General features: G+C 46.5%; 3 protein-coding genes and 1 non-coding gene across 18 annotated transcripts; 2 read left to right on the top strand and 2 right to left on the bottom strand.

Annotated features, from left to right (window-relative positions):
• The first annotated feature begins 27,577 nt into the window (after positions 1–27,577).
• Positions 27,578–47,726, top strand: HRK (harakiri, BCL2 interacting protein). The gene is made up of 2 exons (XM_055239530.2): positions 27,578–28,013; positions 47,486–47,726. Exon 1 carries the CDS (start codon positions 27,682–27,684, stop codon positions 27,955–27,957), a length of 276 nt encoding a protein of 91 aa, XP_055095505.1. The 5' UTR covers positions 27,578–27,681; the 3' UTR covers positions 27,958–28,013; positions 47,486–47,726.
• On the bottom strand, positions 30,937–168,416 carry RNFT2 (ring finger protein, transmembrane 2). Of its 11 annotated transcripts, XR_010114957.1 has the most exons (13): positions 168,297–168,371; positions 168,041–168,193; positions 166,133–166,309; positions 165,560–165,618; positions 156,828–157,294; positions 153,175–153,251; positions 139,752–139,852; positions 127,165–127,318; positions 74,742–74,891; positions 72,670–72,735; positions 72,411–72,512; positions 58,910–59,478; positions 55,175–57,055 (listed from the first exon to the last, which is right to left on the bottom strand). XR_010114957.1 is itself a non-coding variant. In XM_063614566.1 (12 exons), exons 3-12 carry the CDS (start codon positions 166,154–166,156, stop codon positions 59,344–59,346), a joined length of 1,335 nt encoding a protein of 444 aa, XP_063470636.1. In that variant the 5' UTR covers positions 166,157–166,309; positions 168,041–168,193; positions 168,297–168,367; the 3' UTR covers positions 55,175–59,343. The 11 variants fall into 11 exon arrangements, 9 of the variants coding, with proteins under 9 accessions (XP_063470639.1, XP_063470641.1, XP_063470636.1 ...); XR_010114956.1 differs by lacking the exon at positions 168,041–168,193 and having other exon boundaries at positions 168,297–168,372; XM_063614566.1 differs by having other exon boundaries at positions 55,175–59,478; positions 168,297–168,367.
• LOC129461417 (U6 spliceosomal RNA) lies at positions 124,319–124,422 on the bottom strand. The gene has a single exon (XR_008650550.1). It is a non-coding gene; the product is annotated as a U6 spliceosomal RNA (small nuclear RNA).
• A 166-nt stretch (positions 168,417–168,582) lies between the features above and the next one.
• On the top strand, positions 168,583–193,443 carry SPRING1 (SREBF pathway regulator in golgi 1). 5 transcript variants are annotated; one of them, XM_063614576.1, is made up of 5 exons: positions 168,590–168,813; positions 183,532–183,688; positions 186,302–186,453; positions 186,873–186,986; positions 188,860–193,443. In XM_063614576.1, exons 1-5 carry the CDS (start codon positions 168,700–168,702, stop codon positions 188,941–188,943), a joined length of 621 nt encoding a protein of 206 aa, XP_063470646.1. In that variant the 5' UTR covers positions 168,590–168,699; the 3' UTR covers positions 188,944–193,443. The 5 variants fall into 5 exon arrangements, with proteins under 5 accessions (XP_055095503.1, XP_055095501.1, XP_063470646.1 ...); XM_055239525.2 differs by having other exon boundaries at positions 168,595–168,877; XM_055239526.2 differs by lacking the exon at positions 183,532–183,688 and having other exon boundaries at positions 168,587–168,877.
• The last annotated feature ends 52,046 nt before the right edge of the window (positions 193,444–245,489 follow it).

Raw genomic sequence — 245,489 nt, 5'->3', positions numbered from 1 at the left:
AGACCTTGAACAATTCCAAGGTGCATCACTTATATGGAACAAAGCCACACACCTCTCATATCATGTCCCACACAAACTTTCTGTGCTCCGTGGGGTGCCTGCGGTGGCAGCAGCGGCCGTGCTTGCTCACATTCTTGGCCCTCACCTCGTGGCCCTCATTGAGACCCACAGACATGGGAGACCACAGAACCGTGGCTGCTGCTCATCAGTGGCTGCTGCCAATAAATATTATTTGTAATAAAAATAAAAACGAGCTAATTTTTCCCCATTCCGCTAGCATCCCATTCATCCCATTTGCCTTCCATGTGAAATCCAAAGGTCATACTTGCTTTGATTATCTACTTGCAGGCCAAAAGCCAAATATCGCTTTTCTTCTATCTCTAGATTTTATGGACCATCTAACACTTAAAACAGAAAGCAAACTGGAATTTAAAAAAAAAATGGAGTCTCTGTCACTCAGGCTGGAGTGCAGTGGCATGATCGTAGCTCACTGCAGCCTCGAACTCCTGAGCTCAAGTGATCCTCCTGCCTCAGTCTCCCAGGTAGCTGGAACTGCAGGAGCATGCCACTATCTCAGACTAATTTTTAAGTTTTTAGTAGAGATGAAGTTGGTCATATGGTTGGTCTTGAACTCCTGGCCTCAAGCGATCCTCCCACCTCGGGGGATTACAGGCATAAGCCCCCAAGCCTAACCTCAAACTGGAAAATTTTAAACACCCAATTATGCTGGTCAAGATCAATGTTTCCTGTTGCCCCTTTAAAAGAATTTTTACAGGGACAGTGCAGGCAGGCTAATGGGACCATTAGTCACCCAGAGAAAATGAAAGAGAGAGAGAGAGAGAAGCATGCTAAGAGGAAGGAAAATACTGTCTTTTTTTTTAGTATTGCCTACCATTCACTGACTATATTTATGTTGATTTTATATCTTTCCAGTAGTAAATTCCTGGACCTCCATTTCCTCAAATGAAAAGTAAAGCTAGAAATATCTTTCTTTCAGAATAACTGTAAGGCTGATAAAATGCCTATAAAACTCTTAGCATCCATAAAACATAATGTAGGCTTTTAATAAATGATGTCTATGATCCATATTAATACAGTCTTGGCAGATAGAGATTGCATCTAACCTGTGCTCTGTAAGTCTTGTATTCCACAGGACCCCATCTTTTATCACATTGAGGGTATACTTTGCAAGCTCAATCTGTTAAAGTTCTTCGTTTGCAAGCAACAAACACCAAGTCTTCCTACCTTAAGAAAAAGGGAATTAAACTCAGAGGATGGCTCACCAAGTTAAACAAAAAGAGGAATAACCAGACTCTTGGAATGCCAAGAACCAGGTCAGATTCAGGGATTTCACCATGAACCATCTCTGTAGGATGGGATCACTGCCTGTCTTCCATTTCCTAGGATTCAAATTCCCAGAGCAGAGGTTCTCAGAATGTGGCCCCTGAACCAGCAATACCTGGGAGCTTGTTTGGAATGCAAATTCTCAGCCCAGACCACTAAATTGGAAACGCTAGGGGTCCGACCCCAGCAATTTTATTTTTAACAATCCCTCCCTGTAATTCTGATGCATAATACAGTTTGAGAACCACTCTCCTGGAGGACCATCTGATTGGCCTAAGGGAGTCATATTTCCAGCTCTTGGGAGAGCGGGGAGGGGTTTACAATGTCCTGGATTTCCAGGATTTCCATGCCACCAGGCCTTGCTAATTTTTAAATTTTTTTTGTAGAGACAGGGTCTTGCTATGTTGTCCAGGCTGGTCTCGGACTCCTGGCCTCAAGCAATCTTCTCGCCTCAGCCTGCTGAGCTGCTGGGATTTCAGGCATGAGCCACCATGCCCAGCCTGCCTCCCTCTTAGAAGGATACTTGTGATTACTAAGGGTCCGCCTGGCAATCCAGGATAACCTCCCCATCTCAAGATCCTTAATTTAGTGACGTTGGCAAAAAAATTTATTTTTATTTATTTTTATTTTTTATTGAGACAGAGTCTCGCTCTGGAGTGCAGTGGCACGATCCCAGCTCACTGCAATCTCCACCACCTGGGTTCAAGCAATTCTCATGCCTCAGCCTCCCGAGTAGATGGGATTACAGGTGTCTACCACCATGCCCAGCTAATTTTTTGTATTTTTAGTAGAGACGGGGTTTCACCATGTTGGCCAGGCTAGTCTTGAACTCTTGGCCTCAAGTGACCCGCCTGCCTTGGTCTATCAAAGTGCTGGGATTACAGGCGCAAGCCAGCATACCTAGCCAACATTTGCAAAAATCTTTTGCCATTTAAGGTAACATTCACAGGTTCCACGGATTAGGACTTGGATATTTTTGAGGGGCCATTATTCAGCCTACAGCAGATGGACTTCAGTAACCACAGACTCAAATGCATACAGATGACCCCAGGAAACAAAAGTGGGACAAATGGGCCAGGCGTGGACTGTAACAAACTGTAGAATGGATGTCCATGTACAGCGCAAAGCCAATTTTTTTTTTTTTTTTTTTTTTTGAGACAGAGTTTTGCTCCTGTTGCCCAGGCTGGAGTGCAATGGCATGATCTCAGCTCACTGCAACCTCCACCTCCCGGGTCCAAGAGATTCTCCTGCTTCAGCCTCCTGAGTAGCTGGAATTATAGGCATTCGCCACGATGCCTGGCTAAATTTTTGCATTTTTAGTAGAGATGGTGTTTCACCATGTTGGCCAGGCTAGTCTCGAACTCCTGACCTCAGGTGATCCACCCATCTTGGCCTCCCAAAGTGCTGGGATTACAGGTGTGAGGCACCACGCCCAGCCACACAAAGCCAATATTACTCTCCTGTACTCAATTGTTGCATCTTAGCCCACATCTTCCAAAATTCAATGCCTTGATATTTAATTATGAAAAATTATCATTGTTAGCAACTAATTTCATTTTTAAACAAAGGTGTTTATTTAAAAGCGCACATTGCATTCAGTAACCCTCAAAGCAACCAGTAGCTGGGTGCAGTGGCTCATACCTGTAATCCCAATGCCTTGGGAGACTGAGGTGGGAGAATGGCTTGAGGCCAGGATTTCAAGACCAGCCTGGGCAACATAGTGAGGCCCCATCTTTACAAAATATAAAAAATTACAATTAACCAGGCATGGCGATACATGCCTATAGTCCTAGCTACTCAGGAGACTGAGGCAAGAGGATCCCTAGAGCCCAGGAGTCTGAGGTTGCAGTGAGCTGGATCATGCCACCGCACTCCAACAGAGAAAGATCCTCTCTCTTTAAAAAAAAAAAAAATAGCGGCCAGGCACGGTGCTCACGCGTGTAATCCCAGCACTTTGGGAGGCCAAGGTGGGTGGATCACCTGAGGTCAGGAGTTTGAGACCAGCCTGACCAACATGGAGAAACCCCGTCTCTACTAAAAATACAAAATTAGCCAGGCGTGATGGCGCATGCCTGTGCCCAGCTACTCTGGGAGACTAAGGCAGGACAATCGCTTGAATCTGGGAGGCGAAGGTTGCAGTGAGCCGAGATCGCGCCACTGCACTCTAGCCTGGGTGACAGAGCGAGACTCCATTTCAAAAAAGAAAAAGAAAAGCAAACAAGCAAACAGTAGTTTATTCTTGAATAAGCCATGAGTTAAGTCAAAACTCCCTTCAACTGACATTGCTACTTCCTCCCCTCTTGTAAGTAGAGACTGAAGAATCACACCTCATTTGGGATCACTAATGTGCGAGCATCAGGAAATTAATATGAAAATGAAAATAAGAAATGGTGATGATTTCTAAGTACATTGTTTAGAAACATGAACAAAACATCGCAATGATGTGAGCGGCCATTCTGAATGTCAGCCTTACCTGGGTGCATCCCTTGCTGTAGATGTGTTTTATGCTTTCATATCAGCAAAATATAAAATTCTGCAAAAAAAAATTTTTAAACTGGGCTTGAAATAAAAGAAAAACGATCTGTAGCAAAAAAAAAAAAAAAAATTTCCTTGTACTTGAGAACTTTCCCATCAATAATTCCATTTTTTAAAAATGCTGCACAGACGGGATTCAGCGTCAGCTGCCACTTACAGACTTAGTCATTCAAAAGAAGCTTGTCCCATATGGACCCAACTCTCTTCCCACCTCTCTTTCTCCTCAACCCCCTCTTGCTTTTATTAAAGCCCCTTCCCTTTTCATTTCTCCAGTCTGGTTCCAAAATCTTTCCCTCTGAAAGTGTTACCCTCCCCTGGAGAAAAAAGCGGGTTCCATCCTTGGGTCTCTCGCTCTCTCTCACCTCTCGCATCCTTTTATTTGTCTTGAGAATTCACTTCCAGCGTGATGCTCATGAGAGACACTTTGCTCAGTTACTGCTGGTGCCGAAGGAGGAGGCAATGGCTTGCGTCCCCAGGATAAGTGCCCAGACTCCAGCTCAGACCCTGGGACAGCAAGAGCCAATTTCCTTGCCTGTTTACTTAAGAGGCAAGGCACCAGGGCAAGCTTGTGAAGCCATCCTAGTCCGGGCTCACGTGAAGCAAAGATACTCTTGTCATTAACATGACTTTAACTCTCACTCCTATGAAACAAAGAACACCAAAATTATTTTATTTATTTATTTATTTATTTATTTATTTATTTATTTATTTATTTATTTTGAGATGGAGTCTCACTCTGTCACTCAGGCTGGAGTGCAGTGGCGTGATCTCGGCTTACTGCAACCTCCGCCTCCCAGGTTCAAGCAATTCTCCTGTCTCAGCCTCCTGAGTAGCTGGGACTACAGTTGCCCGCCACCACGCCTGGCTAATTTTTGTATTTTTAGTAGAGACGGGGTTTCACCATATTAGTCAGGCTGGTCTCCAACTCCTGACCTTAGGTGACCCACTCACCTTGGCCTCCCAAAGTGCTGGGATTACAGGTGTGAGCCACCACGCCCGGCCTCAAAATTATTTTTTTTATTCCAAGTCATCCCTCCTAATTTATTAAATTCCAAATTATTCCTCTCATCTTATTTCTTTGCACCCCAACTAAGTTTTTCCCATCTCAGCACATGATGACACTACATTGATGCTTCAGCCAAGAACTTGAGTTCTCGCTCTCCCTCACCTCTCACATCAAGGGCTGATACTTTTTTTTTTTTTTTTTTCTTTTGAGATGGAGTCTTGCTCTGTCACCCAGGCTGGAGTGCAGTGGCGGAATCTCTGCTTACTGCAACCTCCGCCTCCCAGGTTCACGCCACTCTCTTACCTCAGCCTCCTGAGTAGCTGGGATTACAGGCGCCCATCACCAGGCTTGGCTAATTTTTGTATTTTTAGTAGAGTCTGGGTTTCACCATGTTGGCCAGGCTGGTCTCGAATTCCTGGTCTCAGGTGATCTGCCCGCCTCGGCCTCCCAAAGTGCTGGGATTACAGGCGCCCATCACCAGGCTTGGCTAATTTTTGTATTTTTAGTAGAGTCTGGGTTTCACCATGTTGGCCAGGCTGGTCTCGAATTCCTGGTCTCAGGTGATCTGCCCGCCTCGGCCTCCCAAAGTGCTGGGATTACAGGCATGAGCCACCATGCCCGGCTCAAGTCCTGATAATTCTACTTTCAAAATATATCTTGAGGCCAGGCAAGGTGGCTCACATTTATAATCCCAGCAATTTGGGAGGCTGAGGTGGGAAGATCACACGGGCCTTAGGAGTTTGAGACCAGCCTGGGCAACATAGGACAACCTCATCTCTAAAAATAATAATTAAAAACAATTAACCAGGCATTGTGGTGCATGCCTGTAGCCCCAGCTACTAGGGAGGCTGAAGTCAGAGGATTGATTGAGCCCAGGAGGTCAAGGCTGCGGTGAGCTGAGATTGCACCACTGCACTCCAGCCTGGGAGACAGAGCAAGACCCTGTCAAAAAACAAAACAAAACAAAACAAAGAAAAACTATATCTTCAATCTGTTCACTTCTCTTCTCTCTATCTCCCTCACCACCATCCTAGTGCAAGGAGGGTCACCAGGTAAAATGCAAGACACATAGTTAGAATGGAATTTCAGATAGACAATGAATTATTTTAGTGTAAGTATACCCATGCAAAATTTAAATTTTAGATAAGCAAAGAATAATTTTGTCCTATGCAATATTTGGGATATATTATACTAAAAATATGATTTGCTTATCTGAAATTCAAATTTAACTGGGCATCCTGTATTTCTCTTTGCTAAATCTGACAACCCTAAATCCAAAGCACCATCATGGAGCCTAGCCCACTGCAGAACCTCCCCACTGGACTCCCCGTCTCAATTGTTGCTCCTGCCAATGAATCACAGAGCTGCCAGAAAGCTTTTGGAAAAGTGAATCAGATCAGGACATTTCCCTATTTAAAACACCTAAAGGTACCTCCACTGTTCTTGAAATAATAAACGAGATCGTATTTTACAACAGATTTATTGAAATATAATACACGTACTGCACCATTCACCCATTTAAAGCACACAATTCAATGTATTTTAGAGTATACATAGATATATGTCACCATTGCCACAATTTTAGAATATTTTCATCACCCCCCAAAAGAAACTCCACTCACTTTAGCCATCACCTCCAGTCCTCCCTGGGTAATCATCATTGTGCTTGCTGTCTCTGTAGATTTCTCTATTCTGGACATTTCATATAGATGAAATCATACAATATGTGACATTTTGTGTCCAGCTTCTTTCATTCAGTTAATCTTTTCCAGACTCATCCTGTTCCAGCAGGTATCAGTACTTCATTCCTTTTCATGGCTGAATAATATTTCATTGTATGGATAGACTAAAATTTGTTTCTCAATTCATCTGTTAAAAAATGATCCCTATTTTACAGACATTGATGGGCACTTGAGTTGCTTCCATCTTTTGGCTTCTGAGAATAATGCTTCTGACCAGGTGCTGTGGCTCACGTCTGTAATCCTAGCACTTTGGGTGGATGGATTGCTTGAGCTCAGGAGTTCAAGACCAGTCTGGGCAACGTGTCAAAACCTCATCTTTACAAAAAATACAAAAATTAGCCAGGTGTGGTGGTGCACACCTGTAGTCCCAGCTACTTGGGGGACTAAAGTGGGAGGATCACTTGAGCCTGGGAGGTCGAGGCTGCAGTGAGCCACGTTTGCACCACTGCATTCCAGCCTGGTCAACAAAGCGAGACCCTGTCTTTAAAAAAAATTATTAAACGAAAAAGAATAATGCATCTATGAAGATTCCTGTACAGGTTTTTGTGTAGGCATAGTTTCTTATTTCTCCTTGGTATATTATTAGGAGCAGAATTGCTGGGTTAAATAATTTTAAATCATGTTTAATCACTTAAGGACCTGCCATCCACCACTTTACATCCCCACCAGCACTGTGTGAGGGTTCCAGTGTTTTATTTTATATCTTCCCATTCAAACGTATCTGTAGTCTGAAAAAGGCTAACTTCTCTTCCACCTTGGGGGCTTTTGAACCCACTTCCCTCTTCCTAAAACACTCTTCCTGTATCACTCCTCAGTGAGGTTGCCTCTTCATCCTTCAGCTCTCAGTTCGAACGTGACCCCCCTGATCATTCCATCTAAGTAATGCATCCACACACAATTATCCCTATCACTGAAACAGAGCTGTACCTCAATAGATAAGTGGTTTTATTTATTATCTGTTTGTTTTGTGTGTCTCCCCCATTAGGATGTGGGCTCCCTGAGGCTGGGGGCCATGCCTATCTTGTTCATCAGGGCATCCTCATCTCCTTTCATACAGCCTGGTTCCTAGAGTGTACTCAGTAAATCTTGCTTGGCGGAATGAATGAATGAATCAATGAAGGAATGATGGAGCTCAGAGAGAGCAGAAGGTGTTTCTGAGATTTGTGTCCACACACAGTGAATGCTCAATAAATATTTGTGTTGCTAAGCCTGGCACAGTGGCTCACATCTGTAATCTCAGCACAAGGAGGATCACTTGAGCCCAGGAGTTCAAGACCAGCCTGGGCAACATAGCAAGACCTCATCTCAAAAAAAAAAAAAAATTAGCAAGCCATGATAGTGCATGCCTGTACTTCCAGCCACTTGGAAGGCTGAGGTGGGAAGATTGCTTGAGCCCAGGTTAAAGGTTGCAGTGAGCCATGATCATGTAACTGCATTCCAGCCTGGGTGACAGAGTGAGACCCTATCTCAAAAAAACAAAAAAAAAAAAACAAAAATATTTGTGCTGCTGATGAACCTGCAAGTAACAAAGGTAGACACAACCATACACACATTCACACACACACTGAGTAGGAGAGAGAAAGATAAATTCAGTCCTTTAAGAAAAAAGTGAGGTGTGTCGTTATAAGGCTCATCAATCCCAACACAATTGCCCATGCAGGTGATGGAAACAGTTGCCTGCTCCACTTTGCAATCTGCAGAAACGATGAGTCCTCTCTCCTTTCTGTTTTAATAGAAAAATCACCCCGAGCGCTTTGGCACACTGAGCACTTTGGAACCCTAATTACAGGTGACACGCAAGTGGAAAGAAAAATAGGAAATCAAACATTTGAGCCAATAAGTTGGGATTTATATGGGCACTTAATAGCAGCAAATTACCCTAAGCCAATCAGAATGTTCTCAAAGCACTTTGCAGAAGGACATCACTGGGGCCATCGTGAGGATGAATTCAGCAATGTCTGGAATGCCCGTGAGTTCTTTGAGGACCTGTCCCTCTGCTTTGTAAATCTTAATGTCCACTTTCATGAGACTTCTCCAAGGCGGATGCCATGTAAAACCTTCTGAGGTCTCTACCCCACATCTATCTGTAGCCTGACCTCTCAACACTCTCCTCCGTCTCCAATCTAATCTAATCATCGCAACCTCTTTTAGCTTTCACTTTGTCATGCTCTCTTGTCCCTGGAATTCACCTCCCTTTCCCACAGGCACCTAAGTCTTACCAGGTTTCATGTTAGAGGTTACCTCCTTCAAGAAGCCCTCCCTGCCTTCCTTCTCCAGACCAGGTTAGGTTCTGTATTACCTAAGATCCATAGGTTGAAAAAAAAGAAACCCAATTGAAAATGACTTTAGCTAAAAAGAGAATTAATTTTGCTCTGGGAAGTCCAAGGGTAAAAAGGGAAACTCGGGCCGGAAGCGGTGATTCGTGCCTGTAATCCAGCACTTCGGGAGGCCAAGGCAGGTCAATCACTTGAGGCCAGGAATTCAAGACCACCATGGCCAACATGACGAAACCCCATCTCTCCTAAAAATACAAAAATTAGCCGGGCGTGGTGGAGCGTGCCAGTAGTCCCAGCTACTCTGGATGCTGAGGCAGAAGAATAGCTTGAACCCAGGAGACAGAGGTTGCAGTGAGCTGATATAGCACCACTGCACTCCAGCCTGGGTGACAGAGCAAGACTCTGTCTCAAAAAATTAAAAAACTAAAATTAAAAAAAGGGAAACTCAGGCTCTGAAACAAGCCTTCAGGCTTCTCTTTCTGATTTGTCTCTCCCCTTCTCTCTCTGTTTTTCTCTGTTGGTCTCACTTTCTTTTATTGCACTTAGGAAAAAAGCATTGCTGTACACAGCTCCAAGCTTATATTATTCCAGTTTAGTAGCACCAGACAAAAGAAGATATTTCTCACTCCCAGCATCCATAGATAAATGTCTCAGGGAAGGACTCTGATTAGCATGTGACACTGTGGAACACATGCCCACAGTGAGAGTCAGGGAAGGTGATACTATGATTGGCTGGGACTGATCACATATGTGCCCTGTATACCCATAGTGCATGTATGTCCTATGATTGCTAGTCCTTTCAGAACCATATGCAATCAGAGATGGTCATTTCTCTAGAGGAATGGGGATGATGTTACCAACAGATATCACGTCTGTACTCCCAGCACTCTGTGAGGGTGAGGCGGGCGGATCACCTGAGGTCAGGAGCTCAAGACCAGGCTGGCCAACATAGTGAAACCCCCAACATGGGGAAACCGCCATCTCTACAAAAAATACAAAAATTAGCTGAGTGTGGTGGTGGGCGCCTGTAATCCCAGCTACTAGGGAGGCTGAGGCAGGAGAATGGCTTGAACCCAGGAGGCGGAGGTTGCAGTGAGCCGAGACCATGCCATTGCACTCTCGTCTGGGCAATAACAGCCAAACTCCATCTCAGGAGGAAAAAAAAAAAAAAAAAAAGCAGTTCAGAGCTGGAGGAATGGGCCAGACACCCAGAGGGTGGAATCTGGAATCTTGATCTAAGTAGTTAGTGACTAGAAACATATTAAGTAGAGAGAAAGCTAGCCTCTTCTGGAACTCATCTATTCCTAAACAAATGGATGAAGAATGAATGGATCAAGTTCGAATTGAAAACCACCAGGATCCAAGACAGATCTAAGGACAGGAATATCAGCTGGTGCCACTGTGTTTGCTTCCCTCTCTCTTCGCTGCCAACTGGCAAATCCTCTCTAATACGTGGAGTCCCACCGGAGAGCGAGCAAGTCTGATCGGTTTACTGCCTGAGCTGTCCTCGATCAGATGCTCCCCTCTGGTCCATTCAGTGGCCTCGCCTGTGTTGCCCTTTGACTTCCGTGTCAGGTGGACAGAGGTGGAAGATCTAACATGGTTATTGTCACAGGTTGGGTTTCCCAGCAAGTGGAATCTGAGGTGGAGATTAGCATGCAGACAGTTTTTTTGGGGATACCTTTGGGATCACTACCTACGAAAAGGAAGAAAAGGAAGGAGGATTTGGCACAGGGAGTCACAAGAATGTAGCTAGGTGATGTGGTTCCTGTGACAAGAAGCACTGTATGTTACAGTTGTCTCCCATTGTAGCAAAAGAACCTGGCCTTTGTAACCCACCATTGGTTGCTCAACAGATGTGGACTTGCCTCTGGAAGGAAATATGATCTTGGATGAGGCAGTTTCTCCAACTGAGGCAATTCCCACAGGGGACTGAGAGCTGAGGGCAGTCTTCCTGCAACACTCATAGCACCTGGAGGAATACACCCTTCCTTCCTGAAGGACAGTGCATGTCAAACTTGGCGGCACATTGGAATCACCTGGGATCTGTAACAACACTGCTGTCTGGCTCCCTCTCCAGACATTCTGATTTTATTGGTTTGAGTATCAGGATATCCTGGATGTCAGGATTTTTTTAAAAGCTCCCAGGTGATCCTAACCTGCAGCAAAAATTGAGAATCACTGCTGAAGTGAGTTCGAGTAGCACATCACAGTGTATGCCAGAGTTACCCAATTGCATTTGATCATTTATTCTTTTCTGGGCATTTCTTCACCCCATAGAGTCACTTATTGTTTTACTTCTTGAGAGGGGCTCTGAGAACATACCCCCTGTAAGGCCCCAGATTCTTTTTTTTTTTTTTTTTTTTTTTTTGAGACTGAGTCTCGTTCTGTTGCCCAGGCTGGAGTGCAGTGGTACCATCTCAGCTCACTGCAATCTCCTCCTGGGTTGAAGTGATTCTTGTGCCTCAGCCTCCATAGTAGCTGGGATTACAGGAGTGAACCACCACACCCGGTTAATTTTTGTATTTTTAGTAAGACAGGATTTCGCCATGTTGGCCAGGCTGGTCTTGAACTCCTGACCTCAAGTGATCCTCCCACCTCGGCTTTCCAAAGTGCTAGGATTACAGGTGGGAGCCACCACACCCCGCCTATTTTGCTTATCTATTGAATATCAGTCAGAGTTCAGCTGTACAGGAGAGAATTCCTCATAAGCAGAAAGGGTATTCCCACAGTGGGTTAACTTGCTCACAAGCTTGTTGAGAGGTCTGAAGAAACAGAACCTGGGCTGAGCTATCAGGATTAATCCCAAAGGCCACACCTCTGAAGGGTGCTTGCTTCTGCAGCGAGCGGGAAGCTAGCCACGTGTCCATCTCCAAGCAAGTACTGAGGCCAGGAAGATGTAAGGGCCCAGTGTGGCTCAGCTACCCACCTCTGTGGCCAAGGAAGTGCAGAAGCTCTGAAGGCTGGCAGCCTCTATCAGAATTACAGGGTTGAAATGGGATACAGCTAAAGGGTACTCCCTAAAGGCAGGGAGTGAGTGCTGAGCAGGCATCAACGATGTGTCTGCTACCTGCTCAGGACACTCTAATAACTAGGGAAACCGGTGAATTCTGTGATCTCCTTATTTGTGTACTTTTAGTAAAGTGGGAAACAGTAAAACGATGACACATAAAGGTATGGGGCTGAACTTCACTATTGAAAATCTTGTCATCAAATTCCTGAAATTGAGGGCTGGGTGCAGTGGCTTATGCCTGTAATCCCAGCGCTTTGGGAGGCCAAGGTGGGTGGATCACTGAGGTCAGGAGTTCGAGATCAGCCTGACCAACACGGTGAAACCCCGTCTCTACTAAAAATACAAAAATTAGCCGGACGTGGTGGTGGGCACCTGTAATCCTAGCTACTTAGGAGGCTGAGACAGGAGAATCGCTAGAACCCAGGAGGCGGAGGTTGCAGTAAAACGAGATCGTGCCATTGCACTCCAGCCTGGGGAACAGAGCGAGGTTCTGTCTCAAAAAAAAAAAAAAAAAAAATCCTGAAATTGAAATATGTGGAAAATGCACTTAAACTTCTTTAATTATTAGGGTTTTTTTGTTTTGTTTTCAGACGGGGTCTTGTTACAGTGCTCAAGTGGGTCCTGAACTCCTGGGCTCAAGCGATCTTCCTGCCTCAGCCTCATAAATAGCTGGGATTATAGGCATGTGTCACTGCACCTGGCTTAAACTCTTATACATACCAGTGCATGTATATCTTTCCAAAGTCCCCTTTATCAATTACCCCTTGCTATTTCTACCCTTCCACTCCCAAGGGCAAAAGCAAAACCACCATCATAAATTTCATGTGTATCCTTCCAGCCTATTTTAAAGAAATGTGTGTGTGTTCATGAATAATTGATAGTATTGTTTTCTGTGTATTTCAAATTTACATAAACAGTATCAAACTGTACAAATAATTGCCTCATTTTACAAATGCCTTATTTTGCTCAACATTATGTTTTTGAAATACACGTATCTATAAATCTAGTTCATTTCTTGTGATTTGTTACACTGTTCCATAGTATGAATATATCACATTTGTTTACCCAGTCTTCTCTTGGTGGATATTTTTGTTGCTTCCAAATGTTGGTTGTTTCAAACAATGCTGCAGTGAACATCTTTGGGCACCACTGGATGTCTAATACAGCAGAAAACGTCATTTCTTCTCTTCTCTCTCGCCAATAAAACCCTGATTGTGTTTGGGCAGCCTTGTGCCCAGCCGCCTCAAGGAATAAATCATGATTTGTCTGAGGCAGTGATTGGCAACATTCTTCTATAAAGGGCAAGAACGGTAAATATTTTAGGCTTGCAGGCCATATATTCTCTGTCCTACCTCTGCTGTTGTAGTGTAAATGCAGACAGCAATGATATATAAATGAACAGGTGTGTATTCCAATAAAACTTTATTTACAAAAATAGATGGAGTCACCCAAGAGGATATATGGATAGCAAATATGCACTTGAAAAGATAGTCAACATCATTAGCTACTTATTAGGGAAAAGCAAATCAAAACCACAATGAGGCCAGGCTTGGTGGTTCACACCTGTAATATCAGCATTTTGGGGGACCAAGGCAGGTGGATCACCTGAGGTCAGGAGTTTGAGACCAGCCTGGCCAACGTGGTGAAACCCCATCTCTACTAAAAGTACAAAAAATTAGCTGGGCATGGTGGTGGGCGCCTGTAATCCGAACTACTTGGGAGGCTGAGGCAGGAGAATCATTTGAACCTGGAAGGCAGAGGTTGCAGTGAGCTGAGATTATGCCATTGCACACCAGCCTGGACAACAGAGCGAGACTCTGTCTCAAAAAAGAAAATAAACAAACAAACAAAATTCACAATGAGGTATCACTATATACCTATCAGAATGGCTAAAATTAAAAATAGTAACAACATCAAATGCTGGAGAGGATGTGGAGAAACAGGATCATACACATACATTGCTGGTGGGAATGCACAATGGTGCAGCTACTGTGGAAAACAGTTTGGCAGTTTCTTAGAAAACTAAACATGCAACTATCATATGACCCAACAATTGCATTCCTGGGCATTTATCCCAGAAAAAGGAAAACTTATGTTCACACAAAAACCTGTATGCAAATGTTCACAGCAGTTTTATTTCTCATAGCCAAAAACTGTAAATGATTCAGACATTCTTCAATGGGTGAATGGTTGAACAAACTATGATACAGTCATACCATGGAATCAGTGTCTTTACTGTGGGAGTGGATACATGAATCTACATAGGCAATAAAATGGTATGGAACTTAACATACACACACACACCCAAGAGTATAAGTGAACCTGAGGAAATCTGCGTAAGATCAGTGGATCAATATCCTGGTTATGATATTATACTACAGTTTTGTAAAATATTACCATTGGGAAAACTGGGCAACGTGTAGAAGGAGTCTCTCCATATTACTTCTAAAATTGCACATAAATCTATAATTACAGTAGTCCCTCTTTACCCACGGTTTCACTTTCCAAGATTTCAGTTACCCACCATCAACTGACTTCTGGAAATATTAAATGGAAAATTCCAGAAATAAAAAAATTAATGGCCAGGCACAGTGGCTCATACCTGTAATCCCAGCACTTTGGGAGGCCAAAGCAGGTGAATCACTTGAGATCAGGAGTTTGAGGCCAGCCTGGCCAACATGGTGAAACCCCGTCTCTACTAAAAATACAAAAAAAATTAGCCAGGCGTGGTGGCGGGTGCCTGTAGTCCCAGCTACTCGGGAGGCTGAGGGAGGATAATGGCGTGAACCCGGGAGGCAGAGCTTGCAGTGAGCCGAGATAGCGCCATTGCACTCCAGCCTGGGCGACAGAGCAAGACTCCATCTCAAAAAAAAAAACAAAAACAAAAAACAAACAAACAAACAAAAAAATTAGCCAGGCATGGTGGCCAGCACCTGAAATCCCAGCTACTTGGTAGGCTGAGGCAGGAGACTCACTTGAACTTGGGAGGCGGAGGTTGCAGTGAGCCGAGAACACGCCACTGCACTCCAGTCTAGAGGACAAGAACGAAACTTTGAATCAAAAAATATATATATATATAAGTTTTAAATTGTGCAGTATTCTGAATAGCGATGAAATCTCTCATCACCCTGCTCCATTGCTCCATTCTACCTAGGATGTGTGTCATCCCTCTTTCCAGCACATCCATGTCATAGATGCTACCAGTCCATTAGCCACTTAGCTGCCATCTTGGTTATCAGGTTGACTATTGAAGTATTGCAGTGCTTGTGTTCAAGTAACCCTTATTTTCCTTAATAATGGCCCCAAAGCACAAGAGCGGTGATGCTGGCATATTGCTATAATTGTTCTATTTTATTATTGCAATTAATCTTTTACTGTGACTAATTTATAAATTAAACTTTATCATGGCATAAACCAAAAATCTGAGACATGTCTCAATCCATTTAGAAGTGTATTTTGCCAAGGTTAAGGACATGCCAGGAAGCAATAAACACAGAATCACAGAAACAGTCTGTGGTCTTTGCCTTTCTCCAAAGATGACTTTGAGGGCTTCGATATTGAAAGAGGAGAAGTGGGCTGGTAGGGAAAGAGGGAGGATAAGGTAATCCATAGGTTGTAAGACAAAAGGAGCAGGTAGGGGAATAGTCAATTACATGATGTCTTGTGCTTAGTAAATCAGCACTTTACATAGATAAGGTGAACATAGAGTACCGACCGGGGGGATATTTAACCTTTTATTTGTAGCTCTCTGCTTAGGAACTAGCAGAAAGGCAGCTTCTTGCATGACTCAGCTTCCAGCTTATATTTTTTTCTTTTGGCATAGTGAATTGGGGTCCCAAGTTTTTTCCTTTCATAATAGACATGTATGTATAGGAAAAAACATAGTATAGATATACATAGGGCTTGGTACTATCCACAGTTTCTGTACCCACTGGGGTCTTGGCACATGTGTCCCTTGGATTGGGGGGGACTACTGTATCTCAATAAAAATTCCAATTAAAAACAAACAAACAGATGGAAGTATGAATTTGGCCACAGTCCACAGTTTGTCAATCTCTGATTTAAGGCCATAATGGTGAAGCAGAGACCTTCTGTTCTTCCCTTCGCTTTTAATAACAGACCTCCCGTATATATTAGGTAGGCACATTGATGTCTTGCCAAAAGACTACATTTCCCAGCAGTCTATGCAGCTAGGTATGGCCACATGACTAAGTTCTGACATATGAAGTCTACAAGAAAGTGTTAAGTGGTAATTCTGGGAATGTAAAAGTGTGGCAGGCATTCAAGCAGCCATCTCAGATCACAAGACAGCGTGGAATGCTGGTGGAAGAACAAGATCCAAGGACCCTGTTACCATGATGTCTATGTAGCTACACCACCTTCCTCACTCTTTGTATATATGAGAGGGAAATACATCCTATCTCATTTAAGCCACTGAGGTTTCAGGGTAGGAGGCAAGACTAAAGTCCAGAGGCAGGGCTCGGACACCGGACCAAACTGAGGACTAGCCAACACAGGGATGGGGTAGAAGCCGCCTTCCGTAAGAAACACCACCAGGGTGCCATGTCAGTTACCATTGCCATGGCAACACCCGGGAGTTACTGCCCCTTTCCATGGCAATGACCCAAAGACTCAAAAGCTGCCACCCTTTTCTTAGAAATTACTGGATAAACTGCCCCTTAGTCCATATGTAATTAAAAGTAGGTATAAATCTGATTGCAGAGCTGCCCTGATCTGCTGCTGTCAGCACACTGCCTATGGGGTGGCCCTGCTCTGCAGGAGCAGTCATGGAGCTGTAACCCTGCCAGGGCGGTAACACTGCTGCTTCAATAAAGCTGTTTTCTTCTACCCTACAACTAGCTCGCCCTTGAATTCCTTCCTAGGTGAAGCCACGAACCCTGGCAGGCTAAGCCCCACTTTGGGACCTGCCTGCCCTGCATCAGTTTGAGTGTTTTGGGCTATTCGTAGCCTAACTAATTCTTTTTTTTTTTTTTTTTTGAGGCACAGTTTCACTCAGTTGCCCAGGCTGGAATGCAGTGGTGCGATCTGGCTCAGTGTAACCTATGCCTCCTGAGTTCAAGTGATTCGTGTGCCTCAGCCTCCCGAGTAGCTGGGATTACAGGCACACACCACCACACCTGGCTAATTTTTGTATAGTAGAGACAGGGTTTCACCATGTTGGCAAGGCTGGTCTTGAACTCCTGAGCTCAAGTGATCTGCCTGCCTCAGCCTCCCAAAGTGCTGGGTTACAGGCATGAGCCACTGTGCCCAGCTGGCCTAACTAATTCTAACTAACTAGATTTTTTTTTTCCCTGCAGATTTCACATCCTCAATGCAAAAGTAGAGAGAAGGAAAAGGAAAAGATTTTCTGGTGTAGGTCTTTTGTCCAGGGGAAAAACCTTTCTTAGAAGCCCCCCAGCAGATTTTTCTTAATCTCATTGACCAGCAATAGGTCACATGCTCACCTCCAGACCAATGGCTAATTTTTGCCATTACTTTTAATGGTAAAAACCGCGATTACTTTTGCACCAACCTAATACATCTGGTATATTCATGTTCTAGGCTGCTGTAACAAATTACCAACAACTGAGTGGCTTAAAACAATAGAAACAATATCTTCTCTCATGGTTCTTGAGACTAGAAGCCTGAAGTCAAGATGTCAGCAGGGCCATGCACCTTCCAAAGGCCCTAGGGAATAGTTCTTCTTTGCCTTTTTTAGCTCCTGGTGGTAGCTGGCAATCCTTGCTGTTCCTTGGCTTGAGCAGTGTAACTCCAATCTGCCCCATCTTCACATAGCTGTCCTCCCTCTGTGTATATCTGTGTCCAAATTCCCCTCTTCTTATAAGGACACTAGTCACTGCTTAAGATCCATCCTAATCCAGTGTGACCTCATGTTAACTTGATTACACCTGCAAAGACCCGATTTCCAAATAAGGTCACACCCACATGTTGCAGGTGGAGAAGAACTTTTGGAGGAGACACTATTTGATCTAGTACACCTGACAATTACATTACCTTTTGCCAGCCATTGGTCTGGAAGTGAGCATGAGATTTACTGCTGGTCAATGAGATTAAGAAAAATCTGCTGGGGGGCTTCTAAGAAAGGTTTTCTCCCCTGAACAAGAGACCTGCACAAGGAGATCTTCTCCTTTTCCTTCTCTCTCCTTTTGCATCGAGGATGTGATAGCTGGAGCTGTGGCAGCCATCTTGCTGCCACGAGGCAATAAGCCTGAAGACTAAAACCAACATACTAAGGGTGACGGAGTGGAAGCACAGGCACAGTCTGATCTTTGATGAGATATTTGCACCACAAACCCAACCTTGATAGGCCATGCCTTCCCCTGGAGCAGGGATCAGCACACTTTTTCTGTAAAGGGCCAGATAATAAATAGTTTAGGCTTTGCAGGCCATATAATCTCTATTGAAACTATTCAACTCCACTGTTGTAGCAGAAAAGCATCCAAAAATAATATGTAAATGAATAAGCATGACTGTGTTTCAACACAACCATTACAACTGAGTGCAGTGGCTCATGTCTGCAATCCCAACACTTTGGGAGGTTGAGGTGGGAGGATCGCTTGAGCCCAGAAGTTTGAGACCAGCTTGGGCAACATAGAAAGACCCCATGTCTACAAAAAATAAAAATCAATTAGTCAGGTGTTGTGGTGCACGCCTGTGGTCCCAGCTATGCAGAAGGTCAAGGTGGGAGGATTGTTTGAACCCAGGAAGTTGAGGCTGCAGTGAACCATGATTGTGCCACTACACTCCAGCCTGAGTGACACAGTGAGACCCCATCAATCAATCAACAATCAATCTATCTATTACAAAAGCAAACAGCAGACCAGATTGGGCCATAGGCTATAGTTTCCCAACCCCTGTTCTGGACTTATCAAGTAAACAATAAAAATTCTTATAATTTAAGGCTCTACCAGTTGAATTTTCTGTTACTTTCGCCAAATGCATACTAGCTAATATATCTGGGGCACAGTTTCTCACACTCAGCACTATTTATTTATTAATTTTTTTTTTAGATGGAGTTTCACTTTCGTTGCCCAGGCTGGAGTGCAACGGCACGATCTCAACTCACAGCGACCTCTGCCTCCCGGGTTCAAGCGATTCTCCTGCCTCAGCCTCCCGAGTAGCTGAGATTACAGGCATGCACCACCATGCCTGGCTAATTTTGTATTTTTAGTAGAAACAGGGTTTCTCCATGTTGGTCAGCCTGGTCTTGAACTCCTGACCTCAGATGATCCACCCACCTCGGCCTCCCAAAGCGTTGGGATTACAGGTGTGAGCCACCGCACCGGACCTCACAGTCAGCACTATTGACATTGTCAACGTAAATAACAAACAGAGAGAGGCTCTCTCTAGAAGAAAAGATGTTTTTTGGGAGCAATGCATTGTAATGAAAATATGCATGGCATAGTAAACTATGTGCGCATGCAGAGAGGTAAAAGAAGACAAGAGTTCTTCAAGGAAGAAAACATGAGGAGGATTACATAATTGCTTAGAAATAATTATCCTTGGCTACAAAGATTAATAACAAGAGTGACGCCAGTCCAAAGTTGTACAGGCAGTTGCTGGGCAGATGTCCCTGCAGGAGTATTTTTTTGTGTAAGGTTGTGATGTTCTTACACAAAAGGCCTTGTGCAAGGCTGTGGTTTTTGCAGGCTTCTATGATCATTTTTGTTATCAGGCATACAAGCACGAGAACCTTCTCTGCATGGCCTTTCCTGGCTCTATCTGTCAAGGTTTACTTTTCTTAACTTTTATTTTAGGTTCAGGGGTACATGTGCAGTTTTGTTATATAGGTAAACTCGTGTCACGGGGGTTTGTTGTACAGACTATTTCATCACCCAGGTACTAAGCCTAGTACCTAATAGTTTTTTTTTCGGATCCTCTCCCTCCTCCCAACCTCTACCCTCAAGTAGTCCTGTAAGGGTTTTCTTTTCTTTTCTTCTTTCTTTTTTTTTTTTTTTTTGAGACAAAATCTCACTTTGTCACCCAGGCTGGAGTGCCATGGCACGACCTTGGCTCACTGCAACCTCTGCCTCCTGGGTTCAAGCAATTCTCCTGTCTCAGCCTCCCCAGTAGCTGGGATTACAGGTGTGCACCACCGTGTCCTGCTAATTTTTGTATTTTTAGTAGAGATGGGTTTCACCATGTTGGCAAGGCTGGTCTTGAACTCCTGACCTCAAGTGATCCACCCACCTTGGCCTCTCAAAGTGCTGGGATTACAGGCGTGAGCCATCACACCTGGCCGTGTCAGGGTTTTCTTAACATTAGCAACTCCATTTTGATTCTGACAACTGTCACTACATTTTGGGCCAGGTAATTTTTGGTTGTCTGTGCCCTGTAAGATTTTAGCAGCATCCCTGGCTTCTACCCACTAGATGTCAATAACATTCCTCAGTTTTAACAACCAAAAATGTCTCTAGACATTGCCAAATGTCTCTTGAGGAGCAAAGTTGTCCTCCATTGAGAACCGCTGATCTAGAGCAAATAGCTGGAAGTGAAATCACCAGGTCATAGGGCATGTGCGTTTTCATTTTTTCTAGCTCTGCCAAAATGCTCTCCAGCATTTATCCTCATTTACACTCTCATCAGTATAATTTCAAGTCTAGTGATTCGCGTGTTTAAACTGAGCTCAGTTGCCTTGAATAAAGTGATTATTGCCTGAGCAAAGGACAATATGACTAGATTTTCACAGCAGAGGTGCAGGTTTAATCAGCCCTATCTCTTGTGACTCCAGTAATCACGGAATTAGGTTTTATTTAAGTGAGGCTTACCCTTTACACTTAAAGTATTGATGAGACTATAATTACGGGCTGGTTAATTTTTTCTCCCCTGCTGTGGACATTCATCTGCTCCTCTCCATTCGCTTACAACAAGATCCTTAGGGGAGAGGTATCAAATGAATTACAAGGAGGTCCCTGGAGAAGGGGTTGCCCCATTTTTTTTTCAGGTATGCGAGGGTTAAATAGAGTAAATGTGAGAAATTAGCGCTGTCCTGATCTGGGTCTATTGGATGGAGGGAAACTTTCCTGGGAATAGCTATGATGTAATTGAATAAGGTACTCACTGAAATCTGAATCCTCGTGTTTTCCCAGTGGGCTTGGGTCAGGGTCCCTGTTCTGTTTCTCAAGTGGCTGCTTAATAATCCTGAGATATCAACAAAGACCATAACTAATATTTATTGAGTGCCAACTACTTTGCTAAACACTTGACAGACATTCTCTCTTTTTAATCCTCCTCACAACACAATGAGGACGGTACTAGGATTATTAGTCCCATTTTGCAGATGGGAAAGTGGAGGCTCGGAGAGGTGGAAAATATGCCCCAGGTACCCAACTATTGCATAGTGGGACTAGGGCTCAAACCCAGGTCTCTCTGGCTCCAAGTGTCAAACTCTGCTATATCTCTGATTTCAATTCAAGAACTCTGTTGTTCACCAAGCAGGCTCCTGGCATTGAATCTGGCCCTGGCTTGAATACATGGCTTCAGGAAACACAGCTGTTTGGAGGAGTCAACAGCTGTTCATTCATTTACCACTCCACCAAGCCACACAAATTAAAACACCATAAGGTAAGGCTCACTCGGTCTCAAACACCAGGATAGATAATTATTGTTTTAATTAAAGAAAGGAAATACCCAATCCCTTCCTGTTCAATACACTTGAGTACTGATTTCTGTAGGAGTTAAGAGAATAATTTAGGGAAAGAATCCACACACATGCACACACGCACACACACACACTTGATCATAACGATTGTACATATATCACTGCATATGTTTGAAAGAGAGAAAGACAGGTAAGGAGTGGTGGCTCACGCCTGTAATCCCAGCACTTTGGGAGACCGAGGCAGGTGGATCACTTGAGTTTGAGACCAGCCTGGGCAACATGGTGAAACCCCGTCTCTACTAAAATAGCTGGGCATGGCGGAGCACACCTGTAATTCCAGCTACTTGGGTGGCTGAGGCAGGAGGATCACTTGAGCCTGGGAGGCAGAGGTTGCAGGGAGCTGAGATCACGCCACTGCACTTGAGCCTGGGCAACAGAGTGAGACTCCATGTCAAAAAAAAAAAAAAAGGAAAAGAGAAAGGCAAATCAGGATGCTTACTATTTGTTCATTCATTCATTGAGTCTTTACTTCTTTTTTTTAATTTTTTTTTTTTTTGAGACAGAGTCTTACTCTATTCCCCAGGCTGGAATGAAGTGGTGCAATCTCAGCTCCCTGCAACCTCAGCCTCCCAGGTTCAAGCAATCCTCGTGCCTCAGCCTCCTGAGTAGCTGGGAGTACAGGCGCATACCACCACACTCGGCTAATTTTTTTTTTTTTTTTTTTTTTTTTTTTTTTTTGAGACGGAGTCTTGCTCTGTCACCCAGGCTGGAGTGCAGTGGCGCAATCTCGGCTCACTGCAAGCTCCGCCTCCCGGGTTCACGCCATTCTCCTGCCTCAGCCTCTCCGAGTAGCTGGGACTACAGGCGCCCGCCACCATGCCCGGCTAATTTTTTTGTGTTTTCAGTAGAGACAGGGTTTCACCGTGGTCTCGATCTCCTGACCTCGTGATCCGCCCGCCTCGGCCTCCCAAAGTGCTGGGATTACAAGCGTGAGCCACCGCGCCCGGCCACACTCGGCTAATTTTTTGTATTTTTAGTAGAGTTAGGGTTTTGCCATGTTGCCCAGGCTGGTCTCGAACTCCTGAGCTCAGGCAATCTGCCCACCTCAGCCTCCCAAAGTGCTAAGATTACAAGTGTAAGCCACTGAGTCCAGCCTGAGTCTTTATTGCAAAAAAAGTTTGAGTGCCTGCTGTGTGCCTGGTTTTAAGCTGGGAGACCACAGGAAACATTCATGGACTAGAAAGCCTTTCCCATTTCTTTACTTCATGAGAAAGAGGTTGCATTTTTTGCAACTGGTAGAAAAGTTTTCCCTGTATGATCAATTGGAGTTCCACAAACTGTTTTCCAAAATAATCTCCTAAAACTCTTCCTCCCTTAAAGATCTCCAACAGAACATCAATGAGGAAGAAGAGGAACAGGCAGGGGCTGGGCGCTGTGGCTCACGCCTGTAATCCCAGCACTTTGGAAGGCCGAGGCAGGTGGATCACAAGGTCAGGAGTTTGAGACCAGCCTGGCCAAGATGGTGAAACCCCGTGTCTACTAAAAATACAAAAATTAGCCAGGCACGGTTGAGGGCACCTGTAATCCCAGATACTTGGGAGGCTGAGGAAGGAGAATCGCTTGAACGTGGGAGGCTGAGGTTGCAGTGAGCTGAGATCGCATCACTGCTCTCCAGCCTGGGAGACAGAGCAAGACTCCATCTCAAAAAAAAAAAAAAAAAAAAAGAGGAACAGGCAAACAGTCCTAGAACCCATCCTTCCCAAGAACACAGAAAAATGTCCTCACATGTGCCCCCACAGTAAAAGCGGCCAGAGTCTGGTGAAATATCTGCTTCTAGCTTCCCGTTTAGGACATTGATCCTCTCTCTGTTTGTTTGCTAGGGGTGCCATAGCAGCATGCCACAGTCTCGGGGGCTTAAACAACAAAAATTTATTTTCTCACAGTTCTAAAGGCTGGAAGTTCAAGTTCAATGAGTCGACAGGGTTGGTTCCTTTTTTTTTTCTTTTCTTTTTTTTTTTCTTTTTGAGACAGGGCCTCACTCCTCACTCTCTCACCCCGGATGGAACACAGTGGCATGATCTCGGCTCACTGCAGCCTTGACTTCCTGGGCTCAAGCAATCCTTCCACCTCAGCCGCCTGAGTAGCTGGGAACCACAGGTGCACACCACCATGCCAGCTATTTTTTTTTTTTTTGTAGAGACAGGGTTTCACCATGTTGCCCAGGCTAGTCTTGAACTCCTGTGCTCAAGCAATCTACCCGCCTGGGTCTCCCAAAGTGCCGGGATTACAGGTGTGAGCCACCAGGCCCGGGCAGGGTTAGTTCCTTCTGAGGGCTGTGAAGGAAAGACCTGTTCTAGGTTCTCTCCTTGGCTGGTAGATGCCTTCTTCCTTTGTCTTCACATGGTCTTCTTTCTGTGTGTCTGTGTCTCTGTCTGTGTCCTAATTTCCTCTTCTTATGAGGACACCAGTCATAATGGATTCAGGTCCATGCTAATGACCTCATTTTAACTTAATTACTTAAAGATGCTATCTCCAAATATAGTAACATTTTGAAGTTCCAGGGATTATCAATTTGGGGTGGAGCGGCGGCGGGGGGGACAGAATTCATCCCACAACAGCCTCCCTCCCTCTTCCCAAGTCCCCAGTCACCATTTGTCACCCTAATTCTAAAGGGCTGAAACTCTGGGGTGTGGCAGGTGTGTGACTTTGGATGAGTTACTTAACCCCTCTGCCTTGGTTTGTGCATACATAACACTGGGCTAACAATAGTAGCTGTCTCATAGGGTTATTAGGGGAATTAAAGGAGTTATGTGACTAGAGAACTTAGAACAGCACCTGGCACAGAGCAAGCACTATGTAAGTGTTTATTAAGTTAAACGTTGAAATCGACAACTTATTTTTACTGAACTGTTAGGAGAAGCTTGGCATGGTGGTGCACGCCTCTAGTTCTAGCCACTCGTGAGGCTGTGGTGGGAGGATTACTTGAGCCCAGGAGTTCAAGACCAGCCTAGGCAACATAGCAGGACCCAAAAAAATTCTCTTAAAAAATTTTTTTTTAATTAGCCAGGTGTGGTGGTGTGTGTCTGTGGTCCCAGCTACTCCAGAGGCTGAGGCAGGATTGCTTGCACCCAGGAGTTGGAGACTGCAGTGAGTTATGATCTCATCACTGCACTCCAACCTGGGCCACAGAGAGAGACACCATCTTTAAAAAAATTTTTTTTTAATAAAAATTAAGACAATTTAAAAAGTGCTAGGAGACATGGTACCCTCCCAAAGAATTTGCTTTCTCTGGGCAATGCTTAATATCAGCAATGGAATCACCAATTCACAATAGGGGAATCATATATTTGAGGGTGTGGATCCCCAACATTCTTCAAAGTACACTATCTGACAACTACATGGTCCACTCTAAAATATTAACAGTAGTCAACATTTATTAAATGCTAATGATGGGGCCGGGTATGGTGGCTCACGCCTGTAATCCCAGCACTTTGGGAAGCCAAGGCAGGAGGATCACTGAAGGTTTGAGACCAGCCTGGAGTTTGAGACCAGCCTGGCCAACATGGCAAAACCCCATTTCTACTAAAAATACAAAAATAAGCTGGGTGTGGTGTCGGGTGTCTGTACTCCCAGCTACTCAGGAGGCCAAGGCGGGAGAATCGCTTGAACCTGGAGGCGGAGGTTGCTGTGAGCCAAGATCGTGCCACTGCACTCCAGCCTGGTGACAGAGCAAGACTCTGTCTAAAAAACAAACAAACAAGAAACAAAACAAACAAACAAAAAACAAAAAACCTAATGATGGGCCAGGAGGCACTGTGCTAAGTAAGGGCTTTCCTGGCATTTAGGCTGTGAGGTGGGTACTCTTATTATTCCCACTTTACAGTTGAGAGAATGGAGGCTCCAAAAAGCCACGTCTCAAGGCCACGCTCCTCAGTTAGTAAGTGGTCCAATAGCGCAGGATAACTCATGTGTGCAAATTAAGGACTGCCAGACTTAAGAGTGTCAGGGAGAGAGAGGTCTTTCCTTCTCTCCCACTTTTTCATCACCCCCTTCTCTTCCCCCTCTGCTGAACGTTGCATCCCCATGGCCAAGATTGCACCCCCTCTTCTACAGACAACATCCAAGCTGCTGGGACCCGACCCAGCGCCACCTTGCGAGCCCAGCATTTCGAGGGGCAGGCTTCCAAACAGGGTAATAATCGTCCCATTAAAATTAATGTCCATGAAGTGAGCCGTTAAAAGCGTGCAGATTAAAAAGTGGGGGAGGGAATTGTTCAATTTAAATCCAAAGGGCTTTTTAAATAGACACTGTGTCTTCATTCTTGGAACGCTACACCCGGGCAATGGATCAGGTCCCCTCTGCAAAGACTAGGGGGGATTAAGGAGGTGAGTCCCAGGAGAATGGGAAGTGGTTCTGGCCAGAAGCAAAGGGAACCAAGGTCTATCCAGGGCCCACTGCGTGCCAGGTGCTTGGCACACATTTCTCTCATTTAATCTCTGCCCCAATCCTGGGATGGAGGTATTATTATTCCCAGATTACAGGGGGCAGTATAAAACCGTGGTTCAGAGCTTAGAGCCTGCGGCATACTGCCCTAGTTCAGATGCCGGTTTCATTCTTAGCTACTCTGTGAGCTAGGGCAAGAGGCCTTACCTACCTGTGCCTCAGCTTCCTCATCTTTGAAACATTATAGTAATTGCATGTAGAATTGTTGGGAGATTTACCTTTAGGGAGCAGAGGCAAGGGCGCCCAAAGCCTACAGGTGCCAGACATAGAAGGTGCGCAGTAAGTCTTGGCCATTATGAAGCCTAGAATAATTGGAGCTGGGTGAGGGATAAGGCCACCAGAATCACACAGTGTTGTGGGCTCTGAGCCCTGACTTTGTTGTCATTTCACCACGCTGTGGGCCAAAAGAGACATTTCTCCTCCTGATCAATTCAGAGCAAAACTAAGTTCACAGACTTGAAGAATCTTGGTTATACTCTGCGGTGGGAAGGGAAGAATGGAAGCTTCCTCAGCAGGTTCCAGTCTCCCAACTTGGAGCCATCTCTGGACTCATCCCCATCGTCTGAATCCCAAAGTTGTCTGAATCCCAGTCGATTTAAGATCGCAGGTTTCATTCTCCCCCACAGAATCCTGAGAGCCGCCCAGGCCATCTGAACCTTCACTGGCTGTGACAACTCCAGACGCTCCAGTCTGGAGGTGCACAGGAGTGGCTGTCGGATTGGAAAAACGGGAATTAAAGTCCCCTGCGCCCCTCCTCTCGCCGACCCCTTAGGGTCTCCACTGCGCATTAAATCGGGATCGTCGCAGAAAACTGTAAGCCCATCAGGAAAATAATGTTCACAAAGAAAGCAGACAAGAAGTTTCCCTTTAGAAAGCCCCTTGTGAGGGTCTTTGGGTGCGGGTGCTGGGCAGCAAGAATGCCTCCGTCCATCCAGCCTCCCACCACGCCTACGTCAGGGTTTCTAGCCAGGCGCTGGGGGCATGTTAGGGTCAGGCTGAAAGCCTACAGGTGCCAAGTCAGACCTGAAACGAGGCAAGTTGGGTGTACTCTGGCCCTTCCATAAGATTTTGAATCCACCCACCTCCCCCAAACAAAACAACAGCCTCGGAATATTTTTGAATAATGCAGCCGAATTCAGCATCAGCTTCATCCAAAACGGCAAACAAGCCTTCTTCCCTCGCCAAATCGGAACTCGAGCTGAATTCAGGAAAAGGGGAAGGAGAACAACCTTCCCTCGCGCTCCTCGCCTCCGCGGGGGTCCCCCGAGACCCCCAAAGCCCGGGACCTCCGCTGCGGGGCGCCTTCTCGCGTCGCCCCGCGCCGCGCTCCCAGTCTCCCAAACCTCGCGCCCCCTCGCTGCCGGCGCCGCTAGGGTTAAAAGTTACCTCTCGGTTTCTTCTGCCTGCAGCCCCCCCCCCCCGGGGGCCGGATGATGTAACCCCCCTCCCCGCCCCCCTCCACCATGTGACACTTTAATTAATAATAGCGCCGTCAGCACAACAAACGCACAACACAAGGAGAAACTTGGTGTCCAGGGGAGGCCCCCGGCGGCTGGAGCGCGGCGGCAGCGGGCGCAGAGGCCGGAGGGAGAGGAGGCGAGGGGCGGCCCGAGCGCGGGGCGGGAGCGAGGCCAACGGTCATGTGCCCGTGCCCCCTGCACCGCGGCCGCGGCCCCCCGGCCGTGTGCGCCTGCAGCGCGGGTCGCCTGGGGCTGCGCTCGTCCGCCGCGCAGCTCACCGCCGCCCGGCTCAAGGCGCTAGGCGACGAGCTGCACCAGCGCACCATGTGGCGGCGCCGCGCGCGGAGCCGGAGGGCGCCGGCGCCCGGCGCGCTCCCCACCTACTGGCCCTGGCTGTGCGCGGCCGCGCAGGTGGCGGCGCTGGCGGCCTGGCTGCTCGGCAGGCGTAACTTGTAGGAACGCCGGGCTTCTTGGTGGGGCCGGAGCCGAGACCCAGCCGGAGCGAGCAACAGGTACGCTTGCGAGCGAGCGAGAGCCAGGGCGCGGCAGCTGGGCACTGGAGACGCTGGGCTGGCCCGGGAGCGGGAGAGTGGCAAGTTTGGCTTTCTTCTTTTCCCTTCTCCTTCTTCCTCCGTTCTCTTCTCTTGCAAGCATCTCTGCCCCTCCTCTTCTACCCAGTCCCCAGTGTTTCCTTCCAAGTGTCAGGTCCACCGTTTCTGCCCCCATCTCTCCGAGTCCTTAAGCGCATCTTGCTACTCACTTATAGCTCAGTGGCTTGCGGAGGACTTCAGCCTCCATAATCCCCACCAGCCCCACCAATAAACACACAATGCAAGTAAAAAGTGTGCTTGCTATGAGAATGTGGTTGTAAGCCACGCCAAATACTTAAAATCTATCGCAGTTCCAAGAAAGGTCCCCGGTCCCCTTACAAGCAAGCCTCTTGCCGTTCCTGAGTCGCCACCGTCTCCATCACCCTTGCTCCCAACCTCTTCTCCCTAAGTGTCACTTCTCCAATCTCTGATCGCCATTCTCTGGCACCCCAAGTGCATCTCGAGACTTCCTCCCCGTCCAGGTTTCTGGCTGGCCCAATCTTTCTTCCCAAGCTCCGCGCATTTGCAATTTTCCTCTGCCCTGCCAACTTCGCTCCTTCTCAAGTGAGGTGTCCTGTTTAAGGAGTTTGGCTTCCTTCTCCCCAGACGGTTGTAGCTGCGATGGGAATGAGACGCCCTTGGGGTGGGCTGGAATAGGGGGCTTTCAGGGAAAACTCCAATGGGAAGCCTTAAGGAAGGAACATTTATTGAGCTCCTTCGGGGTGCTAGGCACTGTTTAGGGAGGTCATGTGTTGAGAACTTAGGACGGGAAGTGGGTATTGAGCGCCTAGTGTGGTTGGTATCAGTGGCAGTAAGGTACTAGGCTCTTGGGGTGGGGGAATCATTGTGCCCTAGCCGTGCGCCTGGCACTGCTAGGCGCTTTGAGGAAGCACACAGTGTAAGCATCGTCTTACTACTCTGGATCCTGGAGTAGCGAGGAGCGCTGCAGAGAGAGAATCAGGCTGAGCCCACCATAGATGGGTCTAGGGCCGGAAGGTGAAGATCGAAGGTGACATAGCCAGCTGTCCTTGGGTCCCCGCCGCCGAGCCCCACCGCGCGCCGCAGACACCCTGGGAAGTTGGAGCGGCGCCTGAAGGCGAGGCCCGAGCGTCTGCGCCCGCCGGGAAAGGCGGCAGCCGGAGCGTGGGGGGTGGCAGCGCCCAGGGAGCTGCGGGGGTGCGCGGGGTGTGAGCCGGGACCGCAGGCGACAGATGTCGCGTGGGCCCGCGCAGCCCGGGCGCTGGCGAAGAGAAGTGCGCGCTTCGGGGCGCTCTCCGCCCGGCTCCCGGGCGCCGGGGGTCCCATCCACTTCTCCCCGCCTTCTCCCTCTCCTGTTGGAGAGGCCAGGGGCTCCCGCGACTGAAAGGGGCCAGGCTGAGGCTGCCCAATCCCAGGGACACGAAGAACATTTTGGATGGTTCGCGGGGAGCAGAAAAAGGAAGTTGAGCGACAGACGCGAAGCCCAAAGCGTGGAATTTGGGAAGAGGCAGAAAAAAAGTGGGTGAAGAGGGAGAGAAAAAACAAGCGACGAGATGGGGAGGGACAAGAAGTTTGGGGAGGATAGAGAAAAAGAGAGACTGCGTGGAGAACAAGTTGCAAGACAATTGAAAAGTGAATGAGAAGGAAAGAGAGGAAGGGAGTAAAATCAAATAGAACTGTGGAGAGAGGGCTGGGACACGGCTTTCTCTGGTTCTGTCGTCCAGGAGATTGGAAAAGCTCTCCCCTCCAGGGACCAGGCATGTGGGATGTCGGGTGCCCCTCCCGAGAGGCCGAGGACTCCGGGCCGGAGCCTGACTGTGTGTTCCTGTTTGCCGGTGTGAGTGTCGGGGTGGGAACGCTCCCGGGGCCTGGAAGGGGAGGCTGCGGGCGGGGCAGGCAGAGTGCGCTGCTCTGCGCCAGAGCGCAGGGGAGGAGTTGGGTAACGGGACTGAGCTGCAGGGGAGGGCGGCGGCCAGGAGTTTCGCTGTTTTGAGTCGGTGTTGAGGGGCAGCAGCAGGTTATTGTCTCTGTGGAGCTTATTTCTCCCGCCCCCCCTCGGCTTCTACCCCAGAGTTACTTCCATGCTGCGCCCTGACTCTGAGACACCCTCTTCCCACACCTCTGGGTTCTTCTCCTACCTGCCTTGTTCCGCCCGGGCGTCCCCTGCAGCCACACCCTCCAGGGTTCTGCAGCCCCTGACGCCCTGACCTCAGGATGCCCCGCACCGCTTCCCTCCAGGGTTCTGCAGCCCCTGACGCTCTGACTTCAGGATGCCCCGCACCGCTTCCCTCCAGCGCCGCCCCTCATACCCTCGGGACACCCGTAGAATTGCTCACCACCCGCCTTTCTGCACTCCCAGGCCGGGTTCCCCGAGCTCGGGCTCCCCGAGTTCTCTCCCTGCAGCCTACATCTGACCTCAGAATACCAGCCGCTCCGGCCTTTCTTGTGCTTTTGGTTTAATTTGGGGAAACCTATTTTTTCCCAGCTCTGGTAAGTTAAGTAAAAGGGAAGGAAAATTCACTGGAGGAAGACAGTTTGTTGCGTTCTATGCTGGATATGGGGTGCTCTCCACTTTCCCTATCCTAATAGGGGAATGTTCACAGCTGTACCTTAGGTGTTTGAGGGAGGCCTGTGCCAGCCATATAGAGTGGGAACTACCACTTTCAATTCCCGTAGGTTTTAAGGGTGTCTCAGCTATATGCAGAATCAATATTTTCAACATACAGGCCAGGCAGGGTGGCTCACACCTGTAATTCCAGCACTTTGGGAGGCCAAGGCAGGTGGATCACCTGAGGTCAGGAGTTTGAGACCAGCATGGCCAACATGGTGAAACCCCATCTCTACTAAAAATACAAAAATTAGCTGGGCATGGTGGTGCACACCTGTAATCCCAGCTACTCGGGAGGCTGAGGCAGGAGAGTCGCTTGAATCCGGGAGGTGGAGGTTGCAGTCAGCCAAGAAGTCAGCCAAGAAGAGCCGAGATCACACCACTGCACTCCAGCCTGGGCGACAGAGCGAGACTCCATCTCAATAATAATTTAAAACATATGTGTATATACACATATATATATATATATCCAGCATACTTGTTTTGAGTCTCTACTGCAAGCCAGCAATACTTTTCTCAGAAGTCATCCTTTAAAAAAAAAATAAGAAACAGAAACAAAAACCCAAGACTCAGTTTTCCCATATGTAAAATGGGGACAATAATAGTACTTAATGCATAGGCACATTATTAAGTGGGTTAAATGAATTCATACACGGAAAGCTCTAGAACAGTGGATATACATGTGAGCCATCATGATTATTATTGTGCATTTACTATCACTTTCCCAAGGTAGTCAACATTTTACCATTATTATCGCTGGCCATTCCACACCACTCCTACCTGCCCTCCTGGGAAGTCGGTGCCAGAAGGGTCAGGAGAGAATAATGGTTAAGAGACTCTTAAGTGCCCAGCCATTTGCTGACAGCATGACCTTGAGAAAGAACCATTACCTCTGCACCTTTATCTGTAAACTGGAGCTGTATCCTTCCAGGGTTATTGGGAGAATGATAAGAGAACATTCATTTAAAATGTCCAGTGCAGGCTGGGCCAGTGGTTCAGTCCTGTAATCCCAGCACTTTGGGAGGCCAAGGTGGGTGGATCACTTGAGTCCAGGAGTTCAAGACCAGCCTGGGCAACATAGTGAAACCTTGTCTGTACCAAAAAAAAAAAAAAAAAAAAAAATTAGCTGGGCATGGTTGTGTGCACCTGTAGTCTCAGCTACTGGGGAGGCTGAGGTGGGAGGATCACTTGAGTCCCAGAGGCAGAGGTTGCAGTAAGCTGAGATCACACCATTGCACTCCAGCCTAGGCGACAGAGTGAGACTCTGTCTCAAAAAAGTCCAGTGCAGTGTCTGTCTCTTAACTTCACTCAACAGAGGATGTCATGAAATGGTCAGTGTCATTCCTTTTATTTCAAAGGGGAAGCCGAGGCAGAGAGCATCCATCTAAGTGATCCCCAGTGGAATTGGAGCTTCTGTCTTTGAGGGCACACAGCGCCCCCCTACCCCATCACTTGTAGGGGAAGAGGAGATAGGGGCAGTAAACAGACCGGGTTGGTGCACAGTGAATTCCTGCACAAGTGAAATTCCCTTTCTTCCAGAGCCCCAGGGGAGGCTCCTCTGAGGCTGGGGAGGCCTGGAGGAGGATGGGTATGATTTAACCAGTCAATACTCAATACAGGAGAGAGGGAACAAAAGACGCTTTATGGTGAGCGCTGGCTGGCGGAGGCGTGGGAGCGAGGGAGGGAGAAGCGTGCCTGGGGAGGGGGCAGGGAGGGAGAGAGAATGGAGCAGAGGAATCTGCCTGGGAGTCGGGGCCAGGGCTGGTTAGAATCCTGCCTTGGGAACAGGGGAAGGGGAGAGAGGGGGACTCCGCAGGCCCATAAGGCGACATGGTCAGTGGCAAGGAAGATAATGGGCCAGCGGGAGCCTGCTTTAATGAATTAATGACGGCCTGGCCCGCCAGCCAGACATGCTAACTGGTTCTTGGCAGGTACTTTGGGGATTAAGTGGTTAAACCTGGAGGCGCATCCCGCAGGCCTCCCTCCCAGCTCGCAGCACCCCTGCCAGAATTACTTTTAGAGCTTGAAAGCTTGGCCTTCTGCTTGGCGAGGGAGCCCGAGGAGGACAGCTGTTGGGGAGGAACCCCCCGGGAAGGGGCCAGATGTGCAGAACCAGGCAGCCTTCCTGCCACATGGTCCCTGTCTGGAGTCATCCGCTCGCCTAGTGAGAGGCCAGAGCACAAGTGACTGAGCTGTGGAGGGGAAAGAGCCACACCCGGGGATAATGAAATATACCCCCAGATGTGGGCTGGCTGGATTTGGCAATCATAACTCTAGAGTTTTTGAAAAGTCAGCCTTTTAGACAGGCAGGAAACGAGAGGTGGGGAGGGGGCTTCCGTTTCTTTGGTGGTCCTCACTAGTGTCCCTGTGATAGGATTTCACAGGAATAGAAAGCTAACCCACAGTGTGCCTAGTCCCTGGCAACTTGCTTGACACATAGTAGGTGTACAATAACTATGTGCTGTGTTATATAAATCAGAAACTATGCAACATCAGCCAGGTATGCTGGCTCACACCTGTAATCCCAGCACTTTGAGAGGCTGATGCGGGTGGATCATTTGAGGTCAGGAGTTCGAGACCTGCCTGGCCAATGTGGTGAAACCCTGTCTCCACTAAAAATACAAAAATTAGCCAGGCATGATGGTGTGTGCCTGTAGTCCCAGCTACTCAGGAGGCTGAGGCAGGAGAATTGCACGAACCCAGGAGGCGGAGGTTGCAGTGAGCCGAGATCGCACCACTGTACTCCAGCCTGGGCAACAGAATGAGTGAGACTCTGTCACACACACACACAAAAAAATTAAAAAAAGAAACTATGGAACATATTGTTTCCCAAATTCAGGTTCTTCCACTTATACAACTGCTAATTATTGAGTACCTTCTGTGTACAGGGCACTGTGGATACAGGAAGGACCAAGACATAAGAGTTCCCTGCTTTCATGGAGCCCACATTTTAGTGGGAAGAGACAGACAATAAGTAAATATTGTTCTTGTTACTACTTCTGTGTAACAAATTACTCCAAAACTACTAAGTTTTGCTTCAAACAACTAGAGCCATCCCTCTGTCTCTGGGCGGGAGTGGTCCCAGGATCCCACCTTGGATCCCAAAATCCAAGGATGCCAAGTCCTTGATATAAAATGGTGTAGTGTTTGCATATAACCCACACACTGTGTGCTTTAAATCATCTTTAGATTACTTATAATACCCAATCCAATGTAAGTGCTATGTAACTAATTATACTGTATTGTTTTTATGTGTGTTTTTTATACTTGGTGTGTTATTTTTTAAATTTTTTCCAATAGTTTTGATCTGAGGTTGGTTGAATCCATGGATGTGGAACTCACCTATATGGAAGGCTAACATATTTGACCATGCTCACACATTCTGTGGGTTAGGAATTTGGTCAGGGCATATTGGGGGGGGGTGACTTGTCTCTGCTCCAGGATGGCTGGGGACTGGAGTCATGGGTGGGGAGGCAACCTTATTTACATATCTGGCTGTTAATCCTGGGAGTCAGCTGGGGCTGTCAATTGGAGCAGCTATACTCAGCCTCTTCGTGTGACTTGGGCTTCCTCACAGCATGGCAGCTGGATTCTGACACAGTGACTGAGAGCTCCAAAAGCAAGTATCCCGGGGAACTAGGTGGAAGCTGCTTTGCTTTTTCTGTCCCAGCTTCCAAAGTCACTTTGGTCAGAAGCAAGTCACAAGCTGATGCAGATTCAAGGTGGGGCGGAATCAGACTCCACCTCATGGGGGAGTGGTGAGGTTCTGGAATAGTGTGTGGAATGGGAGATATTATAGTGGCCACCTTTGGATTATGCAATCTAACACAGAGATCATTTCACAAACTGCTCAGGGCTCTGAAGGTAATACCCAAAGGTAACACAATAGAGAGTGCCCCAGGGACTCCTCACCTGTGGTGATGAGGGAAGGCAGGCCACTTTGAAGAGGAACCAGGGGAACAGCAGATGTGAATGACAGAAAGGAGCCAGCTATATGAAGATATGCGAGAAAGGGTTTTGGGAAGAGAGAGAGCCAAGTCCAGTGGCCTGGAGGTAAGACTGCATGGTACATTTCAGGAAAGAAAAACAAGCAGTGTAGCTTGGTGCCAGGGCTGGGTGCCCAGGTGCAGGGATGCAGAGATGAATGAGTCCCAACCGCAGCCCTCAGGTGACCCCAGACTCTTTCAGAGACAGGAGACCCAGGCTTTGCCCCTGCCCTCACCTCTTAGTAGAAGTAAACCAGTTCACCTCCTGCCAAGGTCTGAGAGGTCCTGATCCCTGAACCAATTCACTCATGCCCACTCCCCTCAGTGCCAGGGGAACATTGTGGACATCGAGTGGGTTTCCATCACCCTTAGAACTCTCACCATTCAGCTCAGCACTGGCTCCCCTCTCCTTTCCTGCCCTAAACTGGTGTCCCTGCTGCTGGGTGAGGGATTTCTGATTTAGCCCACATCAGTAAGATGCATCCTTTTATGACTGCTGGTTGGCCAGGCAAGAAGAAAGCTCCTTGCTCTTCCTGTGGGGAGGCAACTGGCTTATCCAAGATGGCTGCTTTCCACAGAGCTTTCCCACACTGAACCTTTGCTCCATGGGCCAGAGACGTGGGCGGGGTGGAATTTAATTGCTCTGGGAAACTTGATATAATATTACTTGTTTAAAAAAATAGCTGGATGTGGTGGCTCGTGCCTGTAATCCCAGCACTTGGGGAGGCTGAGGTGGGAAGACTGCTTGAGCCCAGGAACTTGAGACTAACCTGGGCAATATAGTGAGACCCCATCTCTACAAAAAATAAGAAATTAGTGAGGTATGGTGGTCCGCACCTGTGTTACCAACTACTCGGGAGGCTGAGGTAGGAGGATTGCTTGAGCCCAGGAGATTGAGGCTACAGTGAGCTGTAATCGTACCACTGTACTACAGGCTGGGCAAGAGAATGAGACCCTGTCTCAGAAAAATAAATAACTTTTTCTCGATGACAAAAAATATTACAAGTTCACTGGCAACTATTTGGAAAATGTTGAATAAAAGAAAATTGTAGTCAGGTGTGGTGGCATGTGCCTGTAGTCCCAGCTACTGGTGAGGCTGAGGCAGGATGATTGCTTGAGCCAGGACTTTGTGGCTGCAGTGAGCTATGATTGTGCCACTGCACTCTGTCCTGGGTGACATAATGAGACCCTGTCTCAAAAAAAAAAAAAAAAAAAGAAAATTATAGTCTTGCCTCTGGAGAAAGGAGGTTCAGCTTTGAGCAGAAGGTCTGAGTAGCAGAAGATTGCAGTCCTTTCCCTTGTAAAGACCAGACAGATTCTAAGCCTTTCTACCTTTCCATTGCATTAGATTTGACCCTTTAGTGATGTGATTTTCTTTCTTTCTTTCTGCCATTTCTCTTTCCTTCTTTCTTTCTTCCTTTCTTTCTCTTTTTCTCTTTCTTTCCCTCCCTCCCTCCCTCCCTCCCTTCCTTCCTTCCTTCCTTCCTTCCTTCCTTCCTTCCTTCCTTCCTTCCTTCCTTCCTTCTTCCTGTCTCTCTCTGTCTCTGTCTCTGTCTCTCTCTCTCTTTGTTTTTTTGAGACAGGGTCTTACTCTGTCACCCAGGCTGGAGTGCAGTAGCAGGATCATAGCTCACTGCAGCCTCAACCTCCTGGGCTCAAGTGACTCTCCCACCTCAGCCTTCTGAGTAGCTGAGACTACAGGTGCACGCTACCACACCTGGCTAATTTTTGTATTTTTTGTAGAGACAGGGTTTTGCTATGTTGCCCAGGCTGGTCTTGAACTCCTGAGCTCAAGACCTCCTGCCTCGGTTTTCCAAAGTGTTGGGATTATAGGTGTGCACCACCATGCCTGGCTGGATAGGTACTTTAAGACTTGGAATCACTATAAATATATTATCTGTAACCTGACCTTTTCCATATATCACAGGCATTTGTTCAACCTTTTAATATTTTTCTATGAGATTTCTTTTTTGTTTGTTTGTTTGTTTTGAGACGGAGTCTCACACTGTCACCTGGGCTGGAGTGCAATGGCGCAATCTCACTGCAACCTCCACCTCCCGGGTTCAAGAGATTCTCCTGCCTCAGCCTCCCGAGTAGCTGGGATTACAGGTGCCCGCCACCACGCCTGGCTTAATTTTTGTATTTTAGTAGAGATGGAGTTTCACTACATTGGCCATCCTGGTCTCGAACTCCTGACCTTGTGATCCACCTGCCTTGGCCTCCCAAAGTGCTGAGATTACAGGCATGAGCCACCACACTTAGAAGTTGGTTAGTATTGCTTTATTTGCTTAGTCCATCATTTACATTCCCCATCCATCATTGTGAAGTTACATGAGCCCAGGAGTTCGAAGCTGCAGTGAGCTACAATTACACCACTGTACTCCAACCTGGGCAGACAACAGAGTGAGACCCCCATCTCAAAGAAAAAAAAAAAAGAACTAATCAAAACAAATTTTTTTAATGCTCACAGGTGGGGGGATGGCTTGAAGCCAGGAGTTCGATACTAGCCTGGGCAACAAAGTGAGACTCAATCTTTACTAAAAAAAGAAAAAAGAAAAATTAGCCAAGCATGGTGGCTTGCATCTGTAGTCCTGCTACTCGGGAGGCTGAGACGGGAGGATCGCTTGAGCCCAGGGAGGTTGAGGCTGCAGTGAGCTGTGATCATGCCACCGTACTCCAACCTAGGTGACAGAGCAAGACCCTGTCTCAAAATAATAATAATAATAACGATAATAAATTTTTTTTTTTTTTGGCTGGGCACGGTGGCTCATGCCTATAATCCCAGCACTTTGGGAGGCGGAGGTGGGTGGATCATTTGAGGTCAGGAGTTCAAGACCAGCCTGACTAACATGGTGAAACCCATCTCTACTAAAAATAGAAACAAATTAGCCTGGTGTGGTGGCACATGCCTATAGTCCCAGTTACTCGGGAGGCTGAGGCAAGAGAATTGCTTGAATCTGGGAGGTGGAGGTTGCAGTGAGCCGAGATTGTGCCACTGAACTTCAGCCTGGGTGACAGAGAGAAACTCCGTCTAAAAAAAATATATTTTTAATGCTCTCAAATGGAACTTTGATATCAAAACATATTTAGTATTCTTTTGACTGGGTGTGGTGGCTCACACCTGTAATCTCAGCACTTTAGGGGGCCAAGGTGGGTAGAGCTCCTGAGATCAGGAGTTTAAGACCAGCCTGGCCAACATGGTGAAACCTCGCTTCTACTAAAACAAAACAAAGCAAAACAAAAACAAAAATTAGCTGGGCGTGGTGGCACATGCCTGTAATCCCAGCTACTTGGGAGGCTGAGGCGTGAGAATCGCTTGAACCCAGGAGGCAGAGGTTGCAGTGAGCCGAGATCATGCTATTGCACTCCAGCTTGAGCGACAGAGCGAGACTGTCTCAAATACAAACAAACAAAAAACATAGTTAGCATTCTTGTATTATAAAGGCGGTCTAGAGCATAAAATCATGTCAAGATCTGGAAACACTGCTGTTGGCTCCCGTGTCTCATTCATGTCATTGCCTTTATTTATTTATTTGAGACAGGGTCTCTCTCTTGCCCAGGCTGGGGTGCAGTGGCACAATCAGGGCTCACTGAAGCCTCGACCTGTACTCAAGTGATCCTCCCACCTTTGCCTCTCCAGTAGCTGAGGCTTCTGGGGTGTGCCACTAATTTTTTACTTTTTTTTAGAGATGGGGTCTCGCTATGTTGCCCAGTCTGGCCTGGAACTCCTGGGCTCAAGCAGTCTTTCTGCCTTGGCCTTCCAAAGTGCTGAGATTCCAAGTGTGAGCCACTGCGCCCAGCCCATGTCACTGGCCTTTATATGTCAGGTGTCTGTTGGCTTTTGAGCTGGCTGTGACTGGTCTCAGCTGAATCCCTGTTGTCTTGCCGTGGACTGTTCTTCATGAGCCACACCTCTAGCCAGTGTGGGAGTGTGGATGATGCCTAGCGTGCCTGTCTCCACTTCAGGGAAAGGTTCCAAGTCTCAGTAATGTCACTAATCTGGAAAGCTTCTCTGTCTGCCTGGCTGTACCTATCATCCTGGGGGCAGGAATCATGTTCATCTAATATTCTTGGAACTAGCACATGGTACTTAATAAATCCTATAAAATGCTAACACACTGATGCTGGAGAAACTAAGACAAAGTGGCTTGCATGGGTGGAGAGGGAGGTCTTCCAGGAGTGGGGATGTGTCTGAGTTACTGGAATGGATTCAAGAAGAGGTACCATTTTCTGGGTTTTTGTGTGTGTGTGTTTTTTAGATGGAGTCTTGCTCTGTTGCCCAGGCTGGAGCGCAGTGGCACAATCTTGGCTCACTGCAACCCCTGCCTCCCGGGTTCAAGCCATTCTTCTGCCTCAGCCTCCCTAGTAGCTGGGATTACAAGGTGCCTGCCACCATGCCCAGCTAATTTTTGTATTTTTAGTAGAGAAGGGGTTTCACCATGTTGGCCAGTTTGGTGCTCTAACTCCTGACCTCAAGTGATCCAGATATGCCTGCCTTGGCCTCCCAGAGTGCTGGGATTACAGGTGTGAGCCACTACGCCCAGCCAAGGTACCATTTTTCAAAGATAGCTCAGACTTAGAATATTTGAGACTGTTGGCAAACCAAAAAGCCTAAAGCTTGATTCAGAAAATTTAACTCTGGTAACTGTTTATCTTCCTCACCAATACTTTATGCTGAGGGAGGGAAGCTTCATGGAAAGGGACATGAATTTTGGAGTCATGCCGACTTTCACATCACTTTCTCCATCTCCCATTTGCCAGTTGTGTGACCTTAGGCTGATCCCATTACCTTCTGAGCCCTGGTTTCCTCATCTGTAAACTGGGAAGAATAATAGCATCTGCACTGGAGGAGCACTATGTATAAAGCAGCTGGCACAGATTCAGACCCCTCTACATGTGAGTGGCTGGGAGAACCAATTCTCTTTTATCTCCGTAATGAGCTCCTAGCATGAAGGAGGCATGCTATAATCTATTCCAGTGCAGTACAAGGCGTGTCACTGGTGTTCAGAAAATGGTGAATGACAGCCTATGATATGTGTTGTTCTTATTTGGTGTAAAATTGAGTCCACAGGCTGGGTGCGGTGGCTCACACCTGTAATCCCAGCACTTTGGGGGACCGAGGTGGGTAGAGCACTTGAGGTCAGGAGTTCAAGACCAGCCTGGCCAACATGGTGAAACCCCATCTCTACTGAAAATACAAAAATTAGCCAGGCATTGTGGCACACACCTGTAGTCCCGTTTATTCGGGAGGCTGAGGTGGGAGGATCGCTTGAGCCCAGGAGGTCAAGTCTGCAGTGAGCTATGATTGTGCCACTGTACTCCAGCCTGGACAACAGGCTGTTTTTAAAAACCCTGTCTTTAAAAAAAAAAGAAAGAAAAAGAAGTTTAGTCCATGGGCCCATCTTTGTGGTATGGGTGGGAGGTCTCAGAACTTTCTGAGCCTTTTGCTTAAGGCAGTTGCTATCTGCTTTAATCCTGCCTTCCCCAGTCTGGGACTCACCAAGGGCCTACTTAGGCCACTCTGACAGGGCTGGGAGAACCACTAGATCAGGGCTTCCCAGCCCGGGCAACACTGGCCTTCAGGTCCCAGAAAGTTGCAAACCGCCATGCCTATTTTGCCCATTACTGTATCCCAGCACCCGGGCATGGTGACATTCACTAACTGGTAAATGAATGAATGTACGAATGAATGAATATAGGGGAGGCCTCAGGAAATTTGTGAACACCCAGTAATCAAGCTAATAACTGGCTGATTTCATCCTCCTCTTCTACTTTCCCCTACTTGGGACAGAAAACATAGTTTGGATGCAATTCTCAAAAGATCTGTGAGCCAAAAGGGTCTGTGTTCTGGAAACATAGCCAGAGCCAGCCAGGACATTAGAGACATCTAACCCATCTCCGTCATTGTACAGATGGAGAACCTGGGGCCCAGAGATAGCTGCTGGGGGTTAAGATGAGGCGAGCTTACATGCCAGGGGATAGTGGGAGTGTCTGGGTATCTCAGGCAGGGTGAAAATGGGTGGTCTCCTAGCTGAATTTGGCTTGCAGTTGAGTTCTGTTTGACCTGTGTGGTTTTCCCCCAACACTTAAAAGTCAGGCATTTTAGCCAGGCTTGGTGGCATGTACCTGTAGTGCCCACTACTCAGGAAGCTGGGGCAAGAGGATCACTTGAGCCCAGCAGTTTGAGACCAGCCTGGGCAACAAAGTGAGACCCCATCAAAAAAAAAAAAAATCAGTCATTTTCAGGTAGAAGCCTGTATTTCCAATTTTTCTTGAAAAATGAAAAGATCTAACAATGTATTCTAACACGTGTATTTCCATGTGGCAGAAACAGGCTGGAGATGAATGTCGGAAACCCCTTTAGAAAGCACAAAAACACTCCAATGTCCCCAGCCCCTCCTGGGTACCTTCACTGGCTCCAGTGCATTTCAGTTCGTGACCCCTGATTTCAGGGAGCCCCCTATGCTCTTCCCTTGATGCATAGACACCCACACGCGCATCCTATTTTAAATACATGAGCTCATACTGTTCATGCTGTTTTGTAACCTGCTTTTTCCTCACTAAAAATAGGTGGTTGAGATCTTCCCATGTCAACACGCAAAGGTTTTCCTCATCCTTTTTAATGGCTGCATGATGTTCTGTTGCTTGGATGAACCAGGATTTCCTTATATGGTCACTTCCTTGGGAACATTTGCATTGTTTCCTGTTTTCTGGTAGGGTAAACAAGGTTGTTAGGAACTTTTTTTGTTGTTTTAGAAACAGGGTCTTTCTATGTCACCCAGGCTGACATGCAGTGGCATGATCATAGCCCACTGTAACTTCAAACTCCTGAGCTTATGTGATCTTCCTACCTCAGCCTCCTGAGTAGCTGGGACTACAGACGTGCACACTTCGCTAATTAAATTTTTTTGTGGCTGGGTGCAGTGGCTCATGCCTGTAATCCTAGCACTTTGGGAGGCCAAGGCGGGTGGATTACCTGAGGTCAGGAGTTCGAGACCAGCCTGGCCAACATGGTGAAACCCCATCTCTACTAAAAATACAAAAAGTTAGTGGGGGCGTGGTGATGCATGCCTGTAATTGACTGAGGCAGGAGAATAGCTTGAACCAGGGAGGCGGAGGTTGCAGTGAGCCAAGATTGCACCATTGCACTCCAGCCTGGGCAATAATTGCGAAACTCCATCTCAAAAAAAAAAATTTGTGTGTGTGCAGATGGAGTCTCATTTTGTGGCCCAGGCTGGTCTGGAACTCCTGGGCTCAAGTGATCCTCCCAGTTTGGCCTCCCAAAGTGCTGGGATTACAGGTGTGAGCCACCACACGCGGCAGGGGACATTCATATTTGGACACCTTTGCAAACAAAAAGTGAAGTTCCTGAAAGTGAAATTGTTAGGTCAAAGAATGTGCATAGTATAACATGTGGGACATGGGACATGGGCAACATTGTCTTATTGGCCACAGTTTGCTTTAAGAATGCTCTGTATTTTTTGTTTGTTTGTTTTGGTGTTGATTCTGTGCTGAGCTGAGCTACTTCCCAACTCTCACTGCTTCCCCTTCTGAAAGTCAAGTGAGTTGGGCTTCCAAGGCCCACCTGCCATAAGTTCCTAGTGGGTAGGAGCTCAGGTCTCTCTTCATAGACTTTAGGTAATCACTATCTAGTAGCTGATGGCATTGATAACTGTTCACAGACAGAAGAGGGCTGGGCCAAGGAGAGCAAATACTTCTTCCAGAGGCTGCCAAATGGCCTCTTCCTTCCTCACACATCACAACCTAGCTGTCTTTTCAGCTTCCTTTCCACAGTCTCCTGTTCACCCAGCTTCCTACCTGGCCGACATGAACTATACAGATGGAGATTTAAGGGATAACATGGACCAGAGCAATCTTCTTTTCAAGAGGATTCTGCATGGAGAGCTTCTCCTCCAAGTCTTCTTTTTTTTTGAGACAGGGTCTTGCTATATTGCCCAGGCTGGTCTTGAACTCCTGGGCTCAGGCAATCCTCCTGCCTCAGCCATGTGAGTAGCAGGGATTAGGGACACATGCCACCTGCCCAGCCCTTCCTTCAAGTCTTAGGGACTAGGATGATTGGTACCATTAAAACTCCTTGGTCAAAATCAACCTGCTGAAACCAAAGGCGGAAGATCCGAGAAACTGCTTTTTTTATTTTTATTTTTTTTGGGGTTGGAGTCTTGATCTCTCTCCCAGGCTGGAGTGCAGTTTTGCCACCTCAGTTCACTGCAACCTCTGCCTCCCGGGTTTAAGTGATTCTCCTGTCTCAGCCTCCTGACTAGCTGGGATTATAGGTGTGCACCACCGCACCTGGCTAATTTTTGTATTTTTAGTAGAGATGGGGTTTCACCATGTTGGCCAGGCTGGTCTCAAACTCCTGACCTCAAGTGATCCACCTGCCTCAGCCACCCAAATTGCTAGGATTACAGGCTTGAGCCACCACACCCAGCCTGTCATCTTTATTCATTTGTCACTTATTTACTCTCACTCAATAGATAATGAATTGAGCACCTAGTATACGCTGGGCATTGTGCTGGGCTCTGGGAACATAATGGTAGGAAAAGAACAAAAAAGAGACATGGCATCTACAAATGCCCAGAAAATACTCTGGGAGGCTACACAACCAGCTGGTAATACCGGCTGCCTCTGAGAAAGGGAGTGGGGCTTAAGGGTTGGGTTGAAGGGGCTTTCCTTTTATTTTTATATTCTTCTCCACTGTTTGAATTTGTAACTTATCACTTGTGCAAATAGCAAGGGCAAAAAAGGTATTTTTAAAATTTTATTTATTTACTTATTGAGACAGGATCTAGCTCTGTTGCCCAGGATGGAGTGCAGAGGCATGATCTCAGCTCACTGCAACCTCCACTTCCTGGTTTCTAGAGATTCTTATGCCTCAGCCTCCTTAGTAGCTGGGATTACAGGTGTGCACCACCACACCTGGCTAATTTTTGTATGTTTAGTAGAGATGAGGTTTTGCCATGTTGCCCAGGCTAGTCTCGAACTTCTGGCCTCCTTGGCCTCCCAAAGTGCTGGAATTACAGGCAAGAGCCACCACACCCGGTCAAGGTATTTTTTTAAATTAAAAATTGGGGCCTCTTAGGAGGGAATCCAAGAGTCCTAATTCTTTGCTGACATCAGAAAAAGGGCATAAGCCTCTTGCCCCATCTAATGCTGCAGTGGGGTTCACGGTTTTCAGCTTTCACCTTCCGTACCCAAAGCAGCACATCACTGCAGCCCAGGGAGGCAGGACCTTGCAGGTTCAAGTTCTCCCTCTCTGCCCGCCTCCCCCCTCACATGGTGGATGAAAAATGGAAACAGAGACATTTTTTCAAAGGTATTTCATGAATCACTTCAGCCATGAATTTTGGCTGTGAGTTAGCATCTGAGAAAATTCTTTATGAGCCAAGTTTAAGGGAACACATCCCAAGGGTGGGGCAGTGGCTCACAGGGGTTGATGGACTTGATGTTTTAAAAATAGTTTTAAATTGCACCATTACTACTTGCTGCTCGGAAAAAAAAAAAAGAAAAGAAACCCTATATATATAAAATATAACCCACGGCAGCCTCACACCCCTGGGCTTATGCAATCCTCTCTCCTCAGCCTCCTGAAGTGCTGGGATTACAGGCGTGAGCCATAGCACCTGGCCTCAATTCCTACAACTTTCTGATACAGTTCCCTGCTCATCATGCTTCCCTGTTTGCGCCATGCTTATCACTGTCCTTGGTCTTGTTTAGCCCCTTCCCCCACCTAAGCCACGCTTCCTTTTTCCAAATATGGAAAAGATACGTGTGTGTCCCTGATCAAATCCCAGGTCCGCTCCGAAGCTTCCCTGGTGATTGTAACCCCATTCTGAGTTCTAGGCTATTGGTTCACCTCCAGATATTGGTCATTTACAGTACTGGCCTCTGGCATGGCATATCCTTCCAGTAAGCCTGGAGGCAAATTTAAAGCAGGCACCTGGCCTTGTCTGGTGCAGATACCATGCTTAGCACGACGTTCACGCACTCAATAGCATAGTAGTTACTTAATGAGCGTTCCTGTCTCTCCTTCCATCCCACCTGTGCTTAAGGCAGCATAATTATTTTAGGCTAATGCTGCAGGGTCACACTGACTTTCATTCTGTAGGTTTATGGCTAGACACCAACAGAGATGTTTAGGGGTTACAAAAGCTGGTTTCATAAACTAAATTTAGAATGTATTTATCAATTGAGTTGATCGATGACTAATTCCATATTCCATGAAAATATATGGTGGCTACATAACAATGCAGAGTTCCTACTGTGTTTGTGCCCTCGTGAGATAGAAGGGGAATTGGCCTGGCGTGGTGGCTCACACCTGTAATCCTAGCACTTTGGGAGGCCAATGCAGGAGGATTGATTGAGGCCAGGAGTTTGAGACCAGCCTAGGCAACATAGAAAGACCCTGTCTCTAAAAGAAAAAATAAAAATAATAAATTAGCCAGATGTGGTGGTGCATGTCTATAGTCCCAGCTAGAGGCTGAGGTGGGAGGATCGCTTGAGCTCAGAAGGTCGAGGGTGCAGTGAGCTATGATGGCACCACTGCACTCCTGCCTGGGTGGCAGAGTGAGACCCAGTTTCTTTAAAAAAAAAAAAAAAAAAAAAAAAGCAAAAGGTTTGAAGTCACTGATTTGGATCCTTGTGACTGTCAGCTGACATAGACTATGGGGTCCATGTGTTTATGACTCATATCTTTCATGCAGTCAGATGTATCCATTAGGGCCCGAGTAAGAGGCAGAAAGTGTTTCCAAACTCAGTAATCAGAGGAGAATTTAGGAAAGCTTCAACAGCAAAGGCGTGGGCAGGGTTTGGGGAATCAGCGAGAGTGAATGCAGTACCCCAGGCTTGGCCATAGAGGAGAACTATTCCCACCCTGGCCTGAAGGTGCCAGGGTAAGGAATGGGACCTGGAGTCCCCAGGAGGGTGTCACTGTACCAGAGTCCAGACAGTGGCTGTGGCCAACCTCTGATCAGTGGGAGGGGAGCTGGGGAACAAACACCTGATCTTACTTTCCCATTAGTGCCTCCTGTTGGCCAAACCCAGAAGGAAGCCAGAAGTCAAGGGTACCAGCTGGTACAGTTCATACAAGTCAACATCTCAGACTTTTTCAAACCCAGAAGCCATAAAGTGATCTCCCTTCCACTTTCTCTCCTATATCACTTGGTGTGTATTACCCACATGTTCGTTCTTATGCCACCTGCTTCAGAATAACGGGTGATATGTTCTTAACTCCCCCGCTAACTTATAGCCACGAAATCTGTCCTTTTAAGTCTGGGCACGGTGGCTCATGCCTGTAATCACAGTACTTTGGGAGGCTGAGGTGGGTGGATCACTTGAAGTCAGGAGTTCAAGATCAGTCTGGCCAACGTGGCAAAACTCAATCTCTACTAAAAATACAAAAATTAGCGGGGCGTGATGGCATGCACCTGTAGTCTCAGCTACTTGGGAGGCTGAGGCAGGAGAGTCACTTGAACCCAGGAGGCAGAGGTTGCAGTGAGCTGAGATCGTACCACTGCACTCCAGCCTGGGCAACATAACGAGACCTTGTCTCAAAAACAAACAAACAAACAAAAAACCCTACCTTTTTAAGGTGTACAAGTCAATGATGAGGAGTATATATAGAATTTTGCAGCCATCTTCACAGTCAACTTTGGAATATTTTCATTTCCCTGAAAGAAACCCCATGCCCATGAGCGTCACTCCCCAATTCCTCCTATCTGCCCCAGCCCTAGGCAACCACCATTCTCCTTTCTGTCTCAGAAGATCTGCCTATTGTGGACATTTCATATAAATGGAATGTGTCCTTTTGTGTCTGGCTTCTTTGACTTAGCATGATGCCTTCAAGGTTCATCCATCCTCACGTATCAATACTTCATTCCTTTTCGATGGCTGACTAATAGTCCATTGTATAGAGAGACCACATTTTGTTTATTCATCAGTTGATGGACATTTGGGTTGTTTCCATATTTTGCTATTATGGATAATTCTGCCATGAGCATTTGTGCACACATTTTGTGCATTCTGTGGTGGATGCTCCTGGGTATGGGCTGTTTTTTCTGCCCTGCCTAGGATGCCTCATTTTCTTATCCTGGTTAGTTTCCTGGCACTCTTCAACAGTCAGCAGGGGCCTGCCACTCTCTCTGAGGAGTCTGCTTTGTCTCCCTTACGAGCTGCCTCCCCTGGGCTCCCATAGATCACGTTTCCCCAGATTGCATATGCTCTTTACATGGGACTGTCATTATCCATTTCTTCCCATCTCCCCGTTGGTTCTGAGCCCCTCAAGGGCAAGAATTATGTCATTGAACCTGTAGCCCCTAGTATGGCACTTGGCATACTTGGGAATAAGTCAATGGATGAGTGAATGAACAAACAAACAAAAGAGAACAGAGACTGCCCTACAACTCTGTCTTGAATCTGGGTCTATGAAATGAATCGAGGAAGGTCCTGTCCTGAATTTGGAGAAGCAAAAAGTTCATGTGTCTCTAGATTCTTCTTTTTAAAAAAATCTCTGAAGATGCCTATGTAAATACCTAGGTCTAAAAGCAGAGAGGGGAGTGTGTGTGCACGCACAAATGTCTATTTGGGGAAGGCTGCTACATAGACAGAGATTCTGGTAAGGGGAAGAGTGCCAAGACTAGCTTTTGAGGCATCTTTCCTCCAAAACCAGAGCTTTGCATCCAGTAGCTCTCCCCTCCCCCCTCCCCTTCCCGACATCCGGGGCTGAGCGTGCAGAGGCCCACTGCACTGACGTCACCCCCAGCAGCTGTCTGCACTGACCAAAATACTAATCTTTATTTCTGCAGGTTGGTGAAAACCCTGTGTCCTTGGAGAAAGCTGGTTCCCGTTTTCCAGAGGGGGAGCCCAGAGCTTGAAAGGCCACGGTTGGCACTTCGAGAAGGAAGTGGAGAGTAAAGACAGCGCCTGGAGCGATCGTAGAAACACAGAATGGGACTGCGGAAGCCCTTTGGAAATCCAGCTGCAGAAACAGACACCCCAATGCTATTTACATACAGCTCTATATATATAAAAAAAAGAAAATATGAATATTACGTATCAGTGCATGCCTTGTTGAGGACGTGGTTGCCTTCCTTTTCTGCACCTTGCGATGTGAACTTTGATATTCTGTAATGTCTGGGGCGCCAGAAGAGAGATGCCTGCTGTGTACTTAGAAACTATTTGCAAAGACTGGTGGGAATTAGCCCCAGCATCGGCCAACTGCCTGGGGATAGATGCTGGTGGAATAAGAGGTAACAGTGCAAAAGGCATGATAGAAAAAAAAAAAGTGAAGACTTGGGGCCAATTGTGTAGGGGCAGTCTGGGATGCCTCCATTTCTTGACTCGTCCTAGCCTCTCCCTCTATACTTACCTAGGTCGATCGCTAGATCCCACTGTCATGTCAGGAGAAATGGGGTTTTTGTGTCTCTGGTGCTTCACTTAAAATTTTGCTGGTGCTAAGTGCGTTCCTGCTGGTGCTGCTGTGGTATTCTGTTGACAGACTTGAAAGGCCAGGGGACAAGAGAGATTTCTATTTTGCTGTTTCAGATTCTTTTTTTTTTTTTAAGGGACAAGTTGCAAAAGTGCCACTTGAGAGTCTCTTCTCTTTTTCTACGTGGGGACGAATATCCAGAGGTGGTTTGGAGCAAACCTTGGGGTCAAGGAGGGAGGATGGCATTGAGAGGCTTGCCGGTTATGAGGCAGAAAGCTGACCTCATGCATGACTTGGTTGCTATCTTCCCCCACCCCCACAAAAGTGTCCTCGGAGTTCAGCCCACAGCCTCCTCCACTCCCCAAGGGGATTGCAGGGTTTAGGTTTTATGGATTAAAGAGCCAAGAAATGGCTACATTCTGGTCAAAGATGATTTATAACCAGGGGATGTTGGGGGAGGGAGCAGGCCATTTAAATGAAATGCACCAGCATCTCACTGATTGACAGAGGTCTGATGTTTTTCTCCCCAAGGATAAGCTACTATTTTTAGAAGTTTCTAGAAGGGCTAAAAAAAGATGTGTGCTGGACGGAGACTTGGCTGCAAAGACTCTTCAGGGAGCAGTGATTATTTTTTGCTTTCATTTCGAAAAATCCAGCATAAGCAGGTATTCTTCCTCTGTGCAGGATACCACACACTGCCATTTTCAAAGCCGAAATGGTGAGGTGTCAGGCTGCAGATTCGGATGGTCATTCTCCAAGGCTGGATTTGCACGTCACCACCCGGTACCTATAGACAGAGGGTCCAGCAGGCTGGTTAGCAGACACCGCTCCAGTTCTAAGATGCCAGCAGTGGGATCCACGTTTGTTAAGGTGGATGCGGCTGAAATGGGAATTATCCCCCCATAGGCTTTGCTGTAAATGACCAGGTCCTTTAGAATGTACAACCTCTCAGTGCTGCTGCAAGCTGGGAGCTGGATTTCTTTCTGTCTTCTTTTTAAAATCCGTTCCTTGTGTTTTCCTAAATAGCCCTTTAAAGAGAGATGCAACCCCAGGGCTGCTGAATGCAAGGGAAGACTCCCCCACCCCGCAGCTTTGAACTCAGCAAAGCAAAAAAAAAAAAAAAAAAAAAAAAAAAAAGAATGCTTATTTTGGAAGAACGTGTTTCTCCTCATTACTCGTGCCCTCCCCCTAGCTGATGTTTGCAGGGGACCCTTGCTTAGCTGGGGACTGCAGAGAGCAGCGAGTAATATTCCCACAAAGCCACGAACTTAGAGAAGGCAAATTCATTAGAATAATATGAAATACAGTCTCTGCTTCTATTTAATCACTTTCTTAGCCACAGACTAGGGTCTTTCCAGCTCACCCCATTTTCTGGGGAGGGGCGTCCATTACTACACAGTTGTATCCAATCACAGTTCTCTGCTTCTTTAAGGCTGTACCTTCAAGATCATAGTGGGGGCATGCTGACCAGCTATAGACACAGGAGAAGATGAAAGGTGAGAGGATCCCTTTTTCAACCCCGACTTGCCTACTGGCTTTTGATGTTTCCCCTGGAGAATCCAAACTCCAAACGCTGGGGTTGGCATTTTGGGTGATTTTGATTTCAATGAAGCCACTTTGCTGAGAGAACTGGGGCACCCATGACCTCCTGATAGAGCTTCCCAGCCAAGTCCCTTGTAGATATTCTCCTGTTTTATTAGAGACCACGTATTTATTGAATCCTGGCCTTTTCTTGCACATCATTCATTGGAGTGCACTTCTCGACTGCCCCGATTTTTGACAAGGGGTTGTTTTTAATGCTTGTTTTTATATGAGATTTGACTTCTTGATGGACATTTGTATTAGGAAATGGAAGCATGATATATATGTATATATTGTCTCCACCATCTCTCCTGTTGTATTACTTGGATTGCATGAGATAGTGGGGTGGTTCTTGTTTTTTAAAAAATATTTCCACAGTGTGCAAAGTGCTGGCAACATCCCTCCCTCTCCTCCAGCCGCCCCCCCCAACTTTTCTCTGGCTGCCAAGGAGTCATTGATTTTGATTAGCTTCACTGCAGAGCGTCTGTGAAGAGAGAGAGAGAGAAAGGGAGGGAGGCTTTGAAATAAATTTTAAAAAAGACCTCATATTGGGTTTCAGCAGACAGCAGTGTGTGTGTGTGTGTGTGTGTGTGTGACCGTACAAGCAGAGGGAGGCCTCTGAGATCATCGTTTAGGTAGCTTGCTGCATAATGAGATGAAGAGACTTTTGCCTCTTCAGTTCTGATGGTGCTGCTTGCTCTCAGAGAGTGGGGAGCCAGGAACCCCTGGGACTGGAGCCCCCAGGACTTCAACACTCGAATGAGATCCAGTCCTTTCTGGAAGCTTCTCACCCCCACCTGATCCCTCACAAATAGAATCTCTTCAAATTTGGGGGTCTGTTTCCTATTCTCTTTGTTATTGGTGTAGCTTGAGTAGGAAGTTTCTCTGGGGAGCCCATTAGCCCCACTGGCTGCTGTCCATGGTCCTAGGCCGTGCGCATCTCTTAGACCCCAGTTCCTGTTTTGTTTTTTTGGTTTTTTTTTTTTTTTGGCCCTGCACATCTCTTAGAGCCCAGTTCCTGTTTTTTGTTCGTTTGTTTTTATTTATTTATTTTTTAGCCACCTTCATTTGGATACTGGGGACTTCTTTTCCACTTCTTCTTCTTCTTTTTTTTATTTTGAGACAGAGTCTCACTCTGCCACCCAGGCTGGAGTGCAGTGGTGCAAGCTCAGCTCACTGCAACCTCCACCTCCCAGGTTCAAGCGATTCTCCTGCCTCAGCCTCCTGAGTAGCTGGGATTACAGGCACCCACCACCACACTCGGCTAATTTTTGTATTTTTAGTAGAGACGGGGTTTTACCATGTTGGCCAGAGTGGTTTTGAACTCCTGGCCTCAAGTGATCCACCTGCCTTGGCCTCCCAAAGTGCTGGGATTACAGGCGTGAGCCACCGAGCTCAGCCTCCACTTCTTATTTTGATTCTTTTCTGTTTTGATGGTAAGAGGAAAGGGTGATTTAACCAATACTGTCACAGAAAAATGAAACTGTGACTGGTTTTCACAATGTATGTAGCTGATCTCATGTTCTCCTATTATTGTTTCTGACAGTGATAAAATATCACTCTCCCTCCCTGGGGCATTAGAGGAGTCCTCACCCACCCACCTCCTACACAAGTATCTTTTAGGGACACTGGCTCTCCATTGTGGACTTTTTGAGTGTCCACCTGATATTACAAGTTGCATTGACCAGAACACAGATTTTGCTCTTCTGTGTCAATACCCATTTATTTTCTGAAGGTCAGAAGTTGGTTAAGGGTTTGGGGGAGGGGCTAGACACTCTTCTTAGTCCCATGGAGCTGACTGGAAGTTCCATGAGGGGAGGAGATTGATGTCAAAGTGTCATTTTAAAGCTTAAGCTGAAAGTTTATTTTTTAAATTTTCATTCATTCATTTAGCATATATTTATTGAGCATCTACAATGTGCCAGTTGTAGAATTCCATCTCAGAAGAGACTTGACTTGTGGATGGTGGAGGGGCAGTCCTGCTTGGAAGCAGATGATGTGAAATGTTCCTTTCCAGTCTGGTTCACGATGTTTAACAGATTTGTCAGGTCACCACTGTGACCCCAAGCTTTGCTGGCAGATTGTTATATAGTATCTATTGAGAGCCCTGCTATCTGGTAAAGGCAGTTAAAAAGCCTGCAATCACGACTCATTTCCAGCATGAACAGACTGGTCCTTGCTGCTTTACACAATAATCAAAGCTACCTTTTATGGCATGCTCGCCACTCCCAAGCACTGGGCGAAGTGCTTTACCTGTCCTCCCCTCCGCGATGCCTCATGCCCACTTTAGCAGATAGTACTGTTAGCATTCCCATTTTACAGTGGAGGAAGCTGAGGCTCAGAGAGGTTAAGCAGCTTAGCTGAAGGCCACACCACCAGCGAAGTGCCTGAGCCAAGATTTGGACTCGAGTCCATGGGACCCCCATGCTCATGAGCTGACGGCTTTGCTCCACTGGGTCCCTTCATGAGGTCGTCCCACAGCACTCCTAGTTCCAGGGCCAGTGCCAGCACATGGCTTCGCTGGGAGCTGGGGGCCTGACAGGTCTACTGGAAAAAGTGTCACCTTTGGGGACACTCAAGGACAGGCTGGTTGGTTTCGTTGTGGATTTTATATACTCATGCCCTAACCCTGTGTTCCTGGTTTCTATAAGGCCCCAGGGAAGGTGCATGGAATTTGCAAATAGGGCCTGTATGACTTATTTCCTAGGACATGGGAAGCTTTTCTTACCTCCTTCCTACCCTCTTCTCTAACCTGAACTCCCGAGTTCCTTCTCCCGAAGGTCTTTTGCACTATAAGCGCCAAGGAGCCTGTGCGCGTGGCAGGGACGGCTGGGAGGGTATCTGGAGAACCTTAGTGAGGCCTCTGGCCTAGCCAGAGAGGCAATAAGCTTGGGGACGTTCCGTTCTGGGTTCTGACGTTGTTGGTTCTGACGTCGTTGTGCTCTTTTGTAAGAGGAATTTCATACCTTGGAGACGCTTTGTACATATTTGTAATGACTTTATTAAAAAATTGTTTGTGCACTTCTAGCCAAAGACATTTGTGTTTTCATTTCCTTTTGGAAGGCTGGCCCTCATAGACTCTGGGAGTACCTGGCCGCATAACAGGGACAGGATCCCTGCCCTTGGCTCCTGCCTGCCCCACTGTTCCCTCGGGCAGAAGGCCAGACACTTCCTTCCCTCCTCTAATTCCTAAGATCTACCGCCCCCACTGCCCCGACCCCTGAAGGGAAGGACTGGCCTAAAGAATGCCCTTGGTTTGGGCCACAGGTTTGGGAAACTTGCCCAACAGTTCAAGGTTGGTGCACACAACCATAATTTACGCATGGTATCCTGTGGACAAGCCAATGAGCCCGCAGATTAATGTCTCCAACTGCGGACAACTCAGGTTCTAGTCTCATCCTAAGAATGGGAGGTTGAGTACACATACTTTTTTTTTTGGAGACGGAGTTTCTCTCTTGTTGCCCAGGTTGGAGTGCAGTGGCACGATATTGGTTCACTGCAACCTCTGCTTCCTGGGTTCAAGCTGTCTTCCTGCCTCAGCCTCCCGAGTAGCTGTGATTACAGGCATGTGTCACCATGCCCGGCTAATTTTTGTATTTTTAGTAGAGACAGGGTTTCACCATGTTGGCCAGGCTGGTCTCGAACTCCTGACCTCAGGTGATCCACCTGCCTCGGCCTCCCAAAGTGCTGGGATTACAGGCGTGAGCCACCGCACCTGGCCCAGGTTGTTTTTTTAGATACCACACCTTCTCTTTTCCTTTGAACACCCACCCCTGCTCCACTTTCAGTCTACGTGACTTAGAGGGGCTGACTCCATCCTCTCACTACCTCAAGAGCTCAACAGCTGACCCAGGCCTGGCCAGTGCTCCACATGTCACCGGCTAAAGTAATTGGTTTGGGACAAACAAATGAGAGTCAGTCTTAGGACTTTTGGTGGAGCTTCCGGGATGCAGGGGTTGTTAAGCTGCTAGAACGTAAGCGCAGAACTGCTGCAGGCCGTCTTACCACCACATGGGTCCAGCTGCCTGAAAATCAAACTGTCTCAGAGGAAAACAGAATTGAAGGCTGGCCGAGACACAATTCTTTTTTTTTTTTTTTTTTTTTTCCAGAGATAGGGTCTCACTCTGTCACCCAGGCTAGAATGCAGCGCTATCTCGGCTCACTGCAACCTCCGCCTCCCAGGTTTAAGCGATTCCTGTGCTTCAGCCTCCCGAGTAGCTGGGATTACAGGTGTGGGCCACCACGCCTGCCTAGTTTTTTTTTTTTTTTTTGTATTTTTAGTAGAGAGGGGGTCAGGCTCGTCTCCAACTCCTGACCTCAAGTGATCTGCCTGCCTCAGCCTCCCAGGCGTGAGCCACTGCACCTGACCGAGAGACACAATTCTATATCAACACTGGGAGTCTCTGAATCCAGCTGTACCTGAAGCCCACACAGTTATGTAAACCAAATAAAGTCTTTCTTTCACTTAAGCCATATTTGAATTGGTTTTCTTGTCTTGTCTTTTTTTTTTTTTCCTTTTTGAGACAGGATCTAGCTCTGTCGCCCAGGCTGGAGTGCAGTGGTGTGATCACGGCTCACTGCAGCCTCCACCTCCTGGGCTCAAGCGATCCTCCCACCTTGGAGTAGCTGGGACCACAGGCGCATATCACCATGCCCGGCTAATTTTTTAACTTTTTGTAGAGATGGGGGTCTCGCTATATTGCCCAGGCTGGCCTCAAATTCCTGGGCTCAAGCGATCCTCCCACTTTGGCCTTCCAAAATGCTGCAATTGCAGGAGTGAGCCACCACGCCCAGCCTTGATGGCAATCCAAAAGTTTGGCCTGACGATGTTTTCATGGCTGGTGTCATAATGTTGCCCTGAGAGGCATGTACTGTCACCTTGTGCTATTAATCTACATTTAAATATCTATCATAATCTGGCGCCCTGGAAAACCCTTCTTGAATCAGCCTATACATTTTTGGTCTGCACAACCTCCAGTTAGCCCCTGTAGTGGGCACTGTAAGTGCCCCACAGAGGCCCTTTCTGATCCCTTATGCCAGATTCCTATCCTGCAGTTTCGTGTGCTTTGCTGGTATCTGGGGACTTCAGAGGCTTCCCCTTGGAGCCTCTTAGGGGAGAGTCTGAAGTGCAGGAAGTCCCCCCATCAGCCCAGTGCCAAGAATCAGTTGGTGTGTATTTTGTGGGATGGGACAAACTCTAAGATGAAACTTACGCTCCTGAGCTCCCTGGGGGATCCGGCTAAGACTGAGAGTTCGCCAGAGCTTGGCTTCTTTCCCTTCCCTGTTCTATTTCACTCATGATTCCCTTACTGGTTTCTCGTGGGAGCACTTCTGTAATAAATCACATGCACCTGAACAGGATCTGCTTTAGGGGAAACCAACATAAGACAACCACCCACTCCGCGAAGGGCTTCTTCTCCTTTGATCTAAAACAGTTGCATTTGGCTTCAAGAGGTGAAAGGAAAATCAAGACCACAAACACAAGTTGCACCAACAGATGGTATTTATTGGCTGAAGGGTACTTTGGAGACATTAAAAACACCAAAGGCAGCTGTTTGTCCCACAGCAGAAGTCCTAAAAGATTCCAGGACCCACTTTATTGACCTCTCTTTCTTCTAATCCTGAGTCTCAGCAGCCCGGATGTCTTCCTACCACTCTGCACATCATTCTTTTCTTCCGAAGCTGATGCACCTATCATATCTGGGTCCAAAGCTTGCCTTTCTTATTCCCTCACATTTATTATTCTCAAGATATCTTACATGAAGAGGACCATTTCTAAGGACTTCGTGGAACTTCAGTCAGTGAATCATAAAATATTAAAGGCAGGATACTGTGAACCCGACACTCGATTAACCCTACTTACAACAAATGAGTTGCAGAATGAAGATACATAAAAGAGAGTGGCATTGTTCTTTTCCAACGGGGACTCCTGGCTGCTTTCGCACTGGTATTGGGGAATTCATGCAGCCTGTGTTGGAAACACTCCTCATCAGACACTGTTTTCCCTAGGACAGAAGTTAAATCCCCCCACCCAGAAGAAAACCTCAGATGGGACGTTCCCCCAGAGGGTAGGGCATGCACTAATAAAATCCTAAACTAAACCATCCCACCTGCCCCTGTGTGTCCCTCACATGTTACATTCTTTACAGTGTTAACAGGCATGGCTCACTCTTTGCAGTGTTAGAGAATTTTATTTTATTGTTTTGGTGGCATGGGCATAATTGGAGAAACCATTGGGGTATTCACTAGTAACCTACATTGTTAGTTTCCTTGGTTCCAGCAGGTAATACACTGGGTTCTGTCACCCTGGAGATGGCTACAGGGAGGCCGAGTGACTTCGCAAAGTAATAAAGAGTTTGGAATCAGAATTCCAGGTCTGACTCCCAGCAGACTGTTCTATTTCCTTACACACCTGCACTTTCATCAGTCTTCTCCAGCTCCAATTTCTTGTGCCCCTTCGACAGCATCTGCAGGCAGGATGATCTTTCCGATAAAAACAAGTTGCAGAAGTTCCTGTTGCTGCCCTTTGGTTCTTCCTCAGGGTAGGGAGAACAGAGCAGCTGCATTCACATGGCTCCATTTCCCTCTGCTTCCCCTTCCCACTTGATTATTCAGGCAAGTGGGATTGTAACATCATGGCCATCGCCATAGTAACAGAGCTTGAAAGATGCTACACTGCCCTGGAACAGACATCTTGCTGGGTACCAGGAGAGAGCCAGGGATGCCAAGCCAAGGGGAAACTCCTGGCTTGGTGGCACACAGGGGCGAATGTCCTGAATCTACAGCGGGGGCAGGTAGGGGGGAAGGGGACATGTTAATACTGGCTGACAGCGAGGTGGCTGCAAAGCTCCTCCATTTCTCCTGGGACTTGCATGGTAATCTGCCCACTAGCCACACAGATTGCTTTCTCTGTAATGCCATTGGCGCCAGCCCGTTGTGCTGAGGTTGACAATAAGAGAACAGACTTGGGAGAGGAATAGGGCAGGCAAGATTCCGGTGGCTTCTGCGTGGTCACCTGTGCCATCTCATGCCAGATTTCAGAGCAGGGAACATTTCAGAGGTGAAGAAGTGGCTCTGTCATAGAGATCACAGAAGCACAGATGGTTACGGTGCTCCAGGCCACTATCTTGGTTGGTGGAAACATCCATAACATGGGTTGTCTTGTTTGCTCTGAAGGCTACCAGAGGGGATGGCAATGTCCACAGGAGCCGCTGACAGGCCTGAGACTTAAGTGAGGGAGATGACAGAATAGAAAGAGGAGAAAGACATAAAGACAGGAGACCAAGGGGTAACCACATCTGGGCCAAGGCTGACCTTTCTTTCTTCTTCTTTTTTTTTTTTTTTTTGAGACAGAGTCTCGCTTACTCTGTCACCCAGGTTGGAGTGCTGTGGTGCAATCTCGGCTCACTGCAACTTTCGCCTCCTGGGTTCAAGCAGTTCTCCCTGCCTCAGCCTCCTGAGTAGCTGGGATTACAGGCACCCGCCACCACGCCCAGCTCATTTTTGTATTTTTTAGTAAAGAGGGGGTTTTGTCATGTTGGCCAGGCTAGTCTTGAACTGTTGACCTCAGATGACCTGCCTGCTTCAGCCTCCCAAAGTGTTGGCACTACAGGCACGGGCCACCGCACCCGGCCTCTCGTGTGCTTTTAGAAGACCATGTCTGCTGGGCCCCATGCCTGGAACGTCTGAGGGGCAGATCAGTGCGGAGGTTAAGAGTGCGGGCTCTGCTGGGGATAGCGGAGTGTGCCTGTAGTTGCAGCTACTTGGGAGGCTGAGGAGGGAGGATCTCTTGAGCCCAGGAGTTTGAATCTAGCCTGGACAACCTGGATTTTTATTAGAGACCTCATCTCTAATTTTTTGTTTTAGATGTGGGTTCTGAAACTGCACCAGGCCTCTGTTGGAAACTCAGCCCACCCATGCTGGCTGAGTGACCCTGGGAAAGTTACTACACCAAGCTCTGTGCCCAAGTTTCCTCATCTATAAAACAGGGGACCCAACAGTACCTCCCCCATCACAGGGCTGTTGTGAGGATGACAGCACGTAATCCAAGCAGGATGCTGGATGCTGTGCCTGCCATGCACGAAGTATTTGGGACCTTAAGTCATTACAGGTATATGGTGGGGCCCAACAACTGTATTTTGAAAATACTTTGGGCTGGGTGTGGTAGCTCATGCCTGTCATCCCAGCACTCTGGGAGGCTGAGGCAAGGTGGATCACTTGAGGTCAGGAGTTTGAGGCCAGCCTGGCCAACGTGGTGAAACCCCGTCTCTACTAAAAATACAAAAAAATTAGCTGGGCATGGTGGCACGCACCTGTTGTCCCAGCTACTCGGGAGGCTGAGGCAGGAGAATCACTTGAACCCAGGAGGCGGAGGTTGCAGTGAGCCAAGATCGTGCCATTGCACTCCAGCATGGGCAACAGAGCAAGACTCTGTCTCACAACAACAACAACAACAACAAAGAAAAGAAAAAAAAAGAAAAAAGAAAAGAAAATACTTCACAGGGCTCACAGGGATTCTAGTCTGCAGGCCTGGGCTATCTGGAAGGCAGTGATCTCTAGGCTCCTCCCCAGCCTGTGCCATCAAGTACTAGGTACTAGGTACTAAGTTAAAATAACCAGCAGGTGGGCTGGGCACAGTGGCTCATACCTGTAATTCCAGCACTCAGCACTTTACGAGGCCAGGACAGGAGGATTGCTTGAGCCCAGGAGTTTAAGAACACCCTGGACAACATAATGAGTCCTCGCCTCTACTAAAAATCAAAAAAAAAAAAAAAATTAGCCAGGCCTGGTGGCACACACCTGTAGTCCCAGCTACTTGGAAGGCTGGGGCGGGAGGACGGCTTGGGCCCAGGAGTTCAAGGTTGCAGTGAGCTGTGATTGTGCCAGCTGCACTCCAGCCTGAGTGAAGACCCAGACCCTGTCTCAAAAAAAAAAAAAAAAGATGAGGCTGGGCATGGTGGCTCATGCCTGTAATCCCAGCACTTCGTGAGGCTGAGGCGAGCAGATCATTTGAGGTCAGGAGTTGGAGACCAGCCTGGCCAACATGGCAAAACCCTGTCTCTACTAAAAAATACAAAAATTAGCCAAGTGTGTTGGTGGGTGCCTGTAATCCCAGCTACTTGGGAGGCTGAGGCAGGAGAATCGCTTGAACTTAGGAGGTGGAGGTTGCAGCAAGCCGAGATTGTGCCACTGCACTCCAGCCTGGGTGATAGAGCGAGACCCTGTCAAAAAAAAAAAAAAAAAAGGAAGGAAGGAGGGAAGGAGGGAAAGAGAGAGAGAAAGAAAAGAAAAGAGAAGAGAAGAAAAGAAAAGAAAGAGAAAAGAAAAGAGAAAATAACCAACAAGTGGGAACTTCATGTATTGCCAGGTCCTTGACTTGGAGTAAAGAAGGAAGACGCATCTAGAAGGGCATCAAGTCTGAGTTAGGAAGACGTCCCCTTTTGCAGGGGAAGGAGGCACGCACTACGCCACAGAACGAGAGAGGAAGATGAAGGTCAGAAGGACAAGACAGGGATGGGACTTTGGGGTCAGAGGTGGTGGATGGCAAGAGGCAGGATGTAAGTGCTTGAGGCCTGTTTCTCAGGAAGCCCCCGCAGGGCTGGGTCCGGGCATGCTGACCCTTGGCGTCCTTCTGGGTGTCCTCAGTGTTCGGTCCTAGTACACCTGGAAGTGTGCGGACGTGGCGCCATCCTTCCAGCAGCGCAGGGTGTCCACGGCGACGGAGCGGCAGAGTGGGCAGGTGCGCTCGCGGTCCAGCCACAGGCAGAGGCACTCCTCACAGAACACGTGCTGCGGGGACAGCAATCAGCAGGCACCAGGACTCTTTACTGCGCATCCGCCTCGTTCTCAGGAGGAGGAGAAGCGGCGGCGGACCAGACAGACAACCCCTGCCTTCGGGGCGCCTGCACTCGCGTTGGGGAGACGACGCGACTCTAAAATACTGAGTTATCAGTAGGAAGCACCAAGACGAAACAGCAGGGGAGGGGATGGGTGTGGTGGCTCACGACTGTAATCCCAGCACTTTGGGAGTCCGAGGCGGGCGGATCACCTGATCCGCACCTGAGGCAGGAGTTCGAGACCATCCTGGCCAACATGGTGAAAACCCGTCTCTACTAAAAAATACAAAAATTAGCCGGGCACGGTGGTGGGCGCCTGTAGTCCCAGCTACTCGGGAGGCTGAGGCAAGAGAATCATTTGAACCCGGAGGCAGAGGTTGCAGTGAGCTGAGTTTGTGCCACTGCACTCCAGCCTAGGTGACAGAGCAAGACTCCGTCTAAAAACAAAAAACAAAAAATAAAAAAAAAAAAGCAGGAGGGAGAAGGAATAGGAAGGGCTTGGGCGGGTTGGGACGTTAAGGACAACTTTAAGGAGATACTGACATTTGGGTAAAACTTGCAGGACAGTGAGGAGTGAGCCCTGATGAGATCTTGGGGAAAAGTGCTTCTAGCAGCAACAGCATGTGCAAAGGCCCTGAGGCTGGACTGTGTTTGATGTGCAGGAGGAACAGGAAGGAGAGGATAGCTGGGCTGGGGTTTTGGGGGTGGATGGGAGAGGGAGATGAGGTCACAGAAGTGATGGAGGGTGAGGGGTGCAGATGGTGTAGGTCTTTGTGGGCCATTGTGAGGTCTTTGGCTCTTATTCTGAGAGAAGTAAGGGGCCATGGCAGGGCTTGGAGCAGAGGAGTGACCTGATATGATTTGCAGTTTAAAGCGATCCCTCCGCCTTCTAGGTTGAGAATAGAACACAAGGGTCAAGAGGAAAGGCAGGTAATAGTGCTGCAATAAACAGATACATGCATGCATATGTTCACTGCAGCACTATTCACAATAGCAAAGACATGGTATCAACCCAAATGCTCATCAATGATAGACTGGATAGAGAAAATGTGGTACATATACACCATGGAATACTATGCAGCCCTAAAAAGGAATGAGATCATGTCCTTTGCAGGGACATGGATGGAGCTGGAAGCCATTATCCTCAGCAAACTAACACAGGAACAGAAAACCAAACACCACATGTTCTCACTCATAAGTCAGAGCTGAACAGTGAGAACACATGGATACAGGGAGGGGAACAACACATACTGGGGCCTGTTGCGGGAGGGAGAGCATCAGGATAAATAGCTAAGGCATGTGGGGCTTAATACCTAGGTGATGGGTTGATAGGTGCAGCAAACCACCATGGCACATGTTTAGCTATGTAACAAACCTGTACATACTGCACATGCATCCTGGAACTTAAATTAAATTTTTTAAAAAAAGAGAGAGGGCCAGGCGCCGTGGCTCACACCTGTAATCCCAGCAGTTTGGGAGGCTGAGGCGGGCAGATCACCTGAGGTCAGGAGTTTGAGACCAGCCTGATCAACATGGAGAAACCCCGTCTCTACTAAAAATACAAAATTAGCCGGGCGTGGTGGTACATGCCTGTAATCCCAGCTACTCGGGAAGCTGAGGCAGCAGAATCACTTGAACCCAGGAGGCAGAGGTTGCGGTGAGCTGAGATCGTGCCATTGTGTTCCAGCCTGGGCAATGAGGGCAAAACTCTGCCTCAAAAAAAAAAAAAAAAAAAAAAAGAGAGAGAGAGAGAGAAAGGCAGGGAGATTGCAAAGACCAATGCGTTCCACCATTCTCTGGTTGTATAACTTGGACAAGTAATGCAACCTCTCTGTGCCTCAGTTCCCCCATCTGTAAAATGGGGATAGAACCCCCTCATTGGAAGATTAATTAACATGTTAAAAGTACTTAGCTATGACAACCAAATGCAGCACATGAGTCTTGACTGGTCCCAGGTGGGGCAAAAAAATGTCAGCTATAAAGGGCACTTTGAAGGCAACTGGAGACATCTGAATATGTACCATATATTAAATAGTATTTTGTGTTAATTAAAAATTTCCTGGGTGGCCACGCACAGTGGCTTACACCTGTAATCCTAGCACTTTGGGAGGCTGAGGCGGGGGGATCACTGAGGTCAGGAGTTTCAGACCAGCCTGGCCAACATGGTGAAATCCCGTCTCTACTAAAAATACAAAAATTAGCCAGGCATGGTGGCACACGCCTGTAGTCCCAGCTACTTGGAAGGCTAAGGCAGGAGAATCGCTTGAACCCAGGGGGCAGAGGCTGCAGTGAGCCGAGATCGCACCACTGCACTCCAGCCTGGGCAACAGAGTAAGCTAGACTCCGTCTCAAAAAAAAAAAAAAAATCCTGGGCATGCTAGTGGAATTGTGATTATCTGAGAGTATGTCCTTGTTCCTGGGAGATGCACACTGAAGTATTTAGGGATGAAGAATCTAAATGTCTACCAGTTACTCTTAACTGGTTTAGGGAAAAAAAAATTGATGTCAAAAAAAGGGCAAATGTAAAATGTTAATGATCAGTAAATCTGGGTGAAGAATAGAAGAGTTTCATGCAACTTTTCTGCAGGTTTGAAATTTTTCAAAATGAAATGTTTGAGGAAAATAATAATATAAAAATCTAAACAAAATGTTTTTTTAAAAGCAAAACCACAAAAAAGAAGCTGGACACAGTGGCTCATGCCTATAACCTCAGCACTTTGGGAGGCCAAGGCAGGAGGATGGCTAGAGGCCAGGAGTTTGAGACCAGCCTGGGCAACATGGCGAGACTTCCTTCACCCCCATGCCCCGTGTCTCTACAAAAAAAAAAAAAAAAAAAAAAATTAGCTGGGCATGGTGGCATGTGCCATCCCAGCTACTTGGGAGGCTGAAGTGGTGGGAGGATTGCTTGAGCCCAGGAGGTTGAGGCTGTAGTGAGCTATGATCATGCCACTTCACTCCAGCCTGGGAGACAGAGACCTTGTGTAAAAAAATAAAAATAATATAAAAAAGAAGGCACTTGGAATAATGACTGGCAAATAGTAAGTGCTCTATAACTGCTGGCTATTATTATAGTAATAATGATTATTATCTTGTGTGTTTACTGTTTATTATCTGTCTCTCCATGCCAGGCTGTAAGCTTCTTGTAAACCCCTTCATTCCTAGCATGGTGTACAGTGGGTGCCTAATTGTAGACAGCGCTCTGAAGGAGATTTCCATGGTATCATGGAGGTGTGTGACAGAGGGACCAGTTTGATCCAGGGGGTAGTCAAGGAAGGCTTCCTGGAGGTGGGGACACTAGAGTAGAAGCCTGAAGAACATTTAGCAGTTAACTGGGCAAAAGAGAGGGGATGGAGATAGAACATTCCAGGCTGAAGGATGTCTCCTGTGCAAAGCTCCTGAGATAGGAAGATGTTTGAGGCACTTGAAGACAGCTGATGTGGCTGTAGTTGGGGGTGCAGGGGAGAGAGGGAGTGGGGAAAGGAGGGAAGTCCACACAGAGCTGCAAAGACCATACTGGATTCTCATCATGGTCTGGAGGGCAGGACCCAGGGGTCAGCAAGCCCTGCAGCTTCTACAGATTCCCACTATGGCACCCATTACCCTCTACGATGGCCCTTCTCCTGTCCAGCCCCAACCTCGCACCCTGGAGTAACTGATGTCATTGACATGCCACATGACCTTCAACCCATGGCTTATTCACAGCTTTCCAACCAACTTTAGTATCACCCTGGGATACCCTTTCTCCATCTTGACCAGCTGGGTGCATGCCCAGTTCTTTTGGAAGACTCAGCCAAGCAATCACGTCTCCCCTGTTTTATGATGTTGCCCTGATTCCATCCTGTTACTATCTCCTGCAAATGTAAGTACTGATCGCATCTTCTCTCTTATGCCATTCTTCCTGGTGAAAACCCCTCTCAAAGCATTGCATGACACTTCTGGAATTATTTGCAAATCCTCTGATTGTTCACTAGATTAAGAGCTCTCTCTCTCTCTCTGTCTCTGTCTCTCTCACTCTCTCTCTCTCTCTCTCTCTCTATATATATATATGTTTTTTTTTTTGTTGAAACCAGGTCTTGCTCTGTCATCCAGGCTTGAGTGCAGTGGTGCGATCACAGCTCACAGCAGCCTTGATCTCCTGGACTTGAGCGACCAACCCTCCTGCTTCAACCTCCCAAGTAGCTACAACTATAGGCACGTGCCACCATGCCTGGCTAATTTTTAAATTTTTTTGTGGAAATGGAGTCTCACTTCGTTGCCCAGGCTGGTCTCAAACTCCTTGCTTCATGTGATCCTCCCACCTTGGCCTCTCAAAGTGCTGGGATTATAGGTGTGAGCCACCATGCCCAGCCACTGGATTGAGAGCTTTCTGAGGGCAGAACCTGGTTTTATGCTGAGTACGGTTTTTGCTCAGATGCTCAGTAAATATCTGTTGACCAACCGAATGGGACTTAACTATGCTACCCTGGACAAAAGAGGTACTTACATAGGAGAATGCAACACAACCCCTGTTCACATAAACTTGGTTAAGTGAATGGGAAATAGCCATGAAATTTAGCAGTTTTTTCACTCATTCATTCAACACATTCACTGAGGCTCTCACACTTCTAATTTAATAGTTCTCAGATGTTCTGGTGCTAAGACCCCTTTATATTTTTTAAAAACACTGAAGACCTCAAAGAGCTTTTGTCTGTGTGGTTTAAATTTGTCTATATTTATAAATTTAGAAATATTTAGAAATAGAAACGGAGACATATTTAAAACATAATGGCCAGGCACAGTGGCTCACGCCTGTAATCCCAACACTTTGGGAGGCCAAGGTGGGCAGATCATAAGGTCAGGAGTTCAAGACCACCCTGGCCAACATGGCGAAAGCCTGTCTTCACCAAAAACGCACAAATTAGCTGGGCATGGTGGCGTCTGCCTGGAATCCCAGCTACTCAGGAGGCTGAGGCAGGAGAATTGCTTGAACTGTGACCCGGGAGGTGGAGGTTGCAGTGAGCTGAGATCGTGCCACTGCATTCCAGCCTGGGCTGTAGAGGGAGACTCTGTCTCAAAAAAAGAAAAAAATCCATAATACACAAGCACATATTCATGAGCCACCAGAGTGATGACCTCCTCACAGGTGATGCAGCCTCTGGAAAACTCCACTGTACACTCATGAAAGAACTAGAGCAAAAAGGCCAATAATGTCTTAGTATTATTATATAAATGGTTTTGACCTCACAGACCCCCTGACGGGAACCCCCAGGGGTACCCTGGCCACACTTTGGGAACCACTGTTCTAACTGCTTAGTCAACATCTGCCCCACCCTCTAGGTGGTAAATGCCATGAGGGCAGCCATGTTGTTGTCATACTCCTACTGTCCAGCCCTGAGCTAGCACAGAGTAAGGGCTCTGTCAACGGAGAGGACAAGTGAATGAGAATGCAGATGACTAATGACCAAACAGGAAAGCCTGGCGATACCAGGGTGATGAAGGCCTGGTCCCTGCCCTCCGGGAGCTCACAATCCCTCCCTCAGAGAAATGGGAGGACAGAATCTGGTGTCAAATGAAAAGGTTCAAAAAACCCGGTCTACCCAGGGCCCAGCTGAGGAGTTCATGGCCGTGGACTGCCTCCAGCATGTGGAGAAAGGGATGAATGTCTACAGAGGAAGGGGGAGGAAGAAGGAACCCTTTCTCAGCGGGAAGGATGGGATTGGGTGGATTGATGGGCAGTGGGGAAGGCAGGTGGCCCTGGATTGTTTTTTTGTTTGTTTGTTTCTTGGGTTTTTTTTTTTTTTTTTGAGACAGGGTCACACTCTATCACCTGGGCTGGAGTGCAGTGGTGTGATTACGGCTCACTGCAGCCTTGACCTTTCGGGGCTCGAGTGATCCTCCCACCTCAGCCTCCTGGGTAGCTCGACTACAGGCACGCACCACGGCACCCAGCTAATTTTTGTATTTTTTGTAGAGTTGGGGTCTTGCTATGTTGCCCAGGCTGGTCTCAAACTCCTGGGCTCATGTGATCCACTCGCCTCAGCCTCCCAAAATGCTGGGATTACAGGTGCAAGCCACTGTGCCCGGCTGGCCTTGGATTATTAACTGCCCCCTGGTTGTGCCTCCTGAAGCACAGAGTTGGGGTTAAACCAGTCACCTCACCCTCACCCCAAATTCTATCCAGGTCTTGCCCAAAGATCCAGAGCAGGCAGGTGGGGCTTGGGACAAGAGCCTACAATCACAAGAGCCAGCCCCAGGGTGAGAGAAGAGGCTCTGAGTGGGAGAGGGGCATTTCTGGACCTAGCACTTGGTGTTCAGCGTGAGCTGAGAAAGCAGGAAGCAGCCAGGCCTGGGTCCAGGGGGATGAATGCAGGTGGGGAGGAGGACAGGCAGTCATGAGCCACTACCCCTTATAGAGTATAAACACGCCGGGCACGGTGGCTCACGCCTGTAATTCCAAAACTTTGGGAAGCCAAGGTGGGTGGATCACTTGAGGCCAGGAGTTTGTGACCAGCCTGGCTAACATGGCGAAACCCTGTCTCTACTAAAAATACAAAAATTAGCTGGGCATGGTGGTGGGTGCCTGTAATCCCAGCTATTCGGGAGGCTGAGGCAGGAGAATCACTTGAACTTGGGAGGCAGAGGTTGCAGTGAGCCAAGACCATGCCACTGCACTCTAGCCTGGGTGACAGAGGGAGACTCTGTCTCAAATAAACAAACAAATAAATAAAGTAAGAACATGATACCAGGCCCTGCCAATGTTCTTTATGTGCATAATTGCACCCCAGTCTCATAACAGCAAACAGACAGGTCAGTGAGACTCAGAGAGGGGGAGCTGTGTGCCCAGATTTCCATTATGGCCCCCAGTATCCCCTTCTCCTGGTGTTCATAGCCTCGTGCATCCCCTTCCCTTAAGTAACGGTGGCACCTAGTGACCTGCTTCCAACCAGGAGGATACAGTGAAGGTGACGGAATGTCCCTTCTGGGATTAGGTTACAAAAGACTGTGACTTCCAGAACTCAGGGTATCTACTGGCCACAAGAGCCAGTGAGGAACTGAGGCCTCCAATTTCACAGCCCATGAGGAACAGAATCCTACCAGCAACCACACGGCGGAGCTTGGATGCAGCTCCTCCCCAAGTTGAGCCAGGAGATGACCACAGCCCTGGTAATACCTTGACTGCAGCCTGTAAGAGGCCCTGTGGCAGAGGACACAGCTAAGTTGTACCTGGATGCTCTCTCTCTCTCTCTCTCTCTCTATATATATATATATATTTATTTATTTATATATTTTTTGAGACAGAGTCTTGCTCTGTCGCCCAGGCTAGAGTGCAGTGGCATGACCTTGGCTCACTGCAACCTCTGCCTCCCGGGTTCAAGTGACTGTCCTGCCCTAGACTCCTGAGTAGCTGGGACTACAGGTGTGCGCCACCAGGCCAGGCTAATTTTTGTATTTTTAGTAGAGACGGGGCTTCACCATGTTGGCCAGGCTGGTCTCGAACTCCTGACCTCAGGTGATCCACCTGCCTCACCCTCCCAAAGTGCTGGGATTACAGGTGTGAGCCACCATGCCCAGCCTTTTTACTTTTTTGAGACAGGGTCTCCCTCTGTCACCCAGGCTATGGTGTAGTGGTGCAATCTCAGCTCACTGCAGCCTCCGCCTCTTGGGCCCAGGCAATCCTCTCACCTCAGCATCCTGAGTAGCTAGGACCACAGGCGTGCACCACCACACTTGGCTAATTTTTGTATTTTTTGTAGAGATGAGGTCTGGCTATGTTGCTTAGGCTGGTCTTGAACTTCTGGCCTCAAGCAATCTGCCCACCTTGGCCTCCCAAAGTGCTGGGATTATAGGCATGAGCTACCATGCCTGGCCTGTGCCTGGATTCTTGACCCGTAAAAACTGTGAGATAATAAACATTTGTTGCTTTAAGCCACTGAGTTTTGGGGTAACTTGTTACACAGCAATTGATAACTGATACAAAAAGCATCTGACTTTGTAGTGAAAACCCTTACTCATTATAGATAATCTGGGAAAGGATGTTTGAAGCATTTAATTACGAAAAATGACATTACTGAAAATGTGGATACTACCAGACAGGTCACACACACACACACACACACACATACCCCTAACCTCAGATCCTCTTTAATCACACAAACCAGGCCAGCCATGTCCCGACTTAGAATTTAAACACTAATACTGAATATCGGTATAATACACTATGATTTTCAAAACCCATATACAGCCCTATACATCATCTCATATGACTCTTAAAAAAGTCCTACAAGCTGCCCAGCAGCTTGTCAATCTTGGGTGACAGATGACATGGAGGGTCAGGGTCACAATGAAATGCATTGCTCAGGGTTACAGTTAGTGCCTAGGATATTGCTGGTGCTCAATAAGCCCTCAAAGCATAGGTGACTGGATGGAGGAGTCAGAGGTAGGTGTCAAGAACTCTGATCCCAGCTCAGCCATTCACTCATTCTGAGGAGGCAATGTGCACAGGCCTGGCTGGACACAGCAGAGACAATTCCCAGGAATTTCTGGAAAAAGTGCTCTGATCTTTTAATGCAGCCCTGGGGGCATCTCAAAGCCTGAGACCAAGCCTTGTGGAATGGACATAGCCAATGGCATCAGAGGCTCTGGATTTGAATCCTGGTTCTGTGACTGAGGAACAACAGGACCTCAGGCAAGTCCATCTCTTTGTTTTTCTGAGCCTGAGTCTTTGTCTCTATTAAATAGGGTTACTATTTCCCTCCCAAAGTGTCTGTGAGGATGGGGACAGATAAGGTCAAGTATGAAGAACTTGTAAGCACAAAATCAACAGGAGTCACCATTCTCTTGCCCTCTTGCCTTCACATCATAAAACATGCAAAAAACCAAACTCATAGTGACCAAGAATTGGAGGACAGTTCATTTTCTAAATGCACTCTTACTCTTCTCTTTGGCAAAGGATTTCTTTAAATGAACCAAGCTTCTCACTTTGTGTTCAAAATGCCCTTTCCCTGGCTCCCTGTAGCCTATCAGACGGAACACCATAAATACTTGCAGAGTACCTAACTGGGCAAGTGCACTCCTGGGCAGAGCGTTCTAACCTCAGGACATGCTCAGTGTCTGCCCAACTAGCTTCAATTAACAATCTGCTTCCTGAGCCCTAGCTCAGGGGGTAGTGGGTGGAGTGGGAGACATATTGAACTTAAAGGGGAGACAAGGCATGGCTTTAGCCTAGTGGGCCCCTCTGCTCCTCCCTCCCTCCCTTCCTTCCTCCCTCCCTCCCTTCTTTCCTTCCTTCCTTCCTTCCTTCCTTCCTTCCTTCCTTCCTTCCTCCCTCCCTCCCTCCCTCCACCTATCCATTCACCCACCCACCCATCTATATACCCACCCATCTGTCCATTCATTTGCTCACCCACACTGTCACTCACCCACTTATACCTCTATCTACCCACCTTTACACTCACCCATTCACTCCTTGACTTGGACACCATTCCATCCATCTATCCATCCTATTTACCCACTCATCTGTCCATCCATTTGCCCATCCATACAGTCACTCACCCACTTATACCTCTGTCCACCTACCTTTCACTCACCCACCAACTTCTTCACCTGGCCATCATTCACTTCCATCCATCCACCCACCCACCCATCCCATCCATCCATCCATCCATCCATTCACCCACCCATCCATCCTATTAATCTAAACATTCCATCCAACCATCCCATCCATCCTTCCTTCTGTCCATCCATCCATCCATCCATCCATCCATCCATCCATCCACCCACCCATCCATCCATCCACCCACCTATGCATTCCATCTGTGCATCCATGCATCCCTCCATCTGTCCATCCATCCATCCATCCATCCATCCATCCATCCATCCATCCACCCATCCATCCAATATTTACTGCGACAGTACTGTGGCTCTGCTGCTAAACAAGACAGACATGGTATCTGTTCTCATGTTGCTTGTGGTTTGGCAAAAGGGAGACAGACCTTGCCCATTTAATTACCCAATGAACTACCTAGTTAACAATTGGAATAAGTGCTAAGTAGGAAAAACACAGGCATCTATGAGACCATATAGCTAGGGACGTGACTAGTCTGGGGAAGCAGAGTCAGGAAAGGCTTTATGGAGGAAGCAACATCGAAGCCGAGTCATTCATTCATTTTTTCATTCATTCAATGCTTTTAGGAATCAGCATGACCCATTTACCTGTGTGAATCATCTCTGCCTTTCCAGGCCTAGCTCACAGCAACAGAGCAAGACTAAAATGTGTGCCTGGCCTGGTCATATGTACAGTCTTCAACCAGCACTGGGTGTAGCTGTTACTCCTAGATCTGGGACAATGGGTGTCTTGTCTGACTCTTCCCAAGAGTTTCTAATCCAGCTGCAGGAAGACATAGTGGTATCAGGAGAAGAATGGAGGAGAGACAAACAGACTGAGGCTTAGAGAGCTTGTCAGACTTTCACCTTGACATCATGTTCAAATCGTCCCTGCTACCAAGAAGGAACTACAGATGGCTCTGAAGCATATGAAAAGATGCTCAACCACGCTCATAATTAGGGAAATGCAAATTAAAACTGCACTGCGATACCGTTTGTCACCTGTTAGATTGGCAAAGCTCAAAAGAGGCTTGGTAACGCTATGTGTTGGTGAGGGAAGAAGCAAGAGGCTGTGTCATACTGCATACTAGGAGCATGAGCGGATACACTCTTTACAGAGGGCAGTTTAGCAATAACTGTCGAAATTGTGTACCTTCTAACCCAGTAATTCTGCCGCTAGGAATTTATCCTACCAAGAGCTCATGTGTGTGTGAAATGGGAATGCATGCCCATAAGATCTAATATTTATTGAACCCTGACCAAGTGCCAGGAGCAGTTCTAAATGCTTCCCTTGAATTAACCTTTAATCAACACGATGGGCCCAGGTTGGTGCAATTGATCTCCCCATTCTGGATCATTCATGACAGCCTTATTTGTAATAACAAAAGATTATCAGCTACTAAATGCCTATCAATAGAAGAATGGTTAAACAAACTGGTCTATTCATAAAATGGCACATTATGTAGCTATAAAATAGGATAACGAGCAATCTCTAAGATAGAGTTTTAAGTTAAAAAGGAAGGTGCAGAAAACAGCATAGGTAGAATGTACTATAACTTATGTTTTTTTTTTAAAGATATGTTTGTATGTGTATAAATATATACACACATATACATACATACGGTGACAGGCCTCCTTTTTATATCTTTCAAAGATTTTTTTAAAGTAAACTTTTTATTTTGGGATAATTTAAGGCTTACAGAAAAGTTGCAAAGATAGAACAGAAAATCCCAGTATACCCCTCACTGGGTTTCAGTTTCCCCTAATTGTATTACCGTGGTACATTTGTCAAAGCTAAGAAACCCACGTTGATACGTTACTATTAACTCAACTCCAGACTCTATTTGGAGTTCATCAAACCCATTTTCTACTAATGTCCCTTTTCTGTTCTGGGATCCAACCCAGGTCCCAGACTGTGTTTAGTCATCATGTCTCTTTAGTCTTCTTTTTGAATGTTGATTCATGCAAATATATTATCCATTTAAAAAGAAATACAATTGAACATGAAAAACAACCTCCCCCTTCCAAATCTCCAAACAGCAATAACAACAGCAACAAAAATGCTTGTCGACGTTAAAAAGGAACCCACCTTCTATCCCCCTACCCGTAAGCCTTTCCATGCCTTTTAGTCTCCAGGCTATGCCTCCTCCAAAAACCCTTCCCAACCTGGAACTCATCGTTCTCTGCCTCAGTCCCCCGAGACACTGCATGAATCTCTCTTACACGGCACTTATCACTGCCTGCCTTGCTTCACAGTTATTTATGTAAGTGTCTGTCTCCCGGCGGAGACTGTGAGCTTCCAGAGGAGGGGATGGGATCTGCGGGCCCTCTGCCTCTCCTTCCTGGTATCAGATAGGATGCTTTGACCCCAATACACATTTGCTGAATTGACACCTAGTCCCTGATGGCAGGAGGAGGAGGAGGGACACATTTAGGGAGTTAAAAGGAAGCGGCCAGCACTTATGACTGTGGGCTGGTGACCCACGACTAATAAAAACAAATGGTAATAATAATTATACAGATGACAATGATAATTCTAGCAACTTCTATGGTTGAGTAATTGAAATTTAGCTTTTCCATGGATGATCTACTTTAATCATAATAATAGCTCTATGAAGTAGCTGTTATTATTATGTCCTTTTTTTTTTTTTTCTTTGAGCTGTAGTCTTGCTCTGTTGCTCAGGCTGGAGTGCAGTGGCATGACCTCGGCTCACTGCAACCTCCACCTCCCGGGTTCAAGCAATTCTCCTGCCTCAGCTTCCGGAGTAGCTGGGACTAGAGGTGTGTGCCACCATGCCTGGCTAATTTTTGTATTTTTTTTTAGTAGAGACAGGGTTTCACCATGTTGGCCTGGCTGGTCTTGAACTCCTGACCTCAGGTGATCTGCCTGCCTCGGCCTTCCAAAATGCTGAGATTACAGGCGTGAGCCACCGCGCCTGGCCACTATTATGTCCATTTTAGACATGAGAAAAACCAAGGCTCAGAGAGAGAGTGAATGACCCATCGGGGGTCAAGAATGCTGCTGAAATTCACATGCAGGATATTCTCATGTTACACCATACTGAATTTGGCATGTCTACATTTTACTAAGAAAACCAAAGCTCAGAGAGGTGAAATAATGTACCCAAGTCCACCCAGCTACTAAGAGGCAGAGGTGAGATTGGAACCCAGGTCTGGCTGACTCCGGTCTTAGCCGGATTGCCCCCCAGAGACCCATGCCAGAGACCCGAGGACTGCCCATGGGGAAGGGTCCTGCTCTCCCCCAGCCTTGGTCTCCAATGGTCCCACCTGAGCCCTGCTCACCTGGCACAGGAGAATCAGAGGCTCTCGGAACTCGGCCTGACAGATGGCACAGATGTCACCGGCTTCTGTGCACTGCTGCCCGGTGGCTCGGACTCCATAGTTCTATTTGAGGGAGGGGAGAGGCAAATACAGCTATGGACGCTCTTGGGAACTATGCCCTCAGGAGCACTGTGAGATCTGTGGGCTGAGGAAGGGGTCGCTGCTGTTTCCAGTTCCTGATTCTCAGGACCTCGGTGGGGACCACCTGAAGCCAACTCACCTGAGAGGTGCAGAGAAGCTTCAGGGCTTTCCTAACTCCGCCCACACGTCCACAGATGTCGAAGGACTGAAAGGAGAACAGGGTGGTGGCTGAAAAGTACCCAAGGATCTCTCGTGACCCCTGCACAATCACCCCACCCCATCCTCTGATCCTCCACCCATTTTTGACTCAGAACATTTTTAGGGCTCCTCTTTTCATTTGCACTTCTTCCTTCCCAACAGTGTTGCATGGCTTTTGTCTTGTTGCCTAATCAAGAGTTTTCCCTGCTACCTAGGCCAGAATAGCAAATATATGGCATGCATAGCGCCTATTTCCCCTCCCAAGCCCACAGCAGGCATTGCTAATTGATCACAGCACTCTTCCTCTGAGCCCAGCCCACCCTGGTAACACTTCTCCATCTAGCACTCCAGTCAGCCACTGTGTCGATCAGAACCAGCAAGTAATCAGTACGCCCCAGTGGCTGATACTACATGGATTGCCTGGCCAGTCCTGCTGGAAGGAAGGAAAGAGAAGAACTCATGCATCCTCCCAGGATTCTCTAAAGCCAGAAATGGGGAACCAAAGAGAAAGAGAAGGATGTATGGATTTTTAGGGGGTAAAAAAACCTCTGATTTGTACTAATGATGAAAAGAAAAGCACTGTGTACTAACTTGAGGAGTTGAGGGTGTGCAATTTAACACGGATACTATTTTTGAGGTAAGAGAGATAGAAAACATTCAGTAGAAGTATGGTTGGGAGCTTATGGCTTTAGAGGCAGCCTGCCTGGGTTCAATGCTTGTTCTGTTGTCTTTACCTGAGTGACCTTGGGCAAGTAACCTTAGTTTCTAACCTCCCTGAACCTCAGTTTCTTAACCTGTAAAATGGGAATAATGGGGGCCGGGTGGGGTGGTGCATGCCTATAATCCCAGCACTTTGGGAGGATGAGGCGGGTGGATCACTTGAGGTCAGGAGTTTGAGACCAGCCTGGCCAACATGGTGAAACACCATCTCTACTAAAAATACAAAGATTAGCCAGGTATCGTGGTGAATGCCTGTAATCCCAGCTATTGGAGAGGCTGAGGCATGAGAATCACTTGAACCCGGGAGGCGGAGGTTGCCATGAGCCGAGATTGCGCCACTGCACTCCAGCCTGGGCAACAGAGCGAGACTCAGTCTAAAAAAAAAAGGGTGAGTAATAATAGCATGTACCTTGAAGGGTTTGTGGAGATAACTATTGGAAAGAATATCATATGGTGAGCTTCATAGGTGAGAAATTAGGGTAGATTAAGCCGGAAAAAATACTTATACATGTTACAATGTGGATGAACCTCAAAAATACAATGTTAAATGAAACTACCAGACACAAAAGGGCACCTATTACGTGATTCCATTTATAAGAAACATTCATAATAAGTATATTCATAGAGACAGAAAAAGCAGATTTGTGGTTGCCAGGGGCTGGGGGAAGGGGATGTTGGAAGAATGGGGAGTGACTGCTTAATAGGTATTTCTTTTCAGGGTGATGGAAATGTCTTGGAACTAGACAGAGGTGGTGGTGGTTGCGTGACACTGTGAATCCACTCAATGCCATTTAATTGTACATTTTAAAATAGTCACTGGAGGCTGGGCGTGGTGGCTCATGCCTGTAATCCCAGCTGTTTGTGAGGCAGAGGTGGGCAGATCACTTGAGGTCAGGAGTTCAAAACCAGCCTGGCCAACATGGTGAAACCCCGTCTCTACTAAATATACAAAAAATTAGCTGGGCGTAGTGGTGTACACCTGTAGTCCCAGCTATTCGGGAGGCTGAGGCAAGAGAATCACTTGAACCCAGGAGCGGAGGTTGCAGTGAGCCGAGATTGCGCCACTGAACTCCAGCCTGGGCGACAGAGTGAGACTCTATCTCAAAAATAATAAAATAAAATAAAAATAAAACAGTTAGTGGTTAATTCCATGTCGTGTGAATTTTCCCTCAATTAAAATAAATAAATAAATAAATCAGCATGGGTGTTCTAGGTTGCCCAGGGGCCCCCTGAGGCCTGACTAGTGAATGGGGCCCTCCTTAGGCCGGCCCTCCAGCCTTGGGGCCACCTCACCTTGCAGAGGCTGTAGAGAACGATCAGGACCCCTCCCAGGAAGTAGCTGTTGGAGGAGTCGTCACCCATGATGTATTTGTACCACAGCTGGATGGGGACAAGGGATCGGAACAGCTGGCTCAGCTCCTCGATGACCAGATAGAACTTTCCCTGCAACCACACAGAGAACATAAATTATTATTAGCAGTAAAGACCCAAAGGACCCAGCTGGGGGGCCCCCTGCCCCGGGCAGTGATGACATTCCAGGTCACAGGCAGGCCATTAATCAGCTCTGGAAAGCACTCAGGCCAGCTCCTAATGGGGCTGCGATATGGCCAGGGAGACGCGGCCCCTGCCTGCTGCCCTCATCTGCCACCCAGCAGCCCAGAAGATCAAAGTGCCCAGGATTGAGGATCGAGTTTCAGGGTAGGAGAAACCCTACACCTTCGGGCAGAGGGCTGGAGAGTGGGTCACCCTCTGGGTCTCGCTGTGGCTTGGAGGGCTCAAAGCCCAAGGTGGGGGCACAGTCCCTGCCCTCCGCATCCAGGCCACCCTTATCTTTAGAGGGCTGACTCGAGCATCACAGGCGACTGCTCTCAGGGGCCCGGGCAGGATGGGCACAGAATGCAGGTAAGGCCAGGCCATAAGGCCCAAAGTGGGGAGATACATGTCCTTCCTAGCTCCACCACCTGCTCTCTTCCAAGGAGGCAGGACGAATACCTAGCTGTGTTGAGAAAGAACAGGGGCCGGGTGTGGTGGCTCATGCCTGTAATCCCAGCACTCTGGGAGGCCGAGGCAGGTGGATCACTTAAGGTCAGGAGTTCGAGACCAGCCTGGCCAACATGGCGAACCCCCAACTCTACTAAAAATACAAAAATTAGCTGGGCGTGGTGGCGCACTTGTAATCCCAGCTACTCGGAGGCTACTCAAGCGAGGCAGGAGAATCGCTTGAACTTGGGAGGCGGAGGTTGCAGTGAGCCAAGATATCACATCACTGTATTTCAGCCTGGGCAACAGAGCAAGACTCCATCTCAAAAAAAAAAAAAAAAAAGAAAAGAAAAAGAAAAAGAACACAACTTGGGTACTCACACTGGGCTGGGATTGAACCTGACCTTGCTGGATGTTCATGACCCTTAGTTTCCCCATCTACAGAATGGGAATCAGAATTCCCACCTTACGGGGTTGCTTTGAGGATTAAAGGAGATGAACAGGATAGGCACCTAGCATTATTCCTGGAGAAAAATTCTATTTCTCTTTCTCCCCTTGACCTTGGACAAGTCCCTCAAGCTTTCTGTGGCCTGTGTTGTAAAATGGAGATGAAAATAAGCCCACTCTGTAGTGTCTAATAAAGTTGAATACATACCTACTTTATGACCCAGCAATTCCAGTCTGAGCTATTTACCCGAGAGAAATGAAAACATATGTCCACATGTATGCCAATGTCCTTAGTGGCTTTATTCATAAAATCCCCAAACTGGAAGCAGCCTAGACGCCCATCAATGGAAGAATGGATAAACAAACGATGGCGTATTTATATAACAGCATACTGTCCAGCAATAAGAATACACGAATGCCTGATGTTCGCGATGACATGGGTGAATGTCACAAACATTATGTCAAATCAAAGAAGACAGTCATGGAAGAATATTTGTTGTATAATTCTGGTTTATACTAAGTCCTAGAATAGGTAACACTAATCTGAGATAATAGAAATCAGATCCCTGGTTGTCTGGGATGAGAGGTGGGGAGAACTGACTGCAAGGAGGTGTCAAGAAATTTTGGAAAGGGATAGAAATATATGTATATATATTTTTGAGACAAGGTCTTGCTATGTTGCCCAGGCTGGAGTGCAGTTGTGCGACTATGACTCACTGCAGCCGCGACTTCCCAGGTTCAAGCGATCCTTCCACCTCAGCCTCCCAAGTAAATGGGATCACGGGTACACACCACCACGCCTGGCTAATTTTTTTGTATTTTTAGTAGAGACAGGATTTCACCATGTTGCCCAGGCTGGTCTCAAACTCCTGGGCTCAAGCAATCTGCCCCTTGTCAGCCTCCCAAAGTGTTAGAATTACTGGTGTGAGCTGCTGCACCTGGCCTAGAAATATGAAATATTTTATATCTTGATTGGGATGGGGGATACATGGGTGTGCACATTTGCCAAAACCCATTGAAATATACACTCCTAATGTGTGCAATTTATTGTATTTAAATCCTGCTTCTATAAAGCTGATTAAATCAAACAAACGACCCTGCCCCAAGCATCCATATCTGTAAAAATATGAATAATCTTTACTCTAACAATTCTATGTTTGGCAATTTACCCTAACAAAACAATCAGAGATATGTGCAAAGATGTGACTATAGGAATGGTCACTACAGCATTCTTTGTAATACTTAAAAAAAAAAAGTAAAAAACACAATGTACAAAAAAAGAGAGTCTGATTATGTTAGAGATCTATAATGGAAAGCCATACAGCCATTAAAAATGTATCCTGAAGAAACAGCAACTTTATGGTGAAGAAAGGAAACATACATCATATTAATCAGGTGATCAAGGTTAACATCTCCAGTGAGAAGCCATTTTGACATCCTGAACCCTCTGACATGATGTCCTGAGAAGAAACAGTATCACTTCTGTGGTATTCTCGCCAAAACTCATCAATAAATTCTAATCTAATCATGAGAAAACAAGAGACAAATCCAAGCTGAAGGATATTCTCTCTCTCTCTTTTTTTTTTTTGTAGAGAGACGAGATCATGCTGTGTTGTCCAGGCTGGTCTCAAACTCCTGGGCTCAAGGGATCCTCCTGCCTCAGACTCCCAAATTGCTGGGATTACAGGCATGAGCCATTGCACCTGGCCCCAAGTTGAAGGGGCCCAACACTCCTCAAAAATGTCAAGATCATGAAAGACAAAGGGAAGACCAAGGAATGTGAGGTTGGAGAGAATTAAGGAGACATGACAAGTAATGTAGCATGGGATCTTGGATTCAATCCTATACTCTTTCTCTCTCTCTCTTTTTTTTTTTTTTTTTTTGAGACGGAGTCTTGCTCTTTCACCCAGGCAGGCTGGAGTGCAGTGGCACAATCTCAGCTCACTGCAACCTCCGCCTCTTGGGTTCAAGCAATTCTCCTGCCTCAGGCTCTCAAGCAACTGGGATTACAGGCACACACCACCATGCCCGGCTAATTTTTGTATTTTTAGTAGAGATGGGGTTTCACCATGTTGGCCAGGCTGGTCTCGTATTCCTGACCACAGGTGATCCACCTACTTCGGCCTCCCAAAGTGCTAAAATTACAGGTGTGAGCGACCGTGCCCAGCCCTGATTCAATCCTATACCAGCAAAAAAATGTCAACAGGCCAGGTGCAATGGCTGACACCTGTAATCCCAGCACTTTGGGAGGCTAAGGTGGGAGTTCAAGACCACCCTGGGCAATATAGCAAGACCTTGTGTCTACAAAAAATCAAAAGATTATCTGGGAGTAGTTATGAGTTCCTGTGGTCCCAGCTACTTGAGAGGCTGAGGTGGGAGAATTGCTTGAGCCCAGAAGTTCGAGGCTGCAGTGAGCTATGACTGTGCCACTGCACTCCAGCCTGGGTGACAGAGTAAGACCCTGTCTCGAAAACAAAAGAAAACAACAATAAAAATTGAAAAACAAAATAATGTCAATGGGGCAACTGGCAAAATGTGAATGAGGTCTTTAGTTTAGTTAGTGGTAACAGTATTGATGTTCATTTCCTGCCCTTGCTAACTGGACTCTGGTATATCAGATATCAACATTAGGGGAAGAGGAATGAAGGGCATATGGGAACTCTTAGCATTACTTTTGCAACTTTTCTTTAAGTCTAAAATTATCTCAAAATTAAAAGTTAAAAAAGAAATCATCCTGATGAAAGATATCATTTGACCTAAGCAAATGCTCTTATTATTGTTCCAAATGGAAATAATAGAGAATGCAAAAAAAAAAATACCCATTCTCTTTGTGTTTTTATGCTCTCTCCAGATTTTTTATACTGAGCATGTGATATGTTTAAATTAGAGGAGAAATTAGTCTGGGCACAGTGGCTCACACCTGTAATCCCAGCACTTTGGGAGGCCAAGGTGGACAGATCTCTTGAGGCCAGGAGTTCAAGACCAGCCTGGCCAACATGGTGAAACCCTGTCTCTACCAAAAATACAAAAAATAGTCGGGTATGGTGGCACGTGCCTACAATCCCAGCTACGTGCGTGGCTGAGGCATGAGAATCACTTGAATCCAGGAGGAAGAGGTTGAAGTGAGCCAAGATTACACTGTATGCGTGGCACGTGGACAGAGACTTTATAGCCACCTTTTATATTCCATCTTGATGGGCTGGGCACAGGTCACTCAGAAGAGGATTCCTTGAAGCACATATACCCACATCTACCAAGGACCAAGAAAGGGTGTCCAATCATCACTCACTCCATGCCCGATTTTTGTGACTAGTTGGCCACCTCCAGTTGTGAGGTCATTGTTTCCCAAAGGGCTCTCCTTTCCCCTCCTGACTCCCACCATTCCCTGAGCCCCAGAAACATCCGCTGGAGAGAAATGCTGGTTTCCCTCTGGAACCTTTGGGAAGATGGGGGTGATTGGAGAACAGAGATGTAGGGGGTGGCTGCCATGTTTGTTTTACATGGACAAAGGCATGATGGATGCTGGACCAATGGACAGCAACTCAATGTATGGCCAGGGCTAACCAAGCCTGTCCATATCCTGCTGCAGACCCCAGGATCTGCAGAATACCCATGATTTGAACTTTCATTCCCTGAACCACCCACCCTCAGCTGCCCCATGCCTCCCTCATGTCTCCCAAATTGCTCTCACCCAGGGTCTCTCAACTCTTGCATGTTCCATCTTACCCTGGACCAAATTGTCCAACCTCTCTCAACTGCCAGTCTTGACCTGCTTTTTTTTTTTTTTTTTTTCACTTAAAACATTGTGTTTTTTAGAGATGGGGTCTATCTTATGTTGCCCAGGCTGGTCTTCATCTCTTGGGCTCAAGTGATCCTCGTGCCAGCTTGGCTTCCTGAGTCCCCTGTAGGGACTACAGATGTGAGCCACCATGCCTGGCCTTAACCTGCTTTTGTCACTCTTCCCTACATTCAGTGCACCCCTAGATAACTCTTGTTTCCTTCCTTCCTTACCTTTCTTTCTTCCACCCATCTGTCTTTCCTTTCTTCCTTCCCTCCCTTCCTGCCTCTTATCCATTGATGCTGTCTTCCTTCCCTTTCCTCTGCCCCTCCCTCCCTCTCTTCCTCGCTCGCTCCCTTTCTTCTTCCCTCCCTTCCTTGCTTCCATTTCTGGACACCTACTATGCACCAGACACAATGCCAGGCTCTGGTGATACTAAGATAACTAAGACCTCATCCCTTCATCAGGAAGCTTGCTACCCAGTGAGGAAGACCATCACTAAGCAAACTACTATAATACAGTGTGGTAGAACTCTGCTAGAGGTAAATGTGAGGGGGCCCAAGAATTGAGGCATGGAATGTGGGGTGGGAAACTGATCAAGAAAGTCTAAGAGAAGTTATCTTTCCAGCCACCCAAAGTGTGAGCCATGAACCAGCACCATCAGCATCGCCTGGGAGCTGGTTAGAAATGCAGGCTCTTAGGCCTCACCCCAGAACTCCTGAAATAGAATCTACAATTTAATAAGGTCCCCAGGTGACCCAGGTGCACATCCAAGTTTGAGAAGCACTACTTTAATGGATGACTAACAGCCAAGCTGGTGAAGAAATGTGGGCAGGCAAGGGAGGAAGGGTGTTCCAGAGCCAAGAGGTGAAGGAAAAGATGGTCAATGGTCTGAGCGCCATCTTGGTGGGCAGCTTCCTGCTTGGTCTGCCTGGTCTCATGACAGGTAAGGACATGGCTACCCCATGAAAGGTCCCCGTGTCTCTGGGAGCCCCTGCCTGCTGGCGTCTGGCTGACTCTGGTTGCCTCTCTGTTCTTCCTTGTAGGCCAGTCTCAACAACCAGTCTGGCTTGGTGGTAAAGAGCACAGCCCCAGGAAACAAAAAGGCTGAGATCAGACCTAGGATTGTCACTTGCCACCTTATGTTAGTTTTGGTCACTGTCTTTGGGTCTTCCAATTCTCAGGCCCCTTAGATGCAGGCTGGTTTCTGGGCCAAATCTCAAACTTCCCACTTGCTATTGGGCAGCTCTAGAACAAGTGTCGGCAAACTTTTTCTACAAATAACCAGGTAGTGAGTACTGAGCCTTTGCAGGCCATACGGTCTCTGGCACTACTACTCACCTCTGTCACTGCAGTAGGAAAACAGCCTTGGATAATAGGTAAGTGAATGGGTGTGGCTGTGTTCCAATAAAACTTTATTTATAAAAACAAGTGGCAGGACATATGTGGCCTGTAGCCTATAGTTTTCTGACCCGTGGTCTGTTCTATCAGAATCTAGATAAGTCACGATGGGGATTCTAACACATCCCCAGGATTTCCCAGAAGGCTCTGATACCAGCTTCTTTCCCTGTCTTTTAGTTGCTTAATGACACCAAGCTCTTCCTTTGCAGATGGAATAGTGGTCCCTCTACTCTTTGCTGAGCTAACATCTATTCATCTTTTGGGTCTCAGCTAACTGTCACCGCCTATGAAAAGCCTTCCCTGACTTTTTAATTCAATTAGGCCCTCTTGTTATGTACACCTTTGAAGACTCCCCTAAATCACTCCTTTCTTTCTTTTTTTTTTTTTTTTTTTTTTTTTTTTGAGATGGAGTCTCACCCTGTTGCCCTAGGCTGGAGTGCAGTGGCATGATCTTGGCTCACTGCAGCCTCTGCCTCCTGGGTTCAAACGATTCTCCTGCCTCAGCCTCCTGAGTAGCTGGGATTACAGGCACCCGCTGCCAGACCCAGCTAATTTTTTGTATTTTCGTAGAGATGACGTTTTACCATGTTGCCCAGGCTGGTCTGGAACTCCTGAGTCAGGTGATCCACCCGCCTGGGCCTCCCAAAGTGCTGGTTACAGGTGTGAGTCACCACTCCCAGCCCCTAAATCACTCCTTCAAAGCATTTTTTCACAATATTAAAAAATTATTTTACTATCCATCCCTCCCACTGGACTATGAGCCCCTTATGGGAGAAGATAATTTGGCTCTGGGTGTATTCCCAGCATCTAGCATGTAGTAGGTGCTCATGTAACAAAGGAGGACCTCTGGAAGCTGAAGATTCCATCATTATTACTCAAGTCAACTTCCTACAGTTTGCTGATGGAGGAGAGTTGAAATGCTGAAGAGAGAATATCTCTTTATAAGCAAGCACTGATGTCACAGCAAATAAATTTAAGAGAGTGAGAGCCTATGTGGCACCCCGTTAAATGTAGCAATTATCTGCCAGGGGGTGGGCCACTTTGAAAAAGAGATCAAACCACCAAGGAAAACTGGGCATATCCCAGCAAAACCATCTCTCCCTAATTAAGCAGTTTTATAATTCCAGGTTTCTTAAGCATGTTATTTCTGACGACCACCAAATGGGATGTGTGGTTTCTCTGGGGCATCAGAGAACAAGGAATACGATCAGATTATGAGCTGTCTCGCCTCCCTGCCACCGTGAAGGGGAAACGGTAGCAATTGTTGCAGGACGTGCTTGGGCACGGATGGTTCTCTGCTTGGATTCAGATAAAGGGGGTGGGAGTGTCGAGTTGGGAAGGTGGATTCTATTCCGACTTCCTCACTGCCAAGATGAGGGGTGGGACAAGAAGAGAAATGGGAAACATCGAAACAACAGAGGGCTGGCTCCAGAAGCGGGTGGGAAATGAAGGAGAGTAGGATGCTGAGAAGCAGAAGAAATGAACAGAGAGGAGAATTTTTTAGAAGAATGCACCTACATGGGAAAGATGATTTGAAGACTTATGGGGGTGGGGAGGAAGGGAGGAGAGACATAATCAAGTATCTGTCAGCAGCTTCAATGTATGAAAAATGCACAGACAGAGATGAAACCTTTTTTTCTCTATCAAGATGAATGATATTTATACAGCTTTGCCTGTTTACGAATCTCTTTCATACACATTTTTTCATCTGTGGAGGCAGGATAGCCTAGTGGTTTAAAGGCATGGGATTTGGGATTCTAAGGTCAGATCTATCACCTACTAAATTGGTTGATTTGGCACAGTAATTCAACCTCTATGACCCTCAGTTTCTTCATCTGTAAATGGGGTTGAATACACACATACATTCATACATATATACACACATACATATAGATATGCATGCAGTGGTGTGCTGGCAAACTAGGTCTCTGGGGGAAAGAAAAGGCCCTGATTTGTGTGTTTACCAATTTCTGTGGTATAAATGTTCCCACAAGGCCAACTTCAAGCTACCAATGATTTAACAACTGTTTGCAAATTTCCTGAAAATGTAACCATTGGCTCTCACATGTCAGTAAAACCTGTATTCAACACACCAAGGTGATCTTATGGATTAAATAAGCCCATAAATCTAAAACACAGGTACATAAGAAGGGCCCAGTACATGATACAGCTAGTACTGGCCCTCATGATAATCCAGAAATGTGGCCATTATGTTACTGCTGCCTTATTTTAGAGATGAGAAAATACAGGTTCAAACGAACTAAGGTGAACTAGAATTAAGGCAGAAGTGATATCTGGGACTTCCAAGCCTAGGACTTAAGAGATCAGGCAGCTTTCACTTCCTTCCTTTTGCTTGTTCTCCCTCCTCCAGCTGCCATGTTTGTGGGAAGCCCAAGCTATAAGGAGAGACCCAGTGAAGAGGACATGTGGAAAGGGAGCAGCTCTAACTGGAGGAGAAACATGGAAACCAGCCAACGGTGAGAACTGAGGCCCCAGATACAGGACCTTAAGAGGGCCATTCCTGCCATTGCAGCTGACGCATCAGACCTGGGAGTGAAGATGCCATCTTGGACAGTCCAGCCCCAGGAGATATCATGGGGAGGAGATAAGCTGTACCCAATGTGTCCTGACTGAACTCCTGACCCTCAAAATTGTGAGAATTAAATGGTTGTTTCAAGTCAACAACAACAACAACAAAAACTAAGGTACCCATCTAAGGCTACTCAGCTGGTGCTATAGACTGAACTGTGCCCACCTCAAGTTCCTTTGTTGAAGTCCTAATCTCTAATCATGGTATTTAAAGATAAGGCCTCTGAAAGGTAATTAGATCATGAGAGTAGAGCTCTCATGATGGGATTAGTTCTCTTATAAGAAGAGACATGAGAGATCTCTCTGCCACTTGAGGACACAGTGAGAAGACAGCCTTCTGCAAGCCAGGAAGAGGGTCTTCACCATGAACACAATTATAAGTGTCATGTAGAAACTTCAGAGAAGCTTTCACCTTATTCTTCCCTACTTTCTCTATCCTACTGTCTGGAACTTGGATGTGATGGCTGGTGCTCTTGCTACCATCTTGGACTATGAGGGGGAATCCCACACCCTAGAGCTGGTGAAGCAGTGGGCTGGAAGGTGTCATACTCCAAGGCTTGGGCTGCTTATCTTTGGCCTTTACATGAGAAAGAGATACATTTTTTAAATTTAAGTCTTATTATTTTGGATTCTTTGCTGTTACTATTTGATTCTAATCCTAACTAATAGAAAGTGTTTGGGACTCAGTAGGTGACCAAGAAATATTTGCTGAATGAGTAATGGACAAATGAGGGGGCAAACTAAATGGCTTTGTGCTTCGAAACAGCTGGGTTTCCCACAGGCATGGCTCATAGAGAGCTCTAATGCTGAAGATACTAGGAATAGGAATGGGAGTCTATATATAACAAATGTTCTAGAAAATGGTGAGGCTAAGAGTGAGATGGGGAGAGTTGGCCAGTAACTGCCATGTTGGGCACAGAAATATCATGGGAAAGACCTGGGAAAGAAATGTGGCACTGGGTGCAGATCCTAGCTCTGCCTCTTCAGATATGAGGCCCTGGATTCTGAGCAAGCACAATGGCAAAGAACATGGACTTGGGAGTCAGATGACCTGAATTTGAATTCTGATTCTGTCTCTTCCTGAGTTACCTGGGACAAGTCACTTCATCCTTTTGTGCCTCAGTTTCCTTGCTAGTAAAATGGGGCTAATGGTAGCCTCTAGCTCCTAGGGTTGTTGGGAGGATGAATGAGCAAATGTGTGTAAAGCATTGACTTCAGTGCCTGGCACATAGTAAGTGCTCAATAAATGTTAGCTGCAGCACTGCTAGCAGCCTGGAAATATGAAAAAATAAATTAAGTCTGGTCAAAGAGGATGGTGGTGGACCAGGAAAGCAGGAGAATTTTTTTTTTTTTTTTTTTTTTTTTTAAGACAGAGTCTTGCTGTTTACCCAGGCGGGAGTGCAGTGGTCAAATTTCGGCTCACTGCAACCACCGCCTTCCGGGTTCAAGTGATTCTCCTGCCTCAGCCACCAGAGTAGCTGGGATTATAGTTATGCACCATGGCGCCCAGCTAATTTTCATATTTTTAGTAGAGACAGGGTTTTGCCACATTGGCCAGGCTGGTCTCAAACTCCTGACCTCAAGCGATCCACACACTTCGGCCTCCTAAAGTGCTGGGATTACAGGTGTGAGCCACCATGCTTGGCCTGATTTTTATATGTCACCATTTATAACATGAAAACAGAGTTAAAAGTGTGGCATTTGAAGTCAGGTAGCTAGGTGCGCATCCTCTGCATCTGTGTGACTTTGGGCAAGTTACTCTCCCTCTCTGGGCCTCAGTGTTTTGTATGATGGGGGTGTTGTTCCAGCTCTGCCATTCTGGGCCTCTATGCACTGTTACAACAACTACTGGTGTCACTTTAGGCTATAAGTGACAGCTAACTTGAAGAAGCTTCCACAAAGAAGGAAATGTATTAGGTCACAAAATTGGGAAGGCAGGGGCGGCTCTGGCTTCAATGATGCCTGGATCCAGGAGGTCAAACAATATAGTCAAAGAGCCTTCTCTAGTTCTCTAGCTGTATCTTTCGTCTTTTTGTTTTTTGCTTTTTGAGACAGAGTCTCGCACTATCGCCCAACCTGGAGTGCAGTGGCTCAATCTTGGCTCACTGCAACCTACGCCTCCCGGGCTCAAGTGATTCTCATGCCTCCGCCTCCCAAGTGGCTGGGATTATAGGTGTGCACCACCACGGACAGCTAATTTTTGTGCTTTTAGTAGAGATGGGGTTTCACCACGTTGGCCAGGCTGGTCTCGAACTCCTCAGGTGATCTGCCCGCCTCAGCCTCCCAAAGTGCTGGGATTACAGGTGTGAGCCACTGCACCCAGCCAGTTCTCTTTCTATCTCTCCTCTTCTTCCCCATCTCTCAGCTCAGATGTCTCTGTTTCTTGTGTGTAAGTTTCATTCTCTCCTGCCAAGGTTGGACTCACTGCAGGTGGTAGTAGTGGTGGTGATGACGTTGATAGTGACTTACCTGTTAACTATGTGCTAGGCACCACTCTGTGCACACCACTGTGAGGTAGGTGCTATTAATACTCCCACTTTACAGATAAGGAAATGGAGGCACAGAAAGGTTAGATAACCTGCCCCAGGTGACACAGCTGGAAAATGCTGGATCTGCCAGTATCTAGTAGGAAAGATGGCCACTGGCAGCCCCAAGCCAACACTCTTACAGCTGGAATTGCCACAGAGAGAGAGGGACACAGAGAGAGAGACAGATCCTGTTTCTCCTGGGGCCATTTGCCAAAGTGAATGTCAGGTCTTGGATGGCCCTGCTCCCCTCTGGGAACCAAGCTCTGAGGCCAAGAGGCCATGGGGTTCTATGATTGCTCAGTCCTGGTCACAACCATGGGGGCAGCACTGTGACTGACAGTCTCATCAGAACTAAGGGGACAGAGAGGAGGGGTGGTTCCTCTGGTCGAAGGAGGTTGGCCAGGCAGGGTGGCTCACACCTGTAACCCCAGCACTTTGGGAGGCCGAGGTGCACAGATCACCTGAGGTCAGGAGTTCAAGATCAGCCTGGTCAACACGGTGAAACCCCGTCTCTACCTAAAATACAAAAAATTAGCTGGTTTAGAGGTGCACACCTGTAATCTCAGCTACTCTGGAAGCTGAGGCAGGAGAATCGCTTGAACCCGGGAGGCAGAGGCTGCAGTGGGCTGAGATTGCGCCACTGCACTCCAGCCTGGGCGACAGAGTAGGACTCTGTCTGAATAAAAACAAACAAACAAACAAACAAAAAAACAGAAACGAGTTGTCAGAAAAAGGAGGATAGAAAGCTTCACGGACTAAAGCTAGCAAGCTAGCACAGGGCCAGGAATCTGCATTTCAAAGCCCTCCTTCCACATGTGGAAAAATAAGCAGGAGGGACTGCTTCCAGCCTCCTGGGCCAGAGGGGTCCCTCAGCCTCCTGGGTGACTTTTCCTTGCTTGCATTTCTTCCCTGGATGGACTGCCTGTTGGCTCCTGAAAGCCACAGGGGATGGGGGCCACAAGTCCTGCTCCCAAGTGGGCAGGCCGGGCTGGGACAAGGAGCTGAAAACAAAGACATGTTGTCCTGGGAAGGTGGCCTGTGGGCCTGTTAGGATGGTGGGGTTGTGGGGACCACAGCTGGCAGAGCCCTGCAGACCCAGCACCGACCTGGGGACTTGGAGGGCTGGGCTAATGAGCTGAGGCCTGTGCCGGGTCTCCTCGGGTGCTGGGGGTAGGATCGCGGCTGGACCACTAACTTCACAGCAGCGCCCGGCCAGGAGGGGTGGGAGAAACAAGTGTGATGGGGCAGGACTGGGGACAGAAGCAAGGCTAGAGAAGAACACAGGAAGGAAGGAGGGAAGCGGATAGAAACAGGAGGGGGAAATGGGGCTGGGGGCAGAAGAAAGGAAGAGAGACATGGCAGAGTTAGAGGCCAGAAGAGAAAGAACACCCAGGAGGCAGAGTCCAGGAAAGAAGGCGGGGAAGGCGACAGGGGAAGAGTAACCCCCGTATTAAGCACCTACCAGGGGCCAGGAACGGCACACCAATTGCTCCTCTTGTAGGTAGTTATGACGCGTTCCCATTTCTTAGATGAGAAAGCTCAAACACAGAGGCAGGGGAGGGAAGAACAGAGTGGGAGACCCAGCAAGTGAGAGGATTACAAGAGGAAAGAGAGAAGGACTAGGGCTGGCTTCTAGTTTAGTGATGAGTTTCTCAGTTGAACACTTAGTACCTGCAGGCTGTCCCCAGACTCTGACAATCCTAGGAGATGGACACTGAAATTATTTGCTCCCATTAACTGGTGAGGAGAGAGAGGCTCAAAGAGGCAGGGTATGTTGTCCGAAGTTGCTAGACAGTGGTGGAGCCGGGATTTAAATCCAGCCTGATTTTCCAGAGTGGCTTTGAGCCACTCTGAGAAACAGGGAAAGGGAGACCTTAGGAGACCCTAGGAGATAAAGTAAGATGTGGGAGAAAGAGAAAGAAAAGACACAAGGTATGGGGGCAGAGAGGGAAGGATAACTGAAGGATGATAAAATTCAGAATAATGGGTACCCCTGGTGGGGGAAGTGAGGACAGAGGAACTTTCCAGATGCTGGAAATGTTCCGTATCCACCACAGCCAATCCAGTAACCACTGGTCACATGTCGCTACAGAGCACTTGAAATGTGGCTATTCTGAATTGAGATGTACTGAAAGTCTAAAATACACAGGGATGGCTGGGCATGGTGGCTCACACCTATAAACCCAGCACTATGGGAGGCCGAGGCAGGAGGATCCCTTGAGCCCAGGAATTCGAGACCAGACTGAGAAACATAATGAAATCCTGTCTCTACAAAAACTAGCCAGGCATGATGGTGCACGCCTGTAGACCCAGCTACTCGGGAGGCTGAGGCAGGAGGATGACCTGAGCCCAGGGAAGTCAAGGCTGCAGTGAGCATGATCGTGCTTCTACACTCCAGCCTGGGTGACACAGTAAGACTGTCTTTAAAAACAAACAAACAAACAAACAAACAAACATCTCCCTTAAAACAAAAGAAACAAGGAATTTCAAAGTCTTAGAAAAACAACAAAACGTAAAATATCTCATTAAAAATTTTATGTTGATTACATGGTGAAATAATATTTTGGACACATTAGGCTAAATAAAATATAGTATTAAAATTAAAGTCACCTGTTTCTTTCTAGTTGTTTAACGTGACTACTAGAACATTTAAAATCGTCTGTGTGACTCCCCTTACATTTCTGTTGGACAGCTTTGTTTATACTTTGATCTGAGTGATTACATATGTTTGTAAAAATCCACTGAGCTTTATAATTAGGGCACTCCACAGTATGTAAGTTATGCCTCAATACAAAAGAAAAAGGAAAAAAGGCAAGAGAAGGGCGAGCCAGGATAGAAAAAAGCCCAGCAGGTAGAGGGCGGGGCCAGCGGCCGCGCGTTGCCTGGCAACGGGTGCTGCCGGTGACGTCACCACCCGACGGCGGCCATTAATCCCCCTACTGGCGGCGCGGGCTGGCCCGGCCGCCTGCCTCCTCCTCCCTCGGGCCCGGATGAGATCACCGCGTCGGGCGGCCGGCTGTCCCCGCGCTCCCAACAAATCGACTCCTCGGCGAGCGCCGGCATCTCATGATCTCATGGCCCCGCGGGACGGCGCCGGCCGATGAGGTCACAGCCCCGCGCCCCGGGCCGCCCTGCTATGCGCTGGCCTCCCGGCGCCCCGCGCCGGTACCAGGCCCCCCAGCCTGAGGCTCTCAGCCCTTCGCGGACAAAGGAGGTCGCAGTTTGCGAAAGGCAAAGCTGCCTTTTCCATCCTTTTGACGCATCTTTGCGCGTCCACTCCCCGCTCTCTTATTTGAACATTTCACCCCGAAGACCCCATGTCCAGCAGGGAGTGACCTCATTAGCTCCCCTAAACTTGAAGTCAGGGGCCATGCGACGCGGCTTGCCTGCAGGATTTCACAGCCGCTGAGTGAAGAAAGTTCTGGAGCTGTGTCTTACAGACGAAGAAACGGGATCAGAGGGATAAAGGAATCTGCCCCAGGGTACCCACCTAGGGAAGGGTGGCGCAGGAAACCGGACCTCCATGATGTGAATGAGCCCTTTGACAGCCTTTTTCTTCTCCTTACCTGTACCCCAAACCTCTGCACCTTTACCCCAGTTCCTCCTTGCTCTGGTGGAAACAGTGGTAACGGCCCCACTTGCGGCGTGCCCCGCAATGCTGGGTCCTGTTCCACATGACAGACCACTGTAGAGGAACTGTACGGACCATTTTACAGATGAGAACACAAGGCTCGGAGAGGTCAAGTTACTTGCTGCAGAACTGGGACTTGTACCCAGGTGACTTGACTCTACAGCAGAGCCTTTCAATTACTCGACACCACCCTCCCCAGAAAAAGAGGAAGGCTTCCGAATGTTGACAGTGGACGACACACCCTCCCTTCTCTCTTCTCTCTCCGACAGGGTCGCCATCAAACCCAGTTGAAGAGGGTCCAGTGAGAGCCTATTAGAGGCTTCACAACTCACTTGCCAGCAGCAGATTTCTCCCATCACTTAGAGACTGCTCACTCACACCACTCCTCAGTAGATCTCCAGCAACATACACAGCCAGGAATGACAGGAAGGAAGGGACATGACATTTACTGAACGGCAGTGCTGAACCAGGCACTGAGCCAGGGCCTGTTACTAAGGGCAAAGCTGGGAGAGATATTACCAGCCCAGGTTTGCAGACGAAAAAGCGGATTTTTTTTCTTTCCTTTTTTTTTTTTTTTGAGATAGGGCCTCACTCTGTCACCCAGGCTGGAGTGCAGTGGTGCGATCTCAGCTCACTGCAGCCTTGACTTCCTGGGCTCAAGCGATCCTCCCCTCTCAGCCCCACGAGTAGCTGGGACGACAGGTGTGTGCCACCATGCCCCAGATAATTTTTTAAAGACTTTTTTTGTAGAGGTGGTGTCTCCCTGTGTTGCCCAGGCTGGTAAATTTTTTTTTAAAACCAAAGTCAGATGTCAAGGAAGTACAAGTTTCAGCTCAAATGTCCATCCCACAGAGAAAGCCCTTTCCCATTTCCCTAAACGAATTCTCCACGAACTGTTTTTATATGTTTCTAGTGCTTGTTTAAACTTGAAGTGCTATATTTGCGTGTTGATATAGTTTAATGGTGATTTCCCCAATGAAATGAGAGCAGGGACTCTGTTTTGGTCTGTTTCTTTCATTGATCATCTTATCCCCAACACCTTCGCCTGTCATAATATGACACTGAAATATTTTTGGAGTAAATGCAAAGAATTGGTGGCTTAGGATGGTGAGCAGTGCTGATGTTCAAAACTCAGGTTTATTTGAGTGTAAAATGTGGTCTTACTCCATACTTTCTAGGAAGTTCAAAAGCCCCTTGCTACGTATACTTTACTTACAGTGAAGTCCCTGTGGTGCTTTTCAGAGCCTATTAATTCTTAAGTGTACTACAGTAGTGACAGGTTTGGCATTCTGGTTTCCCAATCAGTAGTGTCCTCTGTTGGTAGCTGAGAGGAGAGGGAAATCAGAGGAACTTAGTAGGAAATTAGGCGTGGAAGGGACAAGGTTATACATGCTTATGCTGTGACCTTTAATAATAGCAAGGAAGAAGACATAAAAACTACAAAAATCAGGCTGGTGCAGGGGCTCATGCCTGTAATCTCAGCACTTTGGGAGGTTGAGGCGTGAGGATTGCTAGAGGCCAGGAGTTTGAGACTATCCTGGGAGACATCATGAGATCTCCTGTCTCTATTTAAAAAATAAAAACAGGCCAGGTGTGGTGGCTCACACCTGTAATCCAAGTACTTTGGGAGGCTGAGGCGGGCAAATCACTTGAGGTCAGGAGTTTGAGACCAGCCAGGCCAACATGGTGAAACCCTGTCTCTACTAAAAATACAAAAATTAGCCGGCCATGGTGGTGCGTGCCTGTAGTCGCAACTGTTTGGGAAGCTGATGCATGAGAATCACTTGAACTCAGAAGGTAGAGGTTGCAGTGTGCTGCGATCGCACCACTGTATTCTAGCCTGGGCGACAGAGCGAGACTGTGTCTCAAAAAACAAAACAAAACAAAAACAAAAAAACTACAAAGACCAGACACAAGGAAAACACGTAAATGGTAGTCACGAAACTGTTTTCTTTATGGGCAAAGGGAGGGAGGAAGATGGATGGAACCCAGGAGGTATATACAAGGGGTTTCTAAGAAACTAGTAGTTCTCTACTTTTTAAGCTGCATACATGAGTATTTGTTATTTTTTGTTTTTATACCTCATACATGTTATTTTTTTAAGGCCACAAGCTGAAATTTTGCTTACCCACTTTAAAAATAGACTATAACAACCCCATGAGAGGGGAAATTGTTACCTCCACTTTGCAGATGAGAGAAACTGAGGCTCAGTTTCAGAGTTCACCATTTTGCCTAAGCTTATAGAGCTCAGAGGTAGCAGAGGTGGGATTTGAATCCAGGTCTCTGATGTCTGTACGGATGCTCTTACCCACAACATCTGCCACTAGATAACTGGACACTCACTATTAAAACCAGAGCTGATGAAAATATGTCATTTTCTCCCTCTCACCCCCAATTTCCTATAAAGATCCTCTCTCTGCTCTTCTGGCAAGGAGGGGGAGGAGGAGGCCGTGATCGCCTCTGGTGCTATGGCCCCAGGGGCTAGCTGGCAGAGTCCTTGGGGCCAGGCTGAGGCCCCAAAGGAGTTGCTGGGCTGTGAGTAAAAATCTTCCTGTCAACAGTAGCAGTGAGGCACCCAATTTCATTGGCCATGGTTCCCTTGATCTAAGAGCATCGGCCCCATGAACAGGAAGGGCCCAGCACACGTGCCCCAGCAACTGCATCAGCAGCTTCCCTATACACAGGGCCCTGCTCCCCAGTACCCAGGAGAGGCCTAATTATAAGATGTTGATGATTAAGCCCATAGTGGCCTGGGACCCTGTTAGCTACGAAAAGGCAGTCTCTTCCCTCTGTCCTGGTCCCAGGTGGATGGATGAGGTTATCTGTCCCCATGTCAGCTACGGCCTTAAGCACAAATGCTCTGGGCTAAACTGCCCAAGCCTGGCTGTTTCCCAAAACACTAGGGAGTGGAGGGAGAGGTGCAAGGGAAGGAGGGAGACAGAGATGGGCAGAGGGCGTCTCCTTTCCTGGTGGTCTGGAGCCCATGACTTCAAATTTGACAAACAGGGTCCTCAAGTGTGGATCTGTCCTGCTGGGAGGGTGACTTTGCCCAAGTCATATCACTTCTCTGGGCCTCAGTTTCCTCGTTAGCAAAGTAGGGGATGTGGGAGGCTGAATAATGCCCCCCCGCAAAGATGTCCATATCCCAATCCCCAGAACCTATGAATTTGGTACCTTACAGGGCGAAAGGAATTTTGTGCATGTGCAGATGTGATGAAATTAAGGCTCCTGAGATGGGGAGATGATCCTAGGTGACCTGGACGGGCCCAATATCATCACAAGGATCCTTATTAGAGGAAGGCAAGAGGGTCAGGTTAAAGGAAGACAATGAGACAACACACAGAGAGGTTGGAGAAATGCACTTTGAAGATAGAGAAGGGGACCAGAGGCAAGGAGGGCAGGGAGCTTCTAGAAGCTAGAAAATACAAGAAAATGGATTGTCCCCCAGAGCCTCCCAAAGGAACCACACTGCTGACACCTTGGCTTTAGCCCAGTGACACAGATTTTGGACATCTGACCTCCAGAACTGTAAGATAAGACAGTTGTGTTGTTTTAAGCCACAAGGTTTCTGGTTATTTGTTACAGTACTCGCAGGAAACTAACACAGAGAAGAAATAGACTGTCATGAGGGTAGCGTCAGGATGGCATGGCTGGAGCATCTCTGGTGGGCTGGCTTCCATGGCAAGATGGGAGGAGGCCAGAGCACACCCAGGCCTGGGAGTGGCCTCTGAGCTGTGGTTACTACCACCTCTTTGACTACATCTACCACTACCAGGACCGGCTACATCATTTATGATACCCAGTGTAAAATTAAAATGCAGGGCCCCTTGTTAACATACTAAGAATCTCGGCTGGGTGCAGTGGCTCATGTCTGTAATCCCAGCACTTTGGGAGGTCAACACAGGCGGATCAACTGAGGTCAGGAGTTTGTGACTGGCCTGGCTAACATAGTGAAAACCCGTTTCTACTAAAAATACAAAAATTTAGCTGGGCATGGTTGTGCGCAGGTGAAACCCCGTCTCTACTAAAAATAGAAAACTTAGCTGGGCGTGGTGGTGCATGCCTGTAATCCCAGCTACTCGGGAGACTGAAGCATGAGAATCACTTGAGCTCGGGAGGCGGAGGTTGCAGCGAGCCGAGATTGCACCACTGCACATTCCAGCAGCCTGGGCAACAAAGTGAAACTCTGTCATTTCAGTCTCAAAAAAAAAAAAAAAAAAATCTTATACAGCAACAGTGGAGCATTAAACCAAGTGTTCAGGCCTTCTGCACAGGGTGCTTGCCCATGAAGTTGCCCTGCCCCTTCTTCTGCTCCAGCCACACAGGCTCATTGCTCCTTAACCTTGCCAAGCATGTTTCCACCTCGGCCTTTACATATGCTGTTTTCCCAGCCTGGAATCCTCTCCCCCACATATCCGCATGGCACACTCCCTTGCTTCCTTCAAGGCTTTGCATGAATGTTACCTTCTGCCCACCCCCCACCACTGTCTAAAAGAGCATCGCCCTCCCTTCCCCACCCTGCAAACATGACACTCCCTGTTTGATCTCCATCTGACATATTGCCTATTGATTTCAGCATCTTTTTATCTAAGTCCCTTGAAAGTGCATGCTCTGCTTCTTCACTGCTGTATTTCCGGGATCTAGTCCCAGGCCTGGTACAGAATAGGTGGTCAAAAAATACTGGTTCAATGGATGAAGAAATGGATGAATGGAAAGTGCCTAGGACAGTGGCTGGCAGGTAGTATGTGCATGGTGACTGGCTTCTACAATGTTGCCATGACAATGACTGTCATCATCTACTCCTGGAGAATGACACGGGGAGGGCTGGGGTCATGTTTTCCGAGGCCCCCTTTCCTCTGCTTACCTTGTTTTTTCACTAATAAATTCAGCCTAGCACTTACTAAGCTGCAGTGATCAAAAGGCTTCATTCATATTAAAGGTATGGTCCTGTTTAATCTTTTTTTTTTTTTTTTTTTTTGAGACGGAGTCTCGCTCTGTAGCCCAGGCTGGAGTGCAGTGGCGCAGTCTCGTCTCACTGCAAGCTCCGCCTCCCAGGTTCACGCCATTCTCCTGCCTCAGCCTCTCCGAGTAGCTGGGACTACAGGCGCCCGCCACCATGCCCGGCTAATTTTTTGTATTTTTAGTAGAGACGGGGTTTCACTGTGGTCTTGATCTCCTGACCTCGTGATCCGCCCGCCTCGGCCTCCCAAAGTGCTGGGATTACAAGCGTGAGCCACCACGCCCGGCAGTCCTGTTTAATCTTCACATCATGAATACTATCCCCATTATATAGGGAAGAACACTGAGGCTTAGAGAAGGCTACTGACTCATCCAAGGTCCATGACTTATAAGTGAAAGAGCTGGGAATGGAACCTGCTTGACTCCAAGTCTAGTAGACCCTTGCAACTGAATTCACACTGCCTGCTTCAGGGAAAATACAGTGAAGGGAGAAATATTTGCAACATTCTTATGAATTAATTACCTTCAGCGTATGCGTTTTGAGTACCTGCTATGTACCATGCACTGTGCTGGGAGTAAAATGAAATATACAAAAGACTTGATCTCTGTTCTCGCCAAGTTTTAAGTCCTAATGGGGGAGACAAACCAGCAATCACAACATCACATGATGCATTAAAAACAGAAGTGGCCTCGGGGCTGTGGGAGCACACAGGTGAGTCACCCAACCACAAGTTCAGACTTCCAAGTGGAAGTGATATCTAAACACCTGAGGGTGATGGGGTGATGAGGAGTCAGCCAGATGGGGCTGGGGAGACAGTGTTCCTAGCACAGGGAACAGCCACTGCAAAGACCTGGAGGAGGTGAGAGAACAAGAGCATGATTCAGCCCTAAGAGTAATTCAAAACACTTGGCAAGCGATGGCGGAGGTGTCGGGCTGGGAAGAGAGGCGAAGGCCAGGCAGGCATTCAACAGGACTCCCTTGGCTGGGAGGCTCACACCTGTAATCCCAGCACTTTGGGAGGCCAAGGTGGGTGGATCGCTTGAGCCCAGGAGTTCAAGGCCGACCTGGGTAACATAGCAAAACCCTGTCTCTACAAAAATTACAAAAAAATTAGCCAGGCATGGTGGCACATGCCTGTAGTCCCAGTTATCGGGGAGGCTGAGGCAGGAAGATGGCTTGAGCCTGGGAGGTGATGGCTTGAGCCTGGGAGGTCATGGCTGCAATGAATCGTGATTGTGCCACTGCACTCCAGCCTGGGTGACAGTGAGACCCTGTTTCAAAAGAAGAAAACAAAAAAGACAAAACAAAACAAAAAACAAAAGGACTCCCTTGCCTCTGAATGGCCTGGGATTATGGACAAGGTACTGAAACTTTTGGAACGATGGTTTCCTCCTCCTAAGATAGGAACAGCCCTAGCCGGGCGCAGTGGCTCACACCTGTAATCCCAGCACTTTGGGAGGCCAAGGCAGGTGGATCACTTGAGGTCATGATTTAGAGACCAGCCTGGCCAACATGGTGAAACCCTGTCTCTACTAAAAATACAAAAATTAGCCAGGTGTGGTGGCGCATGCTGTAATCCCAGCTACTCAGAAGGCTGAGGCAGGAGAATCGCTTAAACCCAGGCGGTGGAGGTTGCAGCGAGCCAAGATTGCGCCACTGAACTCCAGCCTGGGTGACAGAGTGAGACTCTGTCTCAAGGAAAAAAAAAAAAGATAGGAACAGGCCTAGACACAGAAGGCTGGCTGCAGAGATCTCCCCACCACCTCCTGGCCTCACCTAGTGTAGTGACAAGTCTGTTTTCAGTAATGCCACGCCCCAGGGGCCTGCGGTAATCTGGTCAGGCCCATGAGGGAACAGAGTTGCCCCTCCTCTCCTCCCTCTGCCATCCCCGTCCTCTGCCTGCATCTCTGCATTGTCACTCAGTGTGTATTTATGTCGGGCTGCTATGTGCCAGGCAACCTGGATAAGGCTGCAGCAGGGAATAAGTCTGAGTTCCAGGTGCCATCTCCCTCTGTCTTCTTCTTTTGTGTGTCTTTGCCTCACCTTTCCATCAGCCCCTTGAAGTTAGGGTCAGGTCTTATCCCAACAGCTAAGATTGAGCAGGCACTGAAAACTCTGTTCTAAACCTCATGACCTCATTTGCTCCTCACTGGGCTCCTCCTGGAGCCAGGTAATATCATCAGTCATGTACACAGAAGAGGCATCAGAGTTTGACCTGGTGAACTCATTCACCCGAGGGTATATAGCTAGTGGCAAAGGCAGGATTCAAACCAGGCAGCCCCAGGACACAGTCCAGGGCTGGTGCCTATTGGTAACTAGTAAGGATAACATTTCCTTCCTTCTTTTCCTTCCTTCCGTTCAGGGTTCTGATCTTAGCACTTCTGGGCCCCAAGGAGAAGAGCCAGAGGTGAGCAAAGCCTCGGTAGGCTGCCAAGCCCCCCGCAACAGAGCCTGGATTTCCACGAGGGTCATGAAGGAGGATGCGCGCGCACACACACACACACACACACACCACACACACATGCACGCGCACCCGGGTGCGGTGGCTCACGCCTGTAATCCCAGCACTTTGAGAGGCCAAGGTGGGCAGATTATTTGAGGTCAGGAGTTTAAGACCAGCCTGGCCAACATGGCGAAAACTCGTCTCTACTAAAAATACAAAAATTAGCCAGGCGTGGTGGTGGGTGCCTGTAATCCCAGCTGCTCAGGAGACTGAGGCACAAGAATTGCTTGAACCTGGGAAAAAGAGGTTGCAGTGAGTCAAGATGGCCCCACTGCACTCCAGCCTGAGCGACAGAGTGAGACTCTGTCTCAAAAAAAGGAAAAAAAAATACACCCATTGAGCATTTATGTGTGCCAGGGATTGCTAAAAGCACCTCCACCTGCATTGCTTCAATTTATTTTTTAGATCACCTACAGTCTCCACCCCACCTCCAGAGGTAAACACGAGTATTTCCTTTTTTTTTTTTTTTTTTTGAAATGGGGGTCTTTCTATGTTGCCCAGCCTGGACTTGAACTCTTGGGCTCAAGCCATCCTCCCACCTCAGCCTTCCTAGTAGCTGGAAAGACAACCTTCTGAGTAGTGTGAGCCATCATGCCTGGTGGATAACTTCCTTTTTTACAGATGAGGAAACTGAGGCACAGAGAAGGGAGGTGACTGGCTGGAAGTGATACTGATGGAAATGGCAGAACCAAAATTCCAGCTCAGATCCACCCAACTCCAGAGCCCAGGCTCTTTCCAATCCACTCTGGAACCTTTCTGGACAAGCTAAAAGTTGAGACGTTGTCAGTGGGCTCCCTCAGGCCAAATCTCAGTTCTGCTACCTTTTCTTCTCTCCAGGGAAGGAGAAACATCTGGGGGAAATATGGAAGCAGGGTAGTCCCCCCTATCCCAATGGAAGCAAAAAGCAGGAAACCAACACAGCAGTCCCTGTCTTCCCCCTCAGGAGCAGGGAGCCAAAGTGGACACCTCCAAGGCCCCCTCAGGGAGCCTGGCTGCCTTGCTTAATCATTTAGCTGAAGAAGAGCAAAATGATCAGCACTTGGCTTGATAATTAATTCCCCCAGCACCCCAGAGCAGGGGTTGTCGCCACATACCCTTGATGTAGTTTGGAAAGGTGGGTCAGGGTGGGTCTGGGAACCAAGAAGGTGAGACTCCCTGCTTTGCCCTGTGAGCAAATTCATACCAACCACTGCTGTTCGCTCAACACTTTATTTGAGAGTCACTCACTCACCTACCCTGAGCCACTGGGCAGATTCTTATTCTGCCCCCATGGAGCTTAGAGTCTGGTGTGAACGGGATGTTCAGGAGTTACCTGGAAAAATGCACACCCTGAACTGTTTTCCACTTCTGCACCGTGGCTGCGGCTGTCCCTTCTTCCTGCCGTGCCCTTGTGGCTTTGCAATGCCCGGGTAACTCCCAGCCCTGCTTTAAAACTCAGCTCTGATGTCACCTTCTTTAGGAAGACTCTGCTGGGGACTGGTTTAGGTGTCCCTTCTCTGTTTTCCCAGAGGGCCTTGGAGTGACTGCTTCCTTGCCTGCAACACCCCCACTGGACTGTGAGCTTTGAGCGTGAAACTCCTGGTCTGCAGAACCCCGTGCCTAGCATAGGGCTCGGCACTCTGGGGTATCCAATAAATATCTGCAGAATGAATGCATGAGAAGATAAATCATGTGACCCAGAAGTGGTCACTTTGGGGACTTGGTTTCCTCAAATCAGCAGAATAAGAAGGTCTTTCTGGGCTGGGCACAGTGGCTCATGCCTGCAAGCCTAGCAGTTTGGGAGGCCGAGGTGGGTGGATCACCTGAGGTTGGGAGTTTGTGACCAGCCTGGCCAACATGGTGAAACCTCGTCTTTACTAAAAAATACAAAAAATTAGCTGAGCGTGGTGGTAGGTGCCTGTAATCCCAGCTACTCAGGAGGCTGAGGCAGGAGAATCGCTTGAACCTGGGAGGTGGAGGTTGCAGTGAGCTGAGATTGTGCCATTGCGCTCCAACCTGGGCAACAAGAGCAAGACTTCGTCTCAAAAAAAAAAAAAAAAAAGTCTTTCTGGGTCTACCGGTCTGCGAAAAAGAGGGCAGGGGTGAAGCCCAGCCTTTGAGGAAACAGAGAGGCCTCCGGGATGTCCAAATTAAGGACTGACCATCTTGGCACGGCTCCCAGCGAAGCCATGGGCAGGCCAAAGCCTCTCCCAAAGGGGCTGGTTGCATATCAAAGTGCTCTTTACCTGCGAGAACTGGAGCTGACGCTGGCCCATACCAGCAAAAAAGAGGGGGCTTTGGAAAGATCTTCTCGGACTTCAAAGAAGCGCTGAACCCCCCAGGCCACATGAAGGAGTTGCTGAAACCTCAGAACGAAGTGGAAAGACCTCTCCTCCCATCAGCAGCATTTCTCAACTCCCGTCAGCACCTGAACCACCAGGAATCTGTTCAAACGCAACCTCTGATGGAGGAGGACTGGGATGCAGCCATGACTCTGCTCCCAGGTGATGAATGAATGAATGAACAAACTCAGCTCTAACTGTGACCAGCCTCTGTGTTCCTCAGTTGCTGGGGGAGGGCACTGGATGGCTCCGGCAAGGGCTAGGTGCCTGCTCAGGATTACCAGCAATAGGCAGGGGAGAGGGGCACCAAAAAAGCCATGGCTCCGGCCCTGTGCATCCAGTTATAACCGGAGAAGGGTGGGCCTTGGGATGGGGCGGCCATCCTAAAAGGGGCGGATGGCAGCTGGGGCGGAGCCAGGCCAGCTTGCCAGACAGTGACCATCTGAGTTGGTGACAAGTATCATCTTTCAACCTGGAGATCGATTTGCAACGGCCCAGTACTGGGGGTGAGAGTGGGGAAGGCAGGGGGAGCACAGGAGGAGGAGCAAGAATTTCAATAGCAGCTGTGTTCCTAATTTCCCCAGAAGGAGGCCTGACCGCCCCTCCTCCCTGCTGAGTGTTTGCCATTAAAAACAAACAGTATCATTTGGTTCAATAGAAAATGAATTAAAGGAAATTAAACTGCGGGGGCCATGTGGCAAGCCTTGTCTTCCATTGTCTGAGGTTGTTTTTCATCTTCTCTAGTGGGGGAACAACAGCTTGAGGGGTGTGGAGCCAGGCGGGACTAGATAAATAAATAAATAACAAAACCTCCCCACCATCTTCATCCAGTAGAGGTAGGGTGTGGGAAATCCCAGGTGCCCGCTGGGGCCCTGTCCCTGCTGCGTCCCTTGGTGGCAGAATGTAGCCTTTGGGAGTCTCCCAGGGAGCAGAGTGAAGGGAAAAACAAAACAAAACACAAGGACAGCAACAAAACATGAAGGCTGGATGCAGCGGCTCACACCTATAATTCCAGCACATTGGGAGGCCAAGGCAGGAGGATCGCTTGAGGCCAGGAGTTCAACACCAGCCTGGGCAATGCAGCGAGACACCATTGCTGTAAAAAACTTAAAAATTAGGCCAGGTGTGGTGGCTCACAAGCACTTTAGGAGGCCGAGGCAGGTGGATCACCTGAGGTCAGGAGTTCGAGACCAGCCTGGCCAACATGGTGAAACCCCATCTCTACAACAAATACAAAAATTAGCTGGGCATGGTGGCGGGTGCCTGTAATCCCAGTTATTTGGGAGGCTGAGGCAAGAGAACCACTTGAACCTGGGAGGCGGAGGTTGTAGTGAGATCGTGCCATTGCACTCCAGCCTGGGCAACAAGAATGAAACTGTCTTAAAAAGAAAAAAATGAAAAATTAGCTGAGTGTGGTGTGCACCTGTAGTCCCAGCTACTCAGGGGGCTGAGGTGGGAGGATCGCTTGAGCCCAGGAGTTTGAGGCTGTAGTAAGCCACAATTGCATCAAAGCACACCGGTTTGGGTGACATAGCAAGACCCTATCTCAAAACAAAAACACAGACTCAAGAAAAAGTGAGGTGCAGACAGAAAAGGAGGGTACCAGGGTAGTTGAGGGAGGAGGATGTAAGGAGGCTGGGGACGAGGGTGTATGGTGCCTGGGTTGGTGGGAGCAGTTCTGATGGTTCTGCAGGTGCACAGGGAGCAGCTGCTGCTGCTGTTTGAGTTGTAGTCACTGGGTCAGGGGAGTGCGGGTGGGGAATGGTGTGGGGAGCGGCAGAATCATGCAGTGATTAAGAGTCTTAGAGTCTAAGCCCTGTCATTTACATACCCCAGGCAAGTCACTTACCTTCTTTGTGCCTCAGTTTCCTCATCTGCAAATTGGGGGCATTAAGAGTGTCTACCTCATAGGATTGTTGTGAGAATGAAATGAGTTCATGTTAATGAAGCATTTAGACCAGTACTAAGGACACTGGATATTTTTTATTACTCCGTCGTATTATCATCTAATATTTCTTATTTTATTACTATCATGGGTCCCTAATGACATCTCCCTTGGCATCTGGAAGGCCTGGCCTCTGAAGTCACAGCCTGGCCACAGACTTGCTGTGTGACCCTGGATAAGTGAATACACCTGGCTAAGCCTCCAGTCTCTCATTTACAGACAAGGGATAATCACCCCGGTACAGAGATTGCTAGTGCCTCCCGATATCCCTTCTCCCTTTCCTCTTTAAAATAAGCATCTCAATCTTTGCTTAGGGCCATTGGCACCCAGCCACAAGTTGACACTCCCCAGCCTGCCATGCGGTAAGTGTGACTGAGTGGTGGCCAATGAGATCTAAGTGAAAGTGACAGGAGCCATTTCTGGGAAGCCATGTAAAAAGGGAGAGGAACACTTAAGAACTTTTACAAATGAGGAGCAAAAATCCCAGCAGAACAGTGGCACACGGAATCCAGAAGTACATTCAAAGAATAGTAGGTTATGATCAAGAGGGGTTCACTGAATGCAAGGATTAATAGAAAATCTAATAATGCAGCTCTTCATAGCAACAGATGGAAGCAGAAAAATCAAATGCTTTTTGATCAAATTCAACAGCTTTTTCTTTTTTTTTTTTTTGGAGACAGGGTCTCTTTTGTCACTCAGGGTGGAGTATAGTGGCATGACCATGGCTCACTGCAGCCTCGAACTCCCAGGCTCAAGGGATCCTCCTGCCTCAGTCTCCTGAGTAGCTGGGACTACAGGTGTGCACCGCCATGCTCAGCTAATTTTTTAATTAATTTATTTTGTAGAGAAGGGGTCTCACTATGTTGCCCAGGCTTGGTCTCGAACTCCTGGCCTCAGCCTCCTAAACTGCTAGGATTATAGACGTGAAGCACTGTGCCTGGCCATAACAACTATCTTTAATTTTAAACATTTTACTAGATTAAACTAGATGAATATATATATATATATATATATATATATATATTTTATTTATTTTTTTGAGACAGAGTCTCACTCTGTTACCCAGGCTGGAATGCAGTGGTGCCATCTGGGCTCACTGCAACCTCTGCCTCCCAGGTTCAAGCTATTCTCATGCCTCAGCCTTCCAAGTAGCTGGGATTATAGGCATGCACCACCATGCCTGGCTAATTTTTGTATTTTGGGTAGAGATGGGGTTTCCAGGCTGGTCTCGAACTCCTGGCCTCAAGTGATCTGCCCGCCTCGGCCTCCCAAAGTGCTGAAATTACAGGCATGAGCCTCAGCACCCAGCCAAGATGAATAGTTTGTTAACATGATAAAACATCAGCGCCAGCTCCAAAGCTGGCCTCTTGTTTAATGGAGGACTATATGTTTAGTTTAACGTCTCGATTCAGCTAGCTAGGCTGTAGTATTTAGTTATGCAATCAAACACTGATCTGGGTGTTGCTGTGAGGACATTTTGTAGATGTGGTTAACGTCTACAATCAGTTGACTTAAGCAATGAAGATTTTCCTTGATATCCTGGGTGAACCTCATCCAATCAGCTGAAGGGCCATAAGAACAAGACTGAGGTTTCCCTGAGGAAGAATAAATTCTGCCTCAAGACTGCAGCATCAGGGCTGGACACTGTGGCACACACCTGTAATCCCAGCACTTTGGGAAGCCGAGACAGGCAGATCACTTGAGGCCAGGAGTTCGAGACCAGCCTGGCCAACATGGCAAAACCCCGTCTCAACTAAAAATACAAAAATTAGCCGGTATGGTGGCTCACGCCTATGGTCCCAGCTACTCAGGAGGCTGAGACACGAGACTTGCTGGAACCCGGGAGGCGAAGGTCGTAGTGAGCCGAGATTGCGCTATTGCACTCCAGCCTGGGCAACAGAGAGAGACCCTGTGTTTAAAAAAAAAAAAAAAAAAAAAAAAAGACTGCAGCATCAGCTCCTTCCAAGAGCTTTCAGCCTGCTGGCCTGTTCTGCAGATTTCAGACTTTCCAGCCCCTGCAGTCCTACAAGGCAATTCCTTAAAATAAATCTCTCTATGTACATATATTCTACTGGTTCTGTTTCTCTGGTGAACCTTGTCTGTTACAGGGATCCTAGAGGCACTCCCATCAAGATCAGGAAGAAGAGAGAACTGCCCACTATTTACCTCTGTTAGGCAAGGAAAAATAAAATATCAAGAAGTAAACCCACCAAGCAGTGGGCGATAGAAGAAGTGATGGAGCCAGGTTCTGTATCCATGTTTAAATCTAAAACTTCTAAAAAAAAAAAAAAAAAAAGACAATTTCTTAACCCTTTCTTGATAACGTGTCTCTAGTACACCTTGAAGATAAGGGATTTCAAAGTAATGCTAAAAGCTTAAAGGAAAACAAGAAAAAACAACTTGTATCCAGCATTGGAAGAAGTGTAAATTGCTATAGGTTTTTTTTTGTTTTTTGACAGGGTTTCACTTCATCACCCAGGATGGAGTGCAGTGGTGTAATCGTGGCTCACTGCAGCCTCAACTTCCCAGGCTCAAGCGATCCTCCCACTTCAGCTTCCTGAATAGCTGGAACTACAGGCGTGTGCCACCATGCCTGGCTAATTTTTGTATGTTTTGTAGAGACAAGGTTTTGTCATGTTGCCTAGGCTGGTCTCAAACTCCTGGGGGTCATCTGCCCACTGTGGCCTCCCAAAATGCTGGGATTACAGGCGTGAGCCACCGCACCCAGCCTGCCTCGAGAAAGAACCGTCTTGGGATTCTGGATAAAGCTAAAGCTACTCAATCCTAAAATTCAACAATTTCATTTCTAGATGGCTGTGTCAGAGAAACTTTTGTGCATATGTAGTGAGATGATCATTATTGTACACATAATGGTAAAAAAAATAAAGAAACAACCTAATTGCTCGTGAGTTAGGGGAATGGATGAATAAACCAAAGAGTATTATATATTGCTGAAAAATGAATAAACTGAGAACTAGAGCTACACATATTAATAAAGAGCTGTGGTTATCAAACTTCAGTGTGCATTCAAATTATCTGGAGGATTTGGAAAGGCACAGACTGCTGGTCCCACCTCACAGTTTCTGAATCAGTGGGTCTGGGGTGGGGTCTGAGGCTTTACATTTCTAACAAGTTGCCAGGTGCTCATGCTGCTGGTCCAGATAGAATACACACAAACCTCAGAAACACAACATTGTGTAACAGCACAAGTTGCAAAAGGATGTATGTAGAATATAAGCTATGTTAATTTGATATGCACCAAAACCAACACCATATTTTGTTTATGGACACAAACGTGTAGTAAAAGTGAGGAACTAGTGGTAACCTCTAGGAAAGGAGAGAGAAGGAATACACATTTCAAAGGATGTGGCAGAGTTACTGCCATGGTTCCCCAAGTCCCACTTAACCTTCCCCCAGGCTCTCAGCAAGACAACAGTTTCCCAGATTCTCCGCTGTTAGGTAAGGCCTTCTGATTGGGTCCTAGCCAAGGGAAGAATGTGTGTGGAAGTGATCTGCACCACTGCCTTGGGCCAAAAACCTTTCATGTAATTCTCCAGTTTCCCTTCCCTCATTGGCCCCCTGATGTTGAGGTTCCAGTGCAGACTGAGGTCTCATCCCCCTGCTACTCAAGGCTCTCCAGATGACTTTTATTGTACATCTCAAGTTGAGAAACTGTCCTAGGAGAACATCCTGGGGGATGGTGATTTCACTCCATGGAAGAAGCCACGATCCCTAAATGACTGCCTGGAGTAGAGCACCTTGGCCAACCTCCACTGGACTCTGATGAGCTGAAAAGAATGTTGGGCAACACCTTTGAGACTTTGGTGTTGTTGACAGCAGCACCTGGGATACCCTAATTAATACAGACAGGAAACAATACAGCGGATGTAAGTGGGGGCAGCGGAGTGGCTTTTATTTCTCTAAAAGGAAAGAGGAAGATCTGAAGCAAGCATGGAAAAGGTTCACATCTTTTCAATCTCAATGGTAGGTGCGGAGATCTGTATTATACATTATTTTCTGTATAGTTTCAATATTTTATAATTTTAAAATATTCAAAAATAACCTAAAAATGAAAAATCTCAGATGTTTACAGGCAACTAATGACAACTGGAACAAGAGGAGGGAGAGTGTAAAACATCACCCCCATGACAGGTGGTGTCGGCTGCACCCGGAGGACTTTATAACCTCCACTGCTGGCATAACCAGACCAGGTGTTTCCTCTGCTGTTGTGAATATCGCTCATGAGATGGACCAACTTCCTTCTCTGACAAATACAAGTGGCATAAACACCTGTGTATTTGTTTTTGAGTTTTTTTTTTTTGAGACAGGGTCTTGCTCTGTTGCCCAGGCTAGGGTGCAGTGGCATGATCTCAGCTCACTGCATCCTCTGCCTCCCAGGCTCAAGAGATTCTCCCACCTCAGCCTCTTGAGTAGCTGGGTCTATATGCATGTGCTACCATGCTAGGCTAATTTTTTTTTTTCTTTTGGTAGAGACAGAGTTTCACCATGCCACCCAGGCTGGGTTCGAACTCCTGGATTCAAGTGATCCTCCTGGCTCGGCCTCCCAAAGTGCTAGGATTACAGGCATGAGCCACTGCGCCCGGCCCACCTGTTCATTAGTTTCTTGTGGCTCCTGTAGGAAATTGCCACATGCTGAGTGGCTTGAAACAACAGAAACTTATTCTCTCCCAGATCTGGAGGCCAGAAGTCCAAAATTAGTTTCCTTGGGCCCAAATCAAAGTGTTGGCTGGGCCACACTCCCTCTGGAGACTCTAGAGAAGAAAGTCATTCTTTGCCTCTCCCAGTTCCTGGTGGCTGGTGGCACTGTTTGTCTTGTGGCCACATCATTCCCAATGTCTGCCCCCATCTTTACACTAACTTCAGTTTTAGCAGACTTTTTTTTAAAGGACCGGACAGTAAATATTTTAAGATTTGTGGGCCACAGAGTCTCTGTCATCACTCCTCAACTCTGTCACGGTACAGTGAAAGTCACAGACAATGCATACATAAATGGGCATGGCTGGTTTCCAACAGAACTTTATTTACAAAAACAAGCAGTGGGCCCACCTGTAGTTTGCCGACTCCTGAACTAGAGTCTGCAAGATGCTGTGCTCCTCAATAAAAGGGTCCCGTGCTTAATAAGTTGGAAATGTGTCAGAGAAAACAAAGCGAAATGAATTTCTTCACTGAGGGACTTCTCAGAGCCTTTACTATGTGAGTGTGTGAGTGGGGGATAATGTACAGAGCATTTCCCAAAGTTATTTAACCATAGGACACCTTTTTATAAAATGCCTATCAGGCTGGGTGCTGTGGCTCATGCCTTTAAGCCACCACTTTGGGAGGCCAAGGCAGGTGGATCACTTGAGGTCAGGAGTTCAAAACCAGCCTGGCCAACATGGCAAAACTCCATCTCTGCTACAAATACAAAAATTAGCCGGGCGTGGTGGCAAGCACCTGTAGTCCCAGCTGCTCAGGAGGCTGAGGCAGGAGAATTGCTTGAGCCTGGGAGGTGGAGGTTGCAGTGAGCCAAGATCACACCACTGCACTCCAGCCTGGGCAATAGAGTGAGACTCTGTCTCAAAAAAAAAAAAAAAAAAAAAAAAAAAAAACCCACAGAAAACAAACAAACCAATAAAATGCCTATTAACATCTCCCTAAGGGGCCAGAAACATAGCTTGAAAAATGGTATTTTGTTAGATCCCGACTTTGGTTAGATTCTAACTTTCTTACTCACTTTAACTTATAAACAGATGGCTGCTAATGCTCTCTTATCTTCCTCAGAATGACAATAATTAACTAACCAGCCAGCACTTGACTTGTATTATTTCATTTAATTCTCACAACAGTGTTATGAGTTAAGTCCTGCTATTCCCATTTTAAAGACAGAGACATTGGGGCTCAATGAGGTTAATCAAGGTCTCAGGGACAGAAGGAGATAAAATTTGAATCTAGGTTTAATTTTAGGGTATAGTATGTGCTCTTTTGACGATTCCACAGGGCTGCAGAGAAAGAAAATTACTTGCTTCTCTTGCTACATGATCTAGAATCTTCCTGGCAACAGAAAGGGAGGTACATTTTGTAAAAGCATAAAGCCGACTAAATATCAGGTAATATTAACAGTGGTAATGATTAATATCTCGCTGGCTTTCTCTTCTCTTCCAGTAAAACCTAACGATGACAAAAGGGACATCTTCAATAACAGCTGCAGGCAGACAGGACACCCCCTGGGCTCAGCACCCCCTGGCTTTGCTGCTCACTGCTGGGTGGCATTCCCTTGCTGGCCCTCAGTTTCCTCATCTGTGGAATGGGAACAATAACAGCACCTACCTTCTTAGAGTGTTGCTGAGAAGACCAAATGAAATCATGCAAATAAAGCACTTCGCACAGTGGATAAATACACAAACAAGAAGAGAACCCTAGACGTATCACCTGTTATTGTCACCCAGTCAAGCTGATTGAGTCCTACTTTGTCACCTTCCAGTACAGTGACCCTTCACAAACTGGTTAGCTTCCCTGAGCCTCTGTTTTATCTGTCAAATGGTATTTTATTTTATTTTATTTTGAGATGGAGTCTTGCCCTGTTGCCCAGGCTGGAGTGCAACGGCACAATCTCAGCTCACCACAACCTCCACCTCCCGGGCTCAAGCAATTCTCTTGCCTCAGCCCCCTGAGTAACTAGGATTACAGGCATGCACCACAGTGCCAGCTAATTTTTTGCATTTTTAAACCTTTTTTTTTTTTTTTTTTTTTTTTTGAGACAGAGTCTTGCTCTATCACCCAAGCTGGAGGGCAGTGGCATTATCTCGGCTCACTGCAACCTCCCGCCTCCTGGGTTCAAGCGATTCTCCTGCCTCAGCCACCCGAGTAGCTGGGATTACAGGCAACCACCACCATGCCCGGCTGATTTTTTGTATTTATAGTAGAGACAAGGTTTCACCATGTTGGCCAGGATGGACTTGAACCCGTGACCTCAGGTGATCTGCCCGCCTCAGCCTTCCAAAATGCTGGGATTACAGGTGTGAGCCACTGTGCCCGGCCGATTTTTTGTATTTTTAGTAGAGACAGAGCTTCACCATGTTGGTCAGGCTGGTCTTGAACTCCTGACCTCAAATGATCTGCCTGCCCTGGCCTCCCAATATACAGGGATTACAGGCGTGAGCCACCATGCCCGGCCAAGACTAGGTGATTTGTAAAGAAAAGAGGTTTATTTTGGCCATGGTTCTGCAGACTGTAGGGGAAGCATGGCACCTGCATCTGCTCGGCCTCTGGCGAAGTTTCAGGAAGCTTTTACTCATAGGAGAAGGTGAAGGGGGAGCAGGTGTGTCACATGTTGAGAGAGCAAGCAAAAGAGATGCCAGGCTCTTTTAAACAGTCAGATCGTGCATGAACTAACAGAACAATAACTCACTCATTACCTTGGAGAGGGTACCATGCCATTCACATGAGATTCACCCCTGTGACCCAAACAACTCCTACTAGGCGCCACCTCCAGCACTGGGGAATCACACTTTACCATGAGATTTGGAGGGGACAAACATCCAAACTGTATCACCACACTACCCCTAATTATCCAGGCCATCATTTTCATCACGGGACTGTAAGTTCCAAGGGACAGGTACATATTTTTAGTAGAGACGAGGTGACCTCAGGTGATCTGCCCACATCAGCCTCTCATGGTGAAACCCCATCTCTACCAAAAAAAAGGGATTACAGGCATGAGCCATCATGCCCAGCTGAGGAATCCCTTTAAAAAAATCCTTGATAAATCCAAACAACTTCCATAATACACACAACCGCTGTTAAAAAAAACACAGCTAACTTACATATGTTGCATACTAGGAGATGTGCAATTGCATTTTCACAACAACCCTCTGCGGTAGTGCGGTGGGCACCCAGCAAAATTTCCCATCTTAATGCCCAGGACTATGAAGGTAATGAAATATCACATCTAGATCATATTATAGGCTACACAATAAAAGGGATTTTGGAGATATAATTGAGGTTACTAATCAGTTACCCTTTAGTTGGTTAGCAGGCTGTCCCAGTGAGTCTAATTTAATCACCTAAGCCCTTTAAAAGCAGAGTTTTCTTGGGCTGGGGGAAAAGGAAGTCAGAGAAACGTCAGACACAAGAACGGCACTCTGCTTTTAGCTTGAAGATCGTGGCAACTGTGTACAAGGCCTGGAGCGTGGCTTCTAGGAGCTGACAGTGAGCTGGCTGGTAGCCAGCAAGGATGGGGGACTTGAAGTCCTACAACCACACAGAACTGATTCTGCCAACAACCTTAATAAGCCTGGAAGTAGACTTGTCTCCAGAACCTCCAGATAAGAGCCTAGCCTGGCCAACACCTTGATTTTGGCCTTGTGAGACCCTTTGTAGAAAACTCAATCAAGCCGACCTGGACTGCTGAACTACAGAACTGTGAACTACTAAATGAGTGTTTTCTAAGCCGCTAAGTCAGTGATCATTTGTTAGGCAGTAAATGAAAACTAATACATGTAGGTACTATTATGATTGGACCGGGCACAGTGGCTCATGTCTGTAATCAGCACTCAGAGGCTGAGGCAGGTAGATTGCTTGAGCTTAGCAGTTCAAGCCCAGCCTGGGCAACATGGTGAAACCCCATCTCTACCAAAAAAAGAAATATATGAAAAATTAGCTGGGCATGGTGACACACATCTGTGGTCCCAGATTCAGGAGGCTGAGGCAGGATAATCACTTTAGCCTGGGAGGCTGAGGTTGCAGTGAGCTGAGATCATGCCACTGCACTCCAACCTGGGTGATAGAGACTCTGTCTCAAAAAAATTAAAAATAAAAATAAAAATAACCTAATGCAGATAGGTACTACTATGATCCCATTTTACAGATGAGAAAATGAATGCAAGAGATGCAAACCACCTTGCTAAGGTCCCAAAGCTGGTAAATGGCAAAGGGTTTCTCAAACAGGATTTGAACACAGGCAATCTGGCTCCAGGGTCCATGCATTTAACCACTGTGCAGTGTTTTCTCTATGTATTTATCTGAACAATCTCTAAGATAGATGGATAATAAATGCAAGGTGGGAGCTGTATATAGAGTGTTACCATACTATTTGAATATATAAAGATGAGTAAGAAGAACACACACATGTATTTGCTGCTGCTGCTTTTTTTTTTTTTTTGAGACAGAGTCTCATTCTGTTTCCCAGGCCTCTCTCTCCTTGGCTTGTAGATGGCCATTTTCTCTGTGTCCTCACATGATATTTCCTCTGTGCCTGTCGGTGTTCCAATCTCCTCTTCTTACAAGGACACCAGTCCTATTGGACCAGGGCCCATCCTAGTGAGGTAGGAGGCGGGACTTGACTCCAGACATGGGGCTCAGATGTGGGGCCAAGTTGAGAGCTAGCTAGAACAGGGACAGGGTGGAAGCAGCTTTCCATAAGCCATGCCATGCCCACAAGTATGCCATGTTAGTTCATCATTGCTATGGCAACACCCAGGAGTTACCACCGCTTTCCATGACCATTGCCCAATGACCCAAAAGTGACTACCCCTTCCCTGGAAATTTCTGCATAAACTGCCCTTTAATCTACATGTAATTAAAAGTAGGTATAAATATGGCCGCAAAATTGCCTTGAGGTGCTACTCTCCGCCTATGGGGCAGCCCTGCTCTGCAGGAGCAGTCAAGGTGCTGTAACGCTGCCTGAGCTGTAACGCCTCTTCAATAAAGCTACCTTCTTCTACCCTACCACTGGCTCACCCTTGAATTCTTTCTTGGGCAAAGCCAAGAACCCTCACAGTCTAAGCCCCTCTTTGGGGCTTGCCTGCCCTGCGTCACTAGTGACCTCACTCTAACTTAATAACCTCTTTTTTTTTTTTTTTTTTCCAAGACCAAGTCTTACTCTGCCGCCCAGGCTGGAGTGCAGTAGCACCATCTTGGCTCACTGCAACCTCCACCTCCTGAGTTCAAGTGATTCTCCTGCTTCAGCCTCCCAAGTACTGGGATTACAGGCACATGCCACCAAGCCTGGCTAATTTTTGTATTTTTAGTAAAGACAGGGTTTCACCATGTTGGCTAGGCTGGTCTCGAACTTCTGACCTCAAGTGATCCACCTGCCTCAGCCTCCCAAAGTGCTGGGATTACAGGAGTGACCCACAGATCCTGGCCGTCTTTATAGACCCTGTTTCCAAATATAGCCAAATTCTGAGGTCCTGGGGTTTGGACTCCAACACACACATTTCAGGGGGCACAGTTCAGTCCATAACATTTGGGGAACACAGTTCAGTCCATAACATTTGGGGAGCTGACCCAATGCCATAAGGCACACATTTAACCCAGAGTTCCTCAACTTCAGCACTACTGACATTTAGGGCTGGATAATTCTGGGTTGCAGTAGGGGGCTGTCCTGTGCATTGTAGAATATTCAGCAGCACCCCTGGTCTCTGTCCACTAAATACCAATAGCACACCCCCTCCAATGGTGGCAACTAAAAATGATCCAGAAATTACCATAGCCCCCTAGTTGCGAATCACTACTTAAACTTCTTCCAGCCCCCGTGTGTGGGTAGTAGGAACCAGTGTGGCTGGCTCTTCTCGAAGTTCTTATTCCAGGATGGGGCACTGTCTTTACACACAGAATGTTATGCAGCCAAAACCATAGCTGAAGCCTAGAATACTCAGACCTGCCCCAGCATAGACAGATGTCTGATTGGGAGAAAGGAAGGCGGGGAGAGGGGAAGGTGTGACCTCCAGGAGCGAAGATGCCTCCATCAATGGGAAACCACTTTGAGAGCAAAAGTGCTGGGTTCAGGGCCTGGAAAATGTAGGGATTTTAATGGCACCGAAAGCCCCATGAATCCTCTTGGTTCTCATGTCAGAGAAAACCACCTTTCTTATTTTTGTCCACCTTCCCTCGCCGTCCCGTGCTTAGAGAAAAACCAATAGGACTGAGAGCCTATGGAATCTCACTCTACTGGAACCTCTTGTCCAGGGATTTGGCTGAGCCTACTGAGCTAGAACTTAGTTAAGATGATTTAGGATATGGAAGGGCTTCCTCCTCCCTATCCTCATGGAAAAGATGGCAAGTTGGTCAAATACTGTGTTATTCAGAGAAATCAGTTCAGCTAAGCCTTTCTTTGTTTCTGATACAACCAGTCCTAGTAACCACCCAGCAATGAGATACCTGACTTTGCATCTTATGATAACCTTAAAGAGACAGAAATGACCGCTGGAGAGGCTGGGCATGGTGGCTCACACCTGTAATCCCAGCCCTTTGGGAGGCTGAGGCAGGTGGATCACTTGAGGTCAGGAGTTCAAGACTACCCTGGCCAACATGTTGGAAACTCTTCTCTACTAAAAATAAAAAAGCTAGCTGGGCGTGTTCGTGGGCGCCTGTAATATCAGCTACGTGGGAGGCTGAGGCAGGAGAATCACTTGAACCCAGGAGGCAGAGGTTTCAGTGAGCCGGGATTGCACCACTGCACTCCAGCCTGGGTGACAGAGTGAGATTCTGTCTCAAAAAGAAAAAGAAAAAGAGAAAGAAATGACCACTGGAGAGATGAAGAAGCTGGGAGCTTCAAACGAGTGGCCAAGGTTACCTGGGAAATAAGTCAGGAAGCCAGGATTTGAACCCAGTTTCATTGACTCCAGCTGTGTTCTTTCTACTCTGCAGTGCTGTCTCCCTGCACAGGGGACTTGTAGAGAGTTCTTAGGGAAGGGCCTGCTTTTATGTTTCTCCATCTGCTACCTGTACTTTTGGGAAGCTGAATTAAACTCTGTCCTAAGAACATTCTAGAACAGCGTTTTCTGCATGGATGGAAATATTCTACCTCTGCATTGTCTACCCTAGTAGCCGTGAACCATTTCTGCGTTTGAGCCCTTGAAACATGGTTGGTGCAACTGAGGAACTCAATTCTAAATGTAATTAATTTAAATTTAGAGAGCCACATGTGGCCTGTGGCTACTATATTAGACAGCATAGTTCCGTTATCTTGGGTTAAGGGGAATTCACTTTCTTTTTTCTTTCTTTTTTTTTTCTGGAGATGGAGTCTTACTCTGTCGCCCAGGCTGGAGTGCAGTGGCGTGACATCGGCTCACTGCAACCTCTGCCTCCTGGGTTCAAGTGATTCTTCTGACTCAGCCTCTGGAGTAGCTGGGATTACAGGCACATGCCACCACACCTGGCTAATTTTTGTATTTTTCTGGTAGAGATGGGGTTTTGCCATGTTGGCCAGGTTGGTGTCGAACTCCTGACCTCAGGTGATCACCTGCCTTGGCCTCCCAAAGTGCTGGGATTACAGGCATGAGCCACCACGCCCAGCTTTCATTTTCATAAAGAGGCAATGTGGACATGTCAAATGTTTAATAATTAATATTAGTATTATAGAAGTAGGAGTATATGATATGTTTCTATGTATGTTTCTGGGACAGAGGATTTGCCTTCTTACCAAGGTTTGGGCTAGGTTAATATAAAACCAAGTTTCATTCACAGAGAATCAAGTAAGTGGACAAAGGTTACGAAGATGTCTTACTCATTTTTATATTCTCAGGATCTAGCATTGCCCCTGTAAGCAAATAGGTCCTGAATAACATCAGTGAAATTGGTGAGACAGGGGCAGTGGCTGAGGCAAACTCTATGCAGTGGGAAATAAGCAGGACTGGTTTTGTTTTTTTAGTTACTATATTAGACAGCATAGCTCTGGGATCTTGGGCTAAGGGGAATTTATTTATTTCTTTCCTTCCTTTCCCTTCCTTCCTTCCTTCCTTCCTTCCTTCCTTCCTTCCTTCCTTCCTTCCTTCCTTCCTTCCCTCCCTTTCTCCCTTCCTTCCTTCCTTTCTTTCCTTTTGTTTTTTGAGACAAAGTCTCACTCTGTTGCCCAGGCTGGAGTGCAGTGGCACAATCTCGGCTCACTGCAGCTTCTGCCTCCCGGGTTCAAGCAGTCCTCCCACCTCAGCCTCCTGCGTAGCTGGGATTGCAGGTGTGCACCACCACACCTGACTAATTTTTGTATTTTTAGCAGAGACAGTATTTTGCCACGTTGGCTAGGCTAGTCTTGAACTCCTGACCTCAAGGGATCCGCCTGCCTCGGCCTCCCAAAGTGCTGGGATTACAAACATGAAGCACTATGCCCAGGCCTGGCCTGGTTTTAAACCTTCTAATAGATCATTAATATCAGGCTTTTTTTTTTTTGAGACAGGATCTCATTCTGTTGCTCAGGCTGGAGTACAGTGGCACAGTCATGGCTCACTGCAGCCTCAACCTGCTTAGCTCAAGCAATCTTCCCACCTCAGCCTCCTAAATAGCTGGGACTACAGGTGCAGGACACTATGCTTGGATACGTTTTTAGTAGAGACAGGGTCTCACTATGTTGCCAGGCTGGTCTCGAACTCCTAGGCTCAAGTGATTCTCCCACCTCACACTCCCAAAGTGCTGGGATTACAGGTGTGAGCCACAGCACCCAGAGAAGCTCTGAATTCAGCCCACAGTGGTACATTCCCTGTGAGTCAAGAGCAACCTAGGGGTCTTTGCTCACATGCGTTCACATTCTAGTGGGGAAGGACAAAAAATAAATAAAGACAAACAATTTGATTATTTCAGATACTGGTACACGCTAGGAAAGATATAAAATATTGGTAGAATACCGCAGGTTGTAGAAAAGCACTCTCAGCAGGGCGGTCAGGAAGGACTTTCCAGAGGTGGTGACGTTGGAGTCGAGATCCAAGTGATGGGAAGGAGACAGCCAAGGGAACATCCAGGAAAAAACTGCTCCCAGCAGAGGGAACAGCAAGAGCAAAAGCCTGAGAAGGAAGGCGCTGGGTGCTTTGGAGGCACCAAGAAGTCACCAGCATGGCTGGTCCTGAGTGAGCAAGAGACAGAGTCATGGGTGGTGACGTCGGAGAGGTGGAGTAGGAGGCAGGCCTGGCAAGTGCAACACATATGAGCTACATAGAACTTTTCTGGACCAGGCACAGTGGCTCATGCCTGTAATCCCAGCACTCTGGGAGGGTGAGGTGGGAGGAGCACTTGAGCCCAGGAGTTCCAGACCAGCCTGGGGCAAGATAGTGAGACCCTGTCTCTACAAAAATTTTAAAAATTAGCTGGGCATGGTGGCATGTGGGACACTGAGGTGGGAGGGTCACTGGAGTCCAGGAGCTCAAGGCTGCAGTAAGCTGAGATCACGCCATTGCACTCCAGCCTGGACAACAGCAATGAGACCCTGCCTCAAAAAAAAAAAAAAAAGCTATCTGGATATGTAATGACAAGACACCTGGCCAGTGTGATGGTTTTGGGGCTGAGGTTAAGATCAGTCGATGCCATCTTTAACCCATCTGGGCCGGCCAGGAAGCCCAGTTCTCCTAGAAGGCCCAGGTATGAGGATTCCTGACAGACCCTCCAGCGTTGCAAGACACGTGGGAATTGGCATTGGCAGCGGGATGATTAAGAAAAGGCAGAAAATGCAGAGATTCCCAAAGTCCCCAGACAAGGTGGCTCACCCAGCCTCACATGTCAGGGCCATCAACCGACCCAAATACCAAAAGCACTTTCAACATAATAATTATAATATTAAAACCAACCCACCCTCTCAGTGGATGGTGCGGAGGCCGGGGAAAGAGCATCTGTGCCGTGAGCCATTAGGGGTCTCTGACAAATGTGTCTTTCCCCCGCTGCAGATGAAAACCCATCCTTTTCTTCTCCGCAGACAAGGATTGATGAGAATTCGGGAGAGCACTCAGACAGGCAAGGGAAGGCTGTGAACCTTTTCCAAGCCTGCAATTTATCTTGGGGAAGACTATTCACATCACTTTCTACAGGCTAGATTACGCACTGACCTGGCACATTAATCTCGCCGAATAAAATAATTATCATCAAAAAAAGGGAGCTGGACAGTTGCCAGGGAAGCATTAATAACTGTCGCCCACAACTCAGAGGTGCAAGAAAGGGGTGCTGGGTCCATCCCCACCTCCTCGGCCCCAGCAGTGTCCGTTTCAAGGAGAAGGAAGTGAGGTAGCTCTGGCCTGGACTTGGGGGACTTTTATACAAATGGTTTAGGAGGACTTTTCTCCAAAATTAATTTTCAGAAATTTTCTAGACTGGGTGCAGTGGCTCATGCCTGTAATCCCAGCACTTTGGGAGGCTGAGGCAGGCAGATCACCTGAGGTCAGGAGTTCAAGACCAGCCTGGCCAACATGGTGAAACCCCGTCTCTACTAAAAGTACAAAAATTAGCTGGGCGTGGTGGTGCACAGCTGTAATCCCAGCTACTCAAGAGGCTGAGTCAGGAGAATTGCTTGAACCCGGGAGGTGGAGGTTGCTGTGAGCCGAAATTGTGCCACTGAACTCCAGCTTGAGCGACACTCTGTTCAAAAAACAAAAAAGAAAATTTTCCAAAGGAATTCAGGGAACATACACGGGAAGGACTGCGGTCTAATAACTCAGGGTAGCAGTTCTGGAGCAGGAGGACTGCCTGAGTTCAAATCTCCACGTAGCCAGTTGTGAGCTATGTGGCTTTGGGCTACTTTCTTAGCCTCTGGCTGTTTTCATTTTCTTCCGCTGGGCATGTGAAATGGTGCAGGCACCGTGGGAAAGTTTGACAGTTCTTCAAAAGGTTCAACATAGGATTACAGCATGATCCACAATTCCATGCCTAGGTATTTACCGCAAAAATTATGTTCAAACAGATACTCATCTACGAAAGCTCATAGCAGCACTATTCACAATAGCCAAAAAGCGAAAACAGCCTAGATGTCCATTGACAGAGGAATGGCTAAACAAATTGTAGTCTATCCACACAATGGAATATTATTTAGCCATAATAAGGAATGAAAGCCAGGTGTGGTGGCTCATGCCTGTAATCCCAGCACTTTGGGAGGCCAAGGTGGGCAAGATCACCTGAGGTCAGGAGTTTGAGACCACGCTGGCCTACATGACAAAACCCCATCCCTCTAAAATACAAACATTAGCCAGTGGTGCACTCCTGTAATCCCAGCTACTCTGGTGGGCTGAGGCAGGAGAATTGCTTGAACCCGGGAGGCAGAGGTTGCAGTGAGCCAAGATCATGATGTTCCACTAAAGCCTGGACAACACAGCAAGACTTTGTCTCAAAAAAGAAAAAGAAGAAATGAAGTGCTGATACATGCTACAACATGGATGAACCTTGAAAACATAGCACGGCATGAGAAGCCAGACACAAAAGGCCACATATGTATTATTCTACTTATACAAAATGTCCAGCATAGGCAAATCCATACAGATGAAAAGCAGATTGGCGGTTGCCAGGAGCTTGCAGGAAGCAGGAATGGAATGTGACTGCTTAGCGGGGACAAGGTTTCCTTCTGGTGTGATGAGAATGTCTTGGAACTAGACAGAGGTGGTGGTTGTACAAAACTGTGAATGTACTAAACGCTACTGAATGGCATACTCTAAAATGATTAATGGTTTATTTTTATTATTTTATTTTATTTTTTTGAGACAGGGTCTCCCTCTGTCGCCTAGGCTGGAGTGCAGTGCTGCGATCAGGGCTCACTGCAGCAGCCTTAACCTTATAGGCTTAAGTGATCCTCCCACTTCAGCCTCCCAAGTAGCTGGGACTACAGGTGAGTGCCACCATGCTCGGCTAAATCTTTGTATTTTGGTAGAGACAGGGTTTCGCCATGTTGCCCAAGCTGGTATTGAACTCCTGGGCTCAAGACATCCTCCCAACTTGGCCTCCCAAAGTGCTGGGACTACAGGAATGAGCCACTGCGCCCAGCCTAATGGTTAATTTTATGTTACGTGAATTGTATCTCAATAAGAAAACAAAAAATCAAGACAACAGCCTTTCCCTCATGAGGCTGACATCAGATGGAAATGAATTAGAGCCCTGCCTGCCCACGTGAAAGGCTGGCCCCACACTGGCTGCTCCCGCTGCTATAAGTTTGTTACTGCAAGGTTTGCGCTCTTTTGCAAGTTATTTAACCAGTTTCCTCTCTGTGAAAAGAGATATTAACAGCATCTACCCTCCTGGGACTGTTAAGATTAAATGAGACAATGTCTTTAAGAGGATATAAACTCCAGGAATACAGGGGTTTCTATTTACTGGTTCACGATGTATCCTCAGAGTTTAGAACAAAGTGGGGCATGTAGCTGGCATTCAGTAAATACTTCTTGAACAAATGGCATTGCTTAACACACTGCCTCATAATAAATGCTCAGCAATATTTAGCCATGTTTATTATTATAAAGTGTGGCTGCCAGATTTCTTTCAAAGGCCCTATATGGTCTTTTCTAGCACAGAGAAGTGAGTGCTACTTTGCTTATAGGTTTTTGTGTCTTCATGAAAGAAGTGTTTTGACACCTACCAAATATAAGAGGTTTGAGCTAAGCTGAAAATGAAATCCAAGCTCTTGCTGTTGCTGTAACAGGAGGTAGTGAGTTATTACAACTGATTAAACTATCTATCCATCCACCCTACTCTCATTTATCCATCTATCCATCCATCCACCCATCCACCATCCATCCATCCACTTTCCTCCCATCCATCCATCTACTATCCATCCACTCATCACTCTCCTACCATTTACCCATCCACCCATCTATCCATCTACTCACTCTCCTCCCATTTACCCATCCACCCATCCACTCTCCTTCCATTTACCCATCCATCCATCCACTCTCCTCCCATTTAACCATCCACCCATCCATCCATCCATCTCCTCTTCTCCCATTTACCCATCCATCTACTCTCCTCCCATTTATCCATCCATCCATCTATCCATCCATCCATCCAACCATCCATCCATCCACTCTCCTCCCATCCATCCATCACTCTCCTCCCATTTACCCATCCACCCATCCACTCTCCTTCCATTTACCCATCCATCCATCCACTCTCCTCCCATTTACCCATCCACCCAACCATCCATCCATCTACTCTCCTCCCATTTACCCATCCACCCACCCATCCATCCATCTACTCTCCTCTCATTCATCCATCCATCCATCCATCCATCCATCCATCCATCTATCCATCCATCCACCAAACTTCCCAGATGGTCATCTAATTCCTCTATCTACCTACCTATATATCCATTCACCCGTCCATCTACCCACTCAAACACACATGTATACATACGTACATACATACAATGAACGCTTCTGAATACACAGCAGATATTGGTGATCCATCAACAAACAACTGGATGCATTCGTTTCCTGCTGTCACAGAGGTTACAATCAAGCAGAGAAGGCAGACATTTAAACAAACAATTACAGTCAGAGTGGTGGGTGCTAGAATAGGGGAAGTATAGGGTGCTGTGGGAGTCCTCGTGGGAGCACCATACCTAGCCTGAAGAGGCAGGGAAGGTTTCTAAGAGGCAGTGATCTGCAGAAAGAACAGGAGTTATCAAGACATGAGAAGGAGGGAAGGCTCTTCGAGGCAGATGAATCAGTAGGTGCAGGTGGGAGACAGGGCAGCAAGCAGCCCACTCTAGAAGATTGTAGGTTAGTTTCTCAATGTCTCAGTGCCTCAATTTTCTCATCTGGAAAATGGGATAAGAACAGCATCTATCACATAGGGATGCTGCAGAATGGGGCGAGTTAATGAGTATAAGCAAAAGACGCCGGGCGCAGTGGCTCACTCCTGTAATCCCAGCACTTTGGGAGGCCAAGGCAGGTGGATCACCTGAGGTCAGGAGTTCGAGACCAGCCTGGCCAATATGGTCAAACTAAAAATACAAAAATTACCCAGGCATGGTGGCACGTGTCTGTAATCCCAGCTACTTGGGAGGCTGAGGCAAGAGAATCCCTTGAACCTGGGAGGTGGAGGTTGCAGTGAGCAGAGGGCGCACCATTGCACTCTCCAGCCTGGGGGACAAGAGTGAAACTCTGTCTCAAAAAAAAAAAAAAAAAAAAAAAAAAACTACCTGATCTCTTAACCTCTATCTCCTCATCCATTGATAAGAGTAACCAGCACCTATGTCAGAAGAATACTGAGAGGCTGGCTTTATTGCCGAGGCTGGAGTGCAGTGGCGCAATCTCACCTCACTGCAACCTCTGCCTCCTGGGCTCAAGCGATCTTCCCACCTCAGCCTCCTGAGTAGCTGGGACTACACTCATGTACACCACACACGGCCAGTTTTTTTTTTTTTTTGTATTTTTTGTAGAGACAGGGTTTCACCGTGCTGCCCAGGCTTGTCTTGAACTTGTGAGCTCAAACAATCCACCCATCTTGGCCTCCCAAAGTGCAGGGATTACAGGCGTGAGCCACAATGCCTGGCTTTCCTGTTTTATTTTTGTCTGCTGAAAATAAACTAGAAGGCACAGGGCAGGATTGAGCTAACTTCAGTTTCTCTGCCATTTCACTTACTCACCGTTTACAGAGCTCTGCCCAGTGCCCAATGCTGGGCTGGGTCTTACAGATACACTGGTGGGCCAAACAGACTTTTCAAATAGTGAGGAGGCAGGAATGAATGTAATAATCACACAAGTACTTTGGGAAGCTGAAACAGGAAAATCACTTGAGCCCAGGAGTTCAAGACTAGCCTGGGCAACAAAGTGAGACTCCATCCCCAAGAAGAATAAAAAAATTAGCCAGGCGTGGTGGTGCACTGAGCAGTCCCAGCTACTCAGGAGGCTGAGCTGGGAGGATCGCTTGAGCCCGGGAGGTTGAGGCTGCAGTGAACTGTGTGCGCCTCTGCACTCCAGCCTGGGAAATAGAGCAAGACCTTGTCTCAAACAAAACAAAACAAAACAAACAAACCAACCCCCCCCCGCCCCGACACACAAGTAGGTAATCAGAAATGCTATGAAAGAACTGGACTTAGGGGGATCTAGAAGAGACTTCTAAACTGAAGCCTCAAGGATCCATTGGAGAAGGAGCATCTCTGGGGGTCTGAAGGGCATGTGTAAGAGGACGAGACAGGAGGGAGGAGGGCAGAGGGAAGAAACAGAGGGGGAGCCAAGGAGTGTCAGGGCGTGGTGCTGGTGGCGGGGGCAGAGGCAGGCTGGGTAGGCTTTGTAGCCTCACCTGTGGAGCTTGGTCTTTGTCTTGAGCACAAGGGCAGCCCCTCGAGGGTTTAAGTTGGGTGGAGGTGAGGGGAAGTGATAGGAGAGGACAATCAGATTAATTTTCTTTTAGAATCCTGCTCCGCTGGCAGGGAAAAGAATGAAGTGGAAGGGGTTGGAGTGGACACACAGAGGGAGACTACTTTGGTCTCATGGTGGTGAGCACTAGGGTGGTGACGGTGGAGATGTAGAAGGAGGATGGGCTCCCACGTCATTGGGGAGGCAAAATAAACAGAACTTGATTGCTGACTGGAAGAAGCAAGGAAGAAAGAGGAAGAGTCAGAGATCCTTTCCGGGTTATTGATGTGAACAATGGGGTGGAGGGAGGTGCTACACTCTGAGATCTAGAACAATGAGAAGAAGCCCAGGCTTTGGGGAAGATCCTGAGTTCCTTCTTGAAAATGGGTCTACCATGCCTCATTGCTTTGCCTGGCTCAACCCATGCCCCAGCTGAAAGAGCGTCCTTAGGCAGCCATGTTTTTTCATACCAGCTGACATTGCCTCCCCCTTGACAACAGCTGATTGGATAAGGAGTAGGCACATGACCATGTGCAGTCCATTCATTGGCCAGCTGCTGACCTCTGAAATAGCTGGTACCCAAAATGACCTGGGCCAATCGGACCTTCTTCCAGGAGCTGAACTGGGGAAGTAAGAGGACACGACACGTGTGGTGGATGCTGCCGACCACAGACCCTGAGCTGCAGTGAGAGCCAGGGAGACCGCTAGGAAGCCTTGGTCTAGCTTTGCACTCTCAGCTCTGAGTCTACTTACAGAAGTGAATCTGTACAATGCCCCATGCAGTAACTGGACAGCACCTCTGTTCTGACTATAGCAGAGAGATTAAGAGCTCAGACTCAGGGGCCTGACTGCCTGGTGATCTGACTTTGCTTTTCAACTTCTAGCTGTGTGGCCTTGGGCAAGTCACTGAACCTCTCTGTGCTGTAGTTGCTACATCTGTGAAAATGGGATAGTAGTAATAACAGGACCCTGTTCACAGGGATGTGGTCATGACTCAATGAGTTTGTACATGTAAAGTACTTGGGACAGTGGCCAGTACACGGTTAAGAGGCCTCTAAGAGTTTGCTATTACAGTTGTTATTCCTGGTCCTAACTAGAACAGGCAGAAAAATGATCCGTTGTTGACAATCTGTTCTCAAGTGTCACTTAGCACTCTGTGGGCACTGCCTGTCCTGATCCTCTGTCTGACCTGCCTGGCTGTAGAGAGCCAACAAGATCCCAGCAGCCGACAGGTGCTAAGGAAAGGTGGAAGACATTGCCATTTCTCAACACTGGCTTCAGTCCAGGCTCCTTCCCATCCTGGGTTCCTGGGGTCAGAGCTTGGCTGTAGCTGGGCACAGGGAGGGGTGTTATTGCTCAAGTGAGGATGATGTGCCTTGTGCCTGCAGGTGGCTGCAACCTGTGCCCCCTTCCAGGAGCTGGTCCACCTTGATGAGGCAGCTGATGGCTGCAGCCTATTCCTGGTCAACATATGTGGTCTCCAGGAAGCCGACAGTGTAGCTCTCAGACCTTCACTGGCCAGACCTGTCATTATCTAACAAGGGAGTGAGGCCTGAGCAGATGTTTCAAGGAGGAGGCCAACCAGAAGCATCCCCCTAGGGTTCCCAGCCCAAGAACACAAAGCCAGTGCACACAAAGCCTATGGCAACAATCACCTGGCTAGGATTCGCAGAGGTCAGACAGCTGGGAGAAACTCTTGGGTTTGGCATAAGGCAGACCTGAGTTCAAATCCTGGTTCTGACAAGTGTCTATCGGGGGATCTCTGAGCCTCAATGTCTTTGTCTGTAAAATGGGGATAAGTGTGTGTATCTTGAAGGGTAGGGTGGTATTAGCAGTAGGAGGAGGAAAGATGGGCATAGCAGTGATTTAAAAGCATCACCCTGGTAACCAACATGTATTGAGCACTTACGATGAGCCAGGCCAGCCCTGAATATTCATAAACTCTGTTCTCGCCATGAGGGAAGTCTCATGGTAGAGTGAGTAGGGTCCTGGCATACTAAAATCAGGTAACTGAAGAGTTTAATACCTGTGCTATTTACAAAGGTGTGGGGAGGGTTTGGGGAAACCAACAAGGGGTGGTCTAGTCTAGAAGGGTACGGGGAGGGCACAGTTACCAGACCTGGATAGAAAGCTGTCTGAAGCAGCTGCCTGTGATAGGAACTGTGTGTTCAGACTTATTTTCAGCATGTGAAAAAGGGGGTGGTAGGAATAACAGTGCCCGCTTCCCAGGGATGTTGTAGAGATTCAATGGGTTACTGAGTGTGAAGTATGAGGAATAGCATTGACCCATGGTAACCTGGGAGGGAGGAAACCAGGTGTGGCAGGGAATGGAATGCTGCGCCCATCCAAAAATGGAATGCTGTGCCCACCCACGTCTTTTAGAAAATTATTTTATTTTTATTTACATTTTTTATTTTATTTTTTATTCTTTTTTTAAGAGACAGAGTCTCACTCTGTTGCCCAGGCTGGAGTACAGTGGCATGATCATGGCTCACTGCAGCCTGGAACTCCTGGCCTCAAGCAATCCTCCCACCTTGGGCTCCCAAATAGCTGGGACTGCAGGCATGTGTCACCACACTCAGCTAATTTTTTAAATTTTTAGTAGAGACAGTGTCTCGCCAGCAGGCTTATCTTGCCCAAGCTGGTCTCAAACTCCTGGCCTCGAGCAATCTTCCTGCCTCAGCCTCCCAAAGTGGTGGGATTACAGGTTTGAACCATTGAGCCACCACACACGGCCCTGTTTTTAATTAAAAAAATATAGAATGCTTCATGAATTTGTGTGTCATCCTTGCACAGGGGCCATGCTAATCTCTGTATCGTTCCAATTTTAGTATATGTGCTGCTGAAGTGGGCATGATATCCACATTTTTTTTTTTTTTTTTTGGAGATGGAGTCTTGCTCTGTCGCCCAGGCTGGAGTGCAGTGGCGCGATCTTGGCTCACTGCAATCTCCACCTCCCAGGTTTAAGCAATTCTCCTGCCTCAGCCTCCCGACTAAGTAGGACTACAGGTGCATGCTGCCACACCCAGCTAATTTTTTTGTATTTTTAGTAGAGACGGGTTTCACCGTGTTGCCCAGGCTGGTTTTGAACTCCTGAGCTCAGGCAGTCCACCGCCTCTTCCTCCCAAAGTGCTAGGATTACAGGCATGAGCCACCGCGCCCAGCCGATGTCCACACCTTAATCCCTGGAACCTGTGAATGTTACTTTCTGTGGCAAGACTTTGCTGATGTGATTAAGGATGGGAGATGAGCCTAGATTATTTGGGTGGGGCCAATGTCATCACAGGGTCCTTATAAGAGGAAGGCAGGGGGGCAAGAATCAGGAGATGCGACAATGAAGGCAGAGGTGTAGGCGGAGGGAGAGGGAGAGAGGAGAGAACACTCAACCTGCCATCACTGACTTGGAAGATGGAGGAAGAACACCGCCCTGCCAAAACCTTTGTTTTCGCCGCAGTAAAACCCATTTTGGACTCCTAACCTCCAGAACGATAAGATAATAAATTAATGTTGCTTTAAACCACTAAGTTTGTAGCAATTTGTCACAGCAGCCACAGGAGACTAACATGCTGGGGGGATAAATATCTCTGCCTCTCTCTCCTCTTGGGCTTCCCATCAGCTGAACCGAACTGGAAGCTGATGGGCACAGAAGCCCATTGATACAGTTCGTGCAAGTCAGCCCCCTGGGCAGAGAGCAGGGTGAGAAAGATGGAGAGTGTAGCTGAAAGGGCCAGAGGAAGTCATTTAGCTGGAAAACTATTACCCCATTTTACAGATGAGGGCACTGAGGCTAAGTAATTCATCCAAGATTGCACAGCTAATCAGTGCAGAGCTGGCAGTCATGAAGATTAGACAACACAGGTATTGTGAATCACTCATTGAGCAATTACTATGTGCAGAGCATGGAGCAAAGCACTCTATATTTCCCACAACCAATAGTTCTTACAAAGTGAGTACTTTGGAGGAAGGCACTATTGTTATTCTCAGTTGACAGATGAGGAAACTAGGTTTTTGTCACCCGCCCAAAGTCACACAGCTGGAGAGGCACATGGCTGGGATCTGAACATAGATGTGTCTGATGCCAAAGTCCATGGGCATAGCCATCAGGCCATGCTGCGTTACAGTGTCAAGTGCGTGGTGCCGACCTGGAACCCCACATGAGCTCAATGGGCAAAACGTCCTGGTCATCATGGTCTTGGGGAGGGTCAATGGGAGGTATCTTACAACTTTCCTAGGCCTCTTGTTTCCCCTCTGGCCTTTCTTCTCCACATCTCTTTTGTCTTTATGCCATTTTGCGTTTCTTGGCACTGCCTTTGGGTACCAGAGCTGCGGCCTCATCTAAGAAAACCTCAACAGCCTAGGATTTTGGCTCAACTAGATAAACCAGGGGTCCCGGGGCTGAAGACTGGTACTAGACTGTGGCCTGTTAGGAAGCAGGTTGCACAGCAGGAGGTGAGCAGTGGGTGAGCAAGCATTACCGCCTGAGCTCTGCCTTCCGTCAGATCAGCTGTGGCAGTAGATTCTCCTAGGAGTGGGAACCCTGTTGTGAACTGCACATGCGAGGGATGATCTAGGTTGTACGCTCCTTATGAGAATCCAATGCCTGATGATCTGAAGTGGAACAGTTTCATTCCGAAACCATCCCCACCCTGATCCGTGGAAAAACTGTCTTCCATGAAACCAGTTCCTGGTGCCGAAAAGGTTGGGGACCACCATGTTAAACCATACAGTGGAGGAAGGGAGTGGACATGAAAGGTGAGAGGACCTAAACAGGCCCAAAGATTGGGGTCATGGGTTGGGTTAGTTGCCACTCAAGATTGATGGTGACTTCCAAGCTGCTCTGCTGCCAAGCAATGCCTGGGACATGTCTCAGCTTTCTGAACTTGAAAGATGGCTGTTTTTACAGAATGGAAAGCAGGAGACTTCAAACATTCTTTAGTCCATCTGCTTCGGTCCAGATTCCCTTTGGGTCACCTTACAGAGCCACTGGCAATCACTATGTCCTACAGGTGATACCTTGTCTGAGCCCTGCTGAGTCCTCTGAACTCCAATGTCTATTCCCCAAGGCCTCTTCATTCCAACACCTGCCTGGAGGCCTTTCTCTATGATACACTGCAAAGCATCATTGCCCTCACTCCCCACTCCAGGGTCTGTGGCAGACATCACTAATCAGTCATGGAGCTCTTTCCTTCTGAGCCTCAGTCCCCTCTATAAAATGAGCTCCTGGAAGCCACAAAGAGTCAAAACCTATTAGGGCTCTCCTTCCCTGGGAGAAGCAGGTCCCAGAGCATGCTAACATGCTTTTTTTCCCTCTCTCAGGTGAAATGTGGATGAAAATTGCATCAAGGGTAGCTATGAACAACCTAACTTAGGAAATGCACTTGGATAGTAGAGGTGTGACAAGGTGGTGATGACAAAGAGCCATGCTCAGCTTCGTGGAATTAGAAGAGGTGGGTGACAGGAGCTACGAGCTCAGGCTGTTTATTTTATATGCTGACATCAGTCCACCCTCATCCATTCTTTCCTCCTCAGAAGGCACCCTGAATCCTCTGCATGATCCACGTGACTGGGGCTACCTGGTGGCCGCAGCCAGTGCCTACCTTGGACTTGACGGCCAGGATGATCTTGGGCAGGGCCACGATGACGCACTTGAGGGCAATGGTGATGTACTTCAGAACAAAGTCTGCGATCCCCACGATCCAAAGCAGGTCAAAGAAGTCCAGCGTCTCCAGGTTGGGCTTCAAGAATATGAGGCTGGGAGGAGGATTCAGAGAGTCAGAAGGTTCCCTTAGGGCCAGGCCTCAGCAGCTCCTTCTACTCACTTGGGAGCCTTCTGAGTATCACCTGTAGAAAGAGCACTGAACTGGGAGTCGGAGGTCTATGTCCTTTTCCTGAATCTGCTACTCACCTGCTGTGTGACCTCACGTGGATCTCTTAACCTCTCTGAGTCTTACAGTCTGAGAGTTAAATGGCTATATTGGCCTGGAGTTTCATTAAGGTCCCTGTTTTAGTTCTTTCTTTGTGTTGCTATAACAGAATACCTTAGGCTGGGTAATTTATAGAGGAAAGAGGTGGTTTTGTTTGTTTGTTTGTTTTTGAGATGGAGTCTTGCTCTGTCTCCCAGGCTGGAGTGCAGTGGTGTGATCTCAGCTCACTGCCTCCACCTCCCAGGTTCAAGTGATTCTCCTTCCTCAGCCTCCCAAGTAGCTGGGATTACAGGCACCTGCCAACTCAGCTGGCTAATTTTTTGTATTTTTAGTAGAGATGGGGTTTCGCCATCTTGGCCAGGCTGGTCGCAAACTCCTGACCTCAAGTGATCCACCCACCTCAGCCTTCCAAAATGCTGGGATACAGGCGTAAGCCACTGCTCTCAGCCAGAGGAAAGAGTTTTATTTAGTCCAGGGTTCTATAGGCTGGGAAGTTCAAGGGCACGGCACTAGCTTCTGGTGAGGCCTATTTTTCTTGTCCACCATAACATGAAGGAGAAGGCCAACGGGGAAGCAGACAAAACCCCAGGGGCGTCCTGGCTTTATAAAAACCCACCTTCACAGGAACTAATCCATTCCCATGAGACTAATCCAGCTTCACCAGAGCAAAAACTCACTTACTCTCATGAGAATGGCACCAAACCACTCATGGAGGATCCATACCCATGACCCAAACACCTTCCGCTAGGCCCCACTTCCCAACATCATTGGGGATCAAATTTCAACGTGAGTTTTGGTGGGGACAAACCCAACCATAATAGTCCTTATGTATCTGGCTTATTTCAATTCACAAAATGTCCTCAAGTTTCATCCATGTTGCAGCATGTATCAGAATTTCCCTCTAGTTTTGTGGGTCCGCAATAGGCTTTACGAGAGGAGGCAAAAGGAAGGAAGGAAGAAAGGAGGGAAGAAAAGGAAGGAGGAGGAAGAGAGGGAGGGAAGGCAGAGAGGAAGGAAGTTAGGAAGGCAGGCCAATACTATGAAGGGGGGGGGGGAAACTGATGTGCCGGGAACTGTGGTAAGCTCTTTGCTCACTGTGTCTCACTGATCTTCAATGCCTGTCCTGTGCAGTGAGTGTTGCTTATCTCCAGTTTATAAATAAGGCACTGAGGCTTGGAGAGGTGGTCAGCTGCCCAAAGTCACATTACATAAGCATAAAGGTGTTGGTATCAGACAGACTTGAACTTGAATCCAGGCTTCTCCATTTATTGGACCCTGGGCAAATAAAGTTATCTCTGGAGGCCTCAGGGTTCTCATGAATAAAATGGGAATTGTTCCCTCCCTCATGGTGTTATTGGCAGGATTTGATGAGATAATGGACAGATTACAGACCCTGCGGTGCAGCAGTGATGATGACAGTAACATTATGAGGCAGGTACTTTTATCCACCCCATTTTGCAGATGAGGAAACTGAGGCACAGAAAGGTAAATATGTGGAAGGTCCTAAAAATACTAAGGGACAGAGGTGGCCTGGAACCCAGACATCCTGGCTGCAGTTAAAGTTCTCCATCCATACTCTACAGCTGAGTAGTGTAAACCTGTCCATGAGCAGATAAGTGAAACCTCACGTTCAGTTTCTGTACTTAACTCGTTGGAGACAGACAACAAGCAGCTCTCAAACTGGCACTGGTGAAGAGAACACACTTTGAGTGGCACTGCTCTCCAACACCCCCCAAGAGGGGGATGTTCTTTGTAATAGTGGCTAAAATATCCTGGGTTTAGATGTCATGCAGGCCCTGATCTGTATAGTTTACATGTCTTAACTCATGTTGTCTTCCCAAAGACTCTATGAAGTAGGTACTGTGAATATCCCATTTTGAGGCTGGGTTCACAACGGTAATTCCAGCACTTTGGGAGGCAGAGGCAGGAGTTCGAGACCGGCCTGGCCAACATGGTGAAACCCTGTCTCTACTAAAAATACAAAAATCAGCTGGGCATGGTGTTGCATGCCTGTAGTCTCAGCGACTCAGAAGGCTGAGTCAGGAGAATCACTTGAACCTAGGAGGCAGAGGTTGCAGTGAGCCGAGATCATGCCACTGTACTCCAGCGTGGGTGACAGAGTGAGACTCCTTCTCAAAAAAAAAAAAATCCCATTTTGAGCTGAGGACACTGGGACACTAAGAGGTGGTGTCACCTTCCTGCAGCAACTCGGGTTGAATGTGGAGCTTAGATTGGGACCAGTACTCAACCCACGCTGGTCCCTCTCCTTTCTTCCCGCTGGATTACAGGCTCTGGGCAAGGGCCAGACTGAATCCCATCTGTCTCCTCCAAAGCACGGAGAAGTACACTCAGCACAGAATGGATGCTTTCTATATGCTTTGGAAATACTCAGCTGGGCTGGCGGAAAAGGGTGCAAAATGAGGCCTCTATTCTAGCATCCTAAGAACGGATTGGTCTGGGTTATTTTGAGTAGGGCAAAATTACTGACAAGTCACTCACAACACCTTCAGTGACCCTCCCACATCCCCGCCCTGTCTCCATGGAATTCCTCGCCTGCAAGTTGGAGTGGTCATCCTGGTCATAACACAGGGAGAGGTTTGCGGCCCTGAGTTCCCCTCTTTAGCTCTGCTCTTGCCCTTCCTGGGATATCCCAGGCTGGTTGGTGGATTTCCACACTCTGCCAAATCTCCAATGCTTCTATGATCATGATCAAATGAAGATGTGCCTTATCCTTTCCATTTTATCTTGAAGATTTGCCTTATCCTTTCCGTTTTATCTTGGACACAAGTTGGTGTTCAATCCATCTATCTGGGTTTTATTCCATCATCTTACTGAGTTTGTTTTTGCTTTTGGTTTGGGGGGTGGGTGCAAAAGTGTTTTTCTATGGATTCATCATCAAGTCTAATCATTTCTAAAGTACTCTACAAACTTTAATGGACTGATATATTTTATTGTCAGTTTTGCTCCTCTTTAGGCACCTCCACTAATTCTGGTGATTTTTTTTTTTTTTTTGAGACGGAGTCTTGCTCTTTTGCCCAGGCTGGAGTGCTGTCGCAACCTTGGCTCACTGCAACCTCCGTCTCCTGGCTTCAAGTGATTCTTCTGCCTCAGCATTCCAAGTAGCTGGGATTACAGATGCCTACCACCACGCCAGGCTAATTTTTATATTTTTAATAGAGACAGGGTTTCGCCATGTTGGCCAGGCTGGTCTCAGACTCCTGGCCTCAAGTGATCCACCCTCCTTGGCCTCCCAAATTGTTGGGAATACAGGCGTGAGCCACTGTGCCCAGCCTAATTATGATAATTAATCATAAAAGAATCATATTAATTATGATATATGTCCAATGTTTTATTGTTTACCCAGTACTTTCATGAGTCTTATGACATGTGGCCTTCCTAACTAGCCTGCAGGCAGATAAGGGAAGAATGTGAACTTGGTTCCAATTTTGCAAATCAGGAAACTAGGGAAGGCTCAGAGAGGTGACATGACTTGCCCAAGGGCACAAAGCTGGGAAGTGGTAGAATTAAGACTCTGATGTTGGTCATCAGACATCAAATCCTGAGAAGATTCAAGCTCAGTGGTAAGGGCCGCCTCCAAGGCTAAGACTCCTTAGCAAGGGCTTCATGAAGTCTCAGTGTCCTCACCTGTGAAATGGGTCCCCAGGAGGCCAAAATAAGACAATGGTTGTTGGTGTCACATACAAGCATCCTCTAGACTGGTGACTTTAGTAAGGACAAGGACTCAGCTATGTTGCTCTTCTCTTTTTTTTTTTTTTTTTTTTTTTTTGAGACAGAGTTTCACTCTTGTTGCCCAGGCTGGAGTGCAACAGCACGATCTCGGCTCACTGCAACCTCCACCTCCCCGGTTCAAGCGATTTTCCTGCCTCAGCCTTCCAAGTAGCTGGGATTATAGGCATGTGCCACCACACCTGGGTAATTTTGTATTTTTAGTAGAGATGGGGTTTCATCATGTTGCCTAGGCTGGTTCAAACTCCTGACCTCAGGGGATCTGCCCACCTCAGCCTCCCAAAGTGCTTGGATTACAGGCGTGAGCGACCGCACATGGCTTGTTGCTCCTCTCTTAAGCTTCTCCCTCTCTCTCTTTCTGTGCACCAGTTTGACTCAGCCTGCTTTGATGGGGGCACAGAGGTCTGAGACTGGGAATATCATCATACCCAGAAAATGGCATGAGCTGGAAATTCATCCAAGGTTCTGGGAAACTCCACCTCCTCCACCCTCCACCCGGACCTTGACATCCTAGACCATGCACTGAATGCAGCGTATGAGATTTGTGTTGATGCCTTGGAACTGACTCCTCAAATTGCTTTTATGGGTAGCCTCAGAAGGTGGCAAAACCACTCAGTCCTCAAAGTTCATTTTCAAAACAGATGGATGTGATCTGAAAGCCTGACTTGAGTTTCACCCCTGTCCTAGAGGTCCTCTGGCCAACCCTACCCCCAACCATCCAAAAAAGAATCTTCCCTCAATTCTGACAGCTCTGATAGTTTCCACAAACAGCAATCACGTTCTGATTAACATTCACTTATGCAGTGATCTCTAAATACTTTTTTTAAAATGAAGCTAAATGTATTCTGCTTACACGATTATTTTTCTTTCCTAATTAATTCTTTGGTGTTAAAATAACCATTCTTTTATGAAATGATGTCAGTGGTAGATGATCTTTTTTTCTAATTGTGGTAAAACATACATAACATAAAATGTACCATCTTAACCATTTTTACGTGCACAGTTCAATGATGCTAAGTACATTCACATTGTTGCATAATCATCACCACCATCCAACCACAGACCTCTTTTCATCTTGCAAAGCTGAGACTCTGTACCCATTAGCAGTAACTCCACATTCCCTTCTCCCCCCAGTCCCTGGCAACCGCCATTCTTTCTGTCTATAAATTTGACTACTTTAGGTACTTCATGTAAGTGAAACAATACACCTAATGTCCTTATGTATCTGGCTTATTTCAATTCACAAAATGTCCTCAAGTTTCATCCATGTTGCAGCATGTATTGGAATTTCCTTTCTATTTAAGGCTGAATAATATTCCACGTATGTACATACCGCAGGGTGTTTATCCATTCATCTGTCAGTAGACACTGGGTTGCTTCTACCTTTTGGCTATTGTGTGATGATCATTTTTAAAATATGTTTTTAGTTGCAAAAAGCAAGCTGATATCTACATGGTAAACCCCTGGACTTTGTTGTGGGTTGATTTATTGGTTTGTGAAATCTCTAAATCTGGGACTTACACAATTTTGTATCTGATGTAGAGATGTGATTCCCATCACCCTTACACCCTCTACAGATTCTTCCAAGTAGTTGCATTTAGGGCCTCTGCTGAGCCTGTGACTCTATTCTGATATGTGCTCACCACTGCCATCCTCAGGGAAAGCATCCACATCCCCACTGGACTCTGCGACCCAGCCCCCCTGGCCCATGAAAAGCCAATCAGAGGTGCTCTGTCTTTAATTTTAAAGGAGAAACAGAGACTGCCAGTGAACGGCTAAGTCATGCCAAGAATTGAACATCAAATTCCAGGAAGTCCCTGGTCCCTGCCCTTTCTTGGGCCTTGTTGTTTGGTTTTCCTAGGATTGTTTTAGTCCCTGCATGGAGCAACGCCTAAAGGAAGAATTCCCTGTTTGCTTAAGCTAGGAACCCAAAGGGCCCTTAGTTAATATGTTTTCTTAATATAGTCCTGGGCACACACACAGGAAGTGTCAATAGATGCTACCTGTGGCTGGGCATGGTGGCCCATGCCTGTAATCCCAGCACTTTGGGAGGCCGAGGCGGGCAGATCACCTGAGGTCAGGAGTTCGTGACCAGCCTGGCCAACATGGTGAAACCTGTCTCTATTAAAATTATGAAAAATTGGCCGAGCATGGTGGCTCACACCTGTAATCCCGGCACTTTGGGAAGCCGAGGTGGGTGGATCACAAGGTCAAGAGATCGAGACCATCCTGGCCAACTTGGTGAAATCCTGTCTCTACTAAAAATACAAAAATTAGCTGGGTGTGGTGGCATGTGTCTGTAGTCCTAGCTACTTGAGAGGCTGAGGCAGGAGAATTGCTTGAACCCAGGAGGCAGAGGTTGCAGTGAGCCGAGATCGTTCCACTGCACTCCAGCCTGGCGACAGAGCAAGACTCCGTCTCAAGAAAAAAAAAAAAAAAAAATTACAAAAAAATCAGTCAAGTGTAGTGATGTTTGCCTGTAATCCCAGCTACTTGGGAGGCTGAGGCAGAAGGATTGCTTGAACCCAGGAGACGGAGGTTACCGTGAGCTGAGATTGTGCCACTGCACTCCAGCCTGGGTGACAGAGCAAGACTTTGTCTCAAAATAAGTACAGAAATGCTCCTTTCATTTATTGACATTTCTTGTGCATTAAAGTGATATGCTGGTAAATGAAAGAGTTGTAAAATGGCATGTTCTGCACGCTACAACTTTCACAACAAATATGTATAAATATGTAGAGAAAAATGTTAGCAGAGTTGCTGTTAGGTGACAGAATTGGAGGTGTTTTTGGTCCTTTTTAAATGGGTTTTCCAATTTTCACAATTAAAAATAAATTACTTTTGGGCCGGGCGCGGTGGTTCATGCCTGTAATCCCAGCACTTTGGGAGGCCGAGGCGGGTGGATCACGAGGTCAGGAGATTGAGACCATTCTGGCCAATATGCTGAAACTCTGTCTCTACTAAAAATACAAAAATCAGCCGGGCATGTTGGCGCGTGCCTATAATTCCAGCTACTCAGGAGGCTGAGGCAGGAGAATCGCTTGAACCAGGGAGTTGGAGGTTGCAGAGAGCCAAGATCATGCCACAGCACTCCAGCCTGGTGACAGAGCGAGACTCTGTCTCAAAAAATAAAAATAAAATAAAATAAAAATTACTTTTGAAATTAGAAATATAAGTAACTTTAAAAAATGTGACCAGGTGTGGTGGCCCATGCCAGTATTCCCAGCACTTTGGGAGGCTGAGGTGGGAGGATTGCTTGAGCCCAGGAGTTCAAGGCTGCAGTGAGCCATGATGGCACCACTACATTCCAGCTAGGGCAACAGAGCAAGACTGTGTCTCCAAAAAAAAAAAAATAATAATCTGAGATACTCATTTATTTGATAAATATTGATGGGGCAGCAACTATGAGACAGCACTATATAGGCACCAGGGGAAACAAACTCACTAAAAATAAACTGGAGTCTGACAAGCAGCCCTGAAGGAACTCAGGAGGGAAACTGCTGACCATTTGAGATGTTCATGGGAGTGAGATTCTGCCTGCTTCATTTACGCTGGCAGATTTGTGGAGGAAGCGTCTTGTTTCAAAAGAATTTCCAGGTGCATGGCTGCCAGGGTGACAGGGATATTTTAAGGAAGCTGATGATAAGTCGGGGCTAAGTCATCCATTCAATTTCCTGTGCTCTGCCTCCCCAACTTGCCCCACCACATTGCATGGAACTCTGAGTCAATGCCACAGAAGAGGGTGGCCACGTCATGGGACCTGTATTGGGGGTGTAGGAGCAAGGAGTCCTGTTACCTTGTCTCTGCACAGCTCAACCCAGATGGGGTAGACATTTTTATCACTTATCATTATTTAAAAAGCACTGCTATTACTATGTAAAAAGAAAGTGTCCATTACAAAAAATTATAAAATACAGATAATTCTAAAGAAAAAAGTAAAATTGCTCATATACGTATATAATTTATTTTTTATTTTTTTATTTTTAACGATAGGATCTCACTCTGTCACCCAGGCTGGAATGCAGTGCTGCGATTATGGCTCACTGCAGCCTTGACCTCCCAGGCTTATGTGATCCTCCCACCCTAGTCTCCAGGGTAGCTGGGACTATAGGTGCACGCCACCATGCCCAGCTAATTTTTGTAGAGATGGGGTTTCACCATGTTGCCCAGGGTGGTCTCGAACTCCTGGGCTCAAGTGATCTGGCCATCTCGGCCTCCCAAAGTGCTGGGATTACAGCGTGAGCCAACGCACCTGGCCTACCCACATATTTAACGTCTAGAGGACCACTGTTAATATTTTAAGTCAGGAGTCAACAAGCTTTTCCTTTAAAAACAGAGAATAAATATTTTTGGCTTTGTAAGCTATATGGTCTCTGCCATAACTGTTCAACTCTGTCGGAGCACAGATGAACTCATAAACGATACGTAAATGGATGGGTGTAGCTGTGTTTCCGCAAAATGTTACTAATAAAAATGGGTAAATGGCTGTAGTCTGCCAACCTCTGTTTTAGTGAGTATCTTTAAGGACTTTTAAAAAGTATAGGCATAAATGAATGAATTAGCAAATGAATGAAAAAAGAAAAAGCCAGTCACAATGGCTCACACCCGTAATCCTAGCATTTGGGAGGCTGAGGTGGGTGGATCACTTCAGGCAAGGAGGTCAAGACCAGCCTGGGCAACATGGAGAAACCCCATCTCTACTAAAAATAAAAAAATTTAGCTGAGCATGTTAACATGCGCCTGAAGTCCCAGCTACTTGGGAGTCTGAGGTGGGAAGATTGCTTGAGGCTGTGAGTGTGTGATCACACCACTGTACTCCAGTCTGGGTGACAGCAAGACCTTGTCTCAAAAAAAAAAAAAAAAAAAAAATTGAAAAAATTGAAAAACCAAAGAAAAAAGACATACATACATTAAAATAACTTTTAAAAGCTGTTACATTCATCAGATGGGGGAAAAATCAAATACAGTCATACATCGCTTAATGACTGGGACATGTTTTGAGAAACACAGCCTTAGGTGACTTGGTCTTTGTGTTAATACCATAGAGTTGACTTACACAAAACTAGTTAGCATAGCCTACTACACATCTAGGCTATATGATGTAGCCTATTACTCTTAGGCTACAAACCTACATAGCTTGTTACTGTACTGAATACTATAGACAATTATAACACAATGGTATTTGTATATCTAAACAGAAAGGGCACAGTAAAAACACAGTATAAAGAACGAAAAAAGGTACACCCGTATAGGACACTATCACTGGAGCTTGCAGGAGTGGGAGTTGCTCTGGATGAGTCAATGAGAGAGTGGTGAATGAATGTGAAGGCCTAGGACATGACCATACATTGCTGTAGAATTTACAGACACTGTACATGTAGGCTACACTACATTTATTTTATTTTATTTTATTTTGAGATAGAGTCTCATTCTATCACCCAGACTGGATGCAGTGGCGCGATTTTGGCTTACTGTAGCCTCTGCCTCCCGGGTTCAAATGATTCTCCTGCCTCAGCCTCCCAAGTAGCTGGGATTACAGGCTCCTGCCACCACACCTGGCTAACTCTGGTATTTTTTTTTTTTAGTAGAGACGGGGTTTCACCATGTTGGCCAGGCTGGTCTCAAACTCCTGACCTCAAGTGATCCACCCAGCTTGGCCTCCCAAAGTGCTGGGATTACAGGCGTGAGCCACCATGCCTGGCCGTTACATTTATTTTAAAATGTTTATTTCTTCAATCATAAATTGACCTTAGCTTACTGTAACATTTTTACTTTGTACACTTAGTTTTTACTTTTTGACTATTTTATAATAACACTTAGCTTAATACAGATTGTACAGCTGCACAGAAATATTTTCTTTCTTTATATCCTTATTCTATAAGGCTTTTCCTATTTTTAAAATTTTTTGTTAAAACTTAAGACACAAACGTACACCTTAGCCTCACCCTACGTGGGGTCAGAATCATCAATATCACTGTCTTCCACTTCCACATCTTGTCCCACTGGAAGATCTTTAGGGGCAATAACACCCATGGAGCTGTCACCTCCTATGACAGCAATGTCTTCTTCTCAAAGGCACTGCCTAAGGCTGCCTTACAGTTAACTTTGAGATGGAGTCTCACTCTGTCTAGAGTGCAGTGGTGTGATCACGGCTCACTGCAACCTCTGCCTCCCGGGTCCAAGCAATTCTCTGGCTCAGCCTCCCGAGTAGCTGGGATTACAGGCACCTGCCACCACGCCCGGCTAATTTTTGTATTTTTAGCAGAGACGGGGGTTTCACCATCTTGGCCAGGTTGGTCTTGAACTCCTAACCTTCAGATCCGCCCGCCTCGGCCTCCCAAAGTGCTGGGATTACAGGTGTGAGCCACTGCGCCCGGCCAACTTTTATTTTTTATAAGTAGAAAAAGTATACTGTAAAATGACAATGGGTGGGTACTGTGGCTCACGCCTGCAATCTCAGCACTTTGGGAGGTTGAGGCAGGTAGATCACCTGAGATCAGGAGTTTGAGACCAGCCTGGCCAACATGGCAAAACCCTTTCTCTACTAAAAACATAAAAATTAGCCGGGCATGGTGGTGAGCACCTATAATCCCAGCTTTTTGGGAGGCTGAGGCGGGAGAATCACTTGAACCTGGGAGGCAGAGGTTGCAGTGAGCCGAGATCACGCCACTGCACTCCAGCCTGGGCAACAAGGGCAAAACTCGGTTTCAAAAAAAAAAAAAAAAGAGAGAAATAAAAGAAAATGACAATGTAAAGTATAGTAAACATATAAACCAGTAACATAGTCTTTTATTATCATTATCAAGCATTAGGTACTGTACATAATTGCATGCACTCTACTTTTATATGACTGGCAGGACAATAGGTTTAACCTGGCATCACCACAAATACATAAGGCACTGTGCTACAGCATTATGATGGCTGCAATATCACTAGGTAATAGAATTTTCCAGCTCCATTATAACCTTATGAGACCACTGTTGTCTATATGGTCCATCGTTGACGGAAACATCATTACGTGACACATGACCGTAATATAAAAGGCCAAACTGGGCTGGGTGCAGTGGCTCATGCCTGTAATCCCAGCACTTTGGGAGGCCGAGGCTGGCAGATTACCTGAGGTCAGGAGTTTGAGACCAGCCTGGCCAGCATGGTGAAACCCCATCTCTACGAAAAATACAAAAATTAGCTGGGCATGGTGGCAGGTGCCTGTAATCCCAGCTACTCAAGAGGCTGAGACAGGAGAATCACTTGAACCTGGGAGGCATAGGTTGCAGTGAACCAGGATTGCACCACTGAACCCCAGCCTGGGCAACAAAGAGTGAAACTCCATCTCAAAAAAAAAAAGGCCAAACTGTGCAAAGTAAGTTCCTGATCTCCAGTGCCCACCAAAAGGCGCTTATTATTTCTAGTTTCTTGGTTGTCCTTCCAGAAATATTCCAGAACTGCACTATTCATACAGTGTTCACTAACCATTTTGAACACTTGAAATGTGGTTAGTTGGAACTGACATGAGCTGTATATGTCAGATACCAGATTACAAAGACTTAATGTGAAAAAAGAATGTAAAACTGGGGGCGGTGGCTCACGCCTGTAATTCCAGCACTCTGGGAGGCCGAGGCAGGCGGATCACGAGGTCAGGAGTTTGAGACCAGCTTGACCAATATGGTGAAACCCCATCTCTACTAAAAATACAAAAATTCGCTGGGCGTGGTGGTGCATGTCTGTAATCCCAGCTACTTGGGAGGCTGAGGCAGGAGAACTGCTTGAACCTGGGAGGCGGAGATTGCAGTGAGCTGAAATCGTGCCACTGCACTCCAGCCTGGGTGACAGATTGAGACTCTGTCTCAGAAAAAAAAAAAAAAAAAAAAATGTAATTTTTGTACTGATTGCATGTTGAGATGACAATCTTTTGGGGCCAGATGCGGCGGCTCACACCTGTAATCAATTCCAGCACTTTGGGAGGCCAAGGCAGGGGGATTGCCTGAGCTCAGAGGTCCGAGCCCAGCCTGGGCAACATAGGGAAACCCCATCTCTACAAAAAATATAAAAATTAGCCAGGTGTGGTGGCATGCACTTGTAGTACCAGCTACTTGGGAGGCTGAGGTGGGAGGATCACCTGAGCCCTGGGAGGTCGAGGCTGCAGTGAGCCATGATCACACCACTGCCAGCCTGGGTGATGCAGTGAGATCCTGTCTCAAAAAGAAAAGCAAAACAAACAGTCAAAGAAAAACAAATATTTTTGATATACTGGGTTAAATAAAATCAATTATTATAATTGATTCCACCTGTTTCCGTTTAGTTTTCAGTAACTAGAAGATGTTAATTTACCTATGTGGCTTGCCTTGAATTTCTACTATTGAAGGCTGGTCTAGATATACATGAGTAGTAACAGCAGGGTGGAATTTGGAAGTTACAACGTGACATAGAGCTTGTGCCTCATTCTCAAGTGAAAGGGTACGTGCCCCAAGCGCCCCACTCTCCCATAGTGGGGGTTGGATTCCCATGCTCACCTGTTGTACAGCTGCTGGGAGCTGAATGTATAAAGCACATAGAGGGTGTTCCCCGCCAGAAAGGCCAGGATCCACAAGATGACCAGCACTGACCTCTTCTCCTGAAGACAAAGCAAGAGATATGTGATATCAAAGGTGCATGTGGCAGAACCTTCCAGAATGTACCCTGATGACTGGCAGCTTTTCACTTTGTCAACGTTTGTGAAGGAAGTGGTGCTGAAGGTGAAAGGAAGGGGATTGGCACCCTTCCATTCCACTGAGACCCAAGCGGTGGTCACGGAGAAGGTGGCAGAATGGTGGACATCTGCTTGAAATACTATCTAGAAAGGCAGGAGAGCACCATGGTTTGCAGCAGACTCCAGAGCGGGATGGCACACATTCAAATCCCTGGTCAAATCCTGTGTGGGAGCTGTCCAACTCCAGGCAAGTTATTTAAAATCTTTCAGTTTCCCTTCCCTCATCTGTAAAATGGGTATATCTTAGTATCTACCTTATAGAGTTGTAAGAATTAAAGTACATAAAATGCTGTTAAGAACTAAAGCACAGAGAGTCTGAAACCTCAAGGGGGATGTGTTTTAAGTCTCAGTGTCTTCATTTGAAAATGGGGTTGTTGTTAAAGATTAAATCACATTTTTAATTTTAATTTTTTTTCTGTTGCCTAGGCTGGAGTACAGTAGTGTGATCATAGCTCACTGTAACCTTGAACTCCTGGGCTCAAGTGATCCTCCTGCCTCAGCCTCCTAAGTAGCTAGCACCACAGGCAGGTGTCACTATACCTGGCTAATTAAATTTTTTTTTTTTTTTTTGTAGAGACAGTCTTGCTATTTGGCTCAGGCTGGTCTTGAACTCCTGGCCTCAAGTGATCCTCCTGCCTTGGGCTCCCAAAACACTGCAATTACAGGCAAAAGCCAAATTTTTAAATGCAAACATTCAGTCTGGTACAGATTCATATTTCAAGCTTGCTAAGGGGTAGGACTGATTATTAAGAGTTTACAACCCAGCAGAAGATTCTGATCTAGAGGTTGGAAATTCCTGCTTTCACTTTTTCTAGGGAAGACCTCTGGCCCACTGTCCTGGACTGACCATTCCATGGAATGCCACAGTGTAGAATTAAATCCAAGCTTATACACCTAATTCTCAAAGCCCTTCACAATCCAGCCCCATTTCTCCTTCTTCAGCCTCATTCCTATCTAGTCCCCAGGAAGAGAAATTGGAAATCCTCAGTTTGCTGTTTCCCAGCAGTTTCATAGCCTGAGAGGAATCCTAGGAAATGTTTGAAGGAGATGCAAAGAGGGGCATGTTCCTGCCTGTGTACCCTGGGACACATAGGCAGACCCCTCTGCTGTTCATTCTCAACAGCTCGTGTCTTTTCTTGGACTGGAGTGGCTGCATTGCTGGAATAAGATGAGGTCATAACTTTCCCAGTGTAACCTTCCCTGTGGTTTCGGTAAATGCTCAATACACAGTGTCTCCAGATACAGCTCAGTGCCCCACGCACTGTTACGATGCACATTTCCAGAGAGTGGACGAAACAAATGCATCTCCATCCACCCATTATTCCAGGAGCGGTCAAGGTTAATGATGCTAGAAACCACCTCCAACCAACCAACTGCTCTTATCAATGTGATTAATCCAGCCAGCAGCTCTTTTTACTCCAATAAATAATAGATTCCAGTTTAATTCTCTATGAATCCAAACCAAAGGTGGAATAGGAAGAGGGAATTAGCAATGTTCTGGGAAGACAGAATCTGAAGGACAAAGGAGGTAGTTCTCTCCTAATAAGCTGAGACGCCTAAGCTTACTAAGGGCCATGTAAACCTGCTCTTATGGAAGATATGCACATATAGGCAAAGTGTCACCTGTGTCTTCATGAGGATCAAGGACCCCTGGAGGCCCGTCCATGGATACAGAGATCCTCTCAGCTCCTAAAATTTAAGTCAAGGTGCCATTTGGATGTTACTGCATTTGAGACAGACCTAGCCCCCAAAGCTGCTTCCTACTGTTTTGTTTGTTTTTGAGACGGAGTTTCGCTCTTGTTGCCCAGGCTGGAGTGCAATGGCGCAATCTCGGCTCATCGCAACCTCTGCCTCCTGGGTTCAAGTGGTTCTCCTGCCTCAGCCTCCCAAGTGGCTGGGATTACCGGCACCCACCACCATGCCCAGCTAATTTTTGTATTTTTAGTAGAGACGGGGTTTCACCATGTTGGCCAGGCTGGTCTCGAACTCCCGAGCTCAGGTGATCTACCTGTCTCAGCCTCCCAAAGTGCTGGGATTATAGGTGTGAGCCACTGTCCCTGGCCCCTCCTACTGTTTTAACAGCAGCAGAAAGGAGTTTGCATAAAGAAGATGAGACTAAGGGTCAGGAAGGACCTCTGACTCTGTCCCCAACTCCGAACCTCAATGTGCTCATGTGCAACTGGAGACTGGGTTGTCCTCCATGCTGCATGGAGGCCCAAGTGCTTTTGAGAAAGCAGATGATGCTATAGAAGGGTCAGTGAAGCTGGTGATTATTATGGGATCACCTGTGCAGGAGAAAGCACAGACTTAAAAAAAAAAATTATTTCCATAGGTTTTTGGTGAACAGGTGGTATTACATGAATAAGTTCTTTTGTGGTGATTTGTGAGATTTTCATGCACCCATCACCTGGGCAGTATATACTGAACCCAATTTGTAGTCTTTTATCCCTCACCCCCTTCCCACCCTTTCCCCCAGAGTCCCCAAAGTCCACTGTATCATTCTTATGCCTCTGCATCCTCATAGCTTAGCTACCACTTATGAGTGAGACATACAAGGTTTAGTTTTTCATTCCTGAGTTACTTTACTTAGAATAAGAGTCTCCGATCCCATCCAGGTTGCTGTGAATTCCATTAATTCATTCCTTTTTATGGCTGAGTAGAATTCCATCATATACATATACCACAGTTTCTTTACCTACTTGTTGGTTGATGGGCATTTGGGCTGGTTCTACATTTTTGAAATTGTGAACTTTGCTGCTATAAACATGCGCGTGCAAGTATTTTTTTCGTATGACTTCTTTTCCTCTGGGTAGATGCCTAGTAGTAGGATTGCTGGATCAAATGGTAGTTCTACTTTTAGTTCTTTTTCTTTGCTTTTTTTTTTTTTTGAGATGGAGTCTTGCTCTGTCACCCAGGCTGGAGTGCAGTGGCGTGATCTCGGCTCACTGCAAGTTCCAACTCCCAGGTTCACGCCATTCTCCTGCCTCAGCCTCCTGAGTAGCTGGGACTACAGGCGCCTGCCACCACGCCCAGCTAATTCTTTTTGTATTTTTTTTTTTTTTTTTTTAACAGAGATGGGGTTTCACCGTGTTAGCCAGGATGGTCTCGATCTCCTGACCTTGTGATCCACCTGCCTCAGCCTCCCAAAGTGCTGGAATTACAGGTGTGAGCCACTGTGCCTAGCCTAGTTCTACTTTTAGTTCTTTAAGGAATCTCTGCACCGTTTTCCATAGTGGTTGTACTAGTTTACATTCCCACCAGCAGTGTAGAAGTGTTCCTGCGTTCATGCCGACATCTATTATTTTTTGATTTTTTGATAATGGCCATTCTTGCTGGAGTAAGGTGGTACTGCATTGTGGTTTTGATTTGCATTTCCCTGATCATTAGTGATGGTGAGCATTTTTTCATTAGTTTGTTGGCCATTTGTGTATCTTCTTTTGAGAACTGCCTATCCTTAGGCCACTTTTTGATGAGTTTTTTTTTTTTTTTTCTGAAAGCACATACTTTTGAAAACTAGCTCAATTAAATGTTTCCTATATGCCAGGCATCATGCTAAACATCACCTTCTTTTTATTTTTTCTTAAACAGAAAAGGTCTTGCTCTGTTGCCCAGGCTAGAGAGTGCAGTAGTGCAATCATAGCTCACTGCAGCCTCAAACTCCTGGGATCAAGCAATCCTCCTGCTTCAGCCTCCTGAGTAGCTAGGATGACAGGCACATGCCCCCACACCTGGCTAACTTTTTAAAAAAAGTTTTGAAAGCCAGGTGTGGTGGCTCATGCCTGTAATCCCAGCACTTTGGGAGGCTGAGGTGGTCGGATCACCTGAGGTCAAGTGTTCAAGACCGGCCTGGCCAACGTGGTGAAACCCCATCTCTACTAAAAATATAAAAATTAGCCGGGCATGGTGGCATGCACCTGTAATCTCAGCTACTCAGGAGGCTGAGGCAGGAGAATCACTTGGTAATCTTGGTGGTGCACACCTGTAATCTCGATACTTGGGAGGCAGAGGTTGCAGTGAGCCGAGATTGCACCACTGCACTCCAGCCTGGGTGACAGAGTGAGACTTCATCTCGAAAAAAAAAAAAAAAAATTTGTAGAGAAGAAAGGGGTCTTGCTATGTTGCCCAGAGTGGTCTCAAACTCCTGGGTTTAAGGGATCCTCCCGCCTCAGCCTCCTGAGTTGTTGGGTTACAGACATAGACCACCATGCCCAGTACTTGTGCTAAACACCTTGTATGCACTATTTCTTTCTTTCTTTTCTTTTCTTTTTTTTTTTTTTTTTGTTTTTTTTTGAGATGGAGTGAAACAATCTCAAACCATCAAACCATCTCAACCCAGGCTGGTGTGCAGTGACGCGATCTTGGCTCACTTCAACCTCCACCTCCTGGGTCCAAGCAATTCTCCTGCCTCAGCCTCCCAAGTAGCTGGGATTACAGGTGTGAACCACCACGCCCGGCTAATTTTGTATTTTTTTAGTAGAGATGGGGTTTCACCACATTGTTCAGGCTGGTCTTGAACTCCTGACCTCAAGTGATCCACCCACCTTGGCCTCTCAAAGTGCTGGGATTACAGGCATGAGCCACCTCGCCTGGCTCTTTTATTTTTTTCTTTTTTTCTTTTTTTTTTTTTTGAGACAGTCTCACTCTGTCACCTGGGTTGGAGGGCGGTGGTGTTATTTTGGCTCACTGCAACCTCTGCCTCCCAGATTCAAATGATTCTCATGCCTTAGCACCTCCCGAGTAGCTGGGATTACAGGTGAGTAGTTGGGATTACAAGTGAGTAGTTGAGATTACCGGCGTGAGCCACTGCAACCGGCCTGGATGCACTATTTTATTCAATCCTTTCAATGGGTTTGTGAATTGGTGCCAACAGGCTCTTTTCCAGAGGCGGCACCTGAGGCCGAGATCACCAACGTAACCTAATTGAGGGTCTGCAGGTGGGTGGAGGAGCAGGGATTTGAACCTGGAATGAGCACGGGCTCAACTACCCAGGTGCAAATCATGATGCCACCACTTGCACTGGCTGTGTGACCTCAGGTAAGGAACTTAGTGTCTCTGAGCCACTCTTTCCTCAGTGGGAAAATGACAGAAAGAATGATTTTGTTTCCCTCCCAGGTTGCTGGGATGAACCTGCTGAGATGAGCAATGGGCTCAGCACTGTGCTGGGCACACGGTTAGTGCTCAGCAGACACAGAGGACATGCAGGAGGATGGTGGTGAAGCTCTATGTCCACCCAGCGCATAAGAGGGATGGCCATAGGCATGAAGGTGGAATGAAAGTAACCTAATGGGGCCGGGCGTGGTGGCTCACGCCTGTAAACCCAGCACTTTTGGAGGCCAAGGCGTGCGGATTACCTGAGGTCAGAAGTTTGAGACCAGCCTGGCCAACATGGCAAAACCCCATCTCTACTAAAAATACAAAATTAGCTGGGCGTGGTGGTGTGTGTCTGCAGTCCCAGCTACTGGGGAGACTGAAGCAGACGAATTGCTTGAACCTGGGAGGCAGAGGTTGCAGTGCGCCAAGATCATGCCACTGCACTCCAGCCTGGGCAACAGAGCAGGATTCCGTTTCAAAAAGAAAAAAACAAAAAACGAAAGTGAGCTAATGAGCTGAATGTCTGCTGCATAAAGGGACTGGGCCAGGTGTACGTGGAGGAGATGCTGCTGTTGGAGGGGAGAAGGAAGGAACATTCAGGGATCTACTCAGGGGTGGTAGGCAGAAGAATTGCCGCCCTGGGAGGCTCAGGTTGGAGAATCGCTTGAGCCCGGGAGTTGGAGGTTGCAATGAGCTACGGTCATGACATTGCACTCCAGCCTGGATGACAGAGCAAGACTCTGTCTCTAAAAATTATAAAATAAGAGGTTTTGGTGAGATCATGGCGGATGGGAGGCAGGACTGGATTGCAGCTCCACAGAGAGCAGCAGGCGGCAGCTCGCATTGTGAATTTTAGCACCAGCTTGACTGCAAGGACAAACCAGAAATCCCGAGAGGACCCACAGACTCTCTGAAGGAAGCAGACTGCTCCTGCAGGACCCAGGAGAGCCCCCCAAAACTGTGAATGCCCCAACTGCGGAAGTGGGAAAGGGAGACCCTCCTCTCCCGAACACTCACCCTCACAGGGGAAGCTGAAGGTCTGTTTGCGGGAGAAGTTTCCAACTTTATCCGGCGCTGAGTCAATTTGGAAAGCCGAGCAAAATACAGGGGTAGAGGAAGCAGCAGCAAGGCCCTGGGAGCTCACTGGGTCCCGGAGCGGCCCATTCCTGTCTGGCACCACGGGGATCCAATGGGTAGGAGCAGGGGCTACAACTCCACAGGGAGAAGCAAATCTCTAGCTGAACTCTGTAACAATTTGAACAGGGTAAGAAGCCTCCTGGCCAGAACTCAGGGGAGGGTGCAAATCCAGCGTGCAGACTCCACAGCGGGGGCAAGAACTAAACCCTCTTCCTTGGCAGCTGGGAGGCGGATAGCCTGGGGCAGGTTTTAAAGGCCCTATCGCTCTCCACCTGGAAACGGTCTGGGGGCTGTTGCGGTGGGCACGGTGGGAGTGAGACTGGCCCTTTGGTTTGCATGAGAGCTGGGTGAGGCCTGTGACTGCCAGCTTTCCCCTACTTCCCTGACAACCTGCATGACTTAGCAGAAGCAGCCATAATCCTCCTTGGTACACAACACCAGTGACCTGGGAATGTCACCTACTTAACCCACAGCAAGACCCGCCCAAGGACAGTGAGAGGTCAGACACGCCTAGCTTCACCCCACCCGATGGTCCTTCCCTCCTACCCACCCTGGTAGCAGAAGACAAAGGCCATATAAACTTGAGAGTTCTAGAGCTCCGCGGGTTCCTCTCTACACTACCACAGCTGATGCTCTCTGAAAAGCGCCACCTCCTGGCAGGAGGCCAACCAGCACAAAAATAGCGCATTAAACCACCAAAGCTAAGAACCCTCACAGAGTCCATTGTACCCTCCGCCACCTCCACGGCAACAGGCACTGGTGTCCACAGCTGAGAGATCCATAGACAGTTCAAATCACAGGACTCTGTGCAGACAACCTCCGGTACCAGCCTGGAGCCAGGTAGACTCGCTGGGTGGCTAGACCCAGAAGACAGACAACAATCACTGCAGTTTGGCTCACAGGAAACCACATCCATAATGTAATGCCCAACCTTGTTTTTACTAACCCTGTTTTTAGGCTTGTTCCCACCTGAATTGACTTTCCCTTAGCTAAGAGAGCCAGACAGACTCCATTTTGGCTCTTTCATTGGCAGCCCCTTCCTCAAGGACTTAACTTGTGCAAGCTGACTCCCAGCACATCCAAGAATGCAATTAACTGATAAGATACTGTGGCAAGCTATATCCGCAATTCCCAGGAATTCGTCTGATTGATAACGCCCAAAGCCCCGAGTCTATCACCTTGTAATAGTCTTAAAGCCCCTGCACCTGGAACTGTTTACTTTCCTGTAACCATTTATCCTTTTAACTTTTTGCCTACTTTATTTCTGTAAAATTGTTTTAACTAGACCTCCCTCCCCTTTCTAAACCAAAAGAAAATCTAGCCCCTTCTTCAGGGCCGAGAGAATTTTGAGCGTTAGCCGTCTCTCGGTCGCCGGCTAATAAAGGACTCTTAATTCGTGTCCAAGTGTGGCGTTTTCTCTAACTCGCTCAGGTACAACAATAGGAAAAGGGGGAGAATACTACAACAAGGGAACACCCTATGGGACAAAAGAATTTGAACAACAGCCTTCAGCCCTAGACCTTCCGTCTGACAGAGCCTACCCAAATGAGAAGGAACCAGAAAACTGACCCTGGTAATATGACAAAACAAGGCTCTTCAACACTCCCCAAAAATCACACTAGTTCACCAGCAATGGATCTAAACCAAGAAGAAATCCCTGATTCACCTGAAAACGAATTCAGAAAGTTAGTTATTAAGCTAATCAGGGAGGGACCAGAGAAAGGCAAAGCCCAGTGCAACAACATCCAAAATATGATACAAGAAGTGAAGGGAGAAATATTCAAGGAAATAGATAGCTTAAAGAAAAAACAATTAAAAATTCAGGAAACTTTGGACACACTTTTAGAAATGCGAAATGCTCTGGAAAGTCTCGGCAATAGAATTGAACAAGCAGAAGAAAGAAATTCAGAGCTCGAAGACAAGGTCTTTGAATTAATCCAATCCAACAAAGACAAAGAAAAAAGAATAAGAAAATACGAAAAAAGCCTCCAAGAAGTCTGGGATTATGTTAAATGACCAAACCTAAGAATAATCAGTGTTCCTGAAGAAGAGAATTCTGAAAGCTTGGAAAACATATTTGGGGGAATAATCTAGGAAAACTTCCCCGGCCTTGCTAGAGACCTAGACATCCAAATACAAGAAGCACAAAGAACACCCGGGAAATTCATCGCAAAAAGGTCTTTGCCTAGGCACATTGTCGTCAGGTTATCCAAAGTTAAAACGAAGGAAAGAATCTTAAGAGCTGTGAGACAGAAGCACCAGCTAACCTATAAAGGAAAACCTATCAGATTAACAGCAGATTTCTCAGTAGAAACCCTACAAGCTAGAAGGGATTGGGGCCCTATCTTCAGCCTCCTTAAACAAAACAATGATTAGCAAGAATTTTGTATCCAGTGAAACTAATAATCATATATGTAGGAAAGATACAGTATTTTTCAGACAAACAAATGCTAAGAGAATTCACCATTACCAAGAATTCGCCATTACCAAGTCACCACTACAAGAACTGCTAAAAGGAGCTCTAAATCTTGAAACAAATCCTGGAAACACATCAAAACAGAACCTCTTTAAAGCATAAATCACACAGGACCATAAAACAAAAATACAAGTTAAAAAGCAAAAACAAAAAATGAAAAAAACCAAAGTACACAGGCAACAAACAGCATGATGAATGCAATGGTACCTCACATTTCAATACTAACATTGAATGTAAGTGGCCTAAATGCTCCACTTAAAAGACACAGAACTGCAGAATAGATAAGAACTCACCAATCAACCATCTGCTGCCTTCAGGCGACTCACCTAACACAGAAGGACTCACATAAACTTAAACGGGTGGAAAAAGGCATTTCCAAATGGACACCAAAAGCAAGTAGGGGTAGCTATTCTTATATCAGACAAAACAAACTTTAAAGCAACAGTGGTTAAAAGAGACAAAGAGGGACATTATATAATGGTAAAAGGCCTTGTCCAACAGGAAAATATCACAATTCTAAATATATATGCACCTAACACTGGAGCTCCCACATTTATAAAACAATTACTAACAGACCTAAGAAATGAGATAGCAACACAGTAATAGTGGGGGACTTCAGTACTCCACTGTCAGCACTAGACAGGTCATCAAGACAGAAAGTCAACAAAGAAACAATGGATTTAAACTATACCTTGGAACAAATGGATTTAACAGATATATACAGAACATTTCATCTGACAACCGCAGAATACACATTCTATTCAACAGCACATGGAACTTTCTCCAAGATAGACTATATGATAGGCCACAAAACGAGCCTCAATACATTTAAGAAAAGTGAAATTATATCAAGTACTCTCTCAGACCACGGCAGAATAAAACTGGAAATCAACTCCCAAAGGAACCTTCAAAACCATGCAAACACATGGAAATTAAATAACCTGCTCCTGAATGAGCATTGGGTCAAAAACAAAATCAAGATGGAAATTAAAAAATTCTTCAAACTGAATGACAATAATGACACAACCTATCAAAACCTCTGGGATATAGCAAAGGTGGTGCTAAGAGGAAAGTTCATAGCCCTTAATGCCTACATCAAAAAGACTGAAAGAGCACAAACTGACACTCTAAGATCACACCTTAAGGAACTAGAGAAACAAGAAGAAACCAAATCCAAACCCAGCAGAAGAAAGGAAATAACCAAGATCAGAGCAGAACTAAATGAAATTGAAACAAAAAAAATTTCAAAAGATAAATGAAACAAGAAGCTGATTCTTTGAAAAGATAAATAAAACTGATAGACCATTGGCAAGATTAACCAAGAAAAGAAGAGAGAAAATCCAACGACCTCACTAAGAAACGAAACAGGAGATATTTCAAGTGACACCACTGAAATATAAAAGGTCAACCAAGGCTACTGTGAACACCTTTATGCACACAAACTAGAAAACCTAGAAGAGATGGATAAATTCCTGGAAAAATACAACCCTTCTAGCTTAAATCAGGAAGAATTAGATACCCTAAACAGACCAATAACAAGCAGAGAGATTGAAATGGTAATTTAAAAATTACCAACAAAAAAAAGTTCAGGACCAGATAGATTCACAGCAGAATTCTACCAGACATTCAAAGAATTGGTACCAATCTTTTTAACATTATTCCACAAGATAGAGAAAGAAGGAACCCTCCCTAATTCATTCTATGAAGCCAGCATCACCCTAATACCAAAACCAGGAAAGGACATAACCAAAAAAGAAAACTACAGATGGATATCCTTGATGAACATAGATGCTAAAATCCTTAACAAAATACTTGCTAACCGAATCCAACAAATTACCAAAAAGATAATCCACGATGATCAAGTGGGTTTCATACCAGGGATGCAAGGATGGTTTAACATGCGCAAGTCAATAAATGTGATACACCACATAAACAGAATTAAAAACAAAAATCACATGATCATTTCAATAGATGCAGAAAAAGCATTTGACAAAATCCAGCATCCCTTTATTATTAAAACTCTCAGCAAAATGGCATACAAGGGACATACCTTAGTGTAATAAAAGCCATCTATGATAAACACACAGCCAACATAAAACAAACTTTCCAGATACAAGATTAATGTACACAAATCAGTAGCTCATTTATACACCAACAGCGACCAAGTGGAGAATCAAATCAAGAACTCAACCCCTTTCACAATAGCTGCAAAAAAAACAAAAAACAAAAACAAACTTAGGAATATACCTAACCAAGGAGTCGAAAAACCTCTACAAGGACAACTACAAAACATTGCTGAAAGAAATCATAGATGACACAAACAAATGGAAACACATCCCATGCTCATGAATGGGTAGAATCAATACTGTGAAAAGGACCATACTGCCAAAAGCAATCTACAAATTCAATGCAATCCTCATCAAAATACCACCATCATTCTTCACAGAATTAGAAAAAAAGAATTCTAAAATTCATATGGAACCAAAAACGAGCCCACATAACTGAAGCAAGACTAAGCAAAAAGAAAAATCTGGAGGCATCACGCTACCTGATTTCAACCTATACTATAAGGCCATAGTCACCAAAACAGCGTGGTACTGGTACAAAAATAGGGACATATCTTTTCCTTTCAGCCGGAACCGCCATCTTCCAGTAATTCGCCAAAATGACAAACACAAAGGGAAAGAGGAGAGGCACCCGATATATGTTCTCTAGGCCTTTTAGAAAACATAGAGTTGTTCCTTTGGCCATGTATATGTGAATGTATAAGAAAGGTGATATTGTAGACATCAAGGGAATGGGTACTGTTCAAAAAGGAGTGCCCCACAAGTGTTACCACGGCAAGACTGGAAGAGTCTACAATGTTACCCAGCATGCTATTGGCATTGTTGTAAACAAACAAGTTAAGGGCAAGATTCTTGCCAAGAGAATTAATGTGCATATTTAGCACCTTAAGCGCTCTAAGAGCCAAGATAGCTTCCTGAAACGCGTGAAGGAAAATGATCAGAAAAAGAAAGAAGCCAAAGAGAAAGATACCTGGGTTCAACTAAAGCGCCAGCCTGCTCCACCCAGAGAAGCACACTTTGTGAGAACCAATGGGAAGGAGCCTGAGCTGCTTATGAATTCCCTATGAATTCATAGCATAATAGGTGTTAAAAAAAAAATAAAAGACCTCTGGGCTATTAAAAAAAAAAAGGGACATAGACCAATGGAACAGAATAGAGAACCCAGAAATAAACCAAAATACTTACAGCTAACTGAACATAACAAAAACATAAAGTGGGGAAAGGACACCCTTTTCAACAAATGGTGCTGGGATAATTGGCTAGCCACATGTAGGAGAATGAAACTGGATTCTCATCTCTCACCTTATACAAAAATCAACTCAAGATGGATTAAGGATTTAAACCTAGGACCTGAAACTATAAAAATTTTAGAAGACAACACTGGAAAAACCCTTCTAGACATTGGCTTAGGCAAGGATTTCATGACCAAGAACCCAAAAGGAAATGCAATAAAAACAAAGATAAATAGTTGGGACCTAATTAAACTAAAGAGCTTTTGCACGGCAAAAGGAACAGTCAGCAGAGTAAACAGACAACCCACAGAGTGGGAGAAAATCTTCACAATCTGTACATCTGACAAAGGACTAATATCCAGAATCTACAACGAACTCAAACAAATCAGTAAGAAAAAAACAAACAATTCCATCGAAAAGTGGGCTAAGGACATGAATAGACAATTTTCAAAAGAAGATATACAAATGGCCAACAAATATGAAAAAATGCTTAACATTGCTAATGATCAGGGAAATGCAAATCAAAACCACAATGTGATACCACCTCACTCCTGCAAGAATGGCCATAATCAAAAAATCAAAAAACAATAGATGCTAGCGTGAATGCGGTGGACAGGGAACACTTCTACACTGCTGGTGGGAATGTAAACTAGTACAACTGCTATGGAAAACCATGTGGAGATTCTTTAAAGAACTAAAAGTAGAACTACCATTTGATCCAGCAATCCCACTACTGGGTATCTACCCAGAGGAAAAGAAGTCATTATTCAAAAAAGATACTTGCACACGCAAGTTTATAGCAGTGCAATTCACAATTGCAAAATTGTGGAACCAACCCAAATGCCCACCAATAAAGGGGTGTATAAAGAAATTGTGGTATACATATATGGTGGAATTGTGGTATATATATATATATGGTGGAATACTACACAGCCATAAAAAGGAATGAATTAACAGCATTTGCAGTGACCTGGATGAGATTGGAAACTATTATTCTAAGTGATGTAACTCAGGAATGGAAAACCAAACATTGTATGTTCTCGCTGATATGTGAGAGCTAAGTTATGAGGACGCAAAGGCATAAGAATGATACAATGAACTTTGGAGACTTGGGAGGAAGACTGCATCTGGCTTGTGGCTATTTGTTGCAGCAGCCACAGGAGACTAGGTCGGAAAGTGACCCACCTTCAGAGAGACCTGTTCTCGGAGCGTAGAGTTGGCATAGGCGAAGGTGCTGGCCATCCCGATGCACACAGCGATGCCTGTGGGACAGAGAAGGGCCTGATGTCACCCACTTAGACTCATCAGGCCTAGCCCAGGTGCTGAGCAACATGGGGGAAAAGACACATCCCTGGTCCCCTCAGAGTTGACAGAAGAGAGAGAAAAATAAAAAAAATCCCACTTCTGGGGGATTTGGGCTGCCATCTAAATCTCTGGGAATTCCAAGCCGTTCTAACTTAGGGACAGGATTTAGGTCCCTGTGGGGATACTTTATAGCACCGGATCAGGGGATGGGCTGTGCAGTCTGGTAAGGGCTGGGTTCAATTCCCAGCTCTGCCACTTCCTCTCTGTTTGAGCTTGGGCAAGTCACTGCACCTCTCTAAGCCCCAGTTTCCTCATCTGTAAAATGGACAGAACAATAACATTACTTACATCTCACAGAGGGATAAAGCTTCTAGATCATAATCCCTAGCAGTTAGTAAATGATGCCTCTTATTATTTCCACTTTTAAAAAGAATCTGATTGATAGAATCAGATAGAATTTGTGATAAAAGCATACATTGAAAAAACTCACCACTGGATGCAGTGGCTCACACTTGTAATCCCAGCACTTTGGGAGGCCGAGGTGGGCAGATCACTTGAGGCCAGGAGTTTGAGACCAGCCTGGCCAATATGGTGAAATCACATCTCTAGTAAAAATACAAAAATTAGCCAGACATGGCGGCATCTTTCTGTAGTCACAGCTACCCAGGAGGCTGAGGCACAAGAATTGCTTGAACCCAGGATGGGGAGGCTGTGGTGAGTTGAGATCACACCACTGCACTCCAGCCTGGGCAACAGAACAAGACTCTGTCTCAACAAAAAAAAAAGAAAGAAAGAAAAAGAAAAAACTTACAACGCCATAAGGAATTCAAGTTTAATGTTCAATGAGAAAAAAAAATCCCAGCTAACAAACATGACCCAGGCAGATGGCAGAATGGAATTGAATTTTCTTCCACCAGTCATTTCATTGCCACTGTTTGCCAAGCTACAATCTTGGAATTCTCCCCGAATAATGATTTTCGAGTCCTACTTTTTGTTATTTGTAGACAGGATTCCTCTTTCACCTAATGCACTTACTACTTATTTATTTATTTATTTATTTATTGAGACACTATCTCACTCTGTCACCCAGGCTGGAGTGCAGTGGTGCGATCTCAGCTCACTGCAACCTCCACCTCCTGGGTTTAAGTGATTCTTGTGCCTCAGCCTCCCGAGTAGCTGGGACTACAGGTGTGTGCCACCACACCTGGCTAATTTTTGAATTATTAGTAGAGATGGGGTTTCACCATGTTGGCCAGGCTGGTCTCCAATTCCTGACCTCAAGTGATCCGCCCACTTTGGCCTCCCAAAGTGCCAGGATTACAGGCGTGAGCCACTGTGCCTGGTCTCACTTACTCTTTTAATACATATGTGTACTCCAGACATTTTTCCAGATCTACTTTGTAGAAGCTGTATTTCTTCACTATAAGCAATAAAACAAGAATGAGTAGCCCCGTAATCCTTTTGGTACTCTAGATTGAAAAACAAAAAAAACCTGCCAAGTGAAAAATAAAATGACCATAGCCACAAAACAAAACTTAGCTGTGATGCCAGAATTCAGGGTAATAGGGAAGACGCCAGCTTTCACTTCTAGGAATAGAAAGGGTGGGGCTGATAGGGCAGCACCCCAGCAAGGAAGGTGGAGGAATCTGAGCGAGCTGGCACTCATCAGAAAGAAGAAAATAAGAAATAAAGAATGGTCTCATCTCCTCTCTCTCTTTCTCTCTCTCTCTCTTTTTTTTTTTTTTAGTAGAGATAGGGTCTCACTATGTTTCCCAGGCTGGTCTCGAACTCCCAGCCTCAAGCAATCCTCCTGCCTTGGCCTCGCAAAGTGTTGGGATTATAGGCATAAGCCACCACACCTGACCGATATTTTCTCATGGAAAGTAGTAGGCCGCAAGATAATTCTTACCATCACTCCTACTGCAGTACTAAAACAACAGCCTATAAGCCCGCCAGGGCACAGCAACACCATGATCTAATAAGTAAGCCGGGCATGGTGGCTCATGCCTGTAATCCCAGCACTTTGGGAGGCCAAGGCAGGTGGATCACTTGAGGTTAGGGCTGGGAATCGCTTGAACTCGGGGGGTAGAGGTTTGCAGTGAGCTGAGATCGCGCCACTGCACTCCAGCCTGGTGACAGAGTGAGACTCCACCTCAAAAACAAAAAGAAAAACAAACAAAAAAACAGTAAGTAAGATTAATAATAACAATAACAGTATACTAGGCCAGGCACGGTAGCTCACGCCTGTAATCCCAGCACTTTGGGAGGCTGAGGCAGATGGAACACCTGAGGTCAGGAGTTTGAGACCTGGCCAACATGGTGAAACACCGTCCCTACTAAAAAATACAAAAATTAGCTGGGCGTGGTGGCGGTTGCCTGTAATCCCAGCCACTTGGGAGGCTGAGGCAGGAGAATTGCTTGAACCCAGGAGGTGGAGGTTGCAGTGAGCAGAGGTCGTGCCATTGCTCTCCAGCCTGGGCAACAAGAGCAAAACTCCATGTCAAAACAAACAAACAAAAAACAGTATACTAGAGGCCAATTATTGACTGTTGAGTATGTGTCAGGAGGCTGAGCAATTTATGAATCATTATCTTATTTCCTAATAATAACAATAGGTAGTATTTATTCATCGCTTGCTGTGTGCCAGGCTCTATGTTAAATATTTCAATGTGTGTTGATAACAAATATAGTAGGCCGGGGCAGTGGCTTATACCTGTAATCCCAGCATTTGGGAGGTTTAGGTGGGAGGATTGCTTGAGCCCAGGGATTTGAGACCAGCCTGGGTAATATAGTGAGACTTCGACTCTATGAAAAAGTTTAAAATTTAGCCGGGTGTGGTGGCACACGCCTCTAGTCCCAGTTACTCAGGAGGCTGAGGTGGGAGGATTGCCAACCTGGGAGGCAAAAGTTACAGTAAGCGAAGGTTGCAGTGAGCTGAGACCTGCACCACTGCACTCCAGCCTGGGTGAAAGAGCAAGACCCTCTCTCAAAAAAAAAAAAAAAAGAAAAAGAAAAAAAATATATATTATACACACACACACACACACACACACATATAGTAAAAATAATAATGTGCTTTACACATATTAACTCAAATTTAACATCACTGTGATCCCATGAAGAATATAAAATCATACCCCCACTTTATAGTTGAGGAAACTGAGGCACAGAGAGGTTAAATAATGCACCTAGCATCACACAACTAGGAGGGGACAGAGCTAGGGTGCAGACTCCAGCAGTCTGAGTTATTACACAGCACTCCTTTACACCAGCCAACCAGCGAGGAAGTTTCTATCATAACTCCCAATAGACAGATGAGGAAACTGAGGCTCAGCGAAGCCAAGTGACTTGAAGTCACACAGCTAGTCGGCCAGGATTTGAACCCAGGTCTGACTCAGAATCCCACACCCTGAAGCCCACGTTGGTCTCTGCTGCCTCTCCCTGGGCTTCAGAGGAGGAGCCCCCGTCCCACCGGCTGCAGGCAGCCTGCGTGTGAAGCCCATAGCTAGGACACCCATGCCAGCAGAACTCACCGAGCTTATGCTGGAAGCACAGTTTGGCCAGGAGGATCAGGATGAAGGGGAGTCCTTTCTGGAGCCAGCAGATCACAGCCTTCAGCTCAGACAGGGCGGGGGCGGGCGTCCCAGGCTGCTCGTCGCCTCCCTCCTCCGAGTGCCCCCGGTGGTCCCCACCCACGTGCTGCAGCAGGGAGCCCCCGCGGTGGCCGCCATGGTGGAAGTGGTGATGGGGCTGGCGGTGGTGATAGGCGCCCCCCTCGCCCCGGCCCCCTCCTTCCTCCCTGGACGTGGGCATCTGGATGAACACGTCTCCGCCGCCAGCCGAGGAGCCCAGCACCAGGCTGGAGGGGAATGAGCTGGTGGGGAGGCTGCCTGATAAGCCCGGGAAGAGCGCTGGTGGGGAGGCCGCCTCTGCCTTCAGACTCTCAAAGACGCCACCTTCATCCACACTTGCCTCGGAGCTGAGCGCCTGGCTGCGGTTTCTGGTGCCAAGGGGAGAGAAAGCCCAGGAAGTCAGGCAGATGGAAAGGCCTTACTCCAGAGGACTATGGGGACCAATAATATCAATGATGTTATGAGTTGAGCTGTGTTCCCCTCAAATTCACATGAAGTCCTTCCTCCCAGGACCTCAGAATGTGACCCTGTTTAAAGATAGGGTCTGTATGAGGCAATGAAGTTAAAATGGTCATTGGAGTGGGTCCCAAACCAGTGTGACTGCGGTCCCTATAAGAAGAGGTTAGGGCTGATGCAGTGGCTCATGCCTGTAATCCCTGCACTTTGGGAGTCAGAGGTGGGAAGATCACTTGAGCCCAGTTGTTCAAAACCAGCCTGGGCAACATAGAAGACCCCATCTTTACAACAAATAGGGCTAAATTAGCCAGGCAGGGTGGCACACGCCTGTAGTCCCAGCTACTCAGGAGGCTGAGGTGGGAGGATCACTTGAGCCCAGCAGGTTGAGGCTGCAGTGAGCCAAGATCTCACCACTGCACTCTAGCCTAGGCGACAGAGAGACTGTCTCAAAAGGGAAAAAAAAAAAAAAAAAAAAAAAGAGGAAGAGATCAGGACACAGACAGGTACAGAGAGTAGACCACGTAAAGACCCAGGGAGAAAACGGCTGTCCACAAGCCAAGGAGAGAGGCCTCAGAAGGAGCCAACCCTGCTGATACCCTGATCTCAGCCTGGCAGCCTCCAGAATTTGTTAAAAGAAATTTCTGTTGTTTAAGCCCCCCGGGATGTGGTACTTTGTTACGGCAGTCCTAGGAACTAATATAAATAATATTAATAACAATAGGTCATAACCTTTATTGAAACCTACTACATGTCAGATAGTCTTCTGAGTGTTTTGCATTGATTAACTTACTAAATCCTCCCATCAACCCTGGAATTAGGTCCTACTGATATTCCCGCTTTACAGATAAAGAAATGGAGGTTCAGAGAGAGAAAGTAACTTGTCCAGAGTCACAGAGCTGGTAAGGGATGGAGCAGGGGAGATTCGAACCCAGGCCGACTCTCTCTAGAGCCCACTTTAGTAACCGGCACACTTCCTTGAAAAGGGAGCATAGAATTCTATGATTCTAGAATTACCTCGGGATTCCAAAGACCCCTGGCTCTGCAGTCTTCAAGTTCAATGGCCCCCAATTCCCCAGAGGGGCCAGCCTTGGTCACAGCTGACATTGGGTGGGCAGCAGAGAGTAATGCGAAGAAGACTTAGCTAGGAGGCCCACATTCAAACTCCAGCTCCACCTGTTCTAGGGGCCTTGTACCTCTGCACTCAGCTTTCTCACCTGAAAAATGGGCCTTTATTCCTGAATAGAATTCCTGGGGATGGGGGTGTTAAATTTAAAATACGTTTTGCAATAATAGGTTCTCAATACGTGGGAACTGTTATCCCTAGTACCTATGGAAGACCTGCAGGGCCAAATTGCTTTCTCTAGTTCCAAGCAAGGGCTTCTTGGGTTGGAATCAGGCAAAGGATTCTGTGGCTCTTGCACAGCCACTGCTGGCGGAGCAGAGAGCCCGGAGTTAGGCCTGCAGGAATGGAGAGCCCAGAATTGGGTGCAGTTTCCTATGAACACCAAGTTCTGGATACCATCTTTCTATTCTTGGGTTCATCCTCTTTTCTTTCTTTTTTTTTCTTTTGAGACAGAGCCTCGCTCTGTCACCCAGGCTGGAGTGCAGTGGCGCCATCTCAGCTCACTGCAACCTCCGCCTCCCAGGTTAAAGCGATGCTCCTGCCTCAGCCTCCCGAGTAGCTGGGACTACAGGCACCTGCCATCATGCGTGGCTAATTTTTGTATTGTTAGAAAGATGGGGTTTCACCACGTTGGCCGGGCTGGTATTGAACTCCTGACCTCAGGTGATCTGCCCACCTCGGCCTCCCAAAGTGCTGGGATTACAGGCATGAGCCACCGTGCCCAGCCGAGGGTTCATCCTCTTTTCAAGTGGAATCACTGCATTGCAAACTCAGTCCACACCACAGATGCAAGCGGAGCCGATGTGCTTGACGTGCATGTGTTAGGGAGCAGGAGGACAAAGAGCCACTCCCTCCTTCTCTCACCCTGCAGGCACCTCCACAGACCACTAAGAGACTCCAGATGTACCATGAGCTTACTGAAAATGGGCTGGGCTTCATTCATCCTCTGGACCCCACAACCCAGGGCACACAGTAGGTGCTTAATAAATGTACGCCAGATGTCATTCAGTCCAAAATGGCAGCAGGAGGGAGGCTTTGGTGGAAATTTTCCACTGTTTTCACACTTGATCTCATATCATCTATTATATGAGACCGTTATCCACAGAGTGAGACGGAGGTCTCACTCTGTTGCCCAGCCTGGAGTAGTGTGATCATAGCTCCCTAGAGCCTCAAACTCCTGGGCTCAAGTGATCCTCCCACCTCAGCCTCCTGAGTAGCTGGGATTATAGGCGTGTGCCACTGCAATTGGCTCCAGGAAATATTTTTTAAAATGTATAAGAGACCAACCATGGTGGCTCACGCCTATAATCCCAGCACTTTGGGAGGCCAAGGTGGGCAGATCCCTTGAGCCCAGGAGTTCAAGACTAGCCTGGGCAATATAGCAAGAACCTGTCTCTACAAAAAATTAAAAAATTAGTCAGTCATGGTGGCACGCACCTGTAGTCCCAGCTAGTGGGGAGGCTGAGGGGAGGCTTGAGCCCAGGAGGTGGAGGTTGCAGTGAGTTAAGGTCATGCCACTGCACTCCAGCCTGGGTGACAGAGCGAGATGCATTCTCAATAAATAAGTAAATAAATAAATAAATAATAATAAAACACGTACAGTCCAGTATCCATATTTAAGGATTCAACCAACCTTGGGTCGTGGACCAAAACCCACAGATACAAAGGGCCTACCGTCCTAGCCATTTTATACAAGGGACTTGAGCAGCTGCATATTCTCGTATCCATGGGGTCTTGGAAACAATTCCCCCATGAATATGGAGGGCCGACTGTATTTGATTATTTCACGATCCCACTAAAAGCCCTCCCAGGGCTTCCCATTCTGTGTTCCTTTCCATGGTCTCAGAGGAACCCTCTAGATAGGTACAAATATCATTCCCAAATATCATGTTCCTTACTGACAAAGAAACTGAGGCTCAGAGAGATGAAGTTCCCAGGCGCCCTGGATTATTTGGCCCCAAACTCCAATCTTATCATGTGCCCCTTTCTCATCGTTCAAGGGCTTTCTACTACAGGCTGTCACCTTCACCGGGATGTCTCCCCTACCCATACCCCATCCCAACTAGGTAACGCATGCTCATCTGTCAGATTTCAGCTAAAATCTCCCTTCCTGGATTGAAGCTTCACCCTTTCCCAGACAATGACAGTCCCCTGCTCCTTGTTCTCACTGCACCCTCATGTCACCTGTATAGGATTGATCACAGTTGTCATTTTATTCCTCATCTTTCCCTTGAGACCTGTGGCTCTCAACCCTGGCCATATATTATAATCACTTGGGGGAACTTTTGAAAAAGACAGGTGCCCCGACCCCACTGGAGACCAATTGAATCAAAATCTTTGTGGGTGGGCTCCAGCATCTGAAGTTACTCAGAGTCCCCTCAGTGATTCTTGTTTTTTTTTGAGCAGGGTCTCCCTCTGTCACCCAGGCTAGAGTGCGGTGGCGTGATCTTGGCTCACTGCAACCTCTGCCTCCCGGGCTCAAGTGATTCTCCTGCCTCAGCCTCCCGAGTAGTTGGGATTACAGCTGTGCGCCACTACGCCTGGCTAATTTTTGTATTTTCTGTGGAGATGGGTTTTCACCATGTTGGCCAGGCTGGTCTCGAACTCCTGAGCTCAAGTGATCCACCCACCTTGGCCTCCCAAAGTGCTGGGATTACAAGCATGCCACCATTCCCCACCGCCCCCCACTACAGTGATTCTAATGTGTGGTCAGTGCTGCAAACCATAGCTTTGGACAGAGCTCCACTCCACAAGGTCAAAGACCATAACCTTGCTCCTCACTGTGTCTTTACCACCCTGCACAATGCACCTGGCACTCGGAACATGCTCAATAAAAAGTGTTTGAAAGAATGCATGAACAGGCATACTAAACGCTCTGAGAAGGCCTGCAAGTGAAAAAATGGACTTTGCTTAAGCCCAGTGATCCCCAAACTTATTTGACCACAGAGTTCTTTCTATCCATGAAAAACCATTTAACATCTTGCAGAACACCTGTGACACACAGCAGGGGGACACGGTGGTTTCCCTGGCTGCACGAACTGGGCCTGCAGGTATGTTACTGAAAACCTGGTGAGGCCAGGTGCGGTGGCTCATGCCTGTAATTCCAGCATTCTGGGAGGCCAAGGTGGGCAGATCACTTGAGGTCAGGAGTTCGAAGCAGGCTGGGTGTGGTGGCGCACACTTGTAATCCCAGCACTTCAGGAGGCTGAGGTGGGTGAATCACTTGAGGCCAGGAGTTTGAGACTAGTCTGGCCAATATGGCAAAAACCCCTCTCTACTAAAAATACAAAAATTAGCCGGGCATGGTAGTGCACGCCTGTAATCCTAGCTACTCAGGAGGCTACGGCAGGAGAATCGCTTGAACCTGGGAGGCAGAGGTTGCAGTGAGCTGAGATTGTGCCACTGCACTCCAGCCTGGGCAACACAGTGAGACTCTATCTCAAAAAAAAAAAAAAAAAATCTGGTGCAATGGAGGAAACTCATGACTGGATTCCCTCCCTCACCAAGCCCCATCCCTGCTGGCTCCAAAAGCCCAGGAAATATGCGCTCCTTCTCCACTGGGCTCTGGATAGTAATAATGATAATATTAATAATGACAACAACAGCAAACACCATGGCTATGATCCTCAAGGGGCCTTGAGCTTTTTCTGCACTTCAAAGGGCTCAGCTCAGAAAGCAAGAGTCCTGGCAGGTACCCATGTTGGCCCATGAGGAGGCCACTCTCTCTCCGTGGCCACCCAAGGGGCCCTAGAAAGCCATCCCGTCCCCCTTGAGCTTTCCAGCACTCTGAGTTCACTGGGCTCAGGGGCCTCCAGTACAACCAGGGAAGACTCAACCCACCAAGGGGCTTTTTATAGCTGGCCTCCCTTCCCCGGGCCTCTCCGCTGCATCCAGCCGAGATTTCAGCCTGACTGGGAAAGAATATTCCTTAGAGGGACAGAGGCTGTGCTTCCAACTTAACCACTTAAGTGCCAGAGCTTGAGGCAACCCAGGAGGAGAAGTGGTTCTGCTCAGACAGTAGGCAGCCAAAATGTGCTATCTCAAAGCACAGGTGCTGGGGGACACATGGATGGGGGCCCAAATCTTAGCCCTGCTAATTCCTGGCTGTGTGACTTTAGGTAATTTCCTTCCCCTCTCTGAACCTCAGCTTCTGCATTTGTAAAATGGGTGCTCTCACTGGGCTAATGTGGCGGTTGGCACAGCATAAGCACTCAATACACGGTTTGAGTTTCCTGCTGTGGTCTCTGCCCCCAAGAGATCTCATGGTTCACTTGAGAGCAGATGACAATGTTGTCTTTAGAGGCGGAAAAGGTTCCAACAGGCAGGCTTATTACAAGCTGGATGCTGTTTCTGCATCTTCACACTTACTCCTTCATCCATAAACAACTCTTTTTTTTTTTTTTTTGAGATGGAGTCTCACTCTGTCACCCAGGCTAGAGTGCAGTGGCATGATCTCTGCTCGTTGCAGCCTCCACCTCCAAGGTTCAAGTGGTTCTCCTTCCTCAGCCTCCTGGGTAGCTGGGACTACAGGCATCTGCCACCACACCGGCTAATTTTTGTATTTTTAGTAGAGACAGGGTTTCACCATGTTGGCCAGGCTGGTCTCAAACTCCTAATCTCAGGTGATCAGCCTGCCTTAGCCTCCCAAAGTGCTGGGATTATAGGCATAAGCCACCATGCCCGGCCCATAAGCAACTCTTGAGTTCTGTTACCTGCCATTTTTGGATGGAGAAGCTGAGACCTAGGGGTGAAGTCATGTACCAAAGTCACCACAGGTGGGAAGTGGCTGAGCTGGGGTTTGGCTGAGCCCCGTGTTCTTCCCTGCAGAATAGGCAGGCACCATACAAAACTCAGTCCCTGTGCTGGGACTGGGGGATACCATTTGTGATTCTGTAGCCAACCCCGGAGTCACAGGGGGAATGGGATGTGAGGAAGGGAAGGCTTGGCTGCCCGCCCCTTGGATGTATGTGCTAGCACGGGGCTTCTGGGGCTGGAGGCTGTCCCAACCTGAGAACAGGCCCCCAGGTGTGTTCCCTCTTGGGTTTCAATAGATATAAATTCTAGGCTGGGTACAGTGGCTCATGCCTGTAATCCCAGCCCTTTGGGAAGCTGAGGTGGGCAGACTGCCCAAGCTCAGGAGTTCGAGATCAGCTTAGCCAACATAGTGAAACCCCATCTCTACTAAAATACAAAAAAATTAGCCAAACGTGGTGGCGCAGGCCTATGGTCCCAACTACTCGGGAGGCTGAGGCATGAGAGTAGCTTGAACCCGGGAGGCAGAAGTTGTAGTGAGCTGAGATTGTGCTACTGCACTCCAGCCTCAGTGACAGAGCAAGACTCCATCTCAAAAAAAAAAAAAAAAAAAGTGAAAAAAAAATCTAGCTCATGAGTGTTTTTTAACTGTTTTATTTATTTATTTATTTTTTAATATTCTACCTGGTATCTATTAATCACAGGGGCAAACTAATGGCCAAAGTTATTTACACGTCCTTGTGATCCAGAGCCCACAACCCCAACCACTGCTTCATTTAACCTTTTTTTTGTTTTTGTTTTTTTGAGACCGGGTCTCACTCTGTTGCCCAGGTTGGAATGCAGTGGTGCAATCATAGCTCACTGCAACCTCCACCTCCTGGGCTCAAGCAATCCTCCCACCTCTGCCTCCTGAATAACTAGGACCACAGATGTATGCCACCATGCTGGGTAAGTTTTTATTTTTTTGTAGAGATAGGGTCTCCCTATTTTGCCCAGGCTGATCTCAAACTTCTGGGCTCAAGCAATCCTCTCACCTTGGCTTCCCAAAGTGCTGAGACTATATGTATGCACCACCATACCTGGCTAGTTTTAAAGTTTTTTTGTAGAGACAGGATCTCCCCACGTCACCTAGGCTGGTCTCCAACTCCTGGACTCAGGTTATCCTCCCACCTTGGTCTCCCAAAGTGTTGGGATTACAGGAGTGAGTCATTGCATGGCCCTTCTTTCATCTAAGTTTTACACATGCAGCCAATATTTCTCCTGTCCTAAATCATCCAGGGCCAGACACCAAACTAAAGAGCACCTTGAGGCTGGGCGTGGTGGCTCACGCTTATAATCCCAGCAAGCAAGAGCTTGGGCTGCCAAGGCGGGCAGATCGCTTGAGCCCGGGAGTTTGAGACCAGCCTGGGAAACGTAACAAAACCCTGTCTCGACAAAGACAAAAATTAGCCAGGCATGGCGGTGCATGCCTTTAGTCCCAGCTACTCGGAAGGCTGAGAGGTAGGAGGATCGCTTGAGCCTAAGAGGTCGAGGCTGCAGTGAGCCAAGATCATGCCACTGCATTCTAGCCTAGGCAACAGAGGGAGATCCTATCTCAAAAAAAAAAAGAAAAAAAAAGACCATCTCGATACCCCAGAGCCCACCAACATGAGCCTAGGATTTAGAGGCTATAGTGAGCCATGATCACCACTGCACTCCAGCCTGGGTAACAGAGCAAGACCCTCTCTCAAAAAAGAAACCTAACCTGTAATGTGATAGTACTGGAAGGTGGGCCTTTGGGAATGATTAGGTGATGAGATGGGCTCTTCATGAATGGGATTAGTGCCCTTAAAAAGGAGACCCAGACAGATCCCTTTCCCTTCACCACATTAGGACATAGCAAGAGAATGGCCATCAGTGAACCAGAAAGTGGGCCTTTCGCAGACACTGAATATGCTGGAGCTTTCATTTTGGACTTCCTAGCCTCCAGCACTGTGAGAGATAAACATTTGTTGTTTAAACCACCCATTCTTTGATATTTTTATGATAGCAGCCTGTATGGACTAAGACATCTCTACAAATCAAAATTCCACAGGTACATTCATTGATACAATGAGTCAGGTGGCTCACCTATCACACAAGACTTTGAAATTTAGCATAAAAGAAAGAGCAGCCTATCATGCATTGAATATTTAGTATGAGGCCATCACTGTGATTCTAACAACTAACGCTGAGTGGGAGGCATTGTTCAATCCAGTTTCAGGTTGCCCCTCACCACCCGAAGCCCAGAGCCCTCAGATGGAACGGAAGCAGGGATGCCTACCTTTCAGGTGGAATGTTATCCGTGTTGCTGCTGTGGCGTCTCTGCATCTTCCTTAACACCTAAAACCCAACACATGGGTGAGCCAGAGTCTCCCAACACTCCCACTGCCTGTCAGATTGCCAAGGTAATTGTAAACTGCAAACCTGCACTAGTCGTATCTTAGACCCCTAGTGCTCTCTGGCATTTTCCAAAGTGTGTTTCAATCTTTCATGCCATTCCATCCTCAATGTGACATTCTATCCCATGAGGAAAGCTATCACCCCATTTCACAGAGGAGGACGATGAGACTCAGAGGTGGAGGAAGTCCTCAAGTGAGAGGATAACGCAGTAAACTGTGCAGCCAAGAGGTGCTGGATGAAGTGAAGTGGGCAGCGGACTGACAGGAGACATGGATTCTGGGTTGATGCTGCCGCTAACTTGCTGTGACCCTAGACAAATCAGCAACCTGTCTGTGGCTTCAGATTCCCCATGTGTTACATGGGTGGGGTGGAGTGGTCAAACCAAAACTTCCTTCCAGCTCTCACATTTAATCAAGTAGTAATAGAGATGCAAATTCTCTTGGAGATGTGTCACCTGATTCACTGTGAAGAGCCACATGGACTTCAGAACTCCATGTTGACGACGCTGGAGGTAGGCATTCGGGACTCCTCAGGGGGATGTGATCACTGGATCCCAGAGAGGACAGGCCTCCCCCTCCTCTTTGTCTCCAGAGGGATGCACAGTCAGGGGAGCTCGCCAGAGACTCCAAACCTGGATGGAACAGAACACTTGGATGAGCAGTCCCTGCGATACCTTGAATCTGCTAAGAAGCCTTAGGACATTCTTGGTAGCTATAAGCAGATGATTCCATCTGCTCAGTATCTCTGGGTAGCCTCTCAGTGATTCCCCCTTGAAACTCCTTTTTTTTTTTTTTTTTAAGACGGAGTGGTGCGATCTTGGCTCACTGCAACCTCTGCCTCCCAGGTTCAAGCGATTCTCCTGCCTCAGCCTCCTGAGTGGCTGAAATTACAGGCTTACAGGCATGCGACACCACGCCCACCTAGTTTTTGTATTTTTAGTAGAGATGGGGTTTCACCATATTGGCCAGGCTGGTCTCAAACTTCTGACCTCAAGTGATCCGCCTGCCCTGGCCTCCAAAAGTGCTGGGATTACAGGCATAAGCCACCGTGCCCAGCCCTCTTTGAAATTCTTAATGTATTTTATTTCATCCTATTGTCAAACTAAGAGTCCTGATTGGGGAAGCCAGAAAATATGTTTTAAACCCTCCAACGGCTGCCCAGTGCAATCAGAATCAAACCCGAACTCTGTCCATAGCCTACGGGTTCTTCCTGATGTAGCATCATCTGTTTCCAACTGCATTTCCTCCCATTCTCCCTTTTCCCACTCCTGTCCACCCACAGTGGCCCTTCTGTTCCTCTAATGTGTCAGCGTGTCCCTGCCTCAGGGCCTTTGCATTTGCTTTGCCCTCCCCTTGGAATACTTTCTCCTCTAAATGTTGCAGGGCTTGGTCCCGCAGGGCAAATGTCACCTCTTCCCAGAGGCCTTCTCTTCTCATTCTCCTGACTCCCCATAATATTGCCCTGTTTTATATTATTCATAGCACTTATTTGTTCATGTTTCCTTATTTATTTATGATTTGTCCCCCCATTAGAATATAAATGCCATTCCTGAAAGTAGGGATCCCGTCTACTTGGTTCACCCCTCTGCCTCAGCATCCAGGACACTGTCTGGCACAGAGTAGCGCTCAACAAGTATTTACTCAATGAATAAAACATCTATGGGTCTCCCAGTTCCCCTTTTCTAGATCCCTTGCTCCCTGTCCCAACTTTCACCCTAGCAAGGCAATAAGGGCCATCTACTTCCCATGAATAGGTTTAGCCTCTGTGAATATCTTCTTGTCTCTGGAGGCAGAGCCAATATTGTGGATATAGGGTGTCTATATCAGTCAAGATGGTGTCTGACTATCAGTTCAGGGCACTATTATTGGCTGTTGGATGACTTCCTAATCCTGACCAGGCTTCTTGAGTGGGCAGCAATGGTGTCACTAGGGCCACTGATTAGAAACGACCCGCCAGTGAAGCCTCCTTTCTCTTTTGAAAAATTAGGTAACAAACCGGTTAGCAGCAGCATCTTCATATATAAAGAAAAGGTCATTATATAAATATTTTTCAAGAATTTACAATCTCCACTTAATCCCCCCTCTCGCCCCTCCCTCCATTATCCCACATTGCAAATCCTTGGGGGAAAATAAAATTTATATTCCAAAGTTCTCATCCACACATTTAACACCGCCTCCTAAATCGAATGCTCAAAACTCTACTTTCGGATGCTTGTATTGGAAGAGGCTTCGGATTCTTTGTTGGAAGTAGGCCGTACATAATTCTGGAATACATTTTTGCACGCGGGATGCATTTGAATGAATGAAACGCCTTTCAACCCTCTGCTCCGTACATCCCACTATGTCCCTTTGAAGGACCGCACCGAGACTTTTCGATGCTTGCGATGGTTCAAGTTGCGTCCCCGGGCCCGTTACAGGACTGCATCGAAATGCACTCAGCGGAGCATCGCCTGCATCACTTGGACTGGAAGCCGGCAGGTGCACTTCGGGCACAACGTCGCGAGCGCTTTTCATCTCTGCAACCAACACACAGCGCAAAAAGCTCTGGGACTGCAAGGGCAGGAGACTACACAGACCATGTTGGGAGAAAAGAAAAAAAAAATCGCGTTCTCTTTTTACCTGCCCAGACAATTCAGCAATCACAGCCGCATCATTCAGGTCCAGCCAAGCCAATCACCCGCGCAGCCTGGGCAGCATGTGACTTCCGATGCTTCCGGCCTCCTATTGGGTGGTTTCTCCGCGTCGCCGGGTCTGGCGGTAGAACCCAGGCACAGCTACGCCCGCCGCACTCACGCCATTGCCCGCCCCCTTTCCCGGCATTTAACCAATAGGAGGCCGCCGCTCCGTAGAGCCCAATGGTGAGGAGATCTTGCGCGACTAGCCCTTGTCGCTGCGGAGCGGAGGCGGGGCGTAGGGCGGGGTCACGTGGGGCTGCGCGCAAGGCTGCCGGGAGCCGACTGGGCCGCGGGCCGCGGTGCCGGCGCCCTCCTGGAGGGATGGGGCTGCCGGGCGCGTAGGGGCCATGCCGCCCGGGCCCCGGGCCTGCCGCGTTCCGCGCCCCGGCCGCCGCGCCCCGCGTCCGCGCCGGGATGGTGAACCTGGCGGCCATGGTGTGGCGCCGGCTTCTGCGGAAGAGGTGGGTGCTCGCCCTGGTCTTCGGGCTGTCGCTCGTCTACTTCCTCAGCAGCACCTTCAAGCAGGTCAGTGGCCGCCCTTCCCCTCCTCCCCTTCCCTTCTTCCTTCCTTCCTCCCCCTTACTTTACTTTCTCTTTCCTTCCTTACCTTCCTCCCTGTCTTCCTACCCCTTCCCTTCGTTCCTCCTTCCTTCCTTTCTTCCTACATCTCTTTCCTTACCTTCCTCCTTCCTTCCCTTCTTCCTGCCTCCCTTCCTTCCTTCCTTACCTTCCTCCTCCTTCCTTCCTCCTCCTCTCCTTCCTCCCCCTTCCCTTTCTTCTTTCCTCCCTTTCTTCCTCCCCCTTCCCTTCCGTCTTTCTTCCTTCTCTTCCTCCTTCCCTCCTCCTCCTTTCTGTCCCTCTCTCCCTTCCTTCTTCCTTTCCTCCCTCCTTTCTTCCCTGACATCCTCTTTCCTCACTTCGTTCTTCCTTCCCTTCCTTCTTTCTTCCCTAATTCCTTCCTTTCTCCCCTTTCTCCGTTCCTTTCCTTCTTCCTCCCCTTTCTCCGTTCCTCCCTACTTCCTTCCTCCCCTTCTCCTTTCATTCTCCTTCCTTTTGTCCCTCTTTCTCCCTTCCTCCCTTCTCTTTCCTTACTTCGTTCTTCCTCCTTCCTTCCCTCTCTCCATTCCTTCCTCCTTCCTTCCCTCTCTCCATTCCTTCCTCCTTCCTTCCCTTCCTCCTCCTTTTCGTTACTCCTCGCGTTTGTCCGACCTCCCGGCTTCTGCAGCGGCGCCGCCGGGGCGTCCAGGGGTGGGGAGAGGTGCGCATTCCTGTCCCGGTCTCAGCACGGGTGAGGGACCTGCCCACCGCGTTGGTCCCTGCAGCGGGAAGGGGTTGCTAGGCCAGGGCAGAGCTGGGACTAGAACCCCGAGTTGAGGACCCTTCAGCGGTGGGGACTGCTTTTATGAACACCTCCTGCTTTTCACCTGCCCGGTCCAGAGCTAAGAGAGGGCGTGCATATGCTCGCTTCATTCTCGCGGTAGGCCTGGGAGAGGTGGGGTTCCCAGTATTACAGTGGGGGAAACCAAGATACAGGTGGCGAGGGTTGGCCAGCGCTGGCATGGGTGCCCTTCTTTTAATTTGGGGGCTCCGTGTCCTCCTGGGTGACTCAAAAGGTCCCACAGTTCCTTTTATGCTTTTTGTGCATAACTTGATTCGTAGAATTCCACCCCTCCAACACACTGCACCCCTTCATTTTTCTTCCATGTGAGAATTTCTGGGAGAAACAGCAAGGAGCTCGGGTGGGGAAATCTTACCCAAAGCATTAATAAGTTTGTCTAGAAGTCCAGGTTGAGTGCTTAGTTGTGTAGAAAGGATGGTTACACCCCAGAGTGCACCCAGGATAATGGGTTATGCTGTTGTCCTGACATGGTTATAAAAAGCTCTCCTTTTTACTCTCAAAGCTCAAGTGTGTAAATAAAATATATAAATGAATAGAACATTGATAAAACTATGTGGTCACTCTACGTTTAGTGGATTGGCAGGGGAGCTGTGAAAAGGGAAGAATAGGGAATTGTACTGACCTGCCACCTTAGGCAAACAGGCTGAGTGTTGTAAGTCTCTTTTATTGGCCGGGATGTCTGGGCAATCATGTGAACTACCAGACTTCTATGACTTGTGTTTTCTGCCACCTCAGACACCTCCTCAACAGTCGCGTGTTGTCCCTTCTCTGTCTTGTGACCCCGAGTGGTGGTGTGTGCCAGGACTCCGTCCTCTGCCTTCCTCTCTGACTCAGGTGATCTCTGGGCCATTGTTTAAATACTCAGGTGATCTCTGGAGGTATGCTGTTGATGCCAGTAGTTGATAACAAAAGCCTAGATCTGTCCAGAAATCCCCAAATTCTTATATCCAATTGCCTAGTTGATAGCTTTTTTTTTTCAAAATTGTTTTTATTGTGGTAAAATATGACATAAAATTTCCCGTCTTTTTTTTTTTTTTTTAAAAGACTGAGTTTCGCTCTTTGTTGCCCAGGCTGGAGTGCAGTGGGGCGACCTCAACTCACCACAACCTCCGCCTCCTGGGTTCAAATGATCCTCCTGCCTCAGCCTTCTTGAGTAGCTGGGATTACAGGCACGCGCCTGTATTTTTAGTAGAAACGGGGTTTCTCCATGTTGGTCATGGATTTTTAGTAGAGACAGGGTTTCGCCATGTTGGCCAGGCTGGTCTCGAACTCCTGACCTCAAGTGATCCACCTGCCTCGGCCTCCCAAAGTGCTGGGATTACAGGCGTCAGCCACCACGCCCAGCCCTATCTTAACCGTTTTTAAAGTGTGCAGTTCAGTGGTATTAAATACATCCTTAACGCTGTGCGACCATCACCACCATCCATCTCCATAACTCTTGTAGAAACTGAAACTTTATATTCATTAAACAATAACTGTTCGTTTCTCCCTTCCCCCAGCCCCCGGCAACCACCCTTCTACTTTCTAGTTGATGTTGAATGTGTTCGTGTTTGGACCAACAGAACTCTTGATTCTCTGCCAGCACTTGTTCCTCCCTGAGTCTTCCCAGTCTCACTCAGTGGCATTACTGTTCACCAGGTATTCAAGCCACTTCATTCTTTTTTTCTCCTTTCACTCCCTATATCCACAATATTGGCTCTGCCTCCAGAGTGTATCCTGAATCTGCTCATTTCTTCAAAGTGTCACTGCTGTCACTCTAGGCCAAGCCACTGGCATCTCTTGTCTGGACCATTGCAGTAGCCCGGCTGCAAGTCTCTGCTTCCATTCTTGTCTTCTTCTCTTCCCAGCAGTAGGGGTGATAATCTTTAAAAAGATGGGATCATGGCACTTCCCCAGGTAAAATTCTCAGATAAAACTCAGGATTCTCTTCCAGGATCTCTGCATGGTTGAATCTTTTTTGTCATTTCAAGTCACACTGTTACTGTTTCAGACCATACCTGGTGACATGGTGTAAATTACTTCAATTCCTTGCTCATAAACCTGCTTTATTTTCTTTGTGGTAGGCATCACAAACTGAACATTTCTTGTTCATTTACTTGCTTATCTGTCTTGACTCACTCTCTCTTTTAGACTATAATATTCTTGAGAACAGAGACCTTGTCTGTCTTATTCATAGACTCTCCAGCCCCGAGGATACTGCCAGCTACTTCATGGGAATCCAAATATTGATTGAACAAACAAGTGAGTCTTTTTAACTGGGATGAATGTTTCTTTTCAGTCTGGCATACTTCTGCTAACCTTTCACCTCTTGGCTCAGGTGCTATCCACTCTGTCACCTTCCCTACAACCACCTTTTCACTACCCTGACACATCATCTTCATTTTAAGATTATAGTCATGCGTCACTCAAGATTATGAAAAATGCATCTTTAGGTGATTTTGCTACACCCCTGAGCTATGTGGCATAGCCTATTGCTCCTAGGCTCTAAGCCTGTACGGCATGTGACTGTACTGAATACTGTAGGTGATTGCAACACAATGGGAGGTAATTTGTGGATCTAAACAGATCTAAACATAGAAAAGGTACAGTAAAAATACTATATAAAAGATACAAAATTGGCCGGGTGTGGTGGCTCACGCCTGTAATCTTAGCAGTTTGGGAGTCTGAGGCAGGCAGATCACTTGAGGTCAGGAGTTTGAAACCAGCCTGGCCAACATGGCAAAACCCCATCTCTACTAAAAATATAAAAATTAGCCAGGCGTGGTGGCACATGCCTGTAATCCCAGCTATGCAGGAGGCTGAGGCAGGAGAGTCGCTTGAACCTGGGAGGTGGAGGTTGCAGTGAGCCGAGATCACGCCACTGCACTCCAGCCTGGGCAACAGAGTGAGACTGTGTTTCAAAAAATATAAGAGTAAAAATAGTACATCCGTAAAGAACACTTACCGTGAGTGGAGCTTGCGGGACTGGAAGTTGTTCTGGATGAGTCAGTGAGTGAGTGGTGAGTGAACGTGAAGGCCTAGCACATTACTGTGTACTACTGTCAACTGTCCACACAGGCTGCACTACATTGATTTGAAGATTTTTCTTTAATAATAAGTTAACATTTGCTTACTGTAATGTTTTTACTTTATAAACTTTAATTTTTTTTAACTTTTTGGCTGTTGTATTAACACTTAGCTGAAAACACAAACACATTGTACAGCTGTACAAAAATATTTTTCTTATTTATATCCTTATTCTATATGCTTTTTTTTCCCTATTTTTCTATTTTGCTTTATTACTTTTTAAACTTCTTTGTTAAAAACTAAGATGAGGCCGGGTGCAGTGGCTCAGGCCTATAATTCCCAGCACTTTGGGAGGGCCGAGGTGGGCAGATCATGAGGTCAGGAGATCGAGACCATCCTGGCTAACACGGTGAAACCCCGTCTCTACTAAAAATATAAAAAGTTAACCAGGTATGGTGGCACATGCCTGTAGTCCCAGCTACTCGGGAGGCTGAGGCAGGAGAATCGCTTGAACCCGGGAGGCAGAGGTTGCAGTGAGCCGAGCTCGCACCAGTGCACTCCAGCGTGGGCGACAGAGAGAGACTCCGTCTCAAAAAAGAAAAAAACTAAGACGAGCACACACGTTAGCCTAGGCCTTCACAGGGTCAGGATCACCAGTATCCCTGTCTCCCCCTCCACATCCTGCCTTCTTTTGTGTCCTTCAGTGACACTTAAAACGCTTTCTTCAGATAACCTTACAAATTTATTCCCCATCTTTATCACTGTGCTGTATATTTCCCTGACTAGTGGTTGAAGATGAACATCTTACTGGTTTTGGTAATTTGACTGTTCTGCATCTGAAGTGGCCTTATCATGTCCTTTGACCATTTTACTGTTGGATGTCTCTGTCACTTTGTAGGAATTCCTTGTGCTTAGGGCTATTATTTCTTTGCGATGGCTCAGGCTGGGACTCTGATTCAGGGCCACCTGATTTTAAAGCCCACATTCTCAATTTGTAACCATCATGATAGAGATGAAATGGGTAACATGCAGCCTTGGTTTTGCTTGCATGGTTTTTATTGTTTTCTTGTTTTGTTTTGTTTTTTGAGACAGGGTCTCACTCTGTCACCCAGGCTGGAGTGCAGTGACACAATCTCAGGTCATCGCAACCTCCTCCTTCCAGGTTCAAGCCATTCTCCTGCTTCAGCCTCCCGAGTAGCTGGGATTACAGGCATGCACCACCACGCCCGGCTAATTTTGTATTTTTAGTAGAGACAGGGTTTTTGCCATGTTGGTCAGGCTGGTCTCGAACTCCTGACCTCAGATGATCTGCCCGCCTCGGCCTCACAAAGTACTGGGATTACAGGTGTGAGCCACTGTTCCTGGCTGGTATTTTTAAAAATGGGATTAAAAATGTATGAGATTGTATATAAATCCTTTCTTTTGGCTTCTCTTGAAATACCAGGATACTTGTCAGCACTGGGTCTATGTCTGGTCCAGCAGCAGTTGGGGAACTAACTGAGCCAAGCTGCAGTCCTTTAGATCTTGGGATCTGCTCTCCACTCAGTGACTCATTATGTCCCTGCCTGATCTCCTAGGGTAGTAGTTACCAGGGTTGTTCACAAGGAGTTGGTCATCCTCCTCTGGGCGCATGGTGGGATCGGCTCCCACCCTCTTTGAAGGAGGGTGGCTGTGTGGCCTGCGTTGGCTTATACAATGTGAACTGTCACTTACAGGCAGAAGCCGTGGTGACCATAGAGGCCATGTGCTGAGAGGGGGCCTCGTTCAGCCTGAGGGACTAGGATGAGCAGAACCCCTCGGCTTACCCATGTTAGACTTGTAGCATGAGCAGGAAACAATCTTCCGTGAAGCCACTGAGGCTTAGGGTTTTTTTAACTTGGTTTTGTTTATTTGTTCTTGGTACAGGGTCTTGCTCTGTCATCCAGGCTGGGGTGCAGTGGCACCATCATAGCTCTTTGCAGCCTTGAATTCCTAGGCTCAAGGGATCCTCCCACTTCAGCCTCTTCAGTAGTTGGGACTACAGGCGTGCGCAACCACACCCAGCTAATTAATTCATTTATTTTTTTGGTAGATATGGGCCCTCATTATTATTTTTTCCAGGCTGGTGTCCAACTCCTGGGTTTAAGCAATGGCCTGGCTCAGCCTCCCAGAGTGCTGGAATCATAGGCATGAGCTACTGCACCCAGCCTTTAGTTTTTTATAATAACCTAACCCACTGGGTACCAAAATGTGGTCTGTGGACTCCAGAGGGTCCCTGAGACTCTTTCAGGGCATCTGCAAGGCCAGAATTCTTTTCGGAATAAAGACAAAATGTTATTTGCTTTTTTCACCTTGTTGACACTTTCACTGATGGTGCAGAAGTCATGGGGGGTCAAGCCAGTACCTTAGCAAGGGTCAAAGCAGTGGCAGCAGACTGTGCTACTAGTTGTCGTATTCTTCATGGCCATACTTGTAGTTTTTAAAAAAAGTACTAATTTCACTTAAGAATAAAGCAGTCAAAATTATTACTTTTGCTAAATTTTGATCCCCAAGTACATATCTTTTCTGTAGAATGAAATGGGAAATATGCCTAACAGTACGTTCTGCCTACAGAAATATGATGGGTGTCTTGAGGAAGAGCTTTGGCAATTGAGCTGCAAGCTTAAGTAGCCACTTTTTTTTCATGGAACACTATTTTTTCTTGAAAGAACAACTGATACACTAGTTATTCAGATTTGGGTGTTTGGTAGACATTTTCTTGAAAACGAAGTGAGCTTGTTACTTTACAGAAAACATCTGACATTATTTGCCAATGATAATATTTAAGCTTTCAAGTGAAAATTAGAATTTTGGAAAATGCGTATCTGCTATGCTTAGCTTGTAACTTTCTAACACCTAAAGATTAAATCCCTGGTGATATTAACAAATGTGATTTTTTTAGTATTGTATAATGAAAATGTGTCAATTAGAAGATCTGCATAAGATCTGTTCAATGTGCAAGACAGACTCATGGATTTGAACAGTTTATGAAAAATTCATTGATAGGGTTTCAGATGCCACATTGTGCTGAAGGAACTGGGTTTTTTGGTAAGTTTTATTGAGATATAATTCACATATCATACAGTTCACCATTTAAAGTATGTAACGCTGGTTTGTAGTATATTCACAGGCTGGGCATGATGGCTCAGCCTGTAATCCCAGCACTTTGAGAGGCTGAGACGGGTGGATCACCTGAGGTCAGGAGTTTCAGACCAGCCTGGCCAACGTGGTGAAACCTGGTTTCTACTAACAATACAAAAATTAGCTGGGTGTGGTGGCGGGCGCCTGTAATCCCAGCTACTCGGGAGGCTGAGTCAGGAGAATCACTTGAACCTGAGAGGTGGAAGTTGCATTGAGCCAAGATCCACCACTGTACTTCAGCCTGGGTGACAGAGCAAGACTCTGTCTCAAAAAAAAAAATTAAAAAGTAAAAATAAGGCCGGGCGCGGTGGCTCACGCCTGTAATCCCAGCACTTTGGGAGGCTGAGGCGGGTGGATCATGAGGTCAGGAGATTGAGACCAGCCTGGCTAACACAGTGAAACCCCATCTCTACTAAAAATATGAAAAATTAGCCGGGTGTGGTGGCGGGCACCTGTAGTCCCAGCTACTCGGGAGGCTGAGGCAGGAGAATGGTGTGAACCTGGGAGGCGGAGCTTGCAGTGAGCCCAGATTTGTGCCACTGCACTCCAACCTGGGCGATGGAGTGAGACTCTGTCTCAAAAAATAAATAAATAAATAAATAAATAAATAAATATAAAAACAAAGTAGTATATTCACAAACCAGTAGTTTTAAAACATTTTCATCATCATCTTCCCCCTGCCCCTCAGTCCTAAGCAATCAGTAATCTGCTTTGTTTCTATAGTTTTGCCGATTTTAGATATTTCATATAATTGGCATTCTATAATATGTGGTCTTTTTTGATTGGCGTTTGCATTTAGCATAATGTTTTCAAAGTTCATCCATGTCCTAGCATGTATTAGCACTTCATTTTTATGTCCGAATAATATTCCATCGTGTGCATCTGTCACATTTTGTTTATTCATTCTTTGTTGAGAGACATTTGGGTTGTTTCCACCTTTTAGTTATTATGAATAATGCTGTTACAGACATTCATTTACAAGTTTTCATGTGGACATGTTTTAATTTCTCTTGGTATATTCCTAGGAGTGGCATTACTGGGTCAGATGGTAAATCTGTGTTAAACTTTTTGAGGAACTGCACGGCTGTTTTCCAAACTGGCTGCACTGTGTGCAGCGAACTTTTAGGAACCTGCAGTTGTCAAATTCTGGTATAGTATTTAGTGTCAAGTATGCATTAGTATTATCCATAATTTTCTGCAAAAGTTATGAAAGTAGTCCTCCCTTTTCCAACTACACATTTGTGTGGAATAGATTTTCTTGGTGTATTCCAACCCAGACAATATATTGTGACAGATACTGAATATAGAGGTCGCTTCGGAGATTCAGCTGTCTTCCATTAAGGGAGACATTAAAAAGGTTTGCAGAAATACAAAAACATTGCCCCTCTCCTTACTATTTTTTTAAGTGTTTTTCACAAAAAACTCATGTACTGAATTCATTGTTGTTATTTTTAAATGAATAAAAGCGATCTAAAATAAACATTTTAAGGATTTATGTTTTGATTTTCAATATGGTAAGCATCAATAGCCATAACTCACATAAACCCACATATTGAGGTCTTCAGTAATTTTTAAGATTAGAAAGGGTTCCAGGACCAAAGACTTTGAGCCCCGCTGTCCTGGGTGCTCCGGCAGAGGCGCTCCTGCATGCGTCTGACTTGGCCGCCCCTGCTCAGCTGGCCTCAGTTTGGGTGGTCTTCCACACCCTAGCTGTGGGCCTTGAGGGAGTTGGGGTTCTTCCTCTGTAAAATGTAGATGGTGAGATGGAGTGTACGGGTCCAGGGTGTGTACTATTGATGGAGAAGACGCCATGAACACTGTGAAGCTCCCTATGCCCCTTAGCTCCGCTGCAGTGAGACTGGAAACTCATGGAGCACATGCGGCAGCTTTTGCCTGGAGAATAGTTGATTATCCTCTCTGCTGCTTTGAATTCCTCTTTTCTTTGGTTTTCATGTTAATTAATGCTTTGAGGGATAACTTAAATTGTAGAGATGGGAGGCAGGAGAAATCAGTGATCATGGTGGGGATGCCACTGAGGGGAGGGTTGGGAATGGTGAATGGTACCAGGTTTCTTGGGTGTATTTATTTAACAAATAACACCAACTGTGTGCCAGGCACTGTTCTGCTGGATGGCAGAGACAGAGTGGGCAAAGCAGATGATGTCTCTCCCCTCCAAGAGCCTATATTCCACTAACGGGTAAGGAGGAGAGATAGTAAATAAGCAAAGTGATTTCAGATAATGATGTATGTTACGAAGAAAACAAAACAGGATGGCATGATCTAGTGGCAGGGCGGGCCTAACTATGAGAGGCATTTGACCTGAGATTAAACAAGTTCCAATCTTGGGAGTCAGAAGGGTCCTTAGAGTTCCTCTCGTGTAACCAGATGTTCTCGTATGTGTTCAAGTGACGCAGCTCCTGAGAGTCTCAGGGCTGTTTGCATAACTCCTTGAAAATATATGAACATGTTCAGCCTTAAAGGAGCTAAGTGTGTAAATTGGTGCCAAGTTAGATACTGTCTAGAGTGAAGTATATATCATATGAGAGTTGCTAATTTGGTGGGGATTTTTTTGTTTTGCACCGATTAAGACATATATATAGCAGAACGTTTGTCTCGTATTGCACAGAGTAGAGGAGGGGAACAGTTACCCATAATCTCACTAACCAGAGGCATCCACTGTTCATATTTGGGCATATTTTCTTCCTGCCATTTTTCATCCTTCTTGTTTGTGTAGTTGAGGCATACTGTTTCTTCAGTTAACATATACGCATTTCCCTATCTTTAAAAGCTCTTTAGAAATATGATTTTTATAACTAAAAATTTCCATTATCAGGCTGCATTTAACCATTTCCCAAATACTAGACATTTGTAGTACCCTCTGGCCTTTCTCCCCCTCCCCTCTTTTTTTGAGGTTCATAAGTAAGTCTCTCCTAATGACAAGAGTGCCTTATGTTTCCGTGCTTTACTGCTTATATGGGACGTTTATCTCACTTGACCTGTGATAACTCCTGAAAAGTACACAGCACAGTTATGAATACAGCCCTTCTGAAGTCAGACACAAAGCAACACATTAGTAATCACAGTGTGTTTCTATAGCTCTTTACAATTAGGAAGAAGGCCCTCATGTACTTTTGGCTCCTGCTCTTTTCTTTGTACCTAATGCACCCCATGTGGACATGTGTCACAGCATCTGCAGTGCCTGATTGCGCTGATGTATGGACGTACCCCTTTCTCAACAGCTCTGAGGCTCTTCGAATACAGAACCGGACTGCCGTTCATCTCTGCATCCTTAGCATTCTGTAAGAACTAGATACCTTTGAATTAATTTTGAATGAAAAAAATATAAATATGAAGAAAAGCTTAAAATTGAGACAACCTAATAGGGTAGGTGAAACAGTTCAGGAAAGGTAGAAAGCTCCCTATCCTGTGAAGGAATGTCCTCAGCACCCTTTGCAAGACTGGGCCTTCAAAAAAGCAAACATTGCTAAGTCATTTCTGCCACATGCTTTCACTGGCCTTTTGGCAAGGTCTTGAATATTCATGTTTGGAAATGCATTGAAGTGCTGGGAGAATTGCTTTCCTGTTTACCAGGAATGTCATGATGTGGCAGGGGTCCTTCTGGGATGCACTTGACCGTGAACTCTTGTTTTCTTTCAGAAGAACAACAGGATAGCGTGGGAGCAATGTTAAGAGCACTTTTAACCTTGTCATAAAATCCAGTTTACTGTACTTTGACCAAGCTCTTAATAGTCTTTATGGCTATTAATTTATCTAGGGTAGCATTTGCAGCTCAGTTTAGTTTGCACATAGCTTGATGATGCAGTTAACTGATAGGGTCCCAGTAGAGCAGAAGAGTATGAATTTACAGGTAGTTAAGCAGCATGCACCTAAGTGATTTGTCCCATACTCCCAAGGCTCCTGCACTTAGCTCCTGTTCTTGCAATAACTGAGGAATACAAATGTTGTTTTTGTGTAACCTGCCCTGGTCCTGCTAGTACCAATTCTTGGAAACAAAAGGGAGGGGGCAGAATAGAAATTAAAGCTACCTTGAAAGACGGTAAATTAAAGAACAAAATCCAGTACTAGTGGGGTTGTGGTCAAATTGTAAACACTGTTATTTAAATGCTGGTACCATTACAGATGGTAGATATAATGTGGGACATTATTTGGCACTACCTAGCATTTTACTACAAGTTATTCAAGAGAATTGTTTTCTTTTCTTTTTCTTTTTTCTTTTTTTTTTTTTTTTTTTTGAGACGGAGTCTCACTCTGTCGCCCAGGCTAGAGTGCAGTGGCGCAATCTCGGCTCACTGCAAGCTCCGCCTCCCGGGTTCACGCCATTCTCCTGCCTCAGCCTCTCTGAGTAGCTGGGACTACAGGCGCCCGCCACCGCGCCCGGCTAATTTTTTTGTATTTTTAGTAGAGACGGGGTTTCACCGTGGTCTCGATCTCCTGACCTCGTGATCCGCCCGCCTCGGCCTCCCAAAGTGCTGGGATTACAAGCGTGAGCCACCGCGCCCGGCCGAGAATTGTTTTAAAAGCTCCACATTTTATTGCAGTATTATCTATGATAACAAAAACCTGGGTCTAATGTTGATCTATAGAGGATGTGTTTACTAAATGATGGCACATCAACATGATGGATTATTAGATAGCCTTGAAAATGTGATTATCAAGATAATGTAGGGACTTGGAAATGTTTTACCATCCAGTTAGTGTCAAGAAGAGCTGAATGCAAAACATCCTAATTTGTATAAATGTTGAGGTCAAAAGCTAGAAGTTAATATGCAAAAACAAATAGAATTTATTTAAGTTGATGGGATTATGGACAATTTTTGCTTTTAATGTTGGTAATCGTGTTTTTAAAGCAATTTTTTGAATAATTATAGATTTACAGAAAGGTTCTTTTTTTTTTTTTTTTTTTTTTTTGAGACGGAATCTCGCTCTGTCACCCAGGCTGGAGTGCAGTGGTGCAATCTCGGCTCACTGCAAGCTCCGCCTCCCAGGTTCACGCCATTCTCCTGCCTCAGCCTCCTGCGTAGCTGGGACTACAGGCACCTGCCACCATGCCCAGCTAGTTTTTTTTTGTATTTTTAGTAGAGACGGGGTTTCAGCGTGTTAGCCAGGATGGTCTCGATCTCCTGACCTCATGATCCGCCCGCCTCGGCCTCCCAAAGTGCTGGGATTACAGGCGCGAGCCACAGCACCCGGCCAGAAAAGTTCTAAGTATAATAGAAAGTTCCACAGAATCTTTACTTAATTTCCTTCTGTTAATAATCCTGTTTTTAATGTTATCACTTCATTTTTAATTAAAAAGAATATTCCCAAGATGATTAAAGATAATTCTAATAACCACATATGTCCCTCCCAAGTTAATAGTCTATAGTAGTTCCCCCTTATCTGTTCTGAGACCCTCAGTGGATGCCTGAAACCGCAGCTAGTACCAAACCCTATCCATACTGTTTTTCGACCTGGTAACTGAGTGACTACTAAGTGACTAACATGGATATGCTGGATAAAGGAATGATGCACAGCCCGGGCGGGACGGAATGGGATGGCTTGAGGTTGCACCATGCTACTTAGAACAGTGCTCAATTTAAAACTTAGGAACTGTTAACTTCTGCAGTTTTTCATTTAGTATTTTTGGACCACAGTTAACGGCGAGTAACTGTTAAACTTCAGAAAGTAAAACCATGGGTAAGAGAGACTACTGTATATCTTTCCATATCATTATCTTAGCTCTTACAAACCTATATGTGCATATTATCATAATTATTATCATAATATGTGTGATAGGCACATTATTCTGCAACTTGCTTTTTCCCTGGATAATACACTATAGTCATGCAGTGGTCTGCAACCCTGTCTATGTATTAAAATCATCTAGGTATTTTAAAAATACTGATTCCCAGGTCTCCACAGATTTTTCCTGCCCATAGGTGGGCTTAGGAATCAGAATTTGTTTTTATGCTCCCTACATTAATCTAATGTGCAAAAGTCAGGTTGTAGAGCTGCTACTCTAGTTAAATATCTATCAGTCGTATCTAAGTTTGGTTGTAACAGTATTGTTATACCAGCGTTCATTCAGTCATTTCTCTGTTATTGGGGTTTCAGGGGTTTTGTTTGTTTGTTTGTTTTTGAGATAGAGTTTTGCTCTTGTCGCCCAGGCTGGAGTACAGTGGTGTGATCTCGGCTCACTGAAACCTTTACCTTCTGGGTTCATGCAATTCTACCACCACGCCCAGCTAATTTTTGTATTTTTAGTAGAGATGGGGTTTCACCATCTTGGCCAGCCTGGTCTTGAACTCCTGACCTTAGGTGATCCACCGGCCTCGGCCTCCCAAAGTTCTGGGATTACAGGCATGAGCCACCACGCCCAGCAGGTTTCAGGTTTTTTATACCATCAAAACGATCATGTAGTAAACATCCCTGTATTTCCCTATACATTGGTGTTTTCCATAGCACAGACCTGAGTTTCCTGGGCCAAAGTGTATGTAGATAAATATTTTTAAAATACGAATAGATCTTCCCAGATTACTTTCCATGATAAATTTTAGTAATGATAAAGATCTTTACCATTTTTTAAGTATATAAGCTTCTTCATCAAATTTTCAAGATTAGTCCCTTTTGCTTAAAAAGCGACACATGGCAGGTTATTTTTAAAGGTAAAAGCCACAGAACTCTGTTAGAATAGTGAATGTTTCAAGTCCATAAAAAGCCTTTGGGAGGGAGTCCTATCATTGTTTTGTTATCCAGTAGTCCACTGAAGCATTCAGAAGAGGCCATCTCAAGCTCAGCTTGTTTTCTAGCACTTAGGCAGCTTCCTCCTTAGTTTTTTTTAACAGTATAGAAAAGATTATAACAGTATAGAAAACAGTATAGAAAAGGCAGTTTTGAAAGCTGGCTCCTGTGGGACGTAGCTTCAAGGCCAGAAGAGATGATCTTCAACTCTTGACTCCAGGGCAACTCTTCCAATTGCTTGTCCGGGTAGAGGGCCGGCCGGCCCGGGTGTGTTCCATAGCAGGTTACATACTCAGTGGTCCTTCACAGAAGAAATTCGCAAGTTGACATGCTTCATTTTGCTCCTAAAATCAACCTCCTAATTCACATTTTCCCAAACGTCTTCCACCAAAGTACCTGTAACTGCAAATGAAAGGGATTTTGTGCTCTAGATGTCTGAGATGAGAGTCACAAAAGTTTCTTCTGCTCTTTAAAAAGTGTATTCACATTTTAAGTTCTGTTCCACAATGTATTTGTTTTAATATGAAAAATATTTTAAATTACTTGCCATCAGAAAGAAAAAGTCCAAAACTTTTCCTCTCCAATTTTTTCATAAAATGAACAATTTTATACACATTTATGATGCACACGTCATCCAGGAGCCACACACGTAAGTATGCCGGTTTCGAAGCATAGCGCTGGCTTATTACTTTTTCCTACAGGTTTATTTTATGACTTTGGCTCAGGCTTTGCTTATACCAGGAGAGTGCAGATTCCAGTAGTGTAAGCCTTTTATAGTATTTCTGTCCTCTTACTGTAGTTTCTATGAAAAACTGGTGAAATTGTAAGAAAGGATACTGGATACTTAACCTTCTCACTTATGGTTTCTTTGCAGGAGGAGAGGGCAGTGAGAGATAGGAATCTCCTCCAGGTTCATGACCATAATCAGCCCATCCCGTGGAAAGTGCAGTTTAACTTGGGCAATAGCAGTCGTCCGAGCAATCAGTGCCGCAACTCCATTCAAGGGAAGCACCTCATCACGGATGAACTCGGTGAGGCTGGCTTCCCTTCCTCTCCAGGTGGTCAGGAGCGTAGACTGGTTGGGCCATTCATAGGGTTTTTGTTTTAATAGGGATTCCTCTGCAACGCATTTTCCCTCCTTGCTCATTTTCAACATTCCCCAGGTTTTTGTCTTCTACACCCTACTCATCATTCAAGGTTCCCTTCAACATTGGAGAAGCTTGTTTTGATAACTCTAACTCTTAAAAGTTCCTTCTGCCTACAACTTACAGCATGAGCACTATGTCATGCATCAGTCCCCAGGCCCCTTCTGACAGTCTCTCCCCAGCCTCACTATTTCCCCATCTTGCCAATCGTTTTTTCTCATCTCGAGGGTGAACTCTAGGATGAGCTCAGTTTTCCTTCTTGGTAACCTGAGTAAAATTCACATTGTGTTGACAATCAAGAAGTGTACTTGTTGACTGACCAGAATGCATTCCCAACTCAGCAGTGATGCCAGTGACAAGCTATATTTTTAAGATCACATTGAAAAAGCAAATCATACTGAAAATAATGTGGGTTTTGTTTTTTAATAAGCAGAATGAAGTTTAGCAAAAGGAAGTTACTTCCACAAGATGACATAGTCAGTAGGCAGACATTGACTTGGAGTTCAGGGCTTCTTATAGGATGTGTGACATTCAGTGAGAAAACATGAAATCTTACACTCTCACTTTAATGTTTTAGCGCTGGGTTGTGAGCACAGTTTGTCATCTTTTATCATAGCTAGTGAAAGAATATTCTTTTGATTAATTTGGGTGAGACAGAGACTCTCGGACTCTTTGAGTAAAAAATTCCAGGAATGAATGAATGAATCAATCAATTAATAAAAATCCAAGAGCTATAGGTTTTATTCTTCTCCATGAATATGGGTGAAGTAAGTAGTTTCGTAAAGAAAGCATGTAAGAACCTATGCCTCTTAGCAAGTAGATGCCGCTGTGAATATTGCTGGGGTAACACATTATTAAATAAGATCATTTGCATTTACAAACTTTTCAAAGGCTGGAAGTTAATTTTCAAGGCAATAGCAACACAGTATGAGGTTGTGATCTTACAGGACTCCTTGTTGGAGATAACGTTTGAGTTAGTAGATGTCTGATACAAGATGAGAGTTCTTGATGAGCTTGCTTTCACGAAGCTAGAAAGAGCTGCATTTCAAGGCTGAATACTGTAAGTTGGCAGTGGGGGAAAAAAAGGATGCCTGAGATGCTGACACTTACAAGATGAAGAGTAAAGGGCAGAAAGAGAATTTCAACTGGCAGAGTTTAGGTCACATTATATAGAGTTGCTATATGTTTATTATTTTGAGCAGAATTTTGAGGAAAATGCTAACTTATTTACATTTTGTATTTGTTTCTAGTCCCTGTAAAGAAAATGAGTAGAAATAGGAAGAATCCCAAGAAACATTTACTATAGCATTAGAATCATCCTGTCTTAATTTAGAAGACAGAATAACATAAACAACTACCACAAAAGGCACCGATTCCCAAGTATCCGGAACCCGGTTCTCTATAGACCTCATTTGCCCAAGTCTTAAGTGAGGGCCCTTTTAGTTTCTTCATTACTGTTGTTCTACTGGTGCCTCCTGCTTTTGAACAGACTTTGTTTTCTAAAGTAGTTTCTGAAAACAACCTTATACTTCAGCAAGTCTCCTTCTCTGAGGATGAAGAAGCTGGGGCGTTTGGAATGCAGTGATGTGGGGAGCAGCTGCTCTGCACCTGTGGGCCTGAACGTGCACCTGGGAGCTCATGTGTGCACCTGGGACTTTCCTCCGGGCCACTGGTGGCCCTTATGGACCTTTGCTTACATTTTTCTGTCCCATTCCCAGAAGGATGTAGAGAAATGTCTGTTCAGCAGCTCTGAACAATACATTAGCTTTTGTAAGGAGATTTTTTTCTCTAAAGTTGGGCATGAATGGGCTGCGTTGGAGGGGGATGTGTATATAGATGATGAGATTTATAAGAAGTTGAGGGGGGCGGATTAGGAGGTTTTTTCTTTCTTGAGTATTAGAGAACTGCATTCCCAAAGGCCAAGGGGCGATTGAGTCCGTGGCATGTACACGTACAAATCAGTTTGTAAGGGTTAGATGTGAATATTTCTATTTTTATAATCCTCCACATTACTCAGTAAGCAGCAAGCATCTGAAAGATATTTGTAAAGAGTGGTTTGTTTGTTAAATCTAGAAGGACCTCACTTTTGTGAATCAGTGCCTCGGTTTTTTCTGTTTTAAACTTTTTGTTCAAAAAAGAATGACATTTTTCTTCAGGCACAGATGAGACGTTGGCTTGCATAGGTTAGAATAGGAGAACGTAGCTGTAGCTTGACCTGGTGATGAAATCAAACATGTGCCAGCCGACTAGACAGTAGGTGTAGGTAGGTTCTGACGTAGCCTGGCGATAACAGGGGCGTGCCTGCTTCCTGGAAACGACTGCCTGGGGAAGGCAAGCCCCACTCACATTATGTCCAGTTTCCAGCCCTTCGGTGCTTAGGACGATGCCCCAGACTCCAGCTTCTGTCTCTGTGTACTTTCACTGCTGCTTCATGGTCATCCCTGGTAGGGAGGTGGCAAGGCAGCTGGTTTTATGCTAAGGTTGGTCTCTGACTTTCAGGCTACGTTTGCGAGAGGAAGGATTTGCTGGTAAATGGCTGCTGTAACGTCAACGTCCCTAGCACAAAGCAGTACTGCTGTGATGGCTGCTGGCCCAACGGCTGCTGCAGCGCCTATGAGTACTGTGTCTCCTGCTGCCTGCAGCCCAACAAGGTATGGGGAGTTGCTCCTGGTTCTGCGGCTCCTTTTTTCTTTTGGCCTTTGTTTTATGATGAGCATTAGGCTCTTCATGTGAGGTTCCTCTGAAAATAAAACTTAGAAAGGAACTTTGTAGGTGTCAGAAATTGCTGCACAATAGCTTTTATCTAAGGAAAGGAGGTGGTTCCCAGTTGCTTGAATGGTTCTTTTGCAGAATGGACCATTGTATTGCTAATCACATATCTAATGAATAAGATACCCAGGGTGCTTTGGCATGCACGTGTGTGCACGCATGTGTCCTTTCCCCTCCCTCCTTTTCTCCTCCTCTTCCCCCCTTCCCTGTATCAGCATTCTCTTAGTTTAGGAGAGATAGCCAAGGTCACCTTGTGCTGGCTTAGGTAATTTATTACAGGCACTAACTTTTGTTTCCATAGCAACTTCTCCTGGAGCGCTTCCTCAACCGGGCAGCTGTGGCATTCCAGAACCTCTTCATGGCAGTTGAAGATCACTTTGAGTTGTGCCTGGCCAAATGCAGGACCTCATCCCAGGTCAGAAGCTGTGATGTCTCTAGCTGTGGGATGGCAGCTGATGGGTTAGAAGGAAACTAGAAAATACATACTGTCGATCCTTTTGGTGGGGTGGTAATGGAGAAGAGACTCAAATGAAGCCGTGTCATGCTTTGTTTGGTGTGATGATAGTATTTAAAATGTCAACGTGAGATTTATACAAGTTAGGGGGGGTGAAGCATTTATATTAATCAAGGTCTAATCAACTGGCATCTCTTCTATGTGGTTGGTACATTTGTTCCCTAAGTGGAAGCTTAAAATTATTTGTAAGTCTGGTGGAGTCCTAATAGTCCAGCTCCTAAGAGAAGGTCCTCCTCCTTGTCTTTGAAATTTGACTAAGGCTTTCCAGTAACCACTTGTTTAGAGTAAGTAGCAATTTGTTCTGGGATGGAGTCGCTGTTTATTTTAGGATTCAAGGGGATGAGGCAGGTGAATGTTTAAAAATACATGAAGAAATCTGTAGGCTGTCAGGCTCTCAATACATATTAGCATGCTGTCATTAAATGCTTCGCTCTTTGGGCATTAAATATTATTGCACCTGCTGCCGAAAGCGTCTGAAAGTCTTTTGCCTTTTCATCACTGTCTCCTCGGCTCTGAGCTATTGTGGTTGGGCAGTTGTCGTAGCTCTCTTTGTAAAATCACCAGACATGTTTATTATACAAGCACACTTCTTCTGGCTCCTATTCATGGTGTCTCTAAGATTTTACTGGCTTCGTCTGAGATAACGGACTCATTTGTCATTCTCCAAAGCTCTTGTACCCTTTGCCAGGTTTCTGTAGTCCACCTTTGGATTTTATGCCCCTTCTCATGTCTCTGGTTTGTTCTGCGAGCATTCAGTATCACTGGGTAAATGTTTCAGGGGTTATAATGAGCATTTGAAAACATTAAGAAATTCCTGATGGTCTTGTTTTGCTTGAAGAGCTTTCCACTTGAATGAGCTTTAAAGGAAATGAGGAGGAAGGCTGAACACGTGACTCATTTTGATTCAGATTCCCTCTCATTCTGAGAAATGCTAGAAAAGGCGAAGTATTTTCTTTCCTTCACTGATAAAACACAGGAATTATTTCCAGTCTTCAGTGAAGCCACTATACTTTTGGACTTGGTCTTTTTTACCATAAAAAGATTTCCCAATTGCCATTTGATTTGTTTTGATAAAAGTATCCCAAGAAAGAGAAGATTTGGCTATATGTCTGTTAAATTGGATGAATATTTACAAGTTTGTTGCTTAGCATTGGTCTTGGACTAATTAATGAATTCTAGACTAGCCAGAAACCCAAGTTGCTTGTATGAAAACAAATTGCTGAAAAATTAGCCATCAGGAATGATTGTCTGCTTTAAATCACACTTCCAATTTGCTTAGCCAAATGAGGCTTGCATGGTATTGTAGGATTTGGCTCATGCACCAAATTTTTAGGTACATAAACTTTATGAAAGCAATTTAAAGTGCATCTCCTTAATGTCTCTGCAGGGTTCCTTACGGGAACTGAGTGAAGCACAGGATCAGGTGCAAAACACCCATTGGATCTTAGATTGTTTCAAGTAATTTGAGAAAAAGTAGTTGTCTTGAGTCACCAGGTCACAGCAAAGTTATTTAAAAACTCACTGGTGTACATAAAAAGAAACAGTCCCACAGTGATGTTATGTCCGTGTTCATGCTCTTCATTGGCATTCTGGATTGAGCCTTCTTCTTTGTTCCAGAAAGTGCCTTGGAGCCTTTAGTGACATTTGGAGATGGACTCGGCCAGCCCCCTGCAGGGAGAGTCTGACAGTCCCGATCCACTCTCACTCTTCCGAGAGGGAGGTGTGTGAAGCTGTGCTCGCTCTCACCGCGCTCATATCTTCCTTTTGCCAACAGAGCGTGCAGCATGAGAACACCTACCGGGACCCCATAGCGAAGTATTGCTATGGAGAAAGCCCGCCCGAGCTCTTCCCTGCTTGACGGGTGCAGCGGACTTGCTCCAGCCTGGGTGAGGAGGCCCCGCCGAAGAACTTGCCTCCTGGGACCCAGCTTCAGCCAAAGGGCCAGGCTGCAGGAAGAAGACAAAGGCAGCGCGAGGAAACCTTGGCTTTGACCACTTCTCGTGTTGTCATCTTTGGCTTCGCTCACCACCCGGGCTTACCAGATGGAACTCTTCTGTAAAGCAGCTTGGCCCCTCCAGCCAGTCCCATTCGGGAAAGATGAAACCGGAGGCCGGGCTCGCGGTGGTGGTGGAATTCTTGGATGACTTAGCCCTGGGACCGGCACAGGGACCTGTGACTTGTGTTCGTCGGGGGCCGGTGTTACTTCCAGTTTTGATCCAGGCCCTTTCACTGTAAAATTATTTATTGGATTCCTTTGGAGTAATGGGAACATTCTAATGTTTTATGTAGGAAAATGCCTTGCCATTCTAGTTGAATATGTTCAAGGAAATTATTTTTGTTGTTGTTCTGTGTTCTCGAGTTTCAGGAGTTAAATCATTCTTCCACCCAGATAAAACATTTTCTCTTTTAGGAGGTGAATATTCTCTCTAGGCAGTTATTTTTGTTTGTATTTCGACTGTATCAAGCATAGGCCCTGAACATGACCTGTTAGCCATATCCTGACGTGTAAAATTATCTAAAAACTCAGACACTCTTCCATTCTAATCTAACTGCAAGATTTCTAACAGTGGGCACCGTGTGCCTGCCCTCAGGTTATTTTCCAGTGGCAGTCAAATGTGCTCATATACCCTATGGAGAGCACTGTTTTAGCAGAAATCTAATTTCTCTTCCTGGAGGAATTTGTTCTCATTTCTTTTGCCACTTAAAATTAACTGTGGGCTACTCAGCCAGGGACAGTGGGAGCCTCAGGAAGGTCAGAGGCAACCTCCTCCCCTGTTCTGTCAATAGAAACCCAATGTTGAGGCAATTCCTAAACAGATGCACCTCACAGCTTGCTGTATGTGTTTATTCTTTATTGCTTTCAGCTTTGGGGCTGTAACAGGTACAAATATTTGGTTTCCCTATGATTTATAGAGAAGAAGAAACCCAGCTCTCTATCAGAGCACTGCAAGAGAAGAGTCTTACACCTGCCCTCAGTGGGAGATGAGAATGGTCATTATGACTTAGAGAATGCTACACATGTAGGTTGCTGTTGTGTCCTGAATCCACAGGCATAAAGCACTCCCCATTTTTCCTACTGTAACGCAGATTCTCCGGCTCAAGGTCTAGAATATTTGATCCTAAGATCAAGACATTATGCCCTTCGAATAGTACTGCTCTTTGGTTTCAGGAGTCACATGAACACACAACTCTCCTATATTCCTTCCGGAACCTCAGGATTGAGCAAGGTCTTTGTAATTTTTTTGGTTCACATTATTGACCTGGGAGCAAGGTGCTAATTCTGTGGTCAGTATTCAACGTTTTTTTCAGTGGAGCTTCTTCTTTGGGCCATATTTGCCTTCCAGTACATTCCTGCAATATGTAGTGGTGATTTTCCTTAACTTCCTCCTACTACCTCTTATACTCATCTCCCAAAATTATTTGCCTCCCTTAAATAAGTTTTCCTAGAGGGTAAGCTGGTCAGGCAATTTTAAAAATATTAGATCCCAAGAAATCTATTCCATTTGCATTGGACTTCTCCGATTCCATGTGTTTGCAGCAGGACTACATCGAACTCTGATGTGACGGATTGTGGCATGTCTGCATGTCTCATCCATCTATTGTTTTTGGTAACTCAGTTTGGAATTTCAGTGTCTGTCTTCCCTGGGTTGACATTGGAATCAGCCTCTCCTTTGAGCTTATTTTAACTCTTGAGCAACATAACATAGATTTAATGTGAACAGTTTATACCAAAGGACAGCCTGTGCCTATTTACGGATCCTCTCTGACTTTGTACTTGAAGAGTGCATTTTACATTTCCAGTGCTTTCACAAACAGGAACCCCAACCTTACGATGGAGAATTAAGCTTGCTTGTATTTCCACTTTATGGATGAGGAAATATGAGAGGTGGAGTAACTTCCTGGGTCCCCACTGAGATTTAGTGACAGATCCCAAACAAGAACTTCATCTCTGACTCTAGGTCTAGTCCTCTTCCCGCTGTCTCTTGCCAGCTCCAGCCCTGACACTGTGGGTGTCTCCCCTGAGAGCAGATACATTTCAATTGTCCAGGCCAAAAGAGGGGCGAGGCGGCATAAACACCCAAATTAGGTGGAGGATCCAAAGGTCATTTTCATTTGGCTGTGGAATATGTTTTTTGTACTTCAGTCAGCTAGGGGTGTGTTCACTGTTTTTGGAAATTCACAGCGCTTGAGCCTCCATAATGAAGCCGGGCTGCAGAGCACCTGGCACGTGCTCCAGGCTCCCAGCTCCCAGCCTAGGACCTCTCCCTGCCCTCCACTCTGGTTGGTTTGTGGTTCCCTCGACCGAGGGTTTCTAGAATCAGGGACCTTGTCTAAGTTTTGTTTGCCCAGAGCCCAACAAAGTGTGTGATACACATTGGGAGTTGAGGAGATCACAAAAGGGATGAAAACACCTTTAGAAAAAATTTCATTGGTGGGGCGCGGTGGCTTATGCCTGTAATCCCAGCACTTTGGGAGGCTGAGGCGGGTGGATCACCTGAAGGCAGGAGTTCAGACCAGCCTGACCAATACGGTGAAACCCCATCTATACTAAAAATACAAAAATTAGCCGGGTGCGGGGGCGTGTGCTTGTAGTCGTGAGACTGTCTCAAAAATAAAGAAAAAAATGTTATCAATAAGTGAGTGTTTTCGGCTCAAGGGAATTGAGTCATACGGCGCATCTCCCCCAGTTCTGCATCTTATTTGCTGCGCTTGCTGGAGTTGTAAAGATTGGTCCTAACAGGGAAAGAAACACACAAGAGACTGTGAAAAGGGCTCTGAGACAAGCAAGGACAAAAGAGGGAGGGAAATACCTTCCACAGGGCCTGGGATCTGGCAATGCTAGAGCTTTTTTTTTTTTTTTTTTAAGAGATGGAGTCTTGCTCTGTAGCCCAGGCTGGAGTGCAATGGCGTGATCTCAGCTCACTGCAACCTCTGCCTCCTGGGTTCAAGCAATTCTCCTGCCTCAGCCTCTTGAGTAGCTGGGATCACAGGCGTACACCACCACACCCAGCTAAGTTTTTGTACTTTCAGTAGAGACGGGGTTTCACCATGTTGACCAGGCTGGTCACGGACTCCTGACCTCAGATGATCTGCCCGCCTCAGCCTCTGAAAGTGCTGGGATTACAGGCGTGAGCCACTGCGCCCGGCGTGGAGCTGCTCTTGATGGGTGAGCTCCACAGCTTTTGCAGAAGCAGAGGGTATGACTTGAGAGCAGTGCTGTCACCCCTCAGCATGTCCCCAAGCCCAACTGGGGCCTCCTGGAGATGCCTCAGTCGGCGTTGGCCCCAAGGGAATCGTGGGGAACAGTTGCACAATTTGCAAGTTTCTGAGTGCAGCTTTTCCCATCCTTGGGATCTGCAGATAAGTTGTAAACGTGGGGAGGTACTGCTTATTGGACATACTTTTCATAGATAGGACAGAATTCTTTTGGGACTCTAGAGTTGGGAACTACCACTTCCTAGCGGCGTGGCTGAGGCAGTCTTCCTCCTCTGTGGCTCAGGCCCTTCATCTGTGAAATGGGGTCACAGCATCTGCCTCTCAGGGTGGCTGTGAGGTGTCGATCTGAGCAAGGCCTGAGGCTTGGCAAGAAGTCAATGTCTGCAACTCAGCGGGGAGCAATGGCAGGAGCAGTCAGGGGTGGGGTCGGCTCGGATAGGGGTGGGTGGGCTCCTGAGCTTGGAAGAGTAGGAATTGCAGAGCTCTTGTTACTATTGTTACTGTTTTTAAAGAGAACTCATGCTAAAGATACGATATTTCAGATAATTCAGGAGCACGTAAGGATGAAACTTAGGATAACCTAAAATCACACAACCTAGAGATAAATGCGTTTTTGTCTTCCCCCATTTTCTAGGCAAAAATGAAAGCACTTTGTCCTCTTGAAAAACAATTCTCTAATGAATATCCTATGTTACATAGAGGCCTATGTAATGCATTTGCGTGGCCACATGGTGTCAATTTCATGGATATACAATAATATTATTAATTCCCTGCTGAGGACATTAACTGGTTTCCAAGGCTGCTTGTTGTTTTTGCTACTACAAATAATGCATTGATGATAAATACTTTTACATACATGGTTGTATGTTTATCTGAACTATTTTCACCAGTATATTCACCTAGTGTGTATGGGAGTTTCCATTTTTGTCATACCCCTGATAACCCTGTGATATTATTTTTAAACATTTTGCTAATGGATCTCAGTGTTCTCGTTTGAATGTATTTAATTTCTAGCAGAATGAGCCCCATTCCTTGTTTTGATTGGCCACTTATCGTGTACATATGGTGAAATGCCTATTCGTGACTTAGCCAATGTTGTTTCTTTTTCTTACTGATTACTACAGTACATTTTTAAATGAAAGCAGCCTTTGTCCCCTTCTCTTGTTTTTCAGCCCTGTGTTAGAAACAACTAAGCTCACATATTCACAAACCAACTTTTCCAGTTCATCTAGGGTAGTGGTGCTCAACTAGGGGCAATTTTGCCCCCCCCCCCAGGGAACATTTGGCAATGTCTGGAGACATTTTTGTCACAGCTGGGGAGGAGGGCAGTACTGTGGGCACTCGTGGAGGGAGGCCAGGATGATACCCAACATCGTGCAGTACCCGGGACAGCCCCGATGACACAGAATTACCTGGCTGGAAGTGTGAGCCGGGTGGAGGGAGGGAAGCCCTGCTCTGGGGTCACATCTCCAACAGAGGAGCTCCTGGTAGCTGAGTGCTGACTTCATTATTTCCCTGCCCTTGCTTTCTACCCTGCTGAAGTGCTGCTGATTAAATTACCCTGAAATCCCCACAGGACACATTACTTCCTCACAGGTCTCTACCAGCCTAGCACTGCCTCAAGGAATGGCATTATTCCTTTGCCACTGTGTCCTCACCGCACTCTTGGACTCCACCAAATGTAGACACCCTCTTGGCTGCAGAAGTATCTGGAGGGGTAGAATGCCTCCCCTCTACGATGGATTGGCTCTCCCCAGCACCTCGCCAGCAGTTCTTTGAATGGAGTGGCTTTGGAGGTGGGGGTTGGGGAAGAAATATGGGCCTGTCATTACAGATTCTGTTTAGAAAACTAGTCATTGTACTAAAAAGGTACAGATTCTGTTTAGAAAACTAGTCATTGTACTAAAAAGGTACAGATTCTGTTTAGAAAACTAGTCATTCTACTAAAAAGGTATCACATTAAGTAAGTAGGAGCAATAAAAACAAGATAGTGGGACTCCGAGAAGCTTTCCCCGCTTCTGGCCTGTTAGTCTATTGTTTGTTGGGCAAGGCTCTTCCAGCGTGTGACCTTTTTGCGTGTTATAACAGCGTGAATGCAGTTTTGTGTACAGGCATCCCTACTTTCAGCATGTATCTGCCTTATCTGGTCTGCTATCACAGAGCAAAGTGGAGCAAGTGGTCGCCGTTGGTCTGCACCTGAGCTGGGAGCCGAGTGGTGACGTGCATACGGGCCAACTGCACCTCCACAGAACCTCCTCAGTGATCTTCCCGTGTGCGACTCAATTAGTCCCTGATGTTGGAGTTGAACCGCTGGACTGTCTGTAAAATGAAAGTGCAGACTTTAATATTGTAGTAAAGAAAATGACTTGCCAGTTACAACCAATGAGCAAAGCAGTTAATTATTCAAATATTTTCCGAAGAGTCCAGGTTTATTTTTTCTCAGGACTACACATTCTATGAGACCAGAGGGACCAAGACATATCACTACCAGAAATGTGTTTTTATCAGCACTGCCAGAGGTTTTCATAGGGTAGTTTATTCTTGGAATTTTTAAATTCATACTTTTTTTTATGCAACGTGGGGTAGGTAAGCTTCTGATCACTGTGCACCCAGATTATCCCAAAATCGAAAGTGGTGTTGGCAGCTGGGTGTGGTGGCTTACGCCTGTAATCCCAGCACTTTGGGAGACCAAGGTGGGAGAATTGCTTGAACCCAGAATTTGAGACCAGCCTGAGCAAGATAGGGAGACCCTGTCTCTACAAAAAATAAAAATAAAGGGGCCAGGCATGGTAGTGCACGCCTGTAGTCCCAGCTACTCGGGAGGCTGAGGCAGGAGGATGGCTTGAGTCCAGGAAGTCGAGGCTGCAGTGAGCCGTGATTGCGCCAGTGCACTCCAACCTGGGCCAGAGAGTGAGACCCTGTCTGGGGAGGGGAAAAAAGTGTTGTTTAAATGAGAAATCACCATTATCAGTAATTTAAGATTCCAGACTATGTTGGTCCATCTCACTATTCTTTTTTTTTTTTTTTTTTGAGACAGAGTCTCGCTCTGTTGCCCAGGCTGGAGTGCAGTGGTGTGATCTGGGCTCACTGCAAGCTCCGCCTCCCAGGTTGATGCCATTCTCCTGCCTCAGCCTCCCGAGTAGCTGGGACTACAGGCGCCTGCCACCATGCCCGGCTAATTTTTTGTATTTTTAGTAGAGATGGGTTTTCACCGTGTTAGCCAGGATGGTCTCGATCTTCTGACCTCGTGATCCACCCACCTCGGCCTCCCAAAGTGCTGGGATTACAGGCGTGAGCCACCGCGCCCGGCCACATCTCACTATTCTTAAGGAAGAGAGAGAGCGAGAGCGAGAGAGAGTGTTGTCCTGTCCTATGGGGACTGGAGCATTGTATTAAGTTGTACTGGGGGATGTCAAGATAGAAATGTTGAGTAAGTTACTACCTGAATATTTGACCAGTTGATGATAATTTGAATAGTAAATGTGATGACATTATATATTCTCAGGAATGTTTCCATACACTGGCTCTGTGTGTGTGCGTGTGTGTGTGTGTGCAACAAAAGCAGTATGAAGTATGTGAGTAATATCCTAATTTTATTGACAAGAGCACTGACCTTAATGACCTTGAGTAAATTACCCTCTCCGGCTTTGGTTTCATTTGTCAATTAAGGATGATTGCTAGCTTATCTTGCAGATCCAAATTCCAATTTTTGTGACAAGCCAAAAGTCCCCCTGGCTGTTAAAGCAAGACCAGAGCCCACGTCTCCCAGCGGCTGGGTCCCGGGCTTTTGATTTTTCACAGGACAAATGTAGCCCAGCCATCTGGAGCCCGTTTTTCTCCAAACCAGGGCTTCCTCCTTCTCTCTTGCAGAGTTCAACTGGGGCTCACCATTTTCTGCCTCTTCCTCCTCCAGTTTTAAAGAGACACCATATCCCTCTCTGCTGGGACCCACTTCCCATGTACTGCTGCCCTGCACCTGTGAAAACAGCTGCTGTATTTTCTGTCATAAAAATAGCTGCCTTTTGGCAGGAAGCACACAACGGTACTACGTTTCTGAACCTTAATGCAGTGCTAAATTATTTAGGTGTGCTTAACCTGAGATACACAGAGCATCTTGGAACTCCTAAGCAGGGCTTCTACAGGCATTGCTCAGCTCAGTGAAAGGTTTGCTCTCTGCTTTTGTGATTACCAGGCAGAAACCTTAAAATGTACGAACTTACAAAGAAATTAAATTGTGCCAAATTAGATTCCCAGCCCCTAGAGATAACCACTAATTAAAGTTCCGCTGGAGCGTTTTGCCTGTATTTTGTATATAAACGTGGATTTTGTATTTGTATGTAAATAAAGGTAGGACCCTGCTGTCCATATTATTTTAAAATAATTATCTCCTGTTAGATTGGTTTAATCCAATGATAGCGAATTCATTTGCAGAGCAGGCAAGCGCACTTTCCACTTCTATCATCCTGCCTGGAAGATTGAAGCCCAGTTAGAGGTTAAAACCCTTTCATAATTGCACAGGAGTTTAGCTTTGCCTGCCTTTTCCTTGTCTGATTTTATGCAGTGGGGAAGGAAGTCTTTTTGTTCTACACAAATAAATTATAGGCATTTGCCGCGGCCGGAGTTGACCTGCATTAGGGATGCTGAAGAAACCTGTCACGGCAGGGCGTCTCTCGGCGTGACTGCGACTTTCCTGAGAGCAGAAATCGGGAAAACTGCACTCCAGATCTCCCGAGCCTGTCATTTATTTTAGTGAATTGCTAAATGCAGAAATGTAAAATATAAAAAGGCTGGGGAAGGATCTGTGGACCGTCTTCCTGGCTACCTGGTGCTGTAAGATTATTTGAGTTTGAGGCAGTCCACATTTCCCCCAGCACCAGCTCCGCCCTGTCAAGCTGCTGGTCTGCATGGTGGTTTTCGAGGGTACAAAGGACTTCCGTTTTTAAAGATGTTCCTAAATGCTCCGTGGCATCTGCAGCAGGATGTCTGGAGCTGGAATCCGCTGTACTCTCTTCCCTAGGCACGTGCTGGACTCAGTTTCTCCCGGGAGGTTTGCATCTGGGCAGCACTTCAGGGCGTGCTCCTCGAGCTCCGTCCGTGGCATCCGTACCTGCCAGGGCTGTGCCTGCAGCCTGCTAAATGCCAACCTGGAAGCCTGAGACAGATAGGCTTGGAGCAGCTTAGGAGTCGGCTGGGCTAATTTATTTGACACAAATCAGCTCATTGACCTGATTTAGCACGGGGAGGAACCACAGAGCCGAGTCAGATGTGATCGTAAAGCCCTTTCTTCTCACTGCAGCCCTTTCAGACCTCGAAGGATGGCAGTGTAGTCAAATGACACTTGCAGTGCGATTTCAAGGGAAGGAGGAGAGGACGGAGAGATGGAAACTGGAGAGCAAGGCAGTGCGGGTGGCACAGACACCGACAATTGCTTTCTGTGCCACTTGGTGGCACCAATGCCATAGGTTTTCTGTCCTCAATGTGATCCTTGTCTAGAGATTATGGGCCCCGTGCCTGCATGGAGCTCTCTCTCCTGAAAACAATGAAGCTGTTTCTATAGATGAGAACCATCTGGTGGTGATGACAAATCAGGACTCTTTCCCGGGTCCTGGCAATTTTGTGAACAGGGACTCAGGAAAGTAGCCCTTGCAGAAGAGGGAACTGGGCATGCTGCTGGTGCAGAGAGGACCCAAGGCTTAAAAAAATATTCACAGCTACCCCCTTCTTCCTCCTGCACCCTCCGCCAACACAAAAAGTGGGATAGGCCTCTTAACCATTCATACCCAGACAAAGAAAAACATTTATGAAGCACTTGCCATGTGCCACTCCGCACGTGCAGCGTCCCATCCCCGTCTTCTGAGACCAGCATTCTTCTTTTGTGTGTGTCTGTGTGTGTGCGCGTATGTGTGAGAGAGAGAGAGAGACAGAGAGCAAGACAGGGTCTCACTCTGTTACCCAGGCTGGAGTGCAGTGGCGTGATCTTGGTTCACTGCAGCCTCAACCTCCCAGGCTCAAGTGATCCTCCCACCTCAGCCTCCTGAGTAGCTGGGACTGCAGGCACACATCATTACACCCAGTTTTTTTTTTAATTTTTAGTAGAGGCCGGGCGCGGTGGCTCACGCTTGTAATCCCAGCACTTTGGGAGGCCGAGGCGAGTGGATCACGAGGTCAGGAGATCGAGACCACGGTGAAACCCCGTCTCTACTAAAAATACAAAAAAAAAAAAAATTAGCCGGGCGTGGTGGCGGGCGCCTGTAGTCCCAGCTACTCGGAGAGGCTGAGGCAGGAGAATGGCGTGAACCCGGGAGGCGGAGCTTGCAGTGAGCCGAGATTGCGCCACTGCACTCCAGCCTGGGCGACAGAGCAAGACTCCGTCTCAAAAAAAAAAAAAAATTTTTTAGTAGAGATGGGGATCTCGATATGTTGCTCAGGCTGGTCTCGAACACCTGGGCTCAAGTGATCTGCCTGCCTCAGCCTCCCAAAACGGTGGGATTATTACAGGCGTGAGCCACTGCACCCAGCCAAGCATTCCTTTTCTTTTTTCTCTTGGAATGGAGTCCTGTCACCCAGGCTGGAGTGCGGTGGCGCAATCTCAGCTCACTGCAACCTCTGCCTCCCAGGTTTAAGCGATTCTCCTGTTTCAGCCTCCCAAGTAGCTGGGACTACAGATGCATGCCACTATGCTGGCTAATTTTTGTATTTTTAGTAGAGATGGGGTTTCATCATGTTGGCTGGCTGGTCTCGAAGTCCTGACCTCAGGTGATCTGCCCACCTTGGCCTCCCAAAGTGCTGGGATTGCAGGGTGTGAACTACCACGCCCAGCCAGGTGTTCTTTTTCATCATTTTATAGAGGAAGTCTCAGATGCTCAGGTTAATTTTAGCACAAGTTTACACCATGACATGGAGGAGCCACCTGCAAACTCCAATCTGCATGCAAGCAGGGCCAGGGGCAGCGCGTTGCCTTGGCACGTTTTGATCACCCATTGTCATTTCCTGTGGGCAGGGGCTGTGCCTCAGTGTCTTTTTTTCCTGGGCCCATTGGCCTGTCTGTGAAAGGATGTAAACAGGATAATGCATGGGGTCCTTCCAGCCCTGGTATTCTACAACTGTAGTTGGTGGCTTCCAGGACCTGGAAGCTGTTGCTTGAAACCAGTGCTGTTTAATCAGTGGGAGATTTTACACCACCCACTTCAAGCAATGTTTGAAGACATTCTGTTGTTGTTTTTGTTTGTTTGTTTTTTGAGACAAAGTTTTGCTTTGTGGCCCAGGCTGGAGTGCAGTGGCACAATCACCGCTCACTGCAGCCTCGAACTCCTGGGCTCAAGTGATCCTCCCATCTTAGCCACCTGAGTAGCTGGGACTACAGTATGAGCCACCATGCCTGACTAATTTTTAATTTTTTTTTTCAGAGGTGGGGTCTTGCTATGTTGCCCAGGCTGGTCTCCAATCCCTGATCTCAGGTGATCCTCCCACCTCAGCTTCCCAAGTAGCCGGGACTACAGGCCCGTGCCACACCTGGCAAAAACCCATGCTGTTTAACCAGAGGGAGATTTTGCCCCCAGGGGATATTTGGCAATGTTTGAAGACATTTTTGATTGTCAAAAAGTTTACGTGCAGGAGTGCTATTGGCATCTGGTGGGTAGAGGCCAAGGATGTTGTTCAACATCCCACAACACCCAGGACAGCCAGCCCACAACAAAAAACTCACTGGCCCGAGTGTCAGAAGTGCTAAGGCTGAGAAACCCTGGGTTAAACTTTGTGACCCCTTGCATGGCAAGGATACAGAATTCTGAGCCCTGAGCATTCACGCAGCAGGTATTTAAAGGGTGCTTACTCTTCGCCCAGCTCTGTGTAGGTACTTGGGGAGTATACAGAACTGGAAGATGCTTCATCCCTTCTGGAGCTTAAAATTGAGTTGCTCCAAGCCTCTGGTTCTGGACACATAGTGCCTGAGCACCCTTAGATGTTGGTGCTACCATCCCTCTTAGGATAAAATGCCACTTTGGATTTCCAAAGAAAATATTTTATCCTCAACAGCATAGCCACTATTTATTTATTTATTCCTACCTCATGCATAGAGCTACACTGATTGTAGCTGGTTTCTTTTCAAAAAGAAGTTGAGGAAATGCCACACATTAGACTCAAGGAAGAAAGTTAGAAGCAGACGTGCAACTGTAAGCCAGCAACACAGTTGATCCAAGTAAGCTTCCTGGCAGCAAGGGCAAAAAGGGAAATAATCCCTCATGATAATATAAAGCATTGAAGGGATTGTATTACTGTCTCCTCAAAGGGTACAAAGTCTTGAATAAAATCTTATTGTAGGCTTCACACAGAAGATACTGCTTAGTATTTGGTAATGCGTACTATGTTCACCGAGCATATCAAAGGCAGGCATTTCTGGGTTTTGGATGGAATGATAAATTAGAAATGATATCTGTCTTCAGATGTCTGTTGGAGAAGATAAGCAATTATGCCACTACTTGTTATATAGGGTTATAAATGTGAGGATAAAAGGAGTGTTACTATGTGAGTGAGGCAGGCAGAGAAGACTTACAGAATAAAACAATATGTTTTTATTTTTATCTTTTAATTTTTTTTTTTTTTGAGACAGAGTCTTGCTCTGTCACTCAGGCTGGAGTGCACTGGTGTGATCATGGTTCACTGCAGCCTCAACCTCCTAGGCTCAAGCGATCCTCCCACCTCAGCCTCTGGAGTATCTGGGACTACAAGTGCACGCCACCATGCCTGGCTAATTTTTTGTATTTTTGTAGAGATGGAGTTTTGCCATGTTGCTCAAAGTGGTCTTGAACTCCTGGACTCTAGCAATCTGCCCGCCTTGGCCTCCCAAAGTGTTGGGGTTATAGACACATTTTAAAATACACATGTATATTTTTCTAATTGCAAATTAATACATTGCATTATAGAAAATTAGAGCAATACAAATATGAAGGAGAAAATAAAAGCTCCGTAACCTTTCTACCTGTAGACAACCACTGTTATCCTTTGATGTGTATCTATTTTCATGCACACATGTGCTTATATATTAATATATTTAATAGAAACAAAAATTGGGATCCCATTATATTTTACCATGTTGTAACCAAATATCTCTTAAAGGGGCTTTGAAGGATGAGTTGGAGAGAAAGTGAGTTGCAAGCCACTGTGGAGATGGGCAGCCAGAGTCAATTTCCACCAAGCATGCATGGATCATGGAGAGGGGTGAAATCTCACATTTCGTTCTGCATCTCCAAGGGCCATCATTCACAGGGAGCTATGGAACCCAGCAACCCTGGGGTTCTATTCTCTCACCTAACAATGTAATGGGAATGGGTTTCCATGTTACATAGTCTAGCATTTGATTTTTTTGTAACAGCTTTATTGAGATATAATTTACTTACCTTATAATTCACCCATTTGAAGTATACGAGTCAATGACCATTCAGAGTTGTGCAACCATTACCACTATCAATTTGATTGATTGATTGAGATGGAGTTTCGCTCGTCAGCCAGGCTGGAGGGCAGTGGCATAATCTCGGCTCACTGCAACCTCCGCCTCCTAGGTTTGGGTGATTCTCCTGCCTCAGCCTCCCAAGTAGCTGGGACTACAGGCAGACGCCACCATGCCCGGCTAATTTTTGTATCTTTAGTGGAGACAGGGTCTTTTTAGTGGAGTCTTTTGTGTCTGGCTTCTTTCACTTAAAATGATGTTTTCAAGGTTCAATCATGTTGTAGCATGGACCAGTACTCTGTCCCTTTATATAACTGAATAGTATTCCACTGTGTGGCTGTACCACATTTTGTTAAAATATTCATCTGCTGATGGACATCTGCGTTGTTTCCGCTTTTGGCTCTCATGAATAATGATTTTTTTCTTTTCTTTTCTTTCTTTCTTTTTTTTTTTTTTTTTTTGAGACAGTCTCGCTCTGTTGCCCAGGCTGGAGTGCAGTGGCGCAATCTTGGCTCACTGCAACTTCTGCCTCCTGGGTTCAAGTTATCTCCTGCCTCAGCCTTCCAAATAGCTGGGATTACAGGCATGTGCCACCATGCCTGGCTAATTTTTGTATTTTTTTTTAGTAAAGACAGGGTTTCGCTATGTTGGCCAGGCTGGTCTTGAACTCCTGACCTCAAGTGATCCGCCCGCCTTGGCCTCCCAAAGTGCTAGAATTACAAGCATGAGCCACTGCGCCTGGCCAATAATGCTGCTTTAAAATTCATGTCCAAGTTTTTCGTGGACGTATGTTTTCAGTTTTCTTGGGATATGAAAGAGTGGAATTGCTGGGTCAAATTTGATCAGTGTTTCCCCTTTTAAGGAACTACTAGACTGTTTGCCAAAGCAGCTATACCATTTTGCATTTCCACCCACAATGTACAAGGATTCCAATTTCTCATCACATCCTTGCCAACACTTGTCATTGTCTGCTTCTTAAAATTATAGCCATCCTAGTGGATGTGAAGTGGGGTCTATCGCAGAATGGTTTTGACTTGCACATCTCTGATGGCTGATGATGTTGAACATCTTTTCATGTGCTTATTGGCCATTTGTGTATCTTCTCTGGAGAGAGATGTATCCAAATCCTTTGCCCATTTTAAAATTAGCTTTTATGTCTTTTCATTTTTGAGTTGTTAGAATTCTTTATATATTCTAGATCAGATTTGCAAATATTTCCTCCCTTTCCGTGGTTTGTTTTTTCACTTTTTTGATGGCGTTCTTGGAAGCACAGAAGTTTAATTTTGATGAAGTTCAATTTGTCTAATTTTTCTTTTCTTTTTTTGAGACAGAGTCTCACTCTGTCACCCAGACTGGAATGCAGTGGTGTGGTCTCAGCTCACTGCAATCTCTGCCTCTGAGGTTCAAGAGATTCTCCTGCCTCAGCCTCCCAAGTAGCTGGGATTACAGGTGTGCACCACCATGCCCAGCTAATTTTTGTATTTTTAGTAAAGACGGGGTTTCGCCATGTTGGCCAGACTGGTCTTGAACTCCTGGTCTCAAGTGATCCACCTGCCTTGGCTTCTGAAAGTGCTGGGATTATAGGCAGGAGCCACCGAGCCCAGCTGAATTTGTCTAATTTTTCTTTTGTTGATTGTGCTTTTGGTGTCATATCTTATACCACTTGGGGTTTTTTGTTTGTTTTTGAGATGGAGTCTCGCTTTTTCGTCCAGGCTGGAGTGCAATGGCTTGATCTTGGCTCACTGCAACCTCCGCCTCCCGGGTTCAAGCAAGTCTCCCTGCCTCAGCCTCCCGAGTAGCTGGGGTTACAGGCGCATGCCACCATGCCCGGCTAATTTTTGTATTTTTAGTAAAGATGGGGTTTTGCCAAGTTGGCCAGGCTGGTTTTGAATCAGCCTCAAGTGATCTGGCTGCTTCAGCCTCAAAGTACTGGGATTACAGGCATGAGCCACCGTGCTCAGACTACCACTTGGTTTTTTAATGACTGAAGATATTCCTTGGAATGGATGTGCCATAAGGGGATCATTGTTTGACCCTAATTTGCATCAAGTTCTTTGTTTTAACTCCCACCCCCATGTCTTTATTCTGGGGATTATCTGGAGTTCAAGCTCAAGCCAATTGCAAATTTCATCCAATCCTTGCAGTTGTTTTAAACACGTCATTGGTCGACCTTCCTCTGTTCCTCCCTCCCAAATGTGTTTAGTGGTGTTCGGACCTCTGCAAAGCAATAGATGAGGTTCACAAGTCTCCAAGTAGCCAGCTTCAGATGCCCTGTCCCTGACCTTTCATTGCCCAGGGTTGCACTAATGCAACATTGCAGGATCACGTCGCCATCTGCTGGCGAATGTGGGCAAATGCAATGCCAGGAACCCTATGATTTAGCCGTCTGTTGCATCTCCAAGGCAGATTGGCAAGTCTATCATTCCTTTATTTATTTTTATTTTTATTTTTTTTGAGATGGAGTCTTGCTTTTGTCGCCCAGGCTGGAGTGCAATGGTGCGATCTCGGCTCACCGCAGCCTCCGCTTCCCAGCCATCGGCTGATTCTTTTCATTCTGGCCGACTCCTGTTGCTTTGTAAGGGCCTTCCCAACCTTTGGAGGTAGTGTCTAAATATTAAACCACTTATAAAACGGAATCTGTTTCCTGCAAAGCAAGGAAGTTTATGTACTTCTTGTTCCATGGGCAACTCTTGGTGCCTGAAAAATGTCATCACTGAGTAGGAAGCAATACGTTATTTCAGGCGAGGAAAGGACAGTGGATACAAATAGTTTCTTGTATCACAATGGTCATATTGTCAGCATTATATTTGTTAAGTCTCTGATTCTCCCGAATCCAGAATTCTCTCTGGTGCATCATTATTCCTGCCTCTCCCAGGCCTCCGGGTCGATGCACTGTCCCTGCTTGCTGATGAGAAGTATTTAGTGAATGAATCAAAAAGATCAATCATTCTGTATGCTGACTTTTTTTGGGTTTTTTTTTTTGAGACAGGGTCTCATTCCTTCGCCCAGGCTGGAGTGCAGTGGTGTGATCACAGCTCACTGCAGCCTCAACCTCCCAAGCTGAAAAGACAAATGATTGACCTTTGATTGTTTTCTAGAACAGCAGCAACTTTGTATTTTTCAAGGAATGATGGGCCGGGTGCAGTGGCTCACACCTGTAATCCCAGCACTTTGGGAGGCCAAGGCGGGCGGATCACTTGAGGTCAGGAGTTGGAGACCAGCCTGGGAAACCTCGTGTCTCTTTTAAAGCTTACATCAAGGAAGACCAACATGGGAAACCTCGTGTCTACTAAACATACAAAAATTAGCCAAGCCTGGTGGTGTGCACATGCAATCCCAGCTACTCGGGAGGTTGAGGCAGGAGAATCACTTGAACCTGGGAGGTGGAGATTGCAGTGAGCAGAGATCATGCCACTGCACTCCAGCCTGGGTGAAAAGAGTGAATCTCCATCTCAAAATAATAATAATAATAATAATAATAATAATAATAGAATGATAGACTAGCTAGGGAGTGAAATCATTAGTACCCAGGATACCATCTTATGCTTGGGAGATATTTTAATAAGTATTTAGTGAATGAATCAAAAAGATCAATCATTCTGTATGCTGACTTTTTTGGGGCTTTTTTTTTTGAGACAGGGTCTCATTCCTTCACCCAGGCTGGAGTGCAGTGGTGTGATCACAGCTCACTGCAGCCTCAACCTCCCAAGGTTCAAGTGATCCTCCTGCCTCAGCCCCCAACTAGCTGGGACTACAGGCACACACCACCATGCCCAGCTAATATTTGTATTTTTAGCAGAGACAGGATTTCGCTATGTTGGCCAGGCCAGTATCGAACTCCTGGGCTCAAACAATCCCCCCGCCTTGGCTTCCCAAAGTGCTGGGATTACAGGCGTGAGCCATGCCCGGCCTTGACTTTTGACTCACTTTTCTTTTTACCACACCCAGCTGCTTTATCCTGCCCTAAATGCCTCAGTCGTTTCAATAAATATTTGTAACACTGTTCAATGAGAGCACGTGTTTATAACTTTTCTTTCAGTCTTTCACAAGAGGCACAAAAATGTGATTTTCTAAAATGTACGGAAAAATGTGTACACAAATATTTACAACAGCACTATTCCAGTAGCCACAAGGTAGAAATAGCCCAAATGTTCATCAGCAGAGGAATATTTAAACAAAATGTGGTCTACCCATGCAGTGGAATATTATTCAGCCATAAACAAAATGTGGTCTACCCAAACAGTGGAATATTACTCAGCAACAAAAAGGAAGGAAGTGCTGATCCATCCTACAACATGGATGAACCTTGACAGCCTGATGCTAAATCCTAAACAAAAAGCTAGTCACAAGGCCACATCATCTATGATTCCACTTAACGTGAAATGGCAAATCAGAATATAGGCACATCTGTAGAGAAAGAAAGTAGATTAGTGGTTGCCTGGGGCTGAAGGGACTGCAGGAATGGGGAGTGACGGCTAATTGATATGGGATTTCTTTCAGGGAGGTAATGAAAATGTTCTAGAATTGTGAGAATGGCTGTGCAACTCTGAATATACTGAGAAATATACGAAGATGGCCAGGTGCGGTGGCTCATGCCTGTAATCCCAGCACTTTGGGAGGCTGATGTGGGAGGATCACTTGAGCCTAGGAGTTTGAGACCAGCCTGGGCAGCATAGTGAGACCCCAGCTCTTCAACAAAAAAAGCGAAGGAAAGAAACATACTAAGAATACACTTGTATGTGTGGCATGGGAGAATGGAACCCAGCACAGAGAGCTGAGTGGGCTTGACCAGAGAGACCTGGGTTTCCATCTAACTCTGCCCCTTACACGTGGCATAATTTCACACCAATTCTAAACCCTTCTGAAGCTCGGTATTCTTATTTGTAAAATTGCCAAGATGCATCGTAATACCGTCCCTCACAGGTTTTTAGGGGGGATTAAAAAGATAACATATGTAGGCTGGGTGTGGTGGCTCACATCTGTATTCCCAGTACTTTGGGAGGCCGAGGCAGGCAGATCACTTGAGGTCAGGCATTTGAGACCAGCCTGGCCAACATGACAAAACCCTGTCTCTCCTAAAAATACAAAAAAATTACCTGGGCGTGTTGGTGCACGCCTGTAGTCTCAGCTACTTGGGAGGCTGAGGCATGAGAATCACTTGAACATGGGAAGCAGAGGTTGCAGTAAGCCAAGATCATGCCACTGCACTCCAGTCTGAGCAACAGAGCGAGACTCTGTATCAAAAAAAAAAAAAAAAAAAAAAAAAAGATAATATATGTAAAGTTTTTTGCCCACACTGTGTACAACAGAAATTTGTTTCAGTCTCTCTTCTAAACCAAGAAGCTGTGATTTGGTAACCCTCAGACTAGCAAAAATGCTTTCTACTGAGTTCTTTTGCTCTCAGAATCTTCTAGTGGGCAATGTGGCTGAGTGAGCCCAAAAACATAGTGGGATTTAAACTAAGCTAAAATCCCTATTTAGATGTCCTCTGTAAGTTAGATTCCACGCAAGCCTATTTTGTCCTGCACTGCAAGATCCTAATCCAGCACATGGCCATTCATGAGTCAGTGGGACACACACACTAGCCTGGAACTAATTCCGCAATGGCAGTGGCTGCTATGGCTGTAGGGAGGGTGTCTCCCCATCTCTGTCTGGTTATCCCCAGCCCTGCCTTCCCCAACTCATTCTTGAAGGCCCCGATGTGCAGAGCGGCCTTATTGCGGGGGTGTCTCTGGGGGTGTACCACCTGCAGGGTTTTTCCTGCACCCTTTGAAAGGAGTTTCTCCTGGATGAATGAGGATTCTTCAAGCTACTCCACATAAACAATGCAGCAGGTAAAGGTTTGCCTTCAGGTAAGGATGTGCTAAGGAAGACGGGGGAGAAGGTAATCGGTATCTAGATATGTCTCTGCCAACCTTGAAGCTACAAGTCACATTGGTCCTGCCTTTGGATACCCCAGGACCCAGATGAAATTAATTACATCCCGGCCCCTGACCCCTGGCCTCTCACTCCCCAGTCCTAGGCATCCAGGTGACCATGAGCTCCATCCATGGAGAACTGAAGGCTCCTCCTTGAACCATCCAGAAGGCAGGGCTCAAAAAAGGGGAATGAATTCCCCAATATGGAATCTCCAAATGGGGTGGTGGCAGCTGGAGAAGGGGAAATGTTTTGGACGAACTGCAGCAGAAGGCTGACCTTGCAATCCTTAGGAAAACGGAGTAAAATGGGAGATTGATTCTATTGGGTTTTGTTTTGTTTTGAGACGGAGTCTCACTCTGTCACCAAGCTGGAGTGCAGTGGTGCGATCTTGGCTCACTGTAACCTCTGCCTCCTAGGTTCAAGTGATTTTCCTGCCTCAGCCTCCCAAGTAGCTGGGATTACAGACACATGCCACCACGCCCGGCTAACTCTTGTATTTTTAGTAGAGACGGAGTTTCACCATGTTGGCCAGGCTAGTCTTGAACTCTTGACCTCAGGTGATCCACCTGCCTCGGCCTCCCAAAGTGCTGGGATTACAGGTGTGAGCGACTGCACCCAGCCTCTATTGGGTTTTGACATTGTCAAATTATCTTCTATACTGAGAGATTAAATTAAAATTCCCTTTCCTTGAATAACCTTTCTACTGGGCCAGGCATGGTGGCTCATGCCTGTAATCCCAGCACTTTGGGAGGCCGAGATGGGAGGATTGCTTGAGGCCAGGAGTTCATGCTAAGCCTGGTTAACATAGAGAGGCCCTATCTCTATCTAAAGAAAAAAAATCCTTTCTAGTGACCAGGGACACTTCTTTGGAGACCTTCATTTGGGGCCTAGACCTAATAACAGTAATGACACCATGGGAGAAGAAGAGCTGCTCCCAATCAACAACTGGGAATAGGGTAGTTTGGCCTGCAGAGCGGGAAAATCACAGGCAGATGCAACAGACCGCTGAATGCAGAGGTCTGCAAACTGTTTTCGTAAAAGGCCAGACAGTAAAAGTATTTCCAGCTTTCTAGGCCTTATGCTTTCTCTTGCAGTCACTTAACCCTGCTGTTTTAGCTTGAGAATAGCCAGAAACAATATGTAAACCAATGAGCATGGCTGTATTCCAATAAAACTTTATTTATAAAGACAGGTCAAGGGCTGGATTCAGCCCTTGGGCCATAGTTTGCCAATCCCTGGCTTAGCAGACCAGCCTCAATTGCTCAAACTCCTTTCCCTGTGTTGTTCTTTATTTTAGAGGCTAAGTGCTAGAAAGGCTGGAATCTTCTTCTAAATGCTCCCAGGCAGGCTGCAGAAAAACCATGAAAGCCCACCTTCAGAGAAGGACCTTGACCAAGTAGAAGCAACAGGAATTTGGATTTCTATCCATACAACAGATGCTCAGAAATGACAATTGCACGCTCTTCCCATTGTCCCTCAATGGAAGGCTGGGTGTTTTAATTAGCTAATGTTGGCAAATTGCTTTGAAGAAAATTGTAAAATGTTTCATGCTACAAGTGCCAAGAGTCTTAATTAGCTTTCCTTAAAGACACCACCTGGAAATGTGATATTGTGTTGCTTGAGGTCCGAGCATGCAAGCATAACCTGCAGATGAAAAACCGGTTTTTAAGCAAACATCACCAAATAAATGGATCTCTGCATCGACGTCACATTTTCTTCCTGCTGCTGAAACTGATTCCCAGCAGCTGGGGTATTAAACCCCACAAATGGAGGTTGTGGTGGTGGTTGTTTTTTTCTGTGAGAGCCTGGTGACGACGGGGGCATGAAACAAATTAACCCATCTATTTGTTGCCGCCGCCCTTGCCTTTAGGATTTTTAGCCTGTGCATGGGAGGCCCAGCTCTGGCGTGTCAAGGTTACAGAGAAGAGGAGGCTGGCAGCCACTCAATCATACAGCAGGGCTGGCTCTCAGATACCCCGGTCGGGGAGAGATGTGTGCATGCTCTGTCGCTCTTAACAGCTGGATAATGAATTTGCACTCCAACACTCTTGTTTCTTGTGGTGGCAGCCACGACAGCAGCAGCATCTGATCTGTGTCACCGTCAGAAGCAAGTGAGATGTAGTTAATATGGACCTTAGCCACTGAGATGCATTGATTTAGAATCTCTGGCCTCTGACAAAGTCCCCGCTAAGTTGGCGGGGCCAGGCCCCGCGTGAGAGGAGGTGGCAGGGTTTAGGGGAAATCAGGGGTCAGAATTCCTCAGTCTTGGCACCAGTGACATTTGGGGCTGGGTGACTCTTTGTGGTGGGGGCTGTCCTGGGCACTGCAGGATGTTCAGCAGCATCCCTGACCTCTCCACCCACTAGATGCCGGTAGGAGCCAGCATCCCCAGCTGTGACAACCCCGAACGTCTCCAGACATGGCCTAGTCTCCAGTGTCCTCTGGGGGGCACAATCACCACTAGTTGAGAGCCAGCGGCTTAGGGTTAGAAGCAGGGCTCGGAGTCCCTTTTGTCAAGGACACACCTGGAGCAGGGACCTCATGGAAAGTCAGCTCCAAGGTGACTCTTGATTCCTCCCTGTCTCGCACCCTCAACTAATCCCTCAGCAAATCCCAGAGGCTACAGCCTGGATGGCACAGTCTTTTTTTTTTTTTTTTTTTTTTTTTTGAGACAGAGTCTTGCTCTGTCATCCAGGCTGGAGTGCAGTGGCATGATCTCGATTCCCTGCTCCCTCCACCTCCCGGGTTCAAGTGATTCTCCTGCCTCAGCCTCCCGAGCAGCTGGGATTACAGGCACCTGCCACCACGCCCAGCTAATTTTTGTATTTTTAGTAGAGACAGGGTTTCACCATGTTGGCCAGGCTGGCTCGAACTCCTGACCTCAAGTGATTCGCCCGCCTTGGCCTCCCAAAGTGCTGGGATTACAGGTGTGAGCCATCGCGCCCGGTCCTGGATGGCACATTCTGATCCAGACCACACCTTAGCACCCTGGGGCTCCTCTTCCCCTTCCAGCCCCTACATTTCTTGCCTAGGTGACCCAGCATCCTCCCACCTAGTCCCCAGCTCCTTTCGGCTCCTCCTAGGCTGTTCTCCCTGCAGCAGCCAAAGGTACCCTTTGGAAGCTTAAGTGAGAGCATCTCCGGCCCTGCTGGGACCCCCAGGCTCCATCACACTTAGGCTGAAGCCCCCAGATCTCTCCCTCGAGGCATGCATGCTCCCACCTGCAGTGAGGGTACCTCCTCCAACCCCATCCCCTCTGCCTGAGACCTTCCGCCCACAGACATACTTCACCTGCTCTGGGTCCTTGCTCAAGTGTCCCTCACCGGAGGCCTTCCCTGATGCCTGCCTTGAAGAGCAGTCCTCTGTCTTCCCTAGCCCAGGGGTTATCAGCCTAGGCACCAGTGACATTTAGGGCTGGATAATTCTTTGTTGCGGGGGCTGCCCCGTGCGTTGAAGGGTGTTTAGCAGCACCCCTGGCCCCTACATGCCAGCACCTCCCTCCCCAAATGATGACAACCAAAAGTATCTCTAGACATTTCAAGATGTTCCCTGGGGGGCAACATCGCCCTGATTGAAAACCACTGCTCTATTCCTCCTGCTTTCGTTTCCCTCATGGCACTCTCTGATATCCTGATATCCTCCCGGTTTGGTTGTTTGCATGTCTTGCTCCCTAGAATGCAAGCTTTGCGAAAGCAGGGATTTAGGTTTGATTCTTGTTCTATCTCCAGGGCATGAACTGGAGCTTGGCACATTGTAGGTGCTCAATAAATGTGTTGTGTTGAAGGCATGAACTTCGTACTTTTGAGCAACCAGGGGCGGCAATGGGGTCATGGAATTGGGGCAAGACTGGCCTGCAGAATGTGCTTTGCTGGTTATAGATGTCTGCTTTCTGCAAGTTCTTACAAATACAGAGAAACCTTCAGGAAACCTCATCCAGGAACTGCTCTAAGAAATGCTTTGGGGCTGGACACAGTGGCTTACGCCTGTAATCCCAGCACTTTTGAGAGGCCGAGGCAGGTGGATCACTTGAGGTCAGGTGTTTGAGACCAGTCTGGCCAACATGGGGAAACCCCGTTTCTACTAAAAATACAAAAAATTAGCCAGGCATGGTAGTGTGTGCCTATAATCCCAGTTACTCAGGAGGCTGAGGCAGGAGAATCACTTGAACCTGGGAGGTGTAGGTTGCAGTGAGCTGAGATCGAGCCACTGCACTCCAGCCTCCAGCCTGGGCAACAGAGAGAGACTCTGTCCCCCCTCCAGAAAGAAAGAAAGAAGGAAAGAAAGAAAGGAAGGAAGGAAGGAAGGAAGGAAGGAGAGAGAAAGAAAGGAAAGAAGGAAAGAAAGAAGGAAGGAAAGAAGGAAAGAAAGAAGGAAGGAAGGAAGGAAGGAAGGAAGGAAAGAAAGAAAGAAAGAAAGAAATAAAGAAAGAAAGAAAGAAAGAAAGAAAGAAAGAAAGAAAGAAAGAAAGAAAGAAAGAAAGAAAGAAAAAGAAAGAAAGAGAGAAAGAAAGAAAGAGAGAAAGAAAAAGAAGGAAATGCTTTGGGCACAGGTCTGGGGCAGAGCCCAGCAGTGTTTTTAACAGGTGCCCGGATGTGTCTGCAGCTCACACTTGGAGAAACACTAGCCTCTGTTAGGAGTTAACTGTCCCTTGGGTGCAAGCATTTGCAAACGGAAGGATAGGGAGGTCAGGAGATTCAGAGAACATTCTAACTTTTGTTTGTGGATGCATTGATGATTTCCTCTGTGGCTAGAGATGGCACCTGGAATCTGGTTATGTAGCAATTTTTCACCCTTTCCTTTCTTCTCCTCTCTCAGCATCGCTAAGACATCCAGATGGTCAGCTGTGGTTCAATGCTGAGTCCTACCGACCCAGGCACGTGCATTGGTGTTCCAGGCGAGCTGGGCATGCAGAACTGCGTCTTCCTCCTGCCAGCCCTGCTGTTTTAGCTCTTTGGCACTTGCCTGCTATCCTCTGCTCTCTGTAGTCAGGGTGCAGTCCCGAAAAGTTTAGTGATTAGGAGAAACTAACTTCCAATTGAGGTTCTTCCAGCAGCTCTGTGACGTTGGGCAAATTACTTAACATCTCTCAAACTCAGTTTGCTGATCTATACAATGGGGATAACACCTTGCCCTCCCTTTTGCCATGAGGATTAAATTAAATGAGCTGAGTCCCCCTCCCGGGCTATCCACTCTGAGCACCCACTGAGGAGTTGCTACCATTATTTCCTCCTTATCAGGGGCCCTCATTGAGCCCACTCGGCCCTTGCCAAGGGTCACCTGCCTCCTCCTCCCTCTTCCTCTCCCGTCCTGCTCCCCCACCTCTTCTGTGTCATCCGTCCCCACCAGCGAGCAGCTCCCCTCTCCTGACGATCCTCCCCTCACCCTCCCCTCGCAGCGTGCAGATCTCATCACTGTGATTACACCATGTTAGCCACAGTGATTGTTCTATGCCTTGGCACCTCATTACTGAAATAAAGTTAACATTAATGGGAGTCCTGCAGCTAATCCCTCCGCGCACCTCTCCTGAAAATGCATTCCGGTGATTAGCAGGAGAGACACATGCATATATTCATTTTAAAACTGTTCCCCTCCTCCTGCCCTCCCTTCACTTCTACCCACAGACACTGGGAGATGGAAGCCAGGGGGCCTTTTAGCTGCCAACGGGCTGAGGACGGAGGCGGGGAAACCATCCTGAACGGGGGCCCGGCAGGGCCTGGGGAACAGCCAACTCCCCCCACTAGAAAAAGAAACATATCCGTTTCCTTTGGGTGGGGTGCAAGTAAAAACAAAACCAAATAGCAAAACACATAGGCCCTGGAGTGGGACAGATGAGGGTGTTGGGGGGAGGGGGGCAGTGTGGTCCTAGCCCTGCCACTTACTAGCTAGGAGACTTTGGTGAAATTGTTCTAACCTTGCTGATCCCCAGTTTCCGCCTCCGATGAAGAGGGATGCTAACTTACATCTTAAGTTCCAGTGCCCTGGGAGGAATGTGTCAGATTCAGATCATGGAAGATCCCAGCCCCACGACTCCAGCACTTGCATGGTTTGCTTCCCTCCACTGGCCTGTGGAACTGGGCGTCAGCTGTGTCCATGGGGTCCCTCTCAGCCCTCCCCACTCCCAGTGCCGGGATGTCCCCTCTCCTCCTCCATTCCAGAGCGGGCGATGCCATCCCATGCACAACACAATGAAACTAATTGCTTGGTGGTGCATTCTCCTTTATAAGAACTACTGGCCCCCAGGGACTCTGCAAACCTGCCCGCTTGCCAGTCTACAGACAAATAAATGATCCTCCCCCTAGGACTCAGGAGACAGGCTCCCGGGTCCGCTCAGGTAACCCGCGGCACTCCTTTGGTGCATTTTTCCTCGTCCTGATTAAAAGTGGGGGCAGGTGACCCCCGTGCGGCTCCCACTGGCAGCAGCCAAGAAACGGGAGCCGGAGAACAGCAGAGGGAGGCGTGGGACCCTGTGTAATGAGATTCGCAGACGCCGTTCCTCACCCTCTGTGTCAAGGAGACATTTTCAAAAAGGTTTGACACAGCATCCTCGAAGATCCCTTTGCCAAAACACAAGGTGGAGGCCCCTGGAGTACTTTAAGCCGGCTTCTGTTAACAGAGCAGTCCGTATGCATATTATAATCACACCGCTCCAATGCCCCGTTAAGCAGCTGTTCCCACAAAGAGGGACAATAGCCCAACCCCACCCCTTTTAGAGCTGATTTCAGTCTTGTCTTTGCTGGTGCCAATTCTTTGATCAGTTTTCACTTAGGATCTGGAGGGCATGTTACAAAGTGCTTTGGGCTGTCTGCCAACAGGCACCTCACTGGCACATGACAACAGCCCAGAAGTGTCAGTGCTGGGAGAGAGACAGAGCTCGCAGGATGCCTTTTAAAAAATAATTATATTTGAATTTTAAAAGCAATCTTCATATATGTAAGTAGCTTCATTTATATGGAAAACTATGCTGGTTCCTCTACCCTTTTAATATTTGATGTCGCATCAGCTTCCTTCACAGTTGGGATAAGCGGTCCGTGGCTTCTTGGGGACTTTTTGGACTCCTGGGTTAAGAAAAAACAATGAGAGAGCTAGAGACTGTCATTTCTTTCCCATTTCTCCTCCATTCCCCTTCCTCCTGCACCTCAACTGGATGCTTTGTTGTTAGATCGATTATAGAAGATCTGGAAGGGCAAGGTGGGGAATTGGGAGTTGAAAAATAACTTTTGTTTGTTGTCGGTGGTGGTAACAATATCATTCATTTTATTTTTTGATTGTGGTAAAATACACATAAGATTTGCAATTTTCTTCTCTCTCTCTCTCTCTCTGTCTCTCTTTTTTGACAGGGTCTCCCTCTGTCACCCAGGCTGGAGTGCAGTGGCACAATCTCAGCTCACTGCAGCCTCCACTTCAAGGCTCAAGTGATCCTCACCTCAGGCTCCAGAGCAGCTGGGACTAGAGGCGTGCAACACCATGCCCAGCTAATTTTTGTATTTTTATATATTCTTTTTGAAGAGATGGGGTCCCACTATGTTGCCCAGGCTGCTCTCAAACTCCCGAGCTCAAGCAATCCTCATGCCTTGGCCTCCGAAAGTGCTGGGACTACAGGTGTGAGCCACTGCACCTGGCAAGATTTGCCATTTTCAGTGCCCAAGAAGATTATGTCAGATAATGTGTACACCTAAAAGCGGTGTACAGTTGAGTGACATCGTGTGCATAGACACTGTTGTGCAGCCATCACCACCATCTATCTCCAGAACTTTTGCGCCACCCCAAACTGAAATTCTGTGTGTGTGTGTGTGTGTGTGTGTGTGTGTGTGTGTGTGTGTGTCAGAGTCAGAGTCTCATTCTGCCAACCAGGCTGGAGAGCAGTGGTGCAATCTCGGCTCACTGCAAACTTTGCCTCCTGGGTTCAAGCGATTCTCCTGTCTCAGCCTCCCAAGTAGCTGAGATTATAGACATGCACCACCACACCCAGCTAATTTTTGTATTTTTAGTAGAGACAGAGTTTCACTATATTGGCCAGGCTGGTCTTGAACTCCTGGCCTCAAATGATCCACCAGCTTCGGCCTCCCAAAGTGCTGGGATTACAGGCTTGAGCTACCATGCCCAGCCCCCAAACTGAAATTCTATAGCACCCATTAAACACTAACCTCATCTCCCACTCCCTCCAGCTCCTGGCAGCCACCATTCTACTTTCTGTCTCTATGATTTTGACCGTATGATGGGCCTCATCTAAACGAGACCATCCAGTATTTTGTGTCTGACTTCTTTCACTTGGTATCATGTCCTCAAAGGACATTCATCCACGTTGCAGTGTGTGTCAAAACCTCCTTCCTTTTTAAGGCTGAATAATATTCCATGTACATATGGACCGCATTTTGCTGATTCATTCATCCATCTTTGGACATATGAGTTGTCTACCATTTATTGAGTCTTACAGGTTGCCAGCCAGCCATGTTAGATGTTTATCTACTTACAGACATCTAATTTAATTCTCACCAGTGTCTTTTTGTGGTTGAGAAAAAGAGATGATCGTTGCTTGAAGCAACCTGCTATTGATTGGTAGAGCTGAGATTTGCTTTTAGGGATGTCTGACCCTAAAACTATGGTTCTCCAAAGTCAGCGTGTTCCAGAATTGCCTAGAAGATTCTGTTAAAAAGAAAGGCTGTGTCTGACCTATTCTGATTCAGAAGGTATGGAATGGGACCCAGGAATCTGTATTTATTTTTATCTGTATTTTTTATTTTTGTGGAGACTGGGTCGTGCTATGTTGCCCAGGCTGGTCTCAGACTCCTGGCCTCAAGTGATTTTCCCACCTCTGCCTCCCAAAGTCCTGGGATTATAGGCATGAGCCACTGCACCCAGTCAGGATCTGTATAACAAGCTCCCTAATCCAATATAGGTTATCAGAGAAGCAGACCTTGCTAAATATGCTCTAAAGTTTAGGGATTTGACTGCTATGTTATATGACCTCATTCTTAAGGTTGTTGGAGGCAGCTCTTCAAAGAGCATTTCAAGATAAACAAAAATGTTCCAGGTAAAGGAAGAGTTGGGAGATACTTATACAGGAAATCCATAAAGAGCTCATACACGGGAGTGTGTATGAAGGCCCACAGTTTGGGCTGCACGTGCGACTGAACTTTTTTTTTTGAGATGGAGTCACTCTGTCACCCAGGCTGGAGTGCAGTGATGCGATCTCAGCTCACTGCAACCTCCGCCTCCCAAGTTCAAGCGATTCTTCCGCCTCAGCCTCCCGAGTAGCTGGGATTACAGGCGTGCACCACCACACCTGACTAATTTTTTTGTATTTTTAGTAGAGATGGGGTTTCACCATGTTGGCAGGCTGGTCTCAAACTCCTGACCTCAGGTGATTGGCCGCCTTGACCTCCCAAAGTGCTGAGATTACAGGTGTGAGCCACTGTGCCTGGCTTCGACTGCACTTCTCAACGGCCCAAGCAAAGACTGAAATAGGATCAGCCACAAAATGTATGCCATTCGTGACATAAAACATACCAGCAGAGGCACAGCTAATCCATGCATTTTGATCTCAGGGCTCCTAATTGAGAAGACCCTGTGCTGTCATGGAAACAGTCACCAGCGCTCCTGAGCCAATACCATAGGACTCCCATAGGTCTATTTCTTCAGGGTGAGCCAAAGTTCGATGCCAAAGAACGGTTCAGTAAAGACAGACCTGGGGGAAACAGTGCTGAACCACTTCAAGCTCACTTTTCTGCAAGGCGTGATACAGTCCTGCGCCTCCCCTGGCTCAGTCTCTCTGCTTTGTCTAGTTTCTCCCCCTTGCAGATCCCCCTGCCCCCAAGAGAGGAGCCCAGTGCAGGGCTTTGGCTTTAATGACTATGATGCTTGTCTTTAAAGTTTGCAAAGCCCCCAGTCTCCAACCACTGGCCAGTATGGCCCTTCTTCCTTCGGCATGCAAGAAAAGCCGCTGTCTGGTTGAGTGAGCTCTGCTATAAATCAAAGTGTCACCACTTAGCCAGTAGAAGTGATTTAATTAATCCGCTGTGCTGTCCCCTGAGCATCACTCCACCTGACTGCTAATCAACTTCCATCAGCAGGAGGAAAATACAGGCCCCCTTTTTCTGAACTGCATTGCATAAGATGAAGGAGGAGAGGGAGGGGGAGAAAAAGTTAATTGCAGTGAGGGAGCTCAAACTGTCACAAGAAGAAAGTCTCTTGTCTGGCATCTGCAGGCTGCCTCTTTATACACTGTCGTCCTCGTCTCGGGTGAACTGCAGGAGAGGACCACTTTTTAGTAATATTAATATAGACATTATCTATTGTCCATATCTATTTATCAGAAATAATGTCTTGCCTGGAAACCCATGACAGCTGGCATATTGCAAAAAAGGAACTGTTCTTTTATCATGCACCCGGTATTTAGATCTTAAAAAACCACACAAAACCTTCACTGATAATCAGATAAGACTTAGAGTTTATATATCTATCTCTCGGGCACAGGAACATTTTTTGACAGATGACCACCCCAATTTCTGTCATATTCAGGCAAAAACAACGCACGCCATTTCCCTGCAATGTAATTAGGCAGGTCTGGTTAACGCTAGAGTGCTTTGAAGGTGAAATTAGCTAGTGGTGATGAGGACTCCTAGTCTAGGGTACTTGAAATCTTCTTTAAGAGCCTTAAGTTTCCTTGAATCTTTTCACAAATGGTAGATAGCCTAGCTCCATTTTACAGATAGGAGAAACTGAGGCAAACAAAGACAAGGGAAAATTTCCCAGGAAGTTGCAGAGCTGGAACAGGTGTTCTGAAACTGGGATTCGTTCTTTGTTGTGGGGAAGCAAGAGTGCACAAGATTCTGGTTTTGTTTGTCTTCGAGATGGGGTCTGGCTTCGTCGCCCAGGCTAGAGTACGGTGGCATGATCTTAACTCACTGCTGCCTCAAACTCCTGGCCTCAAGTGATCCTCCTGACTCAGACTCCCAAAGTGCTGGGACTACAGATGCATGTAGTGACGTGGCTAATTTTTTAAATTCTTTGTAGAGATAGGGTCTCACCATGTTGCCCAGGCATGTCTTGAACTCCTGGCCTGAAGCAATCCTCCTGCCTTGACTTCCCAAAGTGCTGGAGTTACAGGCATGAGCCAGTGTGCCCGGCCCCAAGATTCTGTTTTAAAGCAGGGGCTTATTCGGAATTGTATTCTTTTCTGATTACTGAGCACTTATACTGAAAAGCAAACTTGCAGAAAGGCTCTTTAGCGGTATGAAGACCGGAAAATCTTTTATCTGACCCAAAATATGACATCTTGCATCAATTATACACAAACTTTGTTTTTTTTTCCCCACAAGGAGATACCCATCCCGCCCCCCACCCCGCCACTGCCTGCTTCTGTGAGTGAGCCACACCTCTTTAAAGATGTGGGAGCAGCCGGACACCGTGGCTGATGCCTGTAATCCCAGCACTTAGGGAGGCCGAGGCGGAAAGATCACCTGAGGTCGGGAGTTCGAGACCAGCCTGACCAACGTGGAGAAACCCCGTCTCTACTAAAAATATAAATTTAGCCAGGCGTGGTGGTGCATGCCTGTAATCCCAGCTACTCAGGAGGCTGAGGCAGGAGAATTGCTTGCATCCAGGAGGCGGAGGTTTCGGTGAGTCAAGATCACGCCATTGCACTCCAGACTGGGCAACAAGAGCGAGACTCTGTCTCAAAACAAAACAAAACAAACAAACAAACAAAAAGATGTGGGAGCAGCGCAGAAACACTCTTTCAGCACACATGTACTTGGGATCAGAGAGCCTCTGCCCTACTGCAGGTGACGGCCATTCCTTTGAGAGGAAAGAGCTCTGGATCCTCATTCTGCGAACGTCCACACGCGCCGCATGCCAAGCACTGCCTCATTTTGTGCCTTATGACCTCTGGGCCACCCCTAGAATCCTGGTTGAGTACAGAGTGAATGACATAGTCCTCCATTGTGATGAGGTCGAAATCTGATCAAAATGGACATCTAGGGCAGCCTTCGAGAGAAAGAGGTGTCCTGAGAGAGGAGATAGCCCCTAAAGCTGCTGCATGGGTCTGAGCTGAGGAGGTGTGTGTGGTCCGCCCAACACCAGGGGGCACTGCCACTTCCTCCTCTGCCTTTGCACGTGCTTTCCCTGGGAGCAGAAGCCACGCGGATGCAGCTGGCTTCCCCTGCACTGAGTCTCCCGGGCAGCAGAGGGAGGGCGCTCCTTCCCTACAGAAGGGAAATCCTGCCCCCGTCTCTTGCTGCTCCAGGGAGTAGACTAAAAGGGCTAAGATTGGAGCCACTTAGAGCAGGGTGGAATTCTAACTGTGCTACAGGCCACGTTTGTGTGTGTGTGGCCCTCCCTGGCCTCAGTTCCCTTATCTGCAAAATAGGAACGCCCATCTCCCAGAATGGACATCAGGATGAAATGAGATGATGGATATCAATGCTCCCCACACAGTGCTAGGCATGTAGGAGCTGCTAATTAAATAGTTTCCTTCTTGCCATTCTCTCTCTTTTTTTGTTTTTGTTTTGTTTTTGAGACAAGGTCTTGTTCTGTCACCCAGGCTGGAGTGCAGTGGTGCAATCACAGCTCACTGCAGCCTGTACCTCCCGGGCTCACGCCATCCTCCCACTTCACCCTTCCAAGGAGCTGGGACCACAGGAGCGCGCCACCACGCCCTGCTAATTTTTGTGTTTTTTAATAGAGATGAGGGTCTCCACCATGTTGCTCAAGCTAGCCCCAAACTCCTGAGCTCAAATGATCCTCCTGCTTTATCCTCCCAAAGTGCTGGGATTACAGGCGTGAGCCACCATGCCCTTTCCTTCCTTCCTTTGCTCTCTTATTCTTTCATTTCTTTCCACAGCTCCATAACCTATACTATAAAATGCTCAATTCCACAGTGGGGACCCAGATCCCAGAGTCATGCAAAGATCCAAAGGCTGCCATGCCTCCCTCCCTCCGTCTGAGCCCAGGGTGCTGGGACCCCCTCCATCCCCACCCACCCAGCAGGCTGTTCTAGACATCATGGAACAGTTGTCTCCACGTGCACCTCCCATTTCAAGGGTTTCCACCACGTCTGTAAAACGTACTCCAGGCTGACGCTGGGCCTTCCGGGTCCAGCCAGGGAGACGTTTGTTTGTTTCTAGCCACAATCTAGAAACATCTGTTTTGATGTTTTCCCATTCGCAGACAGGAAGAGAACAAGGTTGATATTTCTCTGTGTTGGTGCTATAGTGCATTTGTAATTGGAAAGTAAAATGGTACGCTTTGCCTCTCCATTTCGTCATAACCATTCCATTTGAAAGAGAAGGCAACGTTATTGTGCCCAGGGGTTACATTGTATGTAAACAGGTATGCATTAAATGGAAGTCTTGTACATGAGAAATGGCAAAGTATTATGGAAACCAACAGCAAAGGTCTGTGTAACTTTCTTTTAGACAAAAGACCAGCCACTGGGAGTTGGCAGCAGCCCTTTTCTGCTTCCTTGGATTGGAAGCATATTTTGTTTTTCTCAGTGAATCTCCTTTTCACCATGAAAATGATAAAGTTGGTGCCCAGAGGTTCACTGAGGATAGCTAAGCAAATGTATTTGTTCAAAAAACATTTGTTGGCTGGGCATGGTGGCTCACGCCTGTAATCTCAGCACTTTGGAAGGCTGAGGCAGGCGAATCACTTGAGGCCAGGAGTTTAAGACCAGCCTGGCTAACATGATGAAACCCTGGCTCTACTAAAAATATAAAAATTAGCTGGGTGTGGTGGCACATGCCTGTAGTTCCAGCTACTTGGGAGGCTGAGGTGGGAGGATCTCTTGAACTCAGGAGGTGGAGGTTGCAGTGAGCTGGGATTGTGCAACTGCACTCCAGCCTGGGCGACAGAGTGAGAATCTCTCTCTCAAAAAAAAAAAAAAAAAAAAAAATTAAAAGAAAAAGAAAAAAATCCAAAAAACGTTTGTTGAGCATCTACTCTGCCTGGATCTGTACTACGTGATAAATAAAACATAGCCCTTGCAGACTTTCCAGTCTACAGGAAGCAGGTTGACATTTAACATAACTAGAGTCAACATGATGATTGTCACCATGAACAAATGAATTAATACTATGGGAGTACAAAAGGGAGGGGTGTGTCAGGGAAGGTTTCATGAGAAGTTTTCTGATAGAAGAGGAAGGAGGAGGTTAGTAGAGGGTAGAAGGAACAGCTTCTTTGAAGACCAGAAGAGGTAAAAATAAGAAACGCACAGCCATCCAGTAGCATCATTTGATTATTATATGAAATACATGCTAAGCAGTATGTTTCCTTCCTTCCTTCCTTCTTTCCTTCCCTCCCTTCCTTCCTTCCTTCGAGACAGAGTCTCACTCTGTTCCCCGGGCTGGAGTGCAGTGGCACGATCTCAGCTCATTGCAACCTCTGCCTCCCAGATTCAAGCGATTCTCCTGCCTCAGCCTCCTGAGTGGCTGGGATTATAGGCATGTGCCACCACGCCTGACTAATTTTTGTGTTTTTTCAGTAGAGACCAGCTGATCTTAAATTCCTGGCCTCAGGTGATCCGCCCGCCTCAGCCTCCCAAAGTGCTGGGATTATAGGCGTAAGCCACCATGCCTGGCCAATTTTTAATTTTATCTATTTTTGAACAGTTAGTACGTGCATATGGTTTAACATTCAAAAGGGTTTTACGGTGAAAAATCTCTCTTCCCTGCTGACCCCGCCACTCATTTCTCCTCCAGTGACACCATTTTCTTGTGTTTGTGCAAAGAGAGTTATACATATGCAAACGAATACTTGCAGGTATTATTTCTCTTTTTCCTGTAAGTACAAGAGCTATATAGCATGCTGTATACACCTCTCTGTCTCTCATGTTCTTTTGCTTTGTGAAATGTTTAAAGTCCAATATTTAGATAGTTCCTACTAGATGTCTTAGTCCATTCTCTGTTGCTTATAAAAGAATACCTGAAAATGGGTAATTTATAAAGAAAACACATTTATTGCGTACCCTTCCGGAGGCTGAGAAGTCCAAGGTCAAGGGGCTGCAACAGGTGAGGGCCGCTTTCTAGAAGGAATGTTCTACAGAGTCCACAGTTGGTGGAGGGCATTACCTAGTGAGGGTGCTGACTGTGCCAGCTCAGGTCTCTCTTCCTCTTTTTATAAAGCCACCAGCCCCAATCCCATGACAACCCATTAATCCACTAACTCATGAATGGATTAACCCATTCTGATTGGGTCAGGGTCCTCATGACCCAATCACCTCTTAAAGGCCTCACCTCCCAGTACTGCCACATTAAGGGATTTAATTTCAACATGAGTTTTGGAGGGGACAGATATTCAAACTATAGCACTAGGTATCAGAAGCTTTTAAAACCACTTCCCATGCATTATCCCATTGAATCCTATGATACCAGGCACTGTGGTTTCCCACTTCATGGGGAAGGAAACTGAGACACACAGAGACCTTGAGTGACTTTCCCAAGTTTACTCTGTTGGTAAATTAGCCCTGACCTTGTGCTGGAACTGAAATAAGGCAAAGGAAGGGATGCTCAGTCCAGTAGAGCTTGCTGGGGTTCACCAAGTGCAAACACTTCCATTATTCTCTTTATTCTAGAAACTTTTAAAAATAGCTCCTAGAGGTAGGGATGATGATGGGGAAAGCATGGCTCAGATGTGCTGAAGGTCCCAAAGCCACCTGTATCAAGTCAGTGGCAGAGTTGGGAAGAAGAGTTCATTGCACACAATGAAACAATTACCAAGCAACTACCATGTTTCTGGGTCTGCAAGAAGCACTGGGAAGACGGAGAGAAAGACAATGTATCTCTCTTCTTAGATGGACTTATCAGGACTAGTCTGTTTTTTTTTTTGCATATCAGTATTTCTTCGATATCTTTCCATATCAGTACATATAACCTTCTTCATTTTTTTTTTTTTTTTTTAGACGGAGTCTCACTCTGTCACCCAGGCTGGAGTGCAGTGGCGCAATCTCGGCTCACTGCAACCTCCACCTTGCGGGTTCAAGCAATTCTCCTGCCTCAGCCTCCCAAGTAGCTGGGACTATAGGCATGCACCACCATGCCCAGCTAATTTTTGTATTTTTGGTAGAGACGGGGGTTCACCATGTTGGCCAGGCTGGTCTCGATCTCCTGACCTCATGATCCCCCCACCTCGGCCTCCCAAAGTGCTGGGATTGCAGGCATGAGCCACCATGCCTGGCCCTTCATTCTTTTACATGGCAGAAATTCGATGTTAGTTACTTCATCACCTGCCTACCGATAGATATTCAGGCTGTGTGTGCCCTCCTACAAATAGAGCTGCTGTCAAAACATCCTTGTATGTATGTCTTGGAGTGCCTGAGCAAACGTATCTGTAGAATGAATTCCTAGAAGTGGACTGGCTGGTCATGGGGTACACATACTTTGAATTTTGGTAGATATTGCTAAATTGCATTCCAAGCAACAGCACCAATTTACACTCCCCCAAGAATGCATGAAAGTGTTCATCCCCAATTTTTCCCTCCCCAGGCCTCGTCAACCTGTTTCATCTTTGCCAACCTGACTGCTGAAAAATTAGCTCATTTAAATTCACATGCATTATGAGCACATTATTTCATGTGTTTATTGGCCATTTATATTTCTTTTATGAACTGCTTTTTTGTGTCCTTTGTACATTTCACATTTCGACTTTGTCTTATTCACAGAGACATATAAGAGCTCTTTGAATACTAAAGAAATGCGTTACAAAGATTTTTCCCATTTACAGTTTTTCACCATATAGAGGACTTTCATTTTTATGTAGTTGGAAATATTAATTTTTTCTTTATGGCTTTTGAGTCTCATGTTTGCCTTTGCCTCTTCACGATTATATATATTTTTAATGACCCATTTTTTTTTCTTCTCAGCCTTTTTATGGCCTTCATTTTTAAATTGAACTCTAAGCATTTGAAATTTATTTTGGCGAAAGGAGTGGTATAGGGGCCCGGCTTAATATTTTGGCTTTGAAGGGAGCCTCTTTAGATTCCCTTGTACCTGGCTTCACCTGACTCGGGGGTGGGGGGCAGGGAATCTTGAAGGGAGAGCCAGTGTCACAGCAGGCTGGGGCCTCCACCTGCAGAAGCTACCAGAACCCAGACAGCAAACCCTTCTGGGCTGGTTCTACTGGAGACATGGTGCACAACAGGGCCAGTCCTTTCTAAGCCAAGCACAGAGACCCTCTAAGGAGAGATTGGTACATTGTATTTCCCTCTATCTTCCCAGTGCTTCTTGCAGAACCAGAATCATAGTTGCTTGGTAATTGTTTCATTGTATGCAATGAAATCATTCTTCCCAACCCTGCCACTGACTTGATACAGGTGGCTTTGGGACCTTCAGCACATCTGAGCCACGCTTTCTCCATCATCATACCTACCTGTGGGGACTGTTTTAAGAAGTTTCTAGAATACAGAGAATAATGGATGTGTTGGCACTTGGTGAACCCCAGCGAGCTCTACAGTTGGAAAGTGTAAACGACTGGCTGCCCCTTTGCTCCTATGAACACATCTCAGTTGTGTGCAGCCATTAACGTTTTAGTGGCTTTAAAGCAGAACAAACTTATGAAATATCTTCTGTTCAGTAAAGTAATTAAGTTGTAAGAATTACAATTTATCTCCTTGTGGGACACAGAGGGTTTTTTTTTCTTTTTAAATTTTTAATGAGAAAAGACAGCTTCTAAACTTTTTTTTTTCTGAATGAGTTCTTATAAAAAGTAATATTATTCATCACTATCTCCAAATCCCCGGCATTGGAGAAGGTAAAGATTGGCTTGGAGGCCGGGCGCGGTGGCTCACGCTTGTAATCCCAGCACTTTGGGAGGCCGAGGCAGGCGGATCACGAGGTCAGGAGATCGAGACCACGGTGAAACCCCGTCTCTACTAAAAAAAAATACAAAAAAATTAGCCGGGCGTGGTGGCGGGCGCCTGTAGTCCCAGCTACTTGGAGAGGCTGAGGCAGGAGAATGGCGTGAACCTGGGAGGCAGAGCTTGCAGTGAGCCGAGATCGCGCCACTGCACTCCAGCCTGGGCGAGAGAGCGAGACTCCATCTCAAAAAAAAAAAAAAAAAAAAAAGATTGAAATAGACCTTCCTGTTCCAAGCCAAAGAGAATCAGGTACCTACACAAAACAGAGCAGGGACTTTGCTGATGGGTTGTTCAGAACAAAGTCCTGGGCACCCAGAGTTAATTTGATACCGGATGAGACTTGGTTCTCTTTCGTGCCTCAGTTTCTCCCACTAGGTTCAAGAAAGAACTCACACCAAACAAAAGTCAGTCTAGGATAGCCCTCTTGACTAGTGCTTGAGAGAGTGGATTCCAGAATCTGATCACCCAACTACAAATCCCAGCTCCACCATGTACTGTGTGACTTTGGGAAACCCATATACCTGGGTTTGTGTCTCACAGGGATGATATTGTGCCCACTTTGTGGGGCAGGTGAGATGATATAACCAAGAAACTTATAACAGAGCTGGGCACACAGCAAGTGTTTAATAGATGCACCCCCTAGCATCTTGAAATATTTCACTGGATATATGAGAGTCTGTTTATGTGTTGAGGCATGTTTGGGCAACAGCGCCATAGTGCAGTGGTCCCCAACGTTTTTGGCACCCAGGACCAGTTTTGCAGAAGACAGTTTCTCCACGGACCAGGGAGGGAAGGTGGGATGGTTTCGGGATGATTCAAGTGCATTACATTTATTGTGCACTTTATTTCTGTTATTATTACATTGTAATATGTAATGAAATAACTATACACCTCCCCATAATATAGAATCAGTGGGAACCCTGAGCTTGTTCTCCTGCAACTAGATGGTCCCATCTGGGGGTGATGGGAGACAGTGACAGATCATCAGATATTAGACTCTCATAAGGAGGGTGCAGCCTAGATCCTTCGCATGTGCAGTTCACAATAGGGTCATGCTCCTTCCTATGAGAATCTAATGCCACAACTGATCTGACAGGAGGCGGAGCTCAGGCGGTAACGCCAGCGATGGGGAACAGTTGTAAACACAGACGAAGCTTCACTCACTTGCCCACTGCTCATCTGCTGCTGTGTGGCCCAGCTCCTAAAAGGCCACAGACTACTACCAGTCCATGGTCCAGGGATCGGGGACCCCTACCAGGGCTGGTGCTGTAGGGCACCACGGGTGGTGAATACCACCAAAAATCAGTGGAATGGGTCCTCAAAGAACATATGCTTTGATAGGAGGGATGCTATAAACATATGTGAAAAACTGCAGGCCAGTGATGGCTAACTAACACCTACAGGGGACAGACAGGCAGCTCACGGGAGAGATGGGTACTGCAATTGGCCGTCTGAATCCGTGGGCTCTGTGACCTCAATTTGACCAACCACAAATGGAAAACACTTAGGGGGAAAAATACAACAATAAAAAGTAATAGAAAATTTTAAAGCACACTATAACAACTATTTACATAGCACTTCCATTGTATTAGGTACTATAAGTAATCTAGAGACAAAGTGTACAGAAGATACGTGTAGGTTATAATGCGAACACTGGGCCATTTCACATGAGAGACTTGAGCATCCGAGGATTCTGGTATCTACGGGTCCCTGTAACCAGTCCCCCATGACAGTGAGGGATGGCCATGTATACATATGTTTGTACATATCAATAATATAGAAATATTCCTTTTCTATTTTTTTTTTTTTTTGAGACAGAGTCTCGCTGTGTTGCCCAGGCTGGAGTGCAGTGGCACGATCTCAGCTCACTGCAAGCTCCGCCTCCCAGGTTCACGCCATTCTTCTGCCTCAGCCTCCCGAGTAGCTGCGACTACAGGTGCCCACGACCACGCCCAGCTAATTTTTTGTATTTTTAATAGAGACGGGGTTTCACCGTGTTAGCCAGGATGATCTCGATCCCCTGACCTCATGATCTGCCTGCCTTGGCCTCCCAAAGTGCTGGGATTACAGGCGTGAGCCACCGTGCCCGGCCAAAATGTTCCTTTTCTTTACAATAAATATACCTTCTCCATTTGTCTGGAGGCTTGCTCAACTAGATGTTCTCACATTTGGTGGAGGCCTAGCTGCAGAAACATGCTTCTCCACCATTAGAAAAACAATGTGAATGGTGAATGACAGCTGAGCCTGGCTTCAGAACCAGGGAGAGAGTGGTTGGCCCATCTCAAAGGGCAACTACTCATGGAGCTAGAGCTCCTACACTTGCAAGAGAAAGAAGAAATCAAGATTTTTGTTTATAATTTTTTAAATGTTGGATAAAATAATTTTAAAACAATATATTGGCCCAACACAGCATGCCTATGGGGGTGAATTGGGCCCCAGAGCCCCTAGTTTGCAGTCTCTGCAAGTGGCCCATCTTATAAAAGGTCATACAGACCGGGGGCGGTGGCTCACACCTGTAACTCCAACACTTTGGGAAGCCAAGGCAGGCGGATCACCTGAGGTCAGGAGTTGGAGACCAGTCCAGCCAACATGGTGAAACCTCGTCTCTACTAAAAATACAAACATTAGCTGGGTGTGGTGGCGAGCGCCTGTAGTCCCAGCTACTCGGGAGGCTGAGGCAGGAGAATCGCTTGAACCAGGGAGGCGGACATTGCAGTGAGCTGAGATGGCGCCACTGCACTCCAGCCTGGGCACAGAGTGAGACTCCGTCTCAAAAATAAATAAGTAAATAAATAAATGACATACATGCAAATTAACATGCATTGCAAATCAAAGGTATTGCCTAGCTAAGCAATTTTACGTTTTCAAATAATTAAGTATTGCATCATCACAAATTCCACCATTCCAACTCACAGGCTACCGTGATCTCTCCATGCAAAGCTGCCTTTTAGGAAAAGATAACACAGAAAGTGTAGAGCATGAATTGTATCACATACTGTTAAGATATGCAGAGTTTGCAGTCTAGAAGCTATTAAATTATGTCAATTGATTTTATTTTTTTGAGACAGGATCTCCCTCTGCCACACAGGCTGGAGTACAGTGGCACAATCATGGCTCACTGCAGCCTCAAACTCCCAGACTCAAGCGATCTTCCCAAGCTCCCAAGTAGCTGGAATTACAGGTGCACGCCATCATGCTTGGCTAATTTTTAAAATTTTTTGTAGAGACAGGGTCTCACTATGTTTCCCAGGCTGGTCTCGAACTCCTGGACTCAAATGATCCTCCTGCCTTGGCCTCCCAAAGTGCTGAGATTACAGGCATGAGTCACTGAATCCAGCTTGTCCATTTATTTTTTAAAAACCACTTTATTGAGGTATGGCTGGCATACAAAAAATGTATATATTTAATGTATGCAACTTGATGAGTCTGGAAATAAGTGTACACCTGTGAAACCACCACCACAGTCAGTGCTATAAATGTATCTGTCACCTCCAAAAGTTTCCTCCAGCCCTCTATAATATTATTATTATTTGGAGGTAAGAACACTAAACATAAGATCTGCCCTCTTAGCAAATGTTTAAGTATAAAATGTAAAATTATAAACTATAGGCACCACGCTGTACAGTAGGTCGCTAGGACTTACTCATCTTGGATAACTGAAACTCTGTATCTTTGGACCAAGATCTCCCCATTCTCCTTCCTCCCTCTAGCTCCTGGCAACGATTATCAAAATGAATTTGACTATTTTAGGTTCCTCGTATAAGAGAGAGAATGTAGTACTTGGCCTTCCGCGCCTGGTTCATTTCATTTAGCATTATGTCCTCTGTGTTCATCCATCTCGTTGCAAATGGCAGGATTTCACTCTTTTTCAGCGCAGAATAACAATCCATTATATGTCTATACCACATTATCTTTACCCGCTCATCTATGGATGGATACTTATGTTGCTTCTATGTCTTGGCCATTGTGAATAATACTGCAGCATGCGTGAGAGTGCAGATATGTCTTCAGTATCCTGATTTCAGTTCCTTTGGATGTATATCCAGAAGTGGAATATCACTTCACATCTGTTAGAATGGCTATTACTAAAATACACACATAAATAAATAAGAATTGATGAGGATGTGGAAAAAAGGGAACTCTTGTACACGGTTGGTGGAAATATAAATTGCTGTGGCCACTACGGAAAACACTGTGGAGGTTCCTCCAAACATTAAAACTAGAACTACCATATGATGTTAACCGCTTTGTTTGATAAGGCTGGGAAGACAATCCAATGGGGGAAAATAGTGTTTTCAACAAATTGTACTGGGACAACTGGATAGCCACACGTAAAGAATGAATTTGGACTCCTACCTCAGACCATACACAGAAACAAATAAAATACCTAAATGTAAGAACTAAAACTGTAAAAATTAAAAAAACACTTAGAAGAAAATAGGAGGCTGGGAGCGGTGGCTCACGTCTGTAATCCCAGTGCTTTGGGAGGCCACAGCAGAAGGATGACTTGAGGCTAGGAGTTTAAGACTAGCCTGGGCAACATAGCTGACCCTGTCTCTACAGAAAAACAATTTTTTAAAATTAGTGGGCAAGGTGGTGTGTGTCTGTAGTTCCGGCTACTTGGGAGGTTGAGGCGGGAGGATCACTTGAGCCCAGAAGCTTGAGGCTGCAGTGAGCTATGAACCAGACCCTGTCTCTAAAAAAAATAAAGTAATGAAAGACAACATAGGATAATAGCCTACCTAGCTAACGAACCTGCCCATGTGTTCCCTGAATCTAAAATAAAAATCGAAATTTTTTTTTTTTAAAAAGAAAAAGGCAATAGTATTACCCATGGGACAAAATTTGTACTATTAGCAAGAATCATTTTGTGTCTCATTTAGAAACAATTTGACTTTTGTTCCAGTGTTTAAACTTTGACAAAAATGGTTTTGAATAGATCTTTATAACCCGATGCCATAAATACAAGATCCTCTGATACCTTCATTTAATATATCAATATTGGGCCTAAAACAGTATTCTGTAAAGCTTAAATTGGTATTAACTATGATCATCTTGATGTCTGTGATAGATAATAAACAAGGTCATACATACCTTACTAAACAATTTTGGTTTTTCACCAACATTTTATTCTTTAAAAGATTTAGACTAACAGAATTATTTAGCATTTCGAGTCGTGTGCTTTGTTTAGCAAGTGAGTAAAAATATTGGAATATTGTAGTATTTGCATAAAAAATCAAATGGTAGTGTTTTGTAATCTCTATTGTATTTCCTATTAAGGTTTCATATATTACTTTCCCATTGTTCCTGAATTTGTTATCCTATATATAAACAGAAACATGGATGAGTAAAAAAAAAAAAAAAAAGGCAACATAGGAGTAAATCTTCATGACCTTGAATTAGGCAATGAATTCTTAGATACAACACCAAAAACACAAGTCACATAATAAAACATAAATTGGACGACTTAAAAATAAAAAACCTTTATGTTGCAAATGACACCATCAAGAAAGTGAAAGATAACTCATAGAATGGGAGACAGTGTTTGTGAATCAGCTGGGTGTGCTGCCTCATGCCTGTAATCCCAGCACTTTGGGAGGCCAAGGCAGGTGGATTACCTGAGCTTAGGAGTTCAAGACCAGCTTGGGCAACATGGTGAAACCTCATCCCTATAAAAAAATACAAAAAAAATTAGCTGGGCATGGTGACACACACCTGTAGACCCAGCTCCTTGAGGGGCAGAGGTGGGAGGACCACTTGAGCCCAGGAGGTTGAGGTTGCAGTGAGCCAAGCCAAGATTGTGCCACTGCACTTCCAGCCTGGGTGACAGAGTGAGACCCTGTCTCAAAAAAAAAAAGAAAAGAAAGAAAAAAGAAAATCGTGAGTCAACTATTTATTCTGATACAATTCCTGGATCAGATAAAGAACATTTACAACTCAATAATTGAAAGACAACCCAATTACAAAATTAGCAAAAGATTTGAATAGACATATCTCCAAAGAAGATCTACAAAAGGCAATAAGCACATGAAGATATGTTCATCATTCACCATTAGGGAAATGCAAATGAAATCCACAATGAGACCACTTCACACACACTGGGATGGCTATAATAAAAAAGATAGACTAGAACAAGTGTTGGCGAGGATGTGGAGAAACTGAACCCTTCAACATTGCTGGTGAGCATGTAAAATAGTGTATCCCCTTTGGCAAACAATCTGGCAATTCTTTAGAAAGTTAAAGTAAGAAGAAGGGGAATGAAGAGAGGTTGATTAAAGAGTACAAAGATACACTTAGAAGAAATAAGATCTGGCGTTCAATACAGTAGTAGGGTGACTATAGTCAACATCAATCAATTGTACATTTCAAAATAGCTAGAAGAAAATAATTCAAAGGTTCCTAGTATAAAGAAAAGATAAATAGACTGGGTGCAGTGGCTCATGCCTGTAATCCCAGGACTTTGGGAGGCCGAGGCGGGCAGATCACTTAAGCTCAGGAGTTTGAGACCAGCCTGGCCAACATGGTGAAACCCCCATCTCTATTAAAAATACAAAAATGAGTCAGGCCTGATGGTGGGCACCTGTAATCCCAGCTACTCGGAAGGCTGAGGCACAAGAATTGCTTGAATCCGGGAGGTGGAGGTTGCAGTGAACCCAGATTGCCCCACTGCACTCCTGGGCGACAGAGTAAGACACTGTCTTAAAAATAATAATAATAATAAAAAAGATAATTATTTAAGGTGATGGACATCCCAATTACCCTGATTTGATTATATGGTTGTATCAAATTATCACAGGTACCCCCAAAATATGTACATCTAATATGTATGGAAAGAAAGACAGACAGACAGACAGACAGAAAGAAAAAGAAAGAAAGAAAGAAAAGTCAAGCCAGTGAATGGATAAACAAAACATGGCATATCCATACAATGGAATAATAGTTGGCAATAAAAGAAGTAGCAATAGCAAAGACATGCAATCAACCCAGGTGCTCATCAATGGTGGACTGGATAAAGACAATGTGGTACATATGCACCATGGAACACTACACAGCCATAAAAGGAAAAAAATCATGTCTTTTACAGCAACACGGATGTAGCTAGAAGCGTTTCTTCTAAGCAAACTAACACAGAAACAGAAAATCAAATACTGCATGTTCTCACTTGTAAGTGGGGGCTAAGCTTTGGGTACACATAGTCATAAAAATGGGAATGGCAGACACTCGGGAATACAAGAGGAGGGAGGATGGGAAGCGAGTAAGGTTGAAAAAAACCTACCTGTTGGATACTATGCTCATTACTGGGGGTGAGGGATCCATTCATACTTCAAACCTCAGTATCATGTCATATACCTTTGTAACAAACCTGCACATGTACCCATGATTCTAAAATAAGTCAAAAAGAGAAAAAAATAAAGCAAATGAATAAAGTATATGCTACTGATTCATGCTACAGCATGGATAAGCCCTGAAAACATTACGCTAAGCGAAAGAAGCCATTGCCAAAGACCACATATTGCATGACTATTTATATGAAATACACAGACTAGGCAAAGGCACAGAGGCAGAAAATGGTTACCAGGGGGTGGAAGAAAGGGGAACTTGGGACTAACTGCTATTGGTATGGGGTTTCTGGGTTTTTTTTGGGGGGGAGGGGAGTTCTTTTAGAGGAGAAAAAGCTGCTCTAAAATTAAGATTGTGGTGATGGTTGCACAGCTCTGTGAATACACCAAAAGCCCTTGAATAGCATGCATTGCATGGTATATGAATTAGATCTCAAAATGCTGTTTAAGGAGAAAGATTACATGGTTTTCATGCTTTAGTGATCTTGGCCAGATACGGAGACAGTATCCATCGGTGTCATGCTTGAACACAAAGGACAGTGATATAAGTGCTAATAATTATGATCTGTTAAATGCATAAGCAATTGGTAGTCATAGTCAGTTCAGATTTCCAATATTGGATTACTGTATCTTTATTGTATCATTTACTACTGTAATATGATATTCTACATCCATAGCCAGCACTATAAACAGTCATGTTAATTTTAGGTCTGTGAGGGCAGGGGAATTTTAAGAGTGCCAGAGCCTCTTCCCATAATCTGCCTAGTTCCGACAAAGGGAAATGCTGGCTACTGTCCCTCTAAGCTGAAGTCAAATGTGAGCCCAAAGGACTTTGGCATGCAGCCACCCGTCCATCCTGTTTGCTACCAGTTCGGGGTTTTGTGTGTGTGTGTGTCGTTAAGTTTTCTCTTTGGCTGTCAGTCAGGCCTCTTCTGTGTTTTTTTTTCATTTTTTTTTTTTTTTTGAGATGGGGTCATGCTCTGTTGTCCAGCTGGTCTCAACCTCCTGACCTCAGGTGATCTGCCCACCTCAGTCTCCAAAAGTGTTGGGATTACAGGCGTGAGCCACTGCGCCCGGCCAAAATTCCATCAATTTTTTTTTTTTTTGAGTCAGGTCTCACTCTGTTGCCTCGGCTGTAATGCAGTGGCGCAATCATAACTCACTGCAGCCTCGAACTGGTGGCCTCAAGCAATCCTTCTGTCTCAGCCTCCTGAATAGCTGGGACTATAGGCATGAGCCTTTTTTTGGGGGTGGTGGGTGGACAGCTGGAGTGCAGTGGCATGATCTTGGCTCACTGCAACCTCTGCCTCTTGGGTTCCAGCAATTCTCCTGCCTCAGACTCCCGAGTAGCTGGTATTACAAGCACACACCACCATGTCCGGCTAATTTTTGTATTTTTAGTAGAGATGGGGTTTCACCATGTTGACCAGGCTGGTCTTGAACTCCTGACCTCAAGTGATCTGCCTACCTCAGCTTTCCAAAGTGCTGGGATTACAGGCATGAGCCACTGCGCCCAGCCCTCAGGCCTCTTCTTTATAGTCTTTACCCTGCAACCCCATCCCTCCCAGGGTGGTGCTGGAACCACAGCTACGAGGATGATTTGAAAAATCCCCACTGCCTTGACTGAGTGAAATTGAAGGAGGGCAGTTAGTTGGCAAGAACCAACTTCCACCTCTGGCAACAGCCTCCTTTGCTTTCTCTTAATGGTCTCCTGTTATCCTCTCTCAAAGTTGACACGTGCCATCCATGGAGAGTACAAGTGGTGGCTTGGAACGTCCTATGTACAAAGGTGCCTCTCTCCATCACTCTTGCCAGCGTCCCTCCCGAGAGCATGAAGGCCAAGGTCAATGTCATCCCCTTCTCCCCAGAGCACCTTGCCCGGGGCTTCAGGCTCAGCCCGTTTCCCCCAAGTTCACGTATTCATTTTGTTCCCCCACTTCTCTTCTGAACTCTGAGATCGGCTCTCCTTCCTATTGCTTTTTGCTGGCTTCATTGTTTCACACCGGACGATCACTTAGCTTCCTGCCTGGATAGGAAAAGATCTTCTAATGAAAGTCCCCTCCACACTGGGGGCCCTGGAGCAGGACTGGCCTCTGCAGGCAGATATTGTCTGATTTCCGGGAGCTCTAAAGAGCTTGACCTGCATATAATTACAAAATGACCTACCAGACAAGGAAATGTTTGTTTACGCTAAATCTCTGCCGCCACCCACCTCCCCCGGCCTGACTCCCCTATCAGGGAGAAAGGTTGAGTACCATCAATTCTCTCACGTCCATTGTGAGTCTTTCCTCCTAGTTTCCGTCTTGCAGCCTTTTCCCCTCCCCTCCCCTCCAGCCTGCAGGAGAGGCAGGGAGTTAGAAGTAGATGGAGTGTGGGCCGGGTGCAGTGGCTCATGCCTGTAATCCCAAGGCTTTGGGAGGCTGAGGCAGGAGGGCTGCTTGAAACCAAGGAGTTTGAGATCAGCCTGGGAAACATGGCAAGACCTCATCTCTAGAAAAAAAATTAAAAATTTGCTGGGTGCAGTGGTGTGTGCCTGTAGTCCCAGCTACTTGGGAGGCTGAGGCAGGAGGATCGTGTAATCCAAGGAGGTCAAGGCTGCAGTGAACTAGATGGTGCCACTGCACTCCACCCTGGGCAACAGAATAAGACCCTTCCTCTAAAAGAAACAAAAAAATAATAGATGGAATGAGTGTTCTTCTGGGATGGTTGCGAAATCTGATCATTTTTGCTTAGTCATACTTGCAGCAAATGTTTATTGAGCATATAATAAGAGCCAAGTGCTGTGTAGACTCGGTGTTGCACAGAGAATAAGTCTGACATGGTCCCTGCCTTCATCCAGCTAGTGGTTTAGGGGGCAAATGTCAAGTTACAACCATGGTACCTGCCTAGGCAGAAGAGTTCAGGGCACAGTGAAAGTATCTTACTTAGGGAAGACCTGACCTAGCAGTGCTGGTGGGTTAGGGGGAGGCCAGAAAAGGTCTGAGGGACTTTTGCCCTGCGGGGGAGTGGGCGGGGGCTTTTTCTCATTAAAAAAAAGTTACATTTGCAACTTTGTTGGTATAAATCCAGGTTGGATTCATCATAATATAGTCATTATTATAGTCACTGTCTCCCTCTTCTGATTTTAAAAGAAATTAAGCCTTTTTTTCTGGGCCCCTAAAGGTATCACAGACCCTAGACACTATGCGGCTGTGCCTCTGGGAAAAGGTCGCCCCAAGGAAAAGACAACGGAATTGATATCTGAAGAATAAACAAGAGTTAATTCAGTGAATGAGGGGTGGGGTCAGTAGGGTGTGGGCACCAGAAACAGCATATACAAAGGCCCTGTGGTGGAGGAAATGAACAATTGACGAGCTTCAGATGTAGCTCAGGGAGCATGCGTGGATAAGGTGAGGGCACAGAGAAAGCCAGGCCATATGCAGCCTTTCCCCAGAGCAGTGGGAAGTCACCGATACATCTCAAGGCAGGAGGTTGAATGACTTTGGAAGGCATCAATAGGAAAAGCTGGCCAGAAAACCAGAATGCCCCCCATTCTCCCTACTAAATCTAATCAACAGAATGAGAACCCACCCGGAACAGAACAGGCATTGATGTTACCCAGGTTAAGAAGAAGTTGAGATGTATGGGCCTGCTGGTCTGTGGTTACTGGAGAAGATAAGACAATATTTTCCCCCAAACTTTGTTATGCCTCCTTTCCTAGGTGGGGCCCTTGGGAAATAGATTCTGAGGCAGAGATTTGTGTGCAGGTTTATGGGAGTGTGTTCTTGGAAACAACACCCATAAGGACGTAAGGGCAATATTGGGCAGATACAACAGAGATCTCAGGTGATCCCAGAGCTCCCTAGAACCAGTGAGGTAGGAGATGGGACTCAACTCCAGAGGTGGGGCTTGGACACTGCACCACATTGAGGACTAGCTAAAACAGGGACAGGGCAGGAGCACCTCTCCATAAGACACGCCCACCTGTGAGCGCTGACAGTTTACCATTGCCATGGCAACACTGGGAGTTACTGCTCCTTTCCATGGCAAAGACCCAGGACCCAAATGCTACCACCCTTTCCTTGAAATTTCTACATAAACCGCCCCTTAATCTACATGTAATTAAAAGTAGCTATAAATATTTTCGTTATCTTTGAAGGCTGCAGTGAGCTGAGGTCACGCCATTGCACTCTAGCCTGGGCGACAAAGTAAGACTCTGTCTCAAAAAAAAAAAGAAAAGAAAAAAACAAAGAAGAAAATACAGGCATTTGTTGTGTTATGCGTTGGGTATATAGCAAGCTTGAAACAGGCATGCAGGCACGGCCATGGGCTCCTGGTCCTCACAGCCTGGCAGGAAAGGCAGGCCCTCGGACACCGAAGTGAGGGGAAGTAAAGTTACTGGAGATGAGAACAAGGGACCCAACTGTCATCTAAGACAGGATGTGGCATGTGTTACAGTAAAAGCCAAAGTTCACTAAAAAAGCTTCTGCACAGCAAAAGTGATAATCAACAGAGTGAACAGACAAGCTGCAGAATGGGAGAAAATATTTGCCAACTATGCACCTGACAAAGGACTAATATCCACAATCTACAAAGAACTCGAACAACTCGACAACAACAAAGGGCAAATAACCCCATTTAAAGGTGGACAAAGGACATGAACAGACATCTTGTTAAAGGAGACACACAAATGACCAAGAAACATGTGAAAAATGCTCCACATCGCTAATCATCAGAGAAATGCAAACTGAAACCGCAGTGAGATACTACCTCACTCCAGTCAGGATGACTATCATTAAATAGGCAAAAAATCACAGATGTTGGCGAGGATGTGGAGAAAAGGGAACACTTCTACACTGCTGGTGGAAGGTAAATTAGTACAACCTCTATGGAAAACAGTAGGGAGATTTCTCAAAAGAACTGAAAATAGTCCTACTATTCGATCCAGCAACCCCACAACTGGTGTATATACCGGAAGGAAAAGAAATCATTATATCAAAAAGATACCTGCACCCATATCGCAGCACTATTCACAATAGCAAAGATAAAGAGGCTAAGTATCCAGAACAGATGAATGGATAAAGAAAATATTACACACACACACACACACACACACACACGAAGACTACTCAGCCATGTAAAAGAATGAAATCATGTCCTTTGCAGCAATGTGAATGGAACTAGAGGCAGTTATCTTTAAGTGAAATAACTCAGACACAGACAGTCAAATACAGCATGTTCTCACTTATAAGTGGGAGCTAAATAATATGAACACATGCACATAGAGAGTGGAATAATAGACACTGGAGACTCAGAAGAGTGGGGAGGGGGAGGGGGAGGGGGAGGGAGAGGGATGAGAAGTTACTTAATGGGTACAATGTACACTATTCGGGTGATGGCTACACTAAACCCCAGACTTCACCAGTATGCAATATATCCATATAACAAAACTGCACCTTTACTCCTGAAATCAATCAATCTATCTATCTCTCTCTCTATGTATTCTATCATCAATTTATCTTATCTTTCATCTATCAATCAATCTTATCATCTATCAATCTTATCTGTCATCTATCAATCTGTCATCTATCTTATCATCTATCAATCTATCATCTATCCATCTTATCTATCATTCCACCATCTATCTTATCTATCATCTATCAATCTATCATCTGTCTTATCTATCAATCTATTATCTATCTATCCACCCATTCAATCTCTCTCTCTCCCTCCCTCCCTCTCTAAAGCACAAGCTTGGCTGGGCGCAGTGGCTCACGCCTGTAATCCCAGCACTTTGGGAGGGGAGGCAAGCAGATCATTTGAGGTCAGGAGTTCAACGAGACCAGCCTGGCCAACATGGTGAAACCCTGTCTCTCCTAAAAATACAAAAAAAATGAACCGGGCGTGGTTGGTGGCATGCATCAGTAATCCCGGCTACTCAGGAGGCTGAGGCACGAGAATTGCTTGAACCGAGGAGGTGGAGGTTGCAGTGAGCCGAGATCATGCCACTGTACTCCAGCCTGGGTGACAGAGTGAGACCCTCTCTCCCCCCACCAAAAAAAAGCACAAGCTCAGGAAGTTGGGAACACACATGGGGAGACACGTGCTCTGGGATGTGAGATTGGGGGTAGAAACCCCCAACATGCATCCTCTGAGTTGAGCCTGGAGAGACGGCACTATTGAGAGATGAAGGGATGAGGAGGAGCACATGGGCAGAAGGAACCACAGCAGCAAAAGCAGCGACAAGCCACTGCACCTGGGAGGATGGCTATAACCAGGGAAACAAAAGAAAGGGAAAATAACAAGTGTTGACGATGATGTGGAGAAATTGGAATCCTCATGCGTTGCTGGTGCGAATAAAAATACAGTACAGCCATTGTGCCATTGTTGGCAGTTCCTCAAAAAGTTAAACATAAAATTATCATGTGATATAGCATATCCACCCCTAGATATATACCCCAAATAACTGAAAACAGGGGTATTTAAAGGGATACTTGAAAACAAATGTTCATAGCAGCACCACTCACAATAGCCAAAAGGTGAAAACAGCTTGAATGTCCATTGATGGAGGAATGGCTAAACAAATTGTGGGCTATTCATACAATGGAATATTATATGGCTATAAAAAGGAACCAAGTACTGACCCATACTACAACATGGATGAACTTTGAAAACATTATACTAAGTGAAGGAAGTCAGGCATAAAAAGTGACCTACTGTATGACGGCATTAGAGGAAATGTCCAGAATAGGCGAATTCATAGAGACAAAAAGTAGATTTGTGGTTGCCAGGGCCTGGGTGCAGGGGGAGAAAGTGGAGAAACTGCTTAATAGGTTGAGATTTTACTCTGGAGTCATTGAAATGCTTTGGAACTATATAGAAGTGGTGTTTGTACAACATTGTGAATATACTAAAACCCACTGAATTCTACCCTTTAATACGATTAATTTTTTATTATGTGAATTTCACCTAAATATATATATATATATATATATATATATACACAAAATTTTTTTTTGAGAGAGAGTCTCACTCCATTACCTGGGTTGGAGTACAGTGGTGCAATCTCAGCTCACTGCGACTTCTGCCTTCCGGGTTCAAGCAATTCTCCTGCCTCAGCCTCCTGAGTAGCTGGGATTACAGGCATGCACCATTACGCCTGGCTAATTTTTGTATTTTTAGTAGAGACAGGGTTTTGCCATGTTGGCCAGGCTGGTCCTGAGCTGCAGCCCGCCTTGGCCTCGCAAAGTGCTGGGATTAGAGGTGTGAGCCACTGCGCCTGGCTCCACCTAAATAATTTTTTTTAAAGCACAGGGAAGTGCAGTCTGTAGGGGAAGAACTGATGTTAGAGCAGGGAGCTAGGCAGACATGAGCAGGGCAGGAAAGGGCCCCCACCCCCACCCACAGGAACGTCAGGCGACCATCAGGTGATGGCCAGGTGGTTGTTAAACTGTCCCTCTAAAATACTAATTGGGCCAGGTGCGGTGGCTCACACTTGTAATCCCAGCACTTTGGGAGGTGGAGGCATGTGGATTACTTGAGGTCAGGAGTTTGAGACCAGCCTGGCCAACATGGTGAAACCTCATCTCTACTAAAAATACAAAAATCAGTGGGGCATGGTGGCGGGCACCTGTAATCCCAGCTACTCAGGAGGCTGAGGCAGGAGAATCGCTTGAACCTGGGAGGCAGAGGTTGCAGTGAGCCGAGATCATGTATCACTGCACTCCAGCCTGGGTGACAGAGTGAGACGCCTTGCCTCAATAAATAAATAAATAAATAAATAAATAAAAATTGGTCACAGCTGGTGCCGGAAAGGCAGGCTCCCAATAGATAGAAAACACCTGAGGCTGGTGATAACTGCTTCTGTCTAAGATCTCAGCAGCTGGGCGAGTGAGCTCAAGCGTGTGCACTAAGAGGCAAAATGGCCGGGGTTTAACTGATCCATGACCTTCCTCTAGCATTGCTCGACTGGTAAGGGAAGAACGCCACAAATGAGCATGCGCGCAACTTCAGTAAACACACTGTGCATGCGGCCCCTCCTGAGTGCACAGGTCCCTGCTCATACGGACAGCCCACCCCAAGGAAGAGTTGGGAAGAAGAAATGCAGACCCCGGAACCATGCCAATGAATAAAACCCCAGGTCAAGGGTCGGACAACACACTTGGGTCTCTCAAGTCACCCAACTTGGTCCTCTTCCAAGTGTACTTCCTTTTGTTCCTGCTCTCAAATGTTTTAATAAGCTTTTACTCCTGCTCTAAAACTTGCCTTGGACTTTCACTCTGCCTTATGCCCTTGGCTGAATTCTTTCCTCTGAGGAGGTAAGAATCAAGTTGCTGCAGGCCTGTACGGATTTTCCGCTGCTCACACTGATGGTAGATGGATTTTTGAGATTGACTTTGGTATGAGGTGAGTGAGAAGTAGGGCACAACCTTGAAAAGGAGGGTCGAGGCTATTCGTAGATTTCTTAAGTGCAGTGTTAAAGACTTTCAACTTTATTTGGTAGCCAAGGGGATCCCTTTGCTTTCTCTGTACTCAGTGGCCTAGAGCAAGGGTTGACACACTTTTCCTGGGAACGAGCAGATAGTAAATATTTCCAGCTTTTCGGGACACACGATCTCTGTTACAACTACAGCCAGCCCTCTCTATCCTCAGGTTCTGAATCCAAGGATTCAACCAATTGCAGATAAAAAATATCAAAAACAACAATAAAAATAATAACAATTAAAATAATACAAATTAAATAACAATACAGAATAACTATTTACACTGCATTTACATTGTATTGGGTATTATAAGTAATCTAGAGATTATTTAAAGTATACAGGGGAATGTGCATAGGTTATATGCGAGTACTATACCATTTTATATCAAGGACTTGAGCACCTGTGGATTTTAGTAATCTAGGAGGTCCTGGAAACAGCCCCCCACAGATACCGAAGGACAACTGTACTCAACCGTGCCACTAAGGCACAAAATGAGCCATAGACAATCTGTAAACAAGTGGGCATGGCCATTGGCCAATACAACTTTATTCATAGACACTTTACTTTTGATTTCATATTATTATTATTTAGAGACAAGATTGTCGTGCTCTTGATAAAATAAAAACTTCAGCTAGATTAAATTTAAAGGAGTTTAATTGAGCAATGAACAATTCAGAAATTGGGCAGCCTCCTGTGCCAAGGTACGCTCAGAGACCCCAGCGCAGCCACGTGGTGGATGATTTATGGACTGAAAAAGGAAAGTGAGGTACAGAAAATGGATGTGAGGGTACAGAAACAGCCGAATTGGTTACAGCTCGGTGTTCGCCTTATTCGAACACAGTTCAAACAGTTGGCTACATTTATTGGCTAAAACTTGGTGATTGGCACAAGTATAGGCTACGGTCAGTTTACACTTTCACTTTTTTGTTGTTGAGATGGATTCTCGCTGTCGCCCAGGCTGGAGTGCAGTGGCACAATCTCGGCTCACTGCAACCTCTGCCTCTAGGGTTCAAGTGACTCTCCTGCCTCAGCCTCCTGAGTAGAATAGCTGGGATTACAGGTTCCTGCCACCACTCCCGGCTAATTTTTGTATTGTTAGTAGAGATGGGGTTTCACCATGTTGGCCAGGCTGGTCTCAAACTCCTTACCTCAAGTGATCCGCCCACCTCGGCCTCCCAAAGTGCTGGGATTACAGGCGTGAGCCACCGTGCCCGGCCTCCTCCACTCCCATGATGTACAGAGAAACCTTTAGGCTGAACTTAAAATGTGTAAGGGGGGAGCTTTAGGCTAAACTTTATTTAACACTCTGTCACCCACGCTGGAGTGCAGTGGCACAATCATAGCTCACTGCAGCCTCAAATTCCTGAGCTCAAGCCATCTTCTCGCCTCAGCCTCCTGAGTACCTGGGACTATAGGCACATGTCACTGCATCTGGCTAATTTTTTAATTTTTTGAGCGACAAGGTCTCATTATTGCCCAGGCTGGTCTCAAATCCCCGGGCTCAAGCAATCCTCCCACCTCAGCTTCCTGGGATTACAGGTATGGGCCACCAAGCCTGGCCCATGTAATTTTTATGTCATCAAATATTATTTTTTTTTTACTCCCCTCCAACTCCAACCATTTTATTGATTGAGTGATTGAGACAGAGTCTCGCTCTATCTCCCAGGCTGGAGTGCAGTGGCGTGGTCTTGGTTCACTGCAGACTCCACCTCCCAGGTTCAGCCGATTCTTGTACCTCAGCCTCTCAAGTAGCTGGGATTACAGGCAACTGCCACCATGCCCAGCTAATTTTTATATTTTTAAGAGACAGGGTTTTGCCATATCGGCCAGGCTGGCCTCAAACTCCTGACCTCAGGTGATCCTCCTGCCTCGGACTCCCAAAGTGCTGGGATGACAGTTGTGAGCCACCATGCCGGGGCCCCCTCCAACCATTTTAAAATGTAAAAACCATTCTTAGCTTGCAGGCAGTGGGCCTGCAGGCAACAGTTTGACAACTCCTGGCCTAGAGGGATACAGGAAATACGAAAGTTGAAATTTGGGGTGTTAAAGTTGTCAGCTGTTTCCTGGCTGACTACAGACACTTCCCTTCTACCTTCAGCTTCCTTGTCAGTAAAATGGGAATAATTCTAAAAACAAAGCTCTGGAGATGGGGGCTTAGTGGGGTTGGGAGGGGCAAGTTCTGTTAGAACAGTCATGAATCACATTTCAGAATATCAAGTATCGTGGATGCATTTCACCATTAGCACCATCCCTCAGGCTGGAGCATGCATGAGTCTAAAGATGAATGTGTCCAGCCAGGCGCAGTGGTTCATGCCTGTAATCCCAGCACTTTGGGAGGCCAAGGCGGGTGGATCACTTGAGGCCAGGAGTTCGAGACTGGCCTGGCCAACATAGCGAAATCCCATCTCTACTAAAAATACAAAAATTAGCTGGGCGTGGAGGTGCGTGCATGTAATCCCAACTACTCAGGAGTCTGAGGCAGGAGAATCACTTGAACTTGAGAGGTGGAGGTTGCAATGAGCCAAGATTGCGCCTCTGAACACTAGCCTGGGTGACAGAGTGAGACTCCGTCTCACAAAAAAACAAAAAACAAAACAAAAAAAAAACAATAAAAACCAACCAGACGTGTCTGATAGGAAACCTTGTGATATCCCGAAAAACTCAGGAGGGGGAAATGGAGTTATGGTTGGTTCAGGATCTTTGGGAGTGTTTTCCCAGTGTGAAACTCACTTGAAAGTAAAATCAAAACCAAACTATTTTCTCTCCTGTCTTTCCTTATGGAGGAATCGGCGATCCCCATTGGGGCCCTTGATCCCCCACCTCTGCGTCTGTGTCGTGCGTGCGTGCGCGCGCGCGCGTGTGTGTGTGTGTATTAAGTGGCCCCTGTGTGTGTGTGTGTGTGTGTGTGTGTGTGTAAGTGGCCCCTGTGGATCGCTGCCTGGCCGTGTGTTCTCACGGCAGATTGTATTCCATAGGCTCAGTTTCTCCCACCACAGCTGCCTGGAAGACCCTTCTAATGCTTGTGCTTGAAAAGACATGCTCTCTCTAAGCCATCCTTTTCCCTCCAACCCCTACACAAACATAAATGATAACTACACAGCCAGGAATGCTCAAAGGGAACATTTGGTTTGGGTTTGCAACTCGAAGACCCACAAATTCCAGGAAGAAACTAATAAAATATCAACCTCGAATGTCACCACTGACTCAGACCTCTTTCTTCTGCAAGCCTGTGGGCCCCTGACCTGTGCTCATGGCTCCGATTGTCATCAGCTGCTGTTGAATTTGAGGGGGCACAGAAGGCCATTTTAGGGAGCCATAGCTCCCAAAGCACGTTCAGCAAGTCATTTATCCTTGTGGAATCTCTGCAAACAGGCACATCACGCTCCTTGTGCTGGTTTTTTTTCCCCTCCTGGCATGGTGCGGCTTGGGCCTGGATCCTGCATTTTATAATTTGTTGTTCTGTTTAGCCTTCGCTCCCACCCCACCCTTGTTCTTGTTTTGTTCGATTTCCTTCCTCTCTTAGGCTGGAATTATTCCAGTAATCATGAGAGAAACAAGGTGCGGCGTTTCAATCCGTCACCCCGTAGTTGCCCGTCCCCCAAAAGGCAGTAGATCTTGTGACAGCCGGGACGGAGAGGAGCTGGCTGGTCTTTCCCATGTCCTTTCTGAGTTCTGTAAGAACCATGGGTCTGAGTGGCTGGCATTTTCATTTTTGCCCCTTCAATCCTGGGATGTATTTGCTTCTGACAAAGTCGATTGGCCTGTTGAGAAGATGTTTGTGAGTGGATCCACTAGACATAAACTCCTCCAGGGTCCAAACCATATCTTGTATTTATTTCTCCCATCGCCCCAGTGCCTGAAATAAGATAGCATTCTAAGGTCATGTACTGGCTGAATGGACAAATCCAGTTATTTCACAGGTTACGCTGTCCACCCCGACCCTCACTGTCTGTTTCTTGGGCCTTTATCATAATTTCGTATTTCGCCTTCCCATTCATTCTATGGTCTTCTCAGATGTTTCTGTCCGTAACTTCCACATTCTGGCTTGTCAGTTTGATGGGGCTTCTGACATTTGCAGTAGGGAGGCCTGATAGGCTGATTTTTCTGGACTGTGTGAGGTTGAGGTGGCATCACATTTCTTCATGTTCATATTCTTCAGTGCCATTCACA

Source organism: Symphalangus syndactylus, chromosome 13, assembly GCF_028878055.3.
Source record: "Symphalangus syndactylus isolate Jambi chromosome 13, NHGRI_mSymSyn1-v2.1_pri, whole genome shotgun sequence".
Lineage (NCBI taxonomy): Eukaryota > Metazoa > Chordata > Mammalia > Primates > Hylobatidae > Symphalangus > Symphalangus syndactylus.
The sequence above is the reverse complement of the archived record's forward strand: the minus strand, read 5'-3'. Positions and strand labels throughout refer to the sequence as shown.

What these genes read in the sequence shown, in the direction of transcription:
- HRK (XM_055239530.2), top strand. Translation starts at nt 27,682, where the DNA reads ATGTGCCCGTGCCCCCTGCACCGCGGCCGCGGCCCCCCGGCCGTGTGC.
- RNFT2 (XM_063614565.1), bottom strand. Translation starts at nt 166,156, where the DNA reads ATGTGGCTCTTCACAGTGAATCAG. An exon ending in GATAACATTCCACCTGAAAG is followed by an intron (nt 157,295 to 165,559) that starts GTAGGCATCCCT and finishes CCTTGGCACCAG; the next exon opens with AAACCGCAGCCAGGCGCTCA. An exon ending in AGCTTCTCTGCACCTCTCAG is followed by an intron (nt 72,513 to 72,669) that starts GTGAGTTGGCTT and finishes TCCCTCAAATAG; the next exon opens with AACTATGGAGTCCGAGCCAC.
- SPRING1 (XM_063614576.1), top strand. Translation starts at nt 168,700, where the DNA reads ATGCCGCCCGGGCCCCGGGCCTGCCGCGTTCCGCGCCCCGGCCGCCGC. An exon ending in GCTGCCTGCAGCCCAACAAG is followed by an intron (nt 186,454 to 186,872) that starts GTATGGGGAGTT and finishes TTGTTTCCATAG; the next exon opens with CAACTTCTCCTGGAGCGCTT. An exon ending in AATGCAGGACCTCATCCCAG is followed by an intron (nt 186,987 to 188,859) that starts GTCAGAAGCTGT and finishes TTTTGCCAACAG; the next exon opens with AGCGTGCAGCATGAGAACAC.